The following is a 288,358-nucleotide window of genomic DNA, read 5'->3' as shown; positions in this document are numbered from 1 at the left end:
CAAAGCTTGTTGGCTAAACAGGTCTTCAAGGGTCGAGATGGCAATCTTAACAGCTGGAGCTGTAAATGGCTTTTGAATACAACAGCTGTTATACAATAGGACTTCTCACAATATATACATCCAATATATCTGCCTGATTATAAATCCATGTTTCATAATCATAAATAAATATTTGATAAATAAAATGGCTGCTTCCCTTTTCCTCATCACACACTAACCTTTTAATTTATTGTTCGTTCGACAGAATTTTCCAAACTGTGCCTTCGATTTTTCAGCTCTGAGAAGTTAAAACCAATTTTCTATTTGTGCCCTTTAACTGGACAAAAAACGAACGGACCAGATGGCAGATTTACGAACGATTTTTTGGCTAGTGTATGGCCAGCAAAGATTCCCAAATAATGCCATGCAATAAATAAAATAAATACAGGCTATGTTTTAAATGTGCAATAAAGTGCTTAAAATATATCCCCCTGAGGAAGACACGAGGTCCCTGTGTCGTCACGCGTAGGGGAGGGGCACGGACGGAGCACTGCACACACAAACAGGCAGCAGGTGGATGCAGGTGGCTAGAGGCTGACAAGTGATTCTACTACACCACCATGATACAGTTTTTGATGCTGGATTGCTATAGATAGATTGGTGCACTCACAGCACCAACAGTATGTGAGTAAATGTATTGCTTTTATAAAATACATTTTTAAAAAGGGTTTCAGCACTATCGAGTTTCTTTTCCTCTATGTATGATATCATCACTGTTTGCCACAAAGAGCGATTCCTGAGGGAGAATCCCCACTTGGGGGGATTGGAAGATTGTTCCTAGCCTAGGAAGGCACTAAGGCTGCATTCACATGTCAGCTTATAATCGCGGGCAGAACCGCCGCGGTTCCGCCCGCGATTCGGAGATTTATTGCAAATCGCGGGACGCCTAGCGTTGCCCGTTGATTTGCAATAGCCCCCCAAACGCCGAGCAATGTTGCCGCGATTTACGCCCGGCGAATCGCGGCAACATCGCGCAAACAAAATCGCGGGACGCAATATGCTCCAAAGAAGCTCTTGTACTTTTTTGGAGCGTATTGCGTCCCACGATTTTGTTTGCGCGATGTTGCCGCGATTCGGCGGGCGTAAATCGCGGCAACATCGCTCGGCGTTTGGGGGGCTATTGCAAATCAACGGGCAACGCTAGGCGTCCCGCGATTTGCAATAAATCTCCGAATCGCGGGCGGAACCGCGGCGGTTCTGCCCGCGATTATAAGCTGACATGTGAATGCAGCCTAAGTGTTTTTTGACCAAGCTTAATCGCAAGGTCGCATAAATTGAGGTGAGGACCCAGCCACGAGGGGGTGCGCGGTTCTTGGTGTACTTTCACTGGGACACTGTTTGAAGCACATCGTCACTTTAAATCCTTTTTTAGCTTAATCTTTGCACGTTTACAACACTGCTGCCACTTTTTTGAGAAAGAATCGTTTGTGACAGCACTTTATATTTATATGGACTTTTTTTTCTACACTGTTTTATATGGACTTTTTTCACTGCACAATATAGTTATTTACAGGGCTTTTTTTTTCTCAGAAAATAGGTGCAGGAACTTAACCACGGCCACCCAAACCCCCCTATCCCCACCCCAAAAAAAAAAAAAAACACACCTTTCAAGTGGATGTGGTAAAATTTCAGTGGGAGGTTCTTAAAGGGGCATTAAATGCCTGGAGTGCATTACCTGCAGAGTGCAGGGTTAAGGGGTGCGCTACATGCATAGTGTGGAGTTCAGGGACATGCAGCATACAGAGTGCAGAGTTCAGCCTTCTTCCACAGCTGCTGCTTACCTCTGCATCCTTATCCACATCTCACTTTTACTCCTCTTCAGCTCTGACCTCTGCATGCACCCCCCCCCTCCCCATCCACTGCCCCTGGACCCATCTTCTCCCCCCGCCTTAAAAGTTCCACCATCTTCCACATGTCTTACATTTGTGTCTGTATTAAGCTGAAGCACCCAGCTGGGTCTAGTACCTCCCTGCTCACTGTAGGTGGCTCCTCCCCTCTCACTTGCAGGGAGATCATCCAGTGGGGATGTTGGCATCTGCACTGCACCCTAGGCACCTGAATCTACCTTGTCCCCATCCTGCACATCCTGTTGAAGCAGCTTGGGAGATCAGATCTGTGGGAGCAATTGGGAGACAAGCTGTCACTTGTAATCACAAAAGCCAGACTTCTGTGTTTACAAGGGGAAGTGGTGAGCAGGGAGCAGAGGGCTTTAGCCAGAGGTGGTGGAACTAAGTTCCACCAAGTTCCAGCTGAAAAAAAGCCCTGGTTATTTAAGCTTTTTATGTGCAAAATAGATTTATATCTATATTTATCTATATAGATGTTTATCTAGCTCATATTCATAAGTTGGAGGTTACCGTATATTTTAAGCACTTTATTGCACATTTAAAACATAGCCTGTATTTTATAAACATTGACACTTTGGGCCCAATTCAGACATTTTCACTTAGGGGTGTTCACACTTTTGTTGCCAGCAGTTTAGACATTAATGGCTGTGTGTTGAGTTATTTTGAGGGGACAGCAAATTTACACTGTTATACAAGCTGTACACTCACTACTTTTTTCATTGCAGCAAAGTGTCGTTTCTTCAGATATAATAAAATATTTACAAAAATGTGAGCGGTGTACTCACTTTTGTGAGATACTGTAGATACTGCTAATCCCATCATTCTCCGAATTGGGCTTTCACTCCTGATATATGTGTGCATAAAATATAAAAGCTGGGATTAGCAGTATCTATGTGCAAGTGTTTGGGAAACCTGTCCCTAAGGCTCGTTTGGCTTTTATTCGTTTGGAAGCCAATATGCTCTGGTAAGCAGCCATTGATATTAATTGGTGTCGATCCACAGAGAAGCCTTGGAAAGCTGTTTTTATCCTTTTGCATGTATCTACAAATTCTTCTTTTTTTCTCAGAATTCACTATTGAGACACTGGCCATATTTTCACAATTCCCATCCTTTTTTCTTTCTAGATTTATTGTACTTGTATTAACTTTTTTATGAACTGTTTGAATTTATCATTTAGACACGTGAATTTATTGTATATTTTATTAAATATATAAATTGTTCTTGGTATTTATCATTATGTACTGTGATGTTGGCACACAGCACTGAGTGAGACAACTGTGTATTATTGATTCTTATATCAACATATTTTTCAGCACATTAAGTGTCGGTTCACACTGATCCGACACGACTTCGGGCGACTAATGCCGTCGCCTGTGCACCGCGACTTCGGCGCGGCTTGCAATGACTTCACATAATGGAAGTCAATGCAAGTTGCTCCGACTTTGCAAAAAAGAGGTGCAGGAACCTTTTTCTAAGTTGGGGCGACTTGAGTCGCTCCTATTAGAACGGTTCCTATTGCACAGCATGGACCGCTACTTGTCAGGCGACCAAGTCGCCTGACAAGTCGGAACAGTGTGAACCGGAACAAAGTGCCGGTTCACACTGATGCGGCTGCGGCGATCACATGTAATGTCGGAGCGCACTGCTCCTTCATTACATGCGATCGGCTGTGCAGTGCGAGTTTAGCCATACACTTTGTATGGCTAAATTCGCACCGCACCCGCAGCAAAGACGCACAGGACCCTTTTTTGCAGCCGCATCAGGATCGGATCGCACAGCGGTTCACACTTGTGCGATCCGATCCTGTGCGAACTGCAAGATCGCACTGCGATATGCGATCAAACTGGGGGTGTCGTTAAGATTACATTGACACCCCCAGCGTATCGCATATGGCAGTGTGAACTGCCAGGGGTGCGTTTGCGATGCGGGAACAGGCTGCGAATTCGCAGCCTTCCCGCATCGCATAAGTGTGAACCGGCACTAAAGGAAACGTTTGTGGTAGTAAGAAACAAACAAACAACATCAATGCTCACCTCTATGCTGTAGCATTGGACTGATGCTGCAGCTGTGCCCCGTCAGCTCTAAGCCCGGGACCTGAGTGATCACATGACAGCTGATAGCTCAGTTTTCAATCTTCTCAGAGTGGAGAACAGTGACTGTCAGTCACCACTCTCTGTTTTGTTCTTCCAAGGCTCAGTAGAGCAAGGAGCTGATGAGGGGGCAGGTGTACCTGGCTGTCAATCAGGTATCTGGGTGGATCCCGACAATATGGTCAGAATCCTTCCAGAGCCTGGAGCGACTCTGTGACGTCAGCTGACAGCGGCTGATTCTGGGTCACAGGAGAGCAAAAGTAAGTGGACTCCTGTAACCCACAATATATGTGACCCATAAAAAAGGTTTAGCCATGTTTCTTATTTAAATAGGGTACAAAGTATAAATGATATTAACATAAAGTGATTGTTAGGGAAATATCTATATAGATACAAAGCTTGTAGAGGTAGCAATTTTGCTCATTTCTTTTGTTTCATGAAATCATAGCAGTTGCAATTAAAAACTCCAATATAATTTTTAATAATAATAAATTACAACAGTTATGTAGCAACTATGCTCTGTATAAGGGGTCTCCAAACTACTTTTTATTGTCCTTCAGACTTTGAGGGGGCCGGACTGTGACTAGTGAGAGTAGAAAATGCCCTGTCGCCAATGGTAGTAAAGTATGCCATATCATTGTTATTAGTGGGAGGAATATTGCCCCATTGTTGGCATTAGGGGAAGAAATAGTGCCCCATTACTGGTGTCATTGGGAGGAATAGTGCCCCGTTATTGGTATCAGGGGAAGAAATAGCACCCCATCATTAGCGTCATTGGGAAGAATAGGGCCCTGCAGTTGGTGTCAGTGGGAGGAATAATGCCCCATTGTTTTAATGGCATCCCTGTCTTAGTCCATAGGGTTTAATATTGAGTCGGTCCACCCTTTGAAGCTATACGATACTCAACACTTCTGGGAAGGCTGTCCACAAAGTGTCTATGGGAATGTTTGACCATTCTTCCAGAAGCGTATTTGTAAAGTCATGGAACTGATTTTGGATAAGAAGGCCTGGCTCTCAATCTCCACTCTAATTCTTTTTAAAGGTGTTCTGTTGGGTTGAGGTCAAGACTGTGCAGGCCAGTCAAGTTCCTCCACCCCAAACTCACTCATCCATGTTGGAACAGGGAGGGGTCATCTCCAAACTGTTACCACAAAGTTGGGAGCATAAAAGTTTCCAAAATGTCTTGGTATGCTGACGCCTTAAGAGTCCTATTCCCTGGAACTAAGGGGGCAAGCCCAACCCTTGAAAAACAACCCCACACCATAATCCCCCTCCACCAAATGATTTGGACCAGTGCACAAAGCAAGGTCCACAAAGACATGGATGAGTGAGTTTTGGGTGGAGAAACTTGACTGACCTGCACAGAGTCCTGACCTTAGCCTGATGGATCCCCTTTGGGATGAATTAGTGTGGAGACTGCGAGCCAGGCCTTCTCGTCCATCATCAGTGCCTAACCTCACAAATGTGCTTCTGAAAGAATGGTCAAACATTCCCATAGACACACTCCTAAACCTTGTGGACAGCCTTCCCAGAAGAGCTGAAGCTGTTATAGCTGCAAAGGGTGGGCCAACTCAATATAAACCCTACAGATCAAGACTTGGATGCCATTAAAGTTCATGTGTGTGTAAAGGCAGGTGTCCCAATACTTTTGATAATATACTTATACAGTGTTTATGTATTGCTGCCTAATAATGTAATCTGGTACTTGTAGGTATAAACAAGCAATGTAAAAGCCCGTATACATAAAGGTACCCTTTGATGCCCAGTCTTAAACTGGCCATACACTAGCAGAACTTTATTTGAAATGTTTCATTTTAGGAATGTTCAATCAATGATTTTATAACTGGATTAGATCACTGTTTTGTATCACAATGATAGGAAATCATACAGGATGCAAACAAATTCATAACAGTGTATATGGTTTTGTTTCTGTAACGTCCATTCACTCAGTATTTCCGGGTGTCCCCAGTGTTTCCAAACCTGTGGGAGAGATATGCAAAGTTTTGCTTTGATGTGGAGGAGTATAATTGATTATAATTATTTTTATTAAAGTGCTTTTTCACCTCAATACTACACTATGAGATTTTGTTTTAAATGTCTGTACCTGTAGTGATAAATGGAGGAGCGAGGTCACATTGTACAACATTATTTTGACCAAAGGAGAGAGGAGAGAAGTTGGAGGTGCTCTCTCTTGTCTTGATAGTATTGGAGAGCAAGGGGTGCAGCGGCAGCCTTGGTAGAGTTAAAAGAAAGCGAGCAGACTGGATTGTTCCATATTCACCTACATAAAGCGCTTCATGACCTGCTTAGAAATAAGAGGTTACGTTGATCTGGTGAGCCTTTTCACATATTCAGGGCACTGATCACAGAGGTTTAAGATTGGGGTGGATTTGCTAAAACTTGAAAGTGTAAAATCTGGTGCAGCTCTGCATAGAAACCAATCAGCTTCCAGTTTTTTTTTTTTTCTTTTGTCAAAGTTTAACTGAACAAGCTGAAGTTAGAAGCTACCATGTGTTACCATGCACAGCTGCACCTGATTTTGCATTTTCGAGTATTAGTAAATCCGGCCCAGCATTATTATTTAGAGCATTTGGATTATGACAAGGATTGAACTTTTGTTGTATGGACTTACTTCACTAAAATCTCACTATATTTGCTTGTTTTGCATGGATGTGGGTGTCTTTTGCACATTGTAGTACTGCATGAATGATTAGAGTGTGATACATGTACAGTATATATAGCGCTGGTAAATTCTTCTATATTTGTTTATGCCTTTTCCACTCACTCCGGTTTACCAACTGCTGGGGCACAGGAATTATATGCTTCCAGCGTGGGTCTTTAGTTTATGTGTATATATATATATATATATATATATATATATATATATATATATAAATATGTGTGTGTGTGTGTATATGTATGTATGTGTGTGTGTATATATATATATATATATATATATATATATATAGTGTGTGTGTGTGTGTGTGTATGTATGTATGTGTATATATATATATATATATATATATATATATATATGTATGTATGTATGTGTGTGTGTGTATATATATATATATATATATATATATATATATATATATATATATATATAATGTGTGTGTATGTATATATGTGTGTGTATGTGTATATATATATATATGTGTATGTGTGTGTGTGTACGTATGTATATATGTGTGTGTGTGTGTATATATATATATATATATATATATATATATATATATTCTAGTGTCAGTAAATTCCTTTTGCTATTTATGCTGATTTAAAGCAAAAAGTACCGGTGACACTAGAACCGAAACAAGATATGAAACACCACTACTTCCTTATTAAGAATTTCCAAAACCTTTTTGGTTTCTGTTTGCTAAAATGAGAACTGTGCTATGCAGGCGTGTAAATTTGTTAGTACTGTTTTGTATAGATAGATTGGGAAATGCATGGAATAAAACTATGTTTATTACATATCGGCTAACTACAGGCATATTTTTCATTGGGAATGGTAGGGAGTGTCAGCTATTCTAGACCTGGGTGGACTATTTAACATTCTGCAATATTTTCTTCTGGTGAAAAACAGATGTTTGCACAGTGAAAAGTATTTGCAGTGCAATAAAGACATTTGTACTACACAAATGATTTTGTCATCCTACCCAACCCATAACATAAAGGGTATATGACTGGAGCTCAAATGTCCTTGCTCTTGACACCCATATCTTTCAGGAAATAAAGTTACCCAATACACAACTGTGCACTACAAATCAGCTTTGATCTGTCTGTTCAAAGGCAAGGGAATGAGAGGTACGTGTTGAGCGGCCTATGCCTCTGTCCACTCTTTTGCTTATGTAAGGCAAAGTAGACTGTCCTTTGCAGTCTCCTTTACACACACCTCTTCCTGAATTTACTCCCTACTGCTGCTTTTCCTTGGTACCTCACTATTTTCACTCTGTATTAGGATCTGTGATGTTTATGTAGCCCCCTCCCAGTTAGAGTAGATTGCAAAACGTAGTTTAGCTTCTCTGTAATCAGTGTACCAGAATTTAGTTGTTCTGGTCTGCTCGATGTTTCACAGACTGTTGGACTAATTGCTTCACACTGCATTCTAGAGAATTCATTATAGGAAAGCAGTATGAATATTTATGGGGACCCAGCCATCCCTGAAGAGGTGTGTCCAATAGGTGGCCATAAGTAATCTGAAGCCTGGAGAAGCGGTTGTTGGAGCCTGGGTTTGTGGCAGTACCTGGAAAGCTTCTAAAATAGTGGATAAATAGCCTTTTAAAACAAAATGGCAGATTATGTGGCACTACAGAGACAATGACAGTCAAGCTGCGCATTTTAGCCCCCACTCCTCTCTCATATTTTCCTCTCTATTCTCCTAGAAATAACGAGAATACAGATAAGTGTGAAGGCCAGGGATGAAATTGCTACACACAGATGTGCAGGAGTCATCGGTAGGAGGAGGATATGTATTGTATTGCTGCCAAGGTAGTTAGGGAAATATGTATCTGTGACGTAACTGCTGTTTTATATATGTGATGTACATGCTTACTTGGACACTTAGCAAACGGGCATAAGTTGGGCTAAGCCATTTTCGTTAGCGAATAAAAAGGTTTGATTCCTGAAAAAGCCTGAGTCCAAATCCAATTCCATTCCTGGGTTTCAAGCAACTATTTGCTGCAACAGGTTCAGCCCTGCCACAGGAATTCCCTTTCTCATAGTTGCCAACATTCCCAAAAAGTTTTTATGGACATCTTTTTTTGCCATGTGCCCAGCACACCATTGTAAGCGCAGCATGTACTTTAATTAGGGGCAGGGCATTCATTTAAAATGGGCGTGGTCCTGCAAAAACCATATCATTAACATTGAGTTATTTGTTGCAGGCATATGTAGGTAGTGCCTTCTACCCTCAGGGGGCTCAAATACGTGATACAAGCTTCTCAGATATTTTGTGAACTACAAGTCCCAGCATTGTCGCTTATTACCTTGGACAGACAATGTTGGAAATTGGTGCACTTTTGTTCCTAGTGTGTTGGTAATTTGAGGAACTACGAGTCCCAGGGTGGTGAGATAAACTAAATGCTGAAACTTCCTGTAAATTAGCAGACCTTGGACAATTTTGTCTTTTTAAGTGTTGAGTAACTACAAGAGCCAGCATGCCCATGCTTCTGGCACTTCTTGTACAATTGGGCCATCTTTGACTTAAGCACATTCCAGAAAAACGTCCCTCAGCATGTTCTGTACAGAGGTACGTTGAAACGTTGTGGTCATGCTGCAACCTATAGTTCCTCAGCAGCTGCTTTTCCTGCCAGAATTCATTCTGGTTGTTATTTCACCATTAAATTATATGTGATAAAGTTTTAGCTTTGCTGGCTGAGAGGAATGTCAGATAACAGGCACAGGGTGTAATGGGAAGGCCTGCAGGAGCTTGGCATGGAGGGGACATTTGTTTACCTTGTGCGCTGCTGGCACTATGTTTCTTCCTTTCCTCTGCCAGTGACTCCCTGTGGGTCTCCCTCACCTCAGAGTCAGTTCTGTTGTGGGCAGGGAAATCGGAAGCACTAGGGGGTGGAGCAGGGAGGGGGAAGTTACATCCTCCTCCCCTGCTGGGGCCTGTGTCTGAACATGATTGGTTGCTTGAATGCTTAGCAACCAATTATTTTGATAGCAATGGGAAGCGGCGCCAGCACTATTGGTCCTGTGTCCCACAATTTGGGCAGGGACAGCTACAGATAGGACTCCTTAATTCTCAGCAAACGTAGAGCAATTAAAAAAATAAAAAACTTTCTCTGGCTCTATTTGTTTAGCTGCAGGGGGTCAGTGGCAGAAAGGACTTTTTTCCATTTTCAGGTGCGGCAGAGTAATCTGTATGCAGCAGCTCCCAATAGATAAACTCCTCTATATCTATCTGCCAGGGCGAGCCAGCGGATCGATATTACAGAGGTTGGGGCTTTAGTTTATCTATTGGGAGCCGCTGCATACAGATTACTTTGCCGCACCTGAAAAAAATAGTCCATTTTCTGCCGCAGCCCCCCCTGCAGCTAAACAAATGTCAAAGAAAGTTTTTTATTTTATTAATTACTCTAGGTTTTCTGAGAATTAGGGAGTCCTATCTGCAGCTGTCATGCCCCCAGTCCTGATCTCAGTTTCCCGGACACAGGCCGGGACTGAGCAACGGCGGGCAATACATGACAGTTAGCAAGTTAGCTGTCTGAGGGGTTCTGACCCTCTGATTGGTCTTCTGGAGGCACTGCTTGGAGGTCATTAAGGTCCCAGCTATAATCTAAGCTGGGGGGGCTTGTTTCCAAAGTCTGGGATTTCTTCCTTACGGTCTGGAGAGCTCACTGGAGGATACCCAGTGGAGGCTGGAGGTAAGAGTGTCCTGTGATATCCTGAGACTGTGCCTCCCTCACTGAAGAGTGCCAGGCAGATATCAGAAGGAGGCAACTGACGATCCTGTGGCATTGTGGGTACTGACCTAAACCAGTGCCCTAGAGATTGTGTGCAGTTCTCAGTTCTACAAAGAAGAAAGTCTTAGGCATTCTCCTAGAATGAGTACTGAACTGTGTGGAAGGTCTCTGTCAGCATAGTAAGAAGAGAGGTGTCCTTGGTTGATTTAGTTCTTTTGGGATATCCTATGTCTTCCCCATAACCATCCAAGTTCAACTCAACAATACAAATACGTAAATAGACACCCCTAGACTGTTTATTTAAGCCAGTGATAAAGAAAAAAATACAGTGTGTCTGTCTGTGTATGCACGAAACAGGACCTTAAATGCCAGCAGCTCCTTTGGGTGTGCACTGCATTTACATGATCAGTCTCAACCTACGCAGAGATTTTCCAGCTCACAGGACAACAAACTAAGCACCAGCAGACAAAGAGTGAATGGGGCAGGTTAACTGAGAAGGTAATCATTTACATACACAGACATTAGCCAAACAGTTAAATGGTAAAACGCACCATTACCTGCATCTGCTGTTCCGATTCTGATCAATAAAAATGTCTGTATATCTCACTGCCATTCCCAGACAGGAATGTTACAGAAATTCTATTATGGTAACTTGTTTGGAGAGGCAAAGTTCTCTAGTTAAAGTACTCAGAAATTGAGCTTAACCATGTTTAAAATATAATTTTAATGAAAGGAAAACAAAAACAGTGCAAGAAATATTGAAAAAAAAAAAGATATTACAAAACAGACATAAACAACAGTTAACTAAAAGGGATTTAAAAATAAAAAATACCTAAATAGAGTCAGTGGCATCCTAATTTACACTCAGTATCCTTAGTAGTTTGAAACGTAAAACAACAAAATGGTTCAAGGGATTTAGTTTTATTATGTACAGCGGACACACCCTTAAAGTGATGTTAAGCCCCGGTTCACACTACTGCGTGTGCGGGGTTCGCATGTCATGTCGGAGCGCACTGCTCCGACATGACATGCGATCAGCTGTGCGGTGCGAGTTTAGCCATACAGTTTGTATGGCTAAATTCGCATCGCACCCGCAGCAAACACGCACAGGAGGCATTTTTGCTGCCGCATCAGGATCGGATCGCACAGCGGTTCACACTTGTGCGATCCGATCCTGTGCGAACTGCACGATCGCACTGCGATATGCGATCAAACTGGGGGTGTCGTTAAGATTACATTGACACCCCCAGCGTATCTCATATGGCAGTGTGAACTGCCGGGGGTGCGTGTGCGATGCGGGAACAGGCTGCGAATTCGCAGCCTTCCCGCATCGCATCAGTGTGAACCGAGCCTCAAGGTAAAAAAAGAATTAATTAAACATGTTATACTTACCTGCAGCCCTGATCCTCCTCTTCTCGGGTCTCCCACTGGCACTCCCGACTCCTCCACTTTTCCAAATGCCCCCATAGCAAGCTCGCTCCCGAGCCCCGCTCTGTGTGTTCAGCAGCCAAGCGACCCCCCCCAATAGGTAGAGACCGGGGAGAACAGCCACTCTCATGCACATTCATGAATCGCGATCGGACTCGGGTAAGTATTAGGGGGACTGCAGGGGGAGCTGCATACTTAGCATATACATAGATACGTAGAATATTTATATGTATGAATATGTATAGAATGCATGAAGGTAAAAAAAAGCCTTTAGCCCTTAGAATCACTTTAATTCCAAGTACATCTATGTACCGTATTTTCTGGACCATAAGGCGCACTGGATTATAAGGCGCAGTATCAGTTAACGATAAATTTTCAAACTATTTTCATATATAAGGCGCACCGGATTATAAGGCGCACTTTTGGCTTTTATCCGAATGGCGACAGCTGAGATGCTTCTGCCAGCTGCTCTTTGTTCCGAAATCCATCGGTCAAGTCTGTCTTCTAGTTGCGGCCATCTTGCTTTATTGCCGCTGAAAAATGTCTTCGTCTTCTTTGCAAGACGTAGGTCATCTTCTTGCTTTCTCCACTTGCGCACCATGGACTCATTAATGTTGCATTCTCTAGCTGCGGATCTATTTCCATGTTCTTTTGCATGGTTGATTGCTTTCAATTTAAAATCTGCCTCGTAAGCAAGTCTCCTCCTTTGTGGAGCCATTTCAAAGTCACTTTGTATTTATAGGATTTCTGATTTCTGCTTCAAGTTTGTTGCTGCGCAATGTGAAACAGAAATTGTTTTGAGATTCCTTCAATACCCAAGGTTCATATATAAGGCGCACCGGATTATATGGCGCACTGGCGGTTTTTGATCAAATTTTAGGATTTTCAGTGCCCCTTATAGTCCGAAAAATACGGTATCCATATAACAAGTTTTCACAATCCGAAAACCAGCATATTATTTAGCAGAATAAAATTACAATTTGTTAGATGCCAAATATAGATCTGACAAACATTTCTCTTAGGGGGTCTATCATGTCTTATTAACCTTCTAGACCTGGCATGTTTGATGCCTAACTGACTAATCTCTTATTCTACATTAGGGTAAACACTTTTCAGGAAGATAACATTATTTAAAGTTATAAGTTTGAGATGTATGCAATTTTAGCTTGAGAACAATATCCCAGACTCACAAATGTGATTTTAAGATGTTACTGACTTGTGAATTTTTATAACAAACAGGTTTATATTTACCTGCTCTGTGCAGTGGTTTTGCACAGAGCAGCCCTGATCCTCTTCTTCTCGGGTCCCCTACCAGCCCTCCTGGTTTCTCCTTTTCTTGATGTGTCACCAAAGGAAGCCTATGGTGGCACATCTGCGGACTTGATCCCGAGCTTCACCACCTGCTCCACACCTTGATCTCTCCTCAAAGGCTGTGACTCACGCTGCTGCCTCTGAGCCAGTGTAGTGAGAGAGGAAGACAGCAGCTCTGCTGCTCTTGGGCAAAGCACTGGGTCAAGATTGTGCTCAGGTAAATATTTAGGGGCAGCTGGAGGTAGCAAAACATAAAAAAGTTTTTTTTTTTCCTTAATGCAGAGATTGCATTAAGGTAAAAAAAGCATTTAGCCTTTACAATCACTTTAGCCTAAAGCACCCAGTTCCTTATTGTGACTAAAAAGTATAGGCCACACTAGAATTGAAACAAGATATTAAATATGACTATATCCTCATTGAATTAACATAGTGTAGCACCCTACAAGGTAGGTGCTGGGTAAAAGCATAGTGGGCCTTGGCTGCCTAACAGTAGGGCCGTGATTTTTAGCTGGGCTGTCGTCTCCCAGGTGTGGCTGCTGAGAGGGGAGTCTCCCCACTGGCTCCATGAGAGGATTCTCATTGGGTAGTGGAGGAAACCCAATCAGCGGTTCATTCAGGCCTGTATCTACCTGAGAAGGCAGATTCTGCCGCAGAGGATTCTGGGAGTGGGTATAGGTTTGAGGGGAACGTATGATGCAGCATCTTTGGCAGAAAGCAGAGTCCCAGCAGGGAGGGTACGGCTGTCTCTCCTCTTGTCAGAAGGATCGGGTGTCTTGGGTGGCGGCCTGAGAGTCCAGAGAGAGAGCTGAGCTGCAGAGAGGATCCAGTGTGTCGATGACCAGTGGAGATAGAGGGGTTCAGTTCCAGGAAAGCATGCCAAGTTCATGAGTACTGTGAATTGCCCCTGAGGGTCTGCCTGAAGTGTAGAGGGGACCACTCCGGTGAAGGTCCCAGGGATCCAGGAGCCAGCTAGTGTCAATGGGGGTGCCTAGTGAGAGGACCCTGATGTGTTAGAGGGGGTGCCTAGCAAGAGGACCCTGAAGTGTCAGAGGGGGTGCCTAGCGAGAGGACCCTGAAGTGTAGAGGGGGCGCCAGCGGTTGGGCCCTGAAGAGTTAAGTGTTCAGTGTTAAGAGTTGCAGCAGCACAAGCAGTTACAAGGAGCTACCTCAGTCAGTGAAGGGCTGTAGGGAGCTGTTCACCGGACTTTTGAGCTAAACAGAGTGTCAGGAGTCAAATGTGTTACAGTCCTGGATCTTCTGAGTAAATCTGAGTATTAAAGTCGAAGTTTCAGCACAGTTCAGCAGAACAATATCTTCAAACACTAGGGAGCGTTGGCCGGCATTCAGCTGGCATCAAGACAGCGCTAACGGGCATTTTTCTGTACAGTGTCCCAGTTGAACCTAGTTGAGCCAGAGGAGTATCCCACTCATTTCCTTCTCCCATCCCCATTACAAAATGAACAAAACAACCCAAAGATGCTGGAATGGGCATTGTCTCAGCTCTCACACTTGGGTTTTCAACTTAAATGTGTTTAAAGTGTTACCGGTAATAATGGCAGAACCATATCAGGCTCAATGCCTAAAAATATTGCTATATTTGGGGGCTCGTCCAAGATTTTGCCATTGGTTACTGGGCCGGTTGCCCCTGGCAACGGTGGAAGAAAAAGTCAGAAAAGTCAATTTTTGTGCCCAGAACTGTTGTTCAAGTATCAGGCCAAGTGTGAGGCCGGATCTGCGGGAGGCAGGGAGAGTGGGATGAAGCTGGAAGTACATATGGAAGGCTGCTTGTGGCAACGCAAATGTTCAAGTAAAACCTGCAATCTGATGAGAACTTTTGATATGGACTATGAAATGTCTGCCAGTTCTATTGTAAACATCTGGCACCAACTGTTTGCTTGGCATACGCACATACTCTATCTATCTATCTATCTATCTATCTATCTATCTATCTATCTATCTATCTATCTATCTATCTATCTATCTATCTATCTATCTATCTATCTATCTATCTATCTATCTATCTATCTAGCCAGATGTGGGTCTGCCATCGTTACCGGTTACCTATTCAGCCCATGTGAGCTGCGGCCCTGGGTGTGAGAACTGAGTGTAACCACAGCCAGTCACAGTTTACCCAGGAGCTCCCGAGGACCAGTTAGAGCACTGGAGAGACCCTACTGGAGCAAGGAACAAGGTAAAGCTGGGTACACATAGATCAAAATGTGTTCGGTTCAGCAGGGACCAGCTGAATTTTGATCTATGTGTGGCCTTGCCTGTTAGACAGAAGCCGCCTGTCAGATCAGCTTCTGTAGAATGGGAGCCTGCTGGAAAACCTTGTTCAATCAGCGGCTTGCAGCCAATCAGCTGTAATGCTGATCAGTGTATTCTGACAGAGAAGAGTCCACACTGCCAGAATACATCTCGTGGAGGGGATTTCTGCATCCACCTTTCGTGTGGATGGATGAATCTGTAAGTGTTTTTTTTTTCCATTCAGCCCACTGGCTGAACCAAAAAAAAAAAACTATGCATGTGTGCCAGGTTAAGTGCCGGATCACACTATTGCGATGCCAGACATCGCATGTGATTTGCACCGCATTGTTGTGCACATCACATGCGATGTCTGTGCAATTTGAATTCAGCCATACAAACTTTTTGGCTGAAATTGCATCGCATTTGCACAAAAATGGTGCAGGGCCCTTTTTTGGTTTGCACTGGAATTGCATTGCATGGGTGTTCACACCTATGCAATCCAATTCCTGCACCATTTCACAGTTCGCACTGCGATCTGCGAACCGATCTGGGGGGGGGGGGGGTCATTAACTTTGACACCCACAGAGATTTGCAGATCTCAGTGTAAACCACTGTGTGATCCTGGTACAATGCGGGAACCGGCACTGAATAGCAGGGTTTTCCACATCACACCAGTGTGGACCAGGACTAAGCGGTTTTTCCTTAATGCTCTGCTCCTAGAATAAAAAAGGCCCATACACACAATGAGAATATCAAACTATTTATTTTACATGCTAGTCTCATATGCAAAACAAATAGGTTACTAAAGTTACAAAAATTCTCGCTAGACAGAATACAACTTCAGAAATGATGTATTGTGATTATCCTTTCATTTCCGAGCACGCGCAGTCTTGGTTATTTGATTTATTTTTTGTAAATACCATACTAATTACAGGAGGTGGGGGACTTGAGTCGCATGACTTGACTTGAGTCAGACTTAAGTCCCCAGTTTGAGGACTTGAGACTTGCTTGACTAAAATTAATAAAAGACTTGACTTGACTTTGACTTGGTATTCATGACTTGAGACTTGACTTTGACTTGAGACATATGACTCGAAATGACTTTTACTTTAAGTTATTAAATATTTGCATTTTCTCAAGATGTGTTCAAGCTAAATGAATGTGCCTGTTATGTTTCTGACACCACAGTCACTTAAAACACCTCAGTGTGTTCTGATTTTTAGGACACTGGCTGTTTAACAATGGAAATACTTCACATGTTTTTAGTGACTGTGGTGTTGATATATGACCGGAAGAAGGATTTTGAGCTGTTTGGGCATTTAAAGTGTTTCTTTAATATGCCAAGAAAAAAATCACTAAGCAGTTTTGTTAATGTTGAAAATAAAACAAAACCTTTCCTGACCACTGATTTTTAACTGATTTAAAGGTGAAAATTGGGGTAGATCAGTATTTTGACTTGATTTGTGACTTGACTAAAAGAAATCACTTGACTTGACTTGCTTGACTTTTAGCAGGGACTCGACTTGACTTGCTTGCTTTTCGCCACAGTAACTCGGGACTTGCTTGAGACTTGAAGGTTAAGACTTGCTTGTGACTTGCACATGTGTGACTTACTCCCATGTCTGCTAATTACATGAAAATTGTTTGTTCTGTTATCTTGCAAGAATCTTTTTTTGTGCTTATGTAGCACTGCCCCCTAGAGGACTGCTGAGAATTGCACTTTCTGGATTCCCCTGGGTTACCCGTAGCAACAGTCTGTAGAAACGTATCACTTTAGACACTTGGCTCAGACAATGAACAGTCCAGGGGATTTAATTTTTGTGTTTTATTTAGAACTGGGATAGGAGAAGGGATGAGTGAGATACTCCAACTATGAACTATGCACAAATCTGAGGACAACTAGCTGTAATGTACGGCAAGGCCGCTGCTTTACCTTGTCACTGAAGTGAAGATAATGAATATGATCCTGATATAGTTTCTCTTCAGGGTCCAAACTTGGCACCCCCTTTCTCACTTGCTGCGCGTGCTAGTCCCTGTCCACTGACTCTGCACTGGAGTTGTCCCCTTCCTGGGCAGACCCCTGGCAAGCTTCCCGGTACTCACGGACACTGTTTTTCCCAAGGTTGCTCTGCCTTCAACTCCACTTGTCAGCATCCACTGGACCTCCTGGCTCAGCACCACACTTCTGGTTCACTAGGCCGACCGCCTGTGACCACCTTCCATACAGACAGGAGGAGAGACAGCCGTCCCCCTCCTCCTGGGACATGTGCCCTTGGCTTTTATAACATATCCCAGGATGCACCACTGTTATGCCAACCCACGGGGATAGTTACAAAGCCTGTGTGTCACTGGCTGGGTTTCCTCCACTGTCCAACAGGCTCCCCTATTGGATACAGTGGGAACACTCCCTCAGCCCAGATGAATCGCACATGGACATGCAACAGGCCTAATTACTGATCAGGCTCCCCTGATAAGCAGATGGAGCAGACTATGATTTACCTGCTGCATAGCTGCCAACTGTCCCGTTTTTGACGGGACAGTCCCGCCCAATAGAACCTAGTCCTGGCTAATTTATTCTGCCGGGACTTGTCCCGTGGTTCAGTGGTGGAGTGTGCGGGAGGCTGGAGGGGCCGTCTGATATTTATTATCCCCTAATGTCCTAAATCTGCATGCAGCTGCTACAGGAATGTAGAAAGCTGTGTAGGCTGCCCACCGGCGTCCTGCCACCAAATGACGAGTCCAGCAATGAAAGTAACTGGAGCTGTCAAATTTTAGAAGTGATGTCGGGGAGGGCGGGCCAATACGTGGGGCTCCGCCCCTTTGTTTCATCTGCCTTGTAGACAAACAGCTGCTAGACAGGGAGGAAGCTGGCAGGGGGCGGGGCCAATCGCACATCCTCAGCCTGGGAGGTGGCTCTTCATCCTGCAGCATGTGACATCATCACACTCTCTCCCTTCTCCTGTCTGGGCTTACAGAATGGAGCTCCTTCTCTGCTGAACAATCAAATCATCTTCATAGACAGGTCTCATCCTTCTACTGACCTCTGTACTCCTCTCCTCTCCCTACCACCTCATGACTGACCCGTGTACTCCTCTCCTCTCCCTATCACCCCATGACTGACCCCTGTACTCCTCTCCTCTCCGTACCACCTCATGACTGACCCCTGTACTCCTCTCCTCTCCCTATCACCCCATGACTGACCCCTGTACTCCTCTCCTCTCCCTATCACCCCATGACTGACCCCTGTACTCCTCTCCTCTCCCTATCACCCCATGACTGACCCCTGTACTCCTCTCCCTATCACCCCATGACTGACCCCTGTACTCCTCTCCTCTCCCTATCACCCCATGACTGACCCTTGTACTCCTCTCCTCTCCCTATCACCCCATGACTGACCCCTGTACTCCTCTCTCTATCACCCCATGACTGACCCCTGTACTCCTCTCCCTATCACCCCATGACTGACCCCTGTACTCCTCTCCTCTCCCTATCACCCCATGACTGACCCCTGTACTCCTCTCCTCTCCCTATCACCCCATGGCTGACCCCTGTACTCCTCTCCCTACCACCCCATGACTGACCCCTGTACTCCTCTCCTCTCCCTACCACCCCATGACTGACCCCTGTACTCCTCTCCGTACCACCCCATGTCTGACACCTGTACTCCTCTCCTCTCCCTACCACCCCATGAATGACCCCTGTACTCCTCTCCTCTCCGTACCACCCCATGACTGACCCCTGTACTCCTCTCCTCTCCGTACCACCCCATGACTGACCCTTGTACTCCTCTCCTCTCCGTACCACCCCATGACTGACCCCTGTACTCCTCTCCTCTCCGTACCACCCCATGTCTGACCCCTGTACTCCTCTCCTCTCCGTACCACCCCATGACTGACCCCTGTACTCCTCTCCTCTCCGTACCACCCCATGACTGACCCCTGTACTCCTCTCCTCTCCCTATCACCCCATGACTGACCCCTGTACTCCTCTCCTCTCCCTATCACCCCATGACTGATCCCTGTACTCCTCTCCTCTCCCTATCACCCCATGACTGACCCCTGTACTCCTCTCCTCACCATACCACCCCATTACTGACCCCTGTACTCTTCTCCTCTCCGTACCACCCCATGACTGACCCCTGTACTCCTCTCCTCTCCGTACCACCCCATGACTGACCCCTGTACTCCTCTCCTCTCCCTATCACCCCATGACTGACCCCTGTACTCCTCTCCTCTCCCTATCACCCCATGACTGACCCCTGTACTCCTCTCCTCACCATACCACCCCATGACTGACCCCTGTACTCCTCTCCTCACCGTACCACCCCATTACTGACCCCTGTACTCCTCTCCTCTCCGTACAACCCCATGACTGACCCCTGTACTCCTCTCCTCTCCGTACCACCCCATGACTGACCCCTGTACTCCTCTCCTCTCCCTATCACCCCATGACTGACCCCTGTACTCCTCTTCTCTCCGTACCACCCCATGTCTGACCCCTGTACTCCTCTCCTCTCCATACCACCCCATGTCTGACCCCTGTACTCCTCTCCGTACCACCCCATGACTGACCCCTGTACTCCTCTCCTCTCCGTACCACCCCATGACTGACAATTTACATTCGCTATTGTCACAAAATGGGTGGGCCTGGGGCGCACTGCTCTGCGCCCCGTGTCCACCCTTTGCTGAAGCCTATTAGAGCCTCTGGCTCTAATCAGGTAATAAAAAAACCCATTGAGCTCCATGCGTCTGGCTCTCCGCATGCAGATTAGGGGGCCGGACGCATGGATATGGGGCGGCGCCCCTGCGCCCCCAACGCACCGGCCGCCACTTTTCTGTGTGTACAGTATATGACTAATGGCTGTTGTTACTTTGAGAACTTTTCACTGCTACCCCCTTTTTTTCTATCATTGGATATACCTCCTTCTTTTGTTGTTTGGAGGGCTACCTCGGATAGTCATATGGCCTCTGGGCTCGTGATTATCCCGCACCCAGCATGCCGTTTCTACAGATTGTTAGACATTTTGATATTTTATAGGATTTTTGCTTTTTGCCCCTTTCTTTCACTACCCCCTCCTTTTTTTGTTGTGTACTTTTGCCTCTCCCCGGGGTATATGTGACTTATAGCTCCTGTAGCTCCAGTGTGCATATTTATTTTTTGATTCTCCTATGGTTCCTTTGAATGTGCTTACTTTGAATGTACAAGGTCTTAACACTCCACAAAAACGTACAAACGTTTTTCATTCCTTGGCATCTAAGAAAACATACATAATGTCTCCTGGAAACCCATTTTACTACAATATCAACTCCTAAATACTTTGGTCTCACTATACCCTCACAGTTTTCACAGCTTCGGCTAAGACCAAGCAACAGGGGGTATTAGTGGCTTTCCACCGTACAACACTTTTTTCCCCTCCTGGCAGAGATCAAAGACCCTGAAGGGCAGTATCTCATACTCACAGGATATTTACTTGACTCTCCAATTACAGTTGTTTCTTACTATGCCCCAAACAAAACTGCGTCCTCCTTTCATTGCACATCTATTTCAAGTGATTAAAGCTCATAAATTAGGCACCCTTTTAATATGTGGAGATTCAAACCAAACATACTTGGATAAATCCCACACCCCATTGCCTCTAGTCCCGGGAGACGTTAATTTAATTTCAACAACTACTCCAGCAATACTCCTTGATAGATTCTTGGCGAGAGACAAACCCCACGAATGAACCAATACACCTTTTACTCTCATCCGCCTAAATCTTTTTCCAAAATTGATCATATACTAATTACAATAGGCATGACTCCTGAGCTTATTTCTTCATCGATCCTCCCATTTCCATGGACTAATCATAGTACTGTATGCATTACGCTAACATCCTTGATCCCTAAAGCTCATGATCATACATGGTGTATTAATGATCATACATGGTGTATTAATGATACTATTTTATCCCATCCAACTCACTCAGCTGATTTAGAAATAGCTCTGAAAGCCTACTTAACTAATAACTTAACCATTGATGTTTCCCCATTGACACTTTGGGAGGCTCACAAATCGGTGCTCCGGGAAGCTTGTATCCGCCAAGCCTCTTATCTTAAAAAAGAAAGACGTCAGTTACAACAAAAACTGAAGGATAAATTCAATTCTTCTTACGCACTTTTCGAACCCTACCCCCGCAACTAGATTACAACTTAATAAAGCATGGCTTGATCTTATTCTATTTCTATCTGACTCTGCTGATAAAATCTTAAGTAAATCTAGACACATGTTTTATCTTAAAGCTAATAAACCTGATACACTTCTAGCTCATACCCTTAAAAACATAAATCAACCTCCTAAACAAATTTGATTGAAATTATCCCAAGACACATATTCTAGTAACTCTGTAAAGATTCTCCATACTTTCCAGAAAAACCTTGCCTCCCTATATAAAATGGAAGGCCCTTTAGACCAGACTGCAGCAGATTCTTTCTTTTCCCAAATAACACTACCAGCTATACCTTTCGACTTACTTAATCTTGAAAACCCCATTACCACTAATGAGATCTTATCGGCTAATAAAGCTCTCAAGCTGAATAACCGTCCGGGTCCTGATGGTTTTTCGGCCACATACTACAAGAAATTTGCACATATTTTGGTTCCGTTATTGACTAATGCATTTAACTCTCTTCCTAATGGACATTCTTTTCGGCCTGAGACTTTGACGGCAATAATTTCAATGATTCCTAAACCTCATTCTGGCAGGGATGACCGCACCGATAGGGATGTGAAAAAACCCATAGAAACAGGGAGCCTAAAGACTCAAAACCCTCCCTCATCACAATGGCGGAAGACCAAATGTAACTATCGATCACCATTATTCGCATATTTTAGTTATAACAGGTACTTACAAGTATATACTTTACATATATATTGTACATTTACACCAGTCCCTGCCCTCGAAGAACTTACAAACTAAGGTCCCCAAATCACATTCATAAACATACTAGGGCCAGTTTAGCCAGGATTTAATTAACCTATCAGCATGGGAGGAAACTGGAGTACCCAGAGGAAACCCACACAGGCACAGGGAGAACATAAAAACTCTAGGCAGGTGGTGCCCTGGTTGAGATACAAATCAAAGACTCTAGTGCTGACAGGCAGAAGTACTAACCACTTAGCCACTGTGCTGCTGCTAATAATTTATTTTATACAAATTTTACCCTCTCTATTTCAATATGGTGTATTCATGACTTCCCACCTGCAAGAAACCCAACCTCCTTCTGTTTAAACTAGGACCATAAAATGGCTTATCCCCCACAATTTTAAATCTCTAAAGCCTAGTACACACGGCCCCAATGTCGGGCGGTGTCTGCCAGTTCAATAGAGACAGGCCGACATTCAGACTGTGTTTACTAAGGGTGGGTCTAACAGAAGCCGGCCATGTCGAAGGGGTAGGATTGGAAAGGGTCTGCTGATCAGCTCCTGATCAGCACTCTCATCCAATGGTTAAGAAAGCTGCCCGGGGTGTTCTGGCAGGGGGGCTGCCCCCTGTCAGAATGCAATAAAACAGCAGGGTTATTCGCTGTACTAACATCACATAGTTGGTACAGTGGCTCCTTCTAAACTGTCAGTTTTTTTCATTCAGCTGTGCTGGGTTTAACGGAAAAAAAACCTACTAGTGTGTATGAGACTTAAGTCTCCAACAAGTCATCCAATTAGCATATTTCAATAGGCTCCATTATACACACATTCCTGGTGGATATTAAGTAGTGGACACATTTTTATTATTCAGTTCAATGAAGTGCTCTGTTGCTGTTGGTTTTACAGTATCAATTCAACAAACCTTTTCTGTAATCATGGTATAAACAGCCCTGTAGGGAATATGGCTAAAACTCAACAGTAAGCATAAGTATTTGTCTTTAACAGTTTTCTACTACCAAAGACGATTAAATCCATCTTTTTGTAAAATCCTCCTATTATATTCACCCTTGTGGGGGGGGGTCCATATTTAGCCTTTCAACGACCTACTGTACATTTTCAAAGTCTCAAACTGTCATCATGCTCAAACACAAAATTACATGCTACAGGAGATTTTAAGTTGTATGTTTGTATTCATAGGGGTGATCATATAGTTGTTTTCTTTCCATTCTGTGGTCACATTTCTAAGGCATTTCGACAATTAACTTGTAGATAAAGTTGATGTATCATCTTCAATCAAGAATCTAAAATTATTACATGTGCCACTGTGTCATCTGATGTATCACATTGTCTACCATCATATCCTTGATGAGAGCTATGCACTTGATCCTCACAAATGGATCTAGCCTTCATGTAGACAATTGCAGGACAAACTGCAATGTGTTTTTTGACAGATTCACCATTTCTTAAAATACTGACAGCTATACTTTGTCATCACATTTTTTTTAATTATTACTATACAATAGATGCTTACTTTTCTTGCCCTCTCATATGCTCAATTGATCACCTGTTTCCTATGCTCATATTTCAGGAATCACTTTTTCAATTCTCCTGCTTCCTTCTCGCAGTCTGCTAGTTTTGCACAATTTCTACAGGCTTTTCTTTAAGGATTCCAGGTGCAAACTTAGTATATAAAATAGCATATGCTAATGCGCAGCATATCGAGACAGATCCGCTGTGGTGTAGTATGTAGCAACCTCAGCCTGTGCTCCAACCAGGCCATGCCTCTAACGCATTTCCCTTGCTGTCTCAATGTGTGGCTCATGGGACATTTATCTTACTATACACAGATGTCTGGAGGCGGGACGAGCTCCTTTCCCATCCGACACTCATGGCAGTGGGCACTGGACTAGCACCCCTTCAAAGCCTGAGCGGCTCACACAAATTTTCAATTGGTTCACATATGTTTATTAGTTCCCATCAGAGTTGTATAAAGTACTCGAAACCCATACTTGAATAAAAGTACAAGTGCTCGATCAAAAAGTGACTTGAGTAGAAGTGGAAGTGCTCTATCAAAAAGTGACTTGAGTAGAAGTACTAAAATATTCAACATTTTTTGTACTTAAGTATTGCAAGTAGTTTTTTTAAAAATTTTGTTACTCAAGTACTGAAAGTAAAAGTACCAGTAGTTTTGAAAAAAAAATTGCTACTCAAGTACTCAAAGTAAAAGTACAAGTACTGTGTTATGTAGTTATCAAAGAAAGAAGTCAAAAGTTTTAACATCATATTGTTTTTTATTATTTCAAATGTAGCTTTTATTCATACATACAGTAGCATTTATTTTCGTATATGCGCTGATAATACACATGTTTTGAGCTTCATGAAACCTGCCATCTACTGTTCTGGCAGTGGTAATTTTTATAAAAGTAACGAGTAACTATGCAGCACAAAAAAAAATATTGGAGTAGAAGTATTGAGATGATCGAAAAAATGTAGTTAAGTAAAAGTGGAAGTAGGAGAAAAAAATTCTACTCTAGGAAAGTACAGATACCGCCTTTCGGTACTTAAGTACAGTAGTGAAGTAGTTCTACTTAGTTACTATACATCTCTGGTTCCCATGGCTTGTCCCTGGGCCTGGCAGCAGCGTTTGACATCAAACTTGAACTTGTTATGTTCCAAAAGCAACCACAAATGTTTCACCCCAAACTTTGTATGACTTTATTTAGCCTTAGGCCTCATGTTCAACATCTTTTCTTTATCCTTAAAACCCTTCTGATGAAGATTGAAATGCCTCTACATCAAGTGTAACTAATAACACCTGTCGTGGAACAAAAATGTTACCCAATAACCTTAAAAGGTTTGTAGTATCCCTCACGTATAAGGGGGAGGCAATTACAAATGCTTGCAACATCCTTTCTATGTATTCACCTTTGTTTTCAGTCTGGGATCCATGGTCCAAAATAATTGGTCGATCTGGGGATTGCCTGACTGATTTATGGACCTACTCTGCTGCTTCATTGATCAATATTTACAATCTGTACATCCATTCCATCTATCTTATATCAGCCATCTCTTCTATATAGAGCTGCTTTCTCTTGGGGGATGGGAATAGGGACTCTATCGTGGTGGGATCCATAGGACCCTCATTTGTTTAAATGATTCAATATCTGGGGTTGCAGCTGAGTGTATACCAGACCTTAAAGCGGTAGTAAACCGCTGAAAAAAACAAACAAAAAAAAAAAGAAACCTGCAATAGAATAGCATAATGTGCTATTATGCATCGCCCGGTCACCGCTGAGGGAGCTGACATGTTCCCTCGGCATTTCTTCCAGGTTCGCTGGCTTCGGCACTGTGAGTGGCCGGAGCCGCTATAACGTCACTCCTGTATATGCGCGTGGGAGCCCTCCGGTCCGACAAAGAGCTCTGAAGTTTCGGCACGATACGCCGGACCTTCAGAACGCATGCGCCGCAGATGTCAGCGACTATATGCAGAGTGAATATCTCCTAAACCGTGCAGGTTTAGGAGATATTCATTTTACCTACAGGTAAGCCTTATTATAGGCTTAGCTGTGGGTAAAAATCACCAAGCTGGGTATACAACCACTTTAATAAAACTGCCTCTTTTATTGCAAATAGCATATCACAAAATGATTCACTTTTTTTCTTTGGGAAATTACTATGTTCATATTATTTTCTTTGTTATTTTCCTTTAAGATTTAAAGTGGAGTTCCACCCTATTTTTATACTTACCTCCATCTTCTCGCTCCGGGTCACCTGAAAAAGAAATGGATAATCGCATATTTTTTTTTTTTTTACTTACCTCGTAGCGAAGAAAAAATACTTACCTTACTTCCTTCTTCCTCCTTCCTCGGCCGCGCCCGTCGTCACTTCCTGGCTCTGCAATGATTCCTGGGAGCTGAACGTCATAGCTCCCAGGAATCATTGCGCCTGCACCGGCCCCGATGTCAGTTCCGGGTCGCGCGCGTCATCCCCTTCTAAACAGCTTCTGGGCATGCCAGAGGGATGACGCGCGCGACCCGGAAGTGACGTCGGGGCCGGCGCAGAGCATCGTGGGACCAAAGAAGGCGGAAGAAGACGCCGAAGGGGATCTCGCTGGCTTCAAGCTGCCCACATCTGAGATGGCAGCGCTGGACAAGACGTTTGCAAGGTAAGTATTTGTCCTAACAGGTAAGTGCAACCCGGGACAGATCAGAGGCTAGCCATTGTGGAATGCACTAGCCCTGACTGTCCCGGGGGTATTAAAAAAAAAAAAAAAAAAATCCAGGGTGGAACTCCGCTTTAACAAGACCTTTTTTATTTACAATTGGAAGTAAAGAAAAATGAAGTATAACCAACAATGACTTTGTTTCCTATTCCAGACAAGCAAACAGCAAAGGCGTTGTAGGACAAATGTAGATAAGATTTGAAAACAAAGTACAAAGTCAGATTCACACAGACGGAACACCAAAGAAAAGAACTGCGCTATGAGGATTATTGTAGTTCTCGCTTTCATTTCTACACTTCAAATATCATCAGCTGGAGACTCAATCTTAAAATTGAAAGACAATGGTTATGAAGACATTGTGATTGCCATTAACCCAAAGATACCCGAAGATGTTAGGATGATAGAGAAAATAAAGGTACGATTTTATTACTAGTTGTTGTTAAAATCTGTTTGAGATCAATGGGATGCCCTATGCATGTTGTGGGAAGAATGAGACAAAAACGCATCCTCCAACTACACTAGGTGTGAATGGAGTCTCAAAATGAAATTGGTGTGTTTACACAAGAACAATGAGGCTCCATTCACATCTGCATGATTCCGAATGCATGGCAAACCGCACGGAAGACACACTCTTTGTCACACATTTTGGAAATGTGCTGCAAATGCCCATCATACTTGCAGCTTAAACAAATGTTAATAGCACGCCAAGCAAGGGTAGCAGGCATACATCTGCCATGCCACAATATGCTGCAAGTGCACCAAGAAGCAGCAGTAAAAATTTATTTGTGCTCCACACTAAAAAAAAGTTCTGGAGCTTCTTTGGGGTTGCCCGATGCATGACAAGCGGAAATGCTCTAAAATGGGCAAAAAAAATTCCAATTTGTGGAGATCTGACAGCTGAGGGTCTCCATCCACTCCCTCCTAGTTTCTTGTATAAAGCTGGCTATACATTATGCAATCTGATTGTACAATCTCTGTACAATTTCCAGGACCTGATGGGACCTTTCCACACCTCTGCTCTCTGCACAGACAAGGACGACGAGGACAACAAGATGATGATACATTGCTGCAATAAGATAATAGCAGGGTTTTCATAAATATTTGGTGCACACAAATTTGATTTATATCCTTTGTGGCTATTTAGGAATAAATTTAAATACATTTAAATATATATATGTGGACCCAGAGTTTAAACTCTACCTAAGGAGACAAGAGAAAAACTGCTGCAGTTATAAAGTGCAAAGACCCAAAGAGGAACTTGCCTATAAATGTAGAATCCTCCCATTTCTTCCTGGCATTGCCAAATCTGAGGCTGTTCTAACAGGAAAAGCTTTGAATTTCATTATTGTGCCTAGGCAAGGAACAAGGAGGGGGTGGGCACGTCTTGTGCATATCTACTGTCCTGTGAGGTTGTTCATCATGCGCCAATGGAAAGTAGTGGGGCTGGACTTAGTAGTAATTGTCCGAGTTTTGCCGGTGACATGGTATGGTCAGGTATTTGCAGGCACCTCTTGGTTAAAGCACTTCATACCTCAAACATTTTGCCCCCTCCCTAGTGACAGAGTCTTTTAAGGTTCTTTAAAGCCCAATTTTGGTCAAAATTATTTTTTTCCCACACTGCATGGGTTTCCCGTGGCCCCACTGCATGGGTTAACTGTTTATTTTATCTAGGGGTGAACACAAAGCCTATAATCACCCGATCCTATGAAAAATGGAGCTCTCCACATCCAGCAGTGTACTGTTCCTGACAACTTCACATCCAGAGCCAGTCTATGGGCGTTATGACGTCAGGAACATTCCGCCGCACAAGACCGCTAAACCGTGGAGGGCAGACGCCGCAGAGACTGGTCATGCGCTGGTAGGATTGGAGAATTAGGTGAGTATATCTTGTCAGTTACAGTGATCCCCTGCAGATTTTGTAAGTTTGTCCACTTACAAATAAAATAAGGGCCTATCATTTTTTTACCATAGGTGTATTTTAAATGATAGAGACAGAATATCAATCAAAAACCTTGAAAAAATACATGATACAAATGTTATAAATTGAGTTGCAGTGAGTAAAAATAGGTATTTGATTCCCTATCAACCATTAAAATGCATGGCTCCCACAGACTGGCTACAGTATGTCCTCATGTGGTGCACAGATTAGTCCTGTCAATTTGAGAAGGTACTCCTAACAACAACTCCTTATGTATATAAAAGAAACCTGTCCACAGAATCTCTTTCTTCCATTCAAACCTCACAATCATGGGCAAGACCAAAGAGCTGTCAAAGGACATCAGGGACAAGATTGTAGACCTGAACAAGACTGGAAAAGGTTACAAGACCATCAGCAAGAAGCTTGGTGAGAAGACGACAACTGTTGGAGTGAATATTCGCAAATGGAAGAAATACAAAATACCCATCAATCGCCCTTGGTCTGGAGCTCTATGAAAGATTTCACCTCATGGGGTAAAGATGATCATTATCCCAGAGCTATACGGGAGGAGCTGGTGAATGATCATAAGTCAGTTGGGACCACAGTCACCAAACAAACCATTGGTAACACAATACGCCGCCATGGATTAAAATCCTGCAAGGTCCCCCTCCTCAAGAAGGCACATGTGCAGGTCCAACTGAAGTTTGCCTATGAACACCTAAATAATTCAGAGAAGGATTGGGAGAAAGTTCTGTGGTCAGATGAGACCAATATTAAGCTATTTGTCATTAACTCGACTCGCCCTGTTTGGTGGAAGAAAAATGCTGACTATGACTCTATGAACACCATCGCTACAGTCAAGCACGGAGGTGGAAATATTATGCTTTGAAGCTTTTTCTCTGTTAAAGGTACAGGCCAACTTTGCCACATTGAGGGGCCAATTGACAGGGCCATGTATTGTATACTCTTGAATGAGACCCTTCTTTCCTCAGTCAGAACACTGAAGATTGTGCATGGGTCTTCCAATATGACAATGACCCAAAACCTACCGCCAAGGCAAACAAGGAGTGGTTCAAGAAGAAGAAGCACATTAAGGAGTGGCCTAGCCAGTCTCCAGACCTTAATCCTATAGAAAATGTATGGAGGGAGCCAAGAAACCTTAAGGATTTAGAGAAGATCTGTAAAGAAGAGTGGACCAAAATCCCTTCTGAGATGTGTGCAAACCTGGCAACCAACTACAAGAAATGTCTCACCTCTGTGCTTGCCAACAAGGGTTTCTCCAACAAGTACTAAGTCATGTTTTGCTTGGGGATCAAATACTTGTTTTACTTATTGAACTGCAACTCATTTTATAAAATTTATAACATTTGTATCATGTGTTTTATCTGGATTTTCGGTTGGTATTCTGTTTCTATCATTTAAAATACAACTATGATAAAAATTATAGACCCTTCATTTCTTTGTAAGTGGGCAAACGTACAAAATCGCAGGGGATCAAATAAATATTTCCCCCACTGTAACACATGCATGGGGAAAAAAACATTGACTGGAGTTCAGCCTTAAAGTGACCCTGTTAATCCTGCCTAAGGCACCTTTTTAACGGGCTCGGCTTTCTCAGGGGGATCACTCCACTGATCCCCGCTGAGCAGATGGATGACAGGTCGGTCTCCACTCACTGTGCAAAGACGGAACTGTCAGAGTCCCGCTCTTCTCTATGGGGAGATCAGATAAAAATGGACAACCTGTCCGTTTTCATCCAATCCGACCCGATGGATGGATGGCGAACGTATTGATGGATCTTGTCGGATTAGATGCCAGGCGGGTGTCAGCGGACACATGTCTGCTGACATCTCCCTCCCTATAGAGGTTAATGGGGGGCCCGATTGGGTCCCCCTGAAAAATGGACAGGCGGACCTGATCTGTCCGATCATGTAAAAGGGGCCTAAGGCCATATACCACATAGTTCCTACATGTACTTTTATTACTCAATATTCCCTATTCTCTCTGCTCTGGGATGCACTATAGTGGGTGGTTTATCCCCAGGGCAGAGTGGGAATATACAAAATGTTTTTTTAGTTTTAACTAAAATTTTGCCCATACTGTGCATATAAAGTAAGCACATTAAACTATTTGCATATATTTTGAACAAGTAATAACATCACTTTAAACTCATCCTTATTTACCTCTGTAACTAGAATCATTGTGGAGAAATTTGTTTTCACAGGTCACAACAGAAAATTTTAAATAACAACACATCTCTCTTTTATTTTTTATGATAGCTGAAACTTGGCACTTTGCCAGCCTTCTAATGTAAACAAACAACAGTAGCTGTAAACTGCAAGAAATAGATTAACCTTACTTCATAGTCTTTGTTGTGATCTTTGAAGATGAAATACTTCACAGTACATGCAGTTTGCTTTCTGGTTTATGTCTTCTTTATGTTCTCTCTTTTAGGAAATGGTGAAAGATGCCTCTATTTATATGTTTCAAGCTACAAAACAAAGACTTTTCATTAGAAGTGTCAAAGTGTTAATCCCCAAGAGTTGGTCAATGAACAGTTCTTATGCAAGACCAAAAACAGAGTCCTATGATAAGGTACTCATTTGAAGACGTTCTCTACAAACTAAACTTGTCCATTTACCTGCCGTAAAATATTGTCTTTTTAAAACAGAAAACAGGAAGGGGAGAGAGAGCACCATTGTCTAAGCGTAGAAGTACTAGGAAAATCAATAAAAAACTGAATAAGTATTGCACTCAAATATACATGAATAAAACCCAGCATATCCATATGTTCAGTGGAGACATCAATGAGTGGCAGCTTCTTACCAATACTCCAATGGATATAAAATAATAAGAAAGAGGAGAGAGGGGAAGTACACATCTCTCAGTGTAGTATTAATAGAAGGCAATGTACAATAATTAATTAGGAGATACGCTCACATGAAGGTGAAAAAAGAAAGAAAAAAGAGGTGCCTACTTCTATTAATTTCAATAACATAAAACAACAGTATAAATATATGGTGTAGCAGCTCCTTTAAGTCCACTAATAGACACGTGACAAAGAAACAATAAAAAAGTAAGGCGCTTTATACAACTTAACCCAAAAAACATATTCAATAATAGTCAAATCAAACCAACTTAAAAAATAGAAAAGAAGTTGATAATTATAAGTCCATATACAGTATTTAAGAGCTATGTGTCCCAATACCATAAGAAGCATTCATATACTTGTGGCTCTTCTTCATTCCTCCAACCAAAACATGAGGATATATGTGCTACCACGTGTGGAAGTGCAAACTCACTATTATAACAATGAGCGCTTTATGGGTTCAGACAATGGAGATGTCACAGTTGTCCAAAACTTGCAGTCTTCCAGAGGCCCTCGGTGATCCACAGGCCCAACACATGTTTCTCCCTCATATGCAATAAATATTATGTAACAAGAGAAATCTCATAATGCAGTACTTTATTTAAATGATCAAAAGTATAAAAGACATAAATGTGGTTCACATGTAATAGTGCCTATATCAGGCACCAATATAGACAGCTCTAGATAGTAGTAGTGAAGTACAGCGCCGCCGCTCCTCTCCCTGAAGCCGGCGTGCATTCCAAAAACTGGAAGTTGTACCCTGAAAGTGAGGTGACCAGAAATCGTGACGGGCATAGTCCCACCTCAACAGGTCGAAGATTCATATACCCCCCTACTTGATTTTGATTGGTGAGCCAGTGCAATATTAAATATATGGATAAGACCTGTATATATGGTTCTGCTAATGGACGAAAGACACAGCAAAACACAAATGAACCTCACAATTCCTCACACTATATACTGTTCACCGATCACAATATATTAACTCTACATCTATTATAATGCAGAATGTTAGTCACATAAGTAATTATATAACTAATTTTTTTATCTTTTAATATAACCCAAAGCCTTTTCTTGCAATTTAAAAATCATAAAATATTACAATGAATTTAAAACCAAAAATCCCTATCTTCAGTTTATGAAAATATGTGGTATTATTCCCTATTGTATTACTAGTAGTGATCGACCGATATCGTTTTTTTAATGCCGATGCCAATACCTATATTTTGGACATTGGATATCGTTATCGGCCGATATCTGCCGATATTTTCGGACATGTAAAAAAATGTTTTTATTTTTTTTATTTTTTCTAAAGGTACTCTTGTGGAGGGATCTGGGGGTCTAAAAGGCCCCCAAACCCCTCCTCGGCACCAAAAAGCATCCAAAACACCAAGTTTGGCTGTTTTGAATGCTGTCAGTTTTTTTTAATTCAGGGGCGAGTACCCGGAAGTCATGAGGTGACATCACTTTCTGTTTTTTTAAATGGAGACGCAGTACACCGGGTCTTCTTTTCGGCATCGGCGGCGGTGGAGGTAGGATGCCCGGGTCTCCCGGTGGGACGGGAGAACCGTGCGAGCCACGGAAGGCGGCGGGAGGGGGGGGACATCCCCTCCCGCTCCTTGTTATGACAGCCGAGCGGCTTCTCAGCCGCATCGGTTGTCATTACAAGTCAGCCGACCGTCGGCTATGGACACACCGGTACCGGGGCGATGCCTCTAGCTGCAGGCATCACCACAGTACAAGCACTTTCCTGAAATATCGGCAATGTCGGCAAACCCAAAGGCCGATTCCGATATATCGGGGAAAGTGCATATCAGCCCCCGATATATCAGTGTTGCCAATAATCGGTCAATCCCTACTTTCTAGTAATCCTCCCCACATACTGTAATTCACAAGGACATGTGAGGTGGTATGTAACAAATTTAGTGTCATGGGTCCCAATGGATAGTCCTCTCTCTCCCCCTCTGTTTTCTGTTTTTACATGACTATTGGCAGGAAAACTCCAGAACTCGATTGAAAGAGAGACTGCTGATACTGTAACAGTGTATTCCCTCTATTGGAGTTATTATATTATATAGACTTTATTGTAATAAACATTAATCACCCCTTGTCCTTGTACCTCTGAGGTTTGTATACTGATTTTGCTCCTTTTGAGCTGCGTTTCAAATATATCCCCTTCTGGGGCTATATTAAATATTGTCCTTTTACACTTCATGAAAAAGTGTCTCTAATATAAACGTTATTCAGTATAATGTAGCCAAATTTACATTACGCACTGCAACTTAATTAGCTTTGTAATGGGCCATTTACACTGATACACCCATTCACTACCTATAAGCCCTTTATTTAGCTTCAATGTACCAAAGGCTGCATCTTGCAGAAGCACACTATTACAGCACATGCGTATGCAGTGTGGTGCATTCAAGGGTCAGATGCATTGATTAATCCGTTAAGATGCATTGGGGGCCCAATAGAAAAAAAAACAGATGCCATAAAAATGCAAGCACAATGCATGATCCCAACACACATATAAGTGCAAACCCAGCCCAAAATATAGGACTTGCTGCATTTACAGTGTGTGCATATACAGACCCACTAAAATGTTAGCACACAGAATCTCTGCATATACAGAGGTATAGACAATTAAAACTTGCCCATGTCTTTGCAGCATGCATTTTACATAAATAAAATCAATTTAAAGTAGAAATCATACTCATTTTTATGTAGCTAGCTCAAGTCTATGCAGTATAGCTTAATGCAATTTTAAGATATAGGACATGCTTTATTTTTGTACATTTACAGTTAAACAGATCTTTTGATGGCTAGATTTACACATGGATTTGAGTGTTTCTGCTTTTTTAATTGATTTGGGCAGATGCATTGTCATTCATTGACATGCATTGGCCTTCCCACTAAAAACCCTTATAATGTAATAATAATATCATTAAATTTTATAGTAATAATTGCAATGCAGAGGTTTGCCATTGTTTTCCAAGGTGTTAGTTTACATCTGTGCAATAGGTTGGGGCGGGTCGTGCAAAAATGTATATGTCCATTTTTTATGCACATTATAGGGGCTTTTGATGGGAAAGTCATCCAATGTTAATGCACCTGGGAGAAAAAAGCTCAGATGCATGGGTCGTGAATCCAGCCTTGGAAATTAGTTTGCATTACAGAGGTAAAATCATACCAGGAGAATTTATTAAAGGGGTTGTAAAGTCAGAAGATTTTTTTTTCTTAATGCATTCTTTGCATTGGGGAAAAAAAGCCTTCTGTGTGAAGCAGCCCCCCATAATACATTCCTGAGCCCATCTAGATCCAGCGATGTTGCAGGCATGTCTCGGCTGCCCGGGACTCCCGCTGCTGTCAATCAAAATCAGTCAGCCAGTCAGGAGAGAGAGAGGATGGGGCCAGGCCACAGCTCTGTGTCTGAATGGACACATGGAGCTGTGATTTGGCTTGGGTGCCCCCATAGTAAGCTGCTTGCTCAACAGGAGGGAGGAGCCAGGAGCACCGAAGAGGGACCCGAGAAGAGGAGGATCTGGACTGCTCTGTGCAAAACCATTTCACAGAGCAGGTAAGTATAACATGTTTGTTTCTTTTTAACTAAAAAATAAACAAGACTTTACAATCACTTTAATCCTGACACAAAGCAAAGCAATGCTGAACAGGAGCAGTAGTGAGACACACAGTGTGAGACAGATTTATTACATGGATACAGCCCGAGTCAAAAAATGTCTAATTTGGCTGCTCTAAAGTTTCAATATGACTGCATTAAACCTGGCCCTTGCCACTTCTTAATACTGCATCTGTTTAGAGCGGAAATCTGTCTTATCTTCAGTAATCAATCTATATTTGAATCTTGCAAACTATCGCTCATGGCTACCCAGGAATACAGACACGCAAGGTCTGTAAACTTGTGGTAGAGACTTTGCTGAAGGAGACACAGCCCGATTTGTGACTAATAATAATTGATAAATGTCCCCCCACTGTTTACCTGAAGGCACAGAGTTATCTTATTGTAAACTACTAATTCCCCAACCCTTGTGTAATGGAGATGAAGAGAAGAATTCATGCTTGGAGTCCAGCCTGGTTGACAACCATGAAACCTTCTATGGCTACAGTGGAGTAATTGTAGCCACCCAGAGACAGGGAAGAGTCAAAGGACTACAAAGTAATAATAAAGGGCAAAAAATCTGAAAAGAACATTGCTTGCATCTGAAGAATAGTAAGTTGTAATATAAAACATTTTTGTTTTTGGGTTTAGATACATGTTAAGAAGTAGCCACAGCACAATTTCACCACCTAACACAGCGACTTACTGAAGTAACCTCCAGGACAAGAAAAAGTACATGGACCTTACATCGCACAAAAATAATTTAAAAGTGAATTGATGTTCCTGGGGCATTTATGGATGAATAAAAAAGAGAAGATTACAGTATTCAAATTAGTATCCTCTTTTACTGACTTTGCTCTTCTTTTTTATAGGCTGATATTATCATTGCTGATCCTTTTATTTATGGAGATTTTCCATATACTTTGCAATTTGGAGGATGTGGCGTGAAGGGAAAGTATGTACATCTGACGCCCAATTTCATGCTCAATGACAAAGTACTTGATATATATGGACCCAGAGGTATTTTTGTGTGTGTGTGTGTGTATGTATATGTATATAAATTATATATATATAGATATCTATCAATATATCTAGTCCTTCAATTGTTATTTTTTTGTTTGTTTGTCAATGGAATGGTTTCAAAGGTTTGCTCTGTAAATATGAATACCATTGGTCTAAGTACAATATAGTGGGACTCCAAAGAATTTTAATTTGATTCAGAATATGAGAATGGTTATAGATTTCTCAATGTTTTACTGTGCCTGTGTCATATTTAAGGGTAAATAAATCAAATAGGAAAAAGCCGCGCTATTGACCCAAATCGAGATACTAAAAATGATAGCCTCTAAAAGAACAAATTACAAATAAGTACCCAAGGTGATATCATTCACACATGTAGCTCACACATGTAAATAAGGTATACCATCAGCTTACCAAAGTAAGTCCATACATAAACAGAGATGATGCAATACAATTAAGTTGTTGCAATGAACATATTAATGTCACATAGGTCAAAGACCATAAAGTTCTTAAATTCATATAAGGTCGATATAGTCCCAGAAAGGAATGCCCAAAATGGTGAAGAAAGGAAATCCAATGGGTTAACACCTCAGTGCTGCACACAGGTAACACACTTGTCTCCTTACCAGATGGAAAAGGTAATTGAGCATACAGTGGTATTCCACACAGCGCCCCTCAGGCAGGATCACAGCAGCCAGAGCCTCCAGATAGCCAGAATGATGATGATACCAGTAACGGCCACAGGGTAGAACTCGGTGCATGTGCAAGAAAAAAGGGACTGGATAGTGTGATACCGTTCAGACTCTTTATTCCATAAACATTAAAAGCATACTCACATGTTGGAGAAAGGAAAACACTTGTCAAACATATAAAAGCCGGCCGGCTCTCGTACAGCCCGTTCCTCCGGGCAGCGTAGTGACGTCAGCACGCCGTACCCTACGCGCTCGTCTGCAAAGACTTCATATTTAAGGGTCTCTCTTAGTTACTGTGCCATAGATGAAGGTCACTAAGTTAGGAAGAGAAGAGAAATCTCTGCAACTGGCAAACAGACAGCAGTATAGTAGAGTGGGGAAGGATTAGAAGCTCTGACAAGGAATGGAAATGAAAGGAAAACTTCCCAGTGGAGGAGATACAGACAGCAATAAAAAAAAAAAAACAGTGCAACTTTATACAAAGCTAAAAACACAAGTTTTGGCTACAACTACACTTTCACACTAACACCGGATTTGATAAAAAAAAAAAAAAAAAAAGCATACCACTTGGAAATGTGTCATCCATTGTAGAAGATCACTTTTTTGGGTTCCCTTCTGACCTCTTCAGCTTCAAACTCTTCGTCTGGCCAGGCGCTTACACCACTTCCAATCAATGGCTCCCTGTGATGTCAAATTCAGTTCCTTCACTTCTGCAGTGTGGCCATTTTCTTGGTCGAATTTGGTTGTCTGCCCTGCATCTCAAGGCCTTCACATTGCGGTTCCCCTTCACCCACACCCCTTTGGCACTAGTGGTTCCAAGGATTTTTTGGCCTTTAAGTCGGGTATGTCTTTAGCCTTTTTGGGTGACATCATTCGCACCAAGTACAGCTTCAGTCTGAACTCATTTGTTACATTTTACCATTGATCACCAAAACATTGGAACTATATTTCTTGCAGTATATGGTGACTTTCTTTGGTACAAGGGTCACTTGATTTACAGTCCCCAGGTATACTTTGAAAACCTACCCCTTGTCTTTATATCACATGTATAAAGGCCTAGGCTCTTAGGAACATGATCTCTGCTGAAGAAGAGTTCAGAAGAAGAGTAGCTATTCTGAATGCTCTTTTAGCAGTGATCACTTAATGCCTAACCCGTCACACATGTGAACAGTTCTTAGGCCTCTTGTATATGGATGTTTGAGCCTGCGTAACATACATTCCAGTGGATTTCTCCCACTGGAAAGCCCAGGTGTTGTGTACATAGACAAGAATGCTACACAAAGGTTTAAATAAGCACCGGCGTATACCGGACTACAGCTGCACACAGCCATTCATGTCTATGGGCGGCTGTACGCAGCACCTGGGCTTTCCAGGAGGAGAAAATATGCTGGAATTTATGTTGCATGGGCACAGGCGTCCATGCGCAAAAGGCCTCAAAGAACTTCTGCAGCAACATTTTTTTATGAAAAGGTAAATATTCCAACATGCTAGTGTTGAATTATTCATCCCAACAAGACTGTGTTAACAGCTATTTATGTTTACTTGTGAGTACAGATCAATTCTAAAGTTAGATGCTACAGTGATCCAAAGAATGTAGTCATTTTTCAGGCCAAAACAACAAAAGTAACTACCCCAAGTGAAAATCCATTCGGATGTTGAGGTACAAGGCCCTGTTATCAGTAGTCAGTGAGATAAAGCATGCATTAATTCAATTTTACATTTTTAAGATTCACATTTATTACACGCTGGGTGGAATTTACTAAGACTGGAGCTGACAGAATATGCAGTACATGTGCATGGAAACCAGTCAGCTTCTAGCTTTCATTTTTGAAACCTAAATGAACAAGCTGGAACTTAAAGCTGACTGCTTACCAGTGTTTTTTTTGGCAGCAAATTTCGATTTAGTTTTAGTCTTAGTCTTTTGACTAAAATGCCATTTTAGTCATCTGAAATTGTTTTAGTTTTAGTCGTATTTAGGTGACTAAATCTGCAGTACAATTTACTCTACTAAAATGCCCTATCCGCAGTACATTTTAATTGACTAAAATCATTTTAGTCGACTATAATCGAATGGGTTTAGTTAAATTGCAATGCACTATTTAAGCATTTCTCTAGAATTTCCGAACGTGTTTATATACTCCTGAAGTAAAACATTCTATTATGTTATTATTTATGGTATTAAGGTTTGAACAAGCTCACAGATGCAGATTTAGCCTCTCTGGATGGTCTGAGGTGGCCTGTAATGCTGCACAGTGCTTTGGATGGTGGTCTGAGGAGGCCTGTTGTGCACATAGTGCTCTGTACGGTGCTCTGGACAGTGGTCAGAGAGGGCTGTAATGCTGCACAGTGCTCTGGATAGTGTTCTCAGGAGGCCTGTAATGCACAGTGCTCTGGACGGTGGTATGAGAGGCCTGTAATGCTGCATAGTGCTGGATGGTGGTCTGAGGAGAGGCCTGTAATGCTGCATAGTGCTCTGGATGGGGGTCTGAGGGGAGGCCTGTAATGCTGCACAGTGCTGGATGGTGGTCTAAGGAGAGGCCTGTAATGCTGCATAGTGCTCTGGATGGTGGTCTGAGGAGAGCCCTGTAATGCTGCATAGTCCTCTGGATGGTGGTTTGAGGAGAGGCCTGTAATGCTGCACAGTACTCTGGATGGTGGTCTGAGGGGAGGCCTGTAATGCTGCACAGTGCTGCATGGTGGTCTGAGGGGAGGCCTGTAATGCACAGTGCTCTGGATGCCGGTGGTAAGAGGAGGCCTCTAATGCACACAGTGCTTCTGGACGGTGGTCTGAGGGGAGGCCTGTAAGGTAAACACTCACAGTGCTCTGCTCTATATGGTTGTCAGGACTCTCGTCGGGAGGCCTGTAATGCACAGTGCTGCTCTGGACGGTCGTTTGAGGAGGCCTGTGATGCTGCACAGTGCTGGATGGTGGTCTAAGGAGAGGCCTGTAATGCTGCATAGTGCTCTGGATGGTGGTCTGAGGAGAGCCCTGTAATGCTGCATAGTCCTCTGGATGGTGGTTTGAGGAGAGGCCTGTAATGCTGCACAGTACTCTGGATGGTGGTCTGAGGGGAGGCCTGTAATGCTGCACAGTGCTGCATGGTGGTCTGAGGGGAGGCCTGTAATGCACAGTGCTCTGGATGCCAGTGGTAAGAGGAGGCCTCTAATGCACACAGTGCTTCTGGACGGTGGTCTGAGGGGAAGCCTGTAAGGTAAACACTCACAGTGCTCTGCTCTATATGCTATATGCTTGTCAGGACTCTCGTCGGGAGGCCTGTAATGCACAGTGCTGCTCTGGACGGTCGTTTGAGGAGGCCTGTGATGCTGCACAGTGCCAACTGCAAAGCATGGAGCTCAGTGGAAACTGGAAGTTCACAAGGGGAAACGTCCCTCACTCACATTTTCATTTTGTCAAAGTTTTCATCAGTGAACAAAAACGAGGTGTACTTTTAGTTTAGTTGCTACTGTAAAAAGGCCGCTGTCGAAAATTTTGATGAAAATGTTTTTGTTGACAAAATGAACACTGGTCTGAGTATTTCAAAAACGGTTTCTAGGGATTAAAGAGAATGTTCAGAAAAAAATAAAATATCCAGTGAGAGGTAGTTGTGTAGGCGAAAATGCCTTGTTGATGTCAGAGGAGAATGGGCAGACTGGTTTGAGATGATAGAAAGGAAACAGCAACTCAAATAACCACTCATTACAACCAAGGTATGAAGAATACCATTTCTGAATGCGCAACACATTGAACCTTGAAACAGATGGGCTAGAGCAGCAGAAGACCACACCAGGTGCCACTCCTGTCAGCTAAGAACAGGAAACTTAGGCTACAATTCACACAGGCTCACCAAAATTTGACAATAGAAGATTGGAAAAACGTTACCTGGCCTGATGAGTCTCCATTTCAGCTGTGACATGCAGATGGTAGGGTCAGAATTTTGCATAAAAAAACATGAAAGCATGGATCCATTTTGTCTTGTATCAAAGATTAACCTCCCTGGCGGTATTCCCAAGTGTGGCTCGGGGTGGGATTTCACTGCCATAAGCGGTAACCCCGAGCCACACTCGGGGTACCACCAGGGAGCATCGCTGGATCCTTGTAGAGGGTTACTTACCTTGTCACTGGGATCCAGCGATGTGTCCCTTCGGCATATGGCGGCCGGATCTTCCGCCCGATGCTTGTCAGCCCGGCTTCTGTCTCCTGTGACGTGACGCTCGCAGGGGGGTGGAACCGGCGGCAAATTTGAAAAGTAAAAAACACAAACACACTGATTTCATTACAAAATAAAATAAATTGATATTAGTTTGCCCCCTTTCCTGCAGTTTTACTGTACTTTTTATATATATATATATATATATATATATATATATATATGTGTGTGTGTATGTACATATATACTGTATGTGTGTGTGTGTGTATATATATATATATATACACTTTAACTTTTTTATAGTTATTTATTATATTATAATTTTTGATTTTGTGTTTCAAACTTTATCATACCCGAGATGTTATTGGGAAGAACGCACAGTAAAAAAAAAAATCATGTGTAAATAGTTGGTTTGGGCTGCTCGTCCTTAAGAATTACATGCAAAATAATTGGACCGCTTTCAGCACCTAAAATCGGAAAGAATCATACCGCCAGGGAGGTTAAGGGTGGTGAGGGTGGTGTAATGGTGTGGGGGATATTTTCTTGGCACACACTTTGGGCCCCTTAATACCCATTGAGCATCGTTTATATGCCACAGCCTACCTAGGTATTGTTGCTGACTAGAGTTGAGCGGACACCTGGATGTCCGTGTTCGGCGGGTTCGGCCGAACTTGAAAAAAAAGTCCGGGTCCGTGTCCCGGACTTTTTCCGAACTTTACCCGGACACCGAACCCCATTGAAGTCAATGGGGAACCGAACTTTCAGGCACTAAAATGGCTCTAAAACACCAATGGAAAGGGCTAGAGTGCTGCAAATGGCAGCAAAACGTAGTTAAGAGCATGGCAAGTGCTCTGCAAACAAATGTGGATAGGGAAATAACTTAAAACAAAAAAAAAAACAGAAAAATAAAACAATGTTCTTCATCTGTGAAGGAAGAGGCCCATATGGAGTAGGAGGGAGGTTGAGGTGGTGGTGTCATAGGCGTGCGCACAGGGTGTGCCTGGGCACACCCTAATCACCTAGGGCACATTAGCATTATCGCTCTGTTTGCCAGTGAGGAGATGGGAAAGATCTCCTTCGGACCTGCTCTGTCACACTCTTCTTTTTCACTTTGCCAGCAGGGAGAGTAATGTACCGGGGCCATATACATGTAGGCAAACACAGGCATGTGTATTTAAACTTTGGGGTGCACACCCTAATGCAATAGGCTGCGCACACCTATGGGCAGTGTAGGTGGAAGCGGCGGTGGAGGAGGACGAGGTAGCCAACACTGCTTTTTTTCAGTCATTTTAAATGAGGGTACACCCCAAAAGAGTGAGAAAGATCAAAAATAGAACAATGGCTGGGTAAGGTCGGTATCCATCTCTATTCTGCACAAGGTACGGAAAAGTCCTGTGGGATCCATGCCTGGTTCATTTTAATGAACGTGAGCTTGTCCACATTGTCTCTGGACAGGCGGCTGCGCTTGTCTGAGATAACGCCCCCAGCCGTGCTAAATACACGTTCAGATAATACACTGGCTGCAGGGCACGCCAGCACCTCCAAGGCGTAAAGGGCAAGCTCAGGCCATGTGCCCAATTTGGAGACCCAGAAGTTGAAGGGGGCAGACCCGTTATTCACTACATGTAGGCGTGTGCACACATACTGCTCCACCATGTTGGTAAAATGCTGCCTCCTGCTAAGACGTTCCATATGAGCTGCTGTGCCGCTGTTTGTTGTGGCGTGCTGACAAAGCTTTTCCACATTTCGGCCATGCTAACCCTGCCTTCTGAGGTGCTGGTGGGGCCCTGGTTGCGTTGGCGACCTCTTCCTCCTCCTTCTCTGCCTTGGGCTTGTGCTTCCACTGTGGCCCTGCTGTCAGGTGGGAATGCCAGCAGCATTGCGTCTACCAGCGTGCGCTTGTACTCACGCATCTTGCGATTGCGCTCCAGTGAGTGAATTAAGGACGGTACGTTGTCCTTGTAACGGGGATCCAGCAGCGTGGCCACCAAGTAATCAGCACAAGTTAGAATGTGGGCAACTCGGTGGTCGTTGTGGAGACACTGCAGCATGTAATCGCTCATGTGTGCCAGGCTGCCCAGAGGCAACAAAAGGCTGTCCTCTGTGGGAGGTGTATCGTCTGTGTCCTCTGTATCCCCCCAGCCACGCACCAGTGATGGCCATGAGCTGGCCTGGGTGCCACCCTGCTGTGAACATGGTTCCATCTCCTCCTCCATCTCCTCCTCCTCATCCTCCAGAACTGTGCTCCTGCTGGACAATTGTGTCCCTGGCGTTTGTGGGTGCAGGAACCCACCCTCGGAGCCACTTGCAAATGACTGCCCTGAAAGCCTTGGAAATGTTACCTCTTCATCCTCCTCCTCCTCATCCTGTGCCACATCCTCTTCCATCATCGCCCGAATCGTTTTTTGAAGGAGGCATAGAAGTGGGATAGTTAAGCTGACAACGGCGTCATCGGCACTGGCCATGTTGGTGGAGTACTCAAAACAGCGCAACAAGGCACACAGGTCTCGCATGGAGGCCCAGTTATCGGTGGTGAAGTGGTGCTGTTCCGTAGAGTGACTCACGCGTGCGTGCTGCAGCTGAAACTCCACTATGGCCTGCTGCTGCTCGCACAGTCTTTCCAGCATGTGCAAGGTGGAGTTCCACCTTGTGGGCACCTCACATATGAGGCGGTGAGCGGGAAGGCCGAAGTTACGCTGCAGCGCTGACAGGCGAGCAGCAGCAGGGTGAGAACGCCGAAAGTGCGCACAGACGGCCCGCACTTTCTGCAGCAGCTCTGACATATCGGGGTAATTTTTAAGGAACCTCTGCACCACCAAATTCAGCACATGCGCCAGGCAAGGGATGTGCGTCAAACCGGCTAGGCCCAGAGCTGCTATGAGATTTCGCCCGTTATTGCACACCACCGGGCCGGGCTTGAGGCTCGCTGGCAGCAACCACTCATTTGTCTGCTGTTCCATGCTCCTCCACAACTCCTGCGCGGTGAGTGGTTTTTCCCCCAAACAGGCAAGTTTTAAAACTGCCTGCTGTCGTTTACCCCTGGCTGTGCTGAAGTTGGTGGTGAAGGTGTTACGCTGACCGGATGAGGAGGCGGTAGAGGATGAGGAAGCGGAGTAGGAGGAGTTAGGAACAGGAGGCAAACTGAAGCGCCCTGCAATCCTCGGTGGTGGAAGGACATGCGCCAAATTGCTATCCGCCTCAGGCCCATCCGCCACTGCATTTACCCAGTGTGCCGTTAGGGAGATATAACGCCCCTGACCGTGCTTACTGGTCCACGTATCGGTAGTTAGGTGGACCTTGCCACAGATGGCGTTGCGCAGTGCACACCTGATTTTTTCCCCCACTTGGTTGTGCAGGGAAGGGATGGCTTGCCTGGAAAAGTAGTGGCGGCTGGGCACGACGTACTGTGGGACAGCCACCGACATAAGGCTTTTAAAACTGTGCGTCTCCACCAGACGGAATGACAGCATTTCAAAGGCCAAGAATTTTGAAATGCTGGCATTCAGGGCCAGGGATCGCGGGTGGGTAGGGGGGTACTTCCTCTTCCTCTGAAGTGTTTGGGAGATGGAAAGCTGAACGCTTCCACGGGACATTGTGGAGATGGTTGGTGGCCCAGGTGGTGGTGTTGCTGACAGATCGTCTGTTTGCGGGGTGGCAGGTGCCGGTATCACTACAGAGGTGGATGGAGAGGCCGAGACTGCAGCAGAAGAGGAAGCAGGAGGAGCCAGAGACCTTTCTTGGTTTTGAAGGTGTCTACTCCACTGCAGCTCGTGCTTTGCACTTAGATGCCTGATCATGCAGGTTGTGCTCAGGTTGAGAAGGTTTATGCCTCGCTTCAGGCTCTGATTGCACAGGGTGCAAACCACTTATGTCCTGTCATCAGCACATTTTCTGAAGAACTTCCACGCTAGAGAACTCCTTTGAGCTGGCTTTGGTGCGCTCGGTCCCTTTCTGCGTTGGGTAGTAGCAGGCGTAGTGTCTAGGGCACGGCCGCTCCGCTTCTGCACCCTGCTCCCTCTTCTGCTGTGCTGGTGGCTCTGTGCGACCACCGCCTCTTCCTCCAAACTACTCAGGTCACCTGCATGACCTTCATTCCATGTGGGGTCGAGGACCTTATCATCCTCCACATCATCTTCCACCCAGTCTTCACCCCTGCCCTCCTTGTCGGTCTCCACAATTCTGAGTGCCGCAGCAGTTGGCACCTGCGTTTCGCCATCATCGAAGACGTGCTGCGATGGTCCTTCCATGTACTCATCTTGAGAAATAAGTGGTTGGGCATCGCTGCACTCAATCTCTTCCACTTCTGGGGCAGGGCTAGGTGGATGGCCCTGGGAAACCTTGCTGACAGAGTCATCAAAAAGAAAAAGAGACTGCTGCATGACTTGGGGCTCAGACTGCTTGCCTGATTTGCAAGGGGGTGAGGTGAAAGACGGTTGGACATTGGCTGCAGGTGCCAACTCTGACCTTTCTGCAGTAGACTGGGTGGGAGACAATGTGAAGGAACTGGAGGAACTGTCAGCAACCCAATCTACTATCGCCTGTACTTCTTCTGGCCTCATCACTTCTAGAGGCGCATGATGCCCTACCAAATACTGCTGCAGGGTCTGTCGCCTACTCACACTTGAGGAAGGTGTTTCACTTGTGCGTGTAGCTGGCACAGATCGACCACGTCCTCTTCTTGCAACAGGAGCTCTACCAGCAGCACCACAACCCAGGCCACGGCCCCTATTTGACGGTCTCCTCATATTTCTGTAATTTATGATCTTGCCCTAGAAAGGTGTTTATTAAATAGCGGAACAAAACAACAACAGTATCGCACGGGTGTATATCACAGTCAAATATGCAAACTATGCCGCAATTTAATTTTTTTTACCCCAAAAGGGTGTTTATTAAATAGCAGAATAGAAAAACAGTATAAAAATACAACGGGTTTATCTCACAGTCAAATATGCAAAGTATGACGCAAATTAAATTTTTTTCACCTCAAAAGGGTGTATATTGAATAGCGGAATAGAAAAAAGGATATAAAACGGTGTATCTCACACGTACAAACACAGACTAGGCCCCGATTACAATTTTTTGTACCCTAAAGGAAGGAGGAGGAAGAGGAGTAGGAGGAGTTCGGAACAGGAGGCAAACTTAAGCGCCCTGCAATCCTTGGCGGTGGAAGGAGATGCGCCAAACAAATTTAAAAGGTGTATCTCACACGTACCGATACAGACTATGCCGTAATTTATTTTTTTACACTCCAAAAGGGTGTATATTGAATAGCGGAATAGGAAATTTTTTACAAAACGGTGTATCTCACACGTACAAACACAGACTAGGCCCCGATTACAATTTTTTGTACCCTAAAGGCAGGATGAGGAGTAGGAGGAGTTCGGAACAGGAGGCAAACTGAAGCACCCTGCAATCCTCAGCGGTGGAAGATGCGCCCCAAAAGATTGGAAGGTGTATCTCACACGTACTGATACAGACTATGCCGCAATTTAATTATTTTTACCCCAAAGGGTGTAGATTGAATAGAGGAATATAAAAAAATGTATAAAGCGGTGTATCTCACACGTACAAACACAGACTAGGCCCCGATTACAATTTTTTTGTACACTAAAGGCAGGATGAGGATGAGTAGGAGGAGTTCGGAACAGGAGGCAAACTGAAGCACCCTGCAATCCTCGGCGGTGGAAGATACGCCCCAAAAGATTGGAAGGTGTATCTCACACGTACCGATACAGACTATGCCGCAATTTAATTCTTTTTACCCCAAAGGGTGTAGATTGAATAGCGGAATAGAAAACATTTTATAAAACGGTGTATCTCACACGTACAAACACAGACTAGGCCCCGATTACAATTTTTTGTACCCTAAAGGCAGGATGAGGAGTAGGAGGAGTTCGGAACAGGAGGCAAACTGAAGCACCCTGCAATCCTCGGCGGTGGAAGATGCGCCCCAAAAGATTGGAAGGTGTATCTCACACGTACCGATACAGACTATGCCACAATTTAATTATTTTTACCCCAAGGGTGTAGATTGAATAGCGTAATAGAAAATATGATATCAAATATCTATCTCACACGTACAGACCCAGACTAGGCCCTGATTACTATTTTTTGTACCCTAAAGGCAGGATGAGGAGTAGGAGGAGTTCGGAACAGGCAGGAGGCAAACTCAAGCACCCTGCAATCCTCGGCGGTATAAGATGCGCCCCAAAAATTGGAAAGGTGTATCTCACACGTACCGATACAGACTATGCCGCAATTTAATTCTTTTTACCCCAAGTGTGTAGATTGAATAGCGGAATAGAAAATATGATATCAAAAGGTGTATCTATCTCACACGTACAGACCCAGACTAGGCCCTGATTACTATTTTTTGTACCCTAAAGGCAGGATGAGGAGTAGGAGGAGTTCGGAACAGGCAGGAGGCAAACTGAAGCACCCTGCAATCCTCGGCGGTATAAGATGCGCCCCAAAAATTGGAAAGGTGTATCTCACACGTACAGATACAGACTATGCCGCAATTTAATTATTTTTACCCCAAGGGTGTAGATTGAATAGCGGAATAGAAAATATGATATCAAAAGGTGTATCTATCTCACACGTACAGACCCAGACTAGGCCCTGATTACTATTTTTTGTACCCTAAAGGCAGGATGAGAAGTAGGAGGAGTTCGGAACAGGCAGGAGGCAAACTGAAGCACCCTGCAATCCTCGGCGGTATAAGATGCGCCCCAAAAATTGGAAAGGTGTATCTCACACGTACCGATACAGACTATCCCGCAATTTAATTCTTTTTACCCCAAAGGGTGTAGATTGAATAGCGGAATAGAAAATATGATATAAAATTGGTGATTTTTCAATAGCACATGTGAACACAGCAGTGTCTTATGTCAGTCAGCTCTGCTGCAGGCTATGAAGGGAAAAAAAAAAAGAAAATTCCCCTTTAAGTTTGTAATTTTTAAATAGATTAGTACAGACTATGCCACAATTTAATTTTTTTAACCCAAAAGGGTGTATATTGAATAGTGGAATAGAAAAAAGTGTATAAAATTGAAATCATCACTCAATAATAGCACATGTGAACACAGCAGTGTATTATCACAGTCAGCAGCACTGAAGCAAAAACGCTGCACACAACTGACTGATAAAAATAGATTTTTTTCTCCTTCCTCCTCAGCGGGCAAAAAGATTGTGTTCACTGCACCACCCCACACACAGCAAAATCGATGTAGAACACTGACCCTGCCTATTCTCCAGCCTCGCCCTAAAATGATCGATAAGATCGTTCACTGGCACTGCACAACCAACCCCCCACACAGCAAAATCGATGTAGAACACTGACCCTGCCTATTCTCCAGCCTCGCCCTAAAATGCCCTAATAGCTCGCCCTGCCTGCAGCACTCCGACCTGTCCCTGCATTCTTTTTGGACACAATACAATTTTTCACTGTCTGTCCCTAGCCAGCACGTATGATGTGTGCTCTCTCCCTAAACTACAGCAGAATGGCGCAGCGCGCTGGGGCTCTCGAAATTATAAAGACATGGTCACATGCTTCAGATGGCCAATCACAGCTACTAATACATTAGTAGGCATGGCTGGGATGGATTAAGGCACATCAGTTAAACGCTTGTTGATTGGCTGTTGAAAGCCCGCCATTAAAAGCGCGCCATTACATACAAACCCGGAAATAAAATGACCGAACACTGATTTTAAACCCGAACATACAGTAAAGTTTTCGGGTCCGTGTTCGGGTAACAAAAATCCAATTATTCGGTACGAACCCGAATAATACAGTCCGTGTTCGCTCAACACTATTGCTGACCATGTCCATCCCTTTGCGACTACAGTGTACCCATCTTCTGAAGACTACTTCCTGCAGAATAATGTACCAGGTCACAAAGCTCAAATCATCTCACCACTGGTTTCTTGAACATGACAATGAGGTCACTGTACTCCAATGGCCTCCACGGTCACCAGATCCTAATCCAATAGAGCACCTTTGGGATGTGGTGGAACAGGAGATTTGCATTATAGATGTGCAGCCGACAAATCTGCAGCAACTGCATGATGCTATCATGTCAATGTGGACCAAAATTTCTAAAGGAATGTTTCCAACACCTTGTTGATTCTATGCCATGAAGAATTAAGGCCGTTCTGAAGGCAAAAGGGGGGCCAACCTGGTACTAGCATGGTTTTCCTAATTAAGTAGCCGATGAGTGTATAAATGTATATATTATGCCATTTCAGATGTAATTAGAGAAGTTTCTTCAGACATACAGCTAGATGAAGTGCATTTAAAATTCAAAGGTGCTCACCACATGGCTTGAATATCTGCATAACTGCAGTTCACAATGCGATTACTGAACATATGATACCCAAAGCGTGCAAAATTCTGATAAACCTATTGTGTGAAAACTGACTTGTGACAGACAACTGATTCTCCTTTACAGGAAGAGTGTTTGTCCATGAATGGGCCCATCTGAGATGGGGAGTTTTTGATGAATACAACAATGACATTCCATTCTATATCAGTAAACAAGGCAAAGTGGAGGCAACCAGGTAAAGCAAACGCAGCAATTGTTCATTTCAAAGGTTGAAAATAAGTACATAATTCACCTGACATAACACAGCAGAACTCAAACATACACTCTGTTATCCTGGAGGAACTATGGACTATTTGCTAACAGCAGTTAAGTCATATAATAAAAAAGATTTGTTCTTTTAAGGTAAACATAAGAAAAACATAGCTGAGTTTGGTTCAAAGGAGGTCCTCCGAACTGCTGTTAAGTTCAAATATTATGGTGAGCCCCGCCAAAGTCAATGGAAGCCGATTCTTTAAAATGCTGACCATGTTCAAGATTGAAAGTAAAGGGATAGTCAGATAAAGGGAATCGGAGGTGAAAGGGACATTTCACATATATTATATTGCAAACATTACAGGCATTATTTGTGGCTTTTGAACAATGCTGAAACATTCACAATTTATAAGATTCGTTGTTTTGGCAGATCAGCAAAAATAGAGACCTATGCTGGCCGTCATTTTTTTTAAATTAGTGCTGTCTGGCATATGGTTAAGAACAATAAAGGCGAGAACAAATAGATTAAAAATAGAAAATTTCCGCGCTAGTATATTGAATAAAAAGGAATGATAAATATCAGCAGCCAACACAAAATCAACCAACAATGACTCAAAATGCAATAAAACGTAAAAGTGTAGCGCTAAAGAAAAAATTGATAATCATAAAAAATTCTTTAGCGCTACACTTTTACGTTTTATTGAGAACAAATAGATTCAAAGATAGAATATTTCCCCCAAGGGCAATTAAAGCTATTAATGCAGGAATTTGATTAACTGCTTGCCGAACAGCCACCGTAGTTTTACTGTGGCAGGTCGGCTCTGTCCCACGAAATGACGTACCTGTACATTGCTTCGTGGGACCGCAAGTGGGGGTGCGTGCAGGCTGATTGGCCACAGGGGGAGCCAATCAGTTGGTCTGGCTGCTGTGATGTCCGCCAGGCACCCACGATCGCTTACTGTGGAGACAGAACAGGGGTCTGCCGTTGTAAACACGGCAGACCTCTGTTCTGTCAGTAATGAACACAGGGATCCTGTGTTCCTCCTATTTAGAAACATAGGTCTCTGTGTTCATTCAGCAAGCCCATCCCCACACAGTTAGAAAGCACCCCCTAGGGACACATGCAACCCTTTGATCGCCCCTGGGTTAACCCCCTTCCCTGCCGGTGTCATTAGTACAGTAACAGTGCATATTTATAGCACTAAAAAGGTGTAATGGATATCAGCGCAATTAAATAAATAATGTATTGAAGTATCAAAAAATATTGTGGATTGCAATATCAAAGTGGTGAATCACTACACATAAAATCAATAAATATATAGAGTGATATCGCGCTACAATAAAGTGCTAATAACAAAAAAATTGCTGTTCTATTCGAACAGCAAAAAATGCTGTGCAGTGCAAATAACAAAAGTTGCTGTGCTGTGCAAAGGTGCAATAATTAAAAGGGTTGAAGAAATTACTGAATATATCAACAAATCAATCAACATAAAACATATGTGTCCATATGACTCCTTAGCATGAACACTAAAATAACATGTCAAAATCAGCTTAATCACATCAATTGAAAAAATAAATCAAAAGTGCAAGGTGCTAGTCCATTAAAGTGATTTCAAGTGAATAAACAGTCTCTAAAGTGCCAAAATAAGTGCAGCTGCCGCAATGGATCATTCAGGTGTTCACGATCTCACCACCAGTAATGGATGGCCTCTCACCTTTATAATTTGACCAGTGTTTCACCAAAACAAAAACAGCTCTATAGTATCCCCAGACAAATGGGTAGACTCAATCCTCTCATTGCTGCACAGATAATAATTAGGGTGGCTCTGTCCTCACTGTATTTCCCCAGTCTCCATCATAAAACGGGAATAAATGGAAAACAAATCTAGTGCTCTCTGTATATAAGGTATTTATTAAATAATCCAAATATTAAAACTCACATTCGTAGGCACATAAGCTGTGCGGGCTGGGTAGGCATTGAATCGGTTTAGGAGATGCTGAAGTTGTGTCCTGTAGCTGGATCTCGCCCGTGGTGTCTCCACCCCCCAGTCGCGTATCGTCAGGTGCTGATGGGCGTGTGACTTCCTCAGTAGGTGACACCTATGGGCGAGATCCAGCTACAGGACACAACTTCTGCATCTCCTAAACCGATTCAATGCCTACCCAGCCCGCACAGCTTATGTGCCTACGAATGTGAGTTTTAATATTTGGATTATTTAATAAATAATAAATACCTTATATACAGAGAGCACTAGATTTTGTTTTCCTTTTTTTTTTTTTTGCTCTTTTTTTGTTTACAGCACAAAAAATAAAAATCGCAGAGGGGATCAAATACCACCAAAAGAAAGCTCTATTTGTGGAAAAAAAAGGACATCAATTTTATTTGGGCATCAATTTGGACATCAATTTTATTTATTTATCAATTTTATTTATTTATTTTATTTTGCATGGTCGCGCAATTGTCAGTTAAAATAACACAGTATTGCAAAAAATGGCCTGGTCATTGAGGGGGGAAAAACCTTCCTGTCCAGAAGTGGTTAAAGAAATAAGTTACATGGATTTGGGTTATTGTTTGTTAAGTATTCTTGTTTTTAAATGTAGAAAGTTTAGTATATTTATGTAATTTTAATTGTGTATGGTAAATGTGCAGGTGATACTTGTTTTGTATGTGAATGTGAATTTGTGTTACAATGACAATAAATCTTATCTTATGTGAACTTATCTTAGATGTAATATTACTAAGCCTAGGGCCAGCTATGCATCCAAATCTTAATCATCAATGACCTGTATTATAAAAGTTTAAAGAAATACAAGTTAACGAACTTCTTGTATTCCAACCTCTACTCCTGCCAACCAACATCTACTCCTGCCAACCAAGATGTCTGTTGGTGATTTACATTATACATTAATTGTTTGTTTTTTGTTTTGTTTTTTTCAGATGCCCTTTGGCTATGGGTGGATTAAGTAGAATTGATGTTTGCCTTAATGATAACTGTGTTAAAGAAAATTGTGAAATTGATCCTGACACAGGAGTCTATGAAGAGGGCTGTGAATTTTATCCCAACAAGGACCAAGACATTCACGAGTCCATTATGTATAGTCAGACACTGGATCCGGTAAGTAACTCAAGTAAATTCTACAATATTATAAGAACCATTTATTCATCATATGATTGTGGGCTGTAGAAATTTAATTAATGAAATGTAATTAATGTGTTTAAACTACATCAACATAAACACATATAATAATAATTGCAAATGGATGTAGCCTTTTTTAGGTTTTTATACACATTTGAATGTCTACTTTCTGTACTACGAAAATAATAGGGAAGTCAAAGGTTGAGAGGAAGAGGAGAAAGTGAAGGGAGCACTGGTGCCAGTGGCGTAGCGTGGGGGGGTGCAGGGGGGGCCACTGGCACCGGGCGCAACATTTAGGGGGGCGCATCCAACGCCCGCAATCGGCGGGTTTAAAGTGTCCCTTTATGCTGAAGTTGCCCGCCCGCACTCCACCTCTTGGCTCAGTGGCCGCCGCTTTTTGCAAGACGAGCGGCGGACCGCTGAAAGTGTCATGCGGCCAGGGGGCGGGGCTGGTCGTGGATGAAGATGCCAGTCTGTGGCTCGGTGCATGTGCAGCACCGCTTCCGGTGTCTCCCCCTGCTGTCCGGCCGGCCACCAACATGCTGTCTCTCCCCTCCTCGAGTCGCCAGTGTATTGGCACAGAACAAGGTAAGTGATGACTTGCCTGCCCCCAGGGCCCGGGGGGGGGGGTGTCAGTGTAGGGGGGTCAGCATAGGTTTCAGTGTAGGGGAAGTGGACATGGGAGGGAGGGCGGGGGTCAGTTAAGGGGGTGTCAGTGTATGGGGGGGGTCAGTGTAGAGGAGGGTGTGTCAGTGTAGGGGGGTCAGCATAGGGGTCATTGTAGGTGTCAGTGTATGTGGGGGTCAGTGTAGGGGGGTCAGTATAGGTGTCAGTGTATGGGGGAGGTCAGTGTAGGGGGGTCAGTATAGGTGTCAGTGTATGGGGGGGTCAGTATAGCTATTAGTGTAGGGGTCAGTGTATGTGGAAGTGTAGGGGGGAGTCAGTGAAGGGGTCAGTGTATGGGGGGGTCAGTGTATGTGGGAATGTAAGGGGGTCAGTGTAGGGGAAGTGGACATGTAGGTGTCAGTGTATGGGGGGGGTCAGTGTAGAGGAGGGTGTGTCAGTGTAGGGGGGTCAGCATAAGTGTCAGTGTAGGTGTCAGTGTAGGGGGGGGTCAGTGTATGTGGAAATGTAGGGGGGTCAGTATAGGTGTCAGTGTATGGGGAAGGTCAGTGTAGGGGGGTCAGTATAGGTGTCAGTGTATGGGGGGGTCAGTATAGCTATTAGTGTAGGGGTCAGTGTAGTGGGGGTCAGTGTATGTTTAAATGTAGGGGGGAGTCAGTGTATGGGGGGTCAGTGTATGTGGGAATGTAAGGGGGCCAGTATAGGTGTCAGTGTATGGGGGGGTCAGTATAGCTATTAGTGTAGGGGTCAGTGTATGTGGAAATGTAGGGGGGAGTCAGTGTAGGGGTCAGTGTATGGGGGGGTCAGTGTATGTGGGAATGTAAGGGGGTCAGTATAGGTGTCAGTGTAGCTGTCAGTGTACGGGGGGGTCAGTGTAGGTGTCAGTGTATGGGGGGGGGGTCAGTGTAGAGGAGGGTGTGTCAGTGTAGGGGGGTCAGCATAGGTGTCAGTGTAGGTGTCAGTGTATGGGGGGGATCAGTGTAGGGGGGGGTCAGTGTATGTGGAAATGTAGGGGGGTCAGTATAGGTGTCAGTGTATGTGGCGGTCAGTGTAGGGGGGTCAGTATAGGTGTCAGTGTATGGGGGAGGTCAGTGTAGGGGGGGTCAGTATAGCTATTAGTGTAGGGGTCAGTGTATGTGGAAATGTAGGGGGGGAGTCAGTGTAGGGGTCAGTGTATGTGGGAATGTAAGAGGGTCAGTATAGGTGTCAGTGTAGCTGTCAGTGTATGGGGGGGGGGGGGTCAGTGTAGGGGGTGTCAGTATAGGTGTTAGTGTAGGGGTCAGTGTAGGGGGGTCTGTATAGGTGTCAGTGTAGGGGATGTTATTGTATGGGGGGGTCAGTGTATAGAAATGTAAGGGGGAGTCAGTGTAGGGGTCAGTGTATGGGGGGTCGGTGTATTTGTCAGTGTAGTGGGGGTAAGTGAAGGGGGGTCAGTGTAGGTGTCAGTGTATGGGGGGGGTAGGTCTGTGTAGTGGTCTAGTAGGTTTGTGTAGGGGGCGCAAATTACTTGCCTTGCCCCGGGTGCTGACAACCCACGCTACGCCACTGACTGGTGCACCTGTTTTATTTGGATATACAGTACATGCCAGAAAACTCTAGGACTGGCAGGGTTCTGTGGTGCACTATGTTTTGGACTCTGTTCTGTGAAGTTTTTCTTTTACTGGATCTATATGGATCCAAAAAGCAGCATTTAGGTTTTGTGGACTTTGTTTAGCAACCTGAAACTGGAGATTCTAACCCGTGAATCATTCATCCTTGGTGAATGGGCAGGGGTACAATGTACCCCATACTCATTCACATAAGGGGGTGGGATCTGGGGGCCCCCTTCTTAAAGGGGGATTCCAGAGTCTGATAAGCCCCCTGGCCGCAGACCGCCACAACCACCGCCCAGGGTTGTGGGAAAAAGGCACTTGTTCCCATCAAAATGGACCAAACAGACACAGCCATCACGTGATTGGGAGGGCCAATAACAGCACCCATATCTGATCCCTTCATGGCTGTGTCCTGTGTTTACAGCCATCACAGGATCGCGCTGCTGCGTTGCCTAGCGGCCGCGAGCGGGCTTCTTTCTCAGAACAATGAAGCTCCCACCCGGCCTTTTATGTACATTGGCAGGCTGGGAAGCAATTTAAAAAAAAAATTGCATTGGTACATGTCCCCCAGGGCAGTACCCGGGTCCCCATACCCTTTTTATGGCCAAATACTTGCATATAAGCCTCCAAAATGGGGACTTTTGATTTCTCCTGTTCGGCTCCCATAGACTTCAATTGAGTTCCTGGTTCGGGCCAAACTTTTCCCTTTTTTAGGAGTTCTGCTTTGAACCGAACAAGGGGGTGTTCAGCCCATCTGTAATAAACAGGACCTTAACTGGAAATGATATAGGGGGTGTCCATGTTCTGTTCCACTCTCCCTTAGATTCTTGCATTAAGTATATTATCAAGTTCCCAGAATGGTAGGGTTTGCACACTCTATTAAAATTCATGGGCTCCTTTTTAAAGGTTCCTGTCACCTTCTTTTTTGTTTTCTGTCTTGGAAATGCTCACCCCTGTATAGTGAAAAATCAGTTTTGTGATACTGTTTTTATTGGCCGCCTACACAAACACTCCTGAATAAGCTGAATACACTTCAATGAAACACATAAGTGTTAAATTAATAAAACTGGAGAGTGCGAAATCTGGTTAAGCTGTGTATGGTAGCCAATCAGATACTAACTTCAGCTTGTTCATTTAAGCTTTGACAAAAAACCCGGAAGCTGATTAGTTTCTATGCTGAGCTGTACCAGATTTTGCAATCTCCAGTTTTAGTAAATTAACCCCATAGAGTTATCACTCACTGAGTGTCTAACCACCTGTGCTAGATTCTGTATCAGTACTGAAGACATTTACGCTGGTTAAAGTGTCTAAGATATAAATACTGTATAGTGCAGGATAAGATATGTGTAAAACAGTGATATATAAATCTGAAATCTTTGAATCTGAGACTTTAAAGTCCCGTAATGTACATATTAATAGTGATCTGTTCTGTTATCCATAAAGAGGATCATCCTATGGCCTTTCACAGTCAGAAAGAAAAACTTTGCTTTAGTAGAACAAGAACGCTTTGCCATTAAGTGGGCCCTGGTATTACCTCTTAGGAAGGATATTGAAGCTTATCTCTGACATGAATGTGACAAAATAGGGGACAAATGCTAGGGTGAGCCAATGGTTTCTGGTGCTCCAAGCATTCCCATTTGTGGTGGAGCACAAACCCAGTAAACTTTATCATTAGAATGAAAGGTAGATATCTACGTTCTTTGTTCTGCAGTTGATGGGCTATTTAGGATCCACCACAGCATTAATAGGTGATAGGACAGTTAAGGAAGTAGAAAGAAAACATGAAAGAAAGAGTTCATTAGTCTATTTGTGACAGAACCCAATTCAAACCTGTAGCCGCCACTCCAGGCTACGCTGATTCATCCAGATGATTCAACCACTGTTGTGTGCAGCTCCCACAGGACTCATCTTGCCAGATTGTCAAAAACTTACAAGGGAAAGATGGAAGCACGCACCGAAAACCACTCCGTTTCAAGTATGACAGGAAGGCTTCAGCTCCATCCCCCCTCTGAACCACGCTCTAACACATTCGCCATGGGCTTCATCATAGAGCAGGAGTGTCCAAACTACAGCCCTCCAGCTGTTGTGGAACTACACTTCCCATGAGGCATTTTAAATCTCTGACATTCACAGATATAACTAGGCATGATGGGAATTGTAGTTCCTGAACAGCTAGAGGGCCATAGTTTGGACACCCCTGTCATAGATGTTCCATGAGCAAACTCATGATAAGTGAAGTGCATTATAGGGCGTGGTTTGGGAGAGGATGAAGCTGAATCCATCCTGTCATACTTGAAACTGAAACTGAGAGGTTTTCAGTGTGTGCTTCCATATCTTCCTTGTAAGTGTCTAAATGTGACAGTTACCCTTTATGTTTTTAATATATATGAGGGTGGATGGGAAATCATTCAGCCACCACATTCCTGATCTGCTGAAGGAGGGTACTAGTTAGCTGGGGATCTGCTGAATGAGGGTACTAACAAGCTGGGGATCTGCTGAACAGGGGTATTAATGAGCTGGGAACTTGCTGAACAGGTGTACTAATGAGCTGGGATTGTACTGAGCCCCTTTAAAGCAAATAGAAAATCAACACACTCAGAAGATTTGCCAAGCTTCATTAAAGCTTCAGACAAGCATCACTGAAGCATCACGGAAGTATCAAAAACACATTAAAAAATGCATGTTGAACGGTAGGTGCTTTAATGTGTGTTAAAGTCAAAGTAAGTGTGAATGAGCCGTTAGTGAACTTTGTCATAGACTTGTATGGAGACTTTGGAGACGCTTTGAAGCACGAAAGCAGCATGGGGTAAAATATTGGAAGCAAAGTAAAGCAAACACAACATGTGAACAGGAATGTAAGTTTTACCATTTATTTAGTCACAGGTGCTTTGATTGGAGTGCTTTATAAAGTGTCTAATGCCATATTTTTAAGCAAGTGTAAACGAGCCCTAAAAGATACTTTATTACATTACTGTAGGTATCATTTGGTTTAAATCCTATGACATTAAGAGCTCGTTTACACTTGCTTCAACTTCAACACACATTAAAGCGTTTATCGCTTAAACATGCTTTTTTGATGTGTTTTGGATACTTCCATGATGCTTTGGTGGCACTTCGATGATGCTTTGTGGTGCTTTTTTGAGGCTTTAATGAAGCTTGGCAGATGCACTGTGTGTATGTTGATATCTTATACCTGCAATTTCTCCAAAACAAAGTGAAGCTAAAGCTGAATAAAAGCCTCTAAAAAGCTTCTCGTGAGCCTTGTCATAGACTTTTTTGGAGGCTTTGAAGACCCTTTGAAGCACCACTAAAGAGACATGGGGTATAATGTTTGAAGCCAAGCAAACACAAGGTGTAAACAGGACTGTAAGCTAACCATTTTATTTAGTGGCAGAAGCTTTGACTGGCATTCAGAGACCTTTAAAAAAGCATGTCCAAACCATGTTTTGAAGCAAGCCCTTATATTTTTTATATAATATTTTGTTGAGTAAATGGATGCATACAGTTAGTTTATAGCATAACCTGCATCAATTGACATAAGCCACTGAATGTAGTTGATAACAAGCGTATATTAAGTAGTTTATTCGATGCATTTCACAATGAGCTTCTTCAGGAAATGATACTACTTGACAAAGATCTATTTTATCAAGACAGACATGTAAATAAAAATCTTTTAAAGTCATAAGGTTTTATTAGTTTAATAATAAATATCGTAATAAAGTATCTTTTCTAGCAATATAGGTGTTTTGATTGGCTGGCACCCTTCAAGTTGTATTATTTATTATAAATCGTTTCTATGTACATTTTATGTAATCACTTATATTAAAGCTTCATTCATGTTCTATGTTGTAGATGCGCTTTCTATCGGCATTTTCTGTCCTTACCAACAGTTTACATTTTGCATTTCATTGGCCGACGCTTTGTTAATGTGTCTCTTTCTTGTTAGGTGAACGCATTCTGTGATGAAAACAGCCACAACAAAGATGCACCAAATGAACACAACAGATTATGTAACTACCAGAGCACATGGGAAGTGATAATGAAATCTCCTGACATGACTTCTTCTGCTCCACTAACTAACCCCAGTATTGTACCTCCTTCAGTCGTACTACTTCAATATAAAGAGAGAGTTGTCACCTTGGTCCTTGATGTTTCAGGAAGTATGAATGAGGTATGGATCATGCATTAACAGTATAAGAACTCTGCTATGCTCGTTAAAGAACAAAGTGATTTCAGCTACAGCTACCAAAGTTTTACTATTAGGTACACTTGATGAACACATCAAACTAAATATTTTTATTAAAGGAGACAGTGTAAAGAAATGGTTAAAAAATATATATATGTAAAAAAAAATTGAGAGGATCTTTCTATATTATTTAAAATCAATTGCACCCCTAGAACTGGCTCAACCCCTTTTGTGACCACAGCTCATTAAACCCTACATGTCCACTCACATGACATTTAGTGTCAGCATGCGTTGGTTAACTTGACTATATGAATAATTTAAAACCTAAGAAAGTTTGTATAAGGCTTTCATTTAGTATACAGCTTTAAGAAATTCCTTGCTTATGTTTTGTTTTTTCATAGGCTGGCAAAGCGGCAAAAATGTTTAAATCTGAACTCTGGGCATAAATGCTTTCATGTAGGCCGGGTTCACACTAGCTGACGTCACGTCTGGCCTGGCAGTTGTAAATACTGCAGTTTACTTGGCTGGAAAGGCCAAAATCTTTTTTTTTTTCTTTTTTTCTTTTTTTTTTTTTTATCTTGGTCCTTCCTGCCTAGAGGAGAGATGTAGCCAACCTCCTGTGCTGAAAGTTTTCTAATACAAACAATCTTTTTTTTATGGTTCTGAACATGCTACAGAGCTGAAACTTCACATGTACACTTTTTAGACCCCCCAGATCTGAAATCCAAAGTAAAAATAAAAAAATCTCTTTTTTTATTTTTTTTTATTTTTTCAATAATTGGCTTTTTTATAAAAAATGACAATTTTTAAGAACTTTTTTTTGTGTGATTTTGTGCCTGGGGGGTCTAAAAGGTGTACCTGTGAAGTTTCAGCTCTGTAGCATGTCCAGAACCAGAAAAAAAAGGATTGTATGTATTAGAAAACTTTCAGCTCAGGGGGTTAGCTTCTCTCCTCGGTTTTCACACCTTGCCGGTTTCAAAGCAGGCATTTTTTTGGGTTCTTTGCAGTCAGGAAAAACATCTGAACTTGTGTATAGTGGTACTGTGCACAAGTTCAGATGTTTTGCCTGCCTCTAAAACCCCCCAAAAAATGCCAGCAAAAACACGCCTGGGCATTTGTTTTTTGACGCTAGCGTTTTTTTGGCATTTTTTTGGGTTCTTTTGAGGCAGGCAAAACATCTGAACTTGTGTATATGGGGTATATATACACATATATGTCTGAATATATACCCCTAGACATATATAGGTGTGATAGTAGAAGAAATATATTACTGTAAATGATTTCATTAGCACAAGCATTTATTTCTGGTACTATCACACCTACAGTGGGTACGGAAAGTATTCAGACCCTCTTAAATTTTTCACTCTTTGTTATATTGCAGCCATTTGCTAAAATCATTTAGGTTCATTCTTCTTCCTCATGAATGTACACATAGCACCCCATACTGACAGAAAAATACAGAATTGTTGACATTGTTGCAGATTTATTAAAAAAGAAAAACTGAAATATCACATGGTCCTAAGTATTCAGACCCTTTGCTCAGTATTTAGTAGAAGCCCCCTTTTGATCTAATACAGCCAGGAGTCTTTTTGGGAAAGATGCAACAAGTCTTTCACACCTGGATTTGGGGATCCTCTGCCATTCCTCCTTGCAGATCCTCTCCAGTTCTGTCAGGTTGGATGGTAAACGTTGGTGGACAGCCATTTTTAGGTCTCTCCAGAGATGCTCAATTGGGTTTAAGTCAGGGCTCTGGCTGGGCCATTCAAGAACAGTCACGGAGTTGTTGTGAAGCCACTCCTTCGTTATTTTAGCTGTGTGCTTAGGGTCATTGTCTTGTTGGAAGGTAAACCTTCGGCCCAGTCTGAGGTCCAGAGCACTCTGGAGAAGGTTTTTGTTCAGGATATCCCTGTACTTGGCCGCATTCATCTTTCACTCGATTGCAACCAGTCGTCCTGTCCCTGCAGCTGAAAAACACCCCCACAGCATGATGCTGCCACCACCATGCTTCACTGTTGGGACTGTATTGGACAGGTGATGAGCAGTGCCTTGTTTTCTCCACACATACCGCTTAGAATTAAGGCCAAAAAGTTCTATTTTGGTCTCATCAGACCAGAGAATCTTATTTCTCACCATCTTGGAGTCCTTCAGGTGTTTTTTTTAGCAAACTCCATGCGGGCTTTCATGTGTCTTACACTGAGGAGAGGCTTCCGTCGGGCCACTCTGCCATAAAGCCCCGACTGGTGGAGGGCTGCAGTCATGGTTGACTTTCTACAACTTTCTCCCATCTCCTGACTGCATCTCTGGAGCTCAGCCACAGTGATCTTTGGGTTCTTCTTTACCTCTCTCACCAAGGCTCTTCTCCCCCGATAGCTCAGTTTGGCCGGACGGCCAGCTCTAGGAAGGGTTCTGGTCATCCCAAACGTCTTCCATTTGAGGATTATGGAGGCCACTGTGCTCTTAGAAACCTTAAGTGCAGCAGAAATCTTTTTGTAACCTTGGCCAGATCTGCGCCTTGCCACAATTCTGTCTCTGAGCTCTTCAGGCAGTTCCTTTGACCTCATGATTCTCATTTGCTCTGACATGCATTGTGATCTGAAAGGTCTTATATAGACAGGTGTGTGGCTTTCCTAATCAAGTCCAATCAGTATAATCAAACACAGCTGGACTAAAATGAAGGTGTAGAACCATCTCAAGGATGATCAGAAGAAATGGAAAGCACCTGAGTTAAATATATGAGTGTCACAGCAAAGGGTCTGAATACTTAGGACAATGTGATATTTCAGTTTTTCTTTTTTAATAAATCTGCAACAATGTCAACAATTCTGTGTTTTTCCGTCAATATGGGGAGCTGTGTGTACATTCATGAGGAAGAAGAATGAACTTAAATGATTTTAGCAACTGGCTGCAATATAACAAAGAGTGAAAAATTTAAGGGGGTCTGAATACTTTCCGTACCCACTGTATATATGTCTAGGTGTGTATATAAATATATGGATGTGTGTATATACACCACTATACACAAGTTTAGATGTTTTGCCTTCCTTCAAAACCCCCCAAAAAATGCCAGCAAAAACACACCTGGGCATTTTTTTTTTTTGACGCTAGCGTTTTTTTGGCATTTTTTTGGGTTCTTTTGAGGCAGGCAAAACATCTGAACATGTGTATAGGGGGTATATATACACATATATGTCTGAATATATACCCATAGACATATATAGGTGTGATAGTAGCAGAAATATATTACTGTAAATGATTTCATTAGCGCAAGCATTTATTTCTGCTACTATCACACCTATATATGTCTAGGGGTATTGTTCTGTCTCAGCATCGATTGTACCTGTGACCTTCTTGTAGACCCCCAGTCTCTAAGTGTGTGCAGCAGGTTGAATGATGGCTTTAACAGATAGTTTACTCAATGAATAAAGACTCCAGAGGTGTTCTCCAATGCTTCTTTATGCTTCAAGTTAGCAAAGGCATAAACATAGAGGCTTTTCCATAGGTACATTTACAATGAAGTTACACAGCTTCCACACTCTGCAGTCTCCTCATAACAACTAAACAAAATGGCAGTTACAGCAGGAAAATGGAGATGGGAGAAACCATCTAGCCAGAAACAGCAGGGGTGCTAGGAAGATACCAATATCATAGCATAACATAACATGTAATAACAACTGCTAGACAGTTAAAGCTGCGTGGCAGCACACTCCCCGCCTGGTATCGTGAGATACCACTACACAATTATTTTCCATAAACATACAATTAACATTGCATACAGTAGAATGCTATGTAGCCCTCTCCTCTAAGCTAACTATGCTAGAGATCTAAGTGACTCCTTCACATAACACTGAATCAGAATTTTTGGAAGCAGGCATAATTAGGACTGTCTCAGTGACTGGTCTCAGGAAGGTTTTTGGGCTCCTGTCCTTTACAATCCTGACTTCCACACTTCGGACCTTTCCATCATCACTAGCAATGGCCTTTGAAATAACTCCAACTGGCCACTGGATCCGATTGGTTTGCTTTTCTTTTAGAAGAACCAGGTCCCCTTCCTTTAAGTTAGGCTTCTGGGTTTGCCACTTTTTACGTCCTTGAAGAAGTGTGAGGTATTCCCTCCTCCATCTGTCCCAGAAACAATCTGCAAGGTATTGAGCATATCTCCATTGACGTTTATATATGTCCTTTTCATCAAAGATGCTCTTTGGCGCTGGGATCTGTCCAATTTTCCGGCTCAATAATGCAGCTGGAGTTAAAACAGTTGGACATTCTGGGTCTGTGGATACAGCTGTCAGCGGTCTTGAGTTGATTATTGCTGCGACCTCAGCAAGGAATGTAGTAAGTACTTCATGGGTAAGACGTGAAGAACTCACATCAAGCAACATAGAATCCAGTATGCGCCTTGCCATCCCAATCATACGTTCCCATGCTCCGCCCATGTGTGAAGCGTGTGGTGGGTTGAATTTCCACTGGTTTGCAGTGGCGGAGAAGGTGGCCCTTGGAGGTGGCTCTGTCTGAGAAGCTCGCTCCCGCAGGGGTTTGTTAATGCTCTGGGACGCTCTCTCGCTATAATTGAACTGGTTGGTCAGTTTTCTCTCCTTCTTGTTCCTGGATGGTATTTCCTCACCTTCTGTCCATTCTTCACTAGCCTGAGCGTCAGACTTCCCATCTGTATCTTTGTCTCCCGGCTCTGTGGAGTCGTTGGTCTGAGTCTCTTCAATGACTCCCAACTTCGCCATCTGTCGCCGCGCTTCATCAGAGTCTTGGCGTGGCATGTTTCCATCCAGGGAGAAGCGTATGGCCAGCTGGTCCACGATGCTAATGGGTTTGTAGGCCCGTTCCTTAAAACTGTACCTCACAATGTTCTGGGGGGCATGAAGGTTGTTTGCAGTCAGGATACGAGTGAATTCCTCCTTAAGTTCAGCCTCGCTGAGTTCCAGCTGGTTCGGAGGCTTAACCAGAGTCTTGGCCTGCATCCATTTATCAGCTCCATCCCCCATATCTGTGGAGTCATCTTCATCCTCCAAATTACTTCTTGAGCAGATGTTGGAACTCAATGCTACAACTTCAGGCCGGATTTCCGGATCAGTATCTGGATCCTTCAGGTGGAAATCGATGTCTTCTTCTGAGTTTGTAGAAGACTGGTCCATTAAAAACTTGGGTCTGTTGGAATTGTCCTTGAAGAACTCTTCATCCAAAACCTTGATGAACTCCTTGTCTTCGACTGAAGGGGCAATCTTGTTGTCATCACAAGTAGTCTGGTACACTGAATCACCAAAGTCCTTTTGAGAAGTGAGCTTGCAGTTAATGCTTTGGAGTGCTTGATCTGGAACTTCGTTCTTAAAATCAAGTCTTTCCTTCACATAATAGTGCGATGGACATTTCATCAATTGACAGGTAACATTAGTTTTGTAGGAAGCTACATCCAAGAGCTTGTGAGATTGGTCTAAACAGACTTCTCCTATTATCACCCATCCAAGATCAAGTTTCTGGGCCTGAGGAGCATCATCTGGACCGTTACATAACTCTCTTATTTTATGAACTCTAGGAATGTCTCTCCCTAGTAGAATCAAAATCTTAACATCCTTGATAAGTGGTGGAATGTAGTTAGCAATGTGACTCAAATGAGGGTGATGACGTGCAACCTCTGGTGTGGGGATTTCTTCTCTGTTGTTCGGTAGCTGATCACATTCGATTAGAGTTGGAAGAGGAAACTCTGTGTCCTCATATTCTGATGCAACTACGAAGCCATGGGCTCTTCTTCCAGAAGTATTGACCTTTCCTGCACATGTCTGCAAGGTATAAGACCAGGTCTCTCCTTGAATGTTGAATAGTTCAAAGAATTCTGTACTGGCCAATGAGCGATTGCTCTGATCATCGAGTATGGCATACATTTTTATGGATTTTTGTGGACATCCTTCAGGAAAAACTCTTACAAGACATATCTTGCTACAAGACTTGCTATGAAGCCCTTCTCCACATACCTCTGTACACCTTGTGGTTACGGGGTCGGCATATTGCTCAGTTCTCTCCCCGCCATCATCTGATGTAGTCTTGGGGTTGCTGCCGGGTGAAGGTTTCCTTTTGAACAGGTCTGAATGAAGAGCGTCCACATTTTTGGCACTGTTGCAGAGAGAACATCTGATGGCGATCTTACAGTCTCTAGCTAAATGATCGGAGGATGCACAACACTTAAAACAGATATTATGCTCTTTGAGAAATGACTTGCGTTCTTCAATAGGCTTGTCCTTAAATGCACGACATTTGGAGAGAGAGTGTGGCGCATTATGAATAGGACACTGTTGATTAAGATTGCTAGCTTTGATGTCTGTAGCTAAGACGTTGGATGCTATCGCGGTCTTCCCCACTGCAATAGGATGCCTTAAATCCTTGAATTTACTGTTGGTGGCAATACCCCTTGAAGTACTTAAAGGAATGGTGGTTGTATCTGGATAGAAGAAGCTTGGGTCATTCTTGGATCTTGCAACCTTCCGCACGAACTCTGAAAAATAAGAAAAGGGAGGGAAGGAAACACGATGCTCATACTTATACTTTGATCCTACACTAGTCCACTTTCCCTGAAGATAACTAGGCAACTTTGCTACAATAGGATTTACGCCCTGAGCAGTGTCTAAATAGCTAAGACCTGGTAAACTAGGATCTAACTTAGCAATTTCAAGTTCTTGAAGGAGGTCACCTAACTCTCTAAGCTTATGATTGTCCTTAACAGAGATTTTAGGAAAGTCGTTAAGTCTCTGGAATAAGGCAGATTCAATGACTTCGGGGCTCCCATAGTCTTGTTCTAGACGTTCCCAGGCAGCATCAAGGCCTGCTTTAAAGTTATAAATGTAGACAGATTTAAGTCTCTTTACTTGTTCTGAAGATTGACGCCCCAACCACTTTATTAGTAAGTCAAGTTCTGCTTGAGGATCAATGTCCAAGTTCTTGGTTACCGCCTTAAATGTAGATCTCCAACTCCTGTAGTTCTCTGGGCGGTCATCAAATCCAGACAGTCCAGTTGTAATCAACTCTCGTCGAATCATATACTTGCTGAACTCTGCAATGTCAGTGCTTTCAGTTTTTATAGCCACAGGGTCTACTGATGGTGCGCCGTCTTGGACCATGGTTGGTATCTGATGTTGGCTGGTAGGTAGAGAGAAAGGTGTTGCAGATGGGTTTAATTTAGGTAAGGGTCTGTCGACTGAAGGTCTCTGAGCATTTGAAGTCAAAGAGAGCTGTATCAAAGGGGGTATAGAGTTCATTCTGTAGTCTTCTGCTGTGCCCTTGTAATCTCTATGCACATAGGGTTGTGGTGGCACATGAGCTGCGTAGGTTGATTCACTTGATTTTGTGACGTGCGGTAGTTGTGGAGGGTCTCTGTTAGTAGGTGTGTCTAGTTGACCAGCTTGCTTTGGCGACACATTGCCTTCTGATCCACTTGCTTGATGATTATGAGAAGAATCTCCAACTGTAGGTGGGACTGTATTGTCGTGGTTCTGAGTTAAGACAAACTGTAGGGTCCTTTCCACAGGGTCTTGAAAAGCAGCCAAGCTGGTACAAGCTGCTCCTTCTTCTTCCAATAGGGCTTGTTCCAAGACAGATAACTCTGCTAAAGCTACTTCCTTTTCTCTGTTCTTCTGAAGAATTTCTAGCTGAGCCTCTGTTTCTGCTTGTATTCTTGCCTGAATGCGTTTAGCTTCTGCTTCCTTGCATTTAGCTTCTTCTTGCTTGCATTTAGCTTCTGCCTTGATGGCTGCTTCTTTTTCAGAGCAGGCGGCTTGAACCTGGGCTACTGCAACCTTTTGGCGAGCTTTGAGTATTTGGTCGCTCAGTATTGACCTTATAGAGCAGGACCGCAATGACTTAGAAGAAGATTTATGATATGAGCGGGCAGACCTAGAAGATTTTCCTGAGTGTCTTGAAGAAGCAGAGTTACAGGATATAGTCTCATATAGCTGTGCCAATCTCCCTTCTATCTGTGCCTTTGCTTCAAGATATGTACTATGCCTCTGCTGGTCATTAGAAGTAAAGTCCTTTAATTCCAATGCAGCTTCCTCTATGTTGGAATGTGACAATAGGGAATAGTACTTCTCAGAAAGTCTTTTATAATTCTCAAATGCCTTCTTAACCCTTGAGAGAGCAGTGATCAATTGCTCAGAGTTGTTGCTAGTTACATTAGTGGCTGTTATACAACTTAAAGTCTTTTCCCATAATGCAGTCAGGTTACTAGATGTTTCTTCCTTACTTGCTTCATAAACCTCCCTTGCCTTCAAGGATGGATGAGGGGCTCTGACAGGACGAGCAGAATGAAGTAAGGAGTCTGCTTTATCTTGACTAAATGCAGGTAATTCTGTGAGATCTCTGTCAGACATAATAAGTACTGTATTTCTGGTGTCTTGTTAGAAATCTGCCAGAGCTCAGCTCTGTAAGTAGTGACTTCTGTTATTAAGCAGGCTGGCTGAGGTATTTTTTGTTACAATAGTGGCTAGTGCTGGAACTAGTTCAAACTGGATCACCTCAGAAGGCTGTAACAGTAATGAAGCAGTAATAGGTGGCTGGTTTCATATGCAGAGTGATGCTTCTGGTGACTCACAGACAAGTGTGGTACTTACAGTTCTGAAGCTGTATATTACCATGGACATTTACTTCAAGTACTTTTTGGAACTGTACTCTCTGAAGCTGTGTACTCCTGTAAATTTACTTTTTGAAGCTGTGTACTCCTGTAAATTTACTGTTCTGTCTCAGCATCGATTGTACCTGTGACCTTCTTGTAGACCCCCAGTCTCTAAGTGTGTGCAGCAGGTTGAATGATGGCTTTAACAGATAGTTTACTCAATGAATAAAGACTCCAGAGGTGTTCTCCAATGCTTCTTTATGCTTCAAGTTAGCAAAGACATAAACATAGAGACTTTTCCATAGGTAAATTTACAATGAAGTTACACAGCTTCCACACTCTGCAGTCTCCTCATAACAACTAAACAAAATGGCAGTTACAGCAGGAAAATGGAGATGGGAGAAACCATCTAGCCAGAAACAGCAGGGGTGCTAGGAAGATACCAATATCATAGCATAACATAACATGTAATAACAACTGCTAGACAGTTAAAGCTGCGTGGCAGCACAGGTATATATTCAGACATATATGTGTATATATACCCCCTATACACATGTTCAGATGTCATGTCTGACATCAAACATGTCCTCAAAAAAGCACTGGCAGTGGCAGCCCCTGCAGCATAAAAAATGCTTGGCTGGTGAGAAACCATATGGGTGTGCCGAAGCAATTCAGAGAAATGATCATTTCTCTATAGCGGTCACCCTGCTATGGAAGGGTTTTGTCACCCTGCCATAGCAGTCACTGCCAGTTAACCCTACACTACACTACGGTCCCCTTACACTTAACACTTTCCCTACAGAAACTAAATTTTTGAAGCTAACTTAAGTGTAAAGGAGCACTCTAACTACACTAGATATCCCTTTCCTCACACTAAAAATAGCTAAATTACACTTTTAAAGTAAAATTAACAGAACTGCTTCCACTCTCTTCCATGTCCAGTATAACAATGCTAGGAATATGGAGGGGGCGATCTTATATACTGGGGGGCGTATTCACTAATGATTGGTCTAGGGACCCCCTAGTCACTCCAATCACATTCCTAGCATTCTCCTGCCCCCTCAATTGGCTTTTGCTAATGGTTCTGGTCCAATCACGGGCTTTTAAAGCCCATTTCCTGAAGCATTGCATTTTGGGCGGTTCTGGTTGCCGAATTCCGAACTTTTTGGGCAAAAAGTTCTAAATTCGGCCGAACCTCGAACACCCAATGTTCGGGCCGAACCGATGGTCGACCCGAACCGTTCGATCATCCCTTTTGGCCATCTCTTTCTAACATGTCCTGGGCTCCCTGCATGCTTTATAGTGTATCCTCTGCTCTGTACTTTCTCAATTCCTAACTATCTCAGTTTCTAAAAATGACATATCCCAAAGTACCCTTAATGATTGCAAGCAGTGATTCCTGTACAGACTCCGCCTCCTTAAACTCCTCCCCTCAGCACCTCTAAAGTTCAAAAGACGGGCTCTGTGAAATGTGACACAGCAGTGCTACTCACAGGACATAGTGAATATGTGTCACAGAATTCAGGGAAGTAAATGTGTGTAGATCTTTAAAAAGTACATTTGCAAACTTCATAGTCAGCCCTGTTTATAAGAGCAGGCTAAAAGAGGATACTTTTGCTTCAAGCAAGACAATGCTAGACTCCATGATCTAGTAAGTATATATATATATATATATATATATATATATATATATACATACATACATACATCATTTTTTTTTTTTTTTTTTTTGAGACAGGGACAAGTAATGTGCCCTTCTTTCTATTTATGATCAAATATTTTTTTATGTAGCACCCTCCTAGGTAGGTGCTAGGAAGAAGCATATGGGTGGCCATGTCTGCATATCAGGAGGGCCTGATTATTTGGTTAGGCTGTCATGTGCTTCCAAGGGTGTCTGTTGAGTCTGGGGAGTCTCCCCACTTTGTCTAATCAGGGTTCTTATTGGACAGTGGAGGAAACCTGACCAATAGTACACCAGGACTTGTATCCATCTCAGAGGGCAGAATCTGCCGCAAAAAGCATCCTGGGATAGGGTATAAGTCTGAGGGGAACACATGATGCAGTGTCTTTGGCAGGAAGCAGAGTCCCAGGAAGAGGGTGATGATTGTGTCTCCTCCTGTCAGCGCAAATGAGAGTGTCCTGGGTGGTCAGCAGGGCCATCTTTAATATTAATTGGACCTAGGGCAAATATTTTCTTGGGCTCTCCAAAATCCACTTATTACCTATATGCAGGCAGTGCGGTCCCAAGGGGCAGCTGCATTGGGCCCCACAACAATGACTGGGCCCAGGGCAGCTGCCCCTTTTGCCCTGTTGTAAAGACGGCTCTGGTGGTCGTCCTAAAGGACAAAGGCTGAGCTGAGCTACAGAGGAGGTATCCAGAGGGCTGTTGACCGAGTGGAGCTGCTGGGCAGAAGTTTTGGGGAAAAACAGTATCGGGAGTACTTGAGACTGCCCAGGGGTCTGCCTAGGAGAGGAGACCACTCCAGAAGGTCAAGGGGATCCAGGAGCAAGCTAACCTGTGGAGAAGGTTTAGAGAAAGGGGGTGCCAGTGTTTAAGCCCTGAAGATAAGTGAGAGGAAGAGGGTGCCGGTGTGGGCCCTGAAGTGTTTAGCAGCACAGCAGCAGCACAAGTAGCTACCTCAGCAAGGAGTGCTTAAGGGAGCTAAAAAGGACTTCTTTACATGAGAAAGCAGTCCAAGGTCAGTTTGGAGCTAACAGGCAGCAAGCCAGCGTTAACCACTTTAGCCCCGCTTACATTGAGGCTACTGCGGCAAAGTGCCGCGATCCCGTCCAGCGACGTAGGTCTACGTCGCTGGACTCCGCCCCTTGTGGGCGGCACTCGCACGCCGCCGGAGGCTCGCTCCCGCTGTGTTCATTCACAGCGGGAGTCGGGCCAGGGTAGGAGCAGCGGCGATTGCCGCTGCTCTGCCCCGATCGTCGGGGATGGAGTCTGGAGATCCGCCCGCTGTGTGTAAACACAGCGGGCGGATCTCCATAGTGACAGGGACTGACAGATCGGAGTGTTCAGCATAGCTGGACATCCGATCTGTCCTTCTGTCACACAGTCACCTCCCCCCCCACACGTCAGTAAGCACCAGGCATACATTAACCCCTCCCTCTCCAATAAAATTAACCCCTTCCCTGCCAGTGTCATTTTTACAGTAACAGTGCATATATATAGCACTGATTACTGTAGAAATGTCACTGGTACCCCCAAAAGTGTCAAAAATGTCAGTCAAGGGTCCGATCTGTCCGCCGCAATGTCGCAGTCCCGCAAAAAAAATCGCAGATCACCGCCATTACGCGTTAAAAAAAAAACACCAAAAATGACAGAAATCTTTCCCTTAGTAAACGCAATAACTTTTGCGCAAACCAATCAAAATACGCTTATTGCGATTTTTTTTACTAAACATAGGTAGCATAAAACAAATTGGCCAAAAATTTTAAAAAAATTTGATTTTTACATTTTTTTGGGGGGGAATTTCATATAAAAAAATTTGAAAAATATTGTTATTTTTTCAAAATAAACGCTCTTTTTTTGTTTATAGCGCAAAAAGTAAAAATCGCACAGGTTATCAAATACCACCAAAAGAAAGCTCTGTTTGTGGGAAAAAAAGGACGTAAATTTTGTTTGGGTACGGCCTCGCACGACCGCGCAATTGTCAGTTAAAGTCGCACAGCGCCGAATCGCAAAAAGTGGCCTGGACGGAAGACAGCAAAATCCTCCGGTGGTAAAGTGGTTAACCAGCGTCAAACGGTGTTGACCGGCATTTAGCCAGCGTCAAGTCAGCGCCAAGAAACGTTTTCAGTTGTCCCTAGCAAATTGTGCATAGTTGAGCCAAAGGAGTATCCCACTCATTCCCTTCTCCCATCCAAGTTCTCAATAAATATAAAAAACACAAAGATACAGGACTGGTCATTGTCTCAGTGCTCACACTTGGAGGAACAAGCACAGGGTTGCACCCAGTGGCCCAGGGGGACCCATATCCAGCAAAACAGCTGGGAATCCTGCTACATTTAATTAAATAATAATCTATTTTTCTAATGATAAAGCCACCCGTTCTTTAGTGCTGTAAAGGGCTCTTTCCCCTTACCTCCTGTTATATAAGACCAGTGGCTGTTATGGCTTTTATCCCTCCAACCTCCGGTCTTGTACCTTCCTTGCTGTAGTACTTTAGACAGCATGTGGTGACATGATTGCATCCAAGCACACTGTAGTGAGTGGACATTTAAGTCTCAGACTTCCAGTCTGGGTCGCCCACTGTAGCTGCATTTACCCTTAGCTCTGCCCCCCCCCCCCCCCAACACATAGCCCTCGGTTCTGCCCTCATCTCTGCATGAACATGCGTCCACCACATTCAACATTTTCCTTAGCATCATGGGAAATATTTTTCTCTTTCCCCATGCAGAGGCGATATGTGGCTAGATACGAAGTCCTCCTCCTAGTGCCTGGAAGCAGAATGAATTTCAGAGGACTACAATGACATCACTGTATTAGAAATTCACTGATATCTCAAAAAACAACCTACCTATTTTCCTTTACAATTTGGCAACATCCTGTTGCAAGTACTACATGTTATGCAATCACAAGGAGAATATTCTTTTGTTGTGGAATAAGTACTTTTGGGCTTGCTTATTTACAATTTAAATTATCAGTTTAATGTAGAAATTTTCTTCTGATTCCTCACAGTACATATGATCGTAGAGCTGGCTAAAAAACACAACATTTCAAGGGCAGTTATATACAAGTAGTTCTTCCGTATGACCAATGTTTTCTATTCTCAGTAATTCTTCTTTTGATCTGAATGCTGTTTTTACTCATATTCCATGCAGCATAACCGCATCTCTCGCATGTACCAAGCCTCAGAAGTGTATATAATGCAGATTGTTGAGTCTGGATCCTATGTTGGTATAGTTACATTCTCCAGTGGTGCAACTGTGACATCTGAACTGGTAAAGATAGTTGACACATTCCAACGGGAAAAACTGAAAAACTTTCTTCCAAAGACGGCTACCGGTGGTACAAACATATGTGCTGGAGTACGTAAGGGATTTGAGGTGAGTTAGTTACATGCAAAATCATTCATGATAATGTTAATTATGTATACAGTTATCTGACCTTCTATGCCTTCTTGCCCTTATTACACCAACAATCTTAGACAAAGGGGTGGCTGTTGGCATGGTATACTTGGATTTTGAAAAAGCGTTTGACACAGTTCCCCACACAAGAGTAATGTGTAAGGTAGAGTCTACAGGCCTGGAAAAATCAGTTTGTAAATGGATGGAAAACTGTCTAAAAGACCGAATTCAGAGAGTAGTGGTTAATTATTCTTACTCTGAATGGTCTAAGGTTATCAGTAGTGTACCCCAAGGTTCAGTGTTGGGACCCTTACTTTTTAATATATTTATAAATGATATCGGGTCTCGGATTAAAGGTACCATTTTAGTCTTTGCAGATGACACCAAGCTATACAGTGGAATAACGTCCTTGCAGGACGTCTCCAACTTACAAGCTGACCTCAATGCACTGTTTAATTGGGCAATTATGTGGCAGATGAGGTTTAATGTTGATAAATGTAAAGTTATGCACTTGGGGGCTAAAAACATGCATGCATCATACATACATGAATCAATGGTGGAGAAGGATCTAGGGGTTTCAGTAGATCATAAGCCTAATAATAGCATGCAATTCCAAGCTGTGGTTTCCAAAGCAAGCAAAGTTCTTTCTTATATTAAGAGAGATAGAGACTCTAGAGAGAGAGATATCATTTTGCCCATGTACAAATCATTAGTAACACCTCATCTGGAATATGCAGTTCAGTTTTGGGCACCAGTTCACAAAAAGGAAATCGGGGAACTGGAGAAAGTGCAGAGAAGGGCAACCAAGCTGATAAGAGGCTTGGAGGAGCTCAGCTTTGAGGAAAAATTAAAGGAACTGAATTTATTCTCTGTTGAGAAGAGGAGATTAAGGGGGGATATAATCAACATGTATAAATACATAAGTGGTCCATAAAGTGAACTTGGAGTTGAGTTATTCACTATGAGGTCATCACAGAGGACAAGGGGGCACTCTATACGTCCGGAGGAAAAGAGATTTAATATCCAAATACAGAAAGGTTTCTTCACAGTAAGAGCTGTTGAAGTTGTGGAATAGACTCCCTCAAGAGCTTGTTCTGGCAGGCGCAGTAGATTGCTTTAAAAAAAGGCATGGATTCTTTCCTAGATACACATATTATGCCTAAATACTAACATTTATAGGTAAAGTTTATCCTTGAAATTTCTGATTGCCTCTTGGGGGATCAAGAAGGAATTTAATTTTGTCCCCAGCTGGAACAAATTGGATCATGCTTTGCAGGGGTTTTTTGCCATCCTCTGGATCAACTGTGGGTATAGGCTTGTGTACTGTATATAGGATTGTATGTTTATTTCCCTTTTATTGGTTGAACTAGATGGACTTGTGTCTTTTTTTAACCAGAATAACTATGTAACATAGATGATTGACAACCAGAATTTCTGGCATTGGCTGCTCAGAAGCCAAGTGCCTCAATCTTCTCCATCCGGCATGTCACTGCTCCATAGGTACACAAACTTGAAACCACTGATTGTAGAAAAGGTACTGTATGTCTGCCATTGCCTGACCAATTCCCTTTAGCCTGCACTGAAAAGCATTAGGGAGGGAGTCCAATGCAATGCACTTAAAATTAAGTAACAACCTCTTACAAAATTACCAATGGAAGCAAATTTAAAGATAATGGCACATTAGTTCTTGGCACTAGAAGTCTGTCATTGTAGTTTTTGCAATAACTGTATTTGAATAGAAAAATATCCATCACACCAAGGATTCCCTTTTAGTTCTAAATTACAAAAACAGCTTTTAACTAAAGCCCTCTACCAACTCACAGTCATACTGATTAAAGCACACTAATAAATAAGCCCCAGGACCAGCCTACAACATTGATGGATAAAAAACGTAAAATAGAAATATTCCAGCAATTCAAGCTCTGGAAGCCCTTTCGCACTTCAGCGCAATTCCTGCCTATTCTAAGCATGATGAGAAAACACAGCTACTGCACATTAGATCTACATATAAGGAAGGGAATAAATAAAAGTTTGTCCGGCAAGTTTTACTTATTGTTTTAAGTGAATCAAGGTGGTTACTAAACTCCTTTTTCAATTTTTTTTTAAACTGATCAGAGTATTATAATATAAAGTACAAAATGAGATACTGTACCTAGATATAAAGTTGCACATTGCAAATGCTGAAACGTATTTATTTTTTTACACCCAGTTTAAATTATTATCCTAATTTTTAAAATATTCAAACTACTTGTCCTATGTAGGTTAACAACAAGAAAGATGCAAGCACACATGGAACTGAAATTGTACTGTTAACAGATGGTGAAGATAAAGAGATCCAAAAATGTTTCAATGAAGTGGAAGCCAGTGGAGCAATCATTCATACTGTTGCTCTAGGAGTCAATGCAGACAAAGGACTGGAACAATTATCCAGCAAGACAGGTGAGGATTATAGATTTATGAAAGGCAGTCACTGTTTAAATCTCTGATTGCCAGGTTTACAGTACACTGTATTGGGAACATACTGGCAAGAGGAAAGACCAGAATGAGCAAAGTTGATGACTTATCAGTGTCCTGGAGGTCCTTAATGGTTTAGTCAAATGGCTGGGCTCAAAAAAGTGGCACAAATGCTTTCCTAACAGTGAAATAGATGCATCATCTGAATGTGCTGCCTGGCAGAGGTATATGAGTCACAAAATGTATTTTAACTGTGTATTTATACTTCCCATGCCATCCCTCCAAGACTTAATACTTAGCCTAAACCTACTGTAAACCCCAAATCAAGCACTTCAAGCCTAATGATGCCCATACACTAGATGAAAAATTGTTCGAAAATCTGTCATTTAGACAGTCCGTTCGTTTTTTGGCCAGTTAATGGACACAAATCGGTTGTAACGTTTTTGAGCCAGAATAACAAAGGACAAGGAACATTTTTGCCGAACAACTATACACTGAAAGGTTAATGTGTTTCTCCTCATGAGACTCGGCTGATCACAGATTGGAGTAAGGGGCCGGTCCCGACCCTTACCACGTGATCAGCTGTCAGCCAATGACAGCTGATCATGTGATGTAAAAAGCAGCCGGCGATCAGCTGTTTTGTTCTCCTCACGCTGTCAGTGTGAGGAGAAAAAAATGCAGATCCCACTGCTGTCAGAGGGACATCAGTCCCGAAGAGGAGAGGGGCATCTGTGCCTACCAGTGCCACCTACCAGTACCCACCAGCGCCACATACCAGTGCCACCTGCCAGTGCTCACCAGTGCCCACAGCGCCACCTATCAGTGCCAATCAATGCTCCATCATGAGTGCTGCCCATAAGTGTCACCTACCAGTGCCTATCATTGCCCATCAGTGCCACCCATCAGTGCCACCTATTAGTGCCCATGAGTGTCGCCTATTATTGCCCTTCAGTGCCACCTATCACTGCCCTTCAGTGCCCATCGGTGCCACCCATCAGTGGCCACCCATCAGTGGCCACCAGTGCCGCATTATCAGTGCCCATCAGTGCAGCCTTATCAGTGCCCATCAGTGCAGCCTATTAGTGCCCATCAGTCCAGCCTATCAGTGTCCATCAGTCCAGCCTATTAGTGCCCATCAGTGCAGCCTATTAGTGCCTATCAGGGCCCATCAGTGCTGCCTCATCAGCGCACATCAATGAAGGAGAAAAATTGCCTGTTTGCAAAATTTTATAACTAATGGCCGGAATACACGATAAGAATATCGGACGAAAATTTCCGTTCAGCGAGCGATCGGCCGATATTCTACTTGTTAATGTCCAGCCATCAATGAGCGATATCGATATTATGAACGAAAAATACCGTTTGAAAAACCCGAAAAATTCTGTCGTCGAAAGAACGATATTCTATACGTTGATGTTGAGGTCGTTCAATTTAACCTCATCACGCATTTCCGAAATTTAGGGTTCCATTTTTTAGACGGCGGTAGAACTCAGTTTCTTCTATAACCCCTCCATCGGAGTTCCTACCATTCTTACCAACATCTACAAATATAAATTCGTAATTGGCATTCACAACAGCAAGAAGGATAATGCTGAAAAACCCTTTATAATTATAGTAGAACGATCCGGACTGTGCAGGGGGTGAAATCCTGATATGTTTTCCGTCAATTGCTCCACCACAATTTGGGAAATTCCACTTTTCGGAAAATTCGGTTGCAATTTTCATCCACTCCTCTAATGTTCCTGGAATCTAGGTATTAATGAACATAAATAGATGTATTATATTGCTAGACAATTAATGGATTTTATAATCAACTAGACATTCATATTTATCATTCCACATATGAAATGAACTAGATAATAAGTAGCAAACAGGTATAGCATGGAGAATAGATGAGAAATTAATACAGAAGATATGTAGAGGGTTTGAAAGTAGGTTAATATCATAAATGTGTATTACCTTTATGTAATCCTTTTGCAGGACCCTGATGATTGCACTGCAGGTTTCAGGAATAATCCTTCCTAGTGATTGGGAGGATATACCGGTACTGTATTTGAGGTCCTGGAGGCTGTAGTGGCTAGGAACCTCAGAGTGGCAATAAGTCTCTGCTCAGCAGTGATGGAGTCCCTCATAACTGTGTCTTGTTTCCTGATATGGGGACCAATCACAGATAATAAATTTTGGAAACAAGCATCAGACATCCTGAGGTAGTTCCTGTAGTCATCGGGATTGTTCTCCTTTAGCTCTCTAATCAAGTCAATATGAGAATATTGATCCCGGTTCTGCAGCCATTTCTTTGTCCAAATTCTTTGCTTCCTTGTGCTCTTTTTTGGTGTTTATGGATGGCTAAAACACCAAGTGCACTGATGTAAATTTTCTTATTCTGGGCCTCATCCATATTCTATATCGCCCGTTCGTGAACACGAACACTACCCGACGAACGCACCTGTGTGATATAGAGATATATATGTATATATACACACGGCTATATTAAATTATGCGTTTTAACGTTGGTCCCACGCTCGTTCGTGCTAGGCAGTCGTTGGTGCTAGGAGGAAGTGCGTGGCTCTTGGTGCTAGGAGGAAGTGCGTGTCTCTGAAAAGGTCACACGCACATTACATCACTTCCGCTTTAACGTGCAACGTGCGGATTACGTATCTAATCGATTGGTCTGTAACGTTTTTTTTTTGGATCGTTGATGTTGGCAACGTTTTCGACCGACGAACGCTGTTTCGATAGTCGGCGGGCACCGGTCGGGCGATATTCGGGCCGTGTATGTTGGCAACGTTTTCGACCGAAAAATACTTTTTCAAAAGTCGGTGGTCGAATGATCGGGCGATATTCTAATCGTGTATTCCGGCCATTACTGAACTTTTTTTTTTTTTTTTTCAAAATTTTCAGTCTTTTTTTGTTTGTTCAGCAAAAAATAAAAACCCCAGTAGTGATAAATACCACCAAAAGAAAGCTCTATTTGTTTGAAAACAATAATACAAATTTAATTTTAATTTGGGTACCGTGTTGCATGACCACACAATTTACATTCAAAGTGCAGCAGCACTGGGCAGAAAAGGGGGTTTAAGTGCCCAGTAGGCAAGTGGTTAAACAATTTATCGATTAAAATTCCATCATTACATGATGTCAAAATGGTTTGCTCTCACGGTTGAGTGTTCATTATTCGAAAATTAGTTTGAACGATTTTTCGTATAGTGTATGGCCAGCATTACTCTAGACTAACTTTTTACACAGATTGTCATTGTAATATAAAGGCCATACATGGGTCAAATTCTGAAGGAATTTTCTTTTGAAAATCAGAATCTTTGGGCATTTTGTGATCTGATGGTGCTACCATTGATTTTGTGATTTGACCAAGCAAGCCTTCAATTTTACCTAATTTTGCTACAAAAAAGAATGTTTGTGGCCAGGAATCTTCTTTTCTTTCTGGGAATTTTATTTTCTTGTATTCATGTGCATTTCTTTTTCAATTATATTTCTCACACGATTCTCCCATCATTAATTAGAAAATCGTTCTTTTTCAAAAAATTTCCAACATGCACGATCACTTAAATTCTATGGCCACACAAAAATCAGCCGTTGCATAGGCCCACTAATGGTGCAAAATTTTGAATGAAAATTCTTTCGAAATTCTACCCATCATATTTCAAAATGTAATTGTGATATACAGTATATAAAATGTATGATTTCTTTCATGTACTGTACAGTACAATGTATACACTTTCACTGAAAGTCTTTCAGCAAACTTCCAAGTACTCATTGATTTAAACTACATATTTCTTATGAATAACATTTTGTGAATAATATACATCTAAATTCTTTCAGGTGGTTTAAACTATTTTGTGTCGGATTACATTGATGCAAATGGTTTCATAGATGCATTCAGCAAGATCACAACCAGTAGTGGTGATTTCACAGAGAAATCCATTCAGGTATCATTTACTAACATATACTGTATGTGCATATGTAATAGATAGAAGAGGCAGATAGAAGAGGCAGAAACACATAACTGAAATCTAGTATGATGTTTATGGGAGTAGGTTTCATCTCATGTTATTTTTATCATTAAAAGTGAAATGAATATACTACTCTTACTTCTCTGCCCCCTTCTGAATCGTGCGATTCTCCTTGAATCGTGAAAAATTTCCCCCTTCCACATTCCCCCGGGCATGGTTGCAGTGGAGTAGGGTATGTTGGAGGTGCCGTGGCCAGTTGTCTCCTTTGGCGCGCTCCTTCGTTCCATGAGGCCGATGCCGGTAGGGACGGAGGACGCCCTCGGAACTCACCACTGCGTTTCCGCCTATTGATTGTTGTTATTTTCTAGACTTTGAATATACGCTTATTCATTTATGTCATCGATATGACCTTACCTCTATCCTTCGGGATGCATCATCTGTCGCACCATGCAGTCTTCCTTTTCATAGCGGTCTCATGTTATATCAGTGCATTGATTTGTTATACCCTCCTCAAGCTGTCGATCTGTCAACTGTTGATTTTCATGCTCGTGTTGTATGCCTTACTTGATAAATAAAGAATTTATAAAAAAAAAAAAGTGGAATTAAACCTTCCTATCCTTAACAACCAGGGAAGCTGTCATCTTAGCTATAAATCGAATGGCTATGATACCTTCCATTCGATGGATTGAGAGTTTGGTGGTGAGCACAAGCAACTGTGACAGTTACCATTAATGATATACCTTAAATTTAACTGTTTTGATAAACTATTAAATCAATGGGTCTAGTTCTGCTTTAAATTGGAACTTCAGTAAAAGCAGGAAAGTGAGTAAGTATTGGAAACGTTTGTAAGGTTTTCATTGCTGTCCGTGTATTTTTTCTCACTTTCAGTACCAGTGACACTAGACACAGCTACTCTGAGACTTTGCTTCTTCCTCCTTAGTTCCAAAAATAAAATAGGTTCTCTTATCGTCACCTAGAAAGAAGTGTCAGGTGGATGGATCAATGAATGAATGACAGACAGACGTTGTCATACACTATATTACCAAAAGTATTGGGACGCCTGCCTTTACACGCACATGAACTTTAATGGCATCCCAGTCTTAGTCCGCAGGGTTCAATATTGAGTTGGCCCACCCTTTGCCACTATAACAGCTTCAACTCTTCTAGGAAGGCTGTCCACAAGGTTTAGGAGTGTGTCAATGGGATTTTTTTAAGCATTCTTTCAGAAGCACATTTGTGAGGTCAGACACTGATGTTGGACGAGAAGGCCTGGCTCACAGTCTCTGCTCCAATTTATCCCAAAGGTGTTCTATCAGGTTGAGGTCAGGCCAGCCAAGTTCTTCCACCCCAAACTCAATCATCCACGTCTTTATGGGCCTTGCTTTGTGCATTGGTCCTAATCATTTGGTGGAGGGGGGATTATGGTGTGGATTGTTTTTCAAGAGTTGAGCTTGGCCCCTTAGTTCCAGTGAAGGGCACTCTTAAGGCATCAGCATACCAAGACATTTTGGAAAATTTCATGCTTCCAACTTTGTGGGAGCAGTTTCGGGATGGCCCCTTCCTGTTCCAACATGACTGTGCACAAAGCAAGGTTCATAAAGACATGGATGAGCGAGTTTGGGGTGGAGGAACTTGACTGGCCTGCACAGAGTCCTGACCTCAACTCGATAGAACACCTTTGGGATGAATTTGACCGGAGAATGAGAGCCAGGCCTTAGCGTTAACATCAGTGCCTGACTGTCATGGTCTTACCTTCTTGCTGTTCTCCTTCGTTTGACATGTGCTGGCGGCCATCTTGGTTTCTGGGTTTCTTGTAGCCTCCTACCCTGCGGCTCCTCCTTCCCACTGGGAGGAGCTGGATGCCCAGCTCATATATATAGGAGGTCTGTGGCTTCAGTTCCCTGCTTGGTCCTCCTGTGTTCACATGCTTCTAAGACTGCTGCTGCTTCTGGTTCCTGTTCCTGGCTTCGTCTGACTACCCTGCTGGTTCCTGATCCTGGCTTCGTCTGACTACCCTGCTGGTTCCTGCTCCTGGCTTCGTCTGACTACCCTGCTGGCTCCTGACCCCTGGCTTCGCAAAAGACTCTGCATCAGTTTCGCCATCCGTTTGGACTTTTGCTTTACAGCTTGTTTTTCAATAAAGCTTTCTTATTTTCACTTATCTGTTGTTGTACGTCTGGTTCATGGTTCCGTGACATTAGGACCAAGCCATGAATTCTGACGGTACAGGGTCATCCTCGCTACCCACGCTGGTTACCAGACTTGATCAGCAGGATCACCTGTTGGGTCGGTTCGCCGTGGCGTTGCAAACCCTGCTTGAACGCACGGTACCACAGGCCATGAATTCTGACGGTACAGGGCCATCCTCACTACCCTCGCTGGTTGCCAGACTTGATCAGCAGGATCACCTGTTGGGTCAGTTCGCCGTGGCGTTGCAAACCCTGCTTGAACGCACGGCTCATTTCGCTCCCGTTGCCGATGGGTCGGTTGTCGCTCCTACTGCCGCTCCGGTTGTTGCGCCAGAGTCTACCCCGACACCTGTTGTTGCGCCTGCGGTGTTTCGGGGTATGTCCGGTTCTGCCCCCCTTCCACAGCGCTTTGGGGGAAAGCCAACTCAGTGCCGAGGTTTCCTTAACCAGGTGGGCATTTATTTCGAGTTGCTGCCACATGCCTTTCCTACTGAGAGATCAAAGGTGGGCTTCTTAATCTCGCTGCTCTCGGACAAGGCCTTGGCCTGGGCCAGCCCTTTATGGGAGAACAACAATCCGGTTTTGTTGCTTCACTTCGGAAGGTATTCGATGTGCCGGCTCGTGCTGCCTCTGCTGCGAAGCTCCTTATGTCCATCAGACAGGGTTCACGATCCGTAGCTGAATACGCCATTGAGTTTCGTACCCTGGCAGCAGAGGTGGGCTGGAATAATGAGGCTCTGGTCGCTGCTTTCTCTCATGGTCTCTCGGATGCCTTGAAGGATGAGGTTGCAGCTAAGGACCTACCAGTGGAGCTCGAGTCTCTTATTTCTTTCCTGATTTTGATTGACACCAGACTCAGGGAGAGACCTTCCTTTAAGGAGAGTCTGCGGAGGCCTCCTAACAGATTGGCGCCTACCTTTGTTGTCCCACCCGTGCCTCCCTCTCCTCCCACGCCTCCTGGGGATGACTTGTCTGGGGGTGAACCCATGCAGCTGGGGTTTGCTCGCCTGTCCGAGGGGGAGAGGGTACTCCGGAGACGCGAGGGCCGATGCATGTACTGTGGTCTCGGTGGGCATTTTCGGTTGGCATGTCCGAACCGTCCAGGGAAACGCTCGCACCTGAGATCCTGTCAGGGGCAGATCTTGGGTGGAGTCTCCTCGTCCCCGGTTTCCCGTGTTGACAAACCACTGATCACTGTTGTCCTTTCCTGGGTCGGGGGCTCGGTGACGACCCAGGCGTTGGTGGACTCTGGTGCTGGTGGTTTGTTCATTGATAGTGTGTTCGCTGCCGCCAATTCCATTCCTCTGCAGGCTCGAGGTTCTCCTCTGGCTCTTGAGGCGATAGACGGCAGACCCCTTCTGCCGCCACACGTGACTCATGAGACCCTTCCAGTGGGGTTAGCCATTGGTGCCGTCCACAGAGAGTCGGTCTGCTTCCAGGTTATTTCGTCTCCACACTACTCGGTGGTCTTGGGGTACCCCTGGCTCCAGAAGCATAATCCGATTTTCGATTGGAGATCGGCCGAGATCCTCTCGTGGTCACCGCAGTGTGGGGCTAGTTGCATCCATGGGCCTGTCAAGTTGCTGTGTACTTCCTCGGACTCTCTGTTGCCCCCTGAATACGAGGAGTACCGGGATGTATTCGATAAGGTGCGCGCGGTTGCCCTACCTCCGCACCGCCCATACGATTGTGCCATCGAGTTACAATCTGGTGCCGTTCCTCCTCGTGGCAAAGTCTATCCACTGTCGGTAGCAGAGAATGAGGCCATGGAGGAGTACGTGAGGGAGGCGCTTTCACGTGGACACATTCGCAAATCCTCGTCCCCGGCAGGGGCTGGATTTTTCTTTGTGAAAAAGAAGGGCGGTGAGTTGAGGCCTTGCATCGATTACAGGGGTCTCAATCGCATCACGATCAAGAACGCTTACCCGATACCCTTGATTTCCGAGCTGTTCGATCGCCTTAAAGGGGCCACGGTCTTTACCAAACTCGACCTGAGGGCGGCATATAACCTCGTAAGGATCAAGGCGGGCGATGAGTGGAAGACCGCGTTTAACACCAGGACCGGTCATTATGAATCCTTGGTTATGCCCTTTGGGCTGTGCAATGCGCCCGCAGTCTTTCAGGAATTCATCAACGATGTTTTCCGTGACCTGTTGCAGCAGTGTGTGGTGGTCTACCTGGATGACATCTTGGTATATTCTGAGTCCATGGAGACCCACATTCTGGATGTCAAACGAGTGTTGCAACGGTTACGAGAGAACAAGCTGTTCGGTAAGCTTGAGAAATGCGAATTTCACCGATCCCAGGTAACCTTCTTAGGTTACATCATTTCCGCTGAGGGGTTCTCCATGGATCCTGAGAAGGTTTCGGCTGTCTTACAGTGGCCCCAGCCCAGTGGCCTTCGCTCCCTGCAGCGCTTTTTGGGCTTCGCCAATTATTATCGGAAGTTCATCAGGGACTTTTCCATGCTAGCCAAGCCTCTCACGGATCTGACCAGGAAGGGCAGTAATTCCCAGGTCTGGCCGCCCGAGGCCATCCGAGCTTTTGAGGCTCAAAAGTCCGCCTTTGTGTCGGCTCCGATTCTGTCGCATCCCAACCCTGGGTTGCCCTTTGTCCTCGAGGTGGACGCGTCTGAGACGGGAGTAGGCGCCCTTCTGTCTCAGCGTAGAACACCAGAGGGTCCTCTGCTTCCTTGTGGGTTTTACTCCCGGAAACTGTCTTCCGCGGAGTGCAACTACCAGATTGGTGACAGGGAGTTATTGGCCATCGTGCAGGCTCTTAAAGAATGGAGGCACTTGCTCGACGGTTCGGTGGTTCCGGTCCTCATCCTGACGGACCACAAGAATCTGACCTACCTCTCTGAGGCCAAGAGATTGACACCACGTCAGGCCAGATGGGCTCTGTTCTTGTCACGTTTTAATTACGTGGTCTCCTACCTACCCGGTTCCAAGAACATCAGGGCGGATGCCTTATCACGGCAGTACTCCGACCTGTCCAGGGAGGAGTCGATTCCGACTTCGGTCATACCTCCGAATCAGATCCTGGCCGCCATTCGCACCAGCCTGACCTCTCCCCTGGGTGAGCAGATTTTGGCGGCTCAATCTGGTGCTCCCTCTGGGAGACCCAACGGCAGATGTTTTGTGCCTGAGGAGTTGCGCACTCGGTTGTTGCGAACCTACCATAACTCCAAGACCGCGGGGCATCCTGGAAAGAATCAGCTGTCCTGGGCTGTTTCACGTCTGTTCTGGTGGCCTTCCCTACGTTCCGACATCGCCGCATATGTAGCGGCATGCTCCGTTTGTGCTCAGAGTAAGTCTCCTCGGCACCTTCCGTTGGGCCTTCTGCAACCCTTAGCCACCGGGGAGCGCCCATGGTCACACCTGGGGATGGATTTCATTGTGGACCTCCCTGCATCCCGAGGCCATACGGTCATTCTCATGATTGTGGATCGGTTTTCAAAAATGTGCCACTGTGTTCCTCTCAAGAAGTTACCCTCTGCACAGGAGTTGGCCACGATTTTTGCCAGGGAGGTCTTCCGGTTGCACGGTTTGCCCAAGGAGATTGTGTCGGATCGGGGGAGTCAGTTTGTGTCCAGGTTCTGGCGCGCCTTTTGCTCCCAGTTGGGGATTCATCTCTCCTTCTCCTCGGCCTACCACCCTCAGTCCAATGGGGCCGCAGAACGATCCAATCAGGCCTTGGAGCAATTCCTTCGTTGCTATGTCTCCGATCACCAAGACAATTGGGTTGACCTCCTGCCTTGGGCTGAGTTTGCCAGGAACACGGCGGTGAACTCTTCCTCTGGGACGTCTCCCTTCATGGCCAACTATGGGTTCCAACCTGCCGTGTTACCGGAGGTATTCTCTCCCCAGGATATTCCGGCTGTGGAGGATCACCTTTCCGTCCTACGTGCTTCTTGGGTACAGATCCAGAGGTCCCTTGAGGTCTCTGCGCAGCGCCAGAGACTCCAGGCTGATCGCAGACGAGCGCCTGCTCCTTCCTACCAGGCCGGAGACCGTGTATGGTTGTCCACCCGCAACCTCAACCTTCGAGTGCCCACTCCCAAGCTGGCGCCTCGCTTTGTTGGTCCCTTCCGAGTGCTTCGCAGGGTAAACCCGGTAGCCTATGCCCTTGCGCTTCCTCCTGGCATGCGGATCTCCAACGTGTTTCATGTCTCCCTGTTGAAGCCACTGGTGTGTAATCGTTTCACTTCCTCGGTTCCTCGGCCTCGTCCGGTCCGAGTGGGCAATCGTGAGGAGTATGAGGTGAGCAATATCCTGGACTCACGCCTGGTCCGCGGTCGGGTGCAGTTTTTGGTTCATTGGCGTGGTTATGGTCCAGAGGAGCGTTCCTGGGTTCCCTCCGCAGATGTCCATGCTCCTGCCTTGCTCCGAGCCTTCCACGCACGCTTCCCTCAGAAACCGTTCTTTACTCCGCGGAGGAGGGGTCCTTGAGGGGGAGGTACTGTCATGGTCTTACCTTCTTGCTGTTCTCCTTCGTTTGACATGTGCTGGCGGCCATCTTGGTTTCTGGGTTTCTTGTAGCCTCCTACCCTGCGGCTCCTCCTTCCCACTGGGAGGAGCTGGATGCCCAGCTCATATATATAGGAGGTCTGTGGCTTCAGTTCCCTGCTTGGTCCTCCTGTGTTCACATGCTTCTAAGACTGCTGCTGCTTCTGGTTCCTGTTCCTGGCTTCGTCTGACTACCCTGCTGGTTCCTGATCCTGGCTTCGTCTGACTACCCTGCTGGTTCCTGCTCCTGGCTTCGTCTGACTACCCTGCTGGCTCCTGACCCCTGGCTTCGCAAAAGACTCTGCATCAGTTTCGCCATCCGTTTGGACTTTTGCTTTACAGCTTGTTTTTCAATAAAGCTTTCTTATTTTCACTTATCTGTTGTTGTACGTCTGGTTCATGGTTCCGTGACACTGACCTCACAAATGCACTTCTGGAAGAATGGTCAAACATTTCCATAGACACACTTCCCAGAAAAGTTAAAGCTGTTATAGCTGAAAAGGATAGGCCAACTCAATATTGAACCCTACGGACTAAGACTGGGATGCCATTAAAGTTCATTTGCGTGTAAAGGCAGGCATCCCAATAATTTTGGTAATATAGTGTGTGTGTGTGTGTGTGTGTATGTGTGTATGTAGGTTTATACATATACATATACATATACATATACATATACATATACATATTTCCGACATGGATGGGGCCACAGAATCTGCTCAAGAAGATATAACTGTAGTTACGCCCTTTGCCACAAAGGAGACCCAGAAAGCACTGAAAATCTGACAGAGGCCTAACTTACCCACTTAATCAAAAAAAAAAAAGTGTACATACAGTGGTTACTTATAACTCACACAGATATATGGGGCACTGGAATTACCCAAATGTACATTTTAAAAGTTCAGACAGGGAGTTAATTTTTATTTTATTTCTATACATAAAACAGAATTATACCATCTATATATTGTTTACTTTTGTTTTTTTAATAGATTGAAAGTACAGCTACAGCTATCGATGCATTCAAATGCCTGACAGGCAAAGTGACCATTGACAACACTGTGGGGAATGAAACTTTCTTCTTAGTGACTTGGGAAAGTGGGATCCCCACTATCAGTTTAACAGATCCTAATGAAAAAAATTTTGATAGTGGACAATTTGTAAGTGACAGTATCTCCAAGTCTGCTCGTCTCACAATCCCAGGCACAGCAGAGGTAAGTTTCTAAACTTAGCTTTTAGAAATATATCATAGAAATATGATCATAATGTATAAAAGAAAGTAGAAGTTAATTACTCTTAAATAAAAGTACATTTCAGGACTTTTAGTTTTGTTTTGAATTCCTTCTCCTCTACACTTTGTCACATTTAACACACATGCCACCCTAGTTGCAAATCATTTATATTCTTAAATAAACCTTTGTCACCTTTTAACACACATGCCGACCCAGGAGCAAATCATTTACTGTATATCATTATTTAAACCTTTTAGCCATTATAACACAGTATAACCACAGTAGGTCTGCTGTAATTCTCTGGATAGTTTTAGAGCTAACAGTGAAGGTTCCATTTAAAAAAAAAAAAACTGTTGGGTCCTCTTTACTCACAGTCCCCACACCCCAAATAAACATGGTTAAAAAAAAATTGAAAAATACAATTTGTACAAAAAAAAATTACCACTGTCCTGCTTCAGGAGCTTCCAGACAAGTCCTTGACATCACTGTGCCTCGATGCTGCATTGTAGGAGTGCTGGGCACCTAAAATCTCATGAGAATGCACGTCTGCATTTTCTCCAGGTTTTGAGTGGTACAGAGACACCATCCATGCACCCTGGAAAATTATTTTTAATAAAGCAATTTACCTTTTCTTTTTTCTTGTGTTACAGAAAAACACTGCTCCCTCGGGTGACCTACAGCCTATGCAATAATTACATAGACTTTGACTATCAGGGACTTTATATGAGTTTCAGTATGTAATGAAGAAATATATTCCTTCATGTAAAAAGATATTTACAAGCAATGTATATCAAACACATTCTATAAAAACATTTTGGTCAGCAAATATTACAGGGCCACTCATATGGCCCATATAATAAATTAGTGGCAACCATACAGGATTTCACTTGAACAATCTTTTTTAACATGCTTATTAGGAAGTCTGCCCTGGTTGACACTCTCACGCTCACTTCCCCCACCCAACGATCAGGGCTACCCATCGTGTGGCCAAGTCCTTCACCGGCTCTGTCTTGGCGCCCTCACGTCCATCACATCCAATTATATGACATCCTTGATTTGACCTGGGAGTTACAGACAGATTGTTTCTTAACTCATAGTTACATAGTTACATAGTTTGTGAGGTTGAAAAAAGACATCAGTCCATCCAGTTCAACCTATAATGTGTGTGTGTGTTTGCTGTTAACCGTACATTGTACACCCCTTTATGTTGTGGTCTTTAAGGTGCCCATCTAATAGTTTTTTGAAACTATGGATGCTCCCTGCTGATACCACTGCTTGTGGAAGAGAATTCCACATCCTTACTGCTCTGACAGTAAAGAACCCCCTACGTATTTTAAGGTTAAACCGTTTTTCCTCTTGTTTTAGTCTGCCTTATTGTATTTCCTTTCTCTGAAAAGTTTGTTCCTTATGCTAGGGTCATCACTAGTACAGTATTTGTACATTGATATCATATCCCCTCTCAAGCGTCTCTTCTCCAGAGAGAATAAGTTCAATGCTTGTAGTCTTTCCTCATAGCTGATGTCCTCCATTCCCCTAATTATTTTTTTTGCTCTTCTCTGGACTCTCACATCCTTTCTGAGGACCGGTGCCCAGAACTGGACGGAATACTCCAGATGTCGCCAGACCAGAGTTTTGTAGAGTGGGAGAATAATCTATTAATCTAAAAAAATAATCTATAATCTAAAAAAAAATAATTTATTTCTGGAGTGAATCCCCTTTTTTATACATGCCAGTATTTTGTTGGCTTTGCTTGCAGCGGCTTGGCATTGCATGCTACTGTCAAGCCTGTTGTCCACTAGTACCCCCAGGTCCTTTTTCATCTTAGATTCACCCAGAGGTTTCCCCCCTAGTGAGTAGCTTGCTTTCGTGTTTCTGACGCCCAAGTGCATTACTTTACATTTTTCAACATTAAACCTCATCTGCCATTTAGTTGCCCACCCCATTATTTTGTTCAGGTCCGCTTGTAAGGTTTCCACATCCTGCATAGAAGATATTGGCATGCTTAGTTTAGTATCATCCGCAAATACCGAGATTGTGCTGGATATCCCCTCTAGGTTTTTTATGAATAAATTAAAAAGGATTGGCCCCAGGACAGAACCTTGGGGGACACTACTTTCCATACCCGCCCAATCCGAGTACTCCCCATTTATCCCCACCCTCTGGACTCTCCCCTGGAGCCAGTTCTCTATCAAGGTACTCATCCTATGGTCCATACCTACGTACCTTAGTTTGTACAGTAAGCGTTTTTGGGGGACTGTGTCAAATGCCTTTGCAAAATCCATATACACCACATCTACAGGCCTTCCTTTGTTTAGATTGCAACTCACTTTATCATAGAAGGTTAATAGATTGGTCTGGCAAGAACGATTTTTCATGAATCCATGCTGATTACTACTAATAATACTGTTTTCATTACTAAAGTCTTGTATATAGTCCCTTAACATCCCCTCCAAAATCTTGCAGACTACAGATGTTAGGCTGACAGGTCTATAGTTACCCCGGATATATCTCGGCCCTTTTTTAAATATTGGTACCATGTTGGCTTTTTTCCAAACAGCTGGCACCATACCCGTCTGTAGACTATCCCTAAAGATCAAGAATAATGGTCTGGCTATCACCTGGCTGAGTTCCTTAACCACTTTACCACCGGAGGATTTTGCTGTCTTACGTCCAGGCCACTTTTTGCGATTCGGCGCTGTGCGAATTTAACTGACAATTGCGCAGTCATGCAACGCTGTACCCAAACAAAATATACGTCCTTTTTTTTCCCACAAACAGTGCTTTCTTTTGGTGGTATTTGATCACCTGTGCGATTTTTACTTTTTGCGCTATAAACAAAAAAAGAGCGTTTATTTTGAACAAATAACAATATTTTTAACATTTTTTTTATATGAAATTCCCCCCCAAAAAAATGTAAAAATCAAAATTTTTTTACATTTTTGGCCAATTTGTTTTCTGCTACCCATGTTTGGTAAAAAAAAATCACAATAAGCGTATTTTGATTGGTTTGCGCAAAAGTTATTGCGTTTACTAACTAAGGGAAAGATTTCTGTCATTTTTGGTGTTTTTTTTTTTAACGAGTAATGGCGGCGATCTGCGATTTTTTTTTTTTTTTTTTTTGCGGGACTGCGACATTGTGGCAGACAGATCGGACTCTTGACTGACATTTTTTACACTTTTGGGGGTACCAGTGACATTACTGCAGTAATCAGTGCTATATATATGCACTGTTACTGTAAAAATGACACTGGCAGGGAAGGGGTTAATTGTATTGGAGAGGGAGGGGTTAATGTAAGCCTGGTGCTTACTGACGTGTGTGGGGGGAGGTGACTGAGTGAGTCAGGGACAGATCGGATGTTCAGCTATGCTGAACACTGCGATCTGTCACTCCCTGTCACTTAAGAGATCCGCCCGCTCTGTTTACACAGGCGGGCGGATCTCCAAACTAGATTCCCTGACGATCGGGGAAGAGCAGCGGCGATCGCCGCCGCTCCTCCCCTGGCCCGACTCCCGCTGTGACTGAAAACAGGGGGAGGAGTGACGTAGGTCCAGCGACGTAGGTCTACGTCGCTGGACGGGATCGTGCCACATTGCCGCAGTAGCAGCAATGTGAGCGGTCCTAAAGTGGTTAAGTACCCTCGGGGGCAAGCCATCCGGTCCTGGGGATTTATTTATGTTAAGTTTCTCTAGTTTAGTTCTAAGTCTAACTTCTGTTAACCATGGGGGTACTTCCTGAAGAGTATTATTTAATTTGTCATTACAAGCTGGGTTAGTGTAGCCCCCCGATTCTTTTGTGAAGACTGAAGAGAAGAAATTATTTAACACTTTTGCCTTCTCTCTGTCCTCTGTGGCCAGCTTCCCTTCATCATCTTTTATGGGGCCAATGTGTTCTGGCCTCACTTTCTTACTATTTATATACTTAAAGTTGGTTACTTGTTGGGTTTTTTTTTTACTCTCTTCTACTATATGTCTCTCGTGTTCTATTTTAGCCGCCTTGATTTCGCCTTTACATTTCTTAACACACTCTTTGTAATACTTGAATGCTGCCTTAGAGAACAGAAATTTTGTGCAGGCAAGGGCAGGTCCCCATTGATCCCACTTTAGCGCAGGCAAGTGCAGGTACCCCCCCCCCCCCCACCATAGATTCCCCTTTAGATCAGGCCAGGCCAGGGTCACCCATATACATCCCTCTTTAGAGCAGGACAGGACAGGTTCCCCATAGACCCCCTTTAGTGCAGGCAAAGGCAGGTCCCCCATAGATCCCCCTTTAGAGCTGGCCAGGGTACCCCATATACATTCCCCTTTAGAGCAAATTCTCATAGATCCCCCGTTAGCACAGGCAGGTCCTCCATAGATCCCCCTTTAGAGCAGGTCAGGACAGGGTGAGGGTCCCCCATAAAGATCCGCTTTAGAGCAGGCAAGAACAGGTAGGTCCCCTATAGATCCCTTAGAGCAGGCCAGGGCCCTCCTCCCATAGAGATTCTCCTTAGAGCAAGCCAGGGTCCCCCTCTGATATAGATCCCCCTTAGAGCAGACCAGGGTCCCCATCCTATATATAGATAACCCTTAGAGCAGGCCAGGGTCCCCCTCCCTTACACATCCCCCTTAGAGCAGGCAAGGGTCCCCCTCCCATATAGATCCCCCTTAGAGCAGGCCAGGGTCCCCCTCCCATATAGATCCACCTTAGAGCAAGCTTGGCCAGGGCTAGTCCCCCATAGATTAGACTTGGTCCCCCTTAGTGACTTGACTTCTTTTTTTTTTTTACTTCTCTTACCGTAGGCTCTCTCCTCCAGCCTCTCTCTCCCCAATCCCATTGCTGCAAGGTTATATTATTTAGCAATATAATATATTTTCTCCAGTCCATTCAGTTCTCCCACGCTGGGCGGCCGTGCTGCACACACAGTCTACAGAGACAGTCCCTCCCCTAGCCATGGCACAGACAGAGATCACTCCGCAGCCGCGCAGTCACGCAGTCACGCAGGCAGGTCTATTGCCACCATCACACTACTTTGTGAATGGCACCGGCCAGATAGAGCTGAGCAGGAGGCGGAAGCAGCCAAGCTGAGGGAGGCCCAAGGCCCCGCCTCTGAGCCATCGCATCAGGGATTAGTCGTCTGAGTCTCTGGGACACTCACTGCAGTGAAAAATGTAAACGGCAGCGCGGCGGACCCCGCAAGGACCGCTCACGGACACCAGTGTCCGTGTGCGGACACCTTGCCAACCCCTGCTTTGGTACTGACCTTTCTCCTACTTAATTCGTTGCATGCTTGTTATAGCTGATTGACTTGGAATGCTTTGGGGCATAAGACAGCCAGGCACCTATCATTTTTATAAGGAAATCCAAATGGTAGCCTCCATATTTCTCCCAGTACAGGTTCTCTGGTTTGTTTAAATCTAAATTAAGAGGAAAATTTTGGTTACAATTGGGCATGGGCACCTGGGAAATTTGAGATCAAGAATAAAACCAGTTTGAAGCCACAAAAATGAACATGCAATCATGCAGACATACTAAAATCCTTAATTTTCATAGTCATTTAATAATTTTCATATTACAGCCGTTGTTTTTACTGTTTAACCACCTCAAAACTAATATTATTAAGTTTTCAGCACTGTCACACTTGTCATGCAACACTGTACCCAAATACATTTTGTATTGTTTTTTTTTTTTTAGACAGAGATTTCTTTGGTGGTATTTAATTATGTAATCACCATTTTGGGTTTTTTATTTTTTTGCTATAAGAATAAAAATACCGTAAATTAAAAACAAAAACACTTTTTTTTTTTAGTTTCTGTTATAACATTTTGTAAATAAATAACCTTTCTTTATAAATTTAGGCCACAGTTTATTCTGCTAAATTTTTTCTTCTGTCTACAAATTTTTGTTTATATATTTGAAAATTGATCAGTCCTGATGTACTTATGGCTTATGTAATTTCTTGAGGCCATACAATGTCAGAACATTACAAATACCCCTCAAGTGACCCATTTTTGAAAAGTAGACAGTCCTAGGTATTTAGTAAGAGACATGGTGAGTTTTTTGAAGTTGTAATTTTTTGTCACTTTTTTTGGAAAATTAATATATTATTAAAATGTGTTTTTTTTTTTTTCACAATGTTATGTCTCACACACAGCATAGGCATACTTATAATTACATCCCAAAACACATTCTTCTATGCCTCCCAAATATGGGGATACCAAAACCCAAGGAACACCCTTGGGCTTTCATCAGTGGTGTATTTAGGTTTTGTGCTGCCCTAGGCCTGACTAAACATGTGCACCCCCTAATTTAAATATGACCCCCCCTTCCTGTAAAGGCCACACCCCTTCCTGTTTATGACCCACCCTGTCATCTGTAAACCACAGACCATAACCACAGTCTATCAGTGCCCATCAGCATAGCTTCATCAGTTCCCATAAGTTCAGCCTCATCAGTGCAGCCTTATAAGTCTTTATGCCTTATATGCCTCTTTACTGCCCATCAGTGCAGCATATCAGTGTGGCCTCCTTATTGGTCACCAGTGCAGCCTTATCAGTGCCAATTAGTACAGCCTTATATCACGGGATTAGTAAGATTACTCTGTTAAGATATTTGGACTTGTGTTTGCTGCCACTGATTGTAATTATAGGATTTTTTCACTTATGTATATAATAAATAGGAAGTCCATAGTCATTATACAAATAATGAAATATTTTTTTTGCTGCCCCCCTGCAAAGTGCTGCCCTAGGCCTGGGCCTTGTTGGCCTAGGCCAGGATACAGCACTGGCTTTCATACAGCATGGCTATAATTAGAATTACAACCTAAAACACGATCTTATTCTCCTTCTGAGTATGATGATATCACGTGTGAGACTTTTTCAGTGCCTGGACTGATTATGTACCAGATATTGAATCTTGTGTATCACACAAATTAAGCAATTGTAATAAAAGTAATGTACTGTAATGGTGGCCTCTTTACAAGTAGTCGGGTAATATAGCTTAGTGTACATCTCCTATAGCAGGCCCAGTTCCTATAAGCCAAGCAAGCTTAGTATAGCAACTGGTATATGACTGCCCCAGGAATGCCATGTTCACTGTCCAGGTAGTACAGGAAACCTAAGAAAGGAAGAGTTGTGGTTCCAGGAGTGCAATTTTCTGCAGGGTATGGCTGGGATTGGTGTGGCAGTGATCAGGGACATTGTAACTGGCATGGCGGTAATCAGCAACAATATGACTGGTGTAGTGGTGATCAAGGACACTGTAACTGGTGTGTCTGTGATTATGGACAATATGACTGGTGTGGTGGTGATCAGCAACACTGGGACTGGTGTGGCAGTGATCAGGGACACTGTAACTGGTTTGGCCATGATTATGGACAATGTTACTGATGTGCAAAAATATTATTCAAAGTGTAGGGGATTCACTTTAAAAGTAGCAGTGATGTATCTATATATGCGTGTTTCTTCATAAAACAACAATCCTTACAAAAGTCCAAAAGAAAGCTAATAAATAATATTTACCAAGTGTTAGTGCAATACACTTTTACTTCTACTGTTTAAATAACAGTGAAGCAATCTTCTCTGGTTTAAATGTCCTCAAATCCAAACACCTCCTCGCGTGCACAGGCGATCCCTCTTCTCCTCAGAAGAAAACTCCCCAATCTCACATGCCTTCCATTCTCATGATTGGCAAGATAGCTTAAAATTCAATGCACCGAACGACTCTTGTCCCATATAGGTGTTATTGGATGCCTCCACAGGGTTCACAAATGATCCCTTAATAGTAAGATATTTGGTTTCTATGATGTGTACCTTTTTAAAGTCTCACATTTACTTTCTTATTTTGGGTAGCGTACTCTGGATGTGGTACATTGCGCACAACATCTGGCATCCTTATTCATAAACTTTTTATAAACCCTGTCTAATTATCTTGGAAATTCTGCTTTTGAATATAAATGTATGCTTTCTATTAAATGTACAAATATAATCCAAAGTGCCTTTGTTTTCTTTTAGAAAGGACAGTGGGAATACAACATCTGCAACAATGAAGTAGCTGCACAAGTTTTGGGCTTAACAGTAAATTCACAAGCTTCTAATCCAAACGTCCCACCAGTTGTTGTTGAGCCATATATGAGTACAGATGCAAGCAGTTTCCCCAACCCCGTGATTGTGTATGCAGTGGTAACTCAAGGATTTTCCCCAGTTTTGGGTCTAAATGTTACTGCTATAATAGAACCAGAGAATGGAAAAATAAGAACCTTGCAACTTTTAGATAATGGTGCAGGTAAATGTCTTTTTCTACAATTACATTACTACTTCCTATGTATAAAAGCTACAACATGTAGAGGAATCTAAAAAGCCAAAGTAGAACACTAGTTCTGGTGACCTTTGGGTCCCCAAGGAATTGCTTTCATTTGCAGGGATTATCTCTCACTTCCTGTTTGGCTATGGGACAGGAAGTGAAGCGAAATCTATGCAAAAATTCTGTCGGGTTATATTCTTCCCTTACTCTATCCAAAATGGGAAAAAAAAAGTTTCGCCTATAGTTCTACTTTAAGGCAGTTTATTTGGTATAAATGGGCTCTCAGGACACCACAACAGATGATAAAATGTACATTAACGTTTTTTAAGAACGCAGTGCACCACCACACAAGATGCAATGTGTGTTGGGCTCTACTGTACAATGCATTGAGTGCCATTCAAATAAATGCCACTGCAATGCACTGTACATAGAGCAGGTGCATTACTATGCAATATGATGATGTGTTTTTTTGCACGCTGCCCCATCACACAAGTGTGAATGGGCCCCGAGGCCAACCAGAAATCGAATTTTTTTTTCCCTGAATACAACAACAACATTTTTGTGCTTACTTTTTTTAGCTTTAATTAGTTGGACCCTAAAATGCCATATTTCTCAGTGCTTGACAGCTTTGTGAATTGAATAATTCTAAAAACCAGTCAGCACATAGAGATTCTTGTACAAGAAAAACACAGACTTGAACAAATGATTATTGCCTCTCTGTTTGGCCGCCACATGACCACATGACCTAACTTTTCCTCTACTACACATTTAAATCAGAATTTCAGTTTTTGCTGGCAGAGCCATGTATTTCAACATCTGTAAACATTGTCAACCGACTGTCTGCACTCTCTCTTTACTCTTCAAACATCTGTTCTCTTCTTTTAGTTTGTGCATTCATTCTACCACTACTGGCTGCTCAGTTGCACAACATTCAAATAATAATGCTGTCACCTCAACTTGCCCTATAATTGAACAAGTCACCCTGGTTTTTACCTTTCACATCCTTGGTTGTTGTCTGAAATTGGCTGACACCATTTACATATGATCACTGCATATTACTTCTTTTTTTGTTATTTACAATGAATATAGTTCTCCGATTTTGTTATTTGCATGTCAACACAACACAGTACTTCTCCACCACTTCTGTATGCTGAGGGTGATTCTGAGTATTCATTCTAGTTGTGTATATATAGATGCTGCACAGTGATATTTCTCCTTCTCTGTATGCTAAGTGTAATCTCAGTATGTTATAATGTCTGCATATATGTTTCCTAGGGTTCCTTCACACAGACAGCCAGGTAACAGTAAAAGCTTGTGGTTGAACTTAGGTTTTACAGACCCCTGGCAAAGCACATAAAGAAAGACGTGCAGCGGCCACGAATAAACTGCATGACACTAATGAATGCAGCTCATTTTATTGTATGGGGCCAAGCCGCAACCGCACTGCTAATGTGTGCATTGTGGCTCAGCCTTTTAAGGGTTAAAACAGGTAGCGAGGCAGTTGACATCTCTAATATTGTAATAAGCAGGAAGTCCCGCACTGGATGTAATGAGTACAGGGACAAATCCCGACACCGATGATGTCATCACGCTAGGCAGTTCCAGGCGTTAGCTCCAATGTGATGAGCAATCTCTGTGCACTGCTCTTTCAGTTGTTATGTTTGGAGATGTCATATGATAAACTCTGTGAATAATACATAGCTTCTTCTTTTTTTTCTATAATATGTGTTTATTGAGATTATTGCATGGCATACAAATCAGTATTTTGCAGATAGTAGTACATCTTATCTCAAGACATGTAAATATCACATACTTTAAAAGAATTATAACATGCCATCTCAAGTTGTTTTGCTCCATATCCTAACAGGAAGAAGAGGAGTCATAGAGGAAAAAAAGGGGGGGGGGGCGGGGATTGGGAATGTAAAGTGGGGCCTAATATTGATTATCCCTTGAAGGTAAAGTTCTACGTGATGGAAGAGTGCTGCACTGCAAAAGTCTGAACAGTGAATATAGAGCAATTGTATTCACTTTGGTAGGGGACTAAATCACTAATGGACTATATTATATTTATTCACATTTTTTGGAAGTGTTACATTTTGTCACTTTTGCACTTTAACCACTTGCCGACCGCCGCAAGTATATATACTGTGGCGGTCAGCCCCGTGCAGGCAAAGTGACGGTACGTCACTAGCCTGTGAGCCAATAGGGGGCGAGCTCCCGCCCCCGCTCGTTCACGGACACCTAAGCGCGAGTGACCGGCGGACCCGATGTCCGCCGGTCACTCGCGATCGTCAGTTACAGAGAGAGAAAGGCAGGCAGCTAATGTAGGACCGTTGATCTCTGCTGTTACACACACAGCCACATCCCTTTACAGTTAGAAGCATGCCCCTAGGGACACACTTAACCCCTCCTTCTCTAATAAAGTTAACCCCTTCCCTGCCATTGTCATTTTTACAGTAACAGTGCATATGTATAGCACTGATAACTGTAGTAATGTCACTGGTACCCCCAAAAGTGTCAAAAATGTCAGTCAAGGATCCGATCTGTCCGCCGCAATGTCGCAGTCCCGCAAAAAAAATCGCAGATCGCCGCCATTACTCGTTAAAAAAAAACCAACAAAAATGACAAATCTTTCCCGTAGTCAGTAAACGCAATAACTTTTGCGCAAACCAATCAAAATACGCTTATTTTGCGATTTTTTTTTTTACCAAACATATGTAGCAGAAAACAAATTGGTCAAAAATGTTAAAAAAATTTGATTTTTACATTTTTTTGGGGGAATTTCATATAAAAAAATGTGAAAAATTATTATTTTTTTCGAAATTTACGTTTTTTTTTGTTTATAGCGCATGATCAAAAAATCGCACAGGTGATCAAATACAACTAAAAGAAAGCTCTGTTTGTGGGAAAAAAAGGATGTCAAATTAGTTTAGGTACAGCGTCGCACGACCGCGCAATTGTCTGTTAAACTCACGCAGTGCCGAATCGCAAAATAGGGCCTGGTCAGGAAGGGGGTAAAATCTTCCGGGGCTTAAGTGGTTAAAATTGTCACACTGTAATCTATGAATTATTTTGACATTTTTGCAGTGGATCACTCACATTTTCAATTTTGTTATTTTCTTTATGAATTTATCATAGTGAAAGTACCCATTTGGTATTTATTTAGGAGGTTTTATTTATCTTTACACAATGGATTATGTATTTTAGAGGGGTAGCACTGCACTATCTTGGCTAATACTTTATTTTAAAGTGGAGTGAAACACTCGGAGGGGAGTGCTAGCTGCTTGGATAGTTATCATATTTGGTTGTGCAAATTTAATTTGGTTGGTTAATATTATCTCTGATAATGTACAGTACTATGTTTAATTGTACTATTGGGAATATTATTACATGTACTGTGGAAAAGTTTGTATAACTGCACCAATATGGTTTGTCATAATCTACCTAGAGCAATAAGATAGAATCACATGCATTTTTATGTATGTTAAAGTCTTTTCTTATTAAATTTGGTATGTTTTCAACAAAGCTAACGGTTGCTTGTACCTACCTCAAAAGATGTTCTGAGTTTAGTTGACATATTTGCCTTGCATCTCTGAATTGTATGTTATCCCACTAAATGTGGTTTCTTTACAATGAATTCAAATTTATTTTTAAATTTTTTTTTAAGGGGCGGATATTATCAAGAATGATGGAATCTATTCCAAATACTTTACAGACTTTAGTGGAAATGGCAGATATGGTTTAAAAGTGCGAGTTGAAAGTAAAAGCAAAACTGCCAAATTGGCGCTGCCAAAAAATCAGGCATTATACCTACCTGGCTATGTTGAGAATGGTAAGAATGGTACAGGGCGTTAGCAAATATAGAAAAAAAATTATATAAACATTCATTAATGTTAGGAGACCTAGTTACCAGATTTTTCATTTTAACAATACTCTTCGCATAAGATTAGAAGTGTGTTTAATGTATTTTATGCATTCTTTACCAGTAAAAACCACCCTTGTTTAGACATCCATAAGCCTCGAAACTGCTGCTTGAAGTCCATCTAGTTCAAGCAATAAAAGGGAAAAAAAAATTACAATCCTATATACACAAACCCATACCCACAGTTGATCCAGAGGAAGACAAAATACCCAGCAAAGCATGACGCAGTTTGCTCCAGCAGGAGGAAAAAATCTTCCTGACCCCCAGAGAGGCAATTGGATGTTCCCTGGATCAACTTTACTTGTAAATGTTAGTATCCAGTTATATTATGTACTGACTAAGCTGGACAGAACAAACTTTTGAGGCAGTTATTTCCACATTTTCACAGCACTTACTATGAAGAAGCCTTTCCGTATTTGAAGATGAAATCTCTTTTCCTCTAGGTGTAAAGAGTGCCACCTTATGCTCTATGATGATCTTAAAGTGAATAAGTCAACACAAATGTAGCGCACCCCCTTAGGAGCCGCAAGTTAAATGGGATTCCCCACCTGGCACAGCCAGGCACACCAAATATTCACAGGCACACTTGAGTCAGGGAACAGTCAAGTGCTTGGGTTTTTTTGTTTTATTGAGGGATTAGAACTTGGATAGGGATTGGGAAATTAAGGGATGCCCACTTGAATTCCAAAAACTTCAGGGACAACTTCTCCTATATACAGTCTATATACACTCCTCACTTTCTCCAGCACATTTGCTTGCAGAACTCCAGCTGGCACACTATTTTCAGATCTGACAAAGCACTTAGAGCAGATTTAAATCAAAAGCCTGTTATAGGCAGGAACAGAAGGCCCCTTAAGTGTGTAGCAAAAAATGCAGTGTCCAGCTTAATTACTCCTGTGGCTACTGATTTCAGTGCCACCTCTTCAGGCACTGCCAGCCTACCTGGCTGCACCTGCCCCGTTCACTAGCCCTCCTTGCTACTTCTTCCCAGTTCTCCCAGACTAATCTTTACTCCACAGTCCTCCCAGACTGATCACTCACCAGCCCACCTGACTTCAGCCCACCGCAGACCTCTCAGGAGACCTCCTGGACGTGCTGACCTGCTCCTGGTGTCCTCTCCTTGCTCCCGTACCTCCAGGAAAGATTCCTCAGTGTGTTGTAGAGGGTCCCTCCAGCATCTGAGCACTAGGCCCAAAGTCACCCCCCCTCTAGGCTAGGGGGCGCCCCCAAGGGCCACTGACAGCCTCCTCAGAACCTCATCTCCATCTTCCACCTGAATGCTCCGGCTGGCATGACTCATGCCTATTTATGAGGGGCCTACCTCCTTTCAAACCCTTTGCTGGGGATTGGTTGGGGCCCTCATAAATATGCCAAGCAGCGCCTCCTAGCTTCCACCTACCACTTCTGGAAGCTTCTCCAAGGTTCCAGAAAGCAGGGGGAGGCACCAGAGATGCTCCTTGCTGAGTCATCCAGCCTCACTGAGTCACTCAACCTTGACCCAGATTCAACCCAGACCTGGCTGTCAGCCAAGCCAATTTGTTTATACTAACAAAACCTATTTACACCTAGCACAATAGCTAGAGGGTGCTACACCAAGTTCACTATATGGACCACTTGTGTATGATATTATTATACATGTTGATCATATCCCCTTTAATCCCCTCTTCTCAAGAGAGATTAAATTCAGTTCCTCTAATCTTTCCTCATGTCAGATGTGATGTTAGTAGCCCCAGCAGACTCGGAACTGTCACTCAAATTACGCTCTGTAGTATTCCCCTTTGCTCCTCCCCCAGCAGCTACATTATGGGATATGGGCCAGCATAGACAGTAATTAGACACTCCAAGAAGAGGAATGGACGATGATGTGCAAGGAGGGAGGGAACTATGCAATGGCACACTACAAACCACTAAAATAAATGCTGCAAGCAAGCATTTCAAATACTTGCTTTTTGTGTTTTTGCATGCAAATTTTAGGTTGGTGACAGGGTATCTTAAAAGTCAATATAAATTATAAATATCATAACCTATATAACCTAATAATATATATATATATATATATATATATATATATATATATATATATATAACCTTAGGGAAGGTTAGTAGGGCTCTTGAGTCAGATGACTTGGAGCTACGATAGCAGTTCATGGGCCAATAACATCATCAGCATCTTCAGTCAAAGTTATCGAAGACTTTGCTAATGTCATCTCGTACAATGCAGAGCTGTTGTGGACCACATGACCTATTATGCAAGGTTTTGCTCACATGATCCCAGAATTGGTATGCGGTATCATCTGTTTATTGGAGTCAACAAGCAAGATTATGATAGTTCGGGTGGGTGTCCCCTCTTTTCCATCCTCCCTAATGTCAGATCCAAACATACTTGCTGTGAACAATATCACTAGCTTTCAATCTTTTTTTTAGTAGCTGTAATCATGCACTGAATGAGTTCCTTAAAAGCTAGGTTCAAATAGGCAGCTATAGGCCTCAGTTTGAAGTTAGTATGTCTCTAATGCCCCTTGCTTTTCATCTTTATCAAGAACAGATGAAGTTCCCAGACACACTACATATTCTTATAGCAAAAAATACAAATGTATCTTTTCATGTGTTACATGTATATGGTAGTATTAGTTAAAAAGAGTATTTCAGACTTTTTCTACTAATACCTTTCATATGCTTATTTCTTTTGTGCATAGGTGCTATATTCAGTAACCCCCCAAAGCCAAAAGTTACGACTGATGACCTAAATCTAGGGGATTTTACAAGAACAGCTTCGGGAGCTGCCTTCAGAGTAACTGAAGTACCATCAGGCCCCCTTCCTGATGTGTTTAAACCTGGAAAAATCATAGACTTGTATGCAATCTTTCGAGGCCAGCAAGTTACATTATCTTGGACTGCTACTGGAGATGATCTTGATCAGGGCAATGGTATGTGTTAAATGTTATGTGTTAACATTTTTTTAAATTTTCTGTTTGTCTTTCAAGTCTTGGACTTTGGTGTTCAAAAGGATTCCAACTGGATTATCAGTCATGTAATGTATGGTCTGAAAATACCTACAGAGATGTAATACATAGTTAATTATTGTTATTATGGTTGGAAAAAGACACATGTCCATCTAGTTCAACCCATACATGGTACTTTAAGATATGAGGGTGCATGTGTTTGTTCTCCTTTCCTCTCATGATGCAGCACTAGGCGCTTGATTGGCCAAATGCCAATCACAACGGAGGGACGAGAGTCCATAAAGTTCCAGCCCAGAAGTTAAGCTGGCCATACATAGTTTTTTGTTTTTTTTTTTACGTTCAGTCAGAAAGCTGAAAGAAAAGGAACTAACAGATTCCTGCATTTACACAACTCCAGGACATTGTATACAGTAACTACACTAATTAACTACACACTTTTTAAATTATTAGTTTAAAGCACTTAAAGTCTAAGGGCTCATTTACATTTAAGTGTTTTACCCCTGCATTTCAAGGCATGTCACCATTTAAATTATTTGTTTAAAGCACCTAAAGTCTAAGGGCTAATCAACATTTAAGCATTCTAACCCATGCAGTTTAAGGCATGTCAACGCATGTACATGGGTTAGCCATTGTTTTAAACAATACTAATTAATTTCTGTGTGGGGTGTTGCATGTGTTGCCCATTTTTTGATGCATTGAAGTGCATTATGGGGCCTACAAAAGACAATGGCAGGACATGAAAAAGCATGACATTAGGTAACACACCTTAAAATATTTACACAAAGGTCACATATACATTAGAACATTGTCATATATGCAATAGATTGTGCAGAAAAAAAATGTACGTGGTAAAAATAAATGAAAAAAGACAAACAAATTTCTTAGCCTTTGAGATGCATCTTGAGAATTCATCATCAAGCTTTCACCTACCATGCTTCCCAAGAAAAATCTGCCATATTACTCTGCATCTCCTGATCCCTCTGCTCTCATTTTTTCCTGATGTTTGCACTGCTGAACACATTTTAGTAATTCTGTGTCCTCGCTGAGTAGATTGTCCTTGTTTCCTGTTGTGCCAAATATAGTATACGTATAAACGTTACAGTGTAAAGTAGGGTACATTATATAAGAAAATCGAGTGAACGATTGTCCGATTTTGTTTGTTGTTTCACAACAAATTGAAACCGATAAACAAAAATTTGAAAGAAATTTCTAGTACGACAAAGGCTTTTTTGTTGTTGTTTATTGTTTCTGATCATGGCAGTCTTTCTTTTCTGATTTTTCTTGTACAAAAATCATGCGAAAATGGTACATATTAAACAAAAATCGTTCATTTTATTCCTCTTCGAGAAACATTTTGGAGTTTGCTTCTTCGAGAATTTTCGTACAAAAAAGTCGGAATCGGATGTCAAAAGTTGTGTTCAAAAATCGTACGCAAGTTCTTTGGATGAAAATTCTCACCCCATTGTGTGCGAGCCTTTAGGGTCTCAGGAACCAGTTAAAGAGAAAGTATAGTGTATTTTTAGTGAGCACATATTATTATTGCAATTATTATTATTGTATTTTCTTCATGTATTTTTTTCACATTTTGCAATTTATAGATTAGCCACTAGAAGGAGCAAACACTAAGGGACCATTTAGATATATGCACATACATAGAGATGCATTTTTTTTTTTTGTAGTATTAGGCAGGTGTGTTGTAATGCATTAACATACCTTGACGTGCATTTTGATGCACGTTGACCTACATTTTTCAATGTGTTTTTGGATTTATAATTTGGAGTGGATAAGGCTAACAACAGCTGACCAAGGCTTACTAATACCCGTTGCCAGTGTATCAAAATGCATGTTATATGCATTTTGATCCACTGCTATTGACTTCAATGGGCCTTCATTGCAAAAAATATATATATTTTTGAAAACACACTGCACTGCAGCACTGATGGGATGAAGATGGGAAGAGACTATTCCTATTATAAGCAAGCTGGACACATGCATTTTGGCGCATTGCAATGCATGCATTAAAACACAAAAGTGTACTGTAAATGTAAAAGGCTCAATAGAGCAAAGGGAGAATGGCTGATTCACAGGGAACAGTTACAGTGTAAAAATCACTCCATCTACCTTCAGGGTGTGCATTTATTTAATGTTTCAGATACACATTGTGAGAAGGAATGGTTTATTCTGACACTTAGAATTCAGCATGATCTTTCCTAACTATTTAACATTTTTAACTTGTGATTGTAGACTTGTAATTACACAGTTTTTTTTTATTTTTGTTTTTTTTTCAGCTTCCAGATACGACTTGCGAATGAGTCACAACAGAGAGGAATTATTAGACAACTTTGAAAATGGCACAGTAGTCAATACAACAGATCTCCTACCACTACCAGCTGGCACTTTGGAGCAATTCAGTTTTACTCCACAGAATATTACTATTAAAAATGGTACTGTCCTTTACTTTGTCCTGGTTGCTATAGACAAAGTCAATCAAATGTCAGAACCTTCTAACTTGGCGAAGGCATTGTTGTTCATACCTCCAGATCCAAGATCCAACTCAAAGACAGGTGTCATGGTGGTACTGATTCTACTAGCAGTATTCTTTTCCATAGGTGTGGTGGGATTATCTGTGTATTGTCTTTTAAGCAAAAAAAGAAGAAACGTAATATAAAGTGTAACGTATTTTCAGTGAACAAAATGTCGAAAAATAAGGAGAAAGGATCAAAATTTTGTTTTTTATAGTTTGATAAAAAAAAATGTATACCATTGAATATTGTGTGCACTACTGTCAGGATATCTTATTACCTCATGCACATATTTTATATTCAAACTGGTGTGCCACAGGAAAGTTCTTATCATGCTCAGTTGTTGTTGCAGCAGTGGCAAAACACAAAATAAAAGCACCCTCAATTAAATATTGCCCACCACATGCAGTGCTGTATGTCTAGCCTGGAAGTATGTGCCAATTTATGGACCCTCTAGGGTTGCAACCATTACAGTGTTTATCTGCTTTACAATTGAAAATATTATTTAAAGAAGAACTCTTTGTATCGTATTGGATTTCCATGCCTGCACTGCAAGGGTAACTGCTCGTTTTTGTCTTGGGGATTGCAGAGCAGAGATATACTTACCTAATCCACCAAACCTCCAAGCGCAAGACTGGTCCCCACTACTCCTGCCCCCCTTCCCTCCCCTTGCACGCTAGTGATCTTGTGAATGGACTGTTCCTGACATCATCACACCCATAGACCAGCTCTGGACATGAGGACAGCAGGAACAGTCCACTGCTGGACGTGGGGGGAGTACAGATTTCCAGAGCATGGGAGAAAAAGCCCCACTGCATGAGAGAAAAAAAAACATTTTATGGAGTTAGGCTTTAATACTTATACAGGATGTTAGTTTTGCCCTTCCAGGACCAGTGATGTTCAAATCAGGAAGGGTAGGGACCGGAGGGCAGTGTAAAGTCCCTATCTGCCACACAACATTATTCATTTTCATGGTGCAGGGGTAGACCAGGGCTTACAACGCTATTTGTTGCTAGGGTGACAGCGACCTGTCAGCACCATGAAAATTGATGATGTTCATCCAAGTTGAGGATTCAGAAGAGGACAGAAGTCCTGATTTCATCCTGACCTGCTCCACTACCTCCATGTTACTGAGTAATCATTGCTGCACATGATCTCTCTACAGCAGTTTATCTTTACAGCAACATTTATCGCTAATAGTGTATAAAGATGCCACGATCTCAAGCATATCTCCCAACAGTCTGAGATAGGAAAAGTATGTAGACAAAGGACACACCCTTGCACACCTCAGCTTGCATGTCCTCAGTAGCATGGGTCATGAAGAATTAATGAGCAAAAAAGAATCTGGATAAACCCACAAGCATTCCTACCAACTTTTTGAGATGGGAATGAGGGACACCTACTAGCAAAAGGATGTAGGCAGAGGACATGCCCCTGTCACGCCCCCTTAAAGGAGAATTACCAAAAAATAAAGATGAGTTAAACACACAAGGGCTTTTTTTTTACCACTATTTTTCCTTTCATTGGCTTTTGAAATTTACGAATGCAGCAACTTAGAATTTAGATGAAAGGTTTAGCGCTAGGAAACACTTTTTGAAAGACACAAAAGTGCATTTTATATACAACTATATAGATCAGAGCAAAATGAGGGACAAATGAGGAAGAAAGAGGGACAGAGGGACATTGCTCCAAATCAGGGACAGTTGGGAGCTATGCCCACAAGTTCTTTTTCATCACTATGTTTCCTTTGTATTTCCATTTTTAAAACAGTAATGTGGTAATAAAAAGGTTTGTGTGAAAGGGTTAGTGTAGTGTATTACTTTTGGTAGTTAGAGGAATTCCAGGTATGGATATTTCATACATAGTTACATCGATCCAGCTTGGCCAATGCCATACAAGATGAGTTTGCAGCAAGTAAATTGATACCCCAAATCTCAAGCTTCAAAACAGCATGCGCCTGTGAAATGGCAACAACCTTCGGTACTCAAACTGTTCATACAGTAAGTGAAAATTTTAAAGCCTTTACAGGTAATAGCCATTATTTTAGCGTTAACTGTGAATGATGGCCCTAGAGTTATTGCACTCACTCCAGCACGCATGGCAATATGTAACATGTGTAGCACAATTGTTTTTGTGCATAATTGACGTCCTCCCGAAACAGCCTCGCGCACGCACCATGGGCCGCGCTGCGGCATGATTTGTCACCAGCTGTGTCCACTAGACACAGCAGATGACTGATCACTGTACCAGGCTGCTGCCAGTATCATGTGATCTCTGTGACCAATCACAGCAGATCACATGACAATTGTACACAATGAATGGCTTTGATTCATGCCACTCATTTTGTATAGTTGTGTAGATCTCTGTGATTGGTCACAGTGATCATATGGTACAGACCAGGCAAATCACAGCCCATCTGTATCATGTGACTAGCTGTGGCCAATCACAGTTAACCACAATAGTAAACACTGAATGAATCAATTTCATTCAGTAGAAATAGTTGCTTATAATAGTAAAATTCACTGATATAAGCAATCATAATGTGTAAAAAAAAAAAACCTGATCACTTCCCCAGAGTAATACAATGTTACTATGGTAACACTGTATTGTTCTGGTCAAAAAAAAAAAAACATGTCACCGGCTAGTGTAAGAGCAGTCTCTCTCTTGCGCTCAAATGGTATGCGAGAAGGTAAGAAGTCTTGTGTGGTCTTTGTACACACCACCAAAGGTGTCCCTTAACACCACTCCAGTTATATGATGATTCAATATTGCACTCCAGTTATATGATGATTCAATATTGCACTGGTGACAGTATGTAAAAAATAAAATTGTGAAAATGTTTTTTTCTTTCTTTATTTTCCAAAAAATTGTGACAAAAATTACAACTTCAGAAAACTCACCGTGCCTCTTACCTTATACTTTGGACTGTCTACTTTCCAAAAACTGTGTTGGCATTTTGGGGCCCCAAGAAATAAGATACATCAGGATTGATCAATTTTCATATATAAACTATGGTATATATATATATATATATATATATATATATATATATATATACCATAGTTTGTGGACTTTATAACTTTCCTACAGACTAAATTAAAAACACTGATTTGGGTTATTTTCACCAAAGAAATGTGTCAGAATACAATTTGGCCTTAATTTATAAAAAGATTATTTATGTGCAAACAAAGAAAAATGTGCTTTTTCTTTTCAAAATTTTGGGTCTTTTTTATTCATTTAGCAAACAATAAAAAACCCAGCAGTAAATAAATACCACCAAAGGAAACCTCTATTTCTGTGGAAAAAAAAATGATACAAATATCATATGGGTGCAGAGATGCATGCCTTGGGCATCTGTCATTCAAAGTGCGACTGCGCTGAAAGCTGAAAATTGGCCTGGGCAGGAAGGGGGTGAAAGGTATTGAAGTGGTTAAGGAGACATCAGGGGACTATTAGAAAACAAATTCCACCTATAGACCCCAATGAAGTCGGTCAAGCAGAGATCATGCTCTACCCAGAATCATCCACCATGACTCTCCCAGGTATGCAGATAGGACAGCAAAGCCTGGGATATATGGAAGGGGTCAGTATGTTCCGGGGACTGTGGAAGTGATTGGGAAGCTTTACAGCCATCTGAATCACTTTCATCAGAAAGTTAACAGCCGACTGACAAGTATTCAAAAAAAAAAAAAACTGCTGATGGCACCAACGAGTGCCTTTCTTTGGTGGCATTAAATGGGTTAAAGGTAGTGTACGGGAAACCCCAAAACTCATGGGTTTCAGTAACATTTTGACTGTTGAAGCCAGACTGAAAATTATTTATTAGACAAACATGCAGGTAGACAGATATGTTTGGAGAGCAATTCCATCACATTACATTCTGTTGGTTTGAAAACCATTGCTCCAGCTGGCTAGGACACCTAATACAATTTATACATTCTGAAGTGGGTGGCACCTAGCTAACTAAATTATTTTGAAGTCCCATTTGAGTCTTTGGTGACATTCTTTGATATGCAGGTGGTCATTCACATCACTTCCAAGGCTTGTTTGCTCAACAGGTCTTCAAAGGTTGAGATAGCAATCTAACAGCTGGCTTTTGAACACAACAGCTGTTATACAATATGACTTCTCATATTGACATATGACATCCAATATATCTGCTTAATCATAAATACATGTTTGATAATCATAAATAAATGTTTGATAAATAAAATGGCTGTTCGCTTTTCCCCATCAGTAGCAAAAAAATAATTAATATACTGGCAGAATCAGTAAGGCAATAATTGCTGTGTTAATGCTAAGGACAAACTGCATCATTTGTGTTCTTATATATTCTTCCTTACTCTGTCACCTCCAGTCAGTGCCAGAAGATTGGAGGTCTGTGCATGAACTTCTGGGCAGAAAAGAACTGCTAGTGGTTCAAAGTGCACCTTTGGAGGAGTGAATATTTAAAAAAATAGGCAAATACAGTATTTCCCAGTATATTAGTGACATCTAGTGGTGTGTTAGAAGATTGCTGCTATTTTCTTGCTGCACTCAAAATTTGTTCAGAGGAAATGATGAGGACATAGAAGGACAAGGGGATCAAAATAAAAATATTATTGTGTGCATTTTTAGTTCTCCAGTCCTCTGCTCCACTATGTTTGCTACTTTGTTACACGCTGGTGCTTTGTGCTTTTCCACCATACACTATTGCTGCCACTGCGTTCAATGTATCAAATACAGTAAGAATAAAATGTGTCTTGCTAAAATGACTAGCAAAGTTTGCCCATTATAGTAAGGTTTTATAAACATGGCTAATGGAAGTATAACACAATGGATGTGCCAGAGTCACACAGCTATGTGCTATGGTACCAAATGAACCACAGCAATGGAAGACGCTTGTGCATGACCAGTGTAGGGGTGCCTATGTACAAAGTACAGAGTTCAGGGGTGCACAACGTACAGAATGCAGAGTTCAGGGGTGCGCTGAGTACAGAATTCAGGGTACAGGGGTGCATATTTAAAGAGTTCAGGGTTGCCTATGTACAGAGTGCTGAGTTCAGGGGTGCGCTACGTACAGAGTTCAGGGTTGCACTGTGTACAGAGTTAAGGGGTGCACTGTGTACAGAGTTAAGGGGTGCACTGTGTACAGAGTGCAGAGTTCAGGGGTGCGCTGTGTACAGAGTGCAGTGTTCAAGGGTGTGTTATGTATAGTGTGCAAAGTTTAGAAGTACGCTACATACAGAGTGCAGAGATCAGGGGTGCACTACGTACCGAGTGCAGAGTTCAGGGGTGCACTGTGTACAGAGTGTAGAGTTCAAGGGTGCGCTGTGTACAGAACACAGAGTTCAGGGGTGCGCTGTGTACAGAACACAGAGTTCAGGAGTGCACTGTATACAGAGCGCAGAGTTCAGGGGTCCAGTGTGTACAGAGTGCAGAGTTCAGGGATGTTCTGTGTAGAGTTCAGGGGTGTGCTGTGTACAGAGCGCAAAGTTCAGGGATGCATTGTGTACAGAGCGCAGTGTTCAGGGGTGCACTGTGTGCAGAGTTCAGGGGTGTGCTGTGTACAGAGTTTAGAGTTCAGGGGTGCGCTGTTTACAGAGTGCTCAGTTCATGGGTGTGCTGTGTACAGAGTGCAGTGTTCAGGGCGGTGCTGTGTACAGGGCGCAGAGTTCAGGGTGTGCTGTGTACAAAGTGAAGAGTTCTGGGGTGCACTGTGTACAGAGTTCATAGATGCGCTGTGTACAGGGTGCAGAGTTCAAGGGTGCACTGTGTACAAATAGCAGCATTCAGGGATGGCCAGTGTACAGAGTGCAGAGTTCAGGGGTGTCTGTGTACAAAGTACAGAGTTCAGGGGTGCACTACGTACAGAATGCAGAGTTCAGGGGTGCGCCGAGTTCAGGGTTCAGGGGTGCCTATTTACAGAGTCCAGAGTTCAGGGTTGCCTATGTACAGATTGCCGAGTTCAGGGGTGCACTACGCACAGAGTGCAGAGTTCAGGAGTGCACTGTGTACAGAGTTAAGGGGTGCACTGTGTGCAGAGTGTGGAGTTTAGGGGTGCGCTGTGTACAGAGTGCAGTGTTCAGGGGTGCGCTATGTACAGTGTGCAAAGTTCAGGAGTCCGCTACATACAGAGTGCAGAGATCAGGGGTGCACTGTGTACAGAATTCTTAGTTCAGGGGTGTGCTGTGAACAAAGTGCAGAGTGCAGGAGTGCGCTGTGAGCAGACTGCAGTGTTCAGGGGTGCGCTGTGTACAGAGTGCAGTGTTCAGGGGTGCGCTGTATACAGAGTGCAGTGTTCAGGGGTGCGCTGTATACAGAATGCAGTGTTTAGGGGTGTGCTACGTACAGAGTGCAGAGTTTAGGGGTGCACTACATAAAGGGTGTCGAGTTCAGGGGTGCGCTGTGTACAGAGTGCAGAGTTCAGGGGTGTGCTGTGAACAGAGTGCAGAGTTCAGTGGTGCATTGTGTACAGAGTACAGTGTTCAGGAGTGTGCTGTGTACAGAGTGCAGTGTTCAGTGATGCACTGTGTAGAGTACAGAGTTCATGGGTGAGCTGTGTACAGAGTGCAGAGTTCGAGTGTGAGATGTGTGCAGAGTTCAGAGGTGCGCTGTGTACAGACTGCAGAGTTCAGGGGTCTGCTGTGTACAGAGTACTCAGTTCAGTGGTGTGCTGGGAACAGAGTGCAGGGGTGCACTGTGTGCAGAGTGTAGTGTTCAGGGGTGCGCTGTGTACAGAGCACAGTTTTCAGGGGTGCGCTGTATACAGAGTGCAGTGTTCAGGGGTGCGCTGTATACAGAGTGCAGTGTTCAACAGTGCAGTACGTACAGAGTGCAGAGTTTAGGGGTGCGCTACGTACATAGTGCAGAGTTTAAGGGTGCGCTACGTACAGAGTGCAGAGTTCAGGTGTGCGTTGTGTATACAGTGTAGAGTTCAAGGGTGCGCTGTGTACAAAGTGCAGTGTTCAGTGGTGCACTGTGTACAGAATGCAGAGCTCAGGGGTGTGCTGTGTATAGAGTGCTCAGTTCAGGGGTGTGCTGTGGACTGAGTGCAGGGGTGCGCTGTATACAGACTGCAGTGTTCAGGGGTGCGCTGTATACAGACTGCAGTGTTTAAGGGTGCGCTACTAACAGAGTGAAGAGTTTAGCGGTGCGCTACGTACAGAGTGCAGAATTCAGAGGTGAGCTGTGTATAGATATAGAATGCAGTGTTCAGTGGTGCACTGAGTTCAGAGTTCAGGGGTGTGCTGTGTACAGAGTGTAGAGTTCAGGGGTGCACTGTGAACAGAGTGCAGTGTTCAGTGGTATGCTGTGTACAGAGGGTAGAGTTCAGTGGTGCGCTATAGGGATTGACCGATTATCCGTGGGGCCGATATTGCCTTTTTTTGAAGTATCGGCATCGGTCACGAAACTTGCCAATGTTACCAATATTGTGCGCAGAGCACACGTCATTGCATATGTTGTGCCACGGGCATTAGGCCTGCATGTTCTGGCTTCTTAGGCCACCTCCCTCGCCCCGAACAGTGCACACCACGAGGACACACCAGCCAGCCAGCAGCCACCCACCCACAGACCCTGTGCCAGCCAGTCACCCACTCACCCACAGGAGAGTGCCAGCCACCCACAGCAGAGTACCACCCAGCCAGCTACCCACAGCCCGGTGCAAGCCAGACACCCACCCACCCACAGCAGGGTGCCAGTCAGCCACCCACAGCCTGGTGCCAGCAAGTCAGAAACCCACAACAGGGTGCCAGCCAGCCACCCAAAGCAGAGTGCCAGCCAGCCACAACAGGGTGCCAGCCAACCAGCCACCTACAGCAGGGTGCCAAGCAGCCAGCCACCCACAGCAGGGTGCCAGCCAGCCACCTACAAAAGGGGACCAGCAACCCAAAGCAGGGTGCCAGCCAGCCACTAACAGCACGGTTACACCCACCCACCCACAGCCTGGTGCCAGCCAGCCAGCCACCCACAGCCCCTGTCCCAGCCAGCCAGCCACAGCAGGGTGTCAGCCAGCCACCCACCCACAGCAGGGTGCCAGCCAGCCAGCCACCCATAACAGGGTGCCAGCCAGCCACCCACAGCCTGGTGCCAGCCAGTCAGCCAGCCACAGCAGGTTGCCATCCAGCGACCTACAACAGGGTGCCAGCCAGCCACCCACAGCAGAGTGCCAGCTAGCCACCTACATCAGGGTGCCAGCCAGCCACAGCAGGGTGTCAGCCAGCTACCCACAGCAGGATGCCAGCCAACCACCTATCAACAGCCCTGTGCCAGCAAGCCACCCACAGCCCCTGTGCCAGCCAGCAAGCCATCCACAGCCTGGTGCCAGCCAGCCAGCCACCCACAGCAGGGTGGCAGTCAGCCACAGCAGGGTGCCTGCCAGCCAGCCACCCGCAAAAGAGTGCCAGCCAGCAACCCACCCACAGCAGAGTGTCAGCCAGCCAACCACCCAAAGCCCCTGTGCCAGCCAGCCAGCCACAGCAGGTTGTCAGCCAGCTAACCACAGCAGGATGCCAGCCAGCCACACATCCACAGCCTCTGTGTGAGCCAACCACCCACCCGCAGTCCCTGTGCCAGCCAGCAACCCACCCACAGCCTGGTGCCAGCCAGCCACCCACAGCAGAGTGCCAGCCAGCAACCCACCCACAGCAGAGTGCCAGCCAGCCAACCACCCAAAGCCCCTGTGCCAGCCAGCCAGCCACAGCAGGGTGTCAGCCAGCTACCCACAGCAGGATGGCAGCCAGCCACACATCCACAGCCCCTGTGCCAGCCAGCCAGCCACCCACCCACAGCCCCTGTGCCAGCCAGCAAGCCACCCACAGCCTGGTGCCAGCCAGCCACCCACAGCAGAGTGCCAGCCAGCCATCCACCCACAGCAGGGTGCCAGCCAGCCAGGCACAGCAGGGTGCCACCCGGCCAGCCACCCACAACAGAGTGCAAGCCAGCAACCCTCCCACAGCAGAGTGCCAGCCAACCAGCCACCAGCCAGGCAGCCACAGCAGGGTGTCAGCCAGCCTCAGCAGGGTGCCAGCCAGCCAGCCACCCACAGCAGAGTGCCAGCCAGCCATCCACAACGGGGTGCCAGCCAGCCAGCCACCCACAGCCTGGTGCCAGCCAGCCAGTCAGCCAGCCATCCACAGCCACTGTGCCAGCCAGCCAGCCACCCAGCCACCCACAGCAGGGTGCAACCCAACCAGCCACCCACAAACAGGGTGCGAGCCAGCCACCTACAACAGGGCACCAGCCAGCCACCCACCCACCCACAGCCTGATGCCAGCCAACCAGTCACCCACAAACCATGTGCCAGACATTCACAGCAGGGTGCCAGTCAGCCACCCACAGCCCCTGTGCCAGCCAGCCACCCACATCTGAGTGCTAGCCAGCCAGCCACAGCAGGGTGCCAGCCAGCCACCAACAGCAGGGTGCCAGCCAGCTACCCACCCCCAACAGGGTGCCAGCCAGCCAGCCACCCACAGCTCAGTGCCAGCTAGCCATCCACAGCAGGGTACCAGTCAGCCACCCACAGGAGGGGGCCAGCCAGCTACAGCACGATGCTATCCAGCCACCCACAGCAGGGTGGCAGTCAGCCACCCACAGCCCCTGTTTCAGCCTGTCAGCCACCCACAACAGGGTGTCAGCCAGCCAGCAACCCACCCACAGCAGGGTGCAAGCCAGCAAGTCACCCACAACAGAGTGCCAGATACCCACAACAGGGTGCCAGCCAGCCAGCCACCCACAGCAGGGTGCCAACCAGCCAGCCAGCAACCCACAACAGGGTGCCAGCCAGCCACCCACCCCCAGTCCGGTGCCAGCCAGCCACAGCAGCATGCCAGCCAGCCATCCACAACAGGGTGCCAGCCAGCCACCCACAGCGGAGTGACAGCCAGCCACCAACAACAGGATGCCATCCAGCTACCCACAACAGGGTGCCAGCCAGCCAACCACCCACAGCAGGGTGCCAGCCAGCCACACACAGCATTGTGTCAGCCACCCACAGCAGACTGCCAGCCAGCTACCCACAGCAGGGTACCAGCCAGCCACAGCTGGGTGCCAGCCAGCCACCAAAACCAGGGTGCCAGCCAGCCAGTTACCCACAACAGGGTGCCAGCCAGCCACCCACAGCAGAGTGACAGGCAGCCAGCCACCCACAACAGGGTGCCAGCCAGCCAGCCACCCACTACAGGGTGCTAGCCACCCACATCAGGGTGCCAGACAGCCAGCTACCCACAGCAAAGTGCCAGCCAGCCATCCACCCACAGCAGAGTGCCAGCTAGCCACCTACATCAGGGTGCCAGCCAGCCACAGCAGGGTGTCAGCCAGCTACCCACAGCAGGATGCCAGCCAACCACCTATCAACAGCCCTGTGCCAGCAAGCCACCCACAGCCCCTGTGCCAGCCAGCAAGCCATCCACAGCCTGGTGCCAGCCAGCCAGCCACCCACAGCAGGGTGGCAGTCAGCCACAGCAGGGTGCCTGCCAGCCAGCCACCCGCAAAAGAGTGCCAGCCAGCAACCCACCCACAGCAGAGTGTCAGCCAGCCAACCACCCAAAGCCCCTGTGCCAGCCAGCCAGCCACAGCAGGTTGTCAGCCAGCTAACCACAGCAGGATGCCAGCCAGCCACACATCCACAGCCTCTGTGTGAGCCAACCACCCACCCACAGTCCCTGTGCCAGCCAGCAACCCACCCACAGCCTGGTGCCAGCCAGCCACCCACAGCAGAGTGCCAGCCAGCAACCCACCCACAGCAGAGTGCCAGCCAGCCAACCACCCAAAGCCCCTGTGCCAGCCAGCCAGCCACAGCAGGGTGTCAGCCAGCTACCCACAGCAGGATGGCAGCCAGCCACACATCCACAGCCCCTGTGCCAGCCAGCCAGCCACCCACCCACAGCCCCTGTGCCAGCCAGCAAGCCACCCACAGCCTGGTGCCAGCCAGCCACCCACAGCAGAGTGCCAGCCAGCCATCCACCCACAGCAGGGTGCCAGCCAGCCAGGCACAGCAGGGTGCCACCCGGCCAGCCACCCACAACAGAGTGCAAGCCAGCAACCCTCCCACAGCAGAGTGCCAGCCAACCAGCCACCAGCCAGGCAGCCACAGCAGGGTGTCAGCCAGCCTCAGCAGGGTGCCAGCCAGCCAGCCACCCACAGCAGAGTGCCAGCCAGCCATCCACAACGGGGTGCCAGCCAGCCAGCCACCCACAGCCTGGTGCCAGCCAGCCAGTCAGCCAGCCATCCACAGCCACTGTGCCAGCCAGCCAGCCACCCAGCCACCCACAGCAGGGTGCAACCCAACCAGCCACCCACAAACAGGGTGCGAGCCAGCCACCTACAACAGGGCACCAGCCAGCCACCCACCCACCCACAGCCTGATGCCAGCCAACCAGTCACCCACAAACCATGTGCCAGACATTCACAGCAGGGTGCCAGTCAGCCACCCACAGCCCCTGTGCCAGCCAGCCACCCACATCTGAGTGCTAGCCAGCCAGCCACAGCAGGGTGCCAGCCAGCCACCAACAGCAGGGTGCCAGCCAGCTACCCACCCCCAACAGGGTGCCAGCCAGCCAGCCACCCACAGCTCAGTGCCAGCTAGCCATCCACAGCAGGGTACCAGTCAGCCACCCACAGGAGGGGGCCAGCCAGCTACAGCACGATGCTATCCAGCCACCCACAGCAGGGTGGCAGTCAGCCACCCACAGCCCCTGTTTCAGCCTGTCAGCCACCCACAACAGGGTGTCAGCCAGCCAGCAACCCACCCACAGCAGGGTGCAAGCCAGCAAGTCACCCACAACAGAGTGCCAGATACCCACAACAGGGTGCCAGCCAGCCAGCCACCCACAGCAGGGTGCCAAGCAGCCAGCCAGCAACCCACAACAGGGTGCCAGCCAGCCACCCACCCCCAGTCCGGTGCCAGCCAGCCACAGCAGCATGCCAGCCAGCCATCCACAACAGGGTGCCAGCCAGCCACCCACAGCGGAGTGACAGCCAGCCACCAACAACAGGATGCCATCCAGCTACCCACAACAGGGTGCCAGCCAGCCAACCACCCACAGCAGGGTGCCAGCCAGCCACACACAGCATTGTGTCAGCCACCCACAGCAGACTGCCAGCCAGCTACCCACAGCAGGGTACCAGCCAGCCACAGCTGGGTGCCAGCCAGCCACCAAAACCAGGGTGCCAGCCAGCCAGTTACCCACAACAGGGTGCCAGCCAGCCACCCACAGCAGAGTGACAGGCAGCCAGCCACCCACAACAGGGTGCCAGCCAGCCAGCCACCCACTACAGGGTGCTAGCCACCCACATCAGGGTGCCAGACAGCCAGCTACCCACAGCAAAGTGCCAGCCAGCCAGCCATCCACCCACAGCAGAGTGCCAGCCAACCAACCAACCAAAGCCCCTGTGCCAGCCAGCTACCCACAGCAGGATGCCAGCCACACATCCACAGCCCCTGTGCCAGCCAGCCACCCACCCACAGCCCCTGTGCCAGCCAGCAAGCCACCCACAGCCTGGTGCCATCCAGCCACCCACAGCAGAGTGCCAGCCAGCCATCCACCCACAGCAGGGTGGCAGCCAGCCAGCCACAGCAGGGTGCCAGCCGGCCAGTCACCCACAACAGAGTGCCAGCCAGAAACCCTCCCACAGCAGAGTGCCAGCCAACCAGCCACCCAAAGCCCCTGTGCCAGCCAGCCAGGCAGCCACAGCAGGGTGTCAGCCAGCCTCAGCAGGGTGCCAGCCAGCCAGCCACCCACAGCAGAGTGCCAGCCAGCCAGCCATCCACAACGGGGTGCCAGCCAACCAGCCACCCAAAGCCCCTGTGCCAGCCAGCCAGGCAGCCACAGCAGGGTGTCAGCCAGCCAGCCACCCACAGCAGAGTGCCAGCCAGCCAGCCATCCACAACGGGGTGCCAGCCAGCCAGCCATCCACAACCCAGGTGCCAGCCAGTCAGCCAGCCATCCACAGCCACTGTGCCAGCCAGCCAGCCACCCACAGCAGGGTGCAACCCAACCAGCCACCCATAACAGGGTGCCAGCCAGCCAGCCACCTACAACAGGGCGCCAGCCAGCCACCCACCCACAGCCTGATGCCAGTCAACCAGTCACCCACAAACCATGTGCCAGCCAGCCACCCACAGCTGAGTGCCAGCCAGCCAGCCACAGCAGGGTGCCAGCCAGCCACCAACCGCAGGGTGCCAGCCAGCTACCCAACCCCAACAGGTTGCCAGCCAGCCACCCACAGCTCAGTGCCGGCCAGCTATCCACAGCAGGGTACCAGTCAGCCACCCACAGGAGGAGGCCAGCCAGCTAAAGCACGATGCTATCCAGCCACCCACAGCAGGATGCCAGTCAGCCACCCACAGCCCCTGTTTCAGCCTGCCAGCCACCCACAAGAGGGTGTCAGCCAGCCAGCAACCCACCCACAGTAGGGTGCAAGTCACCCACAACAGAGTGCCAGACACCCACAGCAGGGTGCCAGCCAGCAACAGCAGAGTGCCTGCCAGCCACCCACAGCAGGGTGCCAACCAGCCAGCCAGAAACCCACAACAGGGTGCCAGCCAGCCACCCACCCCCAGTCCGGTGCCAGCCAGCCACAGCAGGGTGCCAGCCAGCCAGCCACCCACAGCAGCGTGCCAGCCAGCCAGCCATCCACAACAGGGTGCCAGCCAGCCACCCACAGTGGAGTGACAGCCAGCCACCAACAACAGGATGCCAGCCAGCTACCCACAACAGGGTGCCAGCCAGCCAACCACCCACAGCAGGGTGCCAGCCAGCCACACACAGCATTGTGCCAGCCACCTACAGCAGACTGCCAGCCAGCTACCCACAGCAGGGTACCAGCCAGCCACAGCTGGGTGCCAGCCACCCAAACCAGGGTGCCAGCCAGCCAGCTACCCACAACAGGGTGCCAGCCAGCCACCCACAGCAGAGTGACAGGCAGCCAGCCACCCACAACAGGGTGCCAGGCAGCCAGCCACCCACTACAGGGTGCTAGCCACCCACACCAGGGTGGCAGATAGCCAGCTACCCACAGCAAAGTGCCAGCCAGCAACCCACCCACAGCAGAGTGCCAGCCAATCAACCACCCAAAGCCCCTGTGCCAGCCAGCCAGCCACAGCAGGGTGTCAGCCAGCTACCCACAGCAGGATGTCAGCCAGCCACACATCCACAGCCCCTGTGCCAGCCAGCCACCCACCCACCCACAGCAGGGTGGCAGCCAGCCAGCCACAGCAGGGTGCCAGCCGGCCAGTCACCCACAACAGAGTGCCAGCCAGAAACCCTCCCACAGCAGAGTGCCAGCCAACCAGCCACCCAAAGCCCCTGTGCCAGCCAGCCAGGCAGCCACAGCAGGGTGTCAGCCAGCCTCAGCAGGGTGCCAGCCAGCCAGCCACCCACAGCAGAGTGCCAGCCAGCCAGCCATCCACAACGGGGTGCCAGCCAACCAGCCACCCAAAGCCCCTGTGCCAGCCAGCCAGGCAGCCACAGCAGGGTGTCAGCCAGCCAGCCACCCACAGCAGAGTGCCAGCCAGCCAGCCATCCACAACGGGGTGCCAGCCAGCCAGCCATCCACAACCCAGGTGCCAGCCAGTCAGCCAGCCATCCACAGCCACTGTGCCAGCCAGCCAGCCACCCACAGCAGGGTGCAACCCAACCAGTCACCCATAACAGGGTGCCAGCCAGCCACCTACAACAGGGCGCCAGCCAGCCACCCACCCACAGCCTGATGCCAGTCAACCAGTCACCCACAAGCCATGTGCCAGCCAGCCACCCACAGCTGAGTGCCAGCCAGCCACAGCAGGGTGCCAGCCAGCCACCAACCGCAGGGTGCCAGCCAGCTACCCAACCCCAACAGGCTGCCAGCCAGCCACCCACAGCTCAGTGCCAGCCAGCCATCCACAGCAGGGTACCAGTCAGCCACCCACAGGAGGAGGCCAGCCAGCTAAAGCACGATGCTATCCAGCCACCCACAGCAGGGTGCCAGTCAGCCACCCACAGCCCCTGTTTCAGCCTGCCAGCCACCCACAACAGGGTGTCAGCCAGCCAGCAACCCACCCACAGCAGGGTGCAAGTCACCCACAACAGAGTGCCAGACACCCACAGCAGGGTGCCAGCCAGCCACAGCAGAGTGCCAGCCAGCCACCCACAGCAGGGTGCCAACCAGCCAGCCAGCAACCCACAACAGGGTGCCAGCCAGCCACCCACCCCCAGTCCGGTGCCAGCCAGCCACAGCAGGGTGCCAGCCAGCCAGCCACCCACAGCAGCGTGCCAGCCAGCCAGCCATCCACAACAGGGTGCCAGCCAGCCACCCACAGCGGAGTGACAGCCAGCCACCAACAACAGGATGCCAGCCAGCTACCCACAACAGGGTGCCAGCCAGCCAACCACCCACAGCAGGGTGCCAGCCAGCAACACACAGCATTGTGCCAGCCACCTACAGCAGACTGCCAGCCAGCTACCCACAGCAGGGTACCAGCCAGCCACAGCTGGGTGCCAGCCACCCAAACCAGGGTGCCAGCCAGCCAGCTACCCACAACAGGGTGCCAACCAGCCACCCACAGCAGAGTGACAGGCAGCCAGCCACCCACAACAGGGTGCCAGGCAGCCAGCCACCCACTACAGGGTGCTAGCCACCCACACCAGGGTGCCAGATAGCCAGCTACCCACAGCAAAGTGCCAGCCAGCAACCCACCCACAGCAGAGTGCCAGCCAATCAACCACCCAAAGCCCCTGTGCCAGCCAGCCAGCCACAGCAGGGTGTCAGCCAGCTACCCACAGCAGGATGTCAGCCAGCCATCCACTCACAGCAGGGTGCCAGCCAGCCAGCCACAGCAGGGTGCCAGCCAGCCAGCCACCCACAACAGAGTGCCAGCCAGAAACCCTCCCACAGCAGAGTGCCAGCCAACCAGCCACCCAAAGCCCCTGTGCCAGCCAGCCAGGCAGCCACAGCAGGGTGTCAGCCAGCCTCAGCAGGGTGCCAGCCAGCCAGCCACCCACAGCAGAGTGCCAGCCAGCCAGCCATCCACAACGGGTGCCAGCCAGCCAGCCACCCACAGCCCGGTGCCAGCCAGCCCGTCAGCCAGCCATCCACAGCCACTGTGCCAGCCAGCCACCCACAGCAGGGTGCAACCCAACCAGCCACCCACAACAGGATGCCAGCCAGCCAGCCACCTACAACAGGGCGCCAGCCAGACACCCACCCACAGCCTGATGCCAGCCAACCAGTCACCCACAAACCATGTGCTAGACATTCACAGCAGGGTGCCAGCCAGCCACCCACAGCCCCTGTGCCAGCCAGCCACCCACAGCTGAGTGCCAGCCAGCCAGCCACAGCAGGGTGCCAGCCAGCCACCAACAGCAGGGTGCCAGCCAGCTACCCACCCCAACAGGGTGCCAGTCAGCCAGCCACCCACAGCTCATTGCCAGCCAGCCATCCACAGCAGGGTACCAGTCAGCCACCCACAGGAGGGGGCCAGCCAGCTACAGCACGATGCTATCCAGCCACCCACAGCAGGGTGCCAGTCAGCCACCCACAGCCCCTGTTTCAGCCTGCCAGCCACCCACAGTAGGGTGCCAGCCAGCAAGTCACCCACAGCAGAGTGCCAGACACCCACAGCAGGGTGCCAGCCAGCCACAGCAGGGTGCCAACCTGCCAGCCAGCAACCCACAACAGGGTGCCACCCAGCCACCCACCCCCAATCTGGTGCCAGCCAGCCACAGCAGGGTGCCAGCCAGCCAGCCACCCACAGCAGCGTGCCAGCCAGCCAGCCATCCACAACAGGGTGCCAGCCAGCCACCCACAGTGGAGTGACAGCCAGCCACCAACAACAGGATGCCAGCCAGCTAACCACAACAGGGTGCCAGCCAGCCAACCAACCACAGCAGGGTGCCAGCCAGCTGAACACAGCATTGTGCCAGCCACCCACAGCAGACTGCCAGCCAGCTACCCATAGCAGGGTACCAGCCAGCCACAGCTGGGTGCCAGCCACCCAAACCAGGGTGCCAGCCAGCTAGCTACCCACAACAGGGTGGCAGCCAGCCACCCACAGCAGAGCGACAGGCAGCCAGCCACCCACAACAGGGTGCCAGGCAGCCAGCCACCCACTACAGGGTGCTAGCCACCCACATCAGGGTGCCAGACAGCCAGCTACCCACAGCAAAGTGCCAGCCAGCCACCCACAGCAAAGTGACAGCCAGCCAGCCACCCACAACAGGATGCCAGCCAGCCACCCACAACAGGGTGCCAGCCAGCCACCCACAACAGGGTGCCAGCCAGCCAGCCACCAACAGCTGGGTACAAGCCAGACAGCCACCCACAGCAGGGTGCCAGCCAGCCAGCTACCCACAGCAGAGTGCCAGCCAGCCAGCCACCCACAGCACGGTACCAGCCAGACAGGTTTTTTTTAACCTTATCTGTAGTCAGTATAAACTCTCTTTCAAATTTCAATGGAGATGGATGCAGAAAGAAGTAAAAGTGTAGTCTGGGACTTTTTCTCGTCTCAACCATCCCCAGTAAAAGCAGCAGTGTGCAACACATGCACAAACAATGTAAGCATGGGATTAGCAACTGCAAAAACCAAAAATATGTCAAATCTTTGGGCCCATAAGAGTTCATCATGTTGAATTATATAACGCAGCACAGTAAAAACAAACTGAATCACAAGGTGAAATACCTCCACTATACCAGACAACTGTAACAGATATGTTTCAGAAAAAAACAGGTGGCTAAATTTGGATGGAAGATCCCAACTGCTGGACAGGGTAATCACAGAGATGATGGTCACTGATAACCAGCCATTTACAATGGTGTCTGACTCTGGATTTAAGTGGTTGATGTCCATAGCTGAGCCAAGATACACACTGAAGAGTGAAAAGTATTATTGAACCGAAATGCTGGGAAAGATTCACCTAAAGGTAGTTGAGAAAGTAAACACTATGCTGCAACCAGAGAAGGCTGGCAACTCACTCTCATTCATGACTGACCGCTGCTCAGGACAAACAGAGTCAGTAATGAGTCTTACATGCAAGTTTATTGACAGCGGATGGACAAAAAGGCAATTGGTGCTGAATACAAAATGAATGCAAGGATACCACACTGGGGAGCACACATGCTGCAAAGAATTCTGGAACAGTAGCGAGCTCTTACCATCTATTCAGGTGAATATAGAGGATATTCTTGTCCTGTCTGCTGATCAGTGGGACATTGTAGCCAATGTCATTGAGACCCTCCTCCCCCGTAGAGGAAGTGACACTAGAGGTGGGTCATCAAGACTCATCTGTGTCATCTGTCATCCCATGTGTGAGAGAGCTGAAGATGCTTCTTCAAGAGAATAAAGGACCTAACACATGTGGCATTAAAACATGTAGGCAGGTCCCCAACCCCAACATACACGGAGTGGAAAGTGGGAGAAAAACCCATAAATGTAGCCTGTTTGCCGATGACATGCTGCTATTTATAACAGCCCCTGTTACAAACATCCCAACCTATTTCCCTATTGACCAATTTCGTAGCTGTTTCTGGGCTGAAGGTCAATCAACTTAAACCGGAGGCGTTAAACATAAATCTTCCAGATATAATTCTAAATTCTATACGGCCATCTTTCTCCTTTAAATGGTGTATGCAGACACTTCTGTCTCCCCCTCCAAAAATTAAAAGTCAGCAGCTACACATACTGTAGCTGCTGACTTTAAATATAAGGACACTTACCTGTCCTGGAGTCCAGCGATGTCAGCACTGCAGCCGATGTTTCCATCGGCTGTCGGGTGCTGCCGCTGCCATTGCCGGTAAGGGAACCCGGCAATGAAGCTTTGCGGCTTCACGGGCGGGTCCCTACTGTGCATGCGCGCTGCGCATTCCTACTGGCTCAGCGGCGGAGGAGGGAGGGAGGGGGCCGAGCTTCCGAGGGACAGTGTCGCGGTGCCGTATCCCGGAAGTGGGGAAGGGTACCTGTCGAAAACAGGTACCCGTTCCCCTCTCCCCCCTGAAAGGTGCCAAATGGGAGGAAACAAAAGAGCAGAAGTTCAATAACTTTTGGGTTATTTGGAATAAGGGTGACTGTCAGGTAGCCCGGTCTACTTTGTACAGATCTAAATGGAGAGGGGGGCTGTGACTTCCTCATTTTTCCGCTATTATAGGGCGGTACAATTAGTCCAATTATACCAAATTTTCAATGAGAAATATAAGCCAAATTGGATCCGCCTGGAAATGCAGGCTAGTCCAGCCCTCCCCTTGGATCTCTTGATGTGGTTACCCCGAAGGAACCAAGGGCAGTGTTGTGCCCTTCCTTATCCCACTCCCTGTGGTTGTGAGATATAGCATGTAAATTGTACCCTTTAAAATCCCCCCATTTGCCGGTGGCCCCTCTCTTTAATGACCCTCATTTTCCCCCAGGCCAACAGATTTTCCAATTCACTTGGCGGATTAACAAGGGGCACTTTATAGACGATTAGGGGATAAGGCCACATAGGTACTGTAAGGAAACGCTACAGATTCCAACTGGAGACACTTATCGTTTATACCAAATTACCCAGTTCCTGCGAACCCTAACAAAAGCTCAGGTTGATATAACCACTAGGACCCTGTTTGAGATGCATGTGTGGGTCGGAACCGTGAGTGGGGGGGGGGGGTATTATGGAACTATATGTCCTATTCACCAATCAGGGTGACAAACCTTCATATCAAACCGCATATGACAGTGGCTGAACTACCAGGATTGCAGCAGTCTCACTTGCGACTGGGCCCTGGAGTTACGCCACTGAAGGGGTCCCGCCCCATTTTCCAACCGTGAGGGGCCCGCCCGCCTGTTCTGGCTGTGCTGCTGTCGCTCTCCTGCTCGTCTGTTTGTTCAGCCGTGCGCGGGGGGGCAGCTGAGGGGAGGATGACCACCATATCATTGGCGCCTGGACTGCCCTGCTTATCCTCTCCAGAAGCCAATCTATGTACGGAGGCAGAGGTGAGCACTGACAGAGTCAGCTGACACCAATAGAGTGAAAGGGGAAGGAGCTCTCCCCTCTGCAAGGAGACACTATGACACAGAGGAATCCCTGCAGGCACAGGAACACTGAGGGGGAATCGCCTTGATGACCAAGTAAATGAACTGATTCCATCCTCCACTACCTCTGCCTCTTACTGATCACACACCCCTCCCCCCACCACAGATCTAATCCCCATCACCTCCACAACAGAGGTGATGGGGGATAGAGATGAGATCTGTGGTGGTGGTGGTGGTGGGGGGGGGTGGTACTGCCACTGATCCCACCCCCCCCTCACCAAAACCACCGCTGCCACTGATCCCACCCCCCTCCCCACCACCACCGCTGCAACCGATCCCACCCCTTCTCACCACTAACACTGCTGACACTGAACCCCCCCCCTAACCACCACCACGGCTGCCACTGATACCACCCCCCCCCCTCACCACCACTGATCCCACCCTGTCACTACCAACACCGCTGCCCCTGATCCCACCCCCAACCCCCCCCCCCCACCACCTGTGCTACCACTGATTCCATCCCCCATCATTACCTCCGATGCTGCCACTGATCCCACTCCCTTCACCACCACTGCTGCCACTGATCCCACCCCCATCACCACCACTGCCACTGATCTCCCCCCTCAGCACCATCACAGCTACCACTGATCCCACTACCTTCACCACGACCATTGCCACTAATCCCACTCCCTTCACCACCACTGCTGCCACTGACCCCACCCCCCCTCACCACCGCTGACACTGATCACACCCCTCAACACCAGCACAGCTGACACTGATCCCACCCCCCCCTCACCATCACCACCGCTGCCACTGATCCAAGCCCCCATCAGCACCACTGCTGCCCCTGATCCCACTACCCCCTCACCACCACCGCTACCACTGATTCCACCCCCCGTCATTACCACCGCTGCTGCCACTGATCCCACCCCCGTCACCACCACTGCCACTGATCTCCCCCCTCACCACCACCACAGCTACCACTGATCCCACTCCCTTTACCACCACCGCTGCCACTAATCCCACTCCCTTCACCACCACTGTTGCCACTGATCCCACCCCCCTCACCACCGCTGACACTGATCACCCCCCTCACCATCAGCACCACTGACACTGATCCCACCGCCCCTCACCACCACCACCACTGCCACTGATTCAAGCCCCCCCCTCATCACCACCGCTGCTACGTATCCCACTCCCTTCACCACCACCGCTGCTACTAATCCCAATCCCTTTACCACCACCACCGCTGCCACTAATCACCCTCTTCACCACTGCCACTGATCCCACCCCCCTCACCACCACTGCTGCCACTGATCCCACTCCCTTCACCACTGCTGATTCTGACCCCACTCACCTTACCACCACCACCACCACTGATCCCACCCCCTTCCCCACCACCACCACTGCCCCCCCTCACCACCACCACTGCTGCCACTGATCAGCCCCTTCACCTTCACCACTGCCGCTGATCTCACCCCTTCACCACCACTGCTGCCACTGATCCCACCTCCCTTCACCACCACAGCTACCACTGATCCCACCCCCCTCACCACCACCAACGCTGACACTGATCACTCCCCTCACCACCACCACCGCTGACACTGATTCCACCCCCCCTCACCACCACCACCACTGCCACTGATTCAAGCCCCCCTCATCACCACCGCTGCCATGTATCCTACTCCCTTCACTACCACCGCTGCTACTAATCCCAATCCCTTTACCACCACCACCGCTGCCACTAATCACCCTCTTCACCACTGCCACTGATCCCACCCCCCTCACCATCACCGTTGCCACTGATCCCACTCCCTTCACCACTGCTGATACTGACCCCACTCCCCTTACCACCACCACTGCCACTGATCCCACCCCCTTCACCACCACCACCACTGCCCCCCCCCCTCACCACCACCACTGCTGCCACTGATCAGCCCCTTCACCTTCACCACTGCCGCTGATCTCACCCCTTCACCACCACTGCTGCCACTGATCCCACCTCCCTTCACCACCACAGCTACCACTGATCCCACCCCCCTCACCACCAGCACCGCTGACACTGATCACTCCCCTCACCACCACCACCGCTGACACTGATCCCACCCCCCCCTCACCACCACCACCACTGCCACTGATTTAAGCCCCCCTCATCACCACCGCTGCCACGTATCCCACTCCCTTCCCCACCACCGCTGCTACTAATCCCAATCCCTTCACCACCCCCACCGCTGCCACTAATCACCCTCTTCACCACTGCCACTGATCTCACCCCCCTCACCACCACCGCTGCCACTGATCCCACTCCCTTCACCACTGCTGATACTGATCCCACTCCCCTCACCACCACCACCACTGCCACTGATCCCACTCCCCTCACCACCACCACCGCTGCCCCCCCCCTCACCACTACCATTGCTGCCACTGATCAGCCCCTTCACCACCACCACTGCCGCTGATCTCACAACCACTCCTGCCCCTGATCCCACCTCCCTTCACCACCACCGCTGCCACTCATCTCACCCCCTTCACCACTGCCACCACTGCTACTCATCCCATCCCACCACAGCTGCCACTGATCCCATCCCACCATCTCTGCCACCCATCCTACCACCACTGCTGCCACTCATCCCATCCCACCACCACTGCCACTCATCCCATCCCACCACCACTGACACTCATCCTATTCACCACTGCTGACACTCATCCCATCCTATCCCATCCAAGAACTGCTGCCACTCATCCCATCCCATCCCATCACTGCTGGCACTCATTCCATCCCATCCCACCACAGCTGACACTTATCCCATCCCATCACTGCTGACACTCATCTCATCCCATCCCACCACTGCTGCCACTTATCTCATCCCACCACCGCTGCCACTCGTCCCATCCCATCCCATCAATCGTGACACTCATCCCATCACTGCTGACACTCATCTCATCCCATCCCACCACCGCTAACCACTCATCCCATCCCACCACCACTGCCACTCGTCCCATCCCATCCCATCAATGCTGCCACTGATCCCATCCCACCACCGCTGCCACTCATCCCATCCCATCACTGCTGACACTCATCCCATCCCATTACTGCTTACACTCATCTCATCCCACCACTGCTGACACTCATCCTATCCCACCACAGCTGCCATCACAATATTCGCTATTGTCACACGAATTCTCCTCCTGGCCAATCAGGAAGTGGGTCCTGAGACCCGTTTCCTGATAGCCCGAAAGGAGAAGTCTTCCTATTGGCGAAGGAGGTGGAGGGAGGAGACGCAGGGGAGGACCGACCAATGAAAGGGGACACAGAGGAGACTGAGGGGAATCCGCCGCTGCCACCTCCACATCTCAGTCCAGGGGCAGCACAGGATGAGTGAGCTGGCGACCGGGGGGGGGGGGTGTATGGTGTGTGGTGCGGTGCAGTGCGGGCTGGAGCTGGTGTGGTCCATGGTCAGGTCCGTCTGCCGCCCTCCTCCGATCCATGGAGCACCAGCCACCACTGGCTGCCATTGATCTTATCCCCTCCCCCACCACTGCTGCCACTGATCCATTCCATCCCCCATCACTACCACCACTGCTGTGACTCATTCCAACCCTATGCTCCAGGGGGCACGTGCATCACCCCTGTACACCTGGATAGGAAGGGCGGCGGGGAAGCATATAGAGGATCCAATCCCCTCTTCGCTGTAGGAAGAAAATGTAGGGGATCAGTTTCTCTATATGCCGCCCCTCCTATCCAGGTGTACAGGGGTATTGCATGGGGTTGGGTCGCCCCCGAGGTCAGGTACAAACTGATATTGCACTGGTATCTTGTTCCAACAAGGTTGGCGAAGCTGTATCCTGGTACCTCATCCCTATGCTTTCGGGGATGTGGACAGGAAGGTGATATGTACCATATCTGGTGGTTCTGTTCAAAGGTCTGGCGTTTCTGGATCTGGATGTTCAACCTGATCCATTCACTGACGGGCAGAATGTTCCCAGAGCTGCCAAGATGGTGCTGTTTGTCAACCTGCTACTTAACCCACCCAATTCACCACCACCACCACTGCCACTAATCACCCCCCTCACCACTGCCACTGATCCCACCCCCTCACCACCACTGCTGCCACTGATCCCACTCCCTTCACCACAGCTGATACTGATCCCACCCCCCTCACCACCACCACCACTGCTGCCACTGATCAGCCCCCTCACCACCACCACAACTGCCGCTGATCTCACCCCCTTTACCACCACTGCTGCCACTGATCCCACCTCCCTTCACCACTGCCACTTATCCCTTCCCCTTCACCACTGCCACCACTGCTACTCATCCAATTCCAGCACAGATGCCACTGATCCCATCCCACCACCCTGACACCCATCCCACCACCACTGCTGCCACTCATCCAATCACTGCTTCCACTATTGGTGATCACCAATTTATTATAATGTTATTTGAAACGAATTGCTATATGACATTGTTTTTGTTTTTAAACCTAGATGCTGATTTTATTGAAATTGCATCTTGATATTGCTAATTTTCTGATGATGATTTTTTAAGTATATATTTCTGTATACTGCTTTAAAACTACAAAAAAAACCTTTTGAAATAATAAAAAAAAAAAAACAAACATGTAAGAAGGTCGTGAGGGACAGCCTCACCAAATAACCATGAAGAGAATGAAAATGTTGTGCTGGCATGTCTTTTGGTTCCTCCATACAAGAATCATGCTTTCTCTTCTGATGATGTATTGGCCAAGGCAAAACAATGGTTGACAGAAGATACTCAATAGGAGGTGCAGGAGGTTCCTGATGAAATTTCAAGTCAGGAAGAGCATGTTTCTAATCTGGAAGAGCAGGATGCTGGAAAACCAGACAAATGTCCAAAAAGACAATGGACAGAAGAGAATCTTCTTCATCGTGGTCGAATTGATGCCATGTTCAGTGTTTTATTGGGGCCTCATGCAGAGGATTCATTTGTATCTGCAACAATCAGCCTGGGTGATGAACTTCATCTCTATTTGAAGGATCTAGTAATTGACAGAAGAAGTGGTGATCCTCTTCAGTGGTGGAAAGAAAATGAGGCACGCTACAAAAGACTTGCCTCTCATGCTAGAGGATACCTCTCTGCTCCTCCTTCCTCTGTTCCAAATGAGCGTGTTTTTAGTGGCAGCAATATATAAAAAAAAAACAGAAGCCGTTTAACAGGTGAACATGCTGAAATGTTATGCTTTCTGCACTATAATATTGTTCTACTTAACTGGGAGTATTGAAAAGTGTACTGTCCACTGTCTAGCTTTTGCACTGCAGTAGTGATTTAAACTTAATCATTGCAGTGAGTGCACTACTACAGCAGTTCATGCCATTCGTTTATGTTTTGGGAATCCCTTAGCACTTTATTTTTCACAGTTGTCTACTTTTAGGTCTCCTTCGTTCACAGTCACACCATGGTATAGACGTCAATTTTGCTGCACATGATTTTTTTCTGCACAGGAATGTGCAATGCATCCTTGTCATCGTCATCGTGTCGTGTATGCAGTTTTCTGCACAGGAAAATAAAATACTATGACATCAACATCGGTGTGAATATAGGGCACATAACCTATGCAGATTGGAAAACTGATGTGTCATGTCAACGTGCATGAAAACTGATGTGAAACTGATGTCTTTGCAAGTGAAATCTGTGCAGTTTCTGTGCAGTTTCCTATCAGTTTTCATGTTAAAATTTTTTATAAACATTAACATGTTCAGTACCTGATTTGTGTTGAAAATTGTGTTGAATTTTCAAAACTTTAAATGTACAGAATATCGGCACCTAATATTTGCTATTGGCCTGAAGGGTGAGCAGAAAATCGGTATCGGCCCTGAAAAAATGATATTGGGCGATCCCTAGTACACTGTGTACAGAGTGCAGAGTTCAGGGGTGCATTGTGTACAGAGTGCAGTGTTCAGGGGTGTGCTGTGAACAGAGTGCAGAGTTCAGGGGTGCGCTGTGTACAGAGTGCAGAGTTCAGGTGTGCTCTGTGTACAGAGTTCAGGTGTGCTCTGTGTACAGAGTTCAGGTGTGCTCTGTGTACAGAGTGCAGAGTTCAGGTGTGCTCTGTGTACAGAGTGCAGGGGTGCTCTGTGTACAGAGTGCAGAGTTCAGGGGTGCACTGTGTACAGAGTGCAGAGTTCAGAGATGCACTGTGCACAGAGTTCAGTGTTTAGGGGTGCACTATGTACAGAGTGCAGTGGTCAGGGGTGCGCTACGTACAGAGTGCAGAGTTCGGGGTTGGGCTATGTACAGAGTGCAGTGTTCAGGGGTGTGCTTTGTACAGAGTGCAGTGTTCAGGGGTGCACTGTGTACAGAGTGCAGTGTTCAGGGGTGCACTGTGTACAGAACGCAGAGTTCAGGGGTGTGCTGTATACAGAGTGCAGTGTTCAGGGGTGCACTGTGTACAGAGTGCAGAGTTCAGGGGTTTGCTGTGTACAGAATTCAATGGTGGACTGTGTACAGAATGCATAGTTCAGGGGTGTACTGTGTACAGAGGGCAGAGTTCAGTGGTGCACTGTGTACAGAGTGCAGTTTTCAGGGGTGTGCTGTGTACAAAGTGCAGAGTTCAGTGGTGCACTGTGTACAGAGCGCAGTATGCAGGGGTGCAGAGTTCAGGGGTGTACTGTATATAGAGTACAGAGTTCAGGGGGTGCGCTGTGTACTGAGTGCAATGTTCAGGGGTGCACTGTGTACAGAGTGCAGTGTGCAGGGGTGCACAGTTCAGGGGTGTGCTGTGTACAGAGCGCAGTGTTCAGGGGTGCACAGTTCAAGGGCTTTGCTGTATACAGAGTGCAGAGTTCAGGGGGTGCGCAGTGTACAGAGTACAGAGTTCAAGGGTGCACTGTGTACAGAGTTCAGGTGTGCTCTGTGTACAGAGTGCAAAGTTCAGGTGTGCTCTGTGTACAGAGTTCAGGCGTGCGCTGTGTACAGACTGCAGGGTTAAGGGGTGCACTGTGTACAGAGTGCAGGGGTGCTCTGTGTACAGAGTGCAGAGTTCAGGGGTGCGCTGTGTTCAGAGTGCAGAGTTCAGGGATGCACTGTGCACAGAGTTCAGTGTTTAGGGGTGCGCTGTGTACAGAGTGCAGTGGTCAGGGGTGCGCTACATACAGAGTGCAGAGATCGGAGTTGGGCTACGTCCAGAGTGCAGTGTTCAGGGGTGTGCTGTGTACAGAGTGCAGTGTTCAGGGGTGTGCTGTATACAGAGTGCAGTGTTCAGGGGTGCACTGTGTACAGAGTGCAGAGTTCAGGGGTTTGCTGTGTACAGAATTCAATGGTGGACTGTGTACAGAATGCATAGTTCAGGGGTGTACTGTGTACAGAGGGCAGAGTTCAGTGGTGCACTGCGTACAGAGTGCAGTTTTCAGGGGTGTGCTGTGTACAAAGTGCAGAGTTCAGTGGTGCACTGTGTACAGAGCGCAGTATGCAGGGGTGCAGAGTTCAGGGGTGTACTGTATATAGAGTACAGAGTTCAGGGGGTGCGCTGTGTACTGAGTGCAATGTTCAGGGGTGCACTGTGTACAGAGTGCAGTGTGCAGGGGTGCACAGTTCAGGGGTGTGCTGTGTACAGAGCGCAGTGTTCAGGGGTGCACAGTTCAAGGGCTTTGCTGTATACAGAGTGCAGAGTTCAGGGGGTGCGCAGTGTACAGAGTACAGAGTTCAAGGGTGCACTGTGTACAGAGTTCAGGTGTGCTCTGTGTACAGAGTGCAAAGTTCAGGTGTGCTCTGTGTACAGAGTTCAGGCGTGCGCTGTGTACAGACTGCAGGGTTAAGGGGTGCACTGTGTACAGAGTGCAGGGGTGCTCTGTGTACAGAGTGCAGAGTTCAGGGGTGCGCTGTGTTCAGAGTGCAGAGTTCAGGGATGCACTGTGCACAGAGTTCAGTGTTTAGGGGTGCGCTGTGTACAGAGTGCAGTGGTCAGGGGTGCGCTACATACAGAGTGCAGAGATCGGAGTTGGGCTACGTCCAGAGTGCAGTGTTCAGGGGTGTGCTGTGTACAGAGTGCAGTGTTCAGGGATGCACTGTGTACAGAGTGCAGTGTTCAGGGGTGCACTGTGTACAGAACGCAGAGTTCAGGAGTGAGCTGTGTACAAAGTTCAATGGTGGACTGTGTACAGAATGCAGAGTTCAGGGGTGTGCTGTGTACAGAGTTCAGTGGTGCACTGTGTACAGAGTGCAGTGTTCACAGGGGTGTGCTGTGTACAAAGTGCAGAGTTCAGTGGTTCACTGTGTACAGAGCGCAGTGTGCAGGGGTGCACAGTTCAGGGGTGTGCTGTGTACAGAGAGCAGTGTTCAGGGGTGCACAGTTCAAGGGTATGCTGTATACAGAGTGCAGAGTTAAGGGGGTGCAGTGTGTACAGAGTGCAGTGTTCAGGGGTGCACTGTGTACAGACCGCAGAGTTCAGGGGTGCGCTGTGTACAGAGTGCAGTGTTCAGGGGTGTTCTGTGTACAGAGTGCAGTGTTCAGGGATGCACTGTGTACAGAACGCAGAGTTCAGGGGTGTGCTGTATACATAATTCAGTGTTCAGGGGTGTGCTTTGTACAGAGTGCAGTGTTCAGGGGTGCACTGTGTACAGAGTGCAGTGTTAAGGGGTGCACTGTGTACAGAATGCAGAGTTCAGGGGTGTGCTGTATACAGAGTGCAGTGTTCAGGGGTGCACTGTTTACAGAGTGCAGAGTTAAGGGGCTTGCTGTGTACAGAGTTCAATGGTGGACTGTGTACAGAATGCATAGTTCAGGGGTGTACTGTGTACAGAGGGCAGAGTTCAGTGGTGCACTGTGTACAGAGTGCAGTGTTCAGGGGTGTGCTGTGTACAAAGTGCAGAGTTCAGTGGTGAACTGTGTACAGAGCGCAGTATGCAGGGGTGCAGAGTTCAGGGGTGTGCTGTATATAGAGTGCAGAGTTCAGGGGGTGCGCTGTGTACAGAGTACAGAGTGCAAGGGTGCACTGTGTACAGAGTGCAGAGTTCAGGGGTGCTCTGTGTACAGAGTGCAAAGTTCAGGTGTGCTCTGTGTACAGAGTTCAGGCGTGCGCTGTGTACAGACTGCAGGATTCAGGGGGGCACTGTGTACAGAGTGCAGGGGTGCTCAGTGTACAGAGAGCAGAGTTTAGGGGTGCACTGTGTTCAGAGTGTAGAGTTCAGGGATGCGCTGTGCACAGAGTTCAGTGTTTAGGGGTGTACTGTGTACAGAGTGCAGTGGTCAGGGGTGCGCTACATACAGAGTGCAGAGATCGGGGTTGGGCTACGTCCAGAGTGCAGTGTTCAGGGGTGTGCTGTGTACAGAGTGCAGTGTTCAGGGATGCACTGTGTACAGAGTGCAGTGTTCAGGGGTGCACTGTGTACTGAACGCAGAGTTCAGGGGTGTGCTGTATACAGAGTGCATTGTTCAGTGGTGCAATGAAAACAGAGTGCAGAGTTCAGGGGTTTGCTGTGTACAGAGTTCAATGGTGGACTGTGTATAGAATGCAGAGTTCAGGTGTGCTCTGTGTACAGAGTGCAAAGTTCAGGTGTGCTCTGTGTACAGAGTTCAGGCGTGCGCTGTGTACAGACTGCAGGATTCAGGGGGGCACTGTGTACAGAGTGCAGGGGTGCTCAGTGTACAGAGAGCAGAGTTTAGGGGTGCACTGTGTTCAGAGTGTAGAGTTCAGGGATGCGCTGTGCACAGAGTTCAGTGTTTAGGGGTGTACTGTGTACAGAGTGCAGTGGTCAGGGGTGCACTACATACAGAGTGCAGAGATCGGGGTTGGGCTACATCCAGAGTGCAGTGTTCAGGGGTGTGCTGTGTACAGAGTGCAGTGTTCAGGGATGCACTGTGTACAGAGTGCAGTGTTCAGGGGTGCACTGTGTACTGAACACAGAGTTCAGGGGTGTGCTGTATACAGAGTGCATTGTTCAGTGGTGCACTGAAAACAGAGTGCAGAGTTCAGGGGTTTGCTGTGTACAGAGTTCAATGGTGGACTGTGTATAGAATGCAGAGTTCAGGGGTGTTCTGTGTACAGAGGGCAGAGTTCAGATGTGCTCTGTGTACAGAGTTCAGGCGTGCGCTGTGTACAGACTGCAGGATTCAGGGGGGCACTGTGTACAGAGTGCAGGGGTGCTCAGTGTACAGAGAGCAGAGTTTAGGGGTGCACTGTGTTCAGAGTGTAGAGTTCAGGGATGCGCTGTGCACAGAGTTCAGTGTTTAGGGGTGTACTGTGTACAGAGTGCAGTGGTCAGGGGTGCGCTACATACAGAGTGCAGAGATCGGGGTTGGGCTACGTCCAGAGTGCAGTGTTCAGGGGTGTGCTGTGTACAGAGTGCAGTGTTCAGGGATGCACTGTGTACAGAGTACAGTGTTCAGGGGTGCACTGTGTACTGAACGCAGAGTTCAGGTTTGTGCTGTATACAGAGTGCATTGTTCAGTGGTGCACTGAAAACAGAGTGCAGAGTTCAGGAGTTTGCTGTGTACAGAGTTCAATGGTGGACTGTGTATAGAATGCAGAGTTCAGGGGTGTTCTGTGTACAGAGGGCAGAGTTCAGTGGTGCACTGTGAACAGAACACAGAGTTCAGGGGTGTGCTGTATACAGAGTGCAGTGTTTAGGGGTGCATTTTGTACAGAGTGTAGTGTTCAGGGGTGTGCTGTGTACAAAGTGCAGAGTTCAGTGGCGCACTGTGTACAGAGTGCAGTGTGCAGGGGTGCAGAGTTCAGGGGTGCACAGTTCAAGGGTATGCTGTATACAGAATGCAGCGTTAAGGGGGTGCGCTGTGTACAGAGTGCAGTGTTCAGGGGTGCACTCTGTATAGACCGCAGAGTTCAGGGGTGCGCTGTGTACAGAGTGCAGTATTCAGGCCTGCACTGTGAACAGAACACAGAGTTCAGGGGTGTGCTGTATACAGAGTGCAGTGTTTAGGGGTGCATTTTGTACAGAGTGCAGAGTTCAGGGGTTTGCTGTGTACAAAGTTCAATGGTGGACTGTGTACAGAATGCAGAGTTCAGGGGTGTGCTGTGTACAGAGTTCAGTGGTGGACTGTGTATAGAATGCAGAGTTCAGGTGTGCTCTGTGTACAGAGTGCAAAGTTCAGGTGTGCTCTGTGTACAGAGTTCAGGCGTGCGCTGTGTACAGACTGCAGGATTCAGGGGGGCACTGTGTACAGAGTGCAGGGGTGCTCAGTGTACAGAGAGCAGAGTTTAGGAGTGCACTGTGTTCACAGTGTAGAGTTCAGGGATGCGCTGTGCACAGAGTTCAGTGTTTAGGGGTGTACTGTGTACAGAGTGCAGTGGTCAGGGGTGCGCTACATACAGAGTGCAGAGATCGGGGTTGGGCTACGTCCAGAGTGCAGTGTTCAGGGGTGTGCTGTGTACAGAGTGCAGTGTTCAGGGATGCACTGTGTACAGAGTGCAGTGTTCAGGGGTGCACTGTGTACTGAACGCAGAGTTCAGGGGTGTGCTGTATACAGAGTGCATTGTTCAGTGGTGCACTGAAAACAGAGTGCAGAGTTCAGGGGTTTGCTGTGTACAGAGTTCAATGGTGGACTGTGTATAGAATGCAGAGTTCAGGGGTGTTCTGTGTACAGAGGGCAGAGTTCAGATGTGCTCTGTGTACAGAGTTCAGGCGTGCGCTGTGTACAGACTGCAGGATTCAGGGGGGCACTGTGTACAGAGTGCAGGGGTGCTCAGTGTACAGAGAGCAGAGTTTAGGGGTGCACTGTGTTCAGAGTGTAGAGTTCAGGGATGCGCTGTGCACAGAGTTCAGTGTTTAGGGGTGTACTGTGTACAGAGTGCAGTGGTCAGGGGTGCGCTACATACAGAGTGCAGAGATCGGGGTTGGGCTACGTCCAGAGTGCAGTGTTCAGGGGTGTGCTGTGTACAGAGTGCAGTGTTCAGGGATGCACTGTGTACAGAGTGCAGTGTTCAGGGGTGCACTGTGTACTGAACGCAGAGTTCAGGGGTGTGCTGTATACAGAGTGCATTGTTCAGTGGTGCACTGAAAACAGAGTGCAGAGTTCAGGAGTTTGCTGTGTACAGAGTTCAATGGTGGACTGTGTATAGAATGCAGAGTTCAGGGGTGTTCTGTGTACAGAGGGCAGAGTTCAGTGGTGCACTGTGAACAGAACACAGAGTTCAGGGGTGTGCTGTATACAGAGTGCAGTGTTTAGGGGTGCATTTTGTACAGAGTATAGTGTTCAGGGGTGTGCTGTGTACAAAGTGCAGAGTTCAGTGGCGCACTGTGTACAGAGTGCAGTGTGCAGGGGTGCAGAGTTCAGGGGTGCACAGTTCAAGGGTATGCTGTATACAGAATGCAGCGTTAAGGGGGTGCGCTGTGTACAGAGTGCAGTGTTCAGGGGTGCACTCTGTATAGACCGCAGAGTTCAGGGGTGCGCTGTGTACAGAGTGCAGTATTCAGGCCTGCACTGTGAACAGAACACAGAGTTCAGGGGTGTGCTGTATACAGAGTGCAGTGTTTAGGGGTGCATTTTGTACAGAGTGCAGAGTTCAGGGGTTTGCTGTGTACAAAGTTCAATGGTGGACTGTGTACAGAATGCAGAGTTCAGGGGTGTGCTGTGTACAGAGTTCAGTGGTGCCCTGTGTACAGAGTGCAGTGTGCAGGGGTGCACAGTTCAGGGGTGTGCTGTGTACAGAGAACAGTGTTCAGGGGTGCACAGTTCAAGGGTATGCTGTATATAGAGTGCAGAGTTCAGGGGGTGCTCTGTGTACAGAGTGCAGTGTTCAGGGGTGCACTGTGTACAGACCGCAGAGTTCAGGGGTGCGCTATGTACAGAGTGCAGTGTTCAGGGGTGTTCTGTGTACAGAGTGCAGTATTATGGGATGCACTGTGTACAGAGCGCAGAGTTCAGGGATGCGCTGTATACAGAGTGCAGTGCTCAGGGGTGTGCTGTGTACAGTGTGCAATGTTCAGGGGTGTTCTGTGTACAGACTGCAGTGTTCAGGGATGCACTGTGTACAGAGTGCAGTGTTCAGGTGTGTGCTGTGTACAGTGTGCAGGGGTGCGCTGTGTACAGAGTGCAGTGTTCAGGGGTGTTCTGTGTACAGAGTGCAGTGTTCAGGGATGCACTGTGTACAGACCGCAGAGTTCAGGGGTGCGCTGTGTACAGAGTGGTGTTCAGGGGTGTGCTGTGTGCAGTGTTCATTGGTGTGCTGTGTACAAAGTGCAGAGTTCAGTGGTGTGCTGTGTGCAGTGTTCATTGGTGGACTGTGTACAGAATGCAGAGTTCAGGGGTGTGCTGTGTACAGAGTTCAGTGGTGCACTGTGTACAGAGAGCAGTGTTCAGGGGTGTGCTGTGTACAAAGTTCAGAGTTCAGTGGTTCACTGTGTACAGAGCGCAGTGTGCAGGGGTGCACAGTTCAGGGTCGTGCTGTGTTCAGAGAGCAGTGTTCAGGGGTGCACAGTTCAAGGGTATGCTGTATACAGAGTGCAGAGTTCAGGGGGTGCGCTGTGTACAGACTGCAGTGTTCAGGGGTTCACTGTGTACAAACCGCAGAGTTCTGGGGTGCGCTATGTACAGAGTGCAGTGTTATGGGATGCACTGTGTACAGAGCGCAGAGTTCAGGGATGCGCTGTATACAGAGTGCAGTGTTCAGGGGTGTGCTGTGTACAGTGTGCAATGTTCAGGGGTGTTCTGTGTACAGAGTGCAGTGTTCAGGGATGCACTGTGTACAGGGTGCAGTGTTCAGGGGTGTGCTGTGTACAGTGTGCAGTGTTCAGGTGTGTTCTGTGTACAGAGTGCAGTGTTCAGGGATGCACTGTGTACAGAGTGCAGTGTTCAGGTGTGTGCTGTGTACAGTGTGCAGGGGTGCGCTGTGTACAGAGTGCAGTGTTCAGGGGTGTTCTGTGTACAGAGTGCAGTGTTCAGGGATGCACTGTGTACAGACCGCAGAGTTCAGGGGTGCGCTGTGTACAGAGTGGTGTTCAGGGGTGTGCTGTGTACAGAGTGCAGTGTTCAGGGGTGCACAGTTCAAGGGTATGCTGTATACAGAGTACAGAATTCAGGGGGTGCGCTGTGTACCGAGTGCAGAGTTCAGGGGTGCGCTGTGTACAGAGTGCAGTGTTTAGGGGTGTTCTGTGTAAAGAGTTCTGTGTAAAGAGTGCAGTGTTCAGGGGAGTTCTGTGTAAAGGGTTCTGTGTAAAGAGTGCAGTGTTCAGGGATGCACTGAGTACAGAGTGCAGTGTTCAGGGATGCACTGTGTACAGTGTGCAGTGTTCAGGGATGCACTGTGTACAGAGTGCAGTGTTCAGGGGTGTGCTGTGTACAGAGTGCAGTGTTCAGGGATGCACTGTGTACACAGTGCAGTGTTCAGGGGTGTGCTGTGTACAGATTGTAGTGTTCAGGGATGCACTGTGTACAGAGTGCAGTGTTCAGGGATACACTGAGTACAGAGTGCAGTGTTCAGGGATGCACTGTGTACAGAGTGCAGTGTTCAGGGATGCACTGTGTACAGAGTGCAGTGTTCAGGGATGCACTGTGTACAGAGTGCAGTGTTCAGGGGTGTGATGTGTACAGATTGCAGTGTTCAGGGGTGCACTGTGTACAGAGTGCAGTGTTCAGGGATGCACTGTGTACAGTGTGCAGTGTTCAGGGATGCACTGTGTACAGAGTGCAGTGTTCAGGGGTGTGCTGTGTACAGAGTGCAGTGTTCAGGGATGCACCGTGTACAGAGTGCAGTGTTCAGGGGTGTGCTGTGTACAGATTGCAGTGTTCAGGGATGTACTGTGTACAGAGTGCAGTGTTCAGGGGTGTACTGTGTACAGAGTGCAGTGTTCAGGGATGCACCGTGTACAGAGTGCAGTGTTCAGGGGTGTGCTGTGTACAGATTGCAGTGTTCAGGGATGTACTGTGTACAGAGTGCAGTGTTCAGGGGTGTGCTGTGTACAGATTGCAGTGTTCAGGGATGTACTGTGTACAGAGTGCAGTGTTCAGGGGTGTACTGTGTACAGATTGCAGTGTTCAGGGATGCACTGTGTACAGGGTGCAGTGTTCAGGGGTGTCCTGTGTACAATGTGCAGTGTTCAGATGTGTGCTGTGTACAGTGTGCAGTGTTGATGAAAGAGCTACATACAAAGTGCAAGTTTTAGGGGTTTGCTATATGTGCGGGGTTCAGCTCTCTTTCACAGGCTGTCCACGTCTAACCTCCATTCCAAGGGCGGGGCAAATACCATGATGTGGTGGGCCAGATTTGGCCTGCGGGCCTTGCGATTGACACATGTACTTTAGCGGCTCCAGAAACAAAAAACAATAAATGCACATTTTTTTTTATCTGCAGAAAAAAATGTTATTTTTTCTTGAAGGGTGAACTTATCCTTTTAACCGCTTGCCGACCGTGGCAAGTAGATATACTGCTGCGGTCAGCCCCTCACAGGCAAAGTGACGTATATATACGTCACTAGCGGTGAGGCTCTGGGGAGCGAGCGCGCGCCGCCGGCGGCGCGGTCACGGGCCCCCCCACGCATGTGACCGGCGGACCCGATGTCCGCCGCTCACTCTGCGATTGTCGGGGGAGAGGGAGAAAGGCATGCAGGCTGTGTAAACAAGCCGCCTGTCATTCTCCCCTGTGTAGAAACACTGATCATACGGTTCTACTATGTAGGACCGTTGATCATTGTTCCTACAGCTCAAGCCACAGCCAATCACAGTTAGAATCACGCCCCTAGGGACACACACAGCCCCTCCCTCTCAAATAAAGTTAACCCCTTCACTGCCAGTGTAATTTTACAGTAACAGTGCATATATATAGCACTGATTACTGTAGAAATGTCACTGGTAACCCCAAAAGTGTCAAAAATGTCAGTCAAGGGTCCAATCTGTCCGCCGCAATGTCGCAGTACCGCAAAAAAAATCGCAGATCGCCGCCATTACGCGTTAAAAAAAAACAACAAAAATGACAAAAATCTTTCCCTTTGTTAGTAAACGCGATAACTTTTGCGCAAACCAATCAAAATACGCTTTTTGCGATTTTTTTTACCAAACATATGTAGCCTAAAACAAATTGGCCGAAAATGTGAAAAAATTTTGATTTTTACTTTTTTTTGGGGGGAATTTCATTTAAAAAAATTTGAAAAATATTGTTATTTTTGCAAAATTGACGCTCTTTTTTTGTTTATGGCGTGTGATCAAAAAATCGCACAGGTGATCAAATACCACCAAAACAAAGCTCTGTTTGTGGGAAAAAAAGGACATCAAATTTGTTTAGGTACAGCATCACACGACCGCGCATTTGTCCTTTAAAGTCACGCAGTGCCGAATCGCAAAATACCCCCTGATCTTTTAGCAGCCAAATCCTCCGGGGCTTAAGTGGTTAAAGTAAAGAAGGCAGACATGTATGGACATGTACAAGTTCCCAGCAACAAAATCATAGCTCAGTTATGCACTTCTAAAACAAGCAGCCATGTGTCTTATCCAAAAGCTCATTTATTGGAATTTATAAAGTAGTAGCCATACAAATGTCGGTGGCGCACACACTCTGAGGACACTCTTTCCACTTCCGGTTTCCTCTCGCTGGTGGAACTCGGATTTCCGTCCCACCCGGAACCGCCCAGTGTGTGACAGGCGCGAGCCGTGGGCGGAGCTTGTCCCTTCCTGGACTCAGCTGCCTGTTCTCCTCCCGCTTCCAGCACGACCATGGACTTCAACGTAAAGAAACTGGCGGCCGACGCCGGAACCTTCCTGAGCCGGGCAGTGCAGGTACGAGGGCGAGTGGGACACCGGAGGCCTGCCGCTGGGCTCTATGTAGGGCCTAGTGAGCCTGCACGAGTGTGTTCGCCTCAGGCTTCATGTCTCTGTGCTCGTTCTTTTCCTGTTTACCTTTCAAAGTTTGTATTCATTAAAGAGGACCTGTCACCTGGAGACGTTCCCTGACTCTGGGGATTGTGGTATGTTGTGTGACATCATCTGTCTGTATGGTGACAGAGCCCTCCTCTACTTCCTCTACCTGTCATGTGTCTGAGCATTGGAGGTCTATAGCACTATACTACAGGACTTCACTGTCGATGTTTACTTCCTACCTAGGGGCCCATTGGGACCTGTGTTAGTCTAGGTGGGCCCATTCGGACGCGTGTATAGAGGCTCATTCAGACTTGTGTACAGCCTAGGGGGGGTCCATTTGGACGCGTGCGTGTACAGTCTAGGGGGGGTCCATTCGGGCGTGTGTACAGTCTATGGGGGGGCCCCATTCGGACGCGTGTACAGTCTATGGGGGGGCCCCATTCGGACGCGTGTACAGTCTATGGGGGGGCCCCATTCGGACGCGTGTACAGTCTATTGGGGGGGCCCCATTCGGACGCGTGTACAGTCTATGGGGGGGGGCCATTCGGACGCGTGTACAGTCTATGGGGGGGGGGGGCATTTGGCTGCATGTACAGTCTATGGGGGGGCCCCATTCGGACGCGTGTACAGTCTATGGGGGGGCCCCATTCAGACGCGTGTACAGTCTATGGGGGGGCCCCATTCAGACGCGTGTACAGTCTATGGGGGGGCCCCATTCAGACGCGTGTACAGTCTATGGGGGGGCCCCATTCAGACGCGTATACAGTCTATGGGGGGGGCCCATTCGGACGCGTGTACAGTCTATGGGGGGGGCCATTCGGACGCGTGTACAGTCTGGGGGGGGGCCCATTCGGACGCGTGTGCAGTCTATGGGGGGGGGGCATTTGGCTGCATGTACAGTCTATGGGGGGGGCATTCGGACGCGTGTACAGTCTGGGGGGGGGGAGGGGCCCATTCGGATGCGTGTACAGTCTATGGGGGGGGCATTTGGATGCGTGTACAGTCTATGGGGGGGGCATTTGGATGCGTGTACAGTCTATGGGGGGGGCCGTTCGGGTGTGTGTACAGTCTATGGGGGGGCCATTCGGACGCGTGTACAGTCTATGGGGGGGCCCTTTCGGACGCGTGTGCAGTCTATGGGGGGGGGGGGACCCATTTGGATGCGTGTACAGTCTATGGGGGGGCCTTTCGGACACGTGTACAGTCTATGGGGGGGCCCTTTCGGACGCGTGTGCAGTCTATGGGGGGGGGGGTCCATTGGGACGCGTGTACAGTCTAGGGGCCTAGTCACATAGCTGCATATAAAAAGCAACACATTGCTGCATCCAGGGCCCCAATTTTTGATATATTTTGCACTGTATAGATGTAACCTTCGCACTGATCTTTACATGTGGGTGGAGTACAGGGGCCCCGTTACCCTCTGCTGCTCCTGCCTAACTTGTCAGTATTCAATGGGTTTGATTTACTAAAGGCAAACCGACTGTGCACTTCACAAGTTCTGTTGCACTCTACAAGGAAATATGCTACAGACCAGTGGTCTTCAGACTGTGGCATTTGGATTGCCTTTATTTGGCCCTTGGGGCACTAATCCTCCCACTGGACACAAGTGATGAGGATTCCTTCCACTGACACCAAATGTGGGGCACTATTCTTCCCACAGACACAAACCATGGGGCACAAGTCCTTCCACGGGCAGCAACGATGGGACATTATAGGGTCGATTTACTAAAGGCAAATATACTGTGCACTTGCGCATAATTGGATGATAGAAATCAGCAGAGCTTCTCCTCATCTCAGAGCTATTGCACTTGCAGTACACCGTACATTTGCCTTTAGTAAATCAACCTCCCACTGACATCAACGATAGGGCATTATTTGCATTTTATTTTTATCTAAATGCAGGCCATTGTCTGTACACACAGGCACATAAAGTTGCTTCATATAGATAAGTTAAAAAAAAATAAATTCTGTTTTGCTCCTTAGTATTTTACACATGTACATCATACCCCCTTGCCAGAACAAAGCTAGAAAAATTTTTATGCATGCGTGCATGCAAATAGATGCATATTCACATGTATTATACAGCCTCTTACCACATTTTTACGCTGGAGCTTTCAGCCAGTAATATCAGATGTTCATACATCAGCACCGTGTACATTCACATAAAAATTTTAGTCAGTTAATACTAGTGAAAAACTTTTTTTTGCACGGCCGTGTGAGTGAAGGAGTTCTATGGTCACAGCATATACACCTTCATTTTATAATATCAGCATTGTAAGAACAATACAAACAGTAATTTGTTTTTTTACATTCCAATACAAGTTTACATGAAAATCTCCTTCATTTTGTGAGTTCTGTCTGTCTGCTGGTCATCTCTTTCCACAACTTCCCAGGTTCCCAGCATCTTTGCAGCGTTTCCTTTGCTGTTTACATTCAATTTCCAGGGACTACATATCCCATGGTACCTTGCTGCCTGCAAGTAACGATTCCTGTACTGACTCCGCCTCTTTAATCTCCTCTTCTCAGTACCTCTGTAGATCAGAAGGCAGGTTCTGCGAATTCTGGGACACAGCAGCACCTACTCAAAGGGTATAGTGAATACATATTGCAGAATTTCAGGATGTAAATGTATGGGGATCTTCACAAAGTAAGCTTGCACACTATTCCGATTAATAGAAGTAGGTTGGAAACAATTAAAAAAACAAAATGTAGAAATGAATACATGACTTTACACAAATATGTGCGTGCTCTAACCTGGAACGGCGCGCATGTGTTTCTTTATGTGTCGCTTTTCCACTGCGAGTACCGGCTCAGCTCCACTCGGCCCAGCTCGGCTCGGTTTGCTTTTCCACTGCGTGGTACGTGTCAGCATGTTTCAGCACTGTATAGGCCAGTGATGTCGAACCTTGGCACCCCAGATGTTTTAGAACTACATTTCCCATGATGCTCAACTACACTGCAGAGTGCATGAGCATCATGGGAAATGTAGTACCAAAACATCTGGGGTGCCAAGGTTCGCCATCACTGGTAGGCTCTACTCAGCTCAGTTTGCTTTTCCACTAAAGTAGTAAGTGGGTGGCATTACAACGATTCTCTGACCAATCAGTGGCTAGTAGTGACAAACAATCAAGGCTGCATGCAAAGGATTGTGGGATATGGTATCGGTACGGCCCGTTTGGAACCCCAACCGAGGTGGTACTGTTTAAGCGAGCCGTACCATGTAGTGGAAAAGCGCCGCTGTACCAAACCGTACCGAACCGTTCTAACACGTACCATGCAGTGGAAAAGCACCAAAGCGAGCCACACCGAGCCGTACCATGCAGTGGAAAAGCGCCAATGGAAGCCGAAGAGGTACCGTATGTAAATTTGACATGCGCTGGTCTGGACGAGGGTGTGTATGTGATGTACTATCATTGTGTTGAGGGACCAGGAACTGTGGAAGTGATTGGTCAAGTGACCTCAACAGTGCATGTTCCCCACGATTCGACTTTTTAATTATTATCATTATTTGAATGAATATGAATGTGTCGGCCATCATTGGCCCCTTTAGCGCAAGAAAAGCTCAAGAAAAATGTATTCCTTTAAAGGGTAACTCCACTTTCATTGGGGGGGGGGGGGGGAAGAATATAGCGTATACAATTGCAATACAAGTTCTATTGCAATTGGATATGAAAGGAAAGGCAATTTTTAAATCTGCAGCTCTGTAATTTTCTGTAAAATGCAATGCAATATGGCTACCAGAATGTGTACAGAGCGCCCCCCAGAAACATAATTTCCTGCTTGTATGATTGGCTCACTGATTTTCCCAGAAGTCTGCAGTAAGATACAAGTCTGATTTTTGGCATCCCCTGTAGTAAAAATGTAATTTTTTGTAAGATACTCCCAATAGGAAATAACGTCTAAAGGAATGCAGACCCGGAAACTTTCCTCATTAGAGCCCTGATTCTACAGTAGCTTGTTGATAATTATGAAACCACTCCCGTTACACCAACTCAGCACAGAGGAGCATACCGTAATTTCTTCAGAATAACAAAAGGTAGGAATCTGCAACAAAGTTTAAGAACTTTGCAATGCACTCAGATTACCCAGAAACAAAAGTTGTTTCACTTTAAATTCTATCTGTCTTCATGCTGGTCTGTAGCGCTTCCGTTGTGGTGTTAAAAATCCTGCTTACTACTGCATTTATGGTCATTAAAAAACGCACCTCTCCTTTGAAATGCATTGAAAATACAGCAAGACCGCATCAATACCGTACCGGTTTTAAAGAGGTTGTAAACCTCAGAAAAATAAATAAAAACCTGAAAGACAAAGGCATAATGAGCTAGTATGCATCGCCTTACCTTAGAACGAAGCCCCCGCAGTGCCGCTCACTCACCTGTAACACCACAGACCTTTTTGGGTGTCATACTTCTGGTTCGCGTGCTGCGGCCATCTGTCCAAGGGCGCGATTACATCATTCCCATGCGGGAGCCACCGTTCACGCCACAGGGCTCTGAAGGAACGGAACGGGTGGGCGTTCCTTCAAAGCGCATGCACCGGTGATGTCATCGGCTGCATTAAAAGTAAATATCTCCTAAACGGTGCAAGTTTAGGAGATATTTACAGTACCTATAGGTAAGCCTTATTATAGGCTTACCTATAGGCACAAGTCATTAAGGGGGATTTACAACCTCTAAGTTTGTGATGTGATTTTTTGAGTCACATGACCTATGAAAAACACAGTAAAATCGCGTGCGTTTTTGGCGCCATTATTGCTTTTTTCAGCAAAATGCCGATAACTCCATTTTCACCCGATATGTTTCCGCCGCAAAACTTTGGCGCATCTCTAGTTTTTTGGTTGTCACTCAGTGAGATGGTGGTTACCGAGGGAAATATTTGCTTATTCAAAAAACCAATGATGTGACTCTCACAGAATGTGTACTGTTTGGCAGGACAGATTCTCAGGAGAAGAATGAGGGCCATCACTGCTGGCCTCTTGAAAATCCTAGTTGTCTGGCTATAACCACTTAAAACAGTTGTTAAGCCACTACTAAAAACCAGTGTCACATCTCCCACTGCCAATAAAAGTGATCCCATGGCAAATCCTGCAACACCGGGACCACTTTTATCATATTCCGAATCACCAGCTGTGTAAAAATTAAAATAAAATACCGGGGATTTGGCAGCTAGCTGCTGCCATACCCTGGTATTTAACGTCAAAGTACCGTTGAAAATACACAGTGGGCAGTACGGAAGTGGTTAAATATTAAAATAATATTAAATTGACTGCGCACCGGTGCACAAAGCAAGGTCCCTAAAAATCTTGGCTGAGCTACTTTCAGGTGGAGGAACTTGACTAGCCTGCACGGAGTCCTGACCTCAACCTGATAAAACACCTTTGCGAGCCAGGCTTTCTCATCCAACATCAGTGCCTGACCTCACAAATGCGCTTCTGGAAGAATGGTCAAACATTCCCATAAACACACTCCTAAACCTTGTGGACATCCTTCCCAGAACAGTTGAAGCTGTTATAGCTGCAAAGGGTGGGCCAATTCAATATTGAACCCTATGAATTAAGACTGGGATGCCATTAAAGTTCATGTGCATGTAAATGCAGGCGTCCCAATACTTTTGACAATATAGTGTCATTTTTTTTCCCAAACCTCTAACTGTAATTTTTTTATGTGATACCCATCAATGACAAAGAGTCAAATCATATTGAAACTCTTAATACTGCCCAAAATTTATTTTGCCAAAATATGATGTAAATACAAAACATTTATTTTAAATTATCAGCTACCATCTACTTTGTAGTACAGGGGCCCGCTTGACTGAATACAAATTATTGGGTTGTTTCCGGTGGCTCTCATATGACAGAGCTTTGGCAAAACATAAAATGACCCTTTGCCTAGATCTTGAATATGAATGCATTTACGTATTCTGAACTAGCCATAAAAGCACGTTAAAGCGATCCCTCATGTACCTCTGTAGCTATAGGCATTGTAGAGAAATTAATTTTCAGATTTACAACACTAAAATCTGTTTCTTGCCTATTATTTTCTGTTGCATCTTGGCAGCCTGCCAGCCCTAAACACAACAGCAGATGTTTCTAATAGAGATGCACCGATCCGACTTTTTTGGACCCGATACCGATATCTGGCGTTGTGAAATCGCCGATACTGATACCGGAACCGATCCGGAGCTACACACAAAGCAAGCGGCTGCAGTATAGAGCAAAGCCGCTGCTTCATGTGTACGGCTCCTCCATTCACAGGCGGAGTGCATCTGATATCACTCCGCCTGTGAGCCGGACCTATACAGGAAGTAGCGGCTCCCATCCCATACTACTACTGCACCAAGTAAGGCATGGCTGAGCCGTTACTGAGCAAAAACCGGATCGGCCAGTGGATCGGTCAATGTTACCGATTCCCCCGATCCAGCTATAATGGCCATATCGGCGCCGATATCCGACCCGAATATCGGATCGGTGCATCCCTGGTTTCTAATGTCCAGTAATTGGAAATGTTTTTTCCCAAAGGGCTTCAACATCAAGATTCACATTATATTCAGTGGTGCCCATTCACATTGAGCATTGTCCCTTGATGATCTAAAAATTACACAAGCTTCTTTGGGCAGAGTTGCATGTTTTTTGTCCCTATAGACTTTATTATGAGTACCTGAAACATTTTTGAGCATTTTACAAGAAACTTGAAAATTGTGTGTTCTATCTCTTAAGGCACAGGTGTCAAACACAAGGCCCGCGGGCCGAATCTGTCCCTTCCGGACATTTTTTGTGGCCCTCACACCTCTCCTGTAGCTGCAGGAGAGCTCCAGTCCTCCTCTGGTCCTCCTGTACTTTCTACTTTCCGGCAATTCCTCCAGCTTTATCCTAACAGCAGCACAAGGTAAAGGGGGTGCACTGTGATGTAAGGAAGGGGACTCAACTTCTGATGGTGGAGAGGCTCTTGACGTCTTATGCTAGTGTAGGGGATGCTCTGGACATCTAGTATTACAGATACAACTGGCCCTTTTGAGGGCAATCATAATGCTGATGCGACCCACAATAAAATTGGAATTTGACACCCCTGTCTTAAGGGCGTCTTTCATATGGGCCTTACTACTGACTTGTGATTCACAATGGATTGTGTTATCAGCCAGAGCCAACCTGTGACTAGCAGGCGATTTGTGAGACAATATGCCATGGTGCACTTAATGTAGCTTGTACAAGTTTTGTTGTAATGTTTGGCCAGCTGAAAAACAGATCTTAGGTGTCTCTGTAGCATCATGACGGCTAGCCTGTACACTGCTATATCATACCATTTTCCTTATTCCTGATCCTTGTCACAGCTAATCCATGAATGGCCCATATTTCTTGGGAATGGCCCATATTTCTTTTTTTTGTCTTTGCTACTGAAATGCTTTTTGGAAGATAAAAAATATTGTCATATCCTACCGTGTCTGTTTTGGAATTTCTAGTCCTGTAAATCCTGCATTGTATACTTTTTTCCTTGTCAGTCAAGTCGGTCATGCTGCTGTAGTTGCTGTCAAAGCGTGGTGTATGATTTTTGCCTTGTTCTAAAGTCATTCTTAATTAGGGTGGATCCCTGGGTTTTCCTCATCTGTATCTCATGACTGCAAAACAAGATTAACATTATTAGATCCATCCCATTTAATAGACTGTAGAAGGTGCTTGAATTTTTACAGTTTGGTGCATTTTATAGATGGGGAATAAACGTGCCTGAACAAATCTCAACCCGCAGTTAGCCACCAGCTTTAAAAACCTAAGGGCATGTGACCATATATGTATCTGAAAGATACAGTAAAGGAAAACATTTGTTCATTTTGAACAGACGTTTAATTTTTTAAAATGATTGCCCAGTTGAGGACACTGAACGTGCATCTTCCTCGCTGCTGCATCACCCAATTACCAGCAATTCTCAGCTCTAATGATGCAGGGAGTTGCTGTGTACATGGCAACTGAAGCTGTCCAATATGTCTGACTTGGTGTTTATCAACATAGTTGAGCATCAAAATAGAAAGATACAAAGTAAAATTGTTACTTTTTTATCCACTATGTTTCATTAATTTGCAGATCTGCATATGCTGTCAATAAAAGCAACCTAAAGCAGCCTTTCTCTACCTTTTTAACACAGAGGAATCCCTTGAAATACATTTCTGGTCTCGGGGAACCTCTGCTAAAAAATGTAAATCTACAACTCATGACACATTAGTGGGAAGAATGCTCCTTACTGTTGTCATCATTGGGAAGAATTACCCCCTTACAGATAGCTAAAAGGAACAATGGTGTCATTGGAAACTTATCTGAGAGGCAGGAAGCACCCATTGCTCAAGGAATCCCTAGCAACCTCAGGAGGAACCCCAGGGTTCCACGGAACTCTGGTTGAGAAACCCTGACCTAAAGAATAAAAAAAAAAAAGTTATTTTTAATGTGTCTATTTAACCCTTTAGTAACCCTTAGTTTACCTAATTGGCACTAACTCCCCTCCTCCTCTCTTCAATAAATACAATTTTCACAAAGTCTGCTTCAGAGTTCTTAGATCTTTTTGTCAGATGTTACTATGGCATTCTGAAGTATAATTAGAAGTATTGCAGAAGTGTCAAAAGGCTTTAATTAACAATTGCATTTAAGTTTATGCAAAGAGTCAATATGAGTCAATAAGAGTCTGCAAATCGCCTGGCATGCTGTCCATCAATTTCTGGGCCACATCCTGGCTGATGGCAGCCCATTCTTGCATAATTAATGCATGGAGTCTGTCAGAACTTGTGGGTTTTTTTTTTTTTTTTTGTTCACCCGCCTCTTGTTCAAAAGAACTTGACCGCAAGTTCTCAATAGGGGAGTTTTCTGATCATGGGCCCAACATTTTGATGTTTTGTTCCCCAAGCCACTTGATCATTTTTGCCTTATGGCCAGTGCTCCATCATGCTGGAAAAGGCATTGTTTGTTATCTAACTGTTCTTGGATGGTTGGTAGAAATTGCTCTCGGAGGATGTTTTTGTACCATTCTTTATTCATGGCTGTGTTCTTAGGTAAAATTGTGAGTGAGCCCAATTCCTTGGCAAAGAAGCAACCCCATACATGAATGGTCTCAGGATGCTTAACTGTGTGCATGACACAGGACTGATTGGTAGCACTCACCTTTTCTTTTCCGAACAAGGTTTTTTTTTTCCGGATGCCCTAAACCACATGTGTCAAACACAAGGCCCGTGGGCCGAATGCGGCCCCCCAGGCCATTTCATGTGGCCCTCGCACCTCTCCTGCAGCTTTGGCACCCCCTCCCGTTGTCTCTGCCCCCTACCTTGTCTCTGTAGTCAGCAGCATAGAGGCCAGAACTCCTTTGCCAGATCCTGCACTCATCTGTGCAGCTGCCGAAAGGCTCGTCTTTACCCCCTTCCCAGCAGTCTGCATCAGAGAAGTTGGGGAAGAACTCCTCCTACAGATCCTGCACCTCTCCTTGCAGCCGCACCACCTTGCCTCTGCCTCCCCTGGTCTCAGCATTGTCGACTCTGGAAGCGGACTCCAGCTCTCCTCTGGTTCTCCTCCAGACCCCGCACTTCTTCCCAGATCCACCCGCATCTTCTTCCTGGCAGCAGCACAAGGTAAGGGGGTGCATTGTGATGTAAGGAAGGGTGGGTGCTCTGGACATCTAATCTTACAGATATAACTGGCCCTTTGAGGGCAACCATAATGCTGATGTGGTACGCGATGAAATGGAGTTTGACACCCCTGCCCTAAACAATCGGAAAGGGGAACCGTCAGAGAAAATTACTTTACCCCAGTCTTCAGCAGGCCAATCCCTGTACGATTTGCAGAATGTTGGTCTGTCTCTGATGTTTTTCCTGGAGAGAAGTGGCTTCTTTGCTGCCCTTCTTGACACCAGGCCATCCTCCAAAAGTCTTTGCGTCACTGTGTGTGCAGATGCCCTCACACCTGCCTACTGCCATTCCTGAGCAAACTCTGCTCTGTATATATGCACTCGCTCTACCGCTCAAATACATACATGCCAGAGAATGCTGAAACTAGGCGAGTAAGAGTAAATTATTGCAGAAGATATCTCTTCTGTAATAAAGAGGCTGTCTGCTTACAGATTGTGACAGGGGAACTTTGGTTTTGCTTTAAAAGACCAAGATGTCTAGCAAAAGTGGCAGTTAGAGGGTTCAACAAACTGGGTACTTACAATGGTCAGTTTGTTTTTCATTTAAATACCGTACTTATCGGCGTATAACACGCACTTTTTTCTCCTAAAAATGGAGGGCAAAACAGCAGTGCGTGTTATACGCCAATTTATTTTAAAAAAAAGGCCAGGCAGTGCTAAGAGGCAAGGGGGGGGGGTTGTCCAGGCCGAGCAGAAGGTAGGACGAGCGGTCGCTGTCATAGGAAGTCACGCCTCCTATGATAAACAGCACAGTGGCCCAAGGCCGGGACATGTGACGTCATAGGCGCCAGGACTTCAGATGACAGCGGCTGCTCGTCCTCCCTTCTCCTCGGCCTAGCCCGCCCCCACTCTGTGCAATGGCACTGGCGAGGCTACATTACTAAACACTGCGCTGGCGAAGCTGCATTTGATTAAAAAAAAAAAACTTCTGAGTTCAAAGCTGTTTTATTTCCAATTTAAGCTTTTTTCCAAAAATTTCCCTCCTAAAATTGAGGTGCATGTTATACGCCGATAAATACAGTAAAACTTTTGTCTGAAAGGGGGGGGGGGACTGTTCCTGTAACTGACTAAAACGTTTTGGAGATTGGATTTAATTCACTTATGTGAAATCCATCTAAATCTACTAGTCCATCTAACACTACCTTCTATGCAGGATGACAATGCTTCTGTCCAAAGGTGGCCACACTGCTCCAAAGACAGAGAGGAGGAGTGGGTGTAGCCACTCTGAGGCAGGAACTGTGTTACTTGTTTGATCACCAGGTGAAAGTCAAGGGGGGAAAAAATCCTACAAAAGTAAACAAATGTAGTCAGCACATCTAAGTCCCCATTCACACTAGCGCGACTTGTCAGGCAACTTGGTCGCCTGACAAGTCGCAGTGGGTCGCCTGCCATTGATTAGCACAGGACCTGTTCTAATAGGAGCGACACAAGTCGCTCCGACTTAGAAAAAGGGTCCTGTACTACTTTGGGGCGACTTGCATTGACTTCAATGATATGAAGTCCGTGCATGTCGCTCCGAGGTCGCGGTGAACGCTGTGAAATTGATGGCAGTAACATGTCTCAAAAAAGTTGTCGCTCCGGCAAGTTGTGTCGCCCCTGTGGGAATGGGCTCTAAGGGTTAGCGAGTTGCAATATAAAAATGCCAATTCAAAAAAGTTGGGTCGCTGTGTAAAATCTACTTAAAAATAATATGATTTGCAAATCTCAAAACCCATATTTTATTCACAGTAGAACATAAAACATTTTATATGTTTTCTAACTGAGAAAATTACCATTTTATGAAAAAAAAAAAAAAAAGGTAATTTTGAAATGGATGGCAGCAACATGTCTCAAAAATAATTGGATAGGGTAACAAAAAGCTGGCAAAGTAAGTGGTACTAACAAGGAAGCGCTGGAAGAACATTTGCATCCAAGTAGGATAACTGGTAACAGGTCAGTAACATGATTGTATATAAAAAGAGCATCTTAGAGAGTCGAAGTCTCAGAAGTATAGATGGGCAGAGGTTCACTAATTTGAAGTTGCATCTAAAAATTGTCAAACCATTTCAGAGTAATGTTCCTTATCATAAAAATGCAAAGACTTTATATATCATCATCTACGGTAGATGATATCAAAATATTCAGAGAATCTAGATTAATATCTGTGCACAAGGGACAAGGCTGAAACACTATATTGGATGCCTGTGATCTTTGGGCCCTCAAACAGCATGATTCTGTGATATAAATCACTGCATGGGCTAAGAAAAACTTCCAAAAATCACTGTCTGTTAAAACCGTTCACCATGCCATCCAAAAATACAAGTTAAAGCTCTATCATGCAAAGGAGAAGCCATATCTGAACATGATCCAGAAACACTGATGTCTTCTCTGAGCCAAAGCTCCTTTCAAATGCTCTGTTGCAAATGGAAAACTGTTCTGTGGTCAGACAATTGAAATTTGACATTCTGTTTGGCAACCACCGCGTCCTCCAGATTAAAGAGGAGGGGGGCCTTCTAGCTTATTAGCACTCTGTTCAGAAGCCTGCATCTCTGGTGGTATGGTGGTGCATTACAGTGTATGGAATAAGCAGCTTGCACATCTGGAAAAGCACCATCAATGCTGAAAGATATATCCAGGTTCTAGAGCAGCATATGCTCTCTTCCAGATGACGTGCTTTTACAGAGAAGGCCTTGCATACTGTATTTCAGCAGGACAATGCTAAACTGCATCTATAACTGCTTCGCAGTAGAAGAGTCTGGGTGCTTAACTGGCCTGTGTGCAGTCCAGACCTTTCACCAATTCAAAATATTGGTGCATTTTGAAAGGGGAAAAAAACGACAAAGACCCAGGACTGTTGAGCAGTTAGAATCCTATATCAGGCAAGAATGGCGCCTCGGTTTCTTCTAAGAATGGCACAACATACCTGTCCCAAAACTCTAGCAATTGGTCTCCTTAGTTTGGAGTGTTGCTACACCATGGTAAACATGGCCCTGTCACAACTTTTTTGAGACATGTTGCTGCCATCAATTTCAAAATTACCTTGTTTTTTTTCTAAAAATGCCCCATTTTCGAAGTTAAAACATTAGATATGTTTTCTATTGTGGATAGAATATGGGTTCTAAATTTGAAAATCATTGCATTGCAATCTGTTTTTATGAAGATTTACAGAATCCCAACTTTTTTTGGAATTGGGGTTACATTATATTTTTTTCAGTAGTTTATTAAATGTATCCAACAAATAAAAAGGAAATAACACGTGAATTATTTACAAAGGTCCAAGATTTTCAAAATATCCAAGATTATCCAAATAAACATTCAGTTTATATATAAATTGTTTACAGTCAAGAAAGACATAAAGGCATATTATAGAAAATATCCCGTTACCCCACATGGGCTCAAACTAATGCTCCATTCACACTACCGCGACTTGTCAGGCGACTTGTCATCCTGACAAGTCGCGATCCGTCGCGGTCCATTGACTGCTACAGGGCCCGTTCTAATAGGAGCGACACAAGTCGCTCCGACTTAGAAAAAGGGTCCTGTACTACTTTGGGGCGACCTCGGAGCGACTTGCATAGACATTCATTATATGAAGTCCGTGCAAGTCGAGCCGAAGTCACGGTGCACGGGACTTCACAGGCTGACCCCGAAGTTGTGCAGGAGTCGTGCCGCTTCAGTGTGAATGCGGTCGAACAGGAAAAATATCAAATTCATAACCGATAACCAGAATGTAAAGCAAAACACTGTGTTTTATCAGTATTTTCCTAATGGTTGAGGAAAAAATATTTTAAATAGGAAAAATCTTAAAAAAAACATTTTCTAAAGAGCTCTCTCCTAAGTGGTTACCTGTGTTAGGGTGTGTTAACCGTATTTGCTGTATAAATGTAGAAAGCTTATAGTTTTAAAAGCTAGCATAGGTTCGTATTGGCCTTGAGGGGTTATATTACATTTTTGTTTTTCGGTTTAGATACACTTTCAAGGTATTTTTTTTTTTTTTTTTTAATAGAACTTGCATAAGTATCAAATCTATGTTGATGCCAGCCTACTACAGCCATTCTCAACTAGGGTTCTCTGGAACCCTGAGGTTCCTCCAGAGGATTCTAGGGGTTCCATGTGGTGTGGTAGATTGACCTCCTGTTTCTTGGTGCCTGCTCAGTTCTTGGTCCAACACCAATTGGCAGAACCAGCTGCAAGACACCAATGATATTTTTGTCTGTAATGGTTGCATTCTTCCCATTGACCTCTAATGAATTAGTTTAGGCTGGGGTTCCTCAAGATCTGAAACTTATTTTAGGGGTTCCACTGGGTGAAAAAGGCACAGCAGCTGTCAGCCTGACAATTGTATAGACATGTAAACTCTCTTACTACATGAACACGTGGGACTGTATTCTCTGCAGACACTACCAGTGCCAACTTTAAAGTAGAAGGCAAGGCTGCGATATAAGAACCTACCTCAATAGGGAAAACCCAGACACACTTTATAAAACGTTTTGGTTGTTGCACACCCAAGTTGGGTATGTAGTCACTTGACGCCAGTTAGATTTACCTCTAAGTAAATCTAAGCCGTATTACACTGAATGTAGTATTCTGTCAGCCATAATGTGTGTGAAGGGAGTGATGGAAAGGAACTGTTGCAGCTGGAGAGCTGTTCCACCAGTGCACACGCTATGAGAGCATTGAAGATGTCCAGACTGAGTTTAGGATTTCGTGCTTAATCTATCAAATTATAGCTGCAGAGGATTAGTCTGTAAGCTAAGGCACAATGATCTGGATACAGATTGATACAACAAAGCCTATAGATGAGCCTGGGGTGTGTATAGTAATCTAAACGTGAGCAGCATATGTAGTCCTTGTCTGAACCTGTTAGTCCCCGTTCACACTAAGGCGACCTGTGAGGCGACCTGGTCGCCTCACAGGTCGCCGTAGGTCGCCTTCCATAGGGAAGCTGGGGACCCGTTCTAATAGGAGCGACACAAGTCGCTCCGACTTAGAAAAAGGGTCCGGAGCTTCTTTGGGGCGTCCCGGAGCGACCGTCATAGACTTCAATGTTATGAAGTCCGTGCCGGCCGCTCCGAGGTCGCGGCGCGCTGCTCGCACCGCGACCTCGGAGGTCGCCCCCCCAAGTCGGATCGCCCCAGTGTGAACGGGGCCTTAAAGTGATTGTAAACGATCACTATGTACAACAACCCATCCAGTTTGAAATAGACATGATAGGCAAAACATTTGTGTATTGATTAAAAAAAACCAAAACGTAATACCTTATTTTTTTTTTTTCTTCCTTTCCCCTTTTTTTTGTTATAAGTGATCACCTTTCCTCTGTTCCCAGCTGTATAAGAGCTGGGGAGGGGGGGGGGGGAAGCTGCTGCTGCACACTGAGCTTCACAATGAGAAGCAGGGTGGGGGCTTGTCAGAACAGGTCTGATCATTGGGGGAGAGCAGGCTGAGTTTGTAGCACAGCCAGAAAACTGACCACAGTGTTCTCCTGCTTAGTGTGGTCAGTTTTTAATAGGAAAGCAGAGGGACTGACAGGAACACCAGGGATTTCACACAAAGGAAAGTAATACAAAGAAAACAGGATACACCTATCAGGAATATGAAATGTTGGGGTAACGCTTTAAATTAAGCATCATAGACTGTGTACTAATATCTCTGTATCTACCTAAAAGAATTTGATTGCTAGTTCAAAATTCTCAATATGAAAAAAGGGATTAGTGTTACTAAACCCAGGACCCTGCATTCACTGTATCTGGTATCCCACAGTACACAGAACATGGAAATGCAATTTCTTTTGGTAAATATAAAGTGCTAAATACCTTTTCTCATCAGCAGTCTTGTGACTTCTACCAGTGTCTGGGTTAAAGCTTGTAGTTTTCATTCTTCTCTGATTGTCCTATGAGGCTGCGGGCCCCTGACCCTCTGTCTGGACAGTGATTATTGGCTGATCACATGCACACTCCCAAAAAACAAACCGCTAGCAATACACACCAAATTGAGCATGTGCAGAGTGCCTCCAAGGCTCTGTTCTATCAGCAGATGGATTGGTGACAGAGAACAGGAGGGTCAGAGAAGACAGGATCAAACAGCCTTTTTACACAGTGTGAAGGATTAACCCATTCCACAGTGAGTATAACAAGCATGCTTTACTGCATATTCAGACTGATTTTACTGTTGTGGATTTAGTAACACTTTGGCTGGTTGTTACATCACCAGCATTGATAAAGTCCAGAGCAGTTCATCTCCTTGTGGCCTTTAAGGAGAAATGGTGCTGTTGGCATCTGTAAGCATTTTACAGTTTGTATAAATAGGCTTCACTTTAGCAATCCTAACTTTTGCTTCTGTCGTTTATCAGCCTGAGAAGTAGAAAAAAAAAGCCAAGAGGATTGTTCGGAGGGAGGAAATGACACATTTGTGACCAATGTGTAAATACTGTAAAATTGTTTCCCCAACCTTTGTTTCCATTTACACTGAACACCTCTATAGCCTGTTTAGATATTGGTCGCTAAAACTATAAGTCATGTGTTTGCACATTATGTAATGAGCTTGGCCATGTGGGGACAGAACCTGCGTTTTTTTCCTTTCTTTTTTTTAAGGTGCCCGTCGGTAACAGAATTATTCCTTGTTCTTCATCCATTGTTTGCTACTTAATTTAACTTAATTTTTTTTAAAGCGGACCTGTGCCCAGACAAAAATATATCATGAACAATCTGTAAAAACATTGTCCATTGGGGCATTTTTTTCGCACACCTAATCTGACACTTGTAGGTCTTTTGGATATATATATATACATATAGTCCCCTACTGTGCTTAGTTCCCACCCCTGACACCTATGTTACTACAGGATTTAGTAGTGGTGTTGGAGCAGGTGGGTCGAATTACTGAGCACAGTGGAGAGGACCAGGCATACCCAAAAGTGTGCAAGATAATAAAGGGGCTCTTCAGACGGCTGCATCTATGCAAATGTAGAAGCTAGGGATCGACCAATTATTGGAGGCCGATATTCATAAGAAGGACATGTAGCCTCTCCATAGTACTTAAAGGATTCCTCTCTACATCCTTTGAACCAGGGGAAGAATGCTCAAATACCTTACACCAGGAGTGTCAAACTTCATTGGGGGCCGCATCAGCAGTATAGTTGCCCTCAAAGAGCCGGTTGTATCTGTAGGACTGTGTCCACTGTGATCCTGGGACTGATGGACTTTTTTACTTAAAATTTCACTAAGCTCTGCAATATACTTTTGACTCGTTCAGATTCATGACTGAAAACATCTGTTCACATAGATAGGTGCTCCCAAACATGGACAGAACACGGGCAGCTTGAAGTCGGAGCTTTGGCTTCAAAGCAGGGAGGAGGAGACGGTAAAAGTCGTTTCTATCTGAGTGAAAGACCCATTTTTAATGGTTTGGATTGCTTCAATATTTGTCAGTAAAATCTTCATATAGAAATATGAAGATTTAATACCACCTTACACAGTGTATTCCATGCTTGGCTGTGAGAGAGACACAAAGACTGTCATTCGCAGACTTCCCTATTGTTTGTGTATTGGGAGGGAATGTGTATTGTGATAAAGTTTACCTGTCTATTCCATTGTTAAATGTTAATGGCCTCAAAAACGCTTCTCCTTCTGAGGGTGGAGCAAGAGGATGACGCCGTGAGGAGGATCGTAGCAGAGTCCAGAGACCCGTAGGCAGGCATCCGCCCACAACAGAGAACGAGCGGTATCCTCCTCCCCCAGACCCGGAAGGGAGCACACGTGGCGATACGCCGCACACCAGAGAGCAGCCGCATCAAAGGAGCGGAGCCCAGACCCGAGGACAGAGCACAGGATAAGACCTGCCCGAGGACGGCACAGCCGTGGGAGTGAGCGGAGCCTCCCGCCGCACGACAGAGAGCAGCCGCACCAAAAGGAGCTGAGCCCAGACCTGAGGACAGAGCTCGGTATAAGATCTGCCCGAGGACAGCATAGCCGTGGGAGCGAGCGGACCCTCCTTTCCCCAGAGCGGAGCGGAGAGCCCCGGAACGACTCGGCTGCATGTCGGAAGTCGTGGGAACTCATCTCAGTGTGAAGAGACGGTGAGACCGGCCCGGGTGAGTCCAGAGACTATCATAATTTTGGCTGCATGTTTGGCCTTGGCACACGAGTACATTCACAAACGGAGGAGGTTTGAGAAAGGGGGGGCTGGATCTCGTAAAATCCCATTAAGGAACTGAGGGATAAAGGAAACGGATCGTAACGTTGGTAAAAGCCTGTCCCCCCACTCCCTATGCAGACGGGTGAATTGTACAACATAAAGAGACCAGGCCGGTCCACAGACATTTCCGCTTATTTTTTAATGGGAGCACCTTGTGAGAGAGTGGAGGAACAGTATAGGATGGCTCCAACAAAGACTGGAACAGCAGGGAACACAGGATCAAAGAGACAGTAAAAACAGTAATAGCAGTAAGGAAATACAGGGACAGCAGACTGCAGATACATCTGAGCAGACGGCGGCGGTGGGAGTGGAACAGTCAAGCGCACAATCCCCCTCTCTCCAAAATTTATCTGTACAGTCATCTGAATGGAAAGAGTAAATATCCCGTATGCCCACGAAACAAGACCTGACGGCAATGGCTACCTCGATAGTCAGCTCACTAACCAATGAAATTAACTCTTTAAAGGGCCAGATACAGAAAATGGATGAAAGGATAGAGGTGGTGGAAAAAGACCAGGCCCAGATAGTAGAGAGAGTGGAGAGCATAGAGGCTACGCAGAGATCATTTGCCAAACAGCTAATCATGATACAGTTGCAACAAGATGACGGAGAAAATGGGCATCGTCGAAATAACATACGTCTAAGAGGGCTACCTGAGACAGTAGAAGGGCCTAACCTATCTGCCAAGATGACTGAGATTTTTAATAACCTTCTGGATAGGCCCCAACAGGAGTCAATTGAGATGGACAGGGTCCATAGAGTAAGGGCTCCAAGGAATATGGGGGAGGGATACCCACGAGATATCCTGGCCAGGGTGCATTTCTACGCCCTCAAAGAAAAAATAATGAGGAAGGCATGGGATAGGGGCCCCTTCGAGTTTGAAGGAGCGACGATCCGGCTCTTACCTGATCTATCAAGCAACACCCTAAGAATGCGAGCGGTGGTGAAACCCCTGCTGGAGGAAATTCGGAAGGCAGGGGCTATTTACCATTGGGGTTACCCTTTTCATCTAAAAGTCAAGAAGGGGGAATTGACCTTTTACGCTGCGCTGGCCTGATCAACTGCCAGGACTTTTTTAGAGATTCAGCCGATCAGGGTCACTGACTGGCTGGGCCCCCCAGCGCTTAAGAAGAACCCAGGAATATTTTTACAGGAATAATGACGTTATTAATGTACGCCATATGCGGCTTATTTAGGTTTGACTTGGGGCCACGGTCAGGGGTGGAGGTGGGTTGGCTGTGGGTCCAGGGGTAGCCAAGGAATCATGAGGATTCCGCAATGATAGGTATTCAAGGGCAATCATTTTTTGAGCTCTCTCTCCTTTATATTTTTTTTTCTTTTTTTTCCCTTCTTTCTCCCCCTTTGTGTCCTGTCAGTTTTGTGCTCGGGTCTCTCTCCTGGGTCTAAACTCTCTGGGCGTGGTCTCCGAGAGTGGGGGACCCACGAGTCTGAAACGAGCAGGCTAGCGATAGGTACAGTAATTCAATAGGTGGTACAGAGCGGGTCATAGGGTGCACATGAGGGACACGGTGGAGAAGGAGGGGGAATAAAGGGAGGAGGATGATCAGATATTAGGTAGCTAGGGGGGTTAAGGAGTAAATAATGTGTGTGGTAACTACAAAAGAAAAGGGGTTCTGACACAGGGAATGGATATAGGAACGTATAGGTAGGGGAATAATACACGGGAACCCCAATTCTCCCTAGCGACGGCAAGACAGGGGCGGATGCCCAGGGTTAATGGACCTGCAGAGGTCGGTGTGTTTATTTTTCTCTTTTTTCTTTCTTTTTTCTTTTCTTGATCCGGAGGGAATGAGTGCACCTACATGCTCATGTTAACTTGTAACTCCACTAGGAGATACGGATATTTTTGGCTGTGTTTGATCTGCTCCTCCGGTGCGAATCCTCCGATTTGCCCACCCAATTAGGTTGCGTCTAGTTACGCAGGGTCGAGAGTCGACCAAATAGGATCACGTTTTCACTGACACTCCATCGGGGGGTGGGAAAGGGGGGGGGGTAATTTTATCTTGAGAGGGAAGAGTCGGGTTCAGGAGGGGGTTGCCCTCCTTTTTTGCAGTTGTTTTTTTTTTTTTTTTTTTCTTTTCCCCCTTACTCGGTCTTCCCTTGTCTCTACCAGGTCTGATTAGGTTTGGGAGGTTCACCTTATAGATTGACCAGTGTACTGACCTGGGATAATCCCAGACCTAGTAAGCCTCAAAAGCCATCTGTCTTTGTGGAGGACAAAGGAAGGAAGGTAGCTAGGCAAGAGAATTCAGAATTAAAGTAGCAAATTGGGTAGAATCGCTTGAGATAAGAAAAAATGCAGGAAGTTAAAATGTCATTAAATGTGAGGGGGTTGTCCACACCTGAAAAAAGAATACGCTTCCTGACAGATATGAGACGGAACCATGCACAGATAGTCTTCTGCCAGGAGACGTATTTTAAAAAAGAAGCTACCCCAAAATTACAAAACAAGGATTTCCCATGGTCATATCACGCCCCCACCCCTATCCCTAAATCAAAAGGGGTCAGCATATTGGTGGCCAAAGAGGTTCCATGGACATGCCTAGAAACACGTATTGATCCACAAGGAAGATACCTGATGGTAAAGGGTAAGATAGGAGAAAGGTTTATTACTATGATTAATGTGTATTTCCATAACCAGATATCATTTCTAACACTTGTCGCACCAATAATGTTAGATTTTCAAGAAGGGCTGGTAATCATGGGGGGGGATTTTAATTATGCCCCAGAGCCACTCTTAGATACATCACAAGGCACATCACATCTCTCATATGTCCGACTTAAAAAACTTAGCAAGGAAATCACACTTCTCAATTTAGTCGATCCTTGGCGCATCATGAATCAGAGCGAAAAAGACTTCACCTACTTCTCGACGGTACATAATAGGTACTCTAGAATAGATCGCATCCTAATTTCAAGGGGCGACCTGTCTAGAGTAGTGGCTTCACAGATCGGCTCTTTCTCCATGTCGGATCACTCCCCAATCCATATCATAATTGACTTTGATGCAGGCCCAGCAAAGCCACCATCATGGAGACTGAACGAATCGCTGGTGCAAGGAATAGAGACAAGAGCAGAGTTAGAGGCAGAATTAACAAAATATTTCCAGGAAAATAAAACACCACAAGTTACTCCGAACATATGGGAGGCCCATAAATGTGTCATCAGGGGGGTGTTGATTAGAATGGGAGCAAAACATAAACGAGAAAAGGAGGGGAAGATCTCAGAGCTGTTAGCGCAGATAGAAGAACTGAGCGCCACCCATAAAAGATCGGTGGCGATGGAACATCTGGTGCCTCTGACTGGCACAAAAGAGACATTACTACGAATATTCGGATAAACCGGGAGCCATGCTAGCCAGAGCCCTAAGGGGGCCCCAGAAACGGACGGTAATAGCACAGCTTCAAACAGGTGGGGGACAAACGAAATATGGATCATCAGAGATTGCAGAAGAGTTTAGCAAATTTTACCAGAAGTTATATGACATCGCCTCCTCGGAATCAGCCGATAGGGGGGGTGCTGGCTTCGAGGAGGCGATTAATTATATCAAAAAGACAGATATGCCATCCCTAGATGCAGAACAGGTATCGGTATTAGAGGGGAAGATAACAGAAGAGGAATTAAAAACAGCTATCTCTCAGTCAAAAGCGCACAAAGCCCCAGGTCCAGATGGATTATCACTGATCTATTATCAGCAGTTTTTTTGCAAATTTAAAGACCCCCCTTTTGGAACATTTAAATTACATCGAGGGAGGGGTCATGCCGACAGACTCTTTTTTGAGCCTATATTACATTGATTCAAAAAGAAGGGAAGGACCCCGCGGCGTGCGGGAGTTACAGCCCAATCTCTTTATTAAACTTAGACACCAAGCTGTTCTCTAAAATACTGGCAAATCGACTGCTGCCGTATATACCACAATTAATACATTTCGATCAGGTCGGCTTTGTCCCCACAAGAGAAGCAAGGGATAACTCTATTCGAACAATAGACTTACTACATAATGTGCGTTCGCGGAGAATCCCGATGATGCTGTTATCAATCGATGCGGAAAAGGCGTTTGACAGGGTGGCCTGGAATTTTATCCGGGCCACCCTGTCACACTTAGGCCTGGGTGAATGGATGACGACGTGTATTCTATCATTGTATTCTGGTCCTACGGCGGCAGTAAGGGCAAATGGTTGGTGTTCGAGTTTTTTTTAGATAAAAAATGGCACTAGACAAGGATGCCCCCTATCGCCACTAATCTTTGTCTTGGCGCTAGAACCTTTATTGTGTAAAATCCGTCAAAGCGCAGAAATAGAGGGTGTACAAGTGGGTAGAGGACAACATAAGGTAGCAGCCTACGCAGATGATCTGCTTTTTTATGTTACAAATCCTGACAGAACAATCCCATCAATCTTAGAGGCTATCAGAGAGTATGGGGAGGTATCGTATTTCAAAATAAATGTGTCGAAGTCAGAGGCATTGAATGTGTCTATAACAGGGACTAGATGGAAGCATATGAGATCTTCCTATCCCTTTCAGTGGAATAATAAATCGGTGGTGTATCTGGGGATTCACATTACAGCAGACCCGAAGGACTTGTTTGAGGCAAATTTCATTCCACTTTTAAAATCTATTAAAACAGACCTACAAAAATGGCAGACACTTTTTCTGTCATGGTTTGGGAGATGCAGCGCATTGAAAATGAACGTATTACCAAGGTTACTGTATGCTATTCAGGCTGTTCCGATAGCAATACCGATGACATTTTTTGTACAGGTTAGGGCAGTGTTCAGAACCTTTGTGTGGGCCAGAAAATCCCCGAGAATAGGGATACAAACCTTAACCCTCCCGAAGGTGAGAGGAGGAGTGGGGTTACCGGATCTGCTGCGGTATTATAGAGCAGCACATCTGACGCGAGTGATGGAATGGCACTGCAGCGGGACCTATAAACAGTGGGTGCAATTGGAAAGGGAGGCCATGAAGACATCAGTGGCTCTAGCTCCATGGACCCCTATAGCAAAAGATGATAAAATACATATACATCCGACGATAGGGGCAACGGTAAGCGAAGCAACCAAAGCACAAAAAAATAGCTCGGTAGCACCAACAATATCACCAATGACTCCCTTAGAGGGATAATATAAACTCCCCCCCTGGTGGTACTAATGTTAAAATTAAAGGCTTAATGGGGGTAGAGGAAGATTATGTGATATATGGACCCATAGGGAACCACCAACGATGACAGAAATGCTAGCATGGCCTGAAGGAAATCTAGATGCATTCAGTGCTTATCAGGTTAGACACTATCTAAAACAAATGCAGAAGATAGGCTATATCCCACGCCCCTTAACACCATTTGAGACTTTGTGCAGAGCAGAGGATATAATACCACATGCACTATCATATATATATATATATATATATATATATATATATATATATATATATATATATATATATATATATATATATATATATGCACTTTTGGGGACAGCGCAAGACTCGGAACCACCTAAATTTCTGCAAAAATGGGAAGGAGAGTTAGGAATCTCCTTTAATCAGCAACAAATAAATAAAATTTTGAGATTGACTCATAAGGTATCCATAGCAAGTAGATATCAAGAAATCAGTTATAAGGTTCTGGCCAGATGGTATCGGGTACCAGCGACATTACATAGAATGGATAGGAAACATCAGGATAGGTGCTGGAGATGTGGAGAGGAGGGTGGAACAATGGTGCACATTTTTTGGACGTGTCCAGCAATAAAGAGTTTCTGGGATGAGGTGGCTCGTATAACAGAGAACCTAACCTCGACTAAGGTGCGGGATGACCCCGTGCTGTGTTTGTTACATGGCATGGGGAGCTCAGTCAAGAGATACAGGAACTCTCTGATGCTGCACCTATTGAATGCAGCAAAAGCCTGCATACCAGCATTTTGGAGACAAACACAGCCGCCTACAGTGCGGCTGTGGGTCGCCAAAATTAGGGAAATTCATAGGATGGAAATGTTAACAGCTGCACGTACATGCATGGAAGAACGCTGTAGGCTTAGATGGCAAGCATGGTCACAATATACGTGCTCAGAGGAATATCTACGACTGATAAGTTAAATACAGAAATAGGAAGTCTAGGAGACCGGGAATGGAGGAAGGCGGACCGGGGAGAGGGAAGGGGTTTAGAGGGTAGAAGAGGGGGGTTTCCCCCATCTCCTCTCCCCCCCTTTTTTTTTTTTCTTTTCCTTTTCCCCCCCCCGATCCCGCCCCCCTTACGGAGTGTCAGTGGAGGGATCTTTAGAAGCCTGACGTGAGAGTCAGGTGGGGTATTATACAAGGAATATATGGGGATGACATGGAATGATGAATGTAGAGTGTAAGAATCTGTTCCGCTGCCCACCCTCAAGGGTGAGGGGGAGGTGGGGGGCTTTACCCCCCCCCCCCCTTTTTTTCTCTGCCCCTCCTCCTTTTTTTTTTTTTTTTTCTCATGTATCAATAGTGGGGGATTCGAGAATTGCTGTGGGGAAGTGGTTTAATAATTTAATTTGCTATCTACAATGGGGGGGGGGGGGGGAGGGGGGATAGTATCTATGTGGTATTTATAAATGAACATGGTGTACGTTCAATTTCCTTGCATATTGAGGAATGAAGAGGAATGATTCACAAACTTAATTCACATCCCTTTTTTTTTTTTTTTCTTTTCTTTTCTCTGGGCTTGCACTTTGATTTTTGGATATGTAGCATGCTGTGGGGGGATGTGAAGGAATTCATGTATGTCTTTTTTTTTGTCTATACAAGTGGGGATGGACTGGGGGAGTGGTATGATGTGGTATTTAATAACATGTCACTGAAGGTGGTTTTGGGGGGGGGGACTCGCCCCCCCCTTTTTTTTTTTTTTTTTTTTTTCAGCACAGAGCACATTAATTTAATTTATTCCAGTGTATACATATATATGTATAAGGAATGCAAGAAGGTATTTTAACACGATTGGATTTTGGGGGGGGGGGGGGTGTATTTTTATATATATTTTTTTTTTTTTGTGTTCTTCACGAGAGGGGGGGTTAGGGTGGGAGGGGGAGGCCGGGAGAGTATTGTTGTATGTCTTGGAGAGCATTGAGAGCATTGTTGTTTGTTTTGTGGATTGTATGTAACTAATATGTAATGTACTGAAAAAACAATAAATGTCTGAATTAAAAAAAAAAAAATGTTAATGGCCTCACATTGTTCTGTCCAGATGGCTAGATAATTAGTTTAGTTCCTGTATACTCTTAAATCTGTATATGCTACTGTAATCAGCCAGAGGGGAGGGATTGTGTACACTGTATGAGAGTGTAAAACTCTGTTCCTATTGGATTGTGAATGTTACGTCCAGTCTTCAACAAGGTCCACCTGGGTGGTAACCTTGTGGGTGAAAACTGTATATAAGTCTGTTCAATAAAGTTGTTCTAGAGTTACTTCACCCTCAATCTAGAGTCCTGTCTCTTATTGGGGGAATATGCTGCAAGGGATTGCATACTCCCTTGGATAATCACTAAGCTCTTGTAAAAGCTTGTGTAAGAGCTTGTTCTGCTGCACTCTCTGGGGAAAGAGGTTCACCCACGATAACCTGGAGCCTTGAGGTAGGTCCAGGGTGGGTAGGAGACGACGAGACCCTAACCAAGCTGCAGCGGTTCGTGGGGTCTGAAGTGGAGTGCTTGGAGCCCTCGGGAAGCACTAGGAGCATCGGTCAACGGAGGTTCCCAGTCAGGGGTGTCCTGATCCGTTACAGTTGTAGACTGCCACATCCTGGAACTTTGCTTCCAGGCTACTGTTGCACTGAAGTTCTATTAATTCCATCTGAAGGTGATGTGGTGCATTGTCAACATGGATGTTGAAGGGATTGGCAAAGCTGCTAAAGGTTGTGTTGTTCTTTAACCACTTACCGACCGACCGCCGTCGATTTACGTCGGTCATTTGACGCTAAATACCGAGGTTATGGCAGCAGATAGCTGCCATAACCCTGGTATTTTTTAAAACGGCGGGCGATCGGCTTTCAGGTAAGGGTGGTCCCAGCAGCGGATTCGCCACGGAATCCCCCTTACGGTGCGGCGGAAGAGGTTGCCTCCCACTGCGTCCCAGTCCTTTTCTCTGCTTACCGGACCCGCCGGCTTAAAGAGCTGTTTTTTTTTTTTTTGTGTACTTGTGAGATCTCAGTACTTTTTGACCCCAGATCTCACAATAAAGAGGTCCTGTCATGGCTATTTCTATTACAAGGATTAAAAATGATCACATTTTTTTTTTTTTTAACTGTAAAAATCTAAATTAGGAAAAAAAAATGAAAGCACCCAGTCCCCGTTAGCTTGCGCGCATAAGCCAACGTAAACGGTGTTCAAACCACACATGTGAGATATCGCCGCGATCGTTAGAACGAGAGAAATAATTTGAGCCCTAGACCTCTTCTGTATCTCTAAGCTGGTAACCTGTATACGTTTTTAAATTGTCACCTATGGGATTTTTAAGCACCAAAGTTTGTCGCCATTCCTTGAGCGTGCGCAATTTTGAAGCATGGCATGTTGGGTATCTATTTACTCGGTGTAACAATATCTTTCACATTATGGGAAAAAAATTGGCCTAACTTTACTGTTTTCTTATTTTTTAATTCAAAATTTAATTTTTCCCAAACAAATTCAGTTTGGAAGACCGCTGTGCAAATACGATGTGATAAAAAAAAAAAGCAACAATCTCCATTTTATTCTCTAGGGTCTCTGCTAAAAAAAATATATATAATGTTTGGGGGTTCTAAGTAGTTTTCTAGCAAAAAAAAAAAAGATTTTAGCTTGTAAACGCCAATTGTCAAAAATAGGCTTGGTCTTAAAGTGGTTAAAGTCAGATAAGCGTGGGTTGAATTCATCAATCAGACGGTTCACTTTGATAGCCAATCAAGTACATGAAAAAGCACCTGGGAATGAGGATGAGATGCTCTGACAGATAGGAAAGTGGGCAAGACTATTTTTCAAGCTGTGACTTCCATAGGCGCCGATTTTCCTGGAAAGCTGTGATTGCGTCATACATTGCCGTTATGACTTGTTTGCGGCCCTGCAGCCTCTGATTCAGTTGGGCGAGATGCTCTGTTATGTCACATAACATGGCAAAATCACACAGCCAGTTTGGATCTGACAGTTCAGGCAAGGGCTTCCCTTTACTTTGCATAAAAAGAGTAATTTCTTCCAAAAGCTCAAATCGCTTGAACAGTGCTCCTACTCAGCCACCTTACTTCTGTATGGTATGGCACATCTGTATGTTCCATGCCCACCGCCTTCAAAAATTGTTGGAACTGGCGATGATTCAGGCCTCGTGCATGAAGAAAGTTCACTGTTTTCATGACTATGGACATGGTTATCCAGTTCAAGAACCTTGACATTGTTATCCAGTTCAAGAACCTTGCCACACAGAACTTCTCGGTGTGATAAGTTATCAGCTGTGTGTGGCAGTTACTTTTTTCATTTTCTCTTTTTAACAGTCCAACCAAGCCCATTCTCTCTCCACACATTGCAGGTGCTCCATCAGTAGTAAGCCCCACCAACATTTCCCAAGGTAATTTAATTTATGGATTCCTCCACTGTGTTAAAGATGTCCCTCCCTGTTGTTGCCCCCTTGCATAGCGACCACATCCAAGAACTCCTCACTGACAGACAAGTCTTCCTTCACACCTCTGGCTAGATGAACTGTATTAGTATTGTCGGTGCTTTCGTCAACCGCTAATGAAAACGCCAGATAACTGCATGTTTCTTCAGCCAGCTGTGTTGAAAGGTTACATGCTAGGTCCCTGACCCGGTCTGTGATATTGTTTCTTGACAAGCTCACATGGTTAAAACCCTGTCTCTCTGCTCAGGGCACACCTGCTCACATACCTTCAGCTTACACTGCTTTACAAATGCACCTTCTGAAAAGCACTTTGAAGCCCACACAATTTCTACAGCCACAAGAAAGCTGGTTTTCACTGCTGCATCATTTTTTGCTGTCATTTTTGCAAAAATATTTAGTTGAGAATGCAGTCTGCCTTTTAATTCCTGGACCTTTTGCTTTTCTTGGTGGCTAAGGTTAGCATATTTGGCTCCATGTTTGGTCTCAAAGTGCCGGCGTAAATTGTATTCTTTCATCACTGCCTCGTAGCAAATAAGACATACCGGCTTGTCTCCAAGCACAAACCTGTATTCACTTACCCATCTCCCATTAAATTGCCTTCCCTCTGCATCAAATTTTCTTTTCTCTTACGTCCTCCGACAGTCGCCGCCTCTTCATATTCGTCACATATGGGGTATTAGACTTTGCTCCGAAGGAGTAGCTAGGCAACAGAATATGTTAACAATAAAGCTTTAACATATCCCACCCTCAAGGGGTGGTCCCCTCAGTCAATACCCTCCTACTTCCTGCAACCATATCTCAGTTTTAATGTCTAGCTTGTCAGGAGTGGCTGGCTCTCTCTGTGCTGGGACTTTTTGTCCCAGACTCTTTCTTCTTTTTGATATTTTGTTTGAGTTTTCTCTCTACCTTTACTTAGCTGTTATTTTTGTCAGCATTAGTTAGTTCTTCGGACGAAGAGGATCATGCGGACTGGGTCTCGGGCTGATCCCCCTGGTCGCAGGTCGTGGGTCAGTGGCTTCCCAGTCTGCCATCGAGCGTTCAGCCAGGTAACGCTCCTGGCACGGTGAACGACCCATCCCTGTTCGGTGCAGGGATGATTGGTGAGGTGGCTACCTCACCGGACGCTGTGCGGTTTCTGAACCGCCATTGTGTGCGTCTTGAATTGCGACTCTCCCTGCCTCATGTGCAGCGGCTTGTTCGCCTGTGCGGGTTCCCCACGCCATGTGAGGTAAGTGTATCTATGTGGGGACCTGTCTGTCTGGGGGGGGTCTCAGTCTGGGACTGTGTAACCTGCCTTTAATCACACTGCTTGTCTCCCTATATCTCGGCTGCATGCTGTGGGCTGCAAGGGGGGGGGGAGCTGTATGACACTGAGTATGTCAGGCTGGGCAGTGTGAGGAGCTGTGTGCTGTGGGGCATGTTTTTAATGGCATGTTGGGGCATATACAGCGATCGCTGCGGCGATCTAACATGTATCCATATAATGGGATAATATTGTGTGTGATTTTATGCACTGTGGAGCGGCGATTTCGGCGCCAAACGGCGCCATTTTACCGGCGCCCGCTCCGGCCGCATGGTTTACATGCACGGCGGCCATTTTCTTGTAGCCTCCATAGGCTTACATAGAGCGCCCTGGCAGCATCACTTCCTCTCTCCTGGAAGCACCGATCGGGGCAGCAGCAGCAGCGGAGTCTCCTCAGGTTTTATCCTTCTATTCCTGTGTTCCATTGCCTGTATTCAGTCTGTATATTCCCTGTGGGGGTCTCATTGTGCCTGAGTGTGGTGCGGTGGGCTGCGCTTGCCGCGCTTGCTGTAAGGGGGCAGTTAACCCTTGGTTGTCTGGCATACAGGGGCAATGGATTCTCAGGAGGGCAAGTTTCCCACAGTATTGGTGGAAAGCCAGGGGACCGCTGTTTCCCCCCCAGGGGGGGTTTTGGCCACTATTGTGGCTGGCCTTGCTGCACAGGTGCAAATGCTGGTGGCTGCTCAATCTACTAAACGGCCCAGAGTTGCTCTGTCCTCTGATTCTGAGGGTGAAGGTGATGGGGCTGTTCTGGCGGGGACCCCCCTATCGGGGTCCCGCTCCTCTCTTGATCTAGTGGGGTCTGAGGTAGAGGCTGAAGTTGAGGGGGTTGATAATTCTCCCCCTGGCTCGCCTGAAGAGCTTGCAATCATGGATGAGTTGATTGCTTCCATTAAGCAGACGCTACGTTTGCAGGACGAGGTGTGTCCCCCAGCTGCCTTGGCGGCTTATGGGACGCAGAGAAAACGCAGGACGCCGCAGGTTTTTCCCTGCAATGCTGATTTTCAGCGCGCTGTTAAGGACCAATGGCGCGATTTGCGCAAGCCTTTTGCGGTACCAAGTAAATTTAAGCTGCGTTATCCTTTCTCGCCTGCCACTGATGAACGGTGGTGTGTGCCTCCGCCAGTGGATCATGCTATTGCGGTTTTGAACAAAGCCACTGCGATCCCTGCAGAGGGATCCCCTGTTTTCCGTGATGCCACGGATAGGAGACTGGAGTCTCTTGCCCGTCATACTTATTCTGTTACGGGTTCTATGCTTAAGGCTCTGTTTGCTTCTCTCATGGCGGCCCAGGCGATCGCAAGTTGGACGCAGATGCTTAGGCGCGTCCTAGTGGCCGATTCGGCCTCGGCGGCGACCCTGGATATGGTGGATCAGATCCACCAGGGTGTCATGTATCTGTGTGATGCGGACCTGGACCTGATTCCGTTGGCCGCGCGTGTGCACAGCGTGGCGGTGTTGTCTCGCCGCCTGGTTTGGTTGAAATGTTGGTCGGTGGACCAATCTTCACGTAAAACCTTAGCCAATCTGCCTTATGATGGGTCTCGCCTTTTTGGGGAGTCCCTGGATGTGTTGATTAAGGGGATTACCGGGGGTAAGAGCACTCTCTTGCCCCATTTCCCCAAGGCTAAGGGGGCTTCTGGGAAGAAGCATGCTCATTTTCGGCCCCCTCAGGGGTCCTTTCGTGCCTTTCGGCCGCACTACAAGGGCAAACCGTTCAAGGGCCAGGGCTCTCAGAAGAAACCCTGGTCTGGGAAACAGAAGTCCGGCCAATCCGGACCTGCGGCCCATAACAGTTCGGCCTGAAGGGGCGCCCTCACCCAGTTTTGGGGTGGGGGGACGCTTGCTCGGTTTTCTTCAGCCCTGGTTGGCCCGTGTGCGGGACAGATGGGTTCTGGAAATCGTTCGATCTGGTTACAAGATCGAGTTTCTCTCTCGGCCAGAGAGCAGATTTTTTCCCTCAAATCTACAACTGTCTCCAGAGCGCCTGCGGGATCTGCACCTGGCGGTGCGGGACCTGAGGGCTCAGGGAGTGGTGGTTCCGGTGCCTCATCGGGACAGATTTCGGGGGTTTTATTCCAATCTGTTCACCGTGCCCAGAAAGGAGGGCAAGGTTCGTCCAATTCTGGACTTGAAAGCTCTGAACCGCTCTGTGCGGGTTCGCAAGTTCCGCATGGAATCCCTGCGCTCGGTGGTGGCTGCCCTGGTTCCGGGGGAATTCATGGCCTCCATCGATTTGAAGGATGCGTATCTTCACATCCCCATATTCGAGGGTCATCAGAGATACCTTCGATTTGCCATTGCGGAGGATCACTACCAGTTCGTGGCGTTGCCCTTTGGGCTCGCCTCGGCTCCGCGGGTCTTCACCAAGGTGCTTGCACCGGTTCTGGTATTATTGAGAGCCCAGAGCATTTCTGTCCTGGGGTATCTGGACGACATTCTGATTCGGTCTGCGACCAGTCAGGGTCTGGAGAAGGACCTGTCTGTCACGATGCAAACTCTGCAGGAGTTCGGTTGGACGATAAATGTTCCAAAGTCGACACTGAGTCCGTCGGTTCGTCTTCCCTATCTGGGAATGATACTGGACTCGGTGCTGGCGAAGGTCTTCCTGCCGGAAGACAAACTCAGGACTCTTCAGGAGGAAGTCAGGTCCCTCAGGGACGTTCCGAACTCGTCTCTGCGGACGTGTATGAGATGTCTGGGATTGATGGTCTCGGCTTTCAAGGCGATTCCTTTCGCGCAGTTTCACACGCGGGGTCTCCAGGCGGAGATCTTGTCCAAGTGGGACGGGCGACCTCAATCTCTGGATCTTCAGATCTCGTTGAGTCATCGCACCAGGGAAAACCTTCTGTGGTGGCTCCAGTCCCCGTTGGTGTCCGGGGGCAAGTCGTTTCGTCCGATCTCGTGGACGATATTCACCACGGATGCCAGCCTGTCGGGCTGGGGTGGTGTTCTGGGCGTTCTGTCCGCCCAGGGGACCTGGTCGGAGGGGGAGTCTTCCCTCCCGATCGACATTCTGGAATTGCGTGCGATAAGGCTCTGTCTTCATCGCTGGACGGACCGGCTGCAGGGCTGCCCGGTTCGGGTGCAGACGGACAATGCCACGGCGGTGGCCTACATCAACCACCAAGGGGGCACCAGGAGTGCCCGAGCGGCTCGAGAAGTGGCCGACATTCTGTCTTGGGCCGAGACTCATGTCCCGGCGATAACGGCGGTTCACATTCCGGGAGTGGAGAACTGGCAGGCGGACTTTCTGAGTCGCCAGACCCTGGATCAGGGGGAATGGTCTCTCCACCCGGCTGTCTTCCAGATGTTGTGCGCGAAGTGGGGTCTTCCAGATGTGGACCTGTTCGCGTCTCGCCTCAACTACAAGGTGAAGAGGTTCGTGGCAAGGACGCGCGACCCTCGGGCAGACGCGTCGGACGCGTTAGTGGCCCCGTGGCATCAGTACAGGCTGATGTACGCGTTTCCACCGATTCAGTTGCTGTCCCGGTTCCTTCGCAGGTTACACTCGGAACGCAGCACGGTGATTCTTGTGGCACCGGACTGGCCTCGCCGGTCCTGGTACGCAGACCTCGTGAATCTGGCGGTCGACGCCCCCTGGCGTCTGCCTCTTCGGGACGATCTACTGTCTCAAGGACCGATTTACCATCCTGCTTTACAGTCGCTGGCTTTGACGGCCTGGCTGTTGAGACCGAGGTCCTGAAGGAGAAGGGTCTCTCTCCAGAGGTTGTTCATACCTTGATCAACGCGAGGAAGTCTTCCTCGGGAAAGGTTTATTACCGTGCTTGGAAGGCCTATTTTGCCTGGTGTGAGTCCAGGGGGTTTTCACCCCGCACGTACTCGGTTTCCCGTGTGCTGTCTTTCCTTCGGACGGGTGTCGATCAGCGTTTGGCGCTGGCTACGATTAAGGGTCAGGTGTCTGCGCTGGCCGTTCTGTTTCAACGTCCCGTGGCTTCCAACTCCTTGGTTGGCACTTTTATTCAGGGTGTGCGGCATCTGGTTCCTCCTAGGAGGGATCCTTTGCCCCCTTGGGACTTGAATCTAGTCCTGTCTGTGTTACAACGTGCTCCTTTTGAACAGATCAGGGAGATCTCGTTGTCTATGTTGTCCAAAAAGGTCGCCTTTTTGGTGGCGATCACTTCGGCTCGCAGAGTGTCGGAACTGGCGGCTTTGTCCTGCAAGTCTCCGTACCTGGTTGTTCATTTGGATAAGGTGGTCTTGCGACCTAATCCTTCTTTTCTGCCGAAACGAGTTTCGGAATTCCATCTTAACGAGGATATTGTTTTGCCTTCGTTGTGCACGAAGCCTAAACATCCAAAGGAGGTGAGATTGCATTCTCTGGATGTTGTTCGGGCGATTAGGGTTTACCTTAAATCGACTGAGTCTTTTCGAAAGACGGACTCCTTGTTTGTTCTTCCAGAGGGTCCTCGGAAGGGCATGGCGGCTTCCGCCTCTACCATTGCCAAATGGATCAGGCAGACCATTGAACAGGCCTATGCCTTGCAGGGGAAGGTTCCCCCTGTGCCTGTGAAGGCGCACTCTACTAGATCTCTGAGTACGTCTTGGGCCCGTCGTCATGGGGCTTCTGTAGCCCAGGTGTGTAAGGCGGCGACTTGGTCGACCGTACACACTTTCACAAAATTCTACAAAGTAGATGTTCAGGCATCGGCGGATGCTTCCTTTGGCCGCAAGGTTCTTAGTGCGGCTGTTCCCTAGGGTCCCTTGTTGGGGACTCCTGGCTGTTGGGATAAGTTTTGTATCCCCTGGTTTTTTGTCTTTTCCTGGGTTGTTGCTCCTGTTGAGCACTTATTTTTGCTGTTGCCCAGCTGGTTTCCTTCCTTTGGTAAGGTTCCTTTCTTTGATGTGGAGACTGCGTTGCCTTTCGGCGCGGATGCGTTTCCCACCCCTCATGTTTGCACTGCTTTGGGACGTCCCCATATGTGACGAATATGAAGAGGCGGCGACTGTCGGAGGACGTAAGAGAAAACGGAATTTTTGTAAAATCTTACCTGTAAAATTCCTTTCTCTGAGTCCTCCGACAGTCGCCGCCCCCGCCCCTCTTTTGGGGTTTGAATGTATACTCTACTGCTATTCCACTAAAACTGAGATATGGTTGCAGGAAGTAGGAGGGTATTGACTGAGGGGACCACCCCTTGAGGGTGGGATATGTTAAAGCTTTATTGTTAACATATTCTGTTGCCTAGCTACTCCTTCGGAGCAAAGTCTAATACCCCATATGTGACGAATATGAAGAGGCGGCGACTGTCGGAGGACTCAGAGAAAGGAATTTTACAGGTAAGATTTTACAAAAATTCCGTTTTCTTGGACATTTTAGGGTGATTTGATTGTAGTTTTTGGGTCCCTATACCTCTGTAAAGTGACATGGAATTTGTCAGTATATCCAAAGTTTACTGCTCCACCTGCCATATTATGTAACCACTGCAGAGCTGTGAAGGGCAGGTGCAGACCAGCATGGAGCCCACTCTCACTCCTGTACCAGATAATGCAAGTCCAAAAAGGAGGGTCACACATTGCTGTTATCATCCACAAGATATAAATAAAATAGTTATAAGCAGACATCCAGAGCACCCCCCCCCCCCCCCCCCCAATCATCAGATGTCAAGAGCTCTCCACCATCAGAAGTCAAGAGTATACTATGTACAAAGTGAGGAGTTCAGGTATGCGCAATGTACAGAGTGAAGGGTTCAGGAATGCTCTTTGTACAGAGTGCAGAGTTCAAAAGTGCGTTATGTACAGAGTGCAAGGTTCAGGAATGCGCTGCGTACGGAATGCAGGGTTCATGAGTGCGCTACGTACGGAATGCAGGGTTCATGAGTGCACTGCGTACAGAGTGTGGGATTCATGAGTGAGATGGGTACAGAGTGCGGGGTTTAGGAGTGCACTGCGCATGGAGTGCTGGGTTGTGTGCAGAGTTTTGGCGTGCGCTGGGTATGGAGTGCAGGGTTCAGGAGTGCGCTGTGCTCTCATCCTCCCACCTGCCTCCACAGCCCCTCCCCCCCTCAAAAAAAAAACTCTCACATCTGTGCTTTCTCCTACCTTCCTATCTGGCCCAGCTCTGGTACAACCCCATATAGGCGGCTCCCTGCCTGTGTATTGGGCAAAAAACCCGGGCATGAGCTCAGCTCAAACAGCCGGCACCGCTAGGACAAAGAGAGCGGGAGATTTTTCCTTGGAGACCGGCCGGCCGCACTTGCGCTCACACAAAGCCGGCGCCGGAAGATGTTTTCACTTGTTGCCTGAGAGACAGTGACAAGACAAAGAGGTGGCAGGCAGGCCAAATGAAAAGGCCGGATTCGTGTTTGTGTTTGCCGCCTGTGCCTTACACTAAAAACAGTACTCCTAGTGGCGCTTGTGTCAGCGAGGAGAGTCACCGAAATACAGGCTCTATCTATGATGGAACCTTATTGTCTGATTCAGATGGATAAAATAATCCTCACCCCAGACCCAGCTTTTCTACCTAAAGTCTTCCAACGTTCCACAGAACACAGAATGTGATTATCCTCTCCCTTCCAGGTTGGATGGATAACAAGAAAAGATATACATAAAACAAGCTAGATGTAAGGAAAATTCTAATATCTTACCTTACCTCTAATAGCTTAACTTGAAAAACAAACACACTATTTGTTCTCCACGCAGAAGTCAAGAGAAACAGGTCTAAAAAGTACGATGGCAAGATGGATAAAACTTGCTATTCAGACAGTCTACCAAGCATAAAGCCTTGTCCCACCGAGCGGAGTCAAAGCCCACTTGACAAGAGCTTGGGCGTCCTCAAGCGCAGAAAGGGCTGGAGCAGATCTGCAGGGCAGTGACATGGTCGAGCTTTGAAACCTTTGCAAGGCATTACCGCATCGAACAGCTGTCCAGTCAGGACCAGACATTTCGTTGCAAGGTGCTTTAGACTTTATCCCTTCCCTAGTAAGTATTGCTTGATACATCCTCTCAGATGCTGCCCTGGAAGACGATTAGAGAAAACCGAGTTATGTACCTGGTAACTCTTTTTCTAAGAAGTCTTCCAGGGCAGCACCCGTAAGCAACAATACAAAAGGGTTTTGCGGATTCATAAACTTACTTGAGGGTTCCTTCTGTGCTTTACTATTACTGAGTCACACAGGTGTAACTGCCATTTTTAAAATGGTGGACTATTGTGTTTCCTGTTTCAGGTGTTAGGTGCCTATCTCTCAGATTCTGCCCTGGAAGACTTATTAGAAAAAGTTACCAGGTACCTAACTCTATTTTGGTGCATAGGTTGAGATACTTTGTCTTCCTGACTGCTTTATGTCGTTACTAACACAAAGGATTTATGTAGCAGGGGTGACTTTTTTTTTTTTTTTTAAGGTGAACAGTGTAAGCTTTCAAAATACACATTGTATAAATCAGGAACTGATGAGGTGTCACTACTGGAAAAATTCCCTCCTGACGTCTGCAGTGATCTTAATTCCACTGTAAACGCAGCTTGTAATTGACTTTTCTGTTGTATCAGTTCAGATTCAGGCTCCTAAAATTTTTGTTACATAAATTAAAAATCTCCTGCCTATTTTAAACAAATGACAGATGTCTTGGAATCAGTATGCCCACTTTTTTACAGCCATAATACTTAGGTGATGTTTTAAACTGAACTTTGGCACAAAAAACCTTCATATAAATATATTCCACAAAAGCCAAAGAGATGAAATAAAATCTACTTTGTGTGCACCAAATGTTTTTGCACACTAAGTTATTACCTTGTAAATGTAGTTGTGACATCATTACTGTGCTGCAAATGCATACTGTGGGAGGGAATCAAATGGCCTGCCCAATACCTCCTTCAGAGCGCATGCATCGGTGACTGTAGGTAAATATCTTCTAAACGGTGCATGTTTAGGAGGTATTTACAGTACCTATAGGTAAGCCTCATTATAGACTTACCTGTAGGTAAAAATTATATATGGGAGTTTACTCCCACTTTAGGTCAATATTTGCTTATTCTAGAGTTCAGCTTTAAGGTTACAGCCACTTTACTGAGTTGCAAAATTTAGGAACTGAGAGATTGTGATGCAAGCTTTGGCTGTTTAAAGCGGTTCTCCACTTTGGAAAAAATTAAAGTCTGCAACTACAAATCCTGTAGCTGCTGACTTTTAATATCAGGACACTTGCCTGTCCAGGGATCCAGTGCCATCCCCACCTGGGCTAGTTCTTCACTACCCTTTACGTTCCCGGCATGGCATCTTATCTGTGGGCAGCCAGTTGTGCTGCTTGCGGCTTCACAGCAAGCTGGCCACTACACATGCACGATCTGTGCTGCGCTTAGTGCATGGTCTCGCAGCCTTCTGTGACATGTGGGGAGGGAAGGGCTATGTCCAAACTATGGCCCTCCAGCTGTTCAGGAACTACAATTCCCATCATGCCTAGTTATGTCTGTGAATTTCAGAGATTTACAATGCCTCATGGAAATTGTAGTTCCTGGACAGCTGGCGGCCATAGTTTGGACCCCCCTGGCCTAGGTGATCTGAGGGAAGTGGAAGTGGGTACCTGTCAAAACTAGTAGGTGCACCCCCCCCCCCCAAAATAAAAAAGTACTGTCAATGTGGCAGAGGAGGGGGACTTGCAGCGGAACCTTCCCTTTAGGGCAAAGTGCCGTTTTTAAATCCCTTTCATGTTCGGTTACTTTATTGACCGTTACAGCAGCTACCAGTTCATGGTATAGACCATGGGTGTCCAACCTTTTGGCTTCTCTGGGCCACATTGAGTGTAGAGAAATTTTCTTGGGCCGCATATAAAATATATACTAAAGTTAAGGTACATAAGTAATAAAATGCCGCCGCGCCCCCCACACTAATTTAACACAACTAGAGGACGATCAAATGAAATGTAATCAGTATACAGAGGTTTACTTGTTCTGAGAGATATTAAAGGAACACTCTAACCACCATGACCACTTCAGTGATTTAAAGTGGTCATGGTGGTAGGAGTCAGAAACACTGCACATGCTCACATCCCCCCCCCCCCCCTCCCCTCCGAGGCAGCCTCTGTCTACTGTTAGTTGAAAGCCGCTGTGGCCATGCCCCCGACCCGACTTCCCTCGTCCCCAGCAAAAAATAAAATTGTCAGGGGTCAGTGGGCCGCATTGCCTGTGGTTCTGGGCCGCAGGTTGGACATGCCTGGTATAGACGCTTGTAAATCTTATGTTGGTTAAAGGCCAGACAATTTATTTGTGTGTGTATTTGTTAATGCAGAATAGTTCTTCAAATAGGCCAGGTTTTTGGGCCTCAGAGTCCCTTCATTAAGGCAAGATAGTGATCATGTCATTTTCTGCTAATGTAATTGGCTCACAGCTGCTCCCTTCAGTTTTTCCTAATACAAGACTGGGACTAATCGTGATCATTGCAGGAAAACTGTCCTATTTAGGAAGTAGGCAGCAGGAAGTGAGACTTATGAGTTTCAATAAAACCAATGGAATGGAATTTGGCAACATCCTTATGATAAATGTAACTGACCAGGGGGAGAATGTTTTCTTTTATAGCAAATTTGTAATAAAACTTTACATTTTCGGTTTATTCCAAGTTCACGCAAAGTCATCTGACTAGATCTTGGCAGCCAAATGCTACCAGGAGCTGCATGAGATCATCTTTTTTTTTTTTTTTTTTTTTTTTTTTGCCTTTTGAGCTGAACATCTGAATTACACAGTTCACAACTAAACATTTATAGTCATGACGTTTGATATAAGGTGGGTAGGTGTATAGGGGAAAGTTTCCGCGCTAATGGAGGAATTAAATAAATGACTGCAGCCTACCTCAAAAATATAGATAACTATATTTAGTGAATGTGGGGTAAAGGGAGGTAAAATGGCACTGTCAGGCTAATAAATAGGAAATATAAATATGTCTTATAAGTGCACTGGTGATAAAAGTGAATAAAAAAATCCAGATTATGAAACTTAATGTGGTGAATCCTTGAAAAGTGTAAATATGTCTAAAAGAAATTGGTAAAGAAATATATATATTATCGTGATAAGTGTGTAAATATGAATATTAAGATGTAAATAATTATTAAAAATCCATTCAGTGTGTGATCCTAAAGATATAAATATGATTTCATACAAAATACATTAAATCAATAAATAAAGTGATATATTAAATAACCTCAATAAATAATTAAAGTGCTAATTAATCAGATGTAAATTGTGCTAGTGAGCCAAGCAATATATAGCTATGTATAAATTTGTACACAAAATCAATTCATAAATAGTGTCCCAGCAATTTCAATAACATAAATAAATATAAAAAGAATATATAGAAAAATTGTCCATATAAATAGCCAAAATTAGCTGGTGCTATAAATATAATTAAGTCCCAAGATGTAAAACGAAGCAGAGATTTAACAGGAAAAAATGGATTCCAGGAGTTTCAAAATGATGGGGGTGCTCAATACAGGAATAAGTGCTCCCCTCCTATTACTCCCGCACTCACCAGATGGTGGTACCCCCACAGGGGTAATCAGCGTTTGGGGTGACTCTCAGAGGTCCCTCCGAAGGCTGGCTAGTAATCCACTTAATCTCGACCTCATATACTGTATTTTTCTCCAGGGGAAAATTGATGGGAAATACCTCCTCTTTAAGTACTCCAATATAGGTTTGAGAGATCCGGATGAGGAAAGAAAAAAAGGGGCTCCAATAGTGAAGTATTGTAATGAAAAGGTGCTTTATTCACATAAAATTACAATACTCACATTCATTAAAAGAGAAAAGGTGCACGTATGTCCTAGGGACCGCAACACCCTCGTGTAGCGGTAGTTCCGGGACGCGGTGCGTTCCACCGGCCGGATGTGCGTCTCAGTCAACAGGAAGCGGAACTGGCGTAACCACGCTCTACGCGTTTCGTCATCAATGACGTCATCAGGAGCAGCGTATGGTCACGTCAGGTCCGCCCAGTGTTATACTTCCTGGTTGCCGGGCAACGTTAATTGTGAACTCCACGGCCGCCAATAGGAAAAAACCTTTTCGGCGCGTCATGAGTTGCCGGGCAAGGACATATTTAACATTTAGAAAAGATAAAACGGACATAAATTCTATTGGTTAAAATGTAAAGCGTCATCTGTTACTAAGTGGAATTGAGATGTTTAGCAATAGTGAAAGAGGCTACGATGTGTAAATACTAACAGAACTGTTATATATTTAAAAGGTGGGTAGGTGCCCTTACCTTGTGTTTCTTAAAATTCTCTTTATAAAGCAATATGCAGTTTCTGACTTTACCAAGATCCTGTGGGTTTTGTGGGTTTTGTGGGTTTTACATAAACTCATAAGTATCATGTCTTGTCCCAACAGTTTACAGAAGAGAAACTTGGACAGGCAGAGAAAACAGAGCTAGATGCCCACCTTGAGAACCTTCTTGCCAAGGCTGAAAGCACTAAAGTATGGACCGAAAAAATAATGAAGCAGACAGAAGTCTTACTACAGCCAAATCCAAGTAAGTAAAAGCAACAACTAAGACTCTGAGGTTGATTTTCTAAAGGAGAAGAAAGTCTTCATCTAAAAAAAATGATGTAAATATTCACTTTAGGTATTTAATCAAGTGAAAAGCATCTGCACGTTTGTTTATTTCAAGTGAACAGCAATTTGTTTTTCACTTGATTTGATAATTATGAAATTTTGATAAGTGTGTTTTCACACAATTTTTTTAAGTGAAAATTTTGAACTCCTTCAGTAAATCAGCCCAAGAGTTTCCAAGCCATGGTCGGGAGTGTACTTCTGTCTGCTGTGATAAAGTACCACCAGTAATCCTGGTACTACTCACAATTGGTGGAAACTGTGTGCTACCGGGGCCACCTACACACACCGCTCCTAACTACTTGCTGATCTCATGAACCAAATGTTTCCTGTGCATATCCACATATAATTGACACGGCCATTTCTACACAGCCACTGTAAATCTGGGCACCACACACTTTTAAAGTAGAACTATTCCCATTAAAAAAATGTCCTGCAGCAATTTGATTATAAAACTTGTTTTTCTCTAAAAGTCCCACAAATACCTGTTGAGCCTGTTACTGAAGTTTTCCTAATGCAGCAGCTTTTAATGTTGTGGCAATAATACACTGCGCTGAATTCAGAGCACGGTTGCTACTCCAATGTAGGCTTTGTCTGCTTGCTAGTACTACAGTGAGCTTAAAAAAATGTTGCAGGGGGTGTGGCTTTCACTATTTTTTCTGCTGATTCCAAGACTTTAACTTGACAATGAGCACTTGATCACACCTGGAACTGCCTTCTGAACTGACAGCACTGTTTCTGCAGCTTAAACCCTCCCACTTTAGGCTGCATTGTCTGGGAGGGGAGCATGTAGAACACGAAGGAAGATTTGGCTTATTCAGAGAAGATAAAGGAAGCTTATTTTGAGGCTTGGCCATCACATAACTGGATTTGGTATTTGTTTAGGCTGTCACACAGGAGCCATTAGGGCCCCTTTACACTATTTTGTAATGTGTGTTACATGATTTGCTTCAGTGCCATTCATTTTAAATAGTACCCTAACATGCACTGCAACATACCCTAGTTCATTGTGTTGCAATTTTTTGCGTCTTGTCCAATTTTCTGGAAAGCTTTGAAGGTGTGTGCTGGCAACTAATTTATTTCAATGGGCTGCCTTAACATGTGACTTAATGCACCGCAAAGTGTAAATAGGCCCTTAGTTGTACTTTAAATGACCAGCATTTTATATTTGCACACTTCTGGCTTAAATTACAGTGCTCTCTGGTGCCTGCTAGTTGTAAATTTTAGTTGCTGGTGAGCACGTACTAGAGGAGGAATACTGATTTAAATCACAAACTGAAGGGGCCCACAGTACACATCAAACACACTAGTAAAACAAATGGCTAAACTTAAAGCGGAATTATACCGCGCGTGTGTGTATGTATATATGTATATATAATATATATATATATATATATATATATATATATATATATATATATATATAATATTTATTGTAAAAAGTATTTGGACTCATGTCTTTACATGCACATGAACTTTAATGCCATCCCATTCTTAGTCTGTGGGGTTCAATATTGGGGTTCAATATTGAGTTGGCCCACCCTTTGCAGCTATAACTGCTTCAACTCTTCTGGGAAAGCTGTCCACAAGCTTTAGGAGTGTGTCTATAAGAATGTTTCACCATTCTTACAGAAGCGCTTTGCGAGGTCAAGCACTGATGTTGGACGAGAAGGCCTGGCTCACAGTCTCCGAACTAATTCAACCCAAAGGTGTTCTATCAAAATGTGGTCAGGACTCTGTGCAGGCCAGTCACATTCCTCTCCCCCAAAAATTGCTCATCCATGTCTGTCTCATACCAAGACATTTTGGACAATTTCATGCTCCCAACTTTGTGGGAACAGTTTGGGGATGGCCCCTTCCTGTTCCAGCATGACTGCGCAGATGAGGATGTCCCCTCCTGCCACCTGTAAGAACAATCAAGCAGCTGGATAGCTGCTATGATTGTTCTTATGATGCAGGGAATCGCCGGCTGAAAAAAATGATATCTGAATGATGCCTGCAGCTTATAAAATACTGCAGTGTGAAAGTGGTTAAGTAAATTGGAATTTTTGTTTAGAACTATTTAAAACCAACATGGCAGTTAAAGGCCAAGTTCACCTTTTTGTTCAACTTTTTTTTCTAAATTCCAGCTCCCCTATGTACCAATTTAGCATTAGGGTACTTATTTTGCAAAAACAAAACTGCTTTCCATGTATTCTACGCACGCTTACCTCACTGTCTTTATGGCTGTTTCAAAACACTGCTCAATTCTTTCTTCCTTCCTTCCCGGACAGACTTTTGGTCATGACACAGGAAGAGAGGAGTTGACCAGCTGAGGGTAGATGATGCAGGGTGTGTGCTAATGAGATGAGCTGGCCAACTCCTTCCTGTGTCATGACCTAAAGTTTGTCTGGGAATTAAGGCAGAAGTAATCGAGCAGTGTTTTGAAACAGCCATAAAGGTAAGCTTATGTAGAATTGAAAGCAGTTTTATTTTTGCAAAAGAAGTACATTAATGCTATATTGGTACAGAGGGGAGCTGGAATTTAGTGGGGGGAAAAAGGTGAACTTATCCTTAAGGCTCCATTCACACCTAAGCGTATCGTTTTTGGGCATTTTTCAGGCATTTTTTTGCAGGCCTTGTAACGAAACCAAAAACGCTTGTAATCTAAGAAGCTCATGTACTTTTTTGAGCTTTAGGCGTTTTTCTTCAGGCGACAAAATGCTCATATGTGAACAGGGGCCATTGAAATGAATAGGATTTTGCTTGTTGGGCGTTTTGAAACTTCAGAGATGAGCGTTTTACTAGCTGAAAAACGCTCAGGTGTGAACAGGGCCCTGAGACCCCGTTCACACTGGGGCAAAGCTACTTGCCGGGGCGACCTCGGAGCGGCCGGCACGGACTTCATATCATTGAAGTCAATGCAGGTCGCTCCAGGTCGCCCCAAAGAAGCTACGGACCCTTTTTCTAAGTCGGAGCGACTTGTGTCGCTCCTATTAGAATGGGTCCACAGCTTCTCTATGGCAGGCGACCTGTAAGGTCGCCCCAGTGTGAACGGGGTCTAAGAGGATAAGACAGGAGGATTTAATGTCATGATATCCTCTTTTGATTTACTTTGCAATATCCTTTTTCATTTGATTTATTTTGCGATATATATTGTGTGTATTTTATTTATATATAATATAGTTGCTCTATTCGGCTTATGACCGAACAGTAGACCTAGCCTACTACTAGTGTAATTGTTCTAACATGTTGACCCAATAAAATACTCCAGCTTGCTCCACTGGACATCTGGTACTTTACTTGCCAGGTGGAAGTGCTCCGATATATCTTTGTGTTGATCTAGAAGGTGTGTATTTACTTGTTTTCCTGTTTTAATAGGATCCTTTTCAAACCTGTGGCTCTCCAGTAGTGAAACTACTGTCAGTATATGCTGTAACCAAATTTTTATGGGGGGTTTCATGTTAGTGACTCAAATGCAGTATGCTTTACAGCCAGATGCTTTGACTCCTATTTGAGTTGCTTTTTTGTGTCTTTTAGCTGCTTAATAATTTAAATCAAGCTGCCTCTGAGCTTCCTTTATTAACTTATTATCATTGACACAAACTGTAGACCAGGTACAAGACCTTTATAGGCATGTTTAGCTTGTAGTTCTGGGGGGATGGCTGGAAATATGGAATAGAGTCAGAAATGTGGTGTTTTTTTTTCTTTATCCTAGAAGAGAGAGCTGCCTGTATTCAGACAGCTGCATTTACCTTAAACACTTTAGGTTTTATATGCAAAAGAAGTTGTACTTCCATGCAGCAAGTTTTGAAATCAAGGCACCCCTGCCAGAGAGCTCAGACAGACCCTCAATCTCTGCTGCAACAGAAGTATATCTTTTTTTCTCTCTATCGTCCGTCGATAGACGCAGCCTCATCTCCATGAGCTGAGTGGGTTTATGCTCCTCCCATCATGAGTAGTCTAGGCATAAAAAAAGTTGAATACACACGCCCCGGGGGGCTGTCCCTCTCGGCATAAAACTCCACTGCATGACTCAGCACATCAGTTTTTCTGCCTAGAGGAGGAGTAGGATTTAGGTTTCCTGCTGAGACTCCAGTCTGTTTTTTTTTTTTTTATTCTTTTCAGAATATTTTCTTTTATTTCTCTTTACTCACTTGCTAGCTAGTGTTCAAGGAAGAATTTTCCTGGTGATCTACATGCAACAATGTCGGCTGGGGCTTCATACTGAATAATCTAGATCCTTATGGTCCTCCCAGTCTGGCCTACAAGCATGGGAAGGCTACAGTTCCGACCTAAACCTAGCCACGATGATGCCCCCTGATCCGGAGGGGAACGAGCCAGCGAGCGGATGCCTCGCGGGGGCGCATCGACCTGGAACGCCCTGAGTTGCAGCGTACCCTTCAGCTGGTAGCACCCCCACTTCGGGTGGGAGGCAGTCTGCCCAGAGCGGAGCCCACCTGGTCCATGGTATGGTGAGTAAATGTACCCCGTTGCCCCTGCTAGCCTTGGGGGGATGTGGGCCTTTCCCTGGGGATAATGGGATTTGTGCCTCCCAAGAGATCCTCCTGGTCTGCCTGGTGCCCAGTTTTGTGTCCCCTTCTCTCCCTGTCCCTGCGGGGACTGTGTGTCTGGAGTGCTCTGGCATGTCTGGAGTGCTCAGACTCACTTTGTGTGACTCCCGGACAGTCCGGATCACAGTCGCTGGCCTCGATTTCAGCTACACTGGGAAGCCTGGCGACTAAGGTTGATTCAGTCATGAAAAAGGTTGATACCCGTAAATGACCGCTGCCTTCTCCTTCTAGGGAGTTGTCCTTTGATTTAGAGGCTGATGGGGTTGCCCCGGACGCCCTCCCCTACCTGAGGGGTCGCTGTCCTCGCAGTCAGATGGTGAAGAGCACCTGTCTTCTTCAGCTGCAGCGCGGGAACGCGCTTTAGTGGAAGCCCTGATTATTTCAGTGAGGGAAACTCTAAAATTGGCTGATGAGCCCACGCCGGCAGGGACGTGGTTGGCTTTTGGCTCCCAAAAGTCCCAGAAATCTGGCAAGGTTTTCCCTTGTCCCGACTCCTTTCAACGCTGATATCCTTTTGCCGAAAAGGTTTCCAACTGTTGGACAGTGCCACCTAAAGTGAAGCATCCTGTTTCCAGTTTGAACATATCTACTCTTGTGCCTGTGGAGGTTTCCCCAGTTTTTACAGATTCAGTAAATAGGCGGGTGGAATCCCTTTGCTGCCATCTTCACGTGCTGGCGGGTTCCATTTTGAAACCGGTTTCACAGACGGTGACAGAATAGATTAGGGGGTTGCGGGAGTCTTTGGACCCCAAGACTGTAACTGTTGGACCAGGTGATCCAGGCTCTGGTGTTCCTGTGTGATGTGTCTATGGATGCGGCTCCCATGTTGGCCAGGGTTTCAGCAGCAGGCATTGTTTTAAGATGCATGGTTTGGTTGAAGAACTGGTCGGCTGACCAAGTTTCTAAAAAAGCTTTAAGCGGATCTCCCCTTTTTAGGAGACGGGTTGCTTGATGACTCATTGGATGAGTTGATCAAAGGACTGACTGGCGGGAAGAGTACTCTTCTTCCTCCACCCTCCAGGGGTAAGACTCCCCGTGCTAAGCGGAGTCCGTCCTTTTCTGCTCACAAACGTTTTTTTTTTTTTTCATGCCTCCGGGGCGCAAAAAAAGGGTAAGTCGTTCAGAACTTCTGGAGGTGCTAAGAAGCCCTGGGGCAAGACCAAGGCCGGTCAGTCCGGTGCTGCAGACAAGTCCTCTTCAGCATGATGAGGTGCCCTCACCCATCTTAGGGGTAAGGGGACGTCTGCGCTTCTTTCAGGAACCCTGGACTTCCTTCAGGACGATTGGGTTCACGACCTGGGTTGTTTCGGGTACAAGATCATGATCCAGTCCCGGCCAGGGGACAGGTCTTTCAGGTGGCGATGGAAGGCATTCTGGTCATTCTGGTGGCTCCAGATTGGCCTCAGCGGTCTTGGTACGCAGAACTGGTAAAAATGGTCGTGGATTCTCCATGGCGTCTTCCTCTGTGGGACGATCTGCAAGGACCTGTCTTCCATCCTTCTTTAAGGTCGCTGACTTTCACGGCTTGGCTGTTGCAAGCAAGGTGTTGAGGGGGAGAGGTCTCTCTGATTCAGAGATTTGAAGGCCAGGAAATTGACCTCTAGGAAGATCTATCATTGTACGTGGAAATCATACATTTCATGGTGTGAATTGCTGCAGCTGCACCCTCACTTGTTTTCTATAGCTCGGAGTTTGGCCTTTTTACAAAAAGGAGTTGAGCAGTGCTTGGTGTTGGGGACTATCGAAGGCCAGGTGTCAACCTTGGCTATTTCTTTTTAACGTCCGTTGGCTTTGCATAGTCTGGTTCGCACCTTCATTCAGGGGGTGCGTCATCTGGCCCCTCCAAGACGATCTCCATGGGCTCTTAATCTGGTTTTGTCTGTTCTTCAAAAACCTCCTTTTGAGAATATTAGGGAGATTCCTCTGCTTTCTTTGTCGCAGAAGGCTACCTTCCTAGTGGCTATCACTTCTGCCCATGGAGTTTTTGAGCTGGCGGTGTTGTCCTGTCCGCCTTATTTGGTGGTCCACAGGGATAAAGTTACTGAGCCCTTCAGGAAGTCAGACTCTTTGTCTTCCCGGACGGTCCTCGCAAAGGTTTGGCTGCGTGCGCCGCAACCATTTTGAGATGGATCAGGCAGATGGTTGTTCAGGCTTATTTAATCAAGAGTCAGGTTCCTTCTCTCCCTGTTAAAGCGCATTCTACTAGAGTGCTGAGTGCCTCTTGGGTTTTTTTCGCCATCAGGCCTCGGTTGTATTTGTAAGGCGGCAACTTTGTCATCTGTACACACCTTTACTAACTTTTACAAGGTGGATTTGTTGGCATCTTCAGATGCCTCTTTTGGCTGCAAAGTTTTGCAGGCTGCTGTTTCGTGAGATAATGTTTTTTTGCTATTCTCTTAGGGGTCTTTTACCTGGGTGAGCTCCTTTTTGGTTGAGCTCCATGTTGGCCGGTTGGCTAAGTTTAGCCTTTTGGAGTTGTTGTTACTGTCTGGTAGTGTTTTCCCACCCCTCATGCCTTTACTGCTTTGGGACATCCCACTCAGCTCGTGGAGATGAGGCTGTGTCTGTCGACGGGCATCAGAGAAAAATATTTTACGATTAAGATCTTACAAAAATCTTTTTTTTTTTTTTTTTTTTTAATTTTATCTGTTTATGAACAACTTTTTTCAATAGGAAATCCCAAAACACAAAATACGCTCACATTCATGAACACTAAAAACAGTGGCCTATCTTGGTCAGGAATATACTCTCAGCCTGTGGGTCAGCAATGAAAAAGCAGCAGAATTGTAATGCCTTTCCCTTGTGCTCTTAAGCAGCTCTGATTGGCTTGGAGTGTTACTACAGAGAGTTCTACAGTTCAGGCCTTAGGCCGGTCATACACTGTTTGAAATTTGAACCGTTAATGGGCAGGCTCAATGTACCAAGTTGATCGATTCAACTCTGGTACAACCAACCTGCTGGATTCCTCTTGCGATTATTGCTAGCTGTTGCTATAGCTGCTAGTGATAATCACTGTCTTCTCCCGGCGGGGATGGCTTCCCCCTGCCGGGAGCGTCCAATTGCTCAGCAGGAGGGATTCCCCTGTCAGCGCTGTCTGTGTTGATGAGGGAATTGTGCACATTTTTTCCTGCAACTAAAGAAATTTGCACCCTGTATGGCCAGCCTTCAGCTTGGGTTTGTCCAGCTCAACCATGGTATACACATGAGATGCGGAATAAGTGAGAATCTGCTTGTTGTGGACAACCTCTTGAAACACGTGGCAGAATAAAGTCCATTGTCTTACCTGTCAGAAAATAAATTCTAAAGGTAGATGTTTTTGCAGTAGAGAAGACAGGATCTGCAGGAATGTATAATTTCATATACTGCCTTCATGGAGCAATCTTTAGAAAATAGTAGAATAGTAGAAATAGAAACTAGTCTAAAGTATTTTGCTTTTTTCCATCATACTTGTGTTCCTGTAGATCTGATGCTGACTAAATTTCATTATAATATCATGACCGTTGTTATTGTATATTGGTTAATTTTGCTGTTGACTTCCTTTTATTATTTCTTTGTTTTAAGCTCTCCAGACCTTTTTTAAACAGACTTGAAGAAATTCTCTTTGTGTTTATCTGATAATGGCTGTCTTCCTGTGACCAAATACCCTTTTCCTTCCTCTGTTTAACCTGCCAGACTCCACTGGAATTTTCGTATAGTATCTTGGACAGACACTAGGCCAAGTATTTTGCAGTTGAGGGGTATCTTTCAAATGTTATATTTTGAGAAATAAATACTCTGGCATTTTCATACCAGATAACACGTGAAGCACTTGCTAGATAGACTTCTCTTAAGAAAACAGGATGCTGATTTCAAATGTAGGAATTGGTGTATCCAAATTTATTTGGAGGTTATCTTGACATAGGTGGTCATTTTTTTTTCTTTACAAATGGATTGAAAGAATCCACTTTCTTTCATTCAAAGCAAAGGTTAATATGGATGGTTTAGAAAATGTGAAGTATGTCCAGTATGCTGCACCTTGTTTAGTCCTTTTCATCCCTCGCAGCTGAAGGGATGCACCATTAATACAGAAAAATGTTGTATTTAGAGTTACTCACGAGTATCAAAGATATTCAAATAAGGGACTTGAGCAACTTCTTTTCTGGGTTCCAGTATTGGAGACAGGTACTCTGATAGCAGTCAGAAAGCAAGTACAAGATAGCCCCTTTATATACATTTGTGAATGGATCTTAGATCACATACTACTTCAGTCTTTTAAAGCATTCTCTTAAAGTATTGTAAAGTCTAGTTTTAAAAAAAAAAAAAAAATGTTATACTTACCTACTCTACTCTGTGCAGTTGGTTTTGCACAGAGTGGCCCAGATCCTCCTCTTCTTGGCACCTTCGGGCACCTCAGCAAACAGCTTGCTGTGGGGGGCACCCGAGCCGAGTCACAGCTCTGTGTATCCATTCTGAAATGGCCCCACCCCCTTTGTCTCCTGATTGGCTAACTGACTTTGACAGCAGGGGGGGCCAATCGCGCCACGCTGCTGTCTAAGCCAATGAGGAGGGGAGTCCCAGGCAGCTAAGAAACTCCTGCAACATCTCTAGATAAAGACTGTCTCTCCTTTAATGGATTTAGATGTACTTTTCTGCAAAGAAATTAAGGTGGCATGAAAAACAGTTTGTATTGATTCTTTCAATAGGGTGCTATGAAAGGTGCATTAAACCTATTTAATAAAAATCTGGACATTTAAAAAAAAATATATATATTATGTTTATCAACCCAGCACTGCTTGCAACTGGCCCCTTCAGTGACCATAAACTTATAGCAAAATTGTTCAGCTGGCTCTGCTGAACAATTCTATAACTCTGATCAGCGGACTATTACCTAGAATGTGACACCCCCTCCCCACTGCAGCTGCCTGCTTATCTCCTACTGCTCTCTGTCCCTCCAGTCAACCTGCTGGTCTTTTACAAACTCTGAAAGCTGTAAGTGAAAAATTAAAACCTTCAGATTTTCTTAGGAGTATGTTTAACGTTTTTTGCGTACATTTGATTTTCTCAAAATGGCGCAATTTAAAATGTACAGATTTGTTATTTAATAATGCACTACAGGTTAAACTTTTTAGTAGGAATTGAGCAGGAATTTTGTAACCTTTGCTCTGTTTGTATCTGCTAGTAATGATTTTAGTGTACTTTTAGCAAAAAGATTGTTTGAGAAACATTTGCGCAAATGTCATGGGGCCCTAGAAATCATTAGCCCCCTCTTTTTATTCTACTTGTCATGTGCTTTCAGAAAATATATAGTTTGGGGGTCTTTTACATTCTCTGAAAGCTGTAAGTGAAAAAAGAAAACCTCCAGATTTTTAGAGAAATATAGTTATTTATAGTTTTGCGCACGTTCGATTTCCCCCCATTTCGTAAAAAAGACACAATTTAAAATGTACAAATATTTATTTTTTAACTCTATACAGGTTACATTTTTATATTTAATAGGAATTTTGTCAAATTTGCTGTGGTTTTATCTGCTAACATTGATTTTTGTGTATTTTTAGCAAAAGTATTGATTTGAGAAACATTTAACAAATACCATGAGGCCCTAAAGATCAGTAGCACCCACTTTTTATTCTACTGTGTATTCTACTATGTGCTTTCAGAAAATATATGGTTACCTGCAATGAGATAGACTAATGCTTAGTACACATTTACCGAATTTTGGGAAACCTTGTCTGGTTCAATAAAAACCAGCTGATATTCGGCCCATGTGTGTAAGCCGGCCCGACAGAAGCTGGCTGGCCAGTTTCTGTCAGGCAAACATGCAGGAAAACCAGCAGGCAACCAGCTCCCTATGCGATGGTCAAGAACGGTGGTTAAGAGCGCTGATCAGGGTTCTGGCGGGGGGTGCAATGTCCTGTCAGAACACAGCAGCTCAGCGAAGGAGATCATTGTATTAGCGTTGGATCGTTAGTACAGCGGCTCTGACTGGAGCTGTTCGGTTTTTTTTTTCAGTTCAACCGGGCATAAAAAACTTAGTGTGCAAATTTAGAAAATGTGGCTATTTCAGTAAAAAGGCAGCTAATCAATGGCATGTTTGAGCAGCTGGGCATCTTAAAGCACATTTTGGGTCCTTAGTGTCAACTGCTTGTTCTGGCATCTGTACCCAACTGAGATATTCATCGGTTTGTCTGACCATAACAATCAGAAGAAATTGTAGTCTGCAACCTTTGGGACACTCCCTCGTTAACTGGACTCAAGGAAAGAATCAATTGTCCAGGGTGGGTTTTCTGAGATAATTGTGATTCCTCTGAGATAAGGCTGGCACCAGTATATAAATATGCCTGCGTGGCTTTGACAAGTGTTTATGCTGCAGGTGTTATAATTTGGGTGAGATCTGATATTGATATTGGGTGATATCTGGGGGGGAGTGTATGAATATGCATTGTACACTGCTGAAAAAAATTATAGGAACACTTTTTAATCAGAGTATAGCATCAAGTCATTTAAACTCCTGGGCTATTAATCTGGTCAGTTAAGTAGCAAAGGGGGTTGTTAATCAAATTCAGCTGCTTTGGTGTTAATGAAATGAACAGGTGCACTAGATGGGCATCAATGAGAAACCCTACAAAACAGGAATGGTTTTACAGATGAAGACCATTGACATTTGTTTTCCTACTCATCTTTTCTGACTGCTTTTCACTAGTTTTGTGTTTTGGCTAGGGTCTTTGTCACTACTGGTAGCATGAGGTGATACCTGGACCCTATAGAAGTTGCACAGGCAGTCCAACTTCTCCAGGATGGCACATCAATACGTGCCATTGACAGAAGGTTTGATCTGTCTTCCAGCACAAGAGCATGAATGACATTCCAGGATACAGGCAGTTACTCTAGGAGAGCTGGACAGGGCCGTAGAAGGTCCTTAACCCATCAGCAGGACCGGTATCTGCTCGTTTGTGCAAGGAGGAACAGGATGAGCACTGTCAGAGCCCTACAAAATGACCTCCAGCAGGCCACTGGTGTGAATGTGTGACCAAACAATCAGAAACAGACTTCATAAAGGGTGGCCTGAGGGCCCAATGTCCTCTAGTGGGCCCTGTAGTCACTACGTGGCACCGTGGAGTTCAATAGGCATTTTCCACTGAACACCGGAATTGGCAGGTCCTCTAGTGCCCTGTGCTTTTCACAGATGAGAGCAGGTTCTCCCTGAGCACATGTGACCGACATGAAAGGGCCGAGAGCCTGTGGAGAACATTATGCTGCCTGTAACATCGTTCACTATGACTGGCTTGGTGGTGGGTCAGTGATGGTCTGGGGAGGCATATTTATGGAGGGACGCACCAACCTCTACAGGAAAGACAATGGCACCCTGACTGCCATTCGATAGCAAGATGAAATCCTTGGACCCATTGTCAGACCCTACGCTGGTGCAGTGGGTAATGGGTTCCTCCTGGTGCACGACAATGCCCAGCCTCAGGTGGTGAGAGTATGCAGCCAGTTCCTGGAGGATGAAGGAATTGATACCATTGAATGGCCCCCACACTCGTCTAACCTAAATCCAATAGAACACCTCTAGGACATTGTTTCGATCCATCGGACGCCACCAGGTTGCACCTCAGTCTGTTCAGGAGCTCATTGACGCCCTGGTCCAGATCTGGGAGGAAATACCCCAGGACACCATCCATCTCATTAGGAGCATGCATTTTTTTTGAGGTGTGTGTGTGTATAATATGTATGTATGTATGTATGTATGTATGTGTATATGTATGTATGTATGTGTGTGTATATATATGTGTGTGTATATATATATATGTGTGTGTATATATATATATATGTGTGTATATATATGTATGTGTATGTATGTATGTATGTATATATGTATATGTATGTGTATATATATATATATATATATATATATATATATATATATATATATATATATATATATATATATATATATATATACATACACACACACCTCAAAAAAATGAATGGAACGCTTTGAAAACACATCAGATCTCAATGGGGAAAAATATGCTGGTAATCTATACCGATATGGACTGGGTAATGTTTTAGGAACAAAAGGATGCCACATTGTTTGATTGATATGAAAATTGTCAACCTACAGAGGGCTGAATTGAAAGACACCCCGAAAATCAAAATTAAGAAATGATACAGTTGGCTAGTTCATTTTACTGAAATTTAATTGCAGCAACTCAAAATGGTACTCAGTAGTTTGGCCCCTATGTGCTTGTATGCATTCCTGACAACGTCAGGGCATGCTCATAATGAGACAACAGATGGTGTCCTGGGGTATTTCCTCCCAGATCTGAACCAGGCCATCACTGAGCTCCTAAACCGACTGAGGTGCAACCTGGCGTCGTTGGATGGACCGAAACATAATGTCCCAGAGCTGTTCTGTTCGATTTAGGTCAGGCGATTGTGGGGGCCATTCAATGGTATCAATTCCTTCATTCTTCAGGAACTAGCTGCATACTCTCATCACATAAGGTTTTGCACCAGGAGGAACCCAGGATCCACTGCACCAGCCTAAGGTTTGACATTAGGTCCACGGATTTAATTGCGATTCCTAATGGCAGCCTGTAGAGGTCTGTGCGTTCCTCTATGGATATGCCTCCACAGACCATCACTGACCCAACACCAAACAAGTCGTGCTGAACAATGTCACAGGCAACATAATGTTCTCCATGTGCTCAGGGTGAACCTGCTCTCATCTGTGAAAAGCACAGGGCGCCAGTGGCTGACCTGCCAATTCTGGTGTTCAATGGCAAATGCCAATCGAGCTCCACGGTGCCAGGCAGTTAGCAGTTAGAGGATGTCGGGCCCTCAGGCCACCATCATGCTGTCTGTTTCTGATTGTTTGGTCAGACATTCACACCACTGGCCTGCTGGCAGTCATTTTGTAGGGCTCTGGCAATGCTCATCCTGTTCCTCTGTGCACATAGGAGCAGATACCAGTCCTGCTGATGGATTAAGGGCCTTCTACGGCACTGCCCAGCTCTCCTAGAGTAACTGTCTGTCTCCTGGAATGTCATCCATGCTCTTGAGACTTTGCTGTTGGCAATGGGACATATTGATGTGCAATCCTGGAGGAGTTGAACTGCCTGTGAAACCTCTCTATGGTCCAGGTATCGCCTCATACTATCAGTAGTGACACCGACCCTAGCCAAATGCAAAACTAGTGAAAAACAGTCCGAAAAGATAAATAGGGAAAAAAATTTCAGTGGCCACCACCTGTAAAACCATTCCTGTTTTGGGGGTTGTCTCATTGTTGCCCATTTAGTGCACCTATTGTTAATTTCATTACCGCCAAAGCAGTTGAAACTGATTAATAGCCCCCTCTGCGACTTAACTGACCAGATCAATATCCCAGGAGTTTCATTGACTCAATGCTATACGCTGATTAAAAAGTTTTCTTTAAATTTTTACACACACACACACACACACACACACACACACACTCTATATTACCAAAAATATTGAGACACCTGCTTTTACACGCACATTAACTTTTAATGGCATCCCAGTCTTCGTCTGTAGGGTTCAATATTGAATTGGCCCACCCTTTGCAGCTAGAACAGCTTCAACTCTTCTGGGAAGGCTGTCTACAAGGTCTAGGAGTGTGTGTGTATAGGAATGTTTGACCATTCTTCCAGAAGCACATTTATGAGGTCAGGCACTGATGTTGGATGAGAATGCCTGGCTCGCAGTCTGTGCTCTAATTTATCCCAATGGTGTTCTATCGGGTTGAGGGCAGGCCAGTCTAGTTCCTCCACCCCAAACTCACTCATCCATGTCTTTATGGACCTGGTTTGTGCACTTATGCGCAGTCATGTTGGAACAGGAAGAGCCAACCCTAAACTGTTCCCACAAAGCTTGGAGCATAAAATTGTCCAAAATGTCTTGGTATGCTGACGCCTTAGGAGTTTACTTCACTGGAACTAAGGGGCCAAGCCCAACCCCTAGAAAACAACCACACACCATAATTCCCCCTCCATCAAATGATTTGGACTAGTGCTCAGGCGTCGCAATACTTTTGGTTATTGTGTATGTGTGTGTGTGTGTAATGTGGAAAATATATATTTCTCTTACGTCCTCTGACAGTCGCCGCCCATTCAGTCAGCCTTTACTAGTGGGTAATGGCGCCCTCTGCAGGAGCAAGCTAGGCAGTTTGAAATGTTAATAAAAAACTTTCTATACTTAGACACTCCTCTAGGGGGCCGTCCCTCAGCCATTATCCTGATCCAGTTATCACTGTTCCTCAGTTTTATGCTGCCTAGCAACAAGAGTAGGCTAGCTCTTCCCTGCTGGGACCTAGCGTCTCATTTTCTTTGTTTTTTTTTTCTTTTGAAAATAGCCTTTTATTTATCTCACTATCGCTAGTTAGTCAGGGAATTTCCTGAAGGACTATAAGCGACAGCAGAGCTGGGCCTCGCACTGGATTATATATGAAACGGGGTGTGATCTGGATCTCCCATCTGAGTAGTGTGCCTCCATCCCGAAAATTTGATACAAACCGAAAAAACTTGCCCAGGGACTTTAAATGAGGCTACACACTCGCACAAGATATTGAGATATACCATAAAGTTCAAATGTTTTATTAGACAAGCATAGGAGTAGTAAATACATACAGTAAAAACATATTGGACTGATCAGTAGTATCAATTACGTCAAATACAAATATAGTATACAATATGAGATAACAGCATAGACCTGCATTGCATGCATATATAAACATGTATGAACATGATAAATTGTGGCAACCTTGTACTGTACTGACGCTTTTCGCGAAAATATGATTCGCTTCCTCAGGTGTGGGTTTCTATCATGTAGCTACAAAGTAAAATAGTATTGTGAATGCTATACATATGTATGTATGTATGGGATATTAAGTATAAAACGGAGCAGTCATAGACACTCCGTACTCACTGAGTCAGTCTCAACATGAAAGCATTGAAAACACTGGTCCATTGGAAAGTCTGACCCGGGAGCCGTGGGGGGGGGGCTCCAGTAGGCGCGGGGATCACAGGGAGAGCAGGATAGATGGCGCCAAAATGTGTATCCGTATACTGTACTTATATTTGGGTTAAAAAAACCAACCGAAAAAGCCAATCGGTGATATATGTACAAGATTAGTGTGTGTGTGTATATATATGTATGTATGTATATGTGTGTGTGTGTGTATATATATATATATATATATATATATATATATATATATAGATTAGTGTGTGTGTGTGTGTGTGTATTTTATTTTTTATTTTTTTGTGTAAAAAACTATATAAAATTATAAATGGACATAGGTGATCCTGATGGCATGAAAGAACATACAAAAGTGTGTGTAGGTTAAGGGAACACTTAAATCCACAACCACATGCTGTCTCATGAGGGTAAAAAGGACTTGTGGAACAAAAAATATAAATGCAAAAAAATGAAAAAAAATCTACAAGGTAAAAAAGTGAAGAGAGTTAAAAAATAAGTTACCAGAAAGTGTGGAACCGTGGTATCCTGCTTGGTCCAAGGGATTCCTGAGCCGGCATCTAGGGCATCTCCCAACGCCATGTAAGCTGCCAGGAAAGTGCGGGGAAGGCCGCAGCGTAAGGACACACTCAGCGTGACCGTCGGGTATGAGAAAAACTGGTGGTCTCCTCGCTCAGGCAGCGGGATGGAATAGTCACCGCTCTCGCATGCAACGCCCACTCTTAAGGGGTGGCAGTGCTGGTGGTCTCTGTGATATCCCCCTTCTGGCCAGCGTGGTAAGTTTCCCTCCCTCCCTGACCCTGCTGAGGGCGCTGTGCGGTGCACTGGCTGTACCTGGGGGGCATGGGGGGCTCTGTAGCATTCTCTCTGGGGTTCCCTGTGGTGGGCAGATAGTGCTTGTGGACTTTATTTGGCGCCGTTTAGCGCGGCCACCATCTTGGGGTGAGGGCAGGCTGGCTGGGCTCATTGTAAGCACAGCAGCCATTTTAGCTCCCTGTTCTGGCGCCGATCGGGCGCCATCTTAGGTGTAGGCAAGTGCCTAGTAAGGGCGGCAGCCATTTTGCCTTTGATTCCTCCCATTGACTTTCATTAGGCACCATTCTTTTGTGGCTCAGGGCGGGCATAGGCCTCTAGGGGTGTAAGATCACTTCCTCCCTCCTCAGCGTGGGGAAAACACTGACAATTTGGGGGATTTTTACGGTTTTCTCGGGCATCTGGTTGTTCATAAGGACAAAGTGGTCTTGCGACCCGAACCCTCTTTTCTTCCCAAGGTGATATCTGCTTTCCACCTCTACAACGATGTTGTCTTGTCTTCGCTTTGTGCGAAACCCAAGCACGGATATTGCCTTACTTTCCTTGGTGGTGGTTCGGGCGGTCGGGGTTTTCCCTGTCCGCCACGGAGTCTTTTCGTAGGTCTGACTCAGTTTGTCCTTCTTGAGGGTCCTCGGAAGGGTGCTGCAGCGTGTGTGGCAAACATGTTTATCTGGATCAGGCGGGTGATTGTTCGGGCCTGTTCAATCCAGGGTCCGGTTCCTCTTTTCCCTGTCCGGGCTCATTGTGATTGAGCTGCCCGTGCCTGTTGGGCATTTCGTCATCAGGCTTCTGTGGCTCAGGTGTGCACAGTGGCGGCTGGTCGTCTGTGCAATTTTTCACTGGATTTTACACACTTGCTGTGATGGCATCCTCGGATTCTTCCTTTGGCCGCAAAGTTTTGTGCGCAGCGGTTGTTTTGCGGAGAGGTGTGTTTCTGTCTCTTCTTGGGGTGTCTTTGTCCAGGGTTGGCTCTTGAGCTTTTATTGCCCTGTTGGCTGTTTGTTTCGACTCTGGCCTGGTTGCATGTTGCCTTTTACTTTGGTTGCGTCTTCCAAACCCCTCACACCTACACTGCTTTGGGACATCCCACTAGTGAAGGCTAACTTAACGGGCGGCGACTGTCAGAGGACGTAAGAGAAAATAGAATTTTTGTAAAAACTTACCGTAAAATTCTTTTCTCGGAGTCCTCTGACAGTCGCCGCCCCCGCCCCTCTTCTTTTTTGGGGTTGATAGTCTTCATATACTGCTTGCTACAAAACTGGAGAGCAGCTCCTAGTGGCTGATGGGTAATAGCTGAGGAACAGCCCCCTAGAGGTGTGTTGTGTAAAGGCTTTTGTTTGTTAACCTTTTACTGCCTAGCCTGCTCCTGCAGAGGAGGCCATTACCCACTAGTGAAGGCTAACTGAACAGGCGGCGACTGTCAGAGGACTCCGAGAAAATAATTTTACGGTAAGTTCTTACAAAAATTATATTTTATTTTTTTAAGCGAAGACCCTAGAGCAGGGGTCTTCAAACTATGGCCCTCCAGTTGTTCAGGAATGTAAAAGATAATGTTACACCGAGAATCGTGAGCGAATCGGGATTATATATATATATATATATATATATATATATATATATATATATATATATATATATATATATATATATTCACACACTACCTTGAAAAAATATTCATTCTCCTTGAAATTTTCCACATTGTGTCATGTTACAACTTACAACCAAATATGTAAATGTATTTTATTTGGATCTTATGTGATAGACCAAAACGAAGTACCACATAATTGTGAATTGGAAGGAAACTGATAAATGTTTTTCAAAATGTTTTATAGATATCTGAAAAGTGTGGCGTGCAATTGTATTCAGCCCATTTACTCTGATACCCCTCACTAAAATCTAGTGGAACCAATTGTCTCCAGAAAAACACCTAATTAGTATCAGTCACAAGTCCACCTGTGTATAATTTAATCTCAATATAAATACAGCTGTTCTGTGCAGCACTCGACTATTAGGCTCGGTTCACACTGGGGGCAGCTTCAAAGTCGCCTGACTCTGAAGCTGCCCGTGCAGCGTGATTTCAGCGGGGCTTGCAAAGGACTTCTCTTATATAAGTCAATGCAAGTCGTCCCCAAAGTAGTGCAGGAACCTTTTTCTAAGTCGGAGCGACTTGAGTTGCTCCAATTAGAATGGTTCCATTGCACTGAATGGAGCTCGACTTGTCAGGCGGCTGAGTCGCCTGACAAGTTGCCCCAGTGTGAACCCAGGCTTAGTCGTGCACTCCACAAATCTGGCCTTAATGGAAGAGTGGCAAGAATAAAACCATTGTTAAAAGAGCCAGAACAAATCCTGTTTTCAGTTTGCAAAAAGCCATGTGGCCGACACAGCAAACACGCGGAATAAGGTGCTCTGGTTAGATGAGACAAAAAAATTGAACTTTCTCTTTCGTTCATTGACTGACACAGCTCCTGTCATTCTTCACCATTGGGTTATACTGCCCTCTACAGGAGTAGGACACTAGGCAGAAAAAACTTCTGGCGGCACCCCTTGGGCAGACCCAGGGGGCAGACTCCTCCTTCCTGCTATAGTCATTCAGTTTTCTTCTGCATAGTCAGGAGTAAACACCTAATTCCTTGCAGGGATCTTTGGTCCTGGCAAAATTTTTTTGATAGAACATTTTTTTTTCCTCCTGGATTTGTCCTGTCAGATCTACAATCAACTGCTGGGCTTGGGCAGCAAGCTGGATAATCTAGATCCAGTGGTCACCCCAGTCTGGCCAGCGAGCGCGCGCAGGCCTCAGCTCCGCGCTAGGCGTGCCACGACATAGCCCCAGTGGTCGTGGGCTGGCCCTGTGAGTTAAACTTCTCGCCTTAGCCTGAGTCGCAGCGTTCCTCCTGGCCGACATCCCCTCCCATTTCGATGGAGAGTAGGATCTGTCTGGAGCGGTGCCCATCTTGTTCCTGGTATGGTGAGTAGCTTTTCCCCCTCTACCCCTGGAGGGTTATGGGATTGACGTGGGCCCCTCCTTGGGACGGTCTGGCCCCTCGTTCCCCTCCTTCCTACAGGCACCCCACCTTGTCAAGTCACTCTTCCTGCGTGCCCCCCCCCCCTTCACATACGCTGGGGATGTATTTTTTTTGGGTGATCTGGCCACCTTCCTGGGGTGGGGGCAGGGCGCTACTGGCGATGAGGGCTGGGGAGGTGCGGCAGCCGGACGATTGATTGTGCGGGGGGTTGTACCTGGTGGGGGCTAATGCCGGGACCCCCCCCATCCTGCCTGGAACTGTCCTGAGGCCTGGTCCCCCCATTCTGGGTCCCTAAATGCCTCGTGGCCCCACCATTTTGTTGTAGCCTGTGTTTCTATACACGGGGGGGCCATTTTTGTGAGTCTGGCGGCCATTTTCTTGTGGTTTACCATTGCAAATAGTGGTGGCCATGACAGCGAAGCCCTGTGGGTGGCGATTTCCATGGTGGAAGCCCCTCCTTATCCCCTGTTGCTGACTCCTGGATCATTTAGCTTCCTGATCGCCGCACGTGTAGTTCAGAATTTCCTGGTGCTTGCAGGTTTGTGCAGCGGGTTCGGCAATGAGGACGGTTTTTACCCCTGCCCTGGTGACCAAGTGGGCCAAGCTCCTCGGCCGTGACCTGGAGGGTGAACAACTACCTCCTGCCTTTGCTGAGCTGGCGGACCAGCTGGTCCAGGGGTTGCAGTTTATCTGTGATGCCTCCTTGGATGCGGCTACCCCTGATGGCTCGCCTCTCTGTTTTGGGGGTGGGCTTTTGGCGTGTTGTTTGGCTTAAATGCTGGTTTCTGCGGATCAGACTTCTAAGAAGGCCTTGACTGACCTTTCCTTTCAAGGAGATCGTCTGTTTGGAGCTACCCTGGATTACCTCATTAAAGGTCTAACGGGGGGAAGAGTACCTTTCTTCCACAGGCTACTAAGGGTAAGGAACCTCGTCGTAGACGGGGACCTTCCTTCTCTGCTCATAAGGAGTTTTTTTTGTCCCTCAAGGTCGACTGACAAGGGCTCAAAGCCTTTCAGGGCCGCCTCCTGGTGGCTCCAAACGAACCTGATCTGGCAAGCCGAGAGCGGGCTTCTCCAGATCCGTGGACAAGGCTCCTTCAGCATGAAGGTGCACCCTCATCCGTATCAGGGGTTTCCAGACCCGTGGACTTCCCTGGTTCAAGACAAGTGGGTCCACAAAGTTATTTGGTCCGGTTACAAGATCAAGTTTCGCTCTTGTTCCTGGCAAGGTTTTTTCCTTCCAACCTGTGCCTGGCCGCAGACCGGTTACAGGGTCTGTTTGGGGCGGTACAATATCTTTCCTTCAAGGGATGATTGTCCTAGTTCAGACTTCAAAACTTTTTCAGAGTTTTTACTCCAACCTGTTCACAGTCCCCAGGAAGGAAGGCAAAGTGCGTCCAATCCTTGACCTCAAGGCGCTGAACTGCTTTGTGCGGGTACAGAAATTCAGAATGGAGTCAATTCGAACAGTGGTGGCATCCCTGCATCAGGAATTTCCTTGCCTCTATCGACATCAAGGATGCTTACCTTAACATTCCTTTATGTTCCAGTCACCAGAGTTTTCTCTGCTTTGCTGTGGGAGTGGAGCATTATCAGTTTTTGGCATTACCCTTTGGTCTCGCCTCTGCTCCTCGGGTCTTCACAAAAGTGTTGGCTCTGGTGCTAGCTTTGCCACACCAACAGGGGATCGCAGTACTGGGCTACTTGGATGATCTCCTTCTGTGAGCGGAGTCTCCATCTGCTCTGGTGGAGAACCTGGAGATCACAATACAAACTCTGCAGGAGTTCGGCTGGATTCTTAATATTCAGAAGTCTTCCCTGGTTCCATCCACAAAGCTGGACTATTTGGGTCTGACTCTGGACTCGTGCGTAGTCAGAGTGCTCCTTCCTCTGGAAAAACTCCAGAAATTGCAGGCGGCAATTCGTCCCTGCTGTCTAACAAATGGTCATCCCTCTGGACTTGCATGCGAGTCCTGGGCCTGATGGTGTCTACCTTCGAGGCAGTTCGGTTTGCACAGTTCCATACAAGGCCTCTGCAAAAGGAGATTCTGACAAAATGGGACAAGACTCCCGCAGCCTCTGGACAATCAGATCCAGCTGAGTTGGGGCACAAAGGAGTCCCTGATATGGTGGCTTCGCTCCCGGCACTTCGGCTGGGAAAATCCTTAATCCCCTTGTATTGGACAGTGGTCACCATGGATGCCAGCCTGTCAAGCTGGGGAGGCATCCTCAACAAGCATTCTGCTCAGGGGTTATGGACGCTAGAGTCCAGACTAGCGATCAATGTCCTGGAGCTCCGAGCGATCAGACTTTGTCTTGATCATTGGACAGATCGTCTTCAGGGATGCCCTGTGCGCATTGTCAGACAATGCCAGGGCCGTGGCTTATGTCAATCACCAGGGGGGCGCAAGAAGTGCCCTGACGGCTCTGGAGGTAGCCGGCATTCTAAGGTAGGCAGAACGGTTCGTTCCAACCCTCTCTGCCTTGCTATTTCCGGGGTGGAAATTTGGCAGGCGGATTACCTCAGTCGGCAGGCGTTGGACCAAGGGGAGTGGTCCCTTAATCCAAAGGGGTTTCATCAGCTGTGTCTCCGGTGGGGCTCAACAGAAAGGTGAAGAGGTTTGTGGCTTGGTCAAGGGATCCTCTGGAAGATGCCACAGACGCACTGGTGGCCCCGTGGGATCAGTATCATCTGATTTACGCTTTCCCTCTCAAGCTTCTGCAAATAATTCTACGCAGGATTGAGGCAGAAGGGATTTCGGTCATCTTAGTGGGTCCGGATTGACCTTGCCAGGCTTGGTATGCCGATCTGGTGCGGCTGGTCGCCGACATTCCTTGAAAGCTTCCTCTCAGGGAGGGTCTGCTGTCCCATGGACCGATCTTCCATCCTGCTTTACAGTCGCTGGGTTTGACACCTTGGCTGTTGAACACTAGGTGCTATAGGGTAGAGGTTTATCTGACTCTGTGATTCCTACACTGTTAAAGGCTAGGAAATCTACTTCTAGGAAGATTTACCATTGTACATGGAAGACGTTCATTGTGTGGGGTTTATCCTCGCTCCTTCTCTGTGGTTTGGATCCTAACCTTCCTTCAACGGGGAGTTGAACAGAAATTGGCCTTAGCCTTTAGTACCATCAAGGGCCAGGTTTGGGCCTTGGCGGTCTTTTTCCAACTCCCTGGTGCATACTTTCTTCAGGGTGTTCGACATATGGTTCCTCCCAGTGCAGGCTTCGTTGCCCCCTTGGGATCTTAATTTAGTGCTTTCAGCTTTTTGGTGCCTATCCTGTCGTTCACCATATCTGGTGATTCACAAGGATAAGGTGGGCCTTCGCCCCTGTCCAACATTCCTTCCTAAGGTGGTCTCTGACTTTCATTTGAATGAAGACATTGTGTTGTCTTCCCTGTGTCCTAGGCCTAAAAATCCGAAGGAAATTGCCTTTCATGCTTTGGAAGTGGTCCGGGCAATTATGGTGTAGCTGGCAGCTACAAAGTCTTTCAGGAAGTCAGACTCTCTATTTGTGCTCATGGATGGACTTCGTAAAGGGTTGTCTGCTTCCTCTGCGACCATTTCCTGATGGATCAGACAGACGGTGGTTCAGGCCAATTCCATCAGGGGTCAGGTTCCTCCTTTCCCTGTCAAGGGGCACTCTACTCGGGCGCTTAGTGCCTCCTGGGTCTTCCTGGTGGTCAGTGCACACTTTTTTACCAAGTTTTATAAAGTAGATGTGGTGGCATCTGCGGATGCTTCATTTGGTTGCAAGGTTATGTAGGCTGCTGTTTAAGAGGACCTGATCCTCTTTGAGCTTGTATTGTTTTCTTCAGGTGGGCTCCAGTTGTTTTGGTTGAGCACCTGTTGCGTGGTTGGCTAATGTTTAGCCTTGTGCCTTGGGCAATTTGGGCAATTTTTTTGCTGTTTCCCACCCCTCATGTTTGACACTGCTTTGGGACGTCCCAATGGTCGAGAATGACAGGAGCTGTGTCTGTCAATGAATGAAAGAGAAAATGGGATTTTTGACTTACCGTAAAATCCATTTCTCTGATGTTCATTCGGACACAGCACCCACCCCTCTGTGGAGTTAATGTTCTCCTGACACTGATTGTAACAAAACTTAGTGACTATAGCATTGAGAGGGAGTATATCCCCTGGGACTGCACATGGGTTTAGCCAGAAGTTTTTTTCTGCCTAGTTTCCTACTCCTATAGGGGACAGTATAACCCAATGGTCAAGAATGACAGGAGCAGTGTCTGTCAATTAACAGCAGAGAAATGGATTTTACGGTAAGTCATTTTTTTGGCCTAAAAGCAAAACACTGTGTAGCGGAAAACTAACACTGCACATTACCCTGAACACCATCCCAACTGTGAAACATGGTTGTGGCAGCATCATGTTGTAGGGATGCTTTTCTTCAGCAGGGACAGGGAAGCTGGTCAGAGTTGACAGGAAGATGGATGAATTCAAATACAGGGCAATCTTGGAAGAAAACCTGTTAGTCTGCAAAAACTTGAGACTGGGGCGGAGGTTCACCTTCCAGCAGGACAACGACCCTTAACCTACAGCTAGAGCTACAATAGTATGATTTAGATCAGGAATCTCTAAACTACGGCCTTCCAGCTGTTGCGAAACGACACGTCCCATGAGGCATTGTAAACCTATGACATTCTCAGACATGACTAGGCATGATGAAAACAATTGTAGTTCCAGAACACCTTGCAGGCCATAGTTGGGAGACCCCTGGTTCTAATCAAAGCATATGTGTTAGAATGGCCTAGTCAAAGTAGGGATCGACCGATTTTATCGGGGGCCGATATTCACTTTTTTTTTTTTTTTTCTAGTATCAGTCACAAACTTGCCGATATGACCGATCTTGCTTCAAGTGGTTGTATCGGAGTGATGCCTGCAGCTACAGGTATCACCCCGGTACAGTTTTTTTTTAGAGCCGACGGTTGGCTTTCTTGTAATAGCAACCAATGTGGCTAAATAGCAGGAGGCCCGAGCAATTGGCCGAAGACCAGAACAAAGCCACTATCGGCTCTTATCGGGTCTCGGATGTAGTAACCCGGAAGCGATGTCATGACATCACTTCCGTTTCCTGGATCCTTAAAGGCGGCAGATTTTAAAAATAATTACAGTATTTAAAAAAGCCAAACTTGGCATTTTGAATGCTTTTAAATGCAGAGGAGCGGTTTGGGGTCTTAGACCCCAGATCTCTCCATAAAGAGTACCTGTCACTGCCTATTACTGTCACAAAGGATGTTTTACATTCCTTGTGACCGCAATAAAAGTGATAAAAAAAAAATAAATTTAAAAGGACAGTGTAAATATAAAAACTTCAAATGTACAGAATATCAGCTATCTTCCTGAAGGGTGGCTGGAAAATCAGTATCGGCCCTGAAAAAACTATATCGGTCCATCCTGAAATCAAAGTCCAGACCTAAATCCAATTGAGAATCCTGTGGCAGGAATTGAAAATTGCTGTTCAGACGCTCTCCATCCAGTTTGACAGATCTCAAGCTATTTTGCAAAGAATAGGCAATAATTTCACTCTCTAGATGTGCAAAGCTGGTAGAGACATACCTAAAAAGACTTGTAGCTGTAATTGCAGCGAAAGGTGGTTCTATAAAGTTTAGACTAAAAAGGGTTGAATACAAATGCACGCCACACTTTTCAGATATTTGTAAAAAAAAATTTGAAAACCATTTCATTTTCCTTCCACTTCACAATTAGGTGCCACTTTGTGTTGGTTTATTACATAAAATCCCAATAAAATACATTTAAATTTTTGGTTGTAACATGACAAAATGTGAGAAACTTTTCTTGTCTAATGTTTTTGCTACCATCCATGGAACAAAGGAATGAGCGGCTAAGTGGCTCCAATAATATAGACCTAGCAGTTGTGTATATAATTTCTTTTTTTCATTTTTTTTTTTTTTTTGCCTACTTATTTAAAGATGATTTACTTCATAGCCATAACTACTCAATTAACTGTAATTGACTGAGTACTACCTAATTACATCTGTGTGTCAGCATTCCCATTGTTTAGCTCATGAATGCATACTGCCTTTCTATACACTAATATCCTTTCTAGGAAATGCAGATTATATGTGTCCCTAGGCTCCAATCTTGTGACACCGAACTGATGACTTCTCTCTTTGCTTTGTTCTCAAAGATGCCAGGATAGAAGAGTTTGTCTATGAGAAGCTTGACAGAAAAGCTCCAAGTCGCCTGAATAATCAGGAGCAGCTGGCCCAGTACTTGATTGATGCAGGGAATGACTTTGGTCCAGGAACGGCATACGGTGAGTATGTGTGATGGTATTCAATGAAGGTTGCACAGCTGGAATAAAGAGCTGAGTCCCACATAACATATGCTATAAGATTGTCAGCTGTGATGTACTTTCATTAGTAAAATCCACATCTTTCCACTTAGCTAATTATAGATGTGTTTATCATTCTGGTGTGATGAGTAACCGTGGCTTTCTTGCTTGTCACATTTGATGCTGTATTGCAGTATAACTTGGTGCTGTCTAGTGTCTTCTCTTTATTGATTGTTTTGTAAAAGCTTCATGATGAATATTTATGGCCGCTTCATTCTTTGTTGGAAGACTGCCACCTCGATTGGTCTATTACATCAGCAAGCAGATTTTAAATACATACATAGTCCTTTGGCATCACAACAAAATACTAGATAATTATGTTAAAGCAGACCTGAAATCTTCAATAAAAGTCAACCCGTGCTAAAGTAGCTGCCAAATTTTTTCATCAGCCACAGCATGTTTATCAACCCACTCCTACTGGAAACACGTACAGAGGGAAATATGTTGGCTACCATTGCTGATCTTTTTTTTCTGAAGATGCCTAACTGACAAACTAATCTTTGGACTTCACTATTTTGTGTCACTGATTTGGCCCCATGCAGTGAAGTCTGAACTAATCTGGACACTAGTATTTCATGAACTCACTAAACAGAACACAAGTCAGTAGATCAGAATGACAGACAGATAACTAAGGAAACTGCTGACAGCTACCATTGTTGAATTGGAAATGCCAGTTCCCTGGGCTTCAGTAATTTCAACAACTGATCAAAAACGTGCACGCGGCCTCTAAAAACAGTGTGATGTCAGAACACTTGATCTGCATGATTGTTTCAGACCAGTTAATGGGAATGTATGGAAAACATTGCATTGATGTAACATCCATGGAAACTAGCAATTGCAGAAACAACCTATATATTGTAGTATCAATGCACCTATGCATTGTTGTATAAATGCACAATAAGTTCTCTTGATAAATCATTTATTGTTGACAGTGACAAAAACTGTCCACAATAAACTGTTCACCCAAAAGAGGAAGTTCTGCTCTTCCACTCCCTGCCTGCCATATTTAATGTGAGGAGGGTGGGGGGATTTAGGTACCTAGTTTTGACAGGTGATCTGAGCTGAAGGTCTCTAAAGGAGAGCTACCTTTTGGGACATGTCACAGGTCCCAGAAGACTGTTGGACCATTCAGAGCAGGGATCCTCAAACTATGGCCCTCCAGATGTTGTGGAACTACACATCCCATGAGGCATTGTAAGACTCTGACATTAACAGACATGACTAGGCATGATGGGAATTGTAGTTTCTGAACAACTGGAGGGCCATAGTTTGAAGACCCCTGATTCAGAGCATCGCTCACACAGTGGGCAGCCGGCTGCCCACAGTTAACATGTCGGTGCCAAGGACCGAAGACTGGTGAAGAAACCAGCCGGGATGACGGGATGAGGATCATCGCGCTGGATCCTTGGACAGGTGAGTATTTATTAAAAATCAGCAACTACAGCTTTGCAGCTGCTGTTAATTTGAAGAAATGACTGAAGAACCACTTTAAAGCAGAACTTCACCCAAAAGGGGAAGTTCCACTTTAGGTCCTCCTCCCCCATTTTTTTTTTTTTTGGGGGGGGGGGTTGTAACACTTTACAGGTCCCAGAAGACTGCAAGACCATTTACAATGCGCAGCACGACTTGAGTGTGTGCAGTGGGCTAAAGCCGCAATCAGCACAGCCGGCTGCCAACAAGTTAACATGCTGGCGCTGGGAACCCAAAGGTTAGTGAAGAACTAATCCGTGTGGATGCTGCTTGATTCCTGGACAGGTAAGTGTCCTTTTATTAAAAGTGTTATTAAAAGACAGCAGCTATAGGATTTGTATCTGCTGACTTTTATTTTTTCTTCCCAGAGTGAAGAACGGCTTTAAATATTTAAAATGTAGTTTGTAGTTGCAGAGAAAGGAAGTTTACAAAGGATAAGACTGCATTTTCACTTGTACAACAGCGACATTAAACAATATACTGTTGGTCATGTCTAGTTATGTCTGACCAACTGATCGAGAATAGTTGTTGACAACTGTTTTTATTATCGATTTATGTCGATTAGCTGCTTTAGCTCTATATCATGTTTTTTTTTTTTTTATATGAAGGTTCTACTTGTAACTTTAAATATGGGCATGCCTAGAGGAGAATAAACTGAGCCTTATTTATCATAGTTTGAAGAAAGAACTAGTCTGGTTACCGGTGGCAATGAGTTTGATTTAAACACCACTGGGGAAATGAAGAGAGATTCTGGTTACTATGCACAAAAACAGAACTTCCTCTTAGATCTTTTGAGAAGTAAAGAACTTTCCTTAAACTAAATAAGTGCAGGATACAGTATGTGCACACTATGATCACTATGATTTTAAAGCGTATGAAAACTCAAGTTATTTTAGCATCATGTTTATGTAGATACGGTTTTTCTTCGTGGTTGTAAACCCTTACATATGCCCAGTGAAGTGACTTCCCTCAGGTGGTACACAGAGATGAAGCAAATCCTCCTCAAGTTTTACCTGTTTATCTAGAGTAATCTTTCACCTACATCCATATAAAGTGGAGAATATACACAGGATCTCTCGGCTCTGAAAAGCAGGGGGCAGAGAGCTGAATTTACAGCAGTAAGGAGAGTACTGAGAGCTGATTGGAAAGAAGGGAGACACCCCCCCCCCTTTCACACAGGAACAGCACTGAGGCTGTCAATCACATACTGTGTCCCTGTCACCATTTTTTTTCTTGGTGCCAGGAATGCTTATCAAATGTGACTTATGCTTGTAGCAGAGGAATGAGGCAGTGGACAGAAATGACACTTTGTGCTCGGGATTGAGAGACCCTGTAAATGGGGTATGCTTTGCTCATATTTCATTTCTGAGGTTTACAACCATTTTAAGCAATTTTTTTTTTTTTTTTTAATCCATTGAAAAGTTGCCATTAAGGCCCCTTTCATGCTTGTGGGACTTGTCATGCGACTTAGGACTGCAAACTCGCTTGAAAATTGTACCCCATGATTTCTAATCAGTATCGTTCATATCTGTATGACTTCAAAGTAGTCCCTGCACTACTTTTGTCCTACTTTCATGTGACTTGAGGTCCATAGACCTCAAGATTACACAGGTATTGCTTTAAGTCCAGTCAAAATCGCAGCAAAAGCGCGCGACTTTCAGGTTGCACAAGTGTAAAAGCTCTTCCAGTTTTGGACTGATTGCTCTTGGCTGATAACTCCAGGCTGCTGTCTTCCAGTTGTTAGCAACATTTGGCTGTAGGGCTGTCTTTCAGGCCTACCCATGCATCCTGCAGACCTGATAGACCAATGGCCAGCAGAAAGAGAGAACACAGCAGCCTGACAATGCTGCTGATATTTGCAACGGTTATTGGCAGGACCTCAAAGTAAGTAACTTTTATTTATAATATTTGCTTGAGAAAACCTAAGTCATAATGTCAAATATGTAAAGATTTTGAGTTTACATATACTTTAATTTTCACTCAAGAGAATGACATGTCCCTGTGCGGGGATTCCTCTTTAAACAGAACTGCAGCGCAGGCTTTATTTTTATTATACGGGATTTATATAGCACCAATAGTTTGCGCAGTGCTTTACAACATGCGGCCAGACGGTACAGTTCCAATGCAATTCAATACAGGAGACATCAGAGGGCCCTGCTCGTTGGAGCTTACATACACTATAAATGGTGGCATGAACACCTATTGCAATCTTACATTTTTGCAAGAATAACATTTACTCATCACATACAGTACAGCCTGTGTGTTTACACATTGCAGTGGATGGATCATTTTGGTTTTTATTTTCAAAGCCTTACGATTTATATTTTTGTTCCAGGAAATGCTCTCGTTAAATGTGGAGAAACACAGAGACGAATAGGAGGAGCTCACCGGGAACTTGTACAGACTGGAGCAATTAACTTTCTCACTCCCTTAAGGAATTTTATAGAAGGAGATTATAAAACCATATCTGTAAGTATGGGAGGAAGAAGGCAGCTCTTACAGTGTGTGTTGCAAGTAATGTTTCTCTATATAGTCTTTGGGATTCTGATTTAACATTGTTTTTCAAACTGTTGTGGATGAGATGTAATTATACGGCTTTTATTCTCTTAGCTAAGTACCTCAGTAGCACACCTTAAATGTGGGATTGTTTGCAAAAGGTCCTGGTGATTTGAATATAAAGTAATGGAGAAGGGTCAGAAATTCTGTGTTGCCATTTAGGAGATTCTCTCCACCTGTGAAATGTGATAGAAAGTTTATAAAAATCCCACCGTTGACCCTTGTCATAGAATTATCATTTTCATTTCTACCTTCTTTCGATTACATCTATAACACTTGTAGTTTTCTATCACTTTCTGTCCTGGCAGCAGTGGTCACCTGGACAGAATAAAAAAAGTTATAAAGGTTACTAGTTATTTTTCAAGTTGTTGGTAGAAAAAACACGCACTGTTGGGGACTCTTCTGTAAAACAGGCCTGAAAAGCCGGGAGAGCACATTACCGACTGTGGCTTAGTGGATGCATGGTAAAGGATCATGAATTTACAAAGATGATCAGATAGGTTATACCTTCTTAATAATTGCCACTCAGAAGGTGCTTTCAGGTTCAGTGAACTGTCTATCGAAGAAAGCAGAAAAAAAACAGCCTTTGCGGGTGAAGAAAAAATGAATTAAGGGCTAAGTCCGCCTTCTGCAAAAAAATTTACAAAAAACAAACTATTTTTTACTTTCTACTATAAAACCCATCCAATAAAATGTAAAAAAATCAAATTTTTTTTTGCCTTTTTGCTACATATTTTTGGTAGAAAAAAAAATCACACAAGGCATATATTGATTGGTTTGCGCAAATATAGCATCTACAAATAGATTTTTGGACCTATTATTTTCTTTGTTTTTATTATTAATGGCGGTGATAAGCGATTTTTATTTGGACTGCGACATTGCGGTGGACAAACGTGACACAAAGTGACACTAATACAGTGATCAGTGCTAAAAAAATAAAAATAAAATGCGCTGTCAATGTATGAATGATACTGGCAGGGAAGGAGTCCACATCAGGGGTGATCATGGGGTTAAGTGTGCTCCTAGGGAGTGATTTCTAACTGTGTGGGGGAGGGACTGACTGCTGGAAGAGAGATCTGTGTTCCTGATTAGTCGGAATACAAGATCTCTCTCTCCCTGTCTGACAGAATGGCGGTCTGCCTTGTTTACATAGGCAGACTGCCGTTCTGTCATGCCTCCGAACGATCACGGGTGGCCAGCAGCCCATTGATTGGACACAGCGGGAGCCAATCACGGTGGGAGCACGGCTCCAGCAGGATGCGCCCCCTTGAGCCGATGGACAATCACATGCAGGTACGTGATTTGTGCTTAAGGGCCGCCCTGCTGCAGTAAATGAATGTGGGGCAGTCCTTAAGTGGTTCATTTTTTTTTCTTTTTTTTTTTTTTTGCTAATGAGACCCTAGTGTATTGCAACCATGATCAGTGAAATGCACAGGCTCTTGCAGGCTGTTTCTCAAGCTTCTTGTCTGTACTTTGTTTTGCTCAGCGGGGGATCGATCCGACAATCCCCGCTGAGCACGTGGATAACAGCTCTGTCTCCACTCACTGTGCTGATGGACCCGTTAGAGCCCCGCTTTCCTCTATGGGAGATTGGATGAAAACGAACCGCCTGTCCGTTTTACATCTGATCCCATCGAATCCTCCAGACGGATTGAAAATAGGGTTACCATCTGTCTTGATTTCACGGACGGGATCGGATAGGATAGCAGCGGATGTCAGTGGACATGTCACATCTGACATCCGGTGCTCTATAGGGGTGCATGGAGCATCCGATCATGTCCGCCTGAAAAACTGACTGCCGGACCTGATCTTAAAGCCCATGTGAAAGGGGCCTTAGATAGGAAGACATCTTCAAGCGTAAGTGACGCAGGTTTGGCAAAGCAGCGTCTGGTCCTCGGTGCACACTTACAATGTTTTTTGTAAAATGGTTGTGTTGGCATCTGCAGATGCTTCCTTTGGCTGCAAGGTTTTTGCTGGCTGCTGCTTAGAGGACCTGGTCCTCTTTGGGGGTGTATTGTTTTTCAGGCAAACTCCAGTTGTTTTTTGGTTGAGCTTGGTTACCTGGTTGGCTATAATTAGCCTTGGGAATTTTTTTTTCATATGTTTTCCCACCCCTCATGTTTAATATTGCTTTGGGAGGTCCCAATGGTTAAGAAGAATCAGGAGCTGTGTCTGTCAATGAACGAAAGAGAAAATGGGATTTTTGACTTACCCTAAAATCCATTTCTCTAATGTTCATTGACAGACAAAGCACCCACCCCTCTGTGGAGTTGTCTTTCTTTTTACACTGCTTGTAACAAAACTTGGTGCCTATAGCTGAGAGTGGGTGTATACCCCCTGGGACTGCCCACAGGCGTAGTCAAGCTTTTTTCTGACTAGTGTCTTACTCCTGTAGGGGGCAGTATAACCCAATGGTTAAAAAGAATCAGGAGCTGTGTCCATCAATGAACATCAGCGAAATGGATTTTATGGTTAGTCAAAAATCCCATTATTCAGAGCTTAGACTTGTGTGTATGGCTAAGGTGTTACATCACACAACAGGTCAAACTTTTACCTCCAATTCTGCCTGGAACCCTCTGTGGTACTCGGGCACTCCCTCTTACCCTTTTGCCACGAGGACTTCACTGCAGGTTGGTCGACACCGGGTTGTTGCATACCCTTTCATGGACAAGCTTATCCCATTTCCACACCCTACTCCACGAGTACCCCGCAGGGGAAAATCCTCACTGATGGCAATGGCGGAAAGGAGCCAATAGCTCTGCAGGCACAGGGGAACTATGGAAGAAGCTCAGGCAAACATTCGCTCTGCCAAATGCCTGCAGAGCACTCAAACCGTTCAGGATGATGATGCTTGTCTTGCATCAGAGCAGAACCCTATTTTAACACCGGTTTCCGCATCTGCTTCTAGCTCTGTCTTAGGCACATAACAAGTGACCTACCTGACCAAGGCAGACTGTATTACAATTATCTGCTCTTGGGACAATTTCTCAAACACCTAATGACTATAATACAGCCATCGCTGTCCAGAGCTAAAAACTCCACCCCCACTATTTCTGCCTGAGCCAGATCCTGGTGTGCTTGTTCCAAAAATACAAACATTGGGAGGAATTCAGAGGTCATGGAAGTGGTGTTAGAGGCAGCAGCAGAATTCTAACCCCCAGGCTTCTAAACACCTGATGTTATGTCTTTTCAGAGTATGCTTTCCCATGTAGAAATGCTCACTTCTGCTGTGCACAAAAGCCTTTGGCATTGTCAAATTTGATTCTCCTGTCTCATCATGGGTTTTGGTTCTTGGAGACCTGTAAATCAAAAAAAGACATTCCTCATTCGTTAACAAATAGGGCAATTTATGATGAAAAAGAGTTCACTAAAAAAGTTCTCTGTTCAGGCAGTGGACCCACGCCATCTTAGTCTTGCTGTACCCATTATAGATGTTCCCTTATTTAAAGATTCTGCTGACAGAAAGCTTGAAGCTTTCTTAAAGGCTCTCTTTACTTTTGCACGCCCAGCTCTGCAGCCAGATAAATACTGCAATTTTGGTTTGTCAAACCACAGCTAATTGGACTAGGGCTATTAATAGCCAACATAGCCTGGTCTTCCAGGACCATGCTTTGGTGGAGCACTTACAAACACTACTCCCTCACGGCTTTTCTTCACGCAAACCAACCATAATCCGCGCAAGTGCCATCAGATTTGCAGTGTACCCTCAATGCTCCAATCTCTCACAGTTCAAAAAGAGCACGCTCTCTATCAATATTTTGGCACTCAGTGCAATAATAATAATGGCTCTGCGGTACTTGATCAGGGTGCAATCAGACAACGCCATGGCTGTGGTCTACATCAATCACCTGGGGCATACCAGAAGTCATGCAGCCATAAAGGAAGCAAGCCTGATCATCTCATGGGTGGACCAACACTGTTCAGTGATCTCTGCCGTTCACATCCCAAGAGTGGACAATTGTACGGCAGATTACCTCCTCGTCACTGCCTGGACCAAGTGGAATGGGTCCTTCACCCTGGCGCCTTCATCCCAATATGCCACAGTTGGGGATTCCAAATGTGGATAACCTGGCATCCAAGTTCAAGTTACCAGGACCAGGGATCTTCTTGGACTGGCATTGGATGCTCTAATTCCCTGGTCTCAGTTCAGGTCACTTTTGCCTTTTCTCTATTTAGAATTAATCTGCAAAATCGAGCAAGAAAAGAATCAGTGATTCTCATTGCACCAAACTGGCCCAGAAGAACCTGGTACATAGATATACTCAGACATCCAGTAGATGCCCCCTGACCTCTTCTAAACATGCAAACCTTTGTCTTGCATTGTGTTATTAAAATAAAAGGAATTTTGACTTATAAATTCTATATTTTGGAGTACAGTACAGATCAAAGGCCATTCTACCCTCTATTCCTTTGTTACTCTGCATTGCTTGCTAAAAAGGACTGAAAACCCATGGATATGAAAGGTATGGTTATAGAAGGATGCCAGGGGGCCATGTGCTCAAAAGATTTGCCAGTGTCTGAAAGTACCAGCCTATAACCCAGGGTCTATGAATATCAAGCCTGTGTCCTGTACAGTAAGCTTACTTAAAATTTACTAGTAAGTCAAAATTCCTTTTACACTTCTACAAGAACAGTGCACGCCTTCCAGACTTCCCTTGGCCTCTTGGCTATGACGTGGACTACTTCAGTCAATGGGATAGCGCAGAGGGCGTTTATTTAGTAGGTTTACATGCCGGACTGTGAACCAATATGTTGTACATGTTGGTGCGCAGTGTCGCCATGTCAGCTGGTAGTCCACATTGAAAGTGCACATCCGAGGGTGACAAGGCTGGTCATCAAGTTGACCTAAAGCAATAATTTTTTCACAAACCTTAGTCTCTTTATACGAAGTGAAATAATTTTCTTATTTAGAAAATGCAGCGTCTGCAATTGTACATCCAGCTCTTTTTCTTCCTCTTTTCATAAATACATTTTCTCAAAACGGAAATATATTTTTGGATATAATTTGAGGGCACTAATTAATTTGCCAATATTTTTTTTAAATCGGGTAAAAGTTTGAGATGTCACACATTTGAACAATCAGACATTAAAAGTGCATGTAGTTCACATCAGATATTAACTCAGCATACCAGTATTGTAATTTACATCACAGGAATGCTTTCAGCGCCTTTTATAGCCGTATTTAGGGCCGTGCACAACCACGACACTAGGCCACTATAACAAAGAAAGTAGACAAGCATTAAACATTTGGAAAGCAAGGGCATACAAATTTCAGCTATAGCATTACTAGCTGAAAATTGCCAAAATTAACTAAAACATTTTCTTTACAGCTTTGTGTTCAGTCTATTATCTTTGCTATAGCATAGAGCAGGGGTGTCAAACTCTATTTCAATGTAGGCCGCATCAGTATTATGGTTGCCATCAAAGGGCTATCACAGTGCACCCCTTTACCTTGTGCTGCTGCTGGGAAGAAGCTGAGGGCAGATCTGGGAAGCAGAAAGTGTAGGGTCTGAAGGAGGACCAAATGAGGGCTAGAGTCAGCTGAATGCTGAGACCTTCAGGGCTGCATGCTCGGATAAGGGTCTGGTATGGATTTTGGGGGGGATCCCACGCCGTTTTTTTCAGCGTGCGCCTACCCTCAAATTCCATACCAGACCCGAAGGGCCTAGTTTGGAACCTGGGGGTTACCCCCACGCAGTTTTTTTCCCATTTTTGGCGTGGAGTTCCCCCTCAATATTCTCACAGCGCAAGTCGCACCGCAAGTCGGATCTTCCTGATCCGACTTGCGGTGCGACTTCCATTCAAATCAATAGGCTCCCATAGGGAACCATTGATTTTGAATGAAAGAAAAAAAAACTTCATCACGTTCGGTCGCTTTCGATCCCGTTTTTACGTTTGAAACGCCGGGGGAAACACGTTCGACCGCAAATAATTGCGTTCCAAAAAACGTCCCTGTACTCAACTGCCTGCAAATGACTGTAAACGACCCTGTGTACATGGACAGAAAAGATAACATGCAGGTGGATTCGGGGGCTTCTGAAAAAAACGCCCAACTGCTCCTAAACGGCCATTTACAACGTCCCGTGTGCATGGAGCCTAAGAGCAGAAAAATCGCCAGAAAAATTAGAAATCTTCCAGTGGGGACACTAGTTCTGGTGACCTGGGGGTCCCCAATATATTCCCTATATTTCCAGGAATTTCTGCTCACTTCTTGGTGGGCTTTGGGACAGGAAGTGAAGTCAAATCTCTGCAATGGGACAAATATGGCAAGAAGAAAAACCTACAGTTCTACTTTATTTTTTATTTTTAAGTAAGAAGTCTTAAAGCATGTACTTGAACTATACACGGTAGTATGGACACCAAGGAGGACCTTTTGAAACCTACCTATCACATAAGTTGGCCGATTCCTTGCTGTTTTTCTTTTTTCCCCATTGTGATCTCCCCTTGTGATCAATATAGAATTTACAAGAAAGTGTTAAATTAGATTAGCTGTGCTCAAAACTCCCTTTGAATTGTAGCTGTTTAAAGTTTGATGAAATTGTGCTGTTTTACTCACTACATTTTTGTGGCCAGAGTTTGTTACACAGATCTTGAGGGGAAGCTGCTCCTCTGGAAATTTAAAATAGCTGTGACATTGCTTTGACCTATTTGTCATCAGTTTTCTCCCAATGTTTACTCCTTGTTCTGCTTATCAAGTGGTTTTGCTACAGCTTTATTAATGCACCTCTTTTACCTTTCTTTTTCACTTTCTTTAGAAAGAACGGAAATTGTTGCAGAATAAAAGACTGGATTTAGACGCTGCAAAGACCCGTCTGAAAAAAGCCAGGGTTGCAGAAGCCAGGGCTTCGGTAAGTAGATGGCTTGACAAATGACTGGAAAAAGAACGTCACTCTTTCTCCCTGTGGTTAACCTGCCTTAATAGCTGACATGTACTCTTTGTGGTAAACAATTGGAAGGCCCCAGATTTAAGCTGCATAATCTCAGTTCTTAGCTTTACGTTGTTAAAAAAAAAAAAGGCCTTTTCTGACTCAGTTTTTTAGAATACTCAGATAAGACCAAAATTGCATACTGTGCAGAAACTGCTTATTGTAAATTTACCTATTTTCCAATTTATTTGTGTTTTTTAAAATAACATTTTATTTATATCTTATTCTGCGTTCAGGCTAATTTAGTAAGGCATTGCAAAGAGCAGCAATGTGCAGTTACTAAAGCAGCTTGTTAAAATTGAGTTTATTCTAGTCTTTTATAAATTGCTGACTTATTAAATAAGTATTATCATTTTAAAGCTTTGTTGAGTCTGGTATTTTCACTGCCCTGAAATGCAACTGCTTTCACTTTGTGATGGTTGCTCAGTGAATTGGCTAGAGTTTATTGCAGGGAGTAAATTCTACATTTCCCAAACACGCTAAAAAAAAAAAAAAAAAGCCTCAATGGTGTTTTACCCATTCTTGACTCTATGTAAAACTTTGGGGACTGAGCAAACACCAAAAAACCAACAGCAATAATACAGTATGTATTTCCCTGGCAGACTCAGCTTCTGGCCTCCATTCCTCCTTCCCATTCCATAGCATAGACACAAATGATTGGGGCAAACCAAGCATTCATGTTTATGCCACATATTGTGTACACAGGCATCTAGATATGGTTGGATTGTACAAGCACATTGAGTAGGTATCTGATATCTTACAATGTTTTCAGAATCTGCAGTGCTATTTGTTTAGGGCTTATTCACAGGTGTGTACTGTTCTATCTCTACCTGCATAGGAGGCCCAGGTATTCTCTGCAGCAACGTGCAGGCAGTCTGTCAGTGACAGGCAGATTGCTGAACACATCTCCAAGCGCATCCCAGGCTGTATATCAGTGCATCGGGCCAGAGTATTTACACTCGGGGATTGGAGATTGTGCAGGTCCGACTGTCATTTATTAACAGGCTGCCTGTATGCGGCTGCACAGAACACCTTCTGGCAATGTATGTATGGAACAGTACACCCATGTGAACAAGGTCTTGCTGTGAAGTCACCACAGTGAACACTGCAAGGGAGCTATTTTGGGAAGGTGCCATTTATGGAGTTTTGCGTGGAATGTGTCGGATTTGGTTTTTTATTTCTTCATATTTTTTTTTTTTTTTTTACCAATACAAACACATTAAATCATGGAATTTCTAAACATTTGTAATTGCAACAATTTTCTGGGCGAAGTGGCACATTATCTGAAAGAATCGTTTAAAAAAAAAAAAAAACACTGCTTCTAGATCCTTCCAGCATTGCTCACATGATCAGTTTTCAATTTAGACTCGGATATATTTGAGAATAAGGCAGAGCTGCTGTTTGGCTGGGTCTGACTAAACATCAGCTCTTTAAGCCCTTTCAACTAAGCAGTAATACTTTAGAACAGGGGTCTTCAAACTATGGCCCTCCAGTTGTTCAGGAACTACAATGCCCATCATGCCTAGTCATGACTGTGAATGTCCGAGTTTTCCAATGCCTCATGGGATGTGTAGTTCAGCAACAGCTGGAGGGCCGTAGTTTGAGGATCCCTGCTTTAGAAGTACCCTACTGTAATATCTGATTTATCCAGCAGGTGGCTCTATAACTTGGAGCTCCCATTTTCAATAATGCATGCAATGACAGAAGGTGAAAAAAATAAGGCCACTTTGCATTAAAAACTGAAATTCTTACTTTTTATTCACTCTACCTACTGTGGATAAGTCTCTAGTTCTGTTTAAAGTAAAGTTTAACTCTGGAGAAATGAAGAAAAATCCCCCTTGATGTGGAGCTTCCACACTGCAGGGGCTAAAGGAGAAGTTCACCTTTGGGAGCATGTTACATGTTCCACCCATTTTTAGGGTGGAACGTGTAGCATGTTCCCAATGCTGCAGCTGCTGCCTGCTACTCCCCCCCCCCCCCCCTCCTCCCTGCAGCAGAGCAGTAGGGGAAGAAGTTTCCCATACTAGCTAGTAGCTGTCACTTTTTAAAATCAGTGCATCGTGCATTCACACAGCTGTATGTGGGAATGAACTACAAGCCCTAGCATTCCCTTTGCGGTTGTCGGCTTGTAGTCCTCAAACTACCATGGTGCTGTGGAGGCAGAGCGGGCAGAGTCGGCCACCGCTACTCCCTGGTGTTCATAATATTTACAATGCAGGGCTGCTGGTCATGCATTGTACTTGACGAGGTTAGAACTGCAATCGACAAAAGGAGGGCCAAACAGAAGCCGCTCCAGTCACATGGAGGGGAGGAACCTGCAGGAGCAGGGGATAAGCTAAGTAAAAGTGTTTTCTCTTTCGTTCATCGACGGACACAGTGCTCCATAAATCATAACTATTGGGTTATATTGCCTCCACCAGGAGTAGGACTAGGCAGAACAAAAAATACCTGGCTAAGCCCATGGACCATCCTCAGCTGGTATAGAAACCCCCTTTCTGCTTGGATAATCAGTTTAATCCGTCTAGCCAGGAGTAAGGACATAGGGTCCCTGCTGGTCCTAGCAATTTTTTTTTCCCAATAAGGAATGGGAACAACCAAAGTTAGCCTTTGTGGTCCCCAAATGTTTTGCAGTATGTTACCCTTTTGAGGAGTCACTTTTAAAAAAAGTGAACTAGTCCACCAGTGGTGGACCAACTTGTTTCCAGGTTGAATAAAGCAACCATGATCCCTGTAGAGGAATCCCTGCCCTCTAAAGACCCGGCTGACAGGAAAGCGGAGGCTGTGGCATTAAGCATGTTTACTATGGCTGGTTCGGAATTGCTGCCAGTCTTGGCCTCAGCCCTGGTGTCTCAGACCCTAACTGAATGGGCCAAGCTTTTGCGCCAGGGCCTGGGGGGGGGTGAGCAGGCCCGCTGCTTATGTTGATTTAGTGGACCAGTTGGTCCATGGGCTGCAGTTTGTGATGCGGCTTTGGATACAGCTCCTGTGCTGCCAAACATTCTGTTTCAGCAGTGGTGATTAGGCGCGTGCTGTGGCTTAAGAATTGGTCCGCAGACCAAGCCTCTAAGAAAGCTCTCATTAATCTTGCCTGTTTGGGGCTACTCTGGATGGTGACATTATGGGTCTCACGGGGGAGGGGGGAGTGTACCTTCCTGCCACGATCCAGGAAAGGGAAGGAACCATGTCACACACAGGGGCCCCCCTCCTCAGCCCAGAAAAAAATATTTTGTGCTTCCGGGACTGAGAATAAGGGAAAAAGATCCTTCAAGTCTTCACCAGGAGGTTCCAAGCAACCTTGGTCTGGTAAGCCTAGAGCTAGCTTCTCCGGACCCACAGACAAGACCCCTTCAGCATATATGGTCTGCTCTCACCCATTATTGGGGTGGAGGGGACATCTTCGCTGGTTTCTGGCCCTGTTGACCTCTTTCGTGAGCTGCAAGGAAGTCCGCAAAATGTTTTTTTTTGGGGGGTATCCAGAAAGGGGGGCAAAGTTGTTTTTTTTTTTTTTTTTTTGTCCTTTTTCAGGTTTTTTTAGGTCCCGAGTCTCCTTGTGCGGATTTCATTCCTGCAAAGGTTAGGGTGACGTCTGAACGACTTAAGGTCCCCCTATTCCTGTCAAGGGAATTTGGTTATCTAGGTATGATTTTAATTCTGACTAAGGGTGGTCCTTCCTCTGGACAATATTCAGGAACCACAGGCCGTGATTCACTGGCTGCTGTCACACAGACAGTTCTCTCTCCCAACTTACATACAGGTTCTAAGTCTGGTGGTATCCACCTTCAAGAAATTTTTGTTTGTATAGTCCTACATGCAGCTCCTTTAGCAGGTTTGCCTCCACAGAAGGTTTGTGGGGAGGTCACTAGTTCCTCTGGTAGACTTCGCAGATGTCCTAGGGGCACAGTATGGCCAGTATGCTCCTTGGATCAAACTTCTTATGCAATTCCTATGAGGAATCAAGGGTGAGGGTCTTCCAATCATTCTGGTGGCCGTAAATGTCCCTAGGGGCTACCTCTCAGAGAAGACCAGTTATCCCAAGGGCTGATCTACCATCCTGCTTTACACTCACTGGTTTTAATGGCTTAGCTATTGAAAACCAGGTACTGAGGGATAGAGGTTTGTCTGATTCAGTGATTCCTAGTATGATTTTTAATGGCTTAGCTATTGAAAACCAGGTACTGAGGGATAGAGGTTTGTCGGATTCAGTAAATCCTAGTATGGTGAAGGCGAGGAAGTCGACTTCCAGCAAAAGATACCATCTTACGTGGAAAGCGTACATTTCTTAATGTGAGTCAATTGGCGCTCATCCTAGATCCTTTCCTTTTCTCGGCTAGGATCTTTTCTTCAACAGGGCGTTGAGCAGAGTACCCTCAAGGGCCAGGTGTCTGCCTTAGCAATGTTCTGTCAGTGAACCCCTAGCCACGCATTCTTTAGTTCGTACCTTCATTCAGGAAGTTCGACATATGGTTCGGCCTGTATTCAGTCTCTTTTGCCACCGTGGGATTTAAACTTGATGCTCTCAGGTCTCCAGAAACCTCTAGTTGAGAATATGTGGGAGAATCCTTTGCCTAAGTTGTCCCAGAAGGTGGCATTTTTTCGTGGCTATTACATTGGCCCCTGGGTGTCTAAGTTGGCGGCACTATCCTGTCATTGTCCCAATTTGGTCCATAGAGATAAGATGGTTCTTCATTCCTGTCCATCATTCCTACCTAAGGTTGTCTTGGACTTACATTTGAATGAGGACATTGTGTTGCCTTCCTTGTGTCCCTAGCCAGGTCATCCCAAAGAATTTGCTCTGCATACTTTGGATGTGGTTTGAGCGATTCGGGTGTATCTGACAGCCACGGAGTCCTTTCGGTGGTCAGACTATTTTTGTGGTTACACGAGGACCAAGGAAAGGACTGGCCGATTCTTCAGCTACTATCTCTAGATGTATCAGACGGAGGCTGACTCAGGTCTGTTAAGTCAGGTTCCTCCTTTCCCTGTGATGGTGCATTCTACTTGGGCGCTTAGTACTTCCTGGGCCTTCCATTATCATTATCAATCGTCAATATCTCAAGTTTGCAAGGCAGCCACTTGGTTGTTGGTGCATTTTCCCACCATATTCTACAAAGTAGATACTTTGGCATTTGCCTAAAGGAGCACACGTGCTCCGAACGCAGGCACCGCACCACTCCACCGGACATCTGGATGTGACATCAGCCGGCTTCTCGAGAGTGTACCCGTGTCCCAGGAAGCATTGAGTGCCTCCAGTGCATCCGTGACGAGAGGCACTCGCATTGTACCGCAGCCCGTCCTCGCCTAGAGCGGATGAAAACTTTAATATCCAGATACATGTGCTGACATCTCTGTTATCTGGTGAGTTTTATTCATCTCTTTAGAATAAACAAACTTGATTGCTGCACTTACATGGTGCTGCTCTTTCTTTTAGTTTTACTTTGGCATTTGCGGATTCTCCTTTTGGCCGCAACATTTTGCAGGCTGCTGTTTAAGAGGGACTGTTTCCTCTTGAGGGGTGTTTTTCTTTACTTTTTTTTATTTTTCTGATGGGGCTCCTGTGACCCATTTAAGGATTCTGTGTCCTGGTTAGGGCTCTTGTGTTTGGCCCTTGGTTATTTCCCCGCATTTTCCTTTTTGGCACTGCTTTTGGATGCCCCAGTAGTTATGATTTATGGAGCTCTGTGTCCGTTGACGAACGAAGGAGAAAATTTTATTTTTTACTAATTTTTCTGAGTTTAAGGGAAACAGCACCCACCCCTCTAAGGAGTTTTGATGCTTCTAATACTGCTTGCTACTAAACTGATACCCTAGAGCAGAAAGGGGGGTTATATACCAGCTTTTTGATCTGCTTAGTCCTACTCCTGGAGGAGGCAATATAACCCAGTAGTTAGGAGTTATGGAGTGCTGTGTCTGTCGATTAAACTCAGAGAAATGGATTTTACGGTAAGTACAAAAATTCAACTTTTAAGGGTATTCTAGGCATAAACGGCATTTAATCCTTACACTGAAAGAGGAGTCCTTTTGCCAGGGTAGCTTTTGCTTTCCCTGGAGTTCAGCTTTAAAGAGGGCCAGCGTTGGAAATCTAAAACCGCTGGGTGAATTGTCTCTTCCTTGTGTACACTGTCCCTGGCCCCAGAGGACTTGTGTAAATAGAAATGCTATGTAATTATAATCCTTAGGAGTAGCTTTTAATGTTAAGTGCTGTGACTACAACAGGTGTTCCCAAACTCTGTGTTGAACAGATATAGAAGCTTTCACTTAGTGGGGATATAGATCCTCATGTTAAATTGAGCCATACACAAGACATTGAAGAGAGAGTAAAAAGTGCAGTGAAGTGATTTTAATTTAGTTTTGAACTAAAAGCTGGATGGTTTTGCTATGACAAGATTGCAATCTGTGGAAGTTAATTAAAGCTTTCTAGCTTAGTTTTGTGATGTGGCATTTATAAAGCCTCTCTGCAGCTTGTGCATTAAACAGATCTTTCCTCTCTGCCTGTTGACAGTTTATTTTTGTCTTTGTATGTATGCACTTAAGCAATTAAACGCAGCTGAGCCTGAACGGGATACCAGCTTTATGGTAAATGTGTCTTACATGCTCGGCGTGTTGCATGTAAAGTGGCTGAAGGTTCGTTGCCCTCCCATCCCCACCTCATTTTAATGTACCGTGCTTTCTCTTGCACTGTGAAAATATTCTACTTTTGCTCTTTCTGCTCTGGAACAGTAGTCTTTAATAATTGGTTGTCTTTTTGTTATCATTCTGGGAAATTTAAATAACCAATATTTATATTCTGTGCCTTTCTGGCGTTTTATTGATAACATAGAATCTACTGAGCAGAATTTTACAAAATTTAAGGATTCCTAAAGCTAAAACACAAGTGGGACTTCTTTAATAAGGCAATTCTGAATTCAGTTTTTACAATCGTATGGGAGTTAGTACAGTTTGTAAGGTCTTGTTAAAGAAACCCAAAAGTATCTTGTATAAAAGTCTTTAAAAAAAGATTTAGCACTTGACTATCAATTTACAAGAGAAGTTAGACATAGAAATGGATAAACATAAAACATTCCCTAGATAAAGGGACCTCTTGAATACCAACTTCAGCTACTGAATAAACACACAAAAACTTTATAAGCTGTGTTAGAATAGTGCTCCCATTATGCATTTCACCATCATTTTAGTTTGAACAAAGTCAAGAGGAGGAATTGATATGTCATTACTGCATAATGTAAACACCAGGCAGTCATTAGATGTGACTGACAGACTTGGATAAGGCCATTTATGTGTTTGTTACTTGGCAGGTCTGGATGAACCTTTATGGTAAGAGTGGCATTGTTATCACTCTGAGGGTATACACACTTACTGCCCAGAGGATTGGAAATCAAGATCCTCTAGTTAGGGAAAATGGAACAGCAGGAGCAGCAACTATTTTGCTGTAGCTGGCTGCTGGACAACCTTAAGGCCAGGGATGACATTGGAACACCAACACGGAAAAAATAAAAATAAAACGAGAAGTCTGCAGCATACATGCATATTAGCTTAATTTAGTAAGGCTGGGTTCACACATAAGATTGTGGAACTTTCTTCCACAAATGGTAGTAACTGCGGGGAGTATAGCTACTTTTAAAAGACTCTTGGACATACATCTCCAAGATCAAATCATTTAGGGGTATGGGAAAGGAATACGTCCACACACACACACACACACCTACACGAGTTGAACTGGATGGACTATTGTCTTTATTCAACTTCAACTACTATAACTATATGCCAGCAGCAGTTTGCAGTCCGGGGTCCAGTGTGTTCCTATTCACCAGTTTAGATGTGAATCAGGAACAAATTTTAGCCTGGATTTGCACCTGAACCGGACCCAAAAACACAGGACCCTTTTTGAAACCACACTGCAGCCACCCTGGACATGTGTGAAGTGGCACCTTTGGGAGCATATACAGTGCCTTGCGAAAGTATTCTGCACCCTTGAACTTTTCGACTTTTTGCCACATTTCAGGCTTCAAACATAAAGATATAAAACTGTAATTTTTTGTGAAGAATCAGCAACAAGTGGGACACAATCATGAAGTGGAATGAAATTTATTGGATATTTCAAACTTTAACAAATAAAAAACTGAAGAATTGGGGGTGCAAAATTATTCCGCCCCCTTAAGTTAATACTTTGTAGCGCCACCTTTTGCTGTGATTACAGCTGTAAGTCGCTTGGGGTATGTCTCTATCAGTTTTGCACATCGAGAGACTGAAATTTTTGCCCATTTCTCCTTGCAAAACAGCTCGAGCTCAGTGAGGTTGGATGGAGAGCGTTTGTGAACAGCAGTTTTCAGTTCTTTCCATAGATTCTCGATTGGATTCAGGTCTGGACTTTGACTTGGCCATTCTAACACCTGGATATGTTTATTTGTGAACCATTCCATTGTAGATTTTGCTTTATGTTTTGGATCATTGTCTTGTTGGAAGACAAATCTCCGTCCCAGTCTCAGGTCTTTTGCAGACTCCATCAGGTTTTCTTCCAGAATGGTCCTGTATTTGGCTCCATCCATCTTCCCATCAATTTTAACCATCTTCCCTGTCCCTGCTGAAGAAAAGCAGGCCCAAACCATGATGTTGCCACCACCATGTTTGACAGTGGGGGATGGTGTGTTCAGGGTGATGAGCTGTGTTGCTTTTACGCCAAAAATAACGTTTTACATTGTTGCCAAAAAGTTCGATTTCAGTTTCATCTGACCAGAGCACCTTCTTCCACATGTTTGGTGTGTTTTCCAGTTGGCTTGTGGCAAACTTTAAACGACACTTTTTATGGATATCTTTAAGAAATGACTTTCTTCTTTCCACTCTTCCATAAAGGCTGGATTTGTGCAGTATACGACTGATTGTTGTCCTATGGACAGAGTCTCCCACCTCAGCTGTAGATCTCTGCAGTTCATCCAGAGTGATCATGGGCCTCTTGGCTGCATCTCTGATCAGTCTTCTCCTTGTATGAGCTGAAAGTTTAGAGGGACGCCCAGGTCTTCGTAGATTTGCAGTGGTCTGATACACCCATTTCAAAATCGCTTGAACAGTGCTCCTTGGGATGTTTAAAGCTTGGGAAATCTTTTTGTATCCAAATCCGGCTTTAAACTTCTCCACAACAGTATCTAGGACCTGCCTGGTGTGTTCCTTGTTCTTCATGATGCTCTCTGCGCTTTAAACGGACCTCTGAGACTATCACAGTGCAGGTGCATTTATACGGAGACTTGATTACACACAGGTGGATTCTATTTATAGATTGCAATATTAAAACAGCGCTACCAGGTAGATAAAATATAAATATAAAGTGCACTATAATCCTCTAATATGTTGATATAAAAGTGCATCAATGCTGAAAAAATTATATGCTCATAAATTCATACAGATATATACTAATAATGTGCCACATATATGGTTAAAGTCCAAATATATATATACAATAAATATAAGGTGACAAAATGTGCAAAAAAAATGTATTTTTATATAAGGTGCAGTCCAAAAAAGTGAATAGTCCACTTAAAATTAAGTGCTGATAGTCGTGCTCCACACAAAAAAGTGCCCAGTGCTTGCAACAAGTCCTCTTGGGGATCCACTCACCAGATTTTGGAAAATCGAGAGCCTTAAGTATGACAAGCAGACACCTCCAGATCAACCTCCAGCCTCAGAAATACGGTGCTATAAAGCCTTGGTGTCCCCCAGAATGACAATGACAATGGGAATAAGCCTCCAAGGAATGTCTCCAAGATACCTTTCCACACAGGGCCTCAGGCAAAAAAGAGGAAGGAGCCGAGAATAGTGAAGCCCGTATGGTAATTTTTTTAAAAAAGCATAAAATGTTACTCACAAACAAACGAGTTTTCTAAGCATTGTAGAAATCAGTTGTCACGGTCATCCGATACACTTCCGGGTACGCTGCCGGCGTGCGTTCCACGGTGGTTTGGGGAAGTGACCTGGTGTGACGAATAGCTAACAGGAGATTCTATTTATCATTAGTCATTTAGGTCAACATTGGATCATTCAGAGATCCTCACTGAACTTCTGGAGAGAGTTTGCTGCACTAAAAGTAAAGAGGCTTAATAATTTTGCACGCTCAATTTTTCAGTTTATTTGTTAACAAAGTTTGAAATATCCAATAAATTTCGTTCCACTTCATGATTGTGTCCCACTTGTTGTTGATTCTTCACAAAAAATTAGTTTTATATCTTTGTTTGAAGCCTGAAATGTGGCAAAAGGTCGCAAAGTTCAAGGGGGCCGAATACTTTCGCAAGGCACTGTATGTGAACACAGCCTTAACCTGTATAAATGGCGCATTGGATTGCCTGCCCAAAGTTACATTTTTGGTGAACCTTTAATGCTGGAGGAAGTGTTCTACTGCACTCTATTTTACTGCCCAGTAATCCCAATCCCAGTTACCACTGGTTGCCTCTTCCCATCCTGCAAAGGCTTGGATCCTAGTAGTGGAAAAGCATCTTATGTTGCCATTGCATGCACAGCAAACATTAAGAGACTTTTTAAGGTGGTAATAAACAGGCAAGTATCTCATGAAAATTTCCACAATCCTTACTTAATAGTGAATGCAAGAAACATTCCCGGTGCATCTGCAGGGAGATTTTCAAACAACTTGTAAGGATGTCTTTTAAGATGAGCACCAGCAACTGCCATATATGCTTATTATTGCCCTCATTACATAAGACACATCTTGATTTAGAACTAGTGATTCTTGAAATTGGGACCAGTGCTTCCTTGTAATCTGTTTGAATGGACTTAAATATCAAGTTATTTAAAACAATTGGAGCTTCTCATTTATGCATGGGCTTTTTAGTGGTTTGTTATAAAGGTCAGCTTGTGTTTTAGGTTTAGTCACCCTGTAAGTATATATTATTCTCTCCACAGCAAGAGAATACACAACTGATATTCATTTTTTATAGATCATATATGTGCAGTCTGTTCCTAATATTGTTACAGATTTGTAATGTTTCTATTGTAATAGATGCTCTAAAATTAGTACACTGTTTCTATTTCGGTTAGTTTTTCCGCTTATAGTGCAAAGAACAGTAGTGCTACTCAACAACCAGTCAGAGGTCAGTTTTCAGCTTCTTTGTGGGATACGAAATAGAAGCTCATCTCTTATAGTTGTCGGGGTGACTGGACAGCAGCATTGTTTAAATGAGCACCAACATGTTTTCCTAATCCTACATTACAATACAGAATGAGTATTTAGGTACATTTGATTATATTGCTGCCTTCAGAAGACTTCAGCTCAGAAAACCCCTCCCACCCCCTAGGGTGTCCTAGGGGAACAGATGCCTTCTCTCCTCTCGGAGAAGAAAACCATTTTTCTCCAGTCTGATCTGGATCAGAGTTTGGCCTCCAGTACCAGCAAGGGTCAAATTTCAGTTTTAATTTTTTTTATTTAGAAACTATTTGCCTCTCCATCTATCGTAAAGTACAGGGTCTTCCTGTACATTCCCCTGTGACTTGCTCAGGGCTCTTCAAAGGCCACCCTATGAACCTGTTAGCGATTGTCCTTGGTCTATCTTTACTCTCAAGGTTGCCTTTCACAGCACTATCACTTCTTCTTATAGATGAGTTTCTAAATTGGCGGCCTCATCCTGTAAAGAACCCTTTTTTGTGCTCCATGGTTGTTTTGAGGGCCATGGCCTCTTTTCTTCGTAATACGGTTTTGCCTTAACCAGGACAGTGATCTACCATCTTTCTGTCCTGCTCAAAAACATCCATAGAGATTTCCCTCTATTGTCTTATGCGGTACTATTTGCGTTGATATCCTAGCTACAGCCCACTTATGACAGTTCTACTCTTGTTTTGTCCATCCCGAAGGTCCCTGTAGGGTGCAACCTGCTTCTTTTCTTTTTCCAGTATCATCAGGGGAATTTTACAACTCCTCATTCAAGCTTATGACCTCAAGGCACTAGATCAGTTAGTGCTTCATGAACTTTTCAGCATTAGGCATCTTTTTCTCGGATTTGCAAGGCTGCCAGCTGGTTTTCTGTCCACACGTTAAAGCAAAAGTTCACCACTTTTAGTAACATGGTACATGTTAGACAAATACCCCCCCCCCCCCCTGCTGTCCCTGTTTTCACAGTGAGAGGGAGATCTTCTTCCCCCGCTTTCTGTTGCAATATAAAACGCCTGTTGGCTTTTAGTTCCTAATGAACTACCAGAGTGATGGTGATCGCTCTAGGTAGTTCATAGAGCTTTCCTGTCAGAGTGCAACTGCGTTCCCATATCTGAGGTATGGGCAGACAGTTACACAAGACAGTCTGCGGGACTGTGGCATTACTCCTATGGTTTGCTGAAAAAAAAAAATGCATATTTTTTTTACCTGCGTTTTACCGGGTGGATATTTAATCCATCAGTCATAAGGTTTTTAAAGTAGCTCCCCTGTTAGTCTGTGGTTTTTTGTGGGCCTGTCGGCTTTTGTTGCTCTGTTATCCATCCCTTAGTTGAACTGCTTTTGGGTGTCAAAGTGTACCTCAATACTCCTCCTGTGTCCCATAATGTATGGTTGAGGAAATAGGGGTTTTGACTTGCCACAAAATCCTTTTCTTGGACCCAAGTCCCTTCCCTCTGTTTTTATGATTAACTACTACTATTGCTTTCTAACAAAGCTGAGGCATGCTTGGAGCGAGAGAGGTTATACTGAGCTGTTTTTACAGCTTTGTTTAACCAGTGCTCGATCCCCTGAAGACAGCAGCATAACCCAACGTACCTGAATACTCCTGCTGTCCCATAATGTACTCCAAAAAAGTTTTTTACGGAAAGTCTAAAATCCTATTATACTATAATCTGTTTCCAGTTCCTCTTGGCAACTAATTGGCTCTTTTCTTTCCTGTTACTAGGGCAGGTTAGAACATGTAAGTAATGATTGGTTACTAAGAGAAAAGACTGATGTTATTCAGACACTTTATACTAGAGGTCTTGAATGTCTAAACATTCTGTACTCTAAGTACTCAGTTTATTAAATGGACCGCGCTAATCGACTGCTTGCATTAATCTTCCAGCATTGACGACAATATAATGAGACCCTTATTCTTCTATACGAGCTCATCATGGAACCTAAACAAGTACTGTTCTTTATAGCATCTCTTTACTTTGCACATGATTATCTTCAAATTTACTGTAAATTCAAGTTGAAAGAAATCTGTTAATGTCTTTTCATCCTTTCACAAAAGCTTGTCATATGCATGTGATGAGAGGTAAATGGGGGGATAATAAGAAACATAAAAAACAAAGTATTGGAATTCTAAAGACTTAAATGTGTAGTTTTGTTCTGTAGCCCATTAAAGGGGGAGAGTTATTAAAAAAGCGTATGATATTCAATTCTTCCCTTTTTGACATATACCACTGTGCTTCTGCTGGTTGTTAGTGGCAGGTGGTCTGAACGGAACTATAGTTTCATTCCTTTCCCTCGAAAGGTTGCAATAGTATAGTTTAGTTTTTTTTTTTATTAGTAATGTTGATATAATAAGCATCACTATTTTTCCACAGCCTACAAATAGATGTTCGATGTTGGTGGGTAGATTTGGACATGTGGGATTCATGGTGATCTCCTGGCAATCAGATGGTCAGTGGAAATGCGATTTTGTGCATTGTACTGCCTTTCAATTAGTTTGAAAGCAGCAGTCCTGCCAACTTTTTGCGTTAAACTACCACAGCTTTGCCAACTCAAACCTATAGGATGCCAACACAGTCACAAGATGTAAACCTAGCACCAAGCCTATCTAAACCTTAAGGTGGAACTTCAGCTAAAACATTTTCTTTTGTTTTGCTTTGAGTGGGGAGGCATTACAATTTAAGTCTGATTTTTAATTTCTTTCATTGTCTCCATTGAGTAGGTATCCTCCCATCCTGTGTGGTCATCAGAGAGGAGTTCTCCCCAACAAGGGTACAGACCACAATTAAAATTTGATAGAGATTGCTACCCTTCCCCTCTGTATTTCTGGCTATTTTGAATGGAGGTTCATATTAACATTAATCTGCTGAGGGAGATGTCCTTGTCCTATACTTGTCTGTCCTATGTGTTTTGTGTTGGGGTCAAATAATTATTGAATACCATATGCAAATCTTTGCATCTAGATTGTGGAAAAACAAGATCCATGGAAACTATATAGTGTAGATATAAAGATTTATGTGGTATATAGATAATTTTGATTTGTTTTGTGTTTTAATGCTTATCAGATGTGGACTGAGGAGGTGACGAGGGTGAGTACGTGGCATAGAGGTGACCACATATGAGAACTGTTTTACATCATACTAACTTTATACACATTACTTGTTTAAAGGGATTTCTCTATCGTTCATCAACAGATACAGCTCCATATCTTCTTAGACGATTGGGTTACGCTCCTCCAATCAGGAAAAAGCATTAGGCAGAAAAAAGCTTTACCACGCCTATGGGGGCTGACCCTGCAGGCATAACCCCACACACTCTGCTACAGCAGTCACTTTGTTTCTGCCTAGTTTAGGAATAGGACCTAGCTCCCTGCTGGGACTTCGGTCTTAGCTATAATAGGGAAACTTGTTTTGTGATTTTTATTTTCACTAGTTAGAGTTCCTGGAGAACTACAAGTAACAGACGGCTGTGGTTTCGGATTGGATATTCTAGATCCCTATCTTCTCCCAGCCTGGCCAGCGAGCGTGAGCAGGTTATAGTCAAGAACTAGGCCTCGCCACGACAGAGCCCAGATGGATGGGGACAAGCCTGCGAATGGACAAATCTCACTGGGATGCGATCGACCTGGAACGCCCTGAGTCACAGCGTACCCCCTGACAAGCAGCCCCCCCCCCACCCCGCTACCTCCGTGGGATCTAAATCTGGTATTCTCTGTTCTTCAAAAGCCTCCTTTTGAGAACATTAGGAAAATTTAATTTCATTATCTCAGAAGTTTGCCTTTTTTGGTGGCTATCACTTCTGCCCGCGGCTATCACTTCTGCCCGCGGAGTGTCTGAATTGGCGGCATTTTCCTGCTGTTCGCCATATCTGGTGGTCCACAGAGATAAAGTGGTTCTCCGACCAAATACAATCTTTTCTCCCAAAAGTGGTTTCTGATTTTTATTTGAATGAAAACATTGTGCTGCCTTCACTCTGTCGCAAGCATTCTTTGAATGTGGTTCGAGCGATCAGAGTTTACCTGGTGGTTACTGAGTCTTTTAGAAAGTTTAGAAAGTCCGATGCTCTTTTTGTCCTTACTGAGGGTCCTCATAAGGGATTGGCTGTGTCTGCGGTGACCATTTTTCAGGTGGATCAGGCAGACCGTTGTTCACGCTTATTCACTGAAGGGTCAGGTTCCTCCTTTCCCAGTGACTGCAAACAAAGTCAAAGTTGATGTGTTGGCATCTTCGGATGCTTCTTTTGGCCGCAAGGTTTTGCAGGCTGCTGTTTAAAGAGAATCTTTTTTGTTCTTTTTGAGGGTGTATGATTTTTTACTACGTGAGCTCCAGTTGTTCCTGGTTGAGCTCCATATTACCTGGTTGGCTATGTTTAGCCTTTGGGGAGTTACATTCTTCTTTGCGTTGTCTTCCCACCCCTCATATTAATACTGCTTTGGGACATCCCAATGGTCTAAGAAGATATGGAGCTGCATCTATCGATCGATAGAGAAAACTGGATTTTTGTACTTATCGTAAAATCCTTTTCTCTGAAGTTCATCGACGGACGCAGCACCTGCACCTCTGCTTGAGTGAATGGGGTTGTTGTGTCTTCTAAACACTGCTTGCAATGAAACTGGCTGCTGTAGCAGAATGTGTGGGGTTATTCCTGCAGGGACAGCCCACATAGGCATGGTAAAGCTTTTTCCTGCCTAGTGCCTATTCCTCATTGGGGGAGCATAACCCAATGGTCTAAGCTGATATGTAGCTGCGTCTGTCGATTTAACTTCAGAGAAAATAATTTTACGGTAAGTACAAAAATCCATTTTTTTTCTTTTTTAAAAAAGTAGAATTCTTTATTTGGGGGGGGACGTGTTGGTTGGTTCATTTGCATCTATAAGGTTTTGTGTGGTGTGTTTTTTGTTTTTTTTTCAGATGCAAGCACTTAATCGTTATGCTAAGATTTCTGGAGCATGCACTATTATCCCACATCATTTTTGTATTTTCTTATAAATACCACATATAGCTAGACAATGGAACACAACAGAGGGTTTCTCCTGAAAAAAAAAATTGCTTGATTTATCCACCAGATATGAAAGCACAAATCTGCATGATTACAGAATGATGGCATGACAGCACTAGCCTTAGTTTGTCTAGTTACATGGGTGTGTGTGTGACAGTAAAGGATCACACCCATATTACTAGACATCGTCACATTGTTTTATGACTGTTCACCTCTGATTATATATTTTTTACATACATTTTTGTTTTGTAAGGTATTGAGTAGCAATGCACACTATGAAGTTACAATTATTGGATATTTAATTATTGTTTCCTGAATGATGTGAGTAGAAGTTGGCTGTTTGCCTTATAATGTATCACCCTGGCAGGGGATTTCTTTTTCTTTGTAGAGTATTTGAGAATTTAGGGCCCATTCCCACTAGGATGCATGTTCCTGTGTGATTTACATGCTGTTGTGTGCAGCTCGATTGAAATCGCACTACACCAAAAGTAGTGCACGCACTTCTTTTGAAAACACACTGAAAATGGATTGCATGATGCATTTATATCATGTGATCCGTTGTGGGCAAATGCACTGCGTTTGTGACCTGCATTTGGGATGTTGTTGAAGCGGAGTTTCGGCCTCAAAAATTTTTTTACGATAAAAATACCCCCGGGACACTCAGGGCTAGTGCATTTCAGCAATGATAGCATCTGAACTGTCCCTGGGTTCACTTACCTTTTAGAAGAAATACTTACCTTGAAAATGTCTTGTCCAGCGCTGCCATCTCAGGTGTGTGCAGCTGAAGCCGCCAGAGTGTCCTCTTCGGTGACGTCTGAGTCCCAGAATGCCCGGCACCGGCCCTGCTCGTCACTTCTGGTGCAGGCGCGTCATCCCTGCACAGCTTCCTGGCCCGGAAGCTGTTTTAGCAGGGAATGACGTGCCTGCACCGGAAGTGACGAGCAGGGCCGGTGCAGGCGTATTGACTCCTGGGAGCGATGACGTTCGGCTCCCAGGAGTCAGTGTAAGCAGGAAGTCACGGCGTGGCCGCAGAAGAGGGAGGAAGTGGAAGGAAGGTAAGTATATTTTCTTCAAAAGCAAGGTAAATAAAGCAAAAAAAAAAATTTGTGATTATCCAATTCTTTTTCAGGTTACTTTGGAGCAAGCGGATGTCAAATTTTCGTTTTGAGGCTGGAACTCCACTTTAACTTCACGCTGAAACCGGCTGCAGATCGCAAGGGTTGTTCGATTTGAATGCCGTGTGGAAAACTGGAATGCAGGTTTCCTGCATGCCATTTTTTAATTTGAAAGGTCCCTAGGGTTACAAATTGCAATTATTGTAGCATAAGTGTAAAATATACATAAAAATGTAGTGTTTTTCGAGAAGTGACCCAGGATTTGTTTTGCAGGTATACATTTCAAGTAGTTAGACTCTATACAGAGTCCACTGTCACATTATGTGACAGAAGAATTATTACCAGAGAACCTGTAATAAACTATTTTGAGCTAATCCCCACCCACCCAGAGTTGAACTTTGCCCTTACCACTTTTTTTTTTTCAAATATACAAAGGGGGGCATGCAAACTGTATCAAGATGATAATGGTATTGAAGGCATAGGGATGGTAGCATGGAATGCTGTCTGAAATACACAATACCACGATACACATGAAAAGTTACAATCTGTCAGTGGTTAATACAAAACATAGTTTTGACTACTGATATCTGTACTACTAAAACTGGTCACCTGTTTGATAACTGACAATACCCCTAACGACTGCCAAAACGTAAAGTATGGGGAACGAGGGATGGCAGGACAAAGCAAAGAAAAAGGGGGGGGGGGTGGGGTTATCCACACCCCTAAGGGACTTCAAAGGGTACCTCCACTTTTGTGAGGAAAAAAATAGCAAAGAAAAAATAATATAGCTTATACAATTGCGACACACATCATATTGTAATTGAATGTTATTAAAAATTACCATTTTCAATCTGCAGCTGTTGTCATTTTCTAAAATTGAAATGCAATAGGGCTACATAGAGCTGTTCTTTACACAGAATAGTGTACTGACCACACCCCAGAAACATTATTTCCTGTTTGTGTGATTGGCTCAACAATTTTCCCAGAAGTCTGCCTAAGATACAAGTCAGATTTCTGGCATCCCCTGCAACAAAAATGTCCCAATAGGAGCATGTCTAAGGGGATGCAGGCCCAGCAGATTTCCTCATTAGAGCCCTGCAGCTGCCACAGCTTACAGATGATTATAAAAACACTCCCATTTTACCCGCTAAGCACAGAGGAACAAACCATAACCAATCTGCAGCAAAGTTTGTTAAAATCCTTGTAATGTACATAGATTACTTAGAGGGGAATGTTTTTTTTTACCAACAAAAGTGGAGTTACGCTTTAAGTAGAAAGAGCTTGGCTACAATAAGATGAAGCCATAAAGACAATCTAATGGAACTGCCCTTAGCATTTGACATAACATTGTGAGAGCTTATACTAGGCACTGATGGTTTATGGAAGGGGTCATTAGAAATGGTGGGGTTTTAGCGAAGGTCAGTCAGCCAGTTGTGTTTGCCAGTCAGATCCAGACTTCTAAGCATACCATGGGAACTTTAAACCTGTTTTTGGGTCCATCCAACATGACTCGCTTTGGAGGTAACCTCATATACTGTAGGTAGAGAGTCTCAGCAGTGTGGTTCTACTGTGTGGCTATCCATTTAACATAAAGTTGAGTGAGACTCATTTTGGAAGACTGAATTATATAATTATCAAAGCTATTAAGACCATGTTCTTAATTTGTTCTCATTTAAAAGCCTAATGTATTTATTTTGTCAGGGGACCACAGATTAAAGATATCAATATTTGGTTATATCCCAAAACTGCAACAAATAGTGTGGTCAGGACATGGGCTTTACAGAACCACTCTAAATTTATACATGCTGTTTTGTATTAACCAGCTATGCATTCACCTGCAATGGCAAGGATTTGCAGAAACTGCAATTCAAACTGTATAACCCAAAGAGCCAAGTAGCTACAGTATTTACAGTATCTCACAAAAGTGACTACACCCCTCACATTTTTGTATATTGTTTTATTATATCTTTACATGTGACAACACTGAAGAAATGACACTTGCTACAATGTAAAGTAGTGAGTGTACAGCTTGTATAACAATGTAAATTTGCTGTCCCCTCAAAATAACTCAACACACAGCCATTAATGTCTAAACCGTTGGCAACAAAAGTGAGCACACCCCTAAGTGGAAATGTCCAAATTGAGCCCAATATAGCCACTTTCCCTCCCCGGTGTCATGTGACTGGTTAGTGATGGAAGGTCTCAGGTGTGAATGGGGAGCAGGTGTGTTAAATTTGGTGTTATCGCTCTCACTCATACTGGTCACTGGAAGTTCAACATGGCAAAGAACTCTCTGAGGATCTGAAAAAAAGAATTGTTGCTCTACGTAAAGATGGCCTAGGCTATAAGAAGATTGTGTAGGCAATCTTCTCCCTAAAGTAGTGAGTGTACAACTTGTATAACATTGAAAATTTGCTGCCCCCTCAAAATAACTCTACGCACAGCCATTAATGTCTAAACCGCTGGTAACAAATGTGAGAATACCCTTAAGTTAAAATGTCCAAATTGGGCCCAAAGTGTAAATATTTTGTGTGGCCACCATTATTTTCCAGCACTGCCTTAACCCCCTTGGGCATTGAGTTCACCAGAGCTTCACAGGTTGCCACTGGAGTCCTCTTCCACTCCTCTGTTGACATCACAGAGCTGGTGGATGTTAGAGAATACCAAAGTTCCAGTGCTGACACTGCAGTAATTACACTACCAAAGTTTCAACTGACCAATGGTGTTGCTGCTTGAAAAATACTGATGCCAGTATAATGGTTTGCAAAGGGAAAAGGGAGCAGCGCTATCCAAGGTTAGTATAATGAAGGTTAGAACAGCCCATGATGAAAAGTCATATTTATTAAAACCATATGTGTGGATTGATAAAAATCAATAAACAACATTCCAAACCGGTATCCTGTCCAGGTTGAAGCCGCTGGTGGCGGGCGGTGAACGACCTGCAGAGCCACTTGGGGGGGGGGGGCGTCCAGTACCACGATGGATTAAGGAAAGCCCTGGCTGGATGGCAGCGCCTGGTGGCCTGAGAAGGACCCGACCAGCCGGTGTACAACATGTACGCCCTTGTTTTCTTTCGCTCCGGTAAGAGGCTAATCTAGCTTAGGTGGTGGGTGTTCACTGCACAGGAGTTGCTGTATTTGTCACCTGGAATTCTTCAAGAAGTACCACTAATTTATGGACTTTTCTTTGCACTTTGAATAAGTGTATTCAATTGTATACATCACAGAATTGTTTGTACAATTTTTTTTTTTTTTTTGTCACTATTCAAAGGAACTGTTTGTGCACACACTCCTTTATGTGATATGATTTAGTTGTCAATTATATTTGATTTTATTCAATTTATCTGATGAGAGGTACTGTTCTTCGTGTGAAGACATCAGTTTCATCAGATAACCCATTATATATCCTACACTGGTATTATTTTTGTGAAGATTGAATAACTCACCAGTAGAACACGAGATATTTTGGTTTATTCACATAAGTTTAGCGCACCTGCTTTTTTATATATACTACTTTGGTTCAACTTTGACGTGTTTTGAGGTCCATAGACATAAGCGTTGCTTCAAGTACAGTCAAAATCGCAGTAAAATCGCGCAACTTTTAGACTGCACAAGTGTGAAAGTGGCCTTAAGAGAAATATCAGATGTGGCACAAGTCATTTTTTAAAAGGCTTATAGGGAGAAAAATTATGTAAACTTCATTTTGTAAAGGCGGTGTAAAAACTGTGATCTGTAGCAGGCATGTGCAAGATTTCCAGTTTGGGACCGTCCCCTGAAGCATGTTCTTAGTCTCCAACAAATTCTATAGCATGTTTGGTCATGCATGGTCTCTGACTATTGTAGCTTATCAACCATCTCTGACCATCTGCTGTATCATGTCTGCAGTCTGACCATTTCTTCTTAGTGTGCCTGTACTCTGACCATCTCCTGTTGCATGTCTGCAGTCTTTGACAGCTTTCTGTAGAATTTCTTTCACTGACTTTTATGTGCAGCCCTTTTTGTGATTTCAGGGACAGTACTTGAGGCCCTCTATATCAACGACTCCGACCACTGATGAATCAGACGCACACATGATTGTGATTTGTGTTTTCAGTAATTGTAAAAAAAAAAAAAAAAATAGCTGCAGATTTTGTACTACTTTGTTAGTTCTTCCTGTAACAGAAATCCTGCTAAAATGGTCTAGAAACACTACCATTGTTTCTTGGATGGATGTCTATATATTTATTGATGAATGGACACAAGAGTTAGGAGTAATTCCCTTCTTTAGAGGCAAAACCTTTTTTTAGACTCTCAATATATGCTTCATCGAAAAATATACTGCTGTAAGATTAGCTGTAAAACAAAAACAGAATAAGAGTAACGCTGAAGTTGCTGCCAAAAAGAATCTGGCATCATCTTCATTATATATATATATATATATATATATATATATATATATATATATATATACATATATATATATATATATATATGAAAATTTAGCAAAAATTCTAAATGGCTAATATGGGTAACAAGTCCTTCTTTTGTTTTTTTCTTAATTGTTTGCTGAACAGCTTTTTAGCTTAAGCATAGACAGGTTTTTTACCGTCACTTCCCTGTGTTATGAAATTTTTTAGGGGATAGGATGAATTGCGTAATCACAAGTGAACATTTTTTATTGCTTAATGGTCGGCAGTAGCCGTTATTGAAGTTACTTGGAAGCTGGAACCTAATGTGAATTTTATGTGGTTAGTATATTGGCTAAACTAAGTAAGTCACTTGAAATAAAACCTCTGTTTAGCTTTTCAGGGAATGAAGACAACTTAGCAGCTCTTGTGTTTACTGTTCTAGGTAAAAACTGCATGTGCAAGCTGCATTTGAGCCAGTGAACTGTGGCTGGTGAAAGCAGCACATGGGTCATTGCCTTCTGTGCAGACTAACAAGCGGAGCGCATCCAGTAATAGAATACTGTGCACTATTGATTACTCAAACTGACTGTCTTTGGAAATGTACATAGGGAAGGCCATTCATCATTGCTATTCTCTCTTCGCAGGCTGAACAGGAACTCCGGATAACGCAAAGTGAATTTGACCGCCAAGCTGAGATTACTAGATTACTGCTAGAAGGCATAAGCAGTACACATGTAAGTTATAGACATGGACAATGGTAACCGGTTCACATGATCTAACCTGCTGGCTGATATAGGTTTGCATTTAATTGTAGCTGTAATTTAGAGGAAATTAATCTGCTGACTCAAATATTTACGAATTACTGAATTTTTGCAGTCATAACTATTCGTGACCAAATACTTTTACAGTATATGTAAACCCTTACCTTGTATAACAATTATTCCGTTTTAAAATAGAAATAAAAGGCAAAACATTTATGTATAGGTTAAAATACCTGTACAAATACCTTTTTTTCCCTTTATGTAGAAAGTGATCACATATTGATTGCATTAGGACCTCAGAGAGATGGGGGAGGAGAAGTGGCACACTGATCCTCCCAGTGAAAGGCTGTGCTTGGGGTGGGGGGGGGGGGCTGGGAGATAGGGAGGTATCAGGACAAGTCTGATCATTGGAGACGACCAGGCTGCGTTCTCAGCATAGCTGGAGAATTGACCACGCCGTGCTTCCATGCCTAATGTGGTCAGTTGATGGGAAAGCAGAGGGAATGGCCTGAACACCAGGGATTTCACTTAAAGGAAGCAATCAAAGAGGTCAGGATGCTTTATCATACAAGTAAATACATCAGCAAATTACATACAAAAAAATCCTGGCGCTGTAGGGCAGGTATCCAAAGCTCAAAGATGAAATGGGGTGGACGAATAGTAACCAAAAATCACCGTCAGCCAAAAGTCATGTCAGGGTTGCAGCCTACCCAAAGCCCAGATCCTGACTGAGAAACAAATAGTGCAACAAGTAGATGGGTATAATGGCGCTCCCAGAAACAATGACAATGTGCTCTGCTGAGTCTCTTGTCTTAAATCAAATTGGCAAGTTTATTAAAAGGTTAAAATGCTGATAAAATCATACAAGTACATTGTACAGCAGGCACATATCAAGAATATAAAATGTTGAGTTTGCATATTCTTTAAAGCTTGTCTACAGCTTTTAGTGAGTTTTTAATAGTTTGTGTGAACCTCAAGCTGAGCTAAATGAACTATTACCTTCACTAAGCGATGCAGCAGCTGAGAGCGCTGTATATACTGTATGTAGCCATAGCTACCTGCAGTATACAGTGCTGTGTACTGGCAGTGGGATGGGAACTTTCCATCCCACACCTAGAACAAAAATTAAGTCGGGCTGAGCTGTAGACTTAAGCCCCGTACACACGTACCGATTGTTGGCCGAACGATCGGCCGTCTTTTGTCCGGTGCTGTTTTGTTGGTTGAAAAGTGCTCAAGACTGCACACGAATTTTGTCGGCCAACAACAACCAACTGCAGAAGTGATGTCATGTTCTGGTCAACTTTTCGTGTGTTTTTTCTTCACTGAGCATGCCCAGTCTTGATCATCACATTTTTGTCGGCCGAAATCTGTACTGACTGACGAACAATCGGCCGTTCTTTGTTGGCCAACAAAAATTTTAAAGCCTGCACACCAGATTTTGTTCGGCCGAAAAGTCGCAGTTGGTTGTCGGAAGCATCATACTAACAAGCTGACAATCGGCCGATCGGACGTTGGCCGAATATTTACGGCTGACAATCAGTACGTGTGTACGGGCCTTTAGTATTCTTTGAAATATTACAAAGCTTACCTTGGCTGAGGCGGAGATCGCAAAGTCATCCACCCACATCTCCACTTCTGCCAATCAGGTGGAAGTTTTGTATTCACTCTAAAGGCCCGTACACACGATAAAAAAATCGGAAGTAAAATTTCCTCCGAAGAACGATCTGCCAATTTTCAGTTTTGGACAACTAAAACTGGATGTGCAGGCTATAACGATTTTTATCGTACGTGAACACAATGTCCAATTTTCATTTAATTAGTACAGTTTTTGTTAGAAAGAAATCGTAAGAGCAAGACTATGCATGCTCGGGAACGAAGGAATACATATAAAACAGTTCAACACATGACATCACTTGTGAAGTTGAATTTTGTCATACGAGAATTTTTGTATGTTGAGTAACCTCTTTACTTTTGGATATGAGGCTAGCATGCAAGAAAAAATAGACGGACATTTGTTCGATAATCTGATTGTGTGTACAAGGATTTAGAATACAAAGCTTCCTGTGAAAGGCTAAGCACAGCTAAGCCCGACTCAGTTTCATTTCAGGTGTGGAATGGGAAGTTCCCATCCCACTGCTGGAACACAGCGTTGTGTACTGTATGTAGCTAAGGCTACATACAGTTTATACAGAACTCCCAGCTGTTGCATCTTTTAGTGAAGGTAATAGTTCATTTGGCCTAGCTTGTGGTTCAAAAAAACTATTTAAACTTCACTAAAAGCTGTAGATCACAAAGGCAAGCAGTCACTTCCAGCACTGAGTTCCAATGTGGTGGAAAGCAGCAAGAACAATGGCAATTCAGAAACTGGGCATATGCGGCCCTCAGAGGGGGTAATTCGAAATGATACTGCAGAAAGTGATTTCCGAGAGAGGCTGTGCCTAATACAAAACCCATTTCTATGCCCCAGTTCAATTTTGCACACAAGCTATTGGTGAATTATAGAGGCTTCTTACTCATTACGTTATACTCAGAACCCCTATTCTAAGCAGCACTCTGAACAAAGCTTCATGTATACTTTTCTTTCTTCCAACACATACCTGTACATCTTGATTTCTCACAACTCAATCTGCCTTCAAGTCTGCAAGCAGCTGCAGATGAATTTCTGATTGCCTCTAATGTAAATTTACTACTATGTGAATACAGTATTGGTCACCACTGGGATGGGTTTTTTGGAGGGTACAGATATGCATCTGTATTCTGTGCCTCCCAAGTTTGTATCTCTGACATCTGCTGTGCATTTTAATATATTCCGGAAATTGGTGAATGGGGTTTCTACTGAAGATTCCAAGACCTTTTTTTTTTTTTTTTTTATAGCCTCCAAGACCCCCCTTTGGTTTATTTGTTGTAACTTAAACGGTTTGATGGTTATCAGCATACACTCATTTATAATTTGTTTGGTTTCCAAACTGTAAAAAAATAAAATAAAAACATTTGAAGTTTTTCGAAAAATGGTTTGGTGTGTATAATATAAGCTCTGTCCGAGTGCTATTCACACTATTCTTTTTAACTTTTGTTACTCCGGATGTTTGATGGTATTGGAAGTACACTCAAGCATATGGAGTTGGTTTAATTGGAGGCAAGTACACAAAAACGAGTGGCATCTATTCCTGGCTGGTACACTCTTATTTTTAATGGATACAGGGTATAACCAGGTTCATATAAAAAGATAAAGCCGCATCCTTACTTGTAATGGGAACAGAGTGTCCAGCTGTAACTCTCAAGTTATACTTATTTGCAGTGGATGACCTTGACAAGTGTTCACCATCTTACTTCTGTGTCATCTGGGTGTCCTTAGGTGAAGACGTGATTGATGCATGTGAAGTGGATGAGAGTTGCAATACAATTTTTGTTCGCCCTAGTTTATGATGTCCGTTTCTTCTGGTTTAAAATAAAAGGACTTGTCAGTGTATTGGTTAGAGTGGGTAAGGGTTGACTTTTTATTATTTGAGAAACCATTCACTGGACTTTCACTTCCTGTCCTTATGACAGGAAATTGAGTATATTTTGCTGAGAAATGGTTCTCTGAAGTCTGTTGGTGAAACAAACCATTCAGAAAGTGATCTCCTGGGTTCTCTGCAATTCACAACAGGAGACTGTGATGACAATAAGGTCAGCTGGAGGAACCAGTGAGAACCGTGGAGGACGATTCTAGGACAATATCCCCCCCTGGACAACCTCCCCCTAGACAATACCCCCCCTCTAACCCTATGTCCAGGGGGATATTGCCCGGGGGATGTTGTCCCCGGGGGATTATGTCCCGGGGGATGTTGTCCTGATACCGTAGAGCAGTGGTCCTCAACTCCGGTCCTCAGGGCCCACTAACAGGCCAGATTTTAAGTATTACCTTGGGGAGATGCAGACTAGAGTACTGCAATCACTGAGCAGCAAATTATATCACCTGGGATGTATTTCAGTTATCTTGCAAATCTGGCCTGTTAGTGGGCCCTGTAGGCCAGGGTTGAGGACCACTGCCGTAGAGGACCTAGGAGATTGACATTCTCAGAAGTCCTCATTTCACAGTGGATTTTAGGAAGCCCAATCCCCAGCAACATCATGGAGTTCAGCAGCTCTTTCAGCAGGAAAGGTTACGTATTGTTTTGAACTTTCAGAAAAGTGCTTCCTTGAAACTTCTTACTGTGTGACAGGTTGACTTTAAAGATACTAGAGGGTGAAAAGTTACCTTTACAATCTTGCTGTAAAACTAAAGTTATGTGATGTTACACTGTTAATCTTTCCATGGCTTGTTGGCCTCTTTGGCTAAGCTAGGAGATTTTCTGAAATGCAGCCAGGCGTCCTCAGTAGGGAGAAGAGAAATCCAGCAGAACATGTTCTTTCAAGGTGTAGTCATTCGTATATGCGTAATGGAGCACTAGGTAATAATTTCATTTGAATTTCATTTATTCTGAAGGCACATCATCTGCGCTGTATGAATGACTTTGTGGAAGCTCAGATGACCTATTTTGCACAGTGTTATCAGTATATGCTGGACCTTCAGAAGCAGCTTGGCAGGTATGAAATGGCATTTGTTTTTTGTTTTTGTTTTTGTTTTTTTACTTCAGAAAGGGGGCAGATTAGATACTCCGAATGTGTGTAAATTCATGTAAATGGAGTTACATTTAAATGCAGGATAAATTCTGGGAAATGTAAAGTTTATCTAGGTTTCTTTCTCTCCTGCATTTAAATGAAACAAATGCAGGAGGCTCGTGTGAATGAAGGCTAACTGAGTGCAAGTGCACCTGGGAGAATCAATGCAGTCTTTAAATGCAAAGTGTGGCCACACCAAATATTGATTTGGATTCGGTTTATCTTCTGTGTATGCACTTTGTAGCTTTTTAGTTGACAAATTAATAATTTAATGATTTCTGAAAGTATTCTTAATTTTCAGCATATTTTCACAAGTGCCTAAAACATTTGCACAGTACTAAGTGTAGCCCAGCAGCAAGAAAGTGGCCAATTTTCCTAAAGACATTAAGGCACCCTGCCCCAGGGAATCCTCTCAAGAGCCTTCAGTCCGTAGCCCATCACTTGCATGAATCCTCCCCTAGGCAACACCTACATGTGATGCTGAGTTTCAGTGATTGAAACTTTTTAAATCTGATGACTGAAAGGGACAATCAGGTTTGAGAGGAAAGATCTACATGATGCTGGATGTTTTCTAGTCAGGAATGGGGGGGGGGGGTGTGCATGCATGCATGCATAGACACACGCAGCGTGGCAAAGCCACGCTCTCTGCTCCCTCCTCACAGAATCTGGACACCAGCAGTAGCCTATGGCAATGGTGGAGCGGTGCTGCAAACAGACAGCGCTGGATCCTGAGAGGAGCCAGTTAAGTGTTTGAGAATTGGGGTGGGAGGGGAGTTAGTTGTGCATTTTGTTTTTTTTACCTTATTGCAGGGAATGCATTAAAGGGGTTGTAAAGTCAGGTTTTTTATCTTAATGCGTTCTAGAAGATAAAAAGCCTTCTGTGTTCAGCAGCCCCCCCCCCCCCCCTAATGCCTACCTGAGGTCCCTCTAGCTCCAGCGATGTTGTAGAAATGTCTCGGCTTTAAAAAAAATCAGGTAGACTTTACAACTACTTTAGGGCAGTGGTTCTCAATTCCGGTCCTCGGGACCCACTAACAGGCCAGATTTTAAGTATTACCTTGGGGGATGCAGACTAGAATACTGCAATCACTGAGCAGCAAATGAGATCACCTGTGATGTAATTTAGTTATCTTGCAAACCTGGCCTGTTGGTGGGTCCCGAGGACCGGAATTGAGAACCACTGCTTTAGGGCACAAGCACTGTGCTTTACTATTCTGTAGGAAGCACACATTATCGCCACTCTTCCTATACTATTTCTCTTTCCTCCTCTACCACATTGAAGAGATATCTGGGAAAAGTTTTGCTTTAAATGATTGTTGGTCATATAATTGTTGGTGCAGTTTTGTATCTAGTGTCTAGTGTCTAGATCCAGACCTGACATAGAGTGGGTACGGAAAGTATTCAGACCCCCTTAAATTTTTCACTCTTTGTTATATTGCAGCCATTTGCTAAAATCATTTAAGTTCATTCTTCTTCCTCATGAATGTACACATAGCACCCCATACTGACAGAAAAACACAGAATTGTTGACATTGTTGCAGATTTATTAAAAAAGAAAAACTGAAATATCACATGGTCCTAAGTATTCAGACCCTTTGCTGTGACACTCATATATTTAACTCAGGTGCTTTCCATTTCTTCTGATCATCCTTGAGATGGTTCTACACCTTCATTTGAGTCCAGCTGTGTTTGATTATACTTATTGGACTTGATTAGGAAAGCCACACACCTATCTATATAAGACCTTCCAGATCACAATGCATGTCAGAGCAAATGAGAATCATGAGGTCAAAGGAACTGCCTGAAGAGCTCAGAGACCGAATTGTGGCAAGGCACAGATCTGGCCAAGGTTACAAAAAGATTTCTGCTGCACTTAAGGTTCCTAAGAGCACAGTGGCCTCCATAATTCTCAAATGGAAGACGTTTGGGACGACCAGAACCCTTCCTAGAGCTGGCCGTCCGGCCAAACTGAGCTATCGGGGGAGAAGAGCCTTGGTGAGAGAGGTAAAGAAGAACCCAAAGATCACTGTGGCTGAGCTCCAGAGATGCAGTCAGGAGATGGGAGAAAGTTGTAGAAAGTCAACCATCACTGCAGCCCTCCACAAGTCGGGGCTTTATGGCAGAGTGGCCCGACGGAAGCCTCTCCTCAGTGTAAGACACATGAAAGCCCGCATGGAGTTTGCTAAAAAAACACCTGAAGGACTCCAAGATGGTGGGAAATAAGATTCTCTGGTCTGATGAGACCAAAATAGAACTTTTTGGCCTTAATTCTAAGCGGTATGTGTGGAGAAAACCAGGCACTGCTCATCACCTGTCCAATACAGTCCCAACAGTGAAGCATGGTGGTGGCAGCATCATGCTGTGGGGGTGTTTTTCAGCTGCAGGGACAGGACGACTGGTTGCAATCAAGGGAAAGATGAATGCGGCCAAGTACAGGGATATCCTGGTCAAAAACCTTCTCCAGAGTGCTCTGGAGCTCAGACTGGCCGAAGGTTTTACCTTCCAACAAGACAATGACCCTAAGCACACCGCTAAAATAACGAAGGAGTGGCTTCACAACAACTCCATGACTGTTCTTGAATGGCCCAGCCAGAGCCCTGACTTAAACCCAATTGAGCATCTCTGGAGAGACCTAGAAATGGCTGTCCACCAACGTTTACCATCCAACCTGACAGAACTGGAGAGGATCTGCAAGGAGGAATGGCAGAGGATCCCCAAATCCAGGTGTGAAAGACTTGTTGCATCTTTCCCAAAAAGACTCCTGGCTGTATTAGATCAAAAGGGGGCTTCTAATAAATCCTGAGCAAAGGGTCTGAATACTTAGGACCATGTGATATTTCAGTTTTTCTTTTTTAATAAATCTGCAACAATGTCAACAATTCTGTGTTTTTCTGTCCAGTATGGGGTGCTATGTGTACATTCATGAGGAAGAAGAATGAACTTAAATGATTTTAGCAAATGGCTGCAATATAACAGAGTGAAAAATTTAAGGGGGTCTGAATACTTTCCGTACCCACTGTATATTTCATATCAACTTAATTCAATAAAACATTACAGAAAGCAGTAACTGTAGTTTCCCTTAAAAATGTTAACGCTAAGTGTAATTTCCATCCCTTTGTGCAGTACTGGGAATAATTATTCGAATACTTACATATTTAAAATGCTGCTAAGCTGAACAGCTTTGAAACTTTTCAATAGCTTCTTTTTGTTTTTTATATTTTTCTTTTAGCTTTCCATCAACTTTTGTATCCAACAATAATCAGTCGTCCTTAACGCCTATGCAAAGTGTTCCTCTGCCGTCAATCTCTGCCTCCGCTCCATTACCCGCTGCAAGCAATTCTGTTGTCACATCAGGCTTCAGTGAGCTGAAAGCAACAAGTGGCAGCAGAAAGGCCAGAGTTCTGTATGACTATGATGCTGCAAACAGCAGTGAACTATCACTTCTTGCAGATGAGGTAATTGTTTTGGGTTCAGCTAGTACCGTACTAATTATTTTAAAAACTGTTCGTAACATCTGAAAGGTAGGTGCTAAATTTAAAACATTGTGATTAAATAATAAGGGGAGCTGTGTACCTAAAGCTTATGTTCAGTGCTGTCGGCTGTGTGAGTATCTTGTTCATTAGACTGCAGTCACATATGGCAAGAAAAAGTTGTGAACCCACTGGAATTGGTTTTCTGCAGTAATTTGCTATAAAATGTACTCTGAGCCTTATACACTGCTCAAAAAAAATTTAAAGGAACGCTTTTTAATCAGAGTATAGCATCAAGTCAATTAAACTCCTGGGATATTGATCTGGTCAGTTAAGTAGCAGAAGTGTTTGTTAATCGGTTTCAGCTGCCTTTTGTGTTAATTAAATAAACTGGTGCACTAGATTGGCAACAATTAGATGACCTCCAAAACAGGAATGGTTATACAGGTGGAGGCCACTGACATTTTTTCCTCTACTTACCTTTTCGGACTGTTCTTCACTAGTTTTACATAGTTACATAGTCGGGTTGAAAAAAGACACAAGACCATCTGGTTCAACCAACAAAAAAAAAAACAATATTGAAAACCCAACCATACAATCCTTTACCCGCAGTTGATCCAGAGGAAGGCGAAAAAACCCCAGCAAAGCATGATCCAATTTGCTACAGCAGGTGACAATAAATTCCTTGCTGATCCCCCGAGAGACAGTAGGATATTCCCTGGATCAACTGGCATTTGGCTAGGGTCAGTGTCACTACTGGTAAAATGAGGCAATACCTATAGAGGTTGCACAAGCCGTCCGACTCCTCCAGAATGGCACATCAATACGTGCCATTCCCAGAAGGTTTGTGTCTCCCAGCACAGTCTCAAGAGCATGGAGAAGATTCTAGGAGACAGGCAGTTATTCTAGAAGAGCTGGACAGGGCCGTAGAAGGTCCTTAACCCATCAGACCGACCCATCTACTTCTTTGTGCAAGGAGGAACAGGATGAGCACTGCCAGAGGCCTAGAAAATGACCGCCAGCAGGCCACTGGTGTGAATGTCTGACCAAACAATCAGAAACTGACTTCATGAGGGTGGCCTGAGGGCCCAGTGTCCTCTAGTGGGCCCTGTGCTCTCTGCCCGGCACTGTGGAGCTCCATTGGCATTTGCCATTGAACACCAGAATTGGCAGGTCCGCCACTGGCACCCTGTGCTTGTCACAGAGGAGGGCAGGTTTACCCTGAGCACATGTGACAGATGTGAAAGGATCTGGAGACGCCATGGAGAACGTTATGCTGCCTGTAACATCGTTCAGCATGTCCAGTTTGGTGGTGGGTCAGATGGTCTGGGGAGGCATATCAATGGAGGGTCGCACAGACCTCTACAGGCTGGACAATGGCAACCTGACTGCCATTAGATATCGGAATGAAATCTTTGGACCCATTGTCAGACCCTACGCTGGTGTAGTGGGTCCTGGGTTCCTCCTGGTGCACGACAATGCCCAGCCTCATGTGGCTAGAGTACGCAGCCAGTTCCTGGAGGATGAAGGAATTGATACAATTCCCCCACGCTCACCTGACCTAAATCCAATAGAATACCTCTGGGACATTGTTTCGGTCCATCCGACGACGCCAGGTTGCACCTCGGTCTGTTCAGGATGCCCTGGTCCAGATCTGGGAGGAAATACTCCAGCACACCATCAGTCGTCTAATTAGGAGCATGCCCCGACGTGGTCAGGCATGCATACAAGCACGTGGGGGTCAAACTTTTTGCTGAATAAAGCCCGCCTACAAAGTTCAGTAGCTCAAACTGACATTTTTTCACACCAGTATCAGTGCAAGGACTCCTCTTTTTGCCTGCCTATATGTGCAGAGGACTAGTTTCCAAACTTTTGGTCAAAGTGTGAGAAAATAAATCTCTCCTGCTGAGATTTCTCATTATGAAACCAAGATTATATATTATTAGCATTATAATATTAGTATGATATTAGTATTTTATGGTACAGTTTAAAGGCCTGTAGGCTCAAAAAAGATAGTTTCCCTTTAAGGTGTTGATCACCAAAGTCTTGGTCAATACCTTGATTTGCTGGGCATAGAACAAGGGTGACCACTGACCTTGACCCTGATTGTTCTCATTGGTGTCTCGTCACAAATTCTTTTTATAGGACAGAGACTCAAAGTACTGAACAGACAGCCAGGTAACTAATTAGCAGACATGGGAGTAAGTCATACATGTGCAAGTCACAAGCAAGTCTCAAGTCTTAACCTTTAAGTCTCAAGCAAGTCCCAAGTTACTGTGTTGAAAAGCAAGTCAAGTCGAGTCCCTGCTAAAAGTCAAGCAAGTCAAGTCATTTGTTTTGGTCAAGTCACAAATCAAGTCAAAACACTGATCTACCCCAATTTTCACCTTTTAAATCAGTTAAGTCAGTGGTCAGGAAAGGTTTTGTTTTATTTTCAACATTAACAAAACTGCTTTGTGCTATTTTCTTGGCATATTAAAGAAACAAATACAAAAAATAACCGCGCTGATACCAAACAAAGAAAAAACAGCAGCTTATAGTGGGATAACACTTAAGAAATAAATAATGTGAAGCTGCGCTATCAGATAATGAAGTGAGTAATTATGTGCTAAACAATATGTGAATGACACATAAAAAAATATAAAATATGTATCAAATAACAATTGATGTGCTATTTAAAATATCAGGAATCAAAAAGGATCATATAAAGAAAAGTCCCAAAACCATCAAAGGTTATTCCTCTCCCAGAGTAATGGTATACCAATACCAGGTTGATGTTATCCAAAGAGCATGTAAAACATAGGAAGATCCATAGTGTAGAACGTTTAAAGGCTTTATTATTAATAAAAGAAATGCACTCACATAAGGAAATGTAATCGCTCCCCCAGGAAACGCGTAGGGACCGGCGTGTTGACGTCACCACGTGGACCCGGAAGGACGGGCATTAGTGTTCAGCGTTGTACAGCCGGCCGGCTATTTGTTACGAGCGATTACATTTCCTTATGTGAGTGCATTTCTTTTAGAATAATAAAGCCTTTAAACGTACTACACTATGGATCTTCCTATGTTTTACATGCTCTTTGGATAACATGAACCTGGTATTGGTATACCATTACTCCGGGAGAGGGATAACCTTTGATGGTTTAGGTCACTATCCAATATCCATATGAGTGTTGTCTGGCGTAATATATTCTACATCTGGCAAGCCTTCAGATTGGGTGATTCTTCATATGCACAGTGGAAGAAATCTTACCTGTGTTGTTATGGAGGACTTCTGTTTGCGTTGCACTGAATTTGGGACTTTTCTTTATATGATCCTTTTTGATTACTGATATTTTAAATAGCACATCAATTGTTATTTGATACATATTTTATATTTTTTATTATCGTATTTTTGTGTCATTCACATATTGTTCATCACATAATTACTCACTTCATTATCTGCTAGCGCAGCTTCACGTTATTTATATTAAAGAAACACTTTGAATGCCCAATCAGCTCAAAATCCTTCGTCTGGTCATGTTTCAACACCACAGTCACTAAAAACATGTTAAGTATTTCCATTGTTAAACAGCCAGTGTCCTAAAAATCAGAACATACTGAGGTGTTTGAAGTGACTGTGCTGTCAGAAACATAACAGGCACATTATTTTGCTTTAACACATCTTGAGAAAATGCAAATATTTAATAACTTAAAGTAAAGTAATTTCGAGTCATATGTCTCAAGTCAAAGTCAAGTCTCAAGTCATGAATACCAAGTCAAAGTCAAGTCGAGTCTTTTATTAATTTTAGTCAAGCAAGTCTCAAGTCCTCAAACTGGTGACTTAAGTCATGTGACTCGAGTCCCCCACCTCTGCTAATTAGTATGGTCAGAAATGGCAACTCAGATGCTTCTCAAGACAGGTGTCCTCTGACTATGGAAAGTTAGGTAAAAGCCAGATTTACTTTTTTGGGTTGACTGTTAAAAAAAAAAAAGCAGTCCTACCAGGATAGTGTAACACTTGGTCTGGGACCCAGCTCTCTATCCTCATCCAGTGTACTGGTTCTTTGCTTCCTCTATATGACTGCATGCTTTTAAACAGCCAGGATGCTGCATATGTTACAGTATCTGTGAAAGGAGCAAAATGTTAAACATCTCGTAATAAACTTTTGACAATATAACCTAAAATTGCTACTTCTAATTAACATACATATTTTCTTTCTTCTAGGTGATAACTGTGTATAGCATGCCTGGGATGGATTCTGATTGGTTGATGGGAGAGAGGGGCAATCAGAAAGGCAAAGTGCCAATTACCTACCTAGAGCTGCTTAACTGACTTTTTTTTTTTCTATTCTCTCCTGAAGTGCCGATTTTCAGCAAATAAATATTTATATGCAATTAGCTTGATGTAAAGAAAATGTAAAGATCTTCCACATATAAATGTCTTAAAAGAATTTAAGCCATATAAACTGGCTTTTGACTGTACTGCCAATTTTCTTGCATGAAAAAAACACTCAAGTCACGTAACATTTTGTTTTTGGCTATTATGGGCTTAACAATTTTGTACTGACCTAGTGTCAATATTAACAAACTTCTGCCATGCATTGGAGGGAGGACATAACTTTCTACTCCATTTTTGTGATTGGTGAATGGCTTTTTATTCTATTTTCTCCTCCGTAAAATAAATGTAAATGTTGTGCCAAATGTTTTATACTAATGTTAAATAACAAAGAGAGGCTGTGACATTCCCTAGTTAACAAAGAACTATCAGGTATGTTTAGCGGAGATTAAACTCTTTACATGGTTTTATTAGCTGGTCTTTGAATGCTGCCTGTTTCAGGCCCTGCATTACTATATATTATCGGGGTATCGGCTTTGTGGGTTTACTACAGAGGTCTCCAAACTTTCTAGGCAAAGGGGCCAGTTTACCATCCTTCAGACTTTAGGAGGGCCAGATTGTGACCATTGAGAGTAGAAGATGCCTCAGACTTGGTGATCAGAGGGGGTAAAAAAAAATTACATAATGCAGCCTGTGGGCGGTAGTAGAAACAGTGCCTCCTTATTGCTGTTAGTAGGAAGAATAATTTCCATCGTTGGTGTCAGTGGAAGAAATGGTGCCCCATTGTTGGTATTAGTGAGGGGAATAGTACTCCATCATTGGTATCAGTGGAAGGAATAGTGCCCTAACAATTGGTATTAGTGGGAGAAGTAGTGCCCCGTTATTGGTATTAGTAGGAGAATAGTGCCCCATCATTGGTGTCAGTGGGAAGAATAATCTCCATCTTTGGTGTCAGTGGGAAGAATAATCCTCATCATTGGTGTCAGTGGGAAGAATAGTGCCATAACTATGGTGTTCGTGGATGAAATAGTGCCCCATTGTTGGTGTCAGTGGGAGGTATAGTGCCTTGTATCAGTGGGAGAAATAGTACCCCAAGGGCTGGATAAAGGCAAGCAAAGGGCCACGTCGAGCCCACCAGCCAGTTTGGAGACCACTGGTTTACTACACCAAACCACTTTTCACATTGGAACACAAATGTTGCACAATTTAAAATGTAACATTTTTATGGTAGTCCCCGCCACCCCCAGAACACCCTCCCCAATCTTTTACATACCTGTCCCTGATCCAATGAGGTATGGCTGCCTAGATTGTACACCTGCTTTTTAAAGTATTCCCAGCCGGACCTGCGCATCCTATTAATTTCTATGGCGAGATGCCAAGTACACTCTCATAATCTGCAGCTCCCTGGGAATGACTGGATCTATAGGAATAAATAGTAGTGCAAAAGGGCATATGCAGCCGTGGCCCGGAATTGTTTTTATTAGGCATCTGTCAGCCATATTTCACTGGATTAGGTCAGTATAAGACTTTGAGTGGGTGTTGAGGGCTACTATATAAAGATGCAGTTACACTTTAATGAAGTATTTTAGAGTGTTTGTACATATGATATGCATTGATCATGAATTTTCCCATACGTTTACACGGACTTCTATGGAGGAATAAAAGCAAAGCACAGACTGATATTTTAGTCTGATGTTGGTGTGTCTTTTTGCCTTGTATTTCACATTATTAAAGCACAGTCTAAAATTTTACGATTAGTGTTACTATGTCGGCGTGTCCAATTATGCACCACAAAAAGCTTCACGCAGCAGTTTACCCAAAGTGCCATTTATTCAGATACTTGTAAGAAAGGCTGTGTTATATTTCAGCTGTAAGCGCCATGGTCCTGTCAGACAAGCAGGAAATTGTCCATTTAGATGTGGCAGGGATCATTCAGCATGGACTAAAATGACATTGAAAACTTTGTAGTATGTCTTTTTCTTTTTGTCAGAACAGCGTGCTGAAAGCATTCTTCTAACAGCTCGGACTCAACCTAAAAAAAAATAAAAGGAGCTGCTATTGCTGACCGGTTTTTAAATATACAAGTAACAGCACCTTGAAGTCTTCCTGTATTGGATCTCTGATTTGCATGTGCTAGTTCAGGCTCAGACGACTCAAGCAAGGGTGGGGTGATAAGTGAATTGTGCCATGGCAAATCAGGGTATGTAAATGGTTAAACTAGGTCTTATTGTGCATGATGTGCAAATTAGAACATAATTAGAAAAAGTAGGCCAATGATTTCCAACACTGGGTACACTTCCTATTATGTGGATGAATTCGGATATGTCCTCTTAATCTTTTAATGCCTGCTTTGCAGGCACATGAGCAGAGCCTGAGGAAGGGCAGTGTTACAAAGAAAGTCAAGTTACATCCTCTATGGCAAAGACAACCTTCACAGGAACTACTCTTACAAGAGGACTTTAGTATACTTCACCATATTAAAAGCTGAAGAAGTACTGGAAATCATGCCCATATTTGTGAGTCAACCCAATCCTGGGATTTTGGTTTAAAATTAAGCCCAAGAGAGGAAATTTGGGTACTGGAACTACATTGGAACCCGCTAGGTCCATGTGTATTTGGGACATCATCTTGAAGTGGAAATCACAGAAAACACATTAGTCTTTGACTTTCATGTACCTGTCTGTTTTACTGACCTGGTGTCAATATATCTAAAGATGGTGGACTTTTTGTGATGGCGGACATGAACTATTTTTATTTACATAGGAAGCGTCAAATTCAACTCAATATTATTTTAACCTACTGAATGTATATGGGGGTTTAAGAGCACAAAAGCACACCACCAACACACTCCATTTTGTATTGTTTTATAAATATATTTAAAATATCTTAGATTAAATGTAAATGTAGAAACTAAAATTGCTTTAATACATTAAGCATAACAGTAGGCCAAGCACATTTAAAACTTGTGTAAATTGAACTGTAAAATAAAAACAAGATTTTGTTTTGTCTTAAATATTATTTTGCTCAAATTCTTGTTTCTGAGAGAGTTTGATTTTCAAGTGGGTGTTGTATTTGTTCATGAACGTGTTTAAGAGCCCATGTACACCAGTCACATCACATTAATGAACATTACTTGCATTTGTGTAGTGTGAGGCCATTCATTTAACAGCACAGTACAAGGGACAGTGGGTGGATTTTTAAAAAAAAAAAAAGTGGAGCAGCTGTGCGTGGGCACCAATCAGCTTCTCTCCTCAGCTTTTTCAGTCAAGCTTTGAAAATGAAAGATATAAACTGATTTGTTGCCATGCACAGCTGCTCCAGTTTAATACATTTCCCTCTGTTTTCTGCGTTGTTAAAAATGCTGACTGCACCGATTATTTTTTTTTTTTTTTTTTTTTAATGTATTGAGGTTTTGAATAGGCTGCCTAATGTAGATCTCTGCATGGCACAAAAATGCATCCATGGGGCCTTATTTTCCATCCGTCCAGCGGATTGGATGGGATCAGATGAGAACGGACTGACGGTCCGTTCCCATCCGATTTCCCCCATAGAGATGCATGGGGAACTGACAGCTGTGTCTCTGCACACAGCGTGGAGACACAGCTGTCATCCTGCTGCTCAGCGGGGGATCAGCGGCTCGATCCCCCGCTGAGAAAAGAGGAGTCCGTTTGACGAACTACTGTGTGAAAGGAGCCTTAGGGCTCTTTCACACGGTCCGCCTCCGTAGGCGGATCCGTGTTGCTCAGCAGGGATCGATCCGCGATCCCCGCTGAGCTGGGCAGATGACAGCTCCGTCTCCGTTTGCAGAGCGGAGAGGGAGGTGTCTCAGCCCCCGCTGCCCTCTATGGGGGATCGGATGAGAGCGGACCTCTTGTCTGCTCTCATCAGATCCGATTACTGAACGGATGGAAAAATAGGGTTTCCATCCGTCCAGATTTCAAGCACAGGATCGGATGCGGATGGCAGCGGGTGTCAGCGGAGGTGTCTCCGCTGACACCCGCTGCCCCATAGAGCTGCATGGAGGATCCGATCAGATCCGCCTAAAAAACTGACAGGCGGATCTGATCGGACCGCCCATTGTTTGGTTTACCAAACTACATTGTAAACAAATCCAATTAAACTTCAGCACAAATATTTTGGCAATTTTTTTTAGTTTATGGAATACATACATACATTAAAATGGAGGGTTAAAATATTGAATGTGTTTACAGAATCTGTGCATTTGGATACAGATTGGTGATGAAGCTAAGAAAAAAAAAAAAACTGCCAATGTTCAAAAGTTGAACCACTTTTAACCACCAATTCTCACAAATGGATCTTACAGATAGTCTCTCAATATAATTTTTTTTTTTTTTTTATCCGCATACTTTGTAGTGCATTGTAGCTGGAATTTGCTAGTTTTACTACATTGCTTCTGTGTGGGAATGTACCTACTACCATTTGACTTTTTTTTTTTTTTTTTGGGTGGGGGTATATTTGCAAAGCAGTAAAAGGGACACGTTCACCACTATCCTGGTGCCTGTGTTTCAAGTTTGTGATTGGCTCACATGCTTTAAATGTATAAATATCACATTCACTGCTTTATAAATATACCTAAGTGTTGTCTAGAGTGCTTGGAACCAGGGTACAATTGCTCCATCTGTACTTTAATTTATTTGTTCCTCTGCTCTCAATATGAATCAATTCTGACAAGTTTTCCTGATACCAAGAGAAAATAAAGATGACACGGGAGGGATCTCCAGTTGGGTGACAGCTTTAGCTCTGTTTCTGTGTGCTGGAGGGGGTCCCTTCCTTCCGCTCTCCCTCCCAATCAGCTGTCAGAGTTCACTGAGCTCTGCAGAGTGTAATTTCAGCTCTAAGCCCCCTTCTTTTTTCTTTTTTTTTTTTTTTCTTTTCTGACAGCTTAGACAAGTGTTATAAATTCTGGACTTTGAATGGCTGAAGAGAAGACTGCAGATAAACAGGTACAACTTATGTAGGATGGTTTGTTTCATCACTGTGTATCACCTAGGGCTAGACACTTCACTGGGTCGGGGTTTGCAACAATTTAAATTCCTACATAATTTCTACCTTACATGTAGCTTTTTCTTTTTTAAACCTTAAATGATTTTGTGAAGCTGGTTGGGTCTAGTTAGAATGTGTGATTATAGGTAGTAATAAAATACAGCCTTCTGATGTCAGCTGTTTATGGTGCACCTAAAGTAACCACTGGTTGGGACTCATCAAGGGAATAGGAGTCAGACTGCTTGGAACAGCTTATCCAAGGTCTATTGCAGCTTTTCTTAAGCAGTATTCCACTGGCAGTCTCCAGGGGTTCCTTAAAGTGGATGTAAACCCTCACATATACCCAGTGAAGTGAACAGCCTCAGATGATTCAAAGAGATGAAACCAATCTCCCTACATATGTTGTACTTTTATATGTGCTGTCTTCAGCTTTCTATACTGTTTACAAGTGCATGTCCTTGCAGAATTTTCTCTTCCTTATTCACCTGTGGGTGTAGGTTCTTGCCATAGATTGTGTGAGAGCTGTTTGGAGGAAAGGCACACACACCCCTATCCACATAGGCAGAAAAGGAAGAAACATGAGGAGCTGTGCTCTGAATAGACCAGCTGCCTGCTCATCTATTTCTATGTATCCACCCTGACCCAAAACTAAACCTGGTTTTATCTCGGTTGACGGAGAACATGTCAGAAGTTATCATGGTGATAACAGAAGAACGGAGCAGGAGAAAGCAACGGTTGAAATCCACTTTAAATCATCACTCACACCAATCTATTTTCCAATGGAAATACATGTATGGTGTGGGCAAACGTATATACTTATGGTTCTAACACAAATCGTATTAACCGATTGCTGACTGCCCTATAGCGCATTTATTGCTAAAGTGCAGCTGTGTTGCACAGGATCACATTTGTTTGTTTGTTTGTGTGTGTGTTTGTGTGTGTGTGTGTATATATATATATATATATATATATATATATATATATATATGCATGATCCTGCACTTCTGGGTATGAGATGCAAGTATGCACTACCGGCGGCTCGCTCCAGCTGTCAATCTACACAGCGGGACCCGATGTCCGATTATCATTCGGTACACAGACAGGACGGCAGTCTGCCTATGTAAACAAGGCAGGTTGCCTTTCTGTCAGTACAGAAGGCATGGATTCTGTGTTCTTGCCTTCCCTTAGTAAAAGCATCTCCTCCACTACACTAAATCACCAGCTAGGCACACGTTTAACACTTTGATCGCTTCTGATGTCTTCCCAGCCAGTGTCAGTACAGTGATGGTGCATATTTTTAGCATTGATCACTGTATTAAGTGTTACTGGTTCCCAGAAAAGTGTCAGGTGTCCATTTGTCTGCTGCAATATCGCTGTCCCGCTAGAAGTCACAGATTGCTGCCATTACTAGTAAAAAAATAAATAAAAATTCCATAAATATATCCCATAGGAATTAGACTTTTTTAATTTTTTTTTTATTATTATTGGATAGGTTTTAAAAGCAGGAAGTAAATACTTTTTTTTATTTTTGAAATAAAGTGCAGAAAATAACCACAGAGGCGATCAAATCACACCAAAAGAAAGCTTTGTTTGTTGGAAAAATATATATATATATATATATATACAGGGCTCAAAATTTCAATTCATGAGCTACTAGCCAGGCCTTAAGAGTTACTCGCCACTTGTTGCCCCACCCAAACCCTACCCTGCTCCGTCCCTAAACAAACCCTCGCCAGCATGCCCCTTTACAATGCAGAGTGCCCACAGCGTGCCCCTTTTCAATGCAGAGTGCCCACAGCATGCCCCCTTTCAATGCAGCATGCCCCTTTAAATGTAGAGTGCCCACAGCGTGCCCCCCTAACCGCTTGCTGACCGCCGCAAGTACATATACTGCGGCGGTCAGCCCCGGCCAGGCAAAGTGACGTACCGGTACGTCACTCTCCTGCGAGCCAATAGGGGGCAAGCTCCCGCTCGCTCACTCTGATCCCCACGCGTGTGACCGGCGGGCTCGATGTCCACCGGTCACTCTCGATCGTCGGTTACAGAGGGAGAAAGGCAGGCGGCTAGTGTAAACAAAGCGGCCTGTCACTCTCCCTTGTGTAACAGCAGAGATCATACGGTCCTGCTATGTAGGACCGTTGATCTCTGCTGTTACATGAAAAGCCACATCCCTACACAGTTAGAAGCACGCCCCTAGGGACACACTTAACCCCTTCCCTGCCAGTGTCATTTCTACAGTAACAGTGCATATGTATAGCACTGATTACTGTAGTAATGTCACTGGTACCCCCAAAAGTGTCAAATGTCAGTCAAGGGTCCGATCTGTCCGCTGCAATGTCGCAGTCCCGCAAAACAAATCGCAGATCACCGCCATTACTCGTTAAAAAAAATGACAAAAATCTTTCCCTTAGTAAACGCAATAACTTTTGCGCAAACCAATCAAAATACGCTTTTTGCTATTTATTTTTATTTTTTTTTTACCAAACATATGTAGCAGAAAACAAATTGGCCTAAAATGTTAAAAAAATTTAATTTTTACATTTTTTTGGGGGGAATTTCATATAAAAAAATGTGAAAAATATTGTTATTTTTGCAAAATTGTCGCTCTTTTTTTGTTTATAGCGCATGACCAAAAAATCGCACAGGTGATCAAATACCACCAAAAGAAAGCTCTGTTTGTGGGAAAAAAGGACGTCAATTTAATTTGGGTACAATGTCGCACGACCGCGCAATTGTCAGTTAAAGTCACGCAGTGCCGAATTGCAAAATACCCCCTGGTCAGGAAGGGGGTAAAATCTTCCGGGGCTTAAGTGGTTAAATGTAGAGTGACCACAGTGTGCCCCCATAAATGCAGAGTTAGCACAGCGTGCAGAGAGACCAGCGTTCACTTACCTGATGCAGCGGCGGCTTCTCCTAATCCTCCGCATCTCCCGAGTCCTCCTCCTCCTCTTTGGCCAATGGCAATTGTTCACCTTTCGGCTAATCAGGGAACGGGTCTCGGACCCGCTTCCTGATTGGCCAGGAGGAGGATCCGTGTGACAATAGCGAATCATTCGCTATTATCACACAATGGGTGGGCTCAGGGCGCACTGCCCCAGGTCCACCCTTTTCTGAAGAACAATGCACTCACTACAATGCAGGCTGCGCTGTGAACTGCGGCGTTAGGCACTACATTCCCCATAACACCACAGCCCTTACTCGCCATCCTCATCATTCCACTCGCAAAATGCGAGCAAGCTAGTGGAATTTTTGAGGGCTGATTTTATATATATATATATATAAAACCAGTGCTGTATCACGATAAATCGCCTGCTCAGGAGGGGGGGGGGGGGGGTGGATTAATCTTCTGTAGGTTAAGTGGTTTAACAGAGTCCTTCAGTTTAATCCAATAGTCTTCAAACTGCAGGCATTTGCTTGCGTTTGATCAGCCCTTGGGGCACTGTTCCTGCCATTGACACTAACAATGAGAAACCATTCCTTTCACTGTCAACAGTGTGGCATTTTTTCTCACACTGATGTCAACGATGAGGCACTATTGCGCCCAGTGTCACCAACAATGATACGCTATCCCTCCTCATCCTACTGACCAAAGGTGTCAAAATTGTTTTACTCCCACTAACCACCAAGCCTGAGCCATTGTTTTCTCCAACTTATGCTGGAGCATTTTCTGCTCCCACTACCCACAGCCGCCCCCCCAAGTCTAAAGGACAGTAAACAACTTGCCCTTTGTTTAGAAAGTTTGGAGGTCCCTGGTTAAATCAAATTGCCTCTTGGCTGCCTCACTGACGAAGCTTATATTTTTGCCAGTACTGCTAGCTTTTTATTAACTTTAACTCTTGTAAAATGGGAGGCTGTAATCTCTTTTTCTAGCACAAGTTCCCCTTAAGAGCTGATCACCATCCCTCCCAGACATCACATCGAGTTATGACACGGAGGTTGATCAGCATACAACTGTGCTACCTAAAATCCTGATTAGTCCAGATTCACAAGAATGTGTAAAACATTAACGATGAATTCCAGGAATTCAGCTACTTTGTAAAAAAGTACAGATACACTATGACAAGTCCAAGGAGCCATGAAAACTTCTGAACTTCTCTCTAATATTTTTAACTGATAGGATTATGGCTCTGCCAGAGCATAAACTGGCACTTGGGGCTCTGAAAGAGGAGGGAGATGCACACAGAGCAGCTATGCCCTCCCCTTCCCTCTGATGCCCATTCAGAGAAGCCTTTGTGTTTTGTGAATGAGTGTAATTAGCCACTAAACAAATAACAAATGGGTTTATATAAAATAGTTTGGTATTCATGAAGAAATATGTAAACCATTAAGGAGAACCAGTAGCAATTGAACTTATGGAAGAAGGACAATATTGAATTTTTTATTATAATTGTTCAGTGTTGCCTATAAAATATGCTGTCACTACAAAAAAAAATCCAAAAGCAGCTCTTTGCAAAAGAATTATTATACTCTCCTCTTCAGGAAGCAGTGGTACAAACAGATATTCACTCTGTAGTAAATAAATGACCTCAAAAACAAACTTTACACCTGATACCCTTACAGGTGTGTTGGATATCCAGTCCCCATCTGCTGGCCCATGTGTTGACACTACTGGACACAGTACTGATGCAAGGGAAACAGTTGGTAAAATAAAGCATACAGGAGGACCAGGCACCCATTACGAAAATGTGTTGGACGCGAGGCTGTAGCTTTTAAATAAAGGTCAATGGCACCATACCAGATAAGACCTCAGGCACCAGGGGGGGGGGGGGGGGAAACACTGCTTTTAGAGATGTTCTACATTTTTCCTATGCTGCTGAACATAGCTATATTTTAGTCAATGTGTCCATGCCCATTGTGGCACTTAGGTTTGTATTTTAGGGCAGTGTTCAGAGGCATTAAAAAATTGCCCCAAACCTGCATTTGGAGGGGAGCTATCTGGCACAATTTACATACATAAATGTGCACTTATGTGTGTAAATTCTAGTGGCTAAAATTAATATTCTAGCCAGTTTACTCTTGTACATTAAAAACATTAAATGTTTGTCAAATATGTCCCAAAACGAGTATTTTTTTACACTAGATTTTCTGTCAACTCCTGGCAGACGGTTCCAATATAGATAGGAGTATTTTAGTATGCCTAAGGCTGCATGCACACGGATGTATTAAACACTTCCATGATACTTCTCAACCACTAGGCTGTAGCCTCTATTTGCCAGACCGAGTTTGGCATACAAGTGCACTATCATTATTATAAGTGTGAATGTGAACATGACAGCCCTGGCTTGGTTTCAATTCTACCCCCACCCCATGTATGGCCACCTTAGGGTGCCTCTTGCATAACCTCTTGGGATTTCACATTTTACACTGCATTCTGTAGCTGCCCACCTACTAGTATCGCTTGTATCCATGTTTCTCAATCAGGTTCCTATCAGCTCTGGCAGCTACTGCTGTCACTATACTAAAACTGGCTTGCCGTAGGATCCCTCTGTGGGCCCTGCCTGCTGTATCACTAAAAAAGCCAATTTGGTACTATTTTTTTTTTTTCAAATATGTTTTAATAAAAACATCCTGGCTGAAATTACTCCATGGGCAGATTGATCCATACCTGACCTGATCTGAAATAGTTGCAACATTATTACACGTGCTCGGAGACAGGATCATCAGCCTTCATCTAAAGACATACAAGGCTCCTAAGTAACACCACGGACACTTGGACCTGCTACTCCACTGATTCCAATAATTTGAAGGGCTATTTACCCCCTGAGGACCACTATTCACTGACACCAATTTTTTTAGGGAGCCATTAGTACCCGGTGACCACCATCCCACTGACACCAATGATTTGGTGGGTTTTCGCTTCTCATTAATGTGCCAAAACTCTTGGCTTGCAGTTGTAGCATGGTTCCATCGGCTTGAATGGGCAATTTTGACAGGTGGTGCCACCTGTCAACTCCACAAACTGTATTAAATTGGCCACAACGCAAAGCATCAAAGCTGCCTCTGGCTGTATAGAAGCTTTTAGAGGGGGCTACAAAACAGAGGCACAACCAGATTTTTACTGCCCCCCTAAATTGACTGTGAAAGAGGCCTACAACTGTTATAAAAAAAAACATTTTTAATAAACATTACTAGGATATTTTATAAAGCTTTTTAGATATAAGGGCACTTTATATAATCTTTAAAGTCTTTCTAACTTTCTTGTGACTTTCTATGATCATTAAGTGGAAGAGATTTTTTTTTTGTAGATGAAATTATTGTTTGGGTCGTGTGTGCTTTCAAGCTTGTCATTTTACAGACAGAATAACAGATTACTACCTGCAGACTGTCTACAGGTCATTACACTAAATAAATATAGGGCAGCCCCTTTCAATCAGTTATACAGAAAGAAGAATTCTGAATCCATTAAGGAAGCAACAAAGTTCAAGTTGCTTTAACCTTTACACCCTGTCATCATTTTGACATAACTCAGTTTTACAGAAGCTGTAGAAAAATAGATTTAAAGAAATTAACCTTTGGCTTCTAAAGCAGGGTATGGTTTGAAATATGACATGATCTGGTTTAGTGAAATGTTCTGACTGCAAGCTCAAAATCTGTATTGGTTGCAAAATGTTGAAAAGGCTGAAATTTGTTCATAAGGCTGAAGTTTTATTGCCTGCAGTTATACGTTTTGCATTGCACTGCTATGTGAAAACCGTTCCATACATCAATTGTTCATGTGGCCCCCAGAAAGAATGCATTCGTAAAGGTCACAGAATGCCAAGGTTTCCTTAAAGGATAAGTTCACCTTTTATAAAAAAAAATAATAAATTCATATCTTCTTGCAGGTAAAAAATGAGCATTTATAATTTTTTTTACACTGGAGCCTGTAAAGTATTGCACCCACGATTAGAAGATGGCAAATGCAATGCCAGGATCCTGCAGATTCTCAGTACAGTACACTGTCTGCCTATACCTCCAATACAAGCAGACAGTTACTGAATTGCAGAAAGAATCAATGACCTGCAAGAGCGCTCACCAGTGCCCCCGCAGTTCATTGAGGACTACAAGCCATTGGCCACAGTGGCCGAAGGTACTTGTAGTTCATTCATTCCCAGAAATCCATGAATGAATCATGTGCCCGTGTGGACAGAGCCCCACATGGCCATGCTGTTTTCAAATTGTGACAGTGAGTGAAGATCCCCCTGCACACTGTTGGAGGGGGCTAATCTGAAGTAGAGGAGGCAGGATCTAGAACAGAAGCATATAAAATCCTGCAAGCTACTTATCCAAACAATAGATAAAAAACAAGCAAAGCTGCTGAAACTGATCACAATCCTAAAATAACTAAACAATCACAATAATGCCGCACTGTAGAGATCAATATAAAAATTACGTCAACGAGTATCATAAAAAAAAATAGGAAAATGTGAATATGCTAAAAGAATCTTAATAAATAATTACATGTGTCAGGTGTCACAATAAAACAAAACTATTAATTACAGATATTTTTCCTATATGCAAAAAATATATAAAAAATAGGTGTGATCCAGAAAAATGTATACAGTATATTAAATGTCAATGCAAAAAAAAAAGTGCAGCTTTCTTCAAAGAATGATCCACAAATGGTGCTTCTCAAGCACTCATATAGTTACAGAGGTCGAAAAAAAGACATCAGTCCATCCAGTTCAACCTAGTGTATGTGTGTGCTGTTAACCATACATTGTATACCCCTGTATGTTGTGGTCTTTAAGGTGCCCGTCTAATAGTTTTTTAAAACTATCGATGCTCCCTGCTGATACCCACTCCACTCCTCTCCTGTGGTTGAATGACCAAAACTGTGTGTCACCACAAAGTGCTCCCCCCACCAGGAATAATCTCACCTGGGGTAGTGTGACCACTACAACCAAGAAGGGTCGAAAACAGCCTTTTTTCCTTTCAGGGCTACAGCCAGCGCTTCAAGCCTCCTCTCCTGTTATCTCCGCATGGCATCCAGAGACATGTATACAGAGGAAATAAACGAATAGTGCTTATATCTTTTAAAAACAATTTATTAAATGAAGATATAAAGGGTACTCACTTTTATCTGGTGCTTCCAGCACACCAGACTATTACAGGCATAAAACTACGTTTCTGGAAGGGTCTCCGGTAATCTCACACAAGCCTCACAGACACTACCCTGCAACCAGCTCCATGCTAGTTCCTCGTGTCATCACCGTCCTGGCTCCTCCCCAACACATGTTTTCCTAAGGGGGATTTCTATTGGACATGCAGACTGTCAATCTATCTATATCTAGCAAAGCGGGAACCATTTTCTTGAAGTTCACGGGCACCGCCATTTTGTTGTGGTCCGTTGCTTGTGTGAATAAATTGAATATTTACATTGCTAACCAGAAAAAAGTATAACCCTTTTTTCTCTTTCGTTTATTGACGGACACAGCTCCATATATTCTTGACCGATGGGTTTATGCTGCTCTCCATAGGAGTAGGATACCAGGCAGAAAAAAATGTGACCACGCCTATAGGGCAGTCCCGGGGGGTATACTTCCACTTCCTGCTATAGGACTTTAGTTTTTTTTTTCTGCCTAGTCAGGAGTAAGGACCTAGTTTCTTTCTGGGATCTCTGGTCCTACCATTTTTCCTTTTTGAACAAATTGTTTTTTTTTTTCATCCTCTTTGAGGGTGTATTTGTTATTTTTTGTCAGGTGAGCTCCAGTTGTTCCTGGTTGAGCTCTTGTTTTGCCTGGTTGGCTATGTTTAGCCTTTGGGAAGTGTTTTTCCTTCCTGTGTTATTCCCACCCCTCATATTGACACTGCGTTGGGATGTCCCATCGGTCAAGAAGATATGGAGCTGTGTCTGCCAATGAACGGAAGAGAAACTGGATTTTTGTCTTACTGTAAAATCCTTTTCTCTGATGTTCATTGACAGACAAAACACCCGCCTCTTGAGTTGGGTTTTATATTCTTCTGACACTGCTTGTTACAAAACTGAGGTCCTATAGCAGGAGTTGGGAGTATACCCCCTAGGTCAAATTTTTGTCCTCCTATGGAGAGCAGCATAAACTCATTGGTCGAGAAAATATGGAGCTGTGTTCCTCAATGAACATCAGAGAATAGGATTTTACGGTAAGACAAAAATCCATTTTTTTTATCAATAAAGGGGGTGATGTATGTAAGGCTTGTGCTTTTACCCTGGAAACTTCTAGAAACGGTTACACTACATGAAATGCAATTAAAATTCACAATCAATAAATGAAAACGTTCCACCTCATATTGACTACTATGTATTGCATTAGGATCCCTTATCTTATATTACCCCACATATTTTATTAAATTGAACCCCCTATTCCTACCAGTGGTATGTCCTATCTTATTACTAAAACTATATGTAAACTTTTTTTTTTTTTTTTGCATATACAGTGCCTTGCGAAAGTATTCGGCCCCCTTGAACTTTTCGACCTTTTGCCACATTTCAGGCTTCAAACATAAAGATATAAAACTGTAATTTTTTGCAAAGAATCAACAACAAGTGGGAGACAATCATGAAGTGGAACGAAATTTATTGGATATTTCAAACTTTTTTAACAAATAAAAAACTGAAAAATTGGACGTGCAAAATTATTCAGCCCCCTTAACCACTTAAGCCCCGGAGGATTTGGCTGCTAAACGACCAGGGGGTATTTTGCGATTCGGCACTGCGTGACTTTAACGGACAATTGCGCGGTCGTGCGACGCTGTACCTAAACGAATTTGGCGTCCTTTTTTTCCCACAAACAGAGCTTTCTTTTGGCGGTATTTGATCACCTGTGCGATTTTTTGATCACGCGCTATAAACAAAAGAAGAGCGTCAATTTTGCAAAAATAGCAATATTTTTCCCTTTTTTTTATATGAAATTCCCCCCAAAAAAATGTAAAAATCAAAATTTTTTAACATTTTCGGCCAATTTGTTTTATGCTACCTATGTTTGGTAAAAAAAAATTGCAAAAAGCGTATTTTGATTGGTTTGCGCAAAAGTTATTGCGTTTACTGACTAAGGGAAAGATTTTTGTCATTTTTGTTGTTTTTTTTTTTAACGCGTAATTGCGGCGATCTGCGATTTTTTTTTGCGGTACTGCGACATTGCGGCGGACAGATCGGACCCTTGACTGACATTTTTGACACTTTTGGGGTTACCAGTGACATTTCTACAGTAATCAGTGCTATAAATATGCACTGTTACTGTAAAAATACACTGGTAGTGAAGGGGTTAACTTTATTTGAGAGGGAGGGGCTGTGTGTGTCCCTAGGGGCGTGATTCTTACTGTGATTGGCTGTGGCTTCAGCTGTATGCAGAGTGATCAACGGATCTACATAGTAGATCCATATGATCAGCTCTCATACAGAGGGGAGAATGACAGGCAGCTTGTTTACACAAGCTGCCTGACTTTCTCCCTCTCCCCCGCCGATCGCAGAGTGGCCGGCGGACATCGGGTCCGCCGGTCACACGCGCGGGGGGGTCCGTGACCACGCGGGAGCGGGAGCGCGCCTCCGGCGGCGTGCGCTCGCTCCCTAGACCCTCACAAGCTAGTGACGTAGCCCTACGTCACTTTGCCTGTGAGGGGCTGACCGCCGACGTAGATCGGCATGCGGCGGTCGGCAAGTGGTTAAGTTAATACTTTGTAGCGCCACCTTTTGCTGCGATTACAGCTGTAAGTCGCTTGGGGTATGTTTCTATCAGTTTTGCACATCGAGAGACTGAAATTTTTGCCCATTCCTCCTTGCAAAACAGTTTGAGCTCAGTGAGGTTGGATGGAGAGCGTTTGTGAACAGCAGTTTTCAGTTCTTTCCACAGATTCTCGATTGGATTCAGGTCTGGACTTTGACTTGGCCATTCTAACACCTGGATATGTTTATTTGTGAACCATTCCAATGTAGATTTTGCTTTATGTTTTGGATCATTGTCTTGTTGGAAGACAAATCTCCGTCCCAGTCTCAGGTCTTTTGCAGACTCCATCAGGTTTTCTTCCAGAATGGTCCTGTATTTGGCTCCATCCATCTTCCCATCAATTTTAACCATCTTCCCTGTCCCTGCTAAAGAAAAGCAGGCCAAACCATGATGCTGCCCCCACCATGTTTGACAGTGGGGATGGTGTGTTCAGGGTGATGAGCTGTGTTGCTTTTACACCAAACATAACGTTTTGCATTGTTGCCAAAAAGTTAGATTTTGGTTTCATCTGACCAGAGCACCTTCTTCCACATGTTTGGTGTGTCTCCCAGGTGGCTTGTGGCAAACTTTAAACTACACTTTTTATGGATAGCTTTAAGAAATGGCTTTCTTCTTGCCACTCTTCCATAAAGGTCAGATTTGTGCAGTATACGACTGATTGTTGTCCTATGGACAGAGTCCTCCCACCTCAGATGTAGATTTCTGCAGTTCATCCAGAGTGATCATGGGCTGCATCTCTGATCAGTCTTCTCCTTGTATGAGCTGAAAGTTTAGAGGGACGGCCAGGTCTTCGTAGATTTGCAGTGGTCTGATACTCCTTCCATTTCAATATTATCGCTTGCACAGTGCTCCTTGGGATGTTTAAAGCTTGGGAAATCTTTTTGTATCCAAATCCGGCTTTAAACTTCTCCACAACAGTATCTCGGACCTGCCTGGTGTGTTCCTTGTTCTTCATGATGCTCTCTGCGCTTTAAACGGACCTCTGAGACTATCACAGTCCAGGTGCATTTATAAGGAGACTTGATTACATATAGGTGGATTCTTTTTATCATCATTAGTCATTTAGGTCGACATTGGATCATTCAGAGATCCTCACTGAACTTCTGCAGAGAGTTTGCTGCACTGAAAGTAAAGGGGCTGAATAATTTTGCACGCCCAATTTTTCAGTTTTATTTGTTAAGTTTGAAATATCCAATAAATTTTGTTCCACTTCATGATTGTGTCCCACTTGTTGTTGATTCTTCACAAAATATTACAGTTTTATATCTTTACGTTTGAAGCCTGAAATGTGGCAAAAGGTCCCAAAATTCAAGGGGGCCGAATACTTTCGCAAGGCACTGTATATTATATATAATAGAACATAATATAAAAAATACAAATATAAAAAAAAAATGTTTGCAAATGCAAAAAATATATCCTTATTCCTATTCTGTACTGCCCACATACTAACGCTTCACAATTTACTAATTAAACAACCCAAAGTCCTTATTTAAACCCCCTGGCACCAAAGATCCCAACTTATAAATCCACTAGAACTCACTTTTACTGAGCTCCCAGATAACCGTATTACCCCCTCCAGTGTTTCCTAGGGGCTTCAGGGCCCCAAAATTGTAAACCTCTATAACCCTTATGTTTATCTCTAAAATGTGCAGATAAAAAGTGCTTATCAAAACCCTTACTAATATTTCTTATATGTTCCTCCATCCTCTCCTTCAAGGGTCTTTTTGTCCTTCCAATATAAAGTAAATTGCAGGGGCACTTTAGGGCATAGACCACCCCCTTAATGTCACATGATCTAAAGTCCCTGGTGGTATAGGAATTTTGCGTAGAAGGGTTATTAAAAGTTTTCCTTTTTCTTCTATTGTTGGAGATTCTAATGCAGCTGTAGCCTCGACCATGGCTGAGGAAGCCCTTTATTGCCCAGAAGCTCAGATTAGTCACTCTATGGGGCTCAATAACATTCTTAACAACCTTATCCCTAAATTAGGGGCTTTTTTGTATACAAACCTAGGTATGTCTGGCAAAGATTGTCCTATAATCTTATCTTGCCTTAGAATTGGCCAGTACTTCTTAATAATATGTTCTATGGATTTGAACTAGATATTACAATTACATTTCTTTCCCCCTCTTAAAAACTCCTCCTGGTATCCCTTGTCTTTAAACATCCTGGTTAATCTATTCGATTGTACTTTAAACTCCTCATCCTGCTGCAATTTCTCCTTAATCTCATATATTGTCCCCTGGGTATATTTTAAAAAGTCCATATGCAGCGCTGAAAGAAGAGCATTTATTAGTCTATGATCAGAACAGGAGGATGAGATCCCATCAGCAGCATCAGTGTAAGTGTACAGCACACTCCCCTGCAGTATAGTATAAATTGCACTTTATAGATATAGATATATATATATATATATATATATATATATATATATATATATTTATTTATAATGTTTTGTAAGCACATTTGATTGATCACCGATTGCACAGCGCTACAATGTTTATTTCTTTTTAATTTTCCTATTTGTATTTTATGTATACCATACATAGAGCAACCATTTAGCACCAATTATACCATCATTTTTCATGTTTTGGTGCGCCAACCAGTAGTAGCGCCTCACTATTTATCTTCATTTTTTATTTAAGTTATTATTACTTAAATTGAAGGCAGCTCTACATAGGGCACCCTAAATCAAGATAAGAGAGGCGCCATATTTTTTATTTTATTCTTTATTCTCCACTGCAGTACCCACAAAATCTCCTTACTAGAGCCAAAATTGAACATGGATATGTAAGTATAGAGATGTGGTCAGCAGCAGTGTTCAGGTAAACGCCTCCTCAAGACACTTCCACTTGGCAGGAAATCACCAGCTCCACTCCTCCATGCATACACCACTGCTATGCTGCCGGCTGACTTGTTTCATCCAATAGGATTTCTTCAGAGGCGTGATGAAAGAAATGGGAAGAAATCCTATTGGATGTAATGCGTCAGGTGGGACACTTAAGCACAAGTACGCTATGAGCCGCGGCAGATCTTGATGCTTTATGATGCTTATTGATCTATAGATTATCTTTGTAAGTACCTTTTTAATAAACTTCCAATTGGTTTTATTCAGACCTTTACTATATATACTATTTCGTTGTCTGTTCTTGGTGGTGTCATCCCCATATCTGAGATTAAAGGCAATCTTTGCAGCATAGCAGTGATGTATGCATGTATGTGTGAAGCTGGTGATTGCCTGCCACGTGGAAGTGTCTGTTGAGGAGGCGTTTACCTGAACACTGCTGTTGACCACATCTCTATACTTCAATATCCATGTTCAATTTTGGCTCTGGTAAGGAGATTTTTTGGACACTGCGGTGGAGTGTGCTGTACACTTACACTGATGTGTCTGATCCTCCTGTTCTTATCATGGACTATTAGATGCTCTTCTTTTAGTGCTGCATATGGACTTTTTTATTTATATATATATATATATATATATATTTTTTAATCAACAGAATTGATGCTGGCTGCTCTTGTTTTCTATAGTATTTATTTTTAGCGCATATATCTCCTAGTGTTTCCCTGGGTATATTTAACACCCAGGGTTTATAGTGGCAGCTATTGAATGGGATATAAGAATTTCTGTCCGTCCCTTTTAAAATAATTCTTTGTATGTAGACATAGATAAGTAGACCTAGATTGGTGATAAAAAGTGACCCCTGATGACGTCAGACGTACACCAACGAAACACGTAGGGTGGGACTAAACGTGACATGCCAGATCAGCTTCCCGGAACGCATTGCAGCGTCCCCTGGTTTACAATCATGTTGAAAAATAATCACCAATTGTAAGTGTGTTTTTAAAAGTCTAAAAAAAAAAAATACACTTGAATATTACTGCACTATGAGAGATTTTCTCTTTTTTACCTCTACATGGGTTACCATGAGCGTTTAGACATGCAGGAACAACGCCATTGATAGGCTGTCCCGGATTTATCTTTCTACAAGGGGGAATTTCTATTCATGCTGATTTTGACTACCTGTAATGGGGGTCAATATCGTCTGGTGAGTGTGATGCACATATAAATGTTGGTGGAGAGGAGACACACCAGGTCACAAGGTGATTCGGCATTTTGGGCAATTGGACAATATTATCACATATGGGACTGTGTTTATCATGAATTGATGTGTGTTTATCATGAATTGATTTATGATGAATTATGTGGGACTTTGTGCACTTTTTTTCACTTGTCACTTTATTTGTTTGTACTGAAAGCGCGGCAAAATTTTTGTTTGTTTATAAATTGGTGATACCAATTTCTAAATCTAAAAATTGCATTTTATCTTTACTAATCTCCCAAGTTAAACTTCTATTGTGAGTATTATCATTCATATTAAGAAGAAGTGATCTAACTCTTCTATCTTACCATTTCTTATAATAATCAGGTTATCTCTAAACCTTCTATATATCAGTAGTTTAGGGTCAGGGTTCTTTAACAGACCTTCCTCCTCTCATTTTGCCATATAAAGGTTAGGTACGCTGGACGCAAACTTTGGGCCCATCACTACACCCCTTACTTGTAAATAATAGTTCTACTTATGCCAAAAAATAACTATGTTTAAGGCAAAAATCCAAACATTTGAGTAGAAATTTCCTATGTTTAGTCCTCAGTTTTCCACTTTTATTAAGTGCCCATTCTACAACTTGCATTGCTCTGTCGTGATTAATATTAGCATACAGTAATGTGACGTCACTGTGTCCTCTTTAATTTTACACCCCTGCAGTATTTGCAAAGTGTGCTTGGTATTCTTGAGGTATGTGCTAGTTTCCGGTACCAGGGGTTGAAGGTGTATATCTATATATTCACCCAAACGGGCCGTGAGGGATTTAATCCCACCAAAAATGGGTCTCCCTGGGGGGTTGATATTGTCCTTGTGAATGTTAGGAATATAATATATCAGTATCCCACAGATGGCAACAAATATTTCTCCTCATACTTGTTTAAAATGTTAACCCCATAATTTAATAATTTCTCTAACTGTCTTTTATATTGTTTCATAGGGTTGGATGGTAATAATTCATAAATGCCCCTATCCCCCAGCAGTCCATTCATTTTCTGTCTATATTGCTCCTTAGATAAAACCACAATCCCCCCTGCCTTATCCGCAGGGCGGATAACAATATCTCTCCTGATTTCCAATTTTGCTTGTCTATTCTTGTTTAGGCAACTTCTCCAGGTTAGTCGTAACCAATCTTTTAAACATATCAACTCACCTGTTATCTACAATTTTCGGGTTGAATGTGGATTTAATCCTCATTATAGTATGGGTTCCTTCTGCATAAGTTTTCCCCTGTGGATTTTGCATATAGTACTACTTAATATTTTACTTTCTAATGACCTTTTGAATGCCCACATATGTACAGTATCAAATTTATTTAGCCCTTTCATTGGTGCATATTTGATGCCTTTATCAAGTTTTAAACATTTCCTCTCTTGATAAGGTGGCTCCACTTAGATTGAAAATGCCTTCCCCTAGTTTTCTGTTCTATTCTCCTTCCCGCTTTATATCCTCTGCTACTGGATTTTCTGGATACTGGATGGGTCACATGTAATTATTTATTATTATTCTTTTAGCATATTCACATTTTCTTATCCTTATTATGATGATACTCATTGACACAATTTATTACTGTAGCAATGTTTCCAGGCCTGTGGCCTGATGTGGGTCTGCCATTGTTAACGGTTACCTCTCCAGCCCATGTGAGCTGCGGCCCTGAGTGTGAGAACTGACACATCGACATCTCCGGCATCTTTGTTTAGTTGTTATATTGTAGTTTTAGGGGATGGGAAAAGGGAAAGAGTGGGATACTCCTTTGGCTCTACTATGTACAATTCTGGGACTTTTCTACCAAAAATGCCCGTTGTCTTGACGCCAGCCGACGCTGGCCAATGCTTACTGACGCTTTGAACACACTGTATCTCTGAAAGCTGTGCTGGAACTCTGACTTAAGTCCAGAAGATCCAGGACTGTGGAACATTGAACATCTGACACTTTTTGCACTGCAAAGTCACTGACTACTCTCTCCAGCCTTGCCCTGGCTTGAGGTAGCTTGCTGTGTGTATTCCTGTAAGGCTACAACTCTCAACTTATGCCCTCACACCGTGCATTAACTCTTCAGGGCCCAAACTGCAGGCGCCCCTTTTACCACTTCAGGGTCCTCAACCTAGGTACCCCCTCTATCACTTCATGGTCCTCTGACTAGGTACCCCATTTACAGCTAGCTGACTCTTGGATCCTAGAACCTTCTCCGGAGTGGTCCCCACTGACTCTAGGCAGACCCCCAGGGGCAATCCTCAGTACTCACGAACTGTGTAGGCTTTCCTGGGACTGGACCCCTCTCGCTCTCCGCTGGTTCTCAGCACACCAGATCCCCTCAGCTCAACTCAGCAGTCTCTGGATTCTCATGCAGCACCCGAGACATCCACCTCCTTCGACAGGAGGAGAGACAGCCATCCTCTCTCTCCTTGGACTCTGCTTCCCGCCAAAGACAATGAGTCATGCCCTCCCTCAAACTTTGTCGCAGAGAAACCTACTGGATTTATGCCCTTGACGTTTTGTAACCTGGGGGCATAAATGAGGAATTAGAAATTAAACGCTATTATATATCTTTTTGGGTCTCTTTGAATATTATTTTGCGCTAGATGTGCGTCTCCCCCCCCCCCCCCGCACAGAGAGGTTTGTGCGTTTATGTCGCAGAGAAACGTACTGGATTTATGCCCTTGACGTTTTGTCACCTGGGGGCATAAATGAGGAATTAGAATTTAATACGCTATTACAGAATATCTTTTTGGGTCTCTTTGAATATTATTTCGCGCTGGATGTGGGTTTTTTTTTTTATTACTCTCCTATTCTTATTGTGATATTTGTTCCTTTTTTAACCACTTAAGCCCCGGAAGATTTTACCCCCTTCCTGACCAGGCCCTATTTTGCGATTCGGCACTGCGTGACTTTAACGGACAATTACTCAGTCGTGCGACGCTTCACCTAAACGAGTTTGACGTCCTTTTTTTGCCACAAACAGAGCTTTCTTTTGGTGGTATTTGGTCACCTGTGCGATTTTTTGATCATGCGCTATAAACAAAAAAAGAGCGACAATTTTGCAAAAATAACAATATTTTCACATTTTTTTATATGAAATTCCCCAAAATGTTTTAACATTTTTGGCCAATTTGTTTTCTGCTACCTATGTTTGGTAAAAAAATCACAATAAGCGTATTTTGATTGGTTTGCGCAAAAGTTATTGCGTTTACTAACTAAGGGAAAGATTTCTGTCATTTTTGGTGGGTTTTTTTTAACGAGTAATGGCGGCGATCTGCAATTTTTTTTTGCGGGACTGCGACATTGCGGCGGACAGATCGGACCTTTGACTGACATTTTTGACACTTTTGGGGGTACCAGTGACATTACTACAGTAATCAGTGCTATAAATATGCACTGTTACTGTAAAAATGACACTGGCAGGGAAGGGGTTAATTTTATTGGAGAGGGAGGGGTTAATGTATGCCTGGTGCTTACTAACATGTGTGGGGGGAGGTGACTGAGTGACACAGGGACAGGTCACGTGTTCAGCTATGCTGAACCCTGTAATCTGTCACTGTCTGTCACTTAGGAGATCCGCCCGCTTTGTTTACACAAGCCGGCGGATTTCCACACTCGATTCCCTGACGATCGGGGAAGAGCAGCGGTGATCGCCGCCGCTCCTCCCCTAGCCTGACTCCCGCTGTGAATTAATACAGCGGGAGCGAGCCTCCGGCGACGTGCGAGCGGAGCCCACAAGGGGAGGAGTCCAGCGACGTAGGTCTACGTCGCTGGACGATAACTACCCACTTTGCCGCAGTAGAGCTCGAGTGAGCGGTCGGCAAGTGGTTAATCTAATAAATACTCAGAGCCTACTGCACTTAGAGGCACCTTGTCTTTTTATCCCCCTCCCTCAAACTTATACCCACTCCCAAAATCCTTTGCGGCAGAATGTATCCCTGATTGGGTTTCCTCCACTGCCCTAAGATAAGCCTCTCACAGAGCCAGTGGGGAGACTCCCCCTTCGGCAGACACACCTAGAAACCATGACACCCTACCAAAAGAAATCATGGCCCTGTTGTTAGGCAGACAAGGCCCACTATACATTTACCTAGCACCTACCTGTAGGGTGCTACATTACATTGAGCGCTACATCACGGCATTATTGTGAATGTTTAAGATTTGGAACATGTTGCATGTTCCACCCTAAGTATGGATAGAACTAAAACTGGTCATAGATGGTTTGAATCTAAGCCAGTAAGCCAGTTCAGCAGGGACTGGCCAAGATTTGAATCATGTATGGGTAAGTAGAATGTACCCAGTAATCATTGTGTTCTCCCAACAGAGACGGCTCCCCCTGCCCCCCCTGGGAGAACATAATAATTCCCACATCAACACTGACTGTGTCTATAGGGGAATCGTGCAATTTTATTTTTCTCTTTTCCTACCCATGGTTGCAGGAAAGAAAATCACTCCAGCTATGGTTGGCTTTAGTCTTTAAAGAAGAGCTATAACCACAACATACACTTTTCCTCCAAATGTATCACATTAGCATTGTAATAACCATACAAACAATAGTTATTTTTGGAAATCCTAAATAAACTTACTTGAAAAATCCCCTTTCATGTTGTAAAGTGCTGCCTGTCTGCTGACCATCTCTTTCCACAACTTCCTGGGTTCCCTGCATGCTTTGCAGCTTCTCCTCTGCTCATTCCTTTGCTTTATTATCCCATGGTACCTTGTTGCCTGCAAGCAGTATTCCTGTACTGATTCCATCTCCTAAAACTCCTACTCTTTACAAGCTTCAAGATTGTTCAGATTAAAAGGAGTAGGCTATAAATATTTGAAATATAATGTGGAAATTAATTTATGTTTTTGTCAATGAATAGAGTTTAAAGTTGACCTTGCATGAAAATGTAAGATCTGTTTATATTTCAGATCCACACAACTACCCATGTAAAAATGGAGCATTAAATACAAAAAAAAAAATTGGGAGAACTCATAAAAATGTTTCACTGGGCCTCACCACAGGATCTGGAATACTTGAGGATCCCAAATCCTAGAAGAAAAAATGTGCCTACTATACAGAAGCATTATCTTGCACAATTTTGAAACCTCTGCTTTCCCTAAATCCTGCCTGAAGGCCTACTGACATTACACTCACCTAGGCACAGCGGAAATATACTGGATATAAAGTATATATATACTGTATATTACTGTGCAAAAGTTTTAGGCAGGTCTAAAAAATGCTGAATATAAATAATGCCTTCAAATATAGAAGTGTCAATAGTTATTATTTTTTTTTTTTTTAGTGCGACCATTCTTTGAGTTTGAGGTTGTTGTTGGCTGTATGTTTGAGGTTGTTGTCTTGCTGCAGAATTATTTTGGGGCCAATCACACGCCTCCCTGATGGTATGGCATGATGGATAAGTATCTGCCTGTATCTATCAGCATGGAGGACATCAGTGATCGGGCAACATTGAGTATCATAGCCACAGTGGTTGGCCAAGGAAACATAATGCAGCAGACCAGTTAAGTTGCATGGAGAAGCGGAGAATCAATTAGGTAAATCTCCTTTTATTGTTCCTCTACGCCACAGGTGTCAAACTAACGGCCCGCCAGCTGTTGCGGAACTACAAGTCCTATGAGGCTATGCAAAGCTGATAGTTACAAGCATGACTGCCACAGGCAGAGCCATGATGGGACTTGTAGTTTTTCAACAGCTGGAGGGTCGCCAGTTTGACACCCCTGCTCTACGCATAAACTAGCAATTAACGGTGGCAGTTTGGGCACAGCCCCACTGAAAGGATAATATTTGTTTGCCCAGAGTTGGGCTTTAAGCTAATATTAGGCCCAGTACAATGTGGGATGACCTTCAAAAGTCCTGTGTACTCTCCCCATTTTGCAAGGAAAATATTTAGTTTAAAGTAATTTATGTCACCTACTGCGGAGGGCCTCTTTGATGAATGTATTTAAAAAACAAGAGGCTGCTAAGGCTTCGATTGCGTGTATCGCTTTATCAGATTACAGCGCCTGTATTATTTCACCAATACACTTTTATTCAACTATAAATCACAATCTAGAGGAACAAGAAAACCCAATAAAGGCATGCACGCTGCAGTTAAGATAATAGGTAGCAAATAAGATTTTATAACATTTAACAGCTCTGCTGCGGAGGGAGGCAGGTACAAGATAGCAGCGTAGTTACCATTGTCTTATGTGTACAAATGAAGTTATGTCCCTGTCATTAGACCGGGCTGTGCCGCACAAGGATGTATACAATAATTTAAAACTTGATTTCAGACTGTACAGCACAATAAACAATATAGTCATTTTTAGATGTTATTCTCACATTAGTCCTATAGGAATCTCCCAGTTCCGGGCATACAGATAAATTATTATGAAAGGAAACGCAATACTTATGTGAACAAGATAATATCTATACCACATTCGGTCCGCTGGGTGAAAAATATACTTAAGGCTTTATTCATTATTACAAGCTGTTACATAAAATTATTGAGTAAAGCATTTTTTGTGTTGTAACAAGATAAGAAGTAGGACTGATGTTCATCGTTCTTAAGAGTTTAAAGTGGAAATCTACTCTGGAATTACTATGAACATTAAACAGTCACATAACGCATGTACCTTCATAAATGCATGTCACCATGTTTGATTTCTGTCCACGCTCTGGTTGTCCAGCAACCTGCATTGGAAACTGATAGCCATTTACCTTCAACACCATGCATTGTAAGGTGTCACTTAGCTGCCTTTGGTTCCTAAGTCATCAGGACACAGAAGAAATGTTTTTATCTTTTAGAATTCGGGGGTGGATGGATATAAAGCATCACAATGAGTTGCATAGTGTTTCAGTTTTCACCAGAACAAGTGTCCCCATTAAAATGTTTTCCCTCAACTCCTGTTCTGGTGACAAATGTGAAATTTTCCATCACTTTCTAAAGCCCCGTACACATGCACCGATTGTTGGCCGACCGATCGGCCATCTTTTGTCCAGTGTTGTTGTGTTGGTTGAAATGTGCTCTAGACTGCACACGAATTTTGTCGGCCAACAACAACCAACTGCAGAAGTGATGTCATGTTCTGGGTTACTTTTCGTGTGTTTTTTCTTCTCTGAGCATGCCCAGTCTTGCTCAACTGATTTTTGTCGGCCGAAATGTGTACTGGAATAATCGGCCGTTCTGCTGACGGCCAACAAAAATTTTATAGCCTGCACACCAGATTTTGTTCGGCCGAAAAGTCGCAGTCGGTTATCGGAAGCATCATACTAACAAGCCGATAATCGGCCGATCGGGCGGCGGCCGAAAATTCACGGCCAACAATCGGTACGTGTGTACGGGGCTTTAGACAGTGGGCACCAAGACAGATAAAAAGGTTGAATCTCGCTAGCAGGGACAAAAAGTTGTCATCCCAAATATAGATTTTGTCATTGAGGTGAACAGAGGACTTTGATGTATAGGAGCTCAAATGTGAACAGGAGACTCTGCTGTATTAGGGCTCAAATGTGAGCGGGGGTCTCTGATGTGAACAGGGGGATTCGGATGTATAAGTGGCTCTGATGTGAACGGAGGGGCTTTACTGGAAGTGTCATTTTTTTCAGTGATTGTGCTGAGTGTTGTAAATGCCTTTTAGACTATTATTAATGTCAGAGCCTCTATGAATTAAAAGTATGAAACGTGATTCCTTATTTTAACTATGAACTGGTCTAGATGTTACATTAGGCCAAAATCATAAAGGTCACATTAACGTTGCCCAATACCAAAGTTACATGACAGGAAAGCTGGTTTTACAACTTGGTAAGTTTGTTCTGCAAGCAAGTTGCGGACAAGTCAATTAAAGTCAGGGATCCTCAACAATGGAAAAATTGACTCCCCATGCAAGTTGAACAACGTGTACACAAAATCTGTGTGGAACTGGCCTTTCATTGTTCTGGGCGAAGAGAAAAACTAACTGGCTGAAGAGAAGAGGTATATAGAACTATTTACAAATTTTCTGCGTACACAGCTGGCCTAAAAGCTGGAGGAAACTTTGAGAACTTGTTAACCAAAAGTCAACATGGAAAAGACCGACAACATCTATAGGTGTCTAACAGTTGAAAGGGAGAAGAGTTTTACTTTTCATTATTAAAATAGAATAAATGAAATCTCGTGGATTATATTAGGAATGCTAACTGTAAAAGGAGCGGACACTCTCAATGTGTATTTAGATCCATACAAGATATACAGATTTAATCATGACACATTGGGGGTTATTTACTAAAGCTAGAGATTGCAAAATCTGGTGAAGCTCTGCAAAGCAATCAGCCTCAGGTTTTAGGGCTCTTTCACACGGTCCGCCCCCGTAGGCGCATCCGTGCTGCTCAGCGGGGATCGATCCGCGATCCCCGCTGAGCTGGCGGATGACAGCTCCGTCTCCGCTTGCAGTGCGGAGAGGGAGGTGTCACAGCGCCCGCTGCTCTCTATGGGGAATCGGATGAGAGCGGACCGCCTGTCCGCTCTCATCCGATCCCATCCGATCCGATCCCCAGGACGGATGGAAAATAGGGTTTCCATCCGTCCGGATTTCAAGGACAGGATCGGATGCGGATGGCAGCGGGTGTCAGCGGACATTTCACAGCTGACATCCGCTGCTCCATAGGGCTGAATGGAGCATCCGATCAGATCCACCTAAAAAACTGACAGGCGGATCTGATCGGACCGCCCGTGTGAAAGAGCCCTTAGTGTCAAAGCTTAATTGAACAAGCTGAAGTTAGAAATTGTTTTGCTATCATGCACAGTTGCACCAGATTCTGAGTGCATCAGTTTTAGTAAATCCCCCCAATATGTTTTTAGGGGATTCCAGTCTTTACAATAAGAAACGTGCATTTTATTAGTTTATAAGACAAAACCATTGACACTGTTGGGGCTCATTTATTTTGGTAAAAAGGTACAAAAGGAAATATCACTGCTTCTATATACAAGGTATCAATCTATTTAAAAATAGTTCAGTCATAGTCCTATCATTTGTTTGTTGATTCATATTTATAATTGTTAGCATTATGCGTGCTTCATAATTTAGACATACCCAAGTATACAAATTATTCTCTGTGTATAATTAATATATTAAATATGGATCACTATGTATGAGATTGCACCTCGTTGTAGCCAAGATTTTCTGTTTAGATGCTGCTACACCAAAATTAAATATCACAAATTAAAGGCTGCTAGACCCTGAAAGACCTGTTATGCCTTCTAGTTAAAATACCATTGTTAAATCTTTATAGAATAAATTTGAATGTATCTTATGTAGATTACATATTTAAAAAATGCATTCTCCCTGGAAATGAAGGATAGACATTTCTAGTTCCTGGGTGCCATCTAGTGGTCAAGTAAAATATAGCTTATATATCAAAAACGTTAATCAATAAACTGAGCCACCAATGATAAATAAGGCTACACCTTCTGGGCAGGTTTCTGAATTGTAGTGTTTTCAAAGAATAAATAACAAGCTCAGGTAGACAGGGGAAACATCCCTCATTGAAGATCGATCATACATTGACCATCTACATTCAAGATCAGAGAGAGAAATTCCAGATCACATCATTTATTCCATCATCGGACATCTCGGGACACACATCTTCCATCTTTGCTAGACGCTATTTTGGGAAGACAGACTACACATTAAAGGATAAGTTCATCTTTGGGAACCTGCATGGCACCAAATTCTTTACTGGCTCCAAAATAAATAATTGCACATTTTTATGCAGGTATTTTTTTTTAATAAAAAGTGAACTTATCCTTTAGGCTGAACCTTTCTTCACTCATTATTCAGCAACCATCTTTGAGGGTTTGGTCAGCAGTCATCCTAAGACTCAAGCCCTTTTATCTACTTGGGTAACTATGTCATATTATTCTTTAGATGATGTTTGTTTTTTTATTAATATGCCAATTGCAATAGTTTTGCTGGGAAATTCCACTTGAAGACCAGGTCTTTTCTGGTACTTTTTGTTTACATGTAACAATCAGTATTTTTTGCTAGAAAAATTCTTAGCACCCTCAAACATACATTTTTTTTTAAGCAAGCAGAGGTCCTATAGAATAAATTGGTGGGTTTTGCAACTTTTTATGTCAAATGATATTTGAACAGCAGTTTGAAAAAATATATCAAATTAAATATTGAATTTTAATGCAAAAAAAAGAATATATAACCAAATTGTTTTTGTAAAAAATAAAAGATGATGTTACGCTGAGTAAATAGATACCAAACATGTCATGCATTAAATGTGCATACCCATGCAACGGTGACAAATAAACTACATTTTACCATAGGTGAAGCTGTGAACGCCTTTATAAGTTACCACTTTAGATTTACACAGGAGGTCTGGTGCTAGAATTACTGCCCATGATCTGATGTCTGCAGTCATATCTCGCATGTGTGGCACAATCGCTATATATGCTTGTGTGCGGGACCGAAGCATGCGCACGGGGGGCAGGGACACTTTTTTTATTACTTTTTTTTTGCTGTCACAAGGAGTGTACACATCCATTGCGACAGCAATAGGCACACGACAGGTACTCTTTATGAAGAGACCTGGGGTCTATATTACCCCAGATCCCTCCTCTGCCCTTAAAAGCACCAACATCGGTGTGTTCAAAAGCTTTTCATTTTTGAAAATGGCGCCGTTGACATTTGGGTAAACTAGAAGTGATGTCATGTTATCGCTTCCGGTTTGCTATAGCCCAGAGCCGAACAAAGCTGATCTGGTCTTTGTTCAGCTCTCTGATCAACCGGTGGAAGCGCTGGCTGGTCAATCTGGACTCCCGGTGGGACAGGAGATCCTAGTACAGCCGTGGAAGGGTGGAAGTTTGTAAAAGCAATCCAGTGGCTAGTTAGCGGCTAGGATTGCTTTTACAAGAGAGCTGACCGTTGGTTGTAAAAAACGGTATTGAGATGATCATCCTGGTATAAGCACTTGAAGTGCAGTGACGTGCCAGGTATGTAATTGCCCAGCAAGTGGTTAATTTTCTGATCACGGTAACCTAAAGGGTTCGAGTATTTTATTTTTTTTTGTTTATTTCTATTCTTCTGTTTGCCATATTGGTGCACACTTGTGCGTATTTCAACACTTATTCTTTCTGCAGGAGAAAAACTGAATCCATAAAATGCAGATTATTGTCTGCCGGTTTAATTATGGTTATGCTATCTACGAGAGGAAATTGATTACATGATTTGATATAATATAGCAATCTGCTGTAGCAGGGAAATTTAGGGAATTTGTTGCAAGTGAAACATTAGTGTCTGTGCAGTACCCCACTGTTATTTATTGTGTTTGTAAAATTTCTTCTTTGAAATAAATTTTAATTATTTTTATAGTTTGCAGTCCATACTTTCACCCAATGTTATTGCATTTAAAGAATATCTGCATTGGGCAAAGAATCTTGTGAATAATTATTAATTAGTCAACTTTATTTTTAATGATTTATTTTTGTATTTGAGGCACTGCCATACATCAATCAATTATACGAACGATATAGCTGACTTAATTAATTGTTCTAACATCCCTGATATTAAACTATGCCCCTTAGAACCCTCCATCTGTTAGTACAATCTGGTCACACCCATTTACACATGTAGGTGGCTTGAATGTGGCATGGCTTCCCCTTGTGGCAGGCCTGGGGACGCAACTTTAGATCTTACACACAGCCCTTTGGCATTCAGAAAACACCCCTGAGTGGCAACTGGCAAGTACTCTTTTCAGAGACATCAGGGGTCTTTTAGACCCCTAATGCTTCCACCCAACAAGATTTTTGTTTCCCTGGCTTCATCATCTGACATCTCTGTACCCAGAAATGTTCAGAACTGGACAGTTCTGGTTCATTGTTCACAATGAAGACCAAGAAACAGATGGTTTGTTTATGTCCCTGTGCTGCCTCTATATAATACTTATGGTGGTGGCAGTAAAAGGGTTAAACATGAATAGCAGAGGTGATAGGGTTTGGTTATATCATTGAAATGTATATACAGTGCCATGAAAAAGTATTTATACCCCTTTAAATTCTCCACATTTTGTCATGTTACAATCAAAAACGTAAATGTATTTTATTGGGATTTTATGTGATAGAGTGATAGACCAACACAAAGTGGCCCATAATTGTGAAGTGGAAGGAAAGTGATAAATTGTTTTCCAAATCTTTTACAAATGAATATCTAAAAAGTTTGGCGTGCATTTTTTTGTAATCAGCCCCCTTTACTCTGATACCCCTGACTACAATCTAGTGGAACCAATTGCCTTCAGAAGTCACCTAATTAGTAAATAGCGTCCATCTATGTGTAATTTAATCTCAGTATAAATACAGCTGTTCTGTGAAGCCCTCAAAGGTTTGTTAGAGAGCCTTAGTGAACAAACAGCATCATGAAGGCCAAGGAACACACCAGACAGGTCAGGGATAACGTTGTTTAGTTGGGAAACAGAGAGAATGAACTATTTATACCAACCTCTATATCATTTATGAACAAGTTGAACAGAATTGGTCACGGGTCAGAGCCCTTGGGCACTCGCTCACAACTCCAAACCATTCAGAAAATATGCCATTAATTACCACCCTCTGGATGCACTCCTTCAACCAGTTTTCTATCCAGGTACATACCATGTCATCAATGCCATAAGACCTTAATTTGTAAATTAATAGTTTCTGTATCAAATGCTGTAGTGAAATCTAGATACAGTACACCCAAAGGTCTTCCTCTATCCAAATTACAGCTCACCTCCTCATAGAATGTTAAAGATTGGTCTTGCAAGAACTGTTCTTCAAAAAACCATATTGGTTATTACTAATGCTACTATTTTCATCAGCAAATTATGGGATATAGCCCTTTAACATTCATTCCAACAGTTTACATACTGTTGATGTTAGGTTGACTGGTCTGTAGCCAAAAAAGCTATTTAATGCATTTTTAATTAATTCAAAGCAAACTCCCACCATCCATCCATGTCCCAATGCTTTATTTTGATTAGAAATCACTTTGAAAAAAAACCCTGTAGCATTGCTGGCCATCCTGAGTAAGGGCAGATGATTCATAAAGCCTTTACTTCCTGGAATCTATCTGCCCTTAGCTAAGACATGCAGACATTAGGGTGTGCTTAGCTGAGAAAACACATCCTCCCGTCCTGAAGGCTTCTGGGATGTATGACATCATTCGCCTAGGCATGGAAACCAGGAAGTAACTGAAGAAATGTGAAAAAAAAAGTTTAAACAGTTAACATGATATACTGTACTTTCCTATCTATTTACTAATGCTAGCAGCATAAGCATTAAAATATAGTCAATGTTAATTGAGAGAGTGAACAATAGTCTTGCTATAACATGGCTAAGTTCTTTGAGAACTCTCAGGTGTAAGACATTTTGTCCTGGTGATTTGTTGGCATTTAGGTTTTGTTTTTAGTATTTTTTTAAACACTGGTCTCCATCAACCACAAGGGTATATTTATTATACTAGTATTACCATTACTATCTTGTTTTAAACCTCTTAATTTCATTTTTATAACCTAAATAGAAGAATGTATTAAATAAAGTATCCTTCTCCCTGTCAACTGTGACCAGCTTCCCCTAATTATTTTTTATAGGGCCAATATTCCAGATCTTGCCTTTTCACTATCAGCTCTATTTGTGGGGAAAAAAAGGACATAATTTATATTTGAGTACAGCGTCGCACGACCGAACAATTTTTCATTAAAGTAACGCAGTGCCGAATCGCAAAAAATGGACTGGTCAGTAAGGGGGTAAAACCTTCCGGAGCTGAAGTGGTTACAGTAGGCTTAAAAGCATAAGTAGCGTGCCTCTTCAACTTTTGCTTGGGGAACAGAATTTAAGCATACTGAGTGGCTAAATGGACTTCAGCAAATGTGTGTCACATATACAGCTAGTAGGCTCAGGTTTTAAGTAACCATGTCTATACACATTTTTGGTTCCTCTGGGCTCACCTCTTCATAACCTGTTGGGCAGTGTTATTTTCGTCGACTAAAAATAAGGCAATTCAGTTGACTAAAATACGAAAAAAAATAAAATGGCATTTTAGTCAATAGACTATGAGTAAAACTAAATCGAAATATGACATTAAATTTAACACTGGTTATAAAACACAACAGCTAAATCTGTGCCTGTAGTGCATGTTCAAACCTTAATACCATAAATAATAACAGGATATTAGATTTTTACTCCAGGGGTACACTGTATAATGAGTTTGGAAATTCTAGAGAAATGCCTAAATAATGCATTACATTTTAACTAAACCCATTATATTTTAGTCAACTAAAATGGTCTGGAGATTTTAGTCAACTAAAATACAACTAAAACAATTCAGATGTCTAAAATACGACTGACACGAAAATGTAATTTTAGTCAAAAGGCTATGACTAAAACTAGTTCGAAATTTGACATCAAAATTAACACTGCTGTTGGGTTATACCTTCTTCTGGCTCTCCAGGCCCTAGACCCTAGGGATATTTGTTGTTTCCATGTACTCTACCAAAGATGGCCTGAAACAACTGTACATGGGTTGGAATAAATAGCTGTATAATATTTGGCAAACTGCATATCCAGAATTTTTGGATTATTGTGCAGATACTGCCTAAGTGGGGAAAGAGGTGAATTGCGTGGCTTTCACCGCTATTCTAAAATAAAGAATAACCCTTTTTTTTTTGGTATGTGACAGAAGTGAGACCTTCCATTTTAAAAATGCTCCATTGTGCTTTAAATTTGGGCATCAAATTCAAAAAAATGTAAATTTAAATTAAAATAAATAAATAAATAAAATAATTTAACACTATTAGTAAAACTCTTTAAAAATATTACATAATATTACATTGTTTACTTAACACTCTTTTGTAACACTATTAGTAAAACTCTTTAAAAATATTACATAGTTTTTTTTCCTTACAATCAAAAGCACTGTGGTCATACAATACATGCTAAATTTCTATGCTGCAAGTGTATGTCTTTGATATAAACACTCTTTTTTTATAACGATCGATCGATTACTAGGTTTATATACTACAGTCTCTTTAAGTAACATAGTGCACACAAATAACACTATGTAAATTACCAATAATTTATATATATTTATAGTCTGATGGATACCCTACAATTGTAAAACTAATATTTCCTATTGTACTTGTAGCTAATGAGTGACAATTAACAGCGCTGAAATTCACCAAATTGTTCTGATTCATGGTGCCAAAAAATCAATAAGATAGACTGGAGCTTGGCAAAGTCATTGGGAGGTTTAAGTATCCATGAAATAGCTAATCAATTGTGGTGAAAAATTCTTTGTGATGCATTGTTTATTGACTTCTTGGTTGTAAGATCTATAGGCTGCACTTTTCACTGCTGTTTCCTAAGATTATCAAGATAACGGAATATGATATATAACCTCAAATAGCTGAGTACAAGAGCCGACAAAG

At 44.4% G+C, this 288,358-nt stretch overlaps 2 protein-coding genes across 4 annotated transcripts in view; both read left to right on the top strand.

Annotated features, from left to right (window-relative positions):
• Positions 1-104,763, top strand: part of LOC309561726 (calcium-activated chloride channel regulator 1-like) — a 105,576-nt gene extending 813 nt beyond the window's left edge. Inside the window, exons 2-15 of the mRNA XM_082265719.1 lie at positions 26,655-26,915; positions 30,873-31,013; positions 35,776-35,923; positions 49,214-49,322; positions 52,278-52,455; positions 58,639-58,863; positions 72,320-72,544; positions 74,827-75,004; positions 78,857-78,963; positions 86,671-86,892; positions 94,900-95,170; positions 98,856-99,020; positions 101,807-102,037; positions 104,362-104,763. Coding sequence (XP_082121845.1) covers positions 26,760-26,915; positions 30,873-31,013; positions 35,776-35,923; positions 49,214-49,322; positions 52,278-52,455; positions 58,639-58,863; positions 72,320-72,544; positions 74,827-75,004; positions 78,857-78,963; positions 86,671-86,892; positions 94,900-95,170; positions 98,856-99,020; positions 101,807-102,037; positions 104,362-104,741 — 2,736 coding nt within the window. The 5' untranslated portion in view covers positions 26,655-26,759 and the 3' untranslated portion in view covers positions 104,742-104,763. The remainder of the gene's footprint in view (positions 1-26,654; positions 26,916-30,872; positions 31,014-35,775; positions 35,924-49,213; positions 49,323-52,277; positions 52,456-58,638; positions 58,864-72,319; positions 72,545-74,826; positions 75,005-78,856; positions 78,964-86,670; positions 86,893-94,899; positions 95,171-98,855; positions 99,021-101,806; positions 102,038-104,361) is intronic.
• Positions 104,764-141,112: 36,349 nt separating this feature from the next.
• SH3GLB1 (SH3 domain containing GRB2 like, endophilin B1) lies at positions 141,113-253,719 on the top strand. Of its 3 annotated transcripts, none has more exons than XM_082265725.1 (11): positions 141,113-141,255; positions 181,410-181,551; positions 207,162-207,290; positions 211,174-211,307; positions 218,150-218,242; positions 224,852-224,893; positions 232,529-232,552; positions 240,608-240,697; positions 245,193-245,293; positions 248,598-248,823; positions 253,046-253,719. In XM_082265725.1, the coding sequence occupies exons 1-11, from the start codon at positions 141,193-141,195 to the stop codon at positions 253,151-253,153; spliced, it is 1,152 nt and encodes a 383-aa protein (XP_082121851.1). In that variant the 5' UTR covers positions 141,113-141,192; the 3' UTR covers positions 253,154-253,719. The 3 variants fall into 3 exon arrangements, with proteins under 3 accessions (XP_082121851.1, XP_082121850.1, XP_082121852.1); XM_082265724.1 differs by having other exon boundaries at positions 224,852-224,941; XM_082265726.1 differs by lacking the exons at positions 224,852-224,893; positions 232,529-232,552.
• Positions 253,720-288,358: the final 34,639 nt, after the last annotated feature.

This window comes from Pelophylax lessonae (genome assembly GCF_965119305.1).
Source record: "Pelophylax lessonae genome assembly, chromosome: 8".
NCBI lineage: Eukaryota > Metazoa > Chordata > Amphibia > Anura > Ranidae > Pelophylax > Pelophylax lessonae.
Note: the sequence above shows the minus strand (reverse complement) of the source record. Positions and strands in the feature narration are given on the sequence as shown.

Bases quoted from the DNA above. Each gene is read 5' to 3' on its own strand.
- SH3GLB1 (XM_082265724.1), top strand. From the start codon at position 141,193: ATGGACTTCAACGTAAAGAAACTGGCGGCCGACGCCGGAACCTTCCTG. The intron at 181,552-207,161 runs GTAAGTAAAAGC...TTGTTCTCAAAG, and splicing joins CTTACTACAGCCAAATCCAA to ATGCCAGGATAGAAGAGTTT. The intron at 218,243-224,851 runs GTAAGTAGATGG...TATGCACTTAAG, and splicing joins TTGCAGAAGCCAGGGCTTCG to CAATTAAACGCAGCTGAGCC.